This window comes from Acanthochromis polyacanthus, chromosome 1 (genome assembly GCF_021347895.1).
Source record: "Acanthochromis polyacanthus isolate Apoly-LR-REF ecotype Palm Island chromosome 1, KAUST_Apoly_ChrSc, whole genome shotgun sequence".
Lineage (NCBI taxonomy): Eukaryota > Metazoa > Chordata > Actinopteri > Pomacentridae > Acanthochromis > Acanthochromis polyacanthus.
The window spans coordinates 4,354,434-4,642,791 of NC_067113.1; the positions used below are offsets into that span (position 1 = coordinate 4,354,434).

Sequence of the window (288,358 nt, forward strand, 5' to 3'; positions counted from 1 at the left end):
CAAGTCCACCTAACATCACTTAGTCTGGGCAACTCCCGAGGCTGATCCTGAAACATTAAACGCTGCATGTCCTGCCACTTCTGGTGTACATATGATTCAGATAGAAATGTATAGGTTCTGCATCAAAGAAAAAAGCATGATGTCTCTGGCACTGCTTTCACATTGTCCACAATTACCAAATTGAGACAATGTGCATTACAGTGCACATAAAAAGCTTGCTGAGCCTCAGGCTGTATCCCTGCAGATACATCGTTGTGTCTACCACTCATCATGGAGGCCCCATCACAGCCTTGCCCAATCAGCTGTTCTTTGTATTCCAATCCATATTTTTGGAGACTATTCACATTTTTTTCTGTTAGCCCAGCGGCATTAAGCTTATCAGCATGTTCAAAATGCAGGAAATATTCATGTACTGTTCCTTTGTAGTAGTGAGCACTAATGAAATTTGCTCCTGTTTTTTAAAGTCTTTTTTCTCATCAACAAGGATGCTGAATGCCCCACTTTGTTTTACCTCCTCAACAATGTCTTTCCTAACCATTTCAACCAGCACCTCTGATATCTCATTTTGAATGCTGTGACTTGTGTATTTAGCATTGCCATGCCCCATTTTTTTGTTTTACTATAAAGGGTCATGTTTGGCAATCAGTTCTAAAATGGCCAAAAAGTTCCCTTTGTTGCCCGAGCCTTCTGACTCTCGGTGGCCACGCAGTGCAATGTTTTGGGTGGCTGTGCAGACTAGGACATCAGCAATCCATCCATCCATTCTCTATACACCGCTTTATCCTCACTAGGGTCGCGGGGGGTGGCTGGAGCCTATCCCAGCTGACTCGGGCGAAGGCAGTAGACACCCTGGACAGGTCGCCAGTCTGTCACACAATCACACTCACATTCACACCTACGGGCAATTTAGAGTAACCAATTAACCTCAGCATATTTTTGGACTGTGGGAGGAAGCCGGAGTGCACGGAGAAAACTCACACATGCACAGGGAGAACATGCAAACTCCATGCGGAAAGATCCCAGGCCCAAGCCGGGATTTGAACCGGGGATCTTCTTGCTGCACGGCGAAAGAGCTAACCAATAGGCCACTGTGCAGCCCACATCAGCAATTGTCTTTAGATATTTTCTATTTTCTTTCACCTTTTATTGACGACCGAATATTCAGATATTCGGGTCCAACCCTAGTTGTATTGTTATTGTCTATCTACCGAGCCTGTGCTATTTGGAGCGAAGTGAAATACAGCATACAGAATGTCTTGTCACTGAAAGTAATTTGTACTGTTCAAACATAAAAACGTTACCTTACTAAGGTATTTGTTTAAAAGCTTTATACTGTGGAAAACAGATGTGGAAATGTGTGTTTCTTGTGCTTTAACTTGTTATTTTGTAAAGATGTTATTTATTTTTGCTATTTTATTATTTGGAAATACCAGAATTTGCACATTATTTTACATATTTGTCTGTCTGATCACATCATTTCTAAAAAAAATAAATCAGACAATACAATCAAACAGTTACTCAGTACTTGGTTAGTCTTTTCACCAAATACTTTTTTACTCTTACTTGAGTAATTTTTGGATGACTACTTTTTACTTCTACTTGAGTGATGTTATTTTGAAGTAATATTACTTTTATTTGAGTACAATTTTTGGCTACTCTACCCACCTCTGGTCATTACTAACAATGTGAATAATAATATTATTGTATTTATGATTATCTTTAGCCAGCAGTTTTAAATTTGATTCTATGTTGCCTGCTCTGGCCCCTGAGTGGCATTTGACTATGGTCCCTAGTGCCGCTTTTATTTTTAATGGTAACCTGTTGTTGATGTGGTCTTTCGTAGGTTTTATTGCATGTATTGTTTTATCTGTCCGACCCTGCATGCCTCACAGACAGGCAGTAATCAGCAGGATTAGCGCCAGGTGTGCAGACAGCGCCTTTTAAAACTTTTTAAGCAGCAGCAGAGAAGCAGTATGCAGAAGAGATGCTAACAGCTGTCAAGCCGAGAGGAGGGGACCATCGTCACTGCCACAGCCGCAGGAGACCTGTGTGGAGGATAGCAGGACGCTATCTCCAGGAGCCAAGAAAACGCAGACCGGGCACAGCAAGCGAGAGGAGCGGAGCCAAGGAGGTGAACGCCGGGCATCAGAACACCATCACTGCCTGGAGTAGAGGGGAAGTGATGTGGGACAGTAGAGGGGTGTGTTCACGATTCCCTCTTTGAGCTAAGTACCCACTACATTCATTTTAACAACCTATTTTATCAATGGATTTTATTGTTCAACTTTTTAGCGAACTCTTATCAGTTTTACCCTGACCTATTGAGACACTTTAGTGCTACGGAGGCCGCAGTTGTCAGCCTGTCTGGTGTATTAATACTTCAAGTGTAGCTAGAGTGCTGTGGAGTGTGTGAAGGGGAACCTGCTTTTTGGCCTATGAGACTTTCTTTTTGTAGTGGCACATGGGATTAGGGTGTTTTTGAATGTGTTGATAGGCTACTTTTAGAAGTACTACCATCCAGCTACTAGGCTGACTTATGAGGCAGTGTCCCGTATAGAAGCTCTCATGAACATTGGAGTGACTGCCCCCTTGTTGTCAACCTTTTTTAAAAGATTCCTGTCAGCAGCTGTGGAGGCCACATGGAAGACAGGACAGAGACGGGAGCATAGACTGTATGGACGGGAGGCGGACAGAACCGCTGCGAGAGACTTGGGGCTGGGGTTTTTTAATTTTCTTTTTGTTAAAATAAACTGTTAAACTTTATGTTGAGTTTGTGATTGAAAAGAACCTGCATAGCTTTAAAACTGAGTCCGAGGCTCTTTTTAACCTAGGTGATATGATCAGCGTTCATATGTTTCTATCCCATGTTAGGTCGAATTCTAACCTCACCAAAGCCACAGTTGTCTCCTATACATGCCACGAACTCTAGTTCAAGCACCAGAATCAAATTTCCTCAAGCTTCCGGGTTCATGTCTTCTCTCTCTGCCCACCAGGGTGACGTCATAGCTGATTCACCAGTAACTTCTACAGCGCCCTCTGGCAGTGTGGCTCTTTTCCTCCAGCTGTAGCCATGTAGCAACCCTTTAGCCACATACTGACAGGAATAAATCGAGTTAAATTCTGTTGATTTCATCTGAATTAGGCTGTAGAGGAAAAGTCTTGTTGGTTATGTTGAAATGTCTGTTATTCTTTTAATCATGGTTCAAGGCTATCATAGGATATTAGACTGACTGTGTTTAAGGCAGCTACAAGGCTTATACATAAAACTAAAAATAGTTTGGGTACAGTAAAGTTGATCATTGGCTAATGAGCTCTCGCCTTTGACATTGTGGGAGGGCTACCAGTGGCAAAAGTTAGTCTGGAGCCCTGCTCTGTGTCTTTTTTTTTTTTTTTTTTTATCGACGGAACTGCTGATCACGCCTTGTGCTAATTAGAACAGCAGGGACAGGTGGCACAGAGGTGCAATTGCTAGCACTGTCACCTCAGAGCTTGAAGGTCTGCGGGCCTTTGTGTGGATTTTAAGGCCTAGCTTTGTGTACTTTACATGTTCTCCCTGTGTGTATGAGCTTCGGCTTCCTCCCACAGTCTAAAGATGTGCCAAGGTTAACTGGTGTTTCTAACATTTCTGTAGGTGTGAATACTGGTAAATGGACTGATTACCTGTTCAGGTGTACCTTGCCTTTACCAAAGTCAGATTAGATAGGGTCCAACCTCTCCACAACCCTGCAGAGGGGTCACGGAGAGGCTGTGCATGTATGTGTGCCTGGAGTTCTGCATTTGAAACTGCAAAACAGATAGACATTCACCAACATGCAATAGAAATTGTTATGGTTTGTGCAGAGACCCAAGTGCGGACAGAGAGACATGGCAACAGTACAAAGGTTTACACAATTTTTTTACAGAATACACAAAATATAAATGCAGTAAAAGAGCGAGCTGAATACGAAGCCCCAGTTGGGCACTAAACCAGAATACAGAACACTATACACTGCAGAGTGAATATATAAGTAAATCAAAATGTCTAACCTTGTCAGGGCCTCCTCCTCCCTCTGTCCTTCCTGACATCCAATTCCCTTTTCCCTATCCCTCTCCCTCTCTCTCCCTCTTCTCTCTCTCTCCGCCGCTGCCTCACGGCTGCCTTCATTTCATGATTAGAGCTTCCCTGCATAGTCCGGGCAGCTGCGGCTCATCTAGTGATTACACCTTCCTCCATAAAAGACCGGTTCCTGCACCCACAGATCGTAAACTCTGCCTATACAGTCAGTTTCCATCTCGCCGCTAAATCCTGTTTGATAACCCGTGCTTGCTATTAACGTCTACCTGTCCTCTCCTCCACCTAGAACGACCCAGCTGCCCGGATCTCCCCCCATCCTGCCTTCCCCCTCGTGGTCCTCTCCGGATTCCCCTTCCTGATTCCCCTCCTGGACCCCCAGGCCGCCTGCCGCCTTGCCACCCTGGACTCTCTGCGCCTGGTTTCCCTCCTCTGACGTCCCAGCCTTCAGCCTGCTGCAGCGAGCATCCTCCTACTCCCGACCGCCGCACTCTGTCCCGCCCGAACCACCCACTTACCGCTGATCCCCGGCTCCGCCGCTCTGTCCCTGGACCACTCCTCACCAGACCCTCCCGGATCCTCCTCTGGCTCCTCACCCCTCCACGATCCCCCCACCTTCCCACAATAAACCTGCCCTAAATCCTGTCTCTGCCTTGGTGGTGTGTTTTCCGCTTGGGTTCGCCTGTAAGAATCGTGACAAACCTAGATACTAACCAAGTAACACCAGCCTAGGGAAGCGCAAGGGCTATAGGCTAAACTAATACCAGAAAATACAAACAAGCAGAATAACTCCAGCTGAACATAAGCCGGTAGTCAAGCAAACTGAGATTAACCAGAGCACATAAACAGAATGAGCAAGAACTCCTGAACTAAACTCAGACTCACTTAACAAAACAATTGTTACTCTACTTTAGTTAAACAAAGGAGACTACTAAAAATATGAATTCGGCTGGAATAAATTTACTAAAGACTGTATGGAAGGGCAAAGAAGGAGAGACAGCGTAGGAAGCTTCCGGCCTCCCATTGCATTCCAGCCAAATGAGACTCCAACCACAGCGCTACACAAACGTAGGAAAAAGCTAACCTGTTTAGCCTCCTTTCACCATAATCCTCCTTCCTTTAATCTGGTTTGGCATATTCACCACCCACACACACACACACACACACACACACACACACACACACACACACACACACACACACACACACACATATATATATTTAACTGTATGGAGCTCACATGTATTGTCTTCGTAGAATAGTTAATAAATGTTTTTCATTTAGACCAGTTCACGGTCTCGTAGATTTCTTTGTGTGAGAACTGGGGCCAATTTAATCAGAATTCTAGACTTTCAGATATCAGACTGATCAACTTTATTTTAATCAAAGTCTCCTTGAGATTTTGTTTAAATTAATGATTTCCTCAGACAAAGTGGATGGTGCCCCTTTTTAATGAGTGCAAAAATTTGATAATTCCGCTACATTTTGTTCCGTGTGTCTTAGTCCCTGTTTGTTGTAGAGTGTTTCACTTTTGACCTTTTTCAGTTATTGCTGTGCTTTATTTTTTCAGTCTTGCAACTTTACCATGGTGTGCCCTTTCAGCCATCTGCTCCTTCAAAAAATACATTTTAATCTCAAGGGTCATTCTAGCGTAGATAAAAGGTAAATAAATGAGGCAGTAGCCCAGGGCCATCTTACTACTACAGCAATGTTATCACACTGTTTACACAAAATATTTTTAAAATATGTATTAATACATTTACAACTATTCAAAAATGAGGTAACAACAGTGAATCCCCACCTTAGTAGAATGCATAAGCCACATAGCTGTTCTTTTCAAGGTTTTGTCAGTGTATTTGTATGTATATTCTGTGTGTGCACAATGGAACACAATTATCTTCGAAGAGATGTTGGTCACTGAAGCCTGTCCATGTGACCCTGAGGAACAAACACAGAGAAAACACAGCTGTGGATGTCCAGCCCTCTGACCAGCCCAATCCCCACTATGAAGTCCTGAGCATCCATCTGCCTGAGGGGTCCAAACCATACGCTACATCCCTACCTCATGCCGTTCACTTTATTTACTCTTAGACCACATGTTCGCCACCAACACAGCGGCTCTGGCAGAAGCAGTTAGTGTGTCTGGACATCTACTCTCCATATCTGCAGATGGTAGAGGTTTATTTGTATTTAGAGAGCCCGTGTTTTCCTTAGTTGCATCAGTAAGCTGTTCATCCCGCAGTAGGGTCAGATGCCTTTGTGTCAGACCTTTTCTAGCAGTTGGACAGCTGAAACCTCTGCAGCTGAGTAGCTCATGTTGTGGACTCAGAGTCATACAGTACACCTCTCCTCTCCTTTAGATGTGTGCACTCTAATTTTTTGTAATTCAAGTAAACTATTGCATTCATAACAGTTTTTAGTCTTATCTAGTGCCAGCTGGAATAGACTCTGGATGGATGGAAGTATTATATTCCATTAATTAAGACCCTATCAAGAAGGCATAGAATACATACAAACTGTATATCATTGTTTTTAAGTGATACATTAATGCAAATACAAATTTTTCGTGCTGCAATTGGTTGAGGTGTCTTTTAACTATTTTGTAGGACAGCAACCGCTTTTCTCATTACAGACTAGTCTGATAACATTTGCCTTGACTTGAGAAACCAAGATTTTATATGTATTTTGCATGAATAATTACCTACCAATTGGGTAGTTGCTAAAACATTTTTTGTCAGTTGAGTTGTGTAGAAACTGGGCAGTTGAACTTGTTACAGGTTTTTGTGTTTGGCATGCAAAAAAACACATCCTAATCTGCAAAACAACTGAAGGTGTCAAGTAAAAGAGAGGGGTGTAAAAACTTGAATATTTCCCTCTAATATAGTGAAGTCGAAGTAAAAAGACGCGTGGACAAAAATATACAATTACATATTTGCAAATAAATACAACACTACTAAGCAGCTTCGAGTTCAAACTTCCCATATTACTTTTCCAGCAAATCAATAACAATCATAACAGTACATTTCGAACAAGTGTGTCTGCTGAACTACACTGCTAAAGAAATCACTGTCAAAAGCTTCTTCATCTGTCAGGAAAATCTACCAATTCCTCCATATTAAATCTAGTACAGAAACTGAGAGTAACTAGGCAGTAGCAATATGGGTTCATGACCTTTTGATATATATTAATAACGACATAACTGATCATTATTGTTTTCAATACATTCATCTGAAATAGATCGATATATGCCTACATGGTCATACTCCTTTGAATTCATTGATAACAAAACAGCAGTCATGACAATACTATGTCTTTTCCAACAGACAGATAAACTTGCATAGTATTAAAAACTTAGGTTTATGTATGCATTTTGACCTTTTATTCACATGCAAATGCAGTTTTGGGTCACTGGAAACTTCCAGCGTCAGGATTTTCAGAAACTCAGTTTGCAGTATTCATGGTTTGATGGAGAAAACTCCCTGCTGGGTCATTGACTCAGAGTCTGTGACATGCTGTCACCGACTCTGTTCCCCCCTTGGATTTTGTGCCCCACTCCAACCCCTTGTCTGCCTCGCCTCAGCCCCTTGGACTCTCCTGCTTTCCCCACCTTGGCTTTTCCCCCGACTTGGACTCTGTTTTGCTTCAACCTATTTGTGGATATTTCCTAGCCTCCTATGTGCCAGTTTTGTTCCCCCCACTAACTTCTGGATTCCCCAAGCCCGCCTGCTTTGCCCCCGCAGTTCTGTTTCCCCTGGTTTTGTACGTACATTGTTTTATCTGGTTTAGTGTATCTCTGTTCTGTTTCTGTCGTTGAAGCTGTGGGGTTTTTTGTTGCTCTCATTTATACTTCGTTCTAGTCTTAAATTAGGTTTAGTTTGTCTCCTGGTTTGTTTTCCCCTTTCTGTATTGGTTCAGTTAGTTTGGTTAAAATAAAGACCTGTTTCTGTTGCCATCTGTCTGTCATATCAGTGCCTGCACCTGGGTTCTCCACCCACCCCCGTAACAAGTCCTGTAAGTTGCGAGGTGGGGCCTCCACATCCCATAGATGCTCCATTGGGTCGAGATCTGTGAAATTTGGAGACAAAGTTCACACCTCAAACTGCTCATGCTCCTCAAATCATTCCTGAATCCATTTTTGCTTGGTCCAGTTCTGATGTTCATGTGCCCATTGCTGGCTCTTTCGATGGTGCACAGGGGTCAGCATGGGCACTCGGACTAGTCTGCAGCTCCATACACAACAAACTGCAATACACTGTGTATTCTGACAGCCTTCTTTCAGAACCAGCATTAACTTCAGCCATTTCAGCAACAGCAGCTCATCTGTTGAATTGGACCACATGGGCCAGCCTTCACTCCTCACGTGCATCAACAAGCCTTGGCCGGCCACTTTTGACAGATACTGGCCACTGCAGACCGGGAACACCTCATAAGAGCTGCAATTGTATAGATGCTCTGACCCAGTCGTCCAGCCATCATAATTTGGCCATTGTCAAACTGGCTCAAATCCTTATGCTTGCCCATTTTTCTTACTTCTAAGACATCAACTGTGGGGAAAAAATGCTCACTTGATGTCTAATTTTTCCAACCCACTAACAGGTGCCATGATGAAGAGATAATCAGTGTTTATACACTCCACCTGTCAGTGGTCATTATGCCTAATAGGTATATATTACATCAATGGACACATGAAAACATTACGGGAGTGTACAGGTTTAAACACAGACAGAAAGACAGACAGCTTTATTGATCCCCTAAGGGAAATTGTAGTGTTGCAACAATTCCGATATCACAGGACACATACAAACAGCACTATTTTAAAAATGTAAAAAATATTAAGATGGAATAAAAGAATAACGTAAGCACAGTGCAAACTAAAGCTGATTAGTGTGTCAGCACGTAGTGTCTCAGCTGTGCTTGAGCCAGGCGCCCTGGGTATAGATAGCCATAAGAGTGAAGAAATGTGACCGTCTGCTCTGCATTGCCCTTGCTATACATGACATGCTCATATATACATTGTTTGCATCTTACTTACCAGCTATGTATGCAGTATGTTTAATTCCAGAGCCTTTTTCCATAACAGTACATTTATGAATCAGTTTCAGTGTTGGCTTGTTCTGTATATCCCCAGTCACTCTATATTCATTGTGCATCACTTTGTATGTATCATCTGCGTTTGTCATAGCATGCTAGTATGCTGATGTGTGCTATGTGGTTTCTTGTTTCCCACCCTCAAGTGTTTTATTTACCTTTAATTGCTAACTATGTCAGCCACCAAAAACATTCTGCTGAGACTCTAAAAAGTGCTTCAGAAACATTTTATTCGGTATATTTCAGAATAAAATGGGCAATACATCATGTACTACATCAATATTTTCCTGTGAATATTTTTCTCTGTGTAAAAACAACAAACTAAACAGGTGGTTGAATACTGAATCCTCCTAACCATTTTCTTTACCATTTCTGAAACATGTCATCTGTTGCACTCCAGGACACATCCACCCCCCCACCTCCTGTCTCACACACAGGATCTGTTCCACAGAGAATACTGAGGATGAAAGGAAGCTGAATAAACATACATGCTCTGGCTCCTGTTAGTTTGCTCCATCAGATTTCACACCAGGATAAGGAGCAGGTGGATAAACTTAAACTAGTTCTGGCGGAATAGTCAAAAAATACATTCTTTTCCTTGACCTTTATGGAAAACATAATGTGAAAGAGGGATGTAAAGGGGAGTTCATGAGGACAAAATAAAAGACAACTTCGGTGCTGAAAACTAAACCTCTGACAGAGATTCAAAGGTCAGACCAGGCAGCAGAGTTGCAGTTTTCTACACTACTCTGCTGCTACTCTGACTGTCACCTTCTCATTATCCCATAGAGACTGCGCACCAACTGCCTAGAAGTCTAAAATTAACAGAAGAGGAGCTGTTCATAATAATCAAATACAAATTAATACAACTTCATCAAAACCAAAAACAGGCAAATTAAATGTGGATTATTAAATATTAGATCTCTGTTGTCTAAATGTCTTTTAGTTAATGATCTGATAACTGCAGTGTTTCCTCTAGTATTGTTTTCAGCAGCGCCAGCAGGCTCTGCGGGAGCCGTGGCCACATAAACAAATGACCTTTGACTGCAGATTTTACTTATATAACCTATTTATTGAATGGCCAGTTAAAAATAGCTTTTTAAAGACTGAATGTTAAAAAAAAGTAATTATTTGAACAAGCTCATCTGAAAATGCAATCAGCAGTTACAATCATGGTGTGTAGATATTAGCTTAATGCTATCAATTAGTTTACTCACGTTAGCGACAATGAATTGGCACCGGGCCCAATTAACTTAAGCTACCGATAGCCATCAATATTTTGTGAATGTCTATTTAATTTGTAAAATCTATTACAAGCTGTCTTAAGCTAGTAACTTTTGTCCGGTAAGTCGCTCTCCTATTTTCCAAGATGACACTCCTCTGACTCTGACCTGGTGCCTTGACACGATGTCACTTTCAAGGCCACGCTCTATTGAGTATTAACCCCCACGTATCAAAGGCCGTTTCTCTATGTGTTCTTGTCCGTACTTGCGGTCTCGTGTTGTCATGAAACGTCATCAGTCGGAGACCGAATACTGTTCCAATTCAAAGAACGCATTTGATCGAGAACGGAAGAAATACCCGGAAATGTTCTCGCTCCGCCCACATTTATCCAGACTGCATTGGACCAGACTTGTGCGGACTTGGGGCAGTCAAATAACCCATAATGCATTTCGCACCGACCAGCGGTCAAAGACTGAGGAAGAAGCTTTCAGAGGTAACAGAAGATTTTTTGGGATACTACTGTTATTATGATACAAAATGTAGTTTTCAGATTATTTCAGGTGTGAAAGTAGTTGTGTTAACATCAAATATAGGGTCAGTTTATCCAGATAAAGCCTTTTAAAAATTTACTCCAATGGTTTCGGAGATGTGAGGCTCCAGTATAAAGGACTATGAGCAGCCAGTCAGCGCTCACTGTAGCCACTGAGAGCAAGACTTTTAGAAATCCGCTGCTGGCTCTGACGGTTCTATAGCTGTTAAACGAGGATAAGTAGTTTTATGTTTTTCTAACGGTCACACTTTGGCCTCATACTGTATTTTTTTTACTGTTCAGCGAAAAATGGGCTTGAAAAAAGTTAGTTAATATTCATAACATAATATTTTTAATGTTTTACTCGATCCCTGACTGTGCTTCTGAATTATTGTCGTCTTCATTACCTGTGGTACGACTTCCCAGAGGAAAACTTTTTTGCTCAAGATAGTCTTTTTTTTTAAACTCTCAAGACAGCAACGAGATCTCCATTGAAGATGTTTTTGAGATCACCTCAATCTGATTTATTGCTCCTAAAACCCCCTTAGGAGCAAAACTGAGATTATGTGAGACTGAGTTTTTGAGACTTGTAGGAGAAATGTAAGTCATAGATGAGATCTTATCATTGTGTCTTTATGATCTCATTCATGTCTTGCTTATTGCTCCTAAAAGGTCAGGAGGAGCACTGTGGAATTGTAAGAGAGATCTCAATTGCCTTTTATCTTAAGATCATCTCAATCTGAATTATTGCTCCCAAAACCCTCTTAGGAGAAAAACTGAAATAATGTGAGAATGACTTTGGGAAGAAGTTAAAATGGAAGGGGGAAAAAAAGAACCAACTTAGAGCAAAACACAGTCCCATTTATTTAAAACAGTACAATGATCAATGATGGCAATCAAAAAAGTACATTTTTCTTTTCATTGAAAGAAAAACTCTCGATTTTTAAGAAAACAGTTTTGAGAATCACAATGATAGGAAACACAAAAGTAGATTTTTTAAAAAGAAAAAACTCAATTTAAAAAAAAAATAAAAATTGAGGACCACCATGATGTCAATCACGAAAGTACATTTTTTTTAAAAGACGAAAGTCTCAATTTTTGAGAAAAACAATTTTGAGAATCACCAAGATGGGATCACACAAGTAACTTTTTTTTAAAGAAAACATTAAATTTTTGTGAATGTGACTTGTTAACCAGTAGGTCCACCTTGTTCATTATTCACTAGCAGTGTTGTAGTGCTAGTGAACAATGAACAAGGTAGACATACTGGTTAACAAGGGGGCGGTTGAAAAGTACCTGATCACTTGACCGACCTGTGACGGCATTTATTAATGAGTGTCTTTTTCAGTTTGGCCTCCTCGACTGGTTTCCAGTTCTCCATTATTGCACACCGCCTCACATAGGCTGCAAACAAAATAAACAAAAGTGGCTTAAATTAGTTTTGACCACACCAGCCCAGGACCTCCACATCCAGCATGTTCACCTCCAAGATCGTCTGAGACCAGCCACTCGGACAGCTGCTGAAACAATCGGTTTGCATAACAAAAGAATTTCTGCACAAACTGTCAGAAACCGTCTCAGGGAAGCTCATCTGCATGTTCCTCGTCCTTATCGGGGTCTCCACCTGACTCCAGTTCGTCGTCGTAACCGACTTGAGTGGGCAAATGCTCACAGTCGATGGCGTCTGGCACGTTGGAGAGGTGTTCTCTTCACGGATGAATCCCGGTTTACGCTGTTCAGGGCAAATGGCAGACACCGTGTGTGGGTGAGCGGTTTTCTGATGTCAGTGTTGTGGATGGAGTGGCCCATGGTGGCGGTGGGGTTATGGTATGGGCAGGCGTCTGTTATAGACGAAGAACACAGGTGCATTTTATTGATGGCATTTTGAATGCACACAGATATCATGACGAGATCCTGAGGCCCATTGTTGTGCCATACATCCAAGAACATCACCTCATGTTGCAGCAGGATAATGCACAGCCCCATGTTGCAAGGATCTGTACACAATTCTTGGAAGTTGGAAGTTATCTCCTGTAACTCTGGAGAACCCTTCATGGACAAAATATCCACAGGATCAAGTGTCAAAGGTGAAGGACTCGACTCTGACCAAACTCTGCTACCAGCCAACCCATTACCCAATATAAAATGAACTCCCTCTATGGGCAATGCTGGTCGAACTCCAACAGATACCTCACCCTGTAACAGTTCGCAATCAAGGACCACCTTATGTAACGGAACGGGCAACACCATCAAACCCATCCCACGACTGAGGATACTGTCCCCCGTATCAGTCTGATAAGAAAATGACAGTACAGTAATAAATTATCTGATCATTTTTTCGGAAAAGCCCTCCTCCCCTCCTTTTGTCATGGCCATCGAGCTGGGTTATGACAAAATGGGGGCTCGTCCAGTCGTTTTGTTCCCATTTTGGCTGCACAAGTAAGTAAGTTGGCTTGTTTGAAGTGTTGCATACTTGCAACAGTTGGATAATTTGTTGCGCAATTAGTTTCTTTTTCGGTCGGGACTTGATTTGATGATTAGTGCTTCAGTTAATGGTAAAATATGTGTGAGGGATGTCCTCTTTTAGCAAATCTGTGATTTTTTTTTGTCTGTGTGTTGTTGCATTCAGATTGGAAGTTTGTTAATTGGTGCTTTGTGCCGGCGGGAGCTTACATGTGTAAAATTGTTTTGCGCACCTGTTACCTTTTGTTTTCGTGTTTACGTTGGCTTTAAACATTTTGTCTTTTTTATGTGCGTTTGCGGGGACATAGGAGAAGAGCACAGCTTATTTTGGCTGGTGATCGGAGTAAGTTGGTTGGTATATTGTCAATGTAGACTCTAAAACATATCTATGTTTACTTGTTTACTTACCCTGTGGACTCAGCGTTGATTCTAGGCTGCAGCTTTTGTTTACGCGTGTAGCAGGAGAGTCAGGTAAGAAGGTATCCTTGTGTGCTTTGTCGATATGGTGGTGTGGAATTTTCCCCTGTAGGTTGTAGCAGCGTTCCCCTTTGGGTTCATTGCGTGGGGCTTGGTAGTGCTGTGACGTGTGTGGTTGAAGCTTTGCTTGGGAGCATGTCTGTGGTTCCGGGAGGTTGCTGGCGTGCTCGTCACCCAACCAGACCAGCAGTCAACAGTGCATAAGAACCCGCCACTAGTCAGAACATGAAGACCAGGGAGGAGTTTAGATAGCGGGGTTTGGTCCATTAGATAGCGGGAGAACTCCATACTGGCTCGGGCTGATCCTCCGGGTGCACATGGTGGCCTTGTGGTGCCTGACAGGTCCTGTTCCAGTGCAAAGTTGTGCTATGCTGTAGTTGTGTTTGAATAAATCGTCAAAATGTCAGAAGTTGAGTTATTCATTGCTTCTATCCAAGGAGAACTTAGAAAAGTGTGCAAAAGAACAGTTGGTGAGGCTTGCTGAGCATTATGGTATTAGTTTGGGAGATAAACGGTTAAAGGAAAATGTTAAGGTCATGTTGAAAACAAAATTAATGGAAATGGGAGTTATGGCCAAAGATCAGGAAGAATGTCCTGCCGTTTCGTCGTTTTCTGTGCAAACACAGGACTTCACATTTGAACAACAGAAAGAACTTCTCTTGTTACAGTTGTAGTGGTACTACGTTATGATCTATAGCTCTCGTTATTAATAATTGGGGCACCACCCTAGATTCCTAGGGAAAAAAATTAATTTTAATAAAAAAATTAATATTCATAAAAATTTTGATCAATCTCATATCAAAAAGTCTTGAATCCTCGGTTAAATTGACCACATTCTACACAAAGAAACACTTAAGACTGTAGTTTGATCTAAAATGAGGTATTTATTAACTATTCTATGAAAATAATGACAAGTGAACTATGTACAATGTAGATATGGTGTGTGTGTGTGTGTGCGTGCATGTGTGGAATGTGGGAGTGTGTGAGAGATGTGGAAGTAGGTGTGAGAGAGAAGGAAATGTGGTGAGGATTAGCCAGAGCTAACCTGACGAGGTAACCGGTAATTTGGATTAAGAATTCTAATGATTTGTAAAAGAATAAATTGATTAAATGAATTAATTGACCAAGCGGTTAGTACATCACCCATAGAATGGAATCAGAGCAAACTCAGCTGGAGTTATTGAAGTGAACCGTCATGGGGTGGGACGTGCGGGGCCTTCAGATTATGCACACGGTCTGGACTTGCAGGTTCGGAGCGGTGCGTCGTCGTTATGGCCGCCTGGATGTCCTGCCGCGGGTTGATCGATTCTGTGCAAATGGACCTGGTCCAACAGGTCTCCGGAGTTCTCAGCTGAGTGCTTAAAAATGACGGTTCTCAGGTTTTAGCCAAGAAAAACGGGTGTTGATGAAAAACGGTCAAAATTAAGAAAAATAAATGCTGGTTCTGAATCTGTTCTTCAGATTAAACGAATAAAATTCGGCTTAACGTGAGCAAAATGTCTCCTTAAGTTACAAAAATATTAAGAGAAAAATAGTTAACAAACTTAGATGGTGAGGGAATTTCAAAGACAGGAAAAACGCGCTTTAGATAGAGAAAATGAGAGACTTTGGTTGGCCTCTCAGGGCCAGATGAGGAAGAGAGGGGTAAGAGGTAAGAGACAAGAGAGAGATGATGTGGGCTACGGCTGACTTTATCTGTGGGTCCAGCTAAGGGAAGGACCTGGGCGGAGAGAGAGAACTTTTAGGCGCGAGTCTGGTGGAATTTGGAATCTCTTTGTTCTCACAGAGTAGAGAAGAAAGAGGAGTCCAGAATGGATTAAAATATGATATTAAACGCGCAAAACACGATCTGTCTATCCCACCATATTCAGTTGTGTGAAAGTGAAATGTGTAGATTAATACATATGTTCATATGATGTGAATCATTTCATTCATAACTATATGTTTATGTTTATGACATTAAAAATATGTATCAGTGAAAATATAACAACAAGTCAGAGATTTGGTAACAGGTAAATACAATGGTCATCATTCAACCTAAATAGAGAGATAAAGAAGGAATCAGATTAAACATCACAAATTAATAAATCAGCTTCTGTGAAAGATAGAATCGTGATTTTCGGATATGTTAATGATGAATGATTTCCATTGACGTTGGTAATTCTGTAAACACAAAATACATTCCAGAAATATTAATTTGGCAAGGTTTTGTAAGTTCAGTTCCAGTCTCTTTGTTTCAGTCAAAGAGAGTGAGAGGGTGACTCCAGCCTTCAGCCATAAAGTTTTACGACTTGTTATCTGATCTGTGGAAGGCAGAGACGTCTCCGGCTGAGGGTCTCCTGAAGCTGAAAAGGGATTTTAGCATGAAAATTCATTAAACAAACATCCATAACATATAATTGAAAGTCATTGTCTTTTAAAAAGAAGAAGTTATTCCAGGGGTTTAAATGTTCACAGGAGCTCCATCCTTCTGTGAATGAAAACCTACAGAAATACAAATGTCTCAATCCTCCTATAGAGATGGGTGTTGGTCAGTGCTGGAGAGAGGGAGAGCTTATCTGAGTTTTGATCAGCTCAGGAATTCCAGGGCCTTTGCAGTCTTGCTACACAGTTGCAGCACAATCAGTTAAAACATGAGTTACAAATTAAAAAACAGGTTGAAATCGAGCGCATCTGGCAAGAGAAAGAAACCGAGAGAGCTAGGTTAGAGTTTTTAGGTCGTCTGTCTTGGAGTAAAATAGGTGAGCAATATGGTGATGGAAAGGGTGAGCAGGATCCCGGATGAGCCCCCATTTTGTCATAACCCGGCTCGATGGTCATGACAAAAGGACAGGAGGAGTGCTTTTACAAAAAATGATCAGATAATTTATTACAAATGAAAATAAGAAAAACACAGAATAACTACAGGTATGGAGTGTGTCTTGTCTGTGATGTCAGTAGTGTATATGTGGGTGTGTGAAAAGAACGTGGTGCGAGGTGTTGAAGGATGCACTAACAAAGGAAACTAAACAAATGGTGCATGTGGCTTAGGCGATTGGAGCAGGAAGCAGAGAGCAGAGAGCCAAGACAGGTCACTGGAAGCCAGCATATATAGTGGAGGTGGAGCAGCAGGCCCAGGTGCTCCGCATCTCAGTGATTTTACCTGGCCAATCCCAGCACCTTGGAGAGAACAGGTGTCATTAGTTCCTCAATTAGACATATACACGGGGGCCGTCACATACGAAACAACTTCACTGTTGTGTTTTCAAATGGGGACGAAACAAAGTATGGCCAAAAATAATTATTTTTGACCAATGAGGAACTTGGTCACAACTTTAAACTAGCCTTTGTCACTGAATTCAAAAGTGCTGGTTTCCATTTGCTGCAGGACCCTGTGACAAGTGGTACATACTTTCATATTGCAGCTCTTCTGGAAGCATATTCTGGGCAAAGTTGTTTTCCTAGATTTGTCATCTATACCAGCATTGTCTTAGCAGCACATTTTCCCAATACTCTGGAGAAAGATTAAGAATCTGATTACAATTGTAAACATTGAGCAAATTATTTGAAATATAGTCCATTCTCACTGAATGTGCACAGAAGATTCAAGTTTCTTAACCCCACTTGTGCAACTTGAATACTGCACCATTGGGTTCCAAACTACTTATGATGTCACAAATCATGAGGAAATAGTTGATAATCTAGTTATGCTGGCTGTTATTATTTTATTAATAAATTGGAAAACATGGAATTTAAAAGTGAATTATTTCCTGTCTTGTTTTCTTCTCAGTTACAGGGTTCAGTAATGTAATATCGAATTTGAAATGTAGTGGTATAAAACTAGTCCTGTAAAATGAAAATACTCTGGCGCAAGTAACTCAAAATTTGATTTCTGAGATTTTATGGAGCTTCTAAACCATGTTCTGGAGACTGAGATTAGACTTATTTAATATCATTTAGAGATCTCTCCTTTCGTTCACAGTAAGACACAGATGAGCTCTTTCTCCTAAGATCACTGTGAGAATACTTAGACAAATTTGAGAAGAATAATGAGATCTTGTAGCCATAGCTGAATTTTATTTGAGCTCTTTCTATGTTCTCATGGTCTCACATTCAAGAGGCTGAAATTAAACTTATTTGAGATCATATAGAGATCTCTTGTTTTGATCCAACATGAGGTTATATGTGATTGTTTCTCCCAAGTCAAATTTGAGAAGCAAGAGAAAAAGCCTTTGGTTTCACCTTAGTATCAATAAAATCTAATTTTTGTCTAGGAGTAATGAAAGAGACACCAATGAGATCTCTTCCTGGATTTTGCTTTTCTCTAGGTAGTTTCTCCATCAATTATAGCTATAAGATTATTATTAATGTTTCTCAACCAATGTATAAAATGTAGGATAAATGTTGGCTGAAATGAGGCTAAGGTTTTTATGCAGAATTATTACATAGTCTGCCTGAATTATTCAGCTTGAATGGTTATGTATCCAATTTAGGTAGCTGGAATCTATACAAGTTAGCGACAAAAATGTGAACAACAAAACAACTGAGGCACTAAACTTATATCTATGTACATTTATTAAACTAAGCAAACACAACAACAATAACACGCATTCAGACAAACAGCAAAACAAAACAAATAAGATGGTGAAATGTGAATGATGGGAAAAGGAAGGAAGAGAACACAATATTTTACTGCAACATTGGGATTAATATTAAACTTGAAATATGGTGTTCTGAGGGAAATGGGATAAAGAGACCACACCTGAAAGCAGCCGTCAATGTGATAGTAGGCTAATTGGTTAGCCCTTGAATTTTATCTTTGATTTGGCAAAGTTTCACCAACTTCCAGCGACTGAAAGGTACTTGCATACCGTGAAGATGATGCTGATGATGCTGCCTTGGCGGATAGTCTGGTCGGTCTTTGTTGATGTGGGACAGAACAACGGTGGAAAGAGTGGAGCTCGGAACAATGGATTGTTCTCAGACAGGAGGACCCAATGGCCAAGGAGAGCTCTTGGATTGGAGGACTCTGACTGCAAAAAAGGGCTCTTGGATTGGAAGACTGTGATGGTAAAGGAGGACTCAAAGCGGTGCTTTCAGGCATGATCTTTCAAATGGAGTTTTGTATCTCATTAAGGGAGGGGGTCATCTGGACCAACCTCTGTTGAGGAGGGCTAAAGTCCAGATGTCCCTCACATAATTAAATTTGAAGATAATTTTGCGGTATTTATAACTCCAAAAATATTGTAATTTGGTGAACATGATTTACCGAGGTGTATTACTGACAGACAGTGGATCAGAATGATACCAAATATGCAGCCCGGTCTCACGGGGATTCGTGAAACTGTCACGTCAGTTTTTGTTTCGGTTTCGTGCGCACCAACACGATGTCGATGTGATTACCACAGCGGGTTTCGCTCGTGGTGAGCGGCACAAAAAACATGACGACATCGTGTTGGTGCGCACGAAACCGAAACAAAAACTGACGTGACAGTTTCACGAATCCCCGTGAGACCGTGTTGGATAATGTGAATGACAGACATGTTACGAATTATCATATTGATAACAATCAGGAGGAATAAAAGCTTAAAGGTAAGACAAGATGCGGATTGACCATGAAGTTATTAAAAAGTTCATTTTTTCTGTAAAATGGATGTATGTCAAAAGGAGTTTAGTCCAGAACTGTGGGATGATTTTCTTTGTTGGTTCTGACACGAGTCCAGAGTTCCTTTGTCAGTGAGTGGAATATCTTTGAAGTTGTCATGCATGTTCCTGACCCCCTCTTCAATGGTTTAGGAATCAGTCCGAATGTTTATTGGCAGCTATTTGGTCCCTTGTAGGCCTGACAGTGACTGAGGGTTTAAAGCAGTCTCTTGGCTGAAACAGGCCCAATTTACACCCTGGAAGTCTGTGTAGGGGAATTCTTTAAAATCTGATGTGGTGCTCTCCTGCGGATTCGTTACTTTGCACCCTTGTACCAGATCTAGAAAGTGTCTCGCTTGCAGTGTCTTGGTGTCTCGGCTCCACCTATGAAAGTGAGCCCCGTCTCCAACCTGTGGCTGTGAAGGTGTTAAAACCAGAGCAGGAAAAGGACAGACAAATTCTGCTTTTGTCCTGTTCCATTGTGTAATAATGTAATAATGGCTGGTGGATCCTACACAGTCCCAGGTTTCAGCACCGTAGCCAGGCTGACAAACAATCACAGCTCTGCAGAGCCCTCTGTTCCCTTAACTCTCAGTAGTGAAGATTTCATGCAGCAGCTCTGGAAGTGTCCATAGGACCAGATTTATATTGGGATTGTTTCTCTGATGTAAATTTCTCAGAGTTCACGCTGGTAGCAAATTCTCTAAACCAGCAACATGTTTGTAAGACACCTTTCAAACCAGATTGTTCAAGGACGTTTTTCCTTTAATAAACACTCTAGTATTAGACCTGATGAACCTCTCTTTATGAACAGTCTTTGAACAGCTTTTAAAGTTGCTGTAATCAAATCACTATTCAAAATGTCAGTTCTGGACACAGGAGTTTCAGCCATTTAGCTAATTATTCAACGTCCCTTTTACGTTTAAAATTCTGTAAAAAGTTGTTGCAAGCCAGTTATGTGATACTCTGCATAGAAACTGTTTGTTGGAAGAGTTTCAGGATTTAGAATGCATCCTAGTACAGAGAAAGTGTGGGTGAAGGTCACCGATAATCTTCTAATAGCATAAGACAGTGATCACAGCATCTTGTTACAGAGACTGGAACATGTCATTGGGATTAAAGGAACCAAACTAATCTGGCTTAAATCCTATATATCAGACAGATTCTAGCTTTTACATGTTAATAATAATTCTTCCACTCACACTTCCACTTAACTGATTGGTTTGGCTTTATAGACAAATATAACTAGGTGTTATCTGTATAACAATGGACATTGATTAGTGTGGGAACCAATGCAGTGTTTCCTAATATCACTGCCAAAGAGGAGCATGTACAAAATAAATAGTAGTGGGCCTAAGAACCCTGTGGAACTCTATAACTAACTCTGGTGTGAATGAAAGAATCAACATTAACATGAACAAACTGGAATCTATCTTATAAATATGATTTAAGCCAGTTTAGTGTGGTTTTGGTGTGACAGTATTACAGCAAGCAAATTACCAAAATCTCTATCCCGGCTGTTTCCTCTGTCAAGTGGGGCCTAGTTATTTGAGATCCCAGTTATTTGAACTTGCCTGGGGACCAGACAGCCTTTATATTGTGTATTACAAATACACATAAAGTCAGTCTGGAACTGCTCCATTGAACCAAATCTAGCCCAGAGGCGGGACTACCGATCACAGCTTGAATTGGAGAGAGCCAATCAGCGTAACACATGTGTGACACAATCACTAAGCGACCTAACAATTGCCTTTCCGCCATGATGTTTTGTAGTTTAAACAGCTTCCTTCGCCGTACAGGGGTCCTGAGGAAAATCTAAGCTCTCCCTTTCAACAGTGGAGGGCAGCATTACGCATTCTATCGTACAGCCTGCCGGAATTAAAAATACATCCTTTTTATAAAGAAAAGCTTTAAGAGCTGCTTCTTGTTGAGGTTTTAAGGACAAATTCAGCCCGTGCAAAACAGAGGAAAGCGCACGAGAGAAACCTCGCTCTGTTGCGGTCGCATCGTTAACTCCCGCTTCTGGTGCTCTGATTGGTTCGGTCTGATCTGCTCGGAGCTTGAAAACCTGTCAAAATGTGTCAATGGAGGAGGGCTAGACCGTATTCCCGTATATCCCTTATAACGGGAATACAGTCTAGCTAAGCTAGGCTACATTTGAACATGTTGTCTATAAACTGGCTGGCCTTACCCCTCTGGTTCTCTGATTACTACTGCTATTTATCACCCACTCTAACCAAACCCGAACTTTCTCGCAGACCTCTCCGACCTCTTCACCCAGCTCTGTACCATCTCTCCATCTGTTCTCCTCTTTGGTGACTTTAACATCCACATTGACAATCTCAGCTGAATAAATGCCAACAAATTTCTGGATCTTCTCCACTTCTCCCCCTGACTGTTCCACTTGACTTGTTGGTTCGCTGGATTTCTTCCCCACCCGGATGAGGACTGGCTGCAACCCTGGCTCTTCCCTCTGGCCGCTGCCGCCGATTGCCGTCAGCACCAGCATGTGCCTCCCCGACTGCCAGTCCCTGGGAGCCACCCTTCCCTCCTCCCTTTTTTAGTGAGTTTGCCTGTAGTTTGATTCCCCTGCCCCAGTTCTGTTAAGTCCTGGTTTGTGAATAAATCTGTTTAAATTCCACCCTGCCTCTGCCAGCCGTTTGTGTGCTCTCACTGTGGGTTAAGACCCCCCTAAACCGTGACATTTCATCTGAAAAACAAAGCTTGTCTCCAGCCATCTCTCTCCCTCCCTGCAGCTGAAGCCCTCATCCATGCCTTCATCACCTCCAGACTCGACTACTGCAATAGTCTTCTCTCTGGTCTACCCTCCAAATTCCTCAATAAAATTGAGCTCATCCAGAATTCTGCTGCCTGTCTCCTCTCCCAAACCCACTCACATGAACACATCACCGCTGTCCTCCAGAATCTCCACTGGCTCCCTGTCAAACATTGCATAGAATTAAAAATCCTTCTCCTCACCCACAAAGCCCTCCATCTCCAGACCTGCTCCAGCCACACACCTCCTCCCGCAACCTCCAATCCTCCAATGCTCACCTCCTCATCCCACCACTTACAACCAAGCACTGAATCTGTGGTGACAGACCTTTCTCTGCTTCCACACTCTGGAACTCTCTCCCACTACACATTTGAGATGGCTCAGACCTCCACACATTAAAATCCCTCATCCCTCAACTCACAATTTCAAGATCGCTTTTAATGTTTAACTGTTGTCCTTTATACCTGCTCTATTTTATTTGAGTGTTAGCTTTTATTAAAAAAATGTTTTTATTGAATTTGTAACATTTGTGGTTCTAGAGATAGATGTTTTCCATATTTTGTGGGTTTTCCACACACCATATCATTCTGCCATTGTGTTCTACTCTACTTGTTTTTACATCAGATATGTATGTGCAAATGTGTGGCATGATAACAAGGGAAACAAGAGCTGTGTGAAATGATGTGTTTCAGCTCTATTAGGCTGAAGGAGACCACCAGCTTAGAATCAGATAGAATTTCAGATAGTCTGTGCAAAGGGGTCATTTTAAAGTAATTTGTCTAAATGAATGCTTGTCTGCAAAACAGATAATATAGAACTCTGAACGTGTTTATTTAGTTTTACTTATTACTAAAAAAAATTCTTGACTTTGGATGGGCAAACAGGCAAGACTTAAAGCTGCTAAAACTTGTGTTGGTTGATGCATTTTGGCAATGAAATTTGTCAAAGACACTACGCTACTTGGTCAAGGAAGAGGCCATTGCAAGGTAGGCGTGGTGGTGAAGGGGAGCCTTGACGAAGGGATATGAGCCATTTAATGACCTAAATTTAAAATTTAAATTTAAATTCGGGGGTCTCACTATCTGCCCTTCATTGACTCAGACTGACTTCATTCATGATAGCTAGCATACTGCTCAATGTCATACTGCTAGCTCTTGACTAAACCAACACTCCAGTCACCAAGTGGCCGAAGATCTTTAGCAGCTAATGCTAGCTTTCGAACTGGTCCATCTGCTTTCCACGCCTTCACTCCTTACCTTCCCTTTCACAGGCCTTGCTCTGGGTCATCCTGTATGAATGGCGTGTGAATGTTGGTGGTGGTCGGAGGGGCCGTAGGCGCGGATTGGCCGCCACGCTTCCATCAGTCTGCCTCAGGGCAGCTGTGGCTACAAATGTAGCTTACCACCACCAGAGTGAGAATGTGTAAGTGAATGAATTATGGATCCATTGCACGTGCTTTGAGTGCCCAGAAAAGCGCTATTTGAAGTTTATATAAATCTAATCCATTATTATTATTATTATTATTATTATCCTGTGGTACCTGTCATGCTGGTCTCCAAATCCGTGGCTACTGACCAGCACTTCCAGGCTTATGTTCACACCAAATGGATAACACTTACTTCACCAGATCATGCTCTGAAAGTTGAGGTAGTAGTTGTTTTGGTTTCTAAATTGATTTTTTTAAAAACTTAATTTGTTTATTTGTTCCATGCTTTCATTTCAGAGCACAGTGAGCTATTAAAATGCATAATTTCTAATAAAAACTGTGGGGGGGGGGGGGCTCAAAAACATTTGACTGAGAGTGTAAATCAAACTGTATTTGAACAGTTCACAAAAGGGGACACAAAATATCACAGTGAGAGAAGACAGCGTGCCCAACAGAAAAATGGAGAGAGACTCATAAGAGGAGTAAAGCCAGCCATTAAAAGAAAGTTACGTGAATGGTTAGTAACCCCTCCAATAACCCCTGAACCTCCAGTCACACCAGAGATATTAGAAAATGCTCTGAAGCAGATGGTAACTTTTCAGCTATGTGACAGAGTGAATGTGTTGATAAGCTGGGGAAGCCAGCCATCCAAAGTAAATCCAAACGTTGAAAAGCAATGTTCTGAACCAAACTGCAAGTTTCAGCCAAGTTTCAGTTATTTTTTATTATTATTAATATTATTATTTATTTTATAAATAGTGCTGACAGAAAGTATTAAAAGTTACTGAGAAAATACTTTGGTGTCTTGAGCATTTATTTGTCACTTTTGCATAATGATCTAATCAGCAATAATGTAGCTATTCAACCCTGTTAATTTATGCAAACATGTTACCCTAATTTCAACATTGTTACCATATAATTTCATTGGAAAATAATCATATATTACTTTCTTAGCTGAAAAGGGTTTGACCTATTGTCCTTTAAAGAGTTTAATAAAATTACGCATGATATGTTTGAGTAAATATTGAAAATATATATATATATATATATATATATATTGAAATTAGTAAATTGAAACATGCCACTAATAAAAAGCTGGGAAATATAGATTCCGAAAGTTGCTTAAATTAATTTAAATCAAGTCATATGTGAAACCAAATGGTTATTCAGAGAGAATGTTACTTTCTTTACTTAACAGAAAAGGAGTTATATTTCAGAAATGAATGAATTACTTTTTTCAGGTTCCTTATTGTTGGTAACAGGGTTGCATCAAGTATAGCACACAAATAAAACATGTAATTAAATTTTATCATTGATGTGTAAGCTGAGCCAATCAAGCCTTTGAGTGTTTATTACCTATTATTGATGAATATGTAGCAGAAAATTGTAAAAAAGACGGTGTATGTTTCAAAAAAATTTGAAGTCCTAATGTCCTCTGGAATGACCCAGAAATCTAGGCATCATCTTTGACACCCTCACCTTTAACCAGCATATAAAGCACATCACTAAAACAAGCTTCCTCCACCTCAAAAACATTGGCTGCCTCCTGCTCATCCATCCCTTCCCTTTTCAGTGGCAGAAACTGTCACCCCCACATTCATCACTACAGTCTTCTCTACGTGACATCATCCAAATAATAAAAAAACTTCAGTACATCCAGAATTCTACTGCTCGCCTTCTTACCCACTCCCACTCATGATCATATTACCCCCACCCCCGACATGGTCCATGCATCCATGCTGCATAAAACAGTGAGTACAGCAAAAAGGGGAGGCGAGAGAAGTGAGAAGAGAATAAACTGAATCTAACCAAAAACACAGAACTGCTGTCAACATGTTCCATGACTACATTGAACAAAGCTGAGTTACTTTGATATGTTCATTAGTGCTGAAAAAAAAATCTTTATTCTACTTTACATAAACATACTTTACTAACCAATTTTACAGTCATTGTGACTGATCTGATTAAATAAGTTAACTGAATTCAGCATGGTCTTTATATGCAGAATCTGTGTGTGTGTCTGTGTGCATGCATGTGTATCAAACACCATCTTAGCTCTGATGGATCTTCAGTCTTGAATAAAGGGTGAGGAGAAGCTGGTTGCCATTTCTGTTGCTCCAGATAGGGAAAGTTAAAATTTGAGAACAACAACGTGCAGTGATTGTATGATAGAGTTTAAAATGGAGTGAAACAGAAAATGTAGGAGACTATAATTCATTGCTAGCTGTGCCAAACAACTGAGCTTTAAGGGGTTTTAAACAGCACCAGGTAGAGCAGAACGAAGGGAGTCAACACAAAGTTCGAGCAGGTCAGCAGCATTACAATATTTCACAGTTTCATCAAACGACATAGCTGTGAATCATGATGAAATCGTTTTGCTAAGGAACTGAGTAGACCTCCATGAAATACCATAGAGTCTGCATGCTTCTGGACCTCCACACTGAATATCAGTTTCCCCCCTTTACCATTTGCCTCCTTGCTCTGTAAACATGATTAGCATCAAAATCAACAGTGAGCGTCAGGGTCAGAGTGTTAATGCGGAAAATGGTTTCCATGCTTTTCAGATGGTTGCACTTCTCTCACACAGGATCATAGGGTCTGCCAGAGCCAAGGGGATGCTCAAGTGGACCATGGCTCCATGCGCTCCATGAACGTCAATCATTCCACACAGTACAGAAACATGTAGGCTGTTAAGTTGTTTACATACCCCAAAATGACTGAAGTGTGTAATAATTACAAGTCAGTGAGGAGAGAGAGGGAGAGATTTGGGTGAATGCTGCAGCCCCTGACACAGCTCTGGCAGTACTACACACTAGTATGATGGATTAGTGCAGCTGGTGAATTACAGCTGCCTAATTGTGCTTTTCAAAGTGCATTAGAATGTACCACTGTTGCTCTATTCTCAGCTAAACACCATGCTGATGTCTGATGAAAAAAGCCAAGATGTGAACATATAAAATCATTATAGATTCCACCTTTATCAGAATGTAGGTGTTTAAAGATTATCGCTATAATAGCATTCAATTCAATTTTATTTATGTTGCGTCAATTACAGTTCAAATTGTCTCAAGACGCTTTACAGAACCTTTATGCCTGAACCCCCACAGCAAGCCCTAAGATGACAGTGGCAAGAAAAAACTCCCTTTTAACGAGAAGAAACCTTGACCAGAACTCGGCTCTTTATATGGGGGGACCCATCTGCCTGCTGGCCGATGGATTGAGAGGCACAGAACAGGTAGAAGGGAAGGGATAGAGGGAGGGGGAAGGGGAGGAATGGAGAAGAGGGGATGGGGAACAAGGAAAATATAACACAACTGGATACATGCACGATAAGGTAGACGTAGTAACAATATGAGAACTGATGATAACTTAGACCTGATGGTTGAAGTTACACAAGTGAACAAACAATAAGATGCAGATTTTTTTAAACAAAGGTTAGTCACTTTATTTGGAAAAAGATGGGAAAAAAAAGTCAAACAATACAACTAACACCCAAACTGCCAATTTTGCATTCTTCACGCTTTGAAGATCCACCTGACCAACTGAGGAACTTGCTTCACACAATCTTTTTCATGGAAAGTGTCATCCAAACATATCAAAACCATGTTCTTAATGATCCAACTTACAGGTCTGGCCAAATTCCAGATTTCATACTATTAATTGTACCTATGCACATTATTTGAAATAGTCAAATTAATCCACTCTTTGCCCAGAAACCACAACAAGCTGTGTTTATTTTATAAATTTCAAATTAATAACATTGGTTTGTTACGTTCTTTTACAACTTTTACAACTACTCCAACAGATATTTTTCACTTGTGATTAGGCATAACCACAAAAACCTTCTAGGTGTAAAAACACCTTACATTTTGGATAGAAGTAAAGTTGGAATCAAACTGAGAATCTTTATTGTCATAGTTGTGATTTTAAAAAAAAGCTGTGGTAAAGGGCTTGGACTGTAGTGGCCTTGGTTAAAGCAAATGGTAGCTTGCTTTTGCACTTTCACCTCACTTCATCTTCTGTCCTTGTCACGGTGGTCGGCAGAGGATTTTTACAATGAAACTTTACAATAAGTTGTAGTAAGCTGCACATACAACCAATGGAAAAAAAAATTCTATAGAGTAGGACAGAATTGTGTGGCTGCAGACAATTTAAAATGTCTATCTAGGCTACTGTATTTAAATGAAAAACTTATATATACACTGCACACACACACACACACACACACACACACACACACACACACACACACACACACACACACACACACACACACAGTCATGGAAAAAATTATTACACTACCTTTTTCTTCAGTTTCTTGTTCATTTTAATGCCCGATACAACTAAAGGTACATTTGTTTGGACAAATATAATGATCGCAACAAAAATAGCTCATAAGAGTTTCATTTACAAGCTGATATCTAGCCATTTTCCAGGGGTTTTCTTGACAATAACCAAAATCACTTAAGTTCTTACATCAATAGCTATGGCATTGTACTGCTAAAAATAGTGCTTTTAGGCATTCCATGTTTTATTTTCTGGTCTGTTTTAGTTATATGATCCACACATTAGTTTGTACTTCATTGCAAAACCATTGTTTCTGATGACTGCTGCCATGCGTCTAGGCATGCTCTCTGCCAGCTACTGACATTGTTCTGCTGTCACAGCAGCCCATCCTGTTGCACAAATTCAAACAAATTTGCTTTGCTTTTGGGTTTGTGGTTCTCCATTTTGCATTTGATGACTTTCCACATGCTTTCAATTGGATTTAGATCTGGTGATTGAGCAGGCTAAGGCATGGTTCAAATGTTCTGGTTCTCCATCCAGGCTTTCATTTGGTGCCCTGGGGACGGTAGAGGGTCATCTCGTCGCACCCGACACAGGCTGGATCAGGGCTCTGCTCAGCTGTTCCAGGAACAACCTTCGCTTGTTGAGTTTTCTGCTCATCCACTCGGGGTGAAGTTCACACCAAATGACAAACGCGTTGTAAGCCGAGACATCCACCATGTTGTGGAATAATGCCATGGGCCAGCGACACGTTTTTCTTCTACAGCTGTAGGTGGCCGTGACCTTGTCGAGGTTGTCCACCCCTCCCTTGGTACGATTGTACTTGAGAATGACAGCGGGTTTCCCTCTTCTTCCTCCTCCTGCTCCTGTGATCCCGGGTGGATCGGTGGCGGCAGCGGTGGTGGCGGCGGGGGCAGGAGGGACAACGATGACGCTCTGATCCGTGGTGAGAATAAGGACGTTTTTGTTTTTCTTGGCCATGTACGATATCAGTCTGAGTCGAGGGTCTCCTCCTCCTCTTCCTCCTCCTCCCGGCTCCATGGCAGTCGCGACGATTGAGGAGGACATCTCCCTGCCTTTGCAATCGCACATTTCTGGAGGTATTTTGGGTGTGTTGCGCCGAAGGATGCCAAGGATGGCGAGTCCTTGTTCTCTGAATAGGCGGCCCGCGAGCCGGTGCGAGGTGAAAAAGTTGTCGCACGTCACAGTCCGACCCGGACCCAGCCCCCGCGTCAGGTCCATGACGACGCGACAAGCCAGGTTCTTCTCAGGCGGACCCCGTTTGTCGGGCTTTCCCAGGTACGCTTGCATCTGGCGTCGCAGGTGACCCATATCTTGAGCCCATACCTGGCTGGTTTGTTTGGCATGTACTGCCTGAATGGACATCGGCCTGCAGCAGTGTCATCAGAGAGCGAGAGGAGAGGAGAGGAGCATAGAGCAGAGCAGAGCCGAGCCAAGCCGAGCTGAGAGGAGAGCAGAGGAGAGGAGAGTACAGGAGAGGAGAGAAAAGAGAAGAAAGGAAAAGAAAAATACACAGTGATTATAGTCATGCTTATTATTGTTATTATTATTGTCATTATTATTATTAATGTCATTATGAGCTACCAAAGACGCAGCTGTTACACACACACACACACACACACACACACACAAATAAAAAAAACAAAACAAAAACAAACAACAAAGATTACCTCTGAACGGGACCAGCCTCTCGTCTACGGTCACGTCGGGGCCCGGGACGTACATGTCCGGCAACCTGGTTCGCCACAGGTCCCACACTTGTCTCGCTGCGGCCAACTTGTCTGAAGAGAGGCATCGCCTGGACTCTCTGGTCCTTCTGTCATCGAACCGCAGCGCGCTGGAGTACGCCCTGAACGTTTTTAGTGGCATGCCGGAGTGCAACAGCGGTCGTCCGGTGTGCAGATCCCAGAGGCTCTCGCAGGCCTCATCTCTGGACCTGTACACACCAGACAGAATGAGCGAGCCCAGGAAAGCTCGAAGCCACGTCCCGTCCATTGTTCTCCAGCCGTCCGGAGCTCGGCCTCTATCCTCCACCTCGAGATTGGTCATCTCTATGACCTTGTCCTGGATCTCTGGGTGGATAAACGCCAGGAACGTGGAGACTTTGTCTTTGGCCGCGTCTCTGGCGAAGGCCGTGGGTCCCGGAGCCGGGTGCAGGTGAAGAAGGCCGACCTTGTCCTCGAGTCGGGTGCCCGGCTCCCCCGTCTCCATCATTGGGCGCAGTGCTCCTCGGGGTCGGTTCGCCTCCGATGTACTCGTCTCGCGGATTGAGCTGCTGAAGCGTTGTCCATCGCACCTCGGATGTTCCTTCGTCCGACTTCGGCGGTGGGGCCGGAGGAGGCCGTTTCGGTCCTAGGACTCTGAGGTGGTTCCCGTTCCCGTTCTGGTTCTCGTTCTTGTTCTCGTTCTTGTTGGTGGTGGTATTGGTGGTGGCGGTGGTGTCGTTGCTGTTGTGCAGCGGCAGCGGTCACTTTTTCCTGTTCACAAGGGGTTTTCGAGGTTTTATTTGTCATCGTTCTTCTTCTTCTTGTTCTTCTTCTTGTCATCGTTGTCATTGTTCTCGTCGTTGTTCTCGTCATTCTTGTCTCAGTTGCCGCTGTTGGCATTGTTGTCTTTGTCTTGTCGCTGTTGTGTAAATGCAGCGGCGGCCTCAGGGCCTCCCTGGGTCCCGAGAGCGGGGTGTGAGCATGAGGAGCACATTGTCCTCATCCTCCCGCTCATCCTTGATCCCCGTCTCCTTGTCGTCGTCGCACCCTCTATCGGTGACCTGCTATCCGTGGCTGAGGAGAGCCCCATGGTCATGAATAAGGGACAAACGAAACAAAATAGGGTTGATGTCTTTCACGTGTAGGCGGTGGTGGCGGTGGCTGTGCTGGTGGTGATGCTGGTGGCGGTAGTTGTAGTAGTGGTAGTGGTGATGATGATGATGTGGTGGGGGGGCACCGTCATGTTTATATTGTTTTCGTTTTGCCCGACCGACCGGCTCTTTCTTCTTACTCCGTCCAACCAAGTCGGGGCCGTCCGACTTTTTAATTGTTTGGTCCGACAGACGGGCTTTCTTCTTACTCCACCGTCCAACCAGGTCTTGTTTTTGTTTTGTGGTGTGGTCCTGGGGTTTTTTTTCGGTCGGAGCCGTCCGACCAGCTCATGCTCTTTATATACACCCCCTGTCAAAAGTTTTAGGACATTGTCTCATTCAAATAAAGTAGAACCTGTCCTACAACTTTTGACAGGGGGTGTATTTCATCATATGGATGTGATCAGGGCAGGACTCTGATCATACATGTAAAGTTTCAGGCAGATTGGAGCATGTTCAGGGGATTTACACAGCATTTGAAATTTCATGGCGAAGGATCAAAATTCCAGAGGCTGCCACGGACACGCCCTTTGTCTTTGGAAAAAGATTTTAATAACTTTTGCTCATTAAGGCCTCCTGTATGTACTGGTCGAATCTGTGGTGAATTGGAGTTTCCCCCTAGGAGGAGTTCGCTCTAGAAAAAAATGAAAAATGGGCAAAATCTGACATTCAACGCAAAATAGCTCACTTCCTGTTGGGTTTGGAATGTGACTGTCACTGACTTTTTTGTTCAGCCTGATGTGCTGCATGTGTGTACCAAATTTGGTAGATACACCCCCTGTCAAAAGTTGTAGGACAGGTTCTACTTTATTTGAAAGAGAAAGTGTCCTAAAACCTTTGACAGGGGTGTGTGTGTGTGTGTGTGTGTATATATATATATATATATATATATATATATATATATATATATACATATATAAAATTTATTTATTTATTTTTTTGCTTGTTTTATGGTTTGGTCCTGTTTTGTCGGTTGGAGCCGTCCGACGGGCTGTTGATCTTCTATTTTTGTTTTGAGGTCGGGGGCGTCCGATGAGCTGTTGCTCTCTCTTTTTGTTTTTACCCACGCACACATGCACAGAAAGAAAAAAAAGACACAAAAACACAATAACCACAGGCTTACTCTGGTGTGGTGGTCACATACGGTTGTTGTTTTATTTTTGTTATAGTTGCTCTCATGGCTGAACACATGTCAAACGCAACTTGTCACCATAAAGAGTGACTCCACCTGAACACAATACCCACCGAGGCGGGGACCGTGCACAAGGGTTAACACAATTGTATTTGTCCTGTTCCACCCACACTGAAACAACCCCAGATCGTCACTGATCCACCTCCACATTTTACTGTAGGGGCAGACAGTCTTGTTTGTAGGCTTCTCCAGGCTTCCTCCTTACCAGTAAGTTGGCTGGAGTGGGTATCAACTGAAAATTGGCTTCATCACCAAAGAAAACCTTAGCCCAATCATCAACAGTCCAATTCTTGTGATCCTCAGCAAAGAGCAACCAGGCTTTCCTCTGCCTTTCATTGATGAAGGGCTTCTTCTGTGCCCTGTATGACTTCAGACCAGCTTCAACAAGTTGCTTTCTAACTGTCCTTGCCAAACAAATCACATTTCTCCACAGTGTCCACTCATTTTTAAGGTCCCTGGAGCTCTGACGACAATTCCTGAAACAGGAACAGATGAGTGCACTGTCATCTCGTGGGGCAGAAAACCGTTTCCTGCCGCGACCAGCTCACAATTTTGTAGCTCTTCAGTTTTTTTCGCTACTTGTCTCTCACTCATGCCAATTTTCAGTAGTGCTGAGATGGCTGCCTTTGTGGCTTCACATAATTCTTTTGTTTTAGGCTTTATGTGAGCGCTGACAACTTGTAAGTTGTGCTACGACTTGAATGTCAGCAGGAAACCACTCCAGGACTTTGCATGTGCAGTGTTGCTTATGGCCTCTTATATACCCTGGGAATATAATTAAGCTTGAGCATGTCAAATAGGGGGCTGCACAGTGGACTAGTGGTTAGCACTTTCGCCTTGCAGCAAGAAGATCCCCGGTTCAAATCCCGGCCTGGGATCTTTCTGCATGGAGTTTGCATGTTCTCCCTGTGCATGCGTGGGTTTTCTCCGGGTACTCTGGCTTCTTCCCACAGTCCAAAAAATATGCTGAGGTTAACTGATTATTCTAAATTGTCTGTAGGTGTGAATGCGAGTGTGATTGTTCGTCTGTGTATGTAGCCCTGTGACAGACTGGCGACCTGTCCAGGGTGTCCCCTGCCTTCGCCCGAGTCAGCTGGGATAGGCTCCAGCACCCCCCGCGACCCTAGTGAGGATAAAGTGGTGTATAGAGAATGGATGGATGGATGGATGTCAAATAGGACATAAAGTATTGTGTAATCAGATGCACTTTTTGTCCTGTCCATTGTATTGTTCAGGTAATATACCTTTTGTGGTACTAGGCATTAAAGTGAACAAGAAATTTAAGAAAACAAGGATGGTCTAATAATTTTTTCCATGACTGTATATATACACCTACACACACTCACACTAAGTTTATACAGCACTTTTTAAAAAAATAAATGGACAAACAAATGAACCTATAAAAACTTTTACCTGGACCTTTACCAGGTTGAACCAGAGTGAAAACATTTCAGGTTTGGGGAAAATCAAATCAGGAACAATAAAACAACACAAAAATAAAATCAAGCCACCAACGATCTGGGAGGGAGAACATACAAACTCCATGCAGAAAGATTCCAGGCCAGGATTTGAACTGGGGATCTTCTTGCTGCAAGGCGAAAGTGCTAACCACTACAGCACTGTGCAGCCCCTTAGGTTGACTTCATTTAATTAATGTATTACATTTTAGGCTTATCTCTTTTTGTTTCTTTTTTCTTTTTTGGCTGCCTGGCATGACAGTCTGACCCACTACCACCACTCTATACCCTGCTGTTTTGGTTCTGTGGGTTTTGTTTTTTTTGTCCTGCTTTGGTTTTCTTTTGTTTTCTGTTTGTTTTGTTTTCGTTTTGCTGTCGGCTCGAAGCAGACTACGTCTTGGTCCAGCATGGCTGAGTAGCACCTGGGCCTGCTCTGCATAGAGGCTGATCCTTAACCTGTACGATGGCCTATGCCTAGTGACGTGGGCCTGAAGTTTAAGGCCTTATGGGTTGTTGAATTTGTTTCTTGACATTGTTATTTAGAAATTATTTAAATTAAATTATTTTTGGTATTTTGGTTTCATTCATTGTATTAGTTGGTTTCGTTATCTTTTTTGCCATTTTATTTAGTTTCATATATTGATTTGATTGGTTGATTGACTGTTGTTCTTTTTTATTTTATTTTCTTATATAGATGTTTAAGGCCACACCAGTTTCGCTTAGTTTCGGCATGTTTTTATTAATCTGTGTTCTATCTTTGTGTCAGGTGCTGTGGCCTGACTGCGGTGGTGGTGGTGAGTTCTTCACGGTAACATTAACCAGTGCTGGGACTAAAGTTGTGAGCAGTATACAAATGCAGAACAATGTAGTAAAATGATGGGTGTAGCAGAAATAGCCTCATACATGGAATCATAATTGTGTAGGAAAAATGTATAAATTGTGTAGCTAAATGTAGTCCCATACGGAACCAGCAAATAACAATAAGATGTGCCGCATGTAAAATGTGTAGCCTCATATGGCCATTCCACATATGTAGAAACTACACTTTGTGATTAAAATTGCATTCGTTAATCAAGGGCACCACTCAGATATTCAATTTAGGTCATCTGCAAGACCTTAATCAAGAATATTTTAGGTTGAATAATCATAAATTTATCAAATCTACTTGGATTGATCAGTCTTACAGTCAAAACTTGAAAACTCTGATTTCACTGGAATTCACTTTCCCAAACAAAGAAATACATGGTAAGACCAACAATAATTATACACAAACATTTATAAACTAAGAATAAACAACAATGACGCAGCAACAACAGGCAGAGAATGAATGATTGAAAAAATGCAGAAAACATACTAATTAACTGTGACTGTCACTGGAAGTAGTTGGTAATGTGGCGATCAATTTAGACCTGACTTTAGAATTGAAGCCAATTGTAGCTAAAATTGCTGAAGAAGTTAATGCTGGTTCTGATAGAAAGGTGTCAGAATAACGCAGTGCATCACAGTTTGTTGCATATGGGGCTGTAGAGCTGCAGATCAGTCAGGATGCCCATGCTGACCCCTGTGCACCACCGAGAGCAGCAACAATGGACACGTGAGCATCAGAACTGGACCGCGGAGCAATGGAAGAAGGTGGCCTGGTCTGATGAATGTTTTCTTTTACATCACATGGATGGCCGGGTGCGTTGCGTCCTTGCAGAATACATGGCACCAGGATGTACTATGGGAAGAAGTGAAGCTGACGAAGGCAGTGTGATGCTTTGGACAGTGTTCTGCTGGGAAACCTTGGATCCTGCCATCCATGTGGATGTTACTTTGACATGTACCACCTACATTAGCATTTCTGCAGACCATGTACACACTTTCAGGGAAACGGTATTCCTTTGGCTGTGGCCTCTTTCAACAGGATAATGCACTGTGGCACAAAGCAAAAATGGTTCAGGAATGGTTTGAGGAGCACAACAATGAGTTTGAGGTGTTGGCCTCCAAATTCCCCAGATCTCAATCCAATCAAGCATCTGTGGGAAGTCCTGGACAAACAAGTCCAATTCATAGAGGCCCCACCTTGCAACTTACAGAACTTAAAAAAAAGCCCAATCAGACATTCACAAAAAGGTATTTAATTAGGACATCTCCAATGTTCATTCCTGGGCAAATGAGATTAAATCCTTTAAACAAATAATCATTTATTTTTTATAATAGGCTACTCTGTGATATCCAGGAGATAAGGAATTATATGTTACTTAGGTTTAGAGAAAATGATCTGTTGATATTTGGTAGAACTACAAACTTACTGTCTTAGACAGAACAGCTACAGTGTGGAACCTTATGTGAAATATATTTTAAGCAAAAGAAAGAGATCCCTGTGTGCACAGTTACGCTCAGGAACATTACCTTTAGCCTCAGAGACCAATGCTACTCCAGAGAAGGACAGACTTTGTTGGCTGTGTATTTAGGTGAAATTAAGAATGAGGTTCACTTTATGTTTGACTGTCCTGTATACGAAGACGTAAGCGAGGTATTTTCAGTCAGATGTCCTCTGTTTATGCTGATTTCTTTTGGTTGGATGACTATGAAAAATTTGAGTTATGTTTTAGAATAGGAACCTTTTTCATGGTTGGATTTCTTTGCCACGCCTGAGACAGAAGGCAGCATATTTTGTTTGAGAACTGAGCCGCAGGATAATGTGTGTTTGGGATATATTGCTGCAATGCTAGTATATTGGTGTCTCGTAAACTCATCAGGCTTGGGCACACTTGTGTGCATGACATGAAAATAATCAATCAACTAAAAATCAAGTTTATCCACATTTGTTCATAATAGAAAAAAAACCTATTCAGCCTCTGCATAAACAAAAGTAATGCCCTCTAGTAAATATGATGACTGTCCATCACATAAGCAATGTATGAAATATGCAACTAAAGATGAACTCTGCTCCAGCTGCTGACTGTAAATCAGCACAAATCCTTAAGAGGAAAAATGGGAAAGTCACGTTTCTATCTAGGTTTCCAAAGTAATCCTACCAGGTTAAAAAAAGAAGGAAGTAGCACTCCCACCCCCACCCCATTCCACAATTTTATATGAAAATGAACCACTAGAGGGCTACAGTAGAATACGAAATCACTGAGTCTGTCAACCCTATATACAGATGTTGTTGTTTGAGAGATCACCTTCATCTCCCAGTGAAACATATCTCTTTCAGGATGACAGTGGGAGCATAAGAGGACACTAAATGGTTTAATGAATATGAAAATGTGAATCATATGCCATGGCCTTCACACTTACCAGATCTCAAACCATCTGAGCGCTGTGGGAGATTTTGGAGTTCGGCTGACATGTTAAACAGCACCCTCTGCTGCCATCACTAAACTGTGGAATATCTTTTGGAAGAACAGGGACATCTGGAAGGTTCCTTTTTTACATTAAGAACTACTTTATTCTTCATGACACAGATTCAGCAAGGTGCTACAAATGAGATTTGTGGAGATTTTGGTCCATATTTGCACAGTACTCTTGTGTAGTTTCTGCAGACTTGTGGGGAGCACCGTCTTGATGTTAATTTCCAATCTACCACAGCCTCAAAGCCGCTTTGTTGCATTGATAACTGACTGTGGAGGCTAGTTGAACAGAGAACAAATTCTCACCCTACCATCTGAATGTTGCACCATAAATGGAGCCTCATCAGCTCTGGCAGTTTCTGAAATAGGGTAATGAAATCTTAAATCATCATATTTTCAGAACAGTTTCTGCTCAACCATCTCTGATTTGCCTGACATTTTCAGAGTATAAAATAATTTTACCGTAATTTCTCATGCCATTGGTTTTCAAATCAGCAATATTGGACAACATATTAAATAGTCTCTGATTATGGGTGAGTCTAATATATATATATATATATATATATATTTTTTTTTTTTTTAAGGCATAATGAATACTCCCATCTGTGAGCGCACACAGAAAAATTGATCATGCAGAAGTTACAATGTGATCTAAGTGATATTTTCTGAACCATGTGTAGTTGCATGACACAATTAGACAAAATAAAACATAAATACTTTCTGACAAGGAATAATTGATCACAAAAATTCCAAAGATTAATAGAATCATTTGAAACTTCATTCTACTTGGATTAGGCTAACTAGCAATATTGTGTTATAACCTGTCTCATTTTCCCAGTCAAATGAGCTCAAATGAAAATAACTTCTTTAAAATTGTGGTGATCACATGTATTGTAATTAAAAGTATTCCATGTTTTGTTATGCATTATTCTGACAGGCAACAACATGTGGTTCACACAGTGTTTCAACACTGTTCTCCAAATTCAGCTATGAAAAAACATGATTTAAAGTTCGATACAACTAAAAAAACACCTGCAATATTATAGTTGTTATATTCTATCATGAATGCATATGGAACCAGCAGTGCCAGATGCCAACAGCCTCCCTCAGCAGGATATTGTTCCCCACCACAACGCAAACGCTGCTGAGGCATGGCTCCAGGGACATACAAAGCATCCAAGACCTCCAAACTCCCCAGATCCCAGTCCAGTCAAGCAATCACTGGATGAACAAGCGTGATCAACAGTTGCCCCAGTCTGCAACCCACCGGACTCTAAGGAGTCACTGTTGAGTATTCTATACTTCCAGAAGTCCTGTGTCCATGGCCCGACATGTCAGAATTGTTTTGGTGGTACGAAGGACAGCTGTACAACATTAAGCAGGTAGTTTAAATCTTGTGGTTGATCAAGGTACAGTTAAATCTTGTCAATAAAAAAAGAAACAAGGCTTTAGATGCTACAAATGAAACTTTTATTCAGACCATAATTCTGCAGAAAATGTCAGAAAATCATTGTCAACAATCAATCAATTAAAATGTGTACAGGAAAGTTCCATTCTCAAAAGAGGTTGAAAGAAGCTAGCATTTTAAGTCATTACTTGAAACTACAAACAACTCTGGACAGATTTTCTCAGGGCACACAAATGCACTACAAAAGACAGAAAGAAGAAGATAGTGAACAGGATGTGATCCAGACAAGTGATTCTGCAGTGAATCAGGGTTCTGTGTCTGGGAGAGATTATGTCACCTCCACCACCTGCCTCAGGTCCTCTATTAGCGTAGCCAATTCCTTCTCCAGACTCATGATGAGACCTGAGGACATACAAGATGTACCGTTAAACAAAACGAGCAGCACATGTGGGAAATATCCAAGCACATTCAGCACCGAACTGTACTGTGTGTGACACCACCAACACAACATGACAGCTCCACACAAAGCATACAACAGACCGAACATCTAACACGGCTTATGTGCAGAAATTTGTGCCACTAGAAACTGAATTTGAAAAATTTTGTAAGTGAATATTAATTCCTGAATAACTGATATAAATTTTTAACTTAAATCTTAGAAGTTTAATTTGTTAGACTGAAACAAAATTGATTGGAAGTTGTATTACAATAAATTTTAAATAGATTTTTATTATCCTTTCATTGAATTCAGTTGCTCTCAAATTGTATTTGATCCTCACTTTAAATTCAGCTACCTACATTCAGTATCCATGACTCAAATTTGATCCTTGAAATTCCAATTTAGATATTGTTAAGCTGACTGTGTCACATAATCTGGGCGCTCACAAAGAGCTATCATGCAGTCCACTGAAGTCATTTTCAGGCAATCAGCACCGTTCATGAGGTTTATTGCAGCATATTAATATGAGGGGCAGGTTTCTTCCTCCTCCTGTACAAATGAAGCTGCTGCTGCTGGTACCACTTTATCAGGGTCCATCCCCAGACTGAAGGATCATTTGTGTATATTTACAGTAAGTTAGGTCTATGTTTTGTAAGATACTCGGTTGTTAGCTAGATAGCCAAGACAACAAGCAAGCAAATGTGAACTATGTGGATAAAAAACAGGAAATCAGTATCTGGCGGCTTTCTTTTTTAATCTATAAAGATAATAAGATAAACATTGTTCTGCTGTGCTTAAACAGGAATTGTAAAGCCAGTACTGCAGTACAGACATTAGATCTGCATCACTGACTGAGCCATCATCGTTCTAATGAGAAACAGTTAAAGGAAGTCATCTGATCTGCCCTGTCAGATTTAACATTACTGTAGTTAGATAACTGGGCCTTACACAGGATTACACAGAAAGAAAAAAAGTGTTGACTTTTAAAGGGCTGAATCACTGAGTATCAGGCAGATAGCAGTATATTCTACCTCTATCCAGATATTTCCAAGCAGTAACACTAAAGTTAAAGTCTGAATCAATCATTGTTTGCTGTGTTAAAAAAAATTAATTAAAACCTGTATGCCAACATTTCTGGTAGAACTCTGATGGAAATTGCTCAGAGGACTCAAAATATTAACATATTTTGCATTAGAATTACCACACTATCAGCTCAGTCAGTTCACCTGTGCAGTGCAGCAATGTGTCAAGTACACATCCTTCACACATGTTCATTACAGTTTTCTTGCCGTTATTACTTCTTTAGTTTTTTCCTAAACTGATGATGCACACCTCAAATGAAACATAAAAACAGCAAAATTCTGCATAAATTCTAAGTGGAACCAAATTATGTTTTAAATGTGCTTTTAATGAATGACTTAAAACCTTTATCCGGTAATTTTCTGTTGAACTTTGTTTGTTTCTTAAATTGTAAATTCCCAAGTTGCAAAGCAATGTAAAGTATGTAAATGAATCGAATTTCACAATATTAAAATTTTGAAGTTATGAATAGCCTGTAAAGGAAAATATTAAGAATGACTATTAATAATGCTGCACTACTTTATGAATTTAAAAGTATTGCATAAATTTCAAGTTTATTGGAATACAACTTCTTTCCAATGAATTAAAATAAAATGTTGAGATTCAAATTCAAACTTCTATTGTAGTTATTTAATTTGAACAATTTCAGAACTGAAGAAATTAAATTCAACTTCTAATGTGTCTAATCTAATTTCTGCCCATAACTAAAATTTGCAGATTCCTTCTCACTTCTTCCAAGGTGAGCCTTTCTGAAGGAGGAACTGCCTCACAGTCCGCCACGTTTAATTCCTTCCGAGAACCACCTCTGCTAACGCTAACATTCCCATTAGCCTTGATCTTACACACGTGGACAAAATTGTTGGTACCCCTCAGTTAAAGAAGGAAAAACCCACAATTCTCACTGAAATCACTTGAAACTCACAAAAGTAACAATAAATAAAAATGTATTGAAAATTGAATAATCAAAAACAGCCATTACTTTTGAATTGTTGATTAACATAATTATTTAAAAAAAACAAACTAATGAAACAGGCCTGGACAAAAATGATGGTACCTCTATAAAAGATTGAAAACTATTTGACCAGAGTGACATGATTAACTCAGGTGTGTCATTTAATTGACATCACAGGTGTTTCCAAACTCATAATCAGTCAGTCTGCCTATTTGAAGGGAGACAAGTAGTCACCCTGCTGTTTGGTGAAAAGGTGTGTACCACACTGAACATGGACAACAGAAAGCGAAGGAGAGAATTGTCCCAGGACATCCGAAAAAAATGATAGACAAACATCTTAAAGGTAAAGGCTATAAGACCATCTCTAAACAGCTTGAAGTTCCTGTGACAACAGTGGCTCATATTATTCAGAAGTTCAAGACCCACGGGACAGTAGCCAACCTCCCTGGACGTGGCCGCAAGAGGAAAATTGATGACAAATTGAAGAGACGGATCGTTGGAATTGTATCCAAAGAGCCCAGAGCAACCTCCAAAGAAATTAAAGGTGAACTCCAAGGCCAAGGTACATCAGTGTCAGATCGCACCATTCGTCGTTGTTTGAGCCAAAGTGGACTTCATGGGAGACGACCAAGGAGGACACCACTGCTGAATAAAACTCATAAAAAAGCCAGACTGGAATTTGCAAAAGTGCATGTTGACAAGCCACAAAGCTTCTGGGAGAATGTCCTTTGGACAGATGAGACCAAACTGGAGCTTTTTGGTAAGGCACATCAACTCTATGTTCATAGACTCAAAAACCAAGCATACGAAGAAAAGAACACTGTCCCTACGGTGAAACATGGAGGAGGCTCAGTAATGTTTTGGGGCTGCTTTGCTGCATCTGCACAGGGTGTCTTGAAAGTGTGCAAGGTACGATGAAATCTGAAGACTATCAAGGCATTCTGGAGAGAAATGTGCTGCCTCGTGTCAGAAAGCTTGGTCTCAGTCGCAGGTCATGGGTCTTCCAACAGGACAACGATCCAAAACACACAGCCAAAAACACCCAAGAATGGCTGAGAGAAAAGCGTTGGACTATTCTAAAGTGGTCTTCTATGAGCCCAGATCTGAATCCCATTGAACATATGTGGAAGGAGCTGAAACATGCCATTTGGAGAAGACACCCATCAAACCTGAGACAACTGGAGCTGTTTGCTCATGAGGAGTGGGCCAAAATACCTGTTGACAGCTGCAGAACGCTCATTGACAAATACAGAAATCGTTTAATTGCAGTGATTGCCTCAAAAGGTTGTGCAACAAAATATTAAGTTATGGGTACCATCATTTTTGTCCAGCCCTATTTCATTAGTTTGTTTTTTAAAATAATTATGTTAATCAACAATTCAAAAGTGATGGCTGATTTTGATTATTTAATTTTCAATAAATTTTTATTTGTTACTTTTGTGAGTTTCAAGTGATTTCAGTGAGAATTGTGGGTTTTTCCTTCTTTAACTGAGGGGTACCAACAATTTTGTCCACGTGTGTATGTCTACAGGTCAGAGCTTGATGAAATCTGTGACGCTGAAGGACAATCAGAGATGGACATTTTAAGGCCTATTTCAAACCAATAAACAAGAAATCATTTATGTCACCTGACATGTGGTCAACTGTGCTACGTGGCTTTGTCAGTCACTGAATAGAGCAGTCAAACTTCACTTCAGGAAAACACAAATAAAGCCAGGGATACAGTCATAGCACTATTAACCAACTTTACATCATTTAGAGTTGAAGATGCTCAGGACATGCAAGACTTTACTCTTTCCTAATAAGGGGCACAAGAGGGGATTATTAGATGAAGGTCATTAGTTGTCCAATGAAGTAAAGAATTTGCAAAAATGGCTGAACGGAGTAAAAAATGAGTGGGTTGCTTCGAACAGGGATGGTTTTTAGAAAGCCAAACCAAGTGATTTTTCGGCCAAAAAGCGAGAAAACTGCAAGTTCAAAAGAAAGTCATAATGTCCAAGGGACCCCTCCAAAATTAAATCCAGAACAGACTTGCTGTGCTCCACACACGGTAATTTCCGAAATAGGAATTTGCAAAGATGTTCACATCTGTACTCAGTACCACAGAATGGATAGATGATAGATGGATAGATATGCAGTTAGTTCAGACTAATCTTAGGATTTTTATTTCTTTTTAAAACCTAACAATGCCAGATGCCTACTTGCGTTTAAAATCTTTAAACTCTGCACAAGCCGTCAGATTGTTACTAAATCTTGCATCGACATCAGAAGTTATAGAGCCGTAACTGTTCACGCCCCTAAGCTAATGAATGTGCTCTCAGAGAAACAGGATCTGAATCCAGACTAAAATCTGCTCATCGGAGACCAGGGACCCTTAAAAACACTGAAGGACATTTTACCTGTGTTGGCATTGCTGCTGGCAATAAAGCTGATGACCAGTGGTAGCCGATTGAACTGCACAATCTGTTAAACACAAAAACGCAACAGACATGTCATGATAAATATGAGTAGACTTGGGCAAGACTCCGTAAATAAGAAGCAAGGCCTCTGAAGCCTAAAACACGTCCTGCCTTAAAAGATGAGTATGTACAATTTAGGGGGCTCATTTAGCAGAATAGGAATATAATATCCATGACGACGTTTTATTGTGTACTGTGAATCCTTAAGTTTCCCTTAACAGGCCTCACAACTGCAACTAAAATTTTCGAGTGTGTATGAGTTGAAATTTCACGTGGTCACATTGTGAGAGTGAATGATGATCATTAGTTGATCTGGTTCTTCCACATGGACTCAGTCTCTCCCTACCTGATGTGTAAAAGTCAGTTACACTGCCACATCGCCACTGACCCAATGATGACACAATCTACAGCCTACTCTAACCCAGTGAGAACAGAGGAGGAGGCCGAGGAGAGGGAGAGGTCTGACACACCTGCTGATAAAAGCATTCAGGTACAGTCAGAGGGATCTCCACTGAGTCCGTTAAGAACAAAGGAAGACTCCACATTCAGTGCTGCTGGCACACATTTTAACAGTGATCACAGTTTTGTCTATATAAACATGATTGGTACTGAGCAAAAACAAACAAAAAAAATCTTATTACTACCTGTGGACACCATGGTCCAATTATCACACTTGAACTTGTTTGACACTTATCCAGGTTGTTTTCTCCTGACCAATCCTTGCTTGTGTTGTATCTACTCTCAGAAGTACGTCACTTTGGATAAAACCATTTGCTAAAGGAAATTGTAGAATTGTACTGACATTTAAAATGTGATCTGCTCCTAGAAAAGTCCGTTCATTTACATCTCTGGTCATAGAGAACAATGAATATCGATAAAAATCACTGTTTCAACTTGGATCATCTTTGTAGGACATTCATCACTGTTTTCTAACAAATTTCTGGTCGCACGCCCGTCAGAGCTGCTATGTTGTAGCAGTCCGGTAGTGTCCACTCTAGCCAGCATGTGAGGTGTTTACGGACCATCAGTAAAATGTAGGATTTACCAATAAGCAAATGTAGAGCTTGTGTCCAGTTTATGACCGATACCAGAAGAGGACGTGACAAAATAAATATATTTTCAGATTAAAACCATTTTTCATCTGAAAAACAAATATTTTATAAATCCAATCTTTTACATACACATTTTTCTGTTACATTTACTGACTTCTTAATAAATACACAGATAACAGAAATCTAGCATGCTTGCAACAACAGGCATTCAGGAAGTTGCAAGAAGCCCTCTGTAACTGGAAATTAATCCTGAACCAACAAACCTAAATACATGCTATTATCCGGAACCATAGGTATTGTGGATTTCACCACTCTTAACAGGCATAGTATTGAGAAAGTCTTTGCTCTAAACATCTTGGTGTCTAGTCAAATCAAAAACGAACATTAAAATTTCACATTGACCGTTATCAGCATGGTACATTTGGACAGAAATTTTTCATTGCTCAGTAGGGAGCAGATAATTGAGATCATTGTCTTATTAGTCTTAGACCTCAATGATCTCTCAGTATTTCAATAAAGGTTGAATTAATTGATTAATACCATACTAATTACATATGGAATGATTAGTGTAAAGCTGGCGTCTGACCTGGTAGGTGTTGTAGTAGCAGATGATGCTTTTGTTTTTGGAGAGGCCCAGCTTGCTGCCCTGATCTGTGGCCAGAGCAAAGGTGGACAGGAAGCCAGGTCTTAGTGCATGGACTGGAGCATTGTCATTGGCAACTGCAGGGATACAAGAAGAATGTTAGGATGTAGCCATACAGCAGCTCACCATAAAATTAGGTTTTAACTAGACAGAAAGATGATGTAGATATCTTGAGCTAGAATTGTGATGAGTACATCTTGAATTAGAGTTCTGACAATGAATGATGTTGCAGATATCTGTAGCTACATCAGAAACTACATGAAGTGGTACACTAAGGCGGTATGCTTTTCAAACATACTATGCCACTGCAACCTTAACCACACATGGCAGCAGTTTAATCATCATATCAGAGTAGCCTGAGGCCTAAGCTCTAGTACATTTTGACCACATATCTCTAGTGAGTGAAGGTCTCAGTCTCCACAGACTCCTTGCTAATGAGCTCCTCCCATTTTCTGGTATTTTCTAGCAATCTTTTTCAGCACAACAGCCACGGTTACTTCTGTTCAAATCCTTCAAGCCTTCAATATGCAATGGAAAGCTTCCCATGAGCAGCATCACACAGCAACTCAGACAAGTCATAACGCTGTTTAAAATATCTGCAGGTATTATTCTGCTCAGTTCAACTTAATGACAGGTACCTCTAACCATGGTTTGACTGGTCAGAACAACATGATGGATATCTTGAATCACAAAATCTGACGAGTCACAGAGTAACTACAACTAGTCAAAATGACCAAGTTAAGGTTGTGCTTAAATTCAGCTAATAAATGTTAAAACGGCTTGTCATATGTCAGTTGTAGATACAGCAGGTATCTGTTTAGCATATTTACATCGTAAGCATGTGCCACATTTACTGTACAGCTCACTCAAGCACTTCAGGTCTTTATCTATGACATTTACTACCAAATTTATAATAATAAATTACCGTATGAGCTCATACAACCACTGAATATCACATGGAAAATGTAATTATCACTGCTCCATATAGAAGATGAAGACTGAGGAGATTAGAAACGGTTTCTTACCCTTTATAACAGGAACGCCATCCCGGTCTGTCACTACGATAGCATGAAGACCTTCAACACTTTAGGAGGACATAGAAGAGAATTTATAAATGAAAGGCATAACAGTTCCACTGACAACAATCAAAGTGAACACGGCTAACATTAGGCTACTTAAATAATACTTACCTTTGCAACTGCTTGTAAAGGTATTTCTTCAAATCCTGGAAAGATATCAGATTAAACAAATATCCAAGTTAGATAGTAACCTTACTGAAGACCATCAATCAACAAACTAATCACAATGTTCCATGAGGGAAAAAGGCCCTTCAATGCTAATTGTAAATAATAAATCACATAATTGTCACACTTTGTCTGTAAAATATGTAGGACTCATTCTTTTTAGACTAAGAAGACTGTGAAGGAAATATATTTACATTAAGAAAGTGTACTTTAGGTTGTCTAGGTAAGATACGTTAGGGCTGGTTCAAAACATCCTTATTATACATCAATCAACCACAACTTTATGACCACTGATAGGTGAAGAGAATAACATCGATCATCTTATTACAGTTTACTGATTTGACCATCTTACACAGACGACTGCTAACTTGTAAAGCTACAAAGTATTGTCCTGCATACACCAAAAGCAGACTCGAACTCACTAAATAGTTACGCAGCACTGCCTTTCACTCACATCTTATTCAGTGGAGAGAGTGGGCCGGTGTTCCAATTTAACTGGTGATTATGTTTTCTGGTTAAGATTGCTTATTATTCAGCCCCATGCAGTTAAATTCAGATGTTTATACTCTTATATGTGTCATATCCATGAAAGCCTGGGCAGCCAAAATGGGCAGTAAAAGCACTAGAACACTAAAAATACACAAGTTTAGTTCTCATGTAATTTCAGACAACGTACTGTTAGCAACATTTTTTCCAAGTAAATAGTTTTGTCATTATAGTGTATGTAGCAAGAATATATCAGTTTGTTTCATTTTCACTTGTATAGTACTGCCAGGTCTCCATCCCGTTTCTGTTTTCAACTGTCCTCAAGCTGACTCCATTACCATCACAGCCTCTCTGGCAATACGTCTTTAAATGTATCCTCTGGATTTCTAAATCAGCTGTGGTGTCTGTGAAGACACAATCATTCCATTATTGGAATTATTATTATTATTATTATTATGTTTGATTTGATAAATTTCAGTTTGGCAATTCAGTTTTGAGTAAGTTATTAGAAGTTTTAGAACAGCACGTTTTACAGAGTTTTGAAGCTAGTGCAGGAGGTGGAGTATTTTGTTTCGATGCATTTTAGCAAATCAAACTAATGTTATGCTGCGTGTTCTGACGGTGGGAGGCTGCTGTGGGTCTGAGTATGCTTCGGCGAACAAACCCAAGCTTGAAGTTCTGCTCTGGATCTGTTACACTGAATGAAACACAACACAACAGAGGACGGGCCTCCATGTTGTGGGTTTTGCTTGATGAAACAACAATTAGTTTTCTGGCTCGTTATTAAACAGTTAGCCTGTGTAAAGTTGTGGCTATCATCAGGTGACATGGATGTGTTTCCTGAATAATTATAATAATCAGCTGACAGAATAAAAAAGACCTACACGGATGTAGTAAGATGTTTGTCGAGTCAATTGGTGGCACAATGAGTAAAACGTTGGTTTCATATTTATATCAGTGGATTAAATTGTTTTGAATCCCCTCAACTTACTTGAAAAATAAGTGTGTTTTACTTTGGCCAGCACGTTTCGTTTTACTGTCTGTAGATGATATTGACATGGATATAGACTTCAGTAACTAGTGATGTTGGCGGTTTTCGGCGAGGTCTTCTTTATATAGTATCTTTATCTTCACACACACAGACAGGTCTGGCTGTGACGAATCTGCGAACGGAACATCTGGAGCATAAATAGAGCAAAATGTAACCAAACCTGGCCAGTTTAACAGGAACCGGTGTTCAAGATTAACTGGTGATCCAATCAACTGGTGATTTTCAGTTAGCCAGACAGATGTTTCACCAGCAATACACAGAATGATGTCTCTCTGTAAAACTTTGCGTGGAATGATTATTTTTTTTGGAATGCATACATCCATTTAGCTACATGTTTGCAGTTGGCTTGAATGTTTAAGGAAAAGATCATTTTTAAGCTTCGATTTCTATTTTCTTCACCTATGGGTGACTATGTTGATGCCTGTTCAAAACACACAGATGTCAATAAACTGTTCCGAAATGCTCTTGTTGTCGGCTTTAACATTGGCTCCAAAAATCGTTCTTTTCTGACTCACGGCTGTTCAGTCTACCAATAAATACGTGGTTTTATGAGGACTTCCACCTACGGAGTGGAAATATCACTTCGCGGCGGCAGAGTGTGACGATCTACACCAGATTAACTGGTGACAGTCTGAGGCTTCAGTCCGACAGTCAGGCAGAAACAACACGAGAAATACTGTTACTGTTTTCAAAGATTACTGCAATTAAGCTGGTGGATCTGCGTTGTTTTACTTTTATACACCTTTTAAGTAAAACAACGAAATTATATAAACCACCTGACCCACATTTTAACCAACGATTTCTCATTCCTGCCTTCAGAAGCTGCTGTTTCAAACAAGCAACACTATCTCGCAATTCAAGACATGCAAACAATAAAATGAGAAATAATAAAAACAGACCAAATAAGATTATCTCACTGCATTGTTTGACAGTAAGTTTCAACTGCAGAATCTCTCCCAATCCTAAAAAAAGACTAAAAACCACTTCTTCACCGAATACCTTTGTACTTCACTTGCTGAAAAAAAAGAAGTAACAATCCTATTACCTTCTGCAGACACCAAGGTCCTATTTAAACATTTTAACTTTTTTAATGGCATTTATCCAGGCTGTTTTCTCCTGACTAGATCCTTGCTTGTGTTGTATATATTCTCAGATGTCACTTTGGATAAAAGCATCTGCTAAATGAAACTGTACAACTGTAGAAATATACAAAGCAGAAGTCCAGACATTAAAAAATACAAACAAAATTAACAATTGTATCCCACATAAAAGCAAAACGTATCTCTCACAGGTACATATTCTTATGTAGCTACATGTATGGAACCCTACAGAGGTAAATACTTATCACAACAAAATTTGACACAATCAAAAAAATTCAAATGATTTAATTAGACAGGTGCTCAAGTAGCACTTGCACACAGTTAACCAATTTGCTCAAACTGGGCACACAGGTGGGCACAGGCACACCTGTGTGGCCAAATTTGGCTACACAGGTGGGCACGCAGGTGGAGAGATTTGGGGAGTACATCTCTCTCTCTGTATAAGGTTGGTTAACCCATTACAACCTTGTGGGTTTAGTGAGGAGAAAGTTTAGACAAGGCAGGAATTTCATCAAGCGAGTTATAGTAGTTGTAGAGTGGCTGATAGTGTGATTGCAGTTTGATTGTGACAGAGTGAGTGGCTGTTTGAAAGTGAGAGTGTCTGAGGTAAGGTGTGTTGAGTCTGGTGTTATTGTCTTTTTGTGATTGTAACTGTTTTGTATGTCTGTTCTGTAATTTGTCTGTCTGTGTATCTGTTAAGCGTTTGTGGCATCTATAGGTAAGTGTGAAGGTAGTTTTATAGTTAAGTCTGAAGGTAGATAAGTTAGTAGATAGGTAAGCGTAGGATTTAGGTTAGTTTACGTTAGTTAGGTGTTAGTGTAGCCAGTGGTAAGAAAGGGCAACACAGGAAAATCTCTCTTAAAAAATGGACCCCAAAATGGCACAAGAGGTCCTTGACCTGAAAATTAACAACCGTTACCCTGAATTCATCACTGCAAAACAAATATGTGATCAGAAGAAGAGCTGAAACCTTCACGGTAAAGGGTAAGGTGTATAATAGGGATTTGTAGTTTGTCAACACACTTTCTAAACTATGTAATTTCATGTTAAATGTGCTTCACATTCACACACTAGATGGTGAACTGTACTACATACGTAGGCGGAAAAAAACTCAGCCTGATCACCTGGCAAAAGTTGTTTGCTCTGCCAAAGAGGTAGATGACATCGTTTATGAATTTCATGAAAGCCATTTTGGGGGTCACTGTGGCTGGGAGAAAGCACACAGCGCTATAATCAGCCGCTGTTACTGGCCTGGCATGGAGAGTGACATTAAGAAGTGGGTACGTTGATATCTTCATAATGACTTTTAAAATGCACATGTAAGTTCATTGTTAGTGTATATTTGTATCTAGATAGAATGCCAGTCTAAGGTTTAAATACTAACTAATGCTCTGCAGGTGTAAGCACTTATTTTACTTCTCTGTCTTGGTGATTCTCAAAATTGTACTTTTAATTTTCAACATTTCTCATAATTTTGTGCTCTTTGAGTGACATTTTGGTCGTTATACATCATTTGTGTAATACTTTGGCCATTTTATGTCTTTATGAGTTAATTTTTTTTATCTTATTTTGCTTATTTTATGTCCTTTAGTGGTAGTTTAGCGTCTCATTTTGGCATTTTGGTTAAACTACCACTAAAGAATATAAAACAACCAGAATGAGACACTAAACTACCACTAAAGGATATAAAACAGCCAACATCTGATGCTGAACTACCACTAAAGGATATTTTACCACACGGTTTGAACTTATTAAAAGACGTGCGCACCGCGTCCTGGTCTCCTGTCTGCTGCTTTAACGGGTTTTGACAGTAAACAGTGATCACAGCTGCACTAGTTCCAACCGCGGTTACGTAGTTTTCTTTCTTGTTGCCTGACAGCGCATGACTCTTACGATGAGAACGCGGCTTATTTTCAGATATTTTGTCAGGACCAAAATGAATAAAACAGCAGAAATCTCATTTTTAGAAGCGAAGTTGTTCCATTGTTTATTTCCTGGTTAGTCGGTAAGGGGTCCTGAAAAGCCACGCCTACGAAACATCTGTCTCAGAAACGCTAGAATCACCAGTTAATCTTGAACACCGGCGCTACTTTTGTGAACTGTAATACATGCAGCATCTAGTTGCCGTCCCAGCACATATGTGCAAAGAGCTTGAATAAGACTCCCGTCTTGTATTCATATTACCTGAACCATGTCATGAGACTTGCTAACGTGGATATCAATGTTTACGTTTCACGTCGAGGTCTTCATTATCTAGTCATTTTTTACATTTACATAGCTAGGCCCGACCGTGATGATTCTGCGAACGAAATAAATGTAGCAGAGGGAGAGCAATGTGTAAGCAAACATCACTAGTTAACGTGGTCACCGGTTAAAGTGGAACATGGGCAACTAGAGAAAGATAGGAAGTGTCAAAACAGTAAACTAGAAGGACAGTCCAGCTTTACTCACATCAGCCATGGTGGCAAAGGGTTTAGCGTAGGATCCAGAACGACTATGGGATTTAAAAAAGAAAATAGAGGCTGTTAGTTCAACGTTGCTATGAAGCAAAAGTGTTTCAATCAAATAAACCTGCTAACACATTAGCTAGTTTGCAAGAGGCTGTAGAGATACGTTGCTAGTAAAATTTAGCTATCAAATGCTGGGGTTGTCATCTGCCTGCTGAATTACAAACTAGAAGGTACATCAACCAAATAAAACAAAAATACACAACTAAACCATATGTGGTTTCACATACCGTATTTAAATGACTTCCAAGCTAGTTACATAGTGCACAAGAGACACCAATCACATGACGGGCTTCGTTTATTTCCGGCTCTTGAAAAAGTGCTGAGGAAAGTCAACACTGCGCAACACTGGTCAGCGCATGTGCAGACACAGTCTACGCAGACTGTTCATGCTGCAGCACTAGCCGGATGACAACAAAGTTGTCTGTCGTTTCCTTCAGCTGCGAAACATCCATTATCTGCACACCGCTTTATCCTCATTAGGTCGCGGGTGGGGGCTGGTGCCTATCCCAGCTGACTTAGGGGTGAAGGCAGTGGGCTAGCGATGGTGAAATCGAAGCTTCCTAAAGCAGTGAACCGCTTTAACACAACTGCTTCAAGAATGGCCACTCTATTTAAAGCATGTGAAGAGTGACATCTGCTGGCTCTGTCAGAACTGCGGCTAAGTAGAAAAAACTGAAAAAGGCCTCATATTTGTTGTTTGCAGATGTGATTACTTAATATGTTCAGGAGTAGCTTACATTTATACAGTTTTACAATTACAACTGGCCCTTTGAGGGCAACCATGTGGCCAGAGAAGAAAATGAGTTGTTTGGAGTAATCAAAGCAGACTATAATCAGGTAAGCATGTGTTGAGCCTGAGACCAAATGCCAAGCATCAAACAAATCGGAGAACAAGGAAGGAAAGCGTATAAATGCTCATATTTATTGTCCACAGTGCATATCATAAAATCACAATCCTTTTCATCTGAATGGGGTCTAATCATATGAGCCTAATGACCCAAGGGTGAAAATCCCTGCACTTTAAAAACACCACTGCCTATGAAATAGCACTGCAATCAATTCACTCATGCCTACAACCATCACATGTAAGTTGGGTCTCAGTGCTACCGGGAAATTAGGCTAATAATTACTAAGCACAGATCACAACAGGGAAGTGAGTAAAACAAACAAAAGAAATAACAAAAATAGGAAAAATTAGTCTGCTCTCACACAACGCACTCCCAGGTTTTTTCATCTATGGGCCCTGCAAGGCTGAGCAGACTAACTAAAGCAATCAAATCCAACAAACAAAAACCAAAAAGGACAACAGGAGACAGTGCAAACACGCTGAGCAGTCACTGTAAAGCACAAACAATAAAAACACAATTTATTGATACCCTATGTGGAATAATAAAACACATTTTTATTAAATATCCTTTAAAACCACATACCTGCTACACCAACACGCAGCAGGAAATCCCTCATGCTACAACATATTTCATCTTTACCAAGTGGTCTTACCTGTTTTTTTTTCAGTGTTCCAAGTGGCTGACATTTATGTAGATTATTTTGTTAATACACATGGGAAAAGAGTGAAGAAAAAAGATCTGTGTCTGTGGGAAGATGTGGCCCACTGATATGGACTGGAAACTTGTATGAAATTTGTAGCCCCAGTTTAGGACTCGAAACTGCAAAAATTTAGATAGATTGTTACAATTATTATCATTTTTAAAACATAAAACCTTAGATAAACCATCATGCCACTTTAGAAGGAAAAACAGTGCAAAAAAATGCAAGATTTATCTTTATTGTCATTGCACATACAAAATGGCTTGCCTTTGTCTTGCATACACACGTGGACAAAATTGTTGGTACCCCTCAGTTAAAGAAGGAAAAACCCACAATTCTCACTGAAATCACTTGAAACTCACAAAAGTAACAATAAATAAAAATTTATTGAAAATTAAATAATCAAAATCAGCCATCACTTTTGAATTGTTGATTAACATAATTATTTAAACAAACAAACTAATGAAATAGGGCTGGACAAAAATGATGGTACCCATAACTTAATATTTTGTTGCACAACCTTTTGAGGCAATCACTGCAATTAAACGATTTCTGTATTTGTCAATGAGCGTTCTGCAGCTGTCAACAGGTATTTTGGCCCACTCCTCATGAGCAAACAGCTCCAGTTGTCTCAGGTTTGATGGGTGTCTTCTCCAAATGGCATGTTTCAGCTCCTTCCACATATGTTCAATGGGATTCAGATCTGGGCTCATAGAAGGCCACTTTAGAATAGTCCAACGCTTTTCTCTCAGCCATTCTTGGGTGTTTTTGGCTGTGTGTTTTGGATCGTTGTCCTGTTGGAAGACCCATGACCTGCGACTGAGACCAAGCTTTCTGACACTAGGCAGCACATTTCTCTCCAGAATGCCTTGATAGTCTTCAGATTTCATCGTACCTTGCACACTTTCAAGACACCCTGTGCCAGATGCAGCAAAGCAGCCCCAAAACATTACTGAGCCTCCTCCATGTTTCACCGTAGGGACAGTGTTCTTTTCTTCGTATGCTTGGTTTTTGAGTCTATGAACATAGAGTTGATGTGCCTTACCAAAAAGCTCCAGTTTGGTCTCATCTGTCCAAAGGACATTCTCCCAGAAGCTTTGTGGCTTGTCAACATGCATTTTTTGCAAGTTCCAGTCTGGCTTTTTTATGAGTTTTTTTCAGCAGTGGTGTCCTCCTTGGTCGTCTCCCATGAAGTCCACTTTGGCTCAAACAACGACGAATGGTGCGATCTGACACTGATGTACCTTGGCCTTGGAGTTCACCTTTAATTTCTTTGGAGGTTGCTCTGGGCTCTTTGGATACAATTCCAACGATCCGTCTCTTCAATTTGTCATCAATTTTCCTCTTGCGGCCACGTCCAGGGAGGTTGGCTACTGTCCCGTGGGTCTTGAACTTCTGAATAATATGAGCCGCTGTTGTCACATGAACTTCAAGCTGTTTAGAGATGGTCTTATAGCCTTTACCTTTAAGATGTTTGTCTATAATTTTTTTTCGGATGTCCTGGGACAATTCTCTCCTTCGCTTTCTGTTGTCCATGTTCAGTGTGGTACACACCTTTTCACCAAACAGCAGGGTGACTACTTGTCTCCCTTTAAATAGGCAGACTGACTGATTATGAGTTTGGAAACACCTGTGATGTCAATTAAATGACACACCTGAGTTAATCATGTCACTCTGGTCAAATAGTTTTCAATCTTTTATAGAGGTACCATCATTTTTGTCCAGGCCTGTTTCATTAGTTTGTTTTTTTAAATAATTATGTTAATCAACAATTCAATAGTAATGGCTGTTTTTGATTATTTAATTTTCAATAAATTTTTATTTATTGTTACTTTTGTGAGTTTCAAGTGATTTCAGTGAGAATTGTGGGTTTTTCCTTCTGTAACTGAGGGGTACCAACAATTTTGTCCACGTGTGTATCTGGCCTTGTTAGAAAGCTGGGGTCGGAGCGCAGCCACACTCCAGCCCCCCTTGAGCAGACAGGGTTACTGCCCCTGCTCAAGGGCAAATTTACGAGTTGTACTTTTAAGTGTGAAGTTGTGCACTCAGTTGTACAAAAGTTAATTTAGTTTATTTACAAATATTCAATACGAGAATTTTAATCCACTGCACAAACCTTATTTATATTTGTAAATCTTCCAAGACGTGTAAACATAGCATCACAAAAAGAAAGCTCTACATTGGATATTTCCGTTCAATCTATTTACATTTTGCTCTTCATTGCTAAACTTTTCCTTCCTTCCATCCATCCATCCATTCTCTATACACCGCTTTATCCTCACTAGGGTTGCGGGGGGTGCTGGAGCCCGTCCCAGCTGACTTGGGCGAAGGCAGGGGACACCCTGGACAGGTCACCACAGAAAGACAAACAAGCACACTCACTCATACCTATGGACAACTTAGAATTATCAGTTAATGTCAGCATGTTTTTGGACTGTGGGAGGAAGCTGGAGTACCCAGAGAAAACCCACGCATGAACAGGGAGAACATGCAAACTCCATGTAGGCCCAGGCTGGGACATGAACTGGAGATCTTCGAGCTGTGAGGTGACAGTGACAACCACCGAGGCATTGTAGAACTTATACTGAAATCAGACAAAGTTATAAACATGAAGTCGAGTGGTCAACTATAGTCAACCCCTGCTGGACCTTGGTGCTGTTACAGGTGTCACCACTAAGAGTCATATATGGGTTTTGATGCTGGATGTGTTGCATATTTTCTACATGTACCAACATTAATCATCCATGTGTACGCATCAGTGGCACAACACAAGTCTGGTGTACTCAGTCTGTTATCAGTGCACCATTCTCCATTCATCCATTCTCTACACCGCCTTATCCTCACTAGGGTTGCGGGGGGTGCTGGAGCCTATCCCAGCTGACTCGGGCGAAGGCAGGGGACACCCTGGACAGGTTGCCAGTCTGTCGCAGGGCTACTTATACAGACAAACAATCACACTCACATTCACACCTACGGACAATTTAGAGTTGTCAATTAACCTCAGCATATTTTTGGACTGTGGGAGGAAGCCGGAGGGCCTGGAGAAAACCCACGTATGCACAGGGAGAACATGCAAACTCCATGCAGAAAGATCCCAGGCCCAGACCGGGATTTGAACCAGGGATCTTCTTGCTGCAAGGCCAAAGTGCTAACCACTGTACCACTGTGCAGCCCTGCACCATTCTGATAAAGCTATTTTGTAATTACTAATTACCTACTTTACTTTAATCTAAAGTCAATTCTGTGACTTTCTGAACAAATTAGCAGTCAATTCAATATCATAATTAAAACAATGAACTGACGCTACTGAAAGGTATTTTAATATACGAGTAATTGAAAAACAATCTTCTAGCGTCCTTCGTGTCATTAAGTCCAATTCCCCAAAAAATACAAAAAATCACGTCAGTGAGCTGCAACATGTTACTCTTGTAGTGGGTGACACACACATTGCAGTTTATTTTGACTCAGTTTAACAAACGTCTTTCTTCTTCAAGGAAATACAAGAGCACAAACTCTAGATTTGCCACAGAAAAAAGTTCTCATCTGATGCATTATTTTCTCGAGTCAGTAATTCTTACTAAATCTACAGTTGGGTATAATGAAAATAATATAGCTCTTTTAAACAATTATACTACATCTCTTAGTTTAAAAAAATCCACTTTAGCAGAAACCAGTGAGCTTGGAGAAGCTTCAGAGAAGTCTGAAGGTATTGAGAGACAGATTGACTCATTGTTGGTTTTGATCTTAATAATAAAGCAATGCAAGCATGACTTAATAATAAACATTACATTGATACATTTACATTCTGAATGGATATGTCATATGCTCCAGTGCTATTCAAGCTAACACTTTAATATCCTCTTCTGTTGTAAACAGTGCTGTTCATGATGGGTCTTCCAGTATCACGACATCTTCAGTGAAGATAGGGCTTCTTAACGTCTCCTGTGTCTCCAGTGATCGTCATCGACCTTTTCTTATCTGTGACTGTAAACAAGAAAAAAAGTCTCACTGCTGACTGATAAAGCTCAGAATACAACTTAGTTAAATCAGTTGATCCTTAAAATACTATGAATTTGTTAGTTTTAACCCAAGTTAATCCAAAATTGATGTTCTACTCTGCAGAACATCTGAGTTCAAATTTTCATCTTAACTGACTTGAGCTGAATACATTTTTGAAAAACCACAACAATCATATATATATATATATATATATATATATATATAATTATTTTTTTAAAGTATGCACATGGGAAAAAACTTCTGAAAAATCCATTCTTCCGACCTAATGTTACAGCATGAACTGACATCTACTTTTGAATGTACATACCAAGTATGGATCTGTAACTATATGGAACTTTTTTTTTTCAGTTTTTTGGATATTGGGCATTTTTTTTTTTACCTTTTTGGTACAAGACAGCAGACTACATTCTTTTGTAAATAGCATATAACAGCATTTGTAATATATAAGGAGTGGTACTGTCATGTCACCGCAACAACTTTTTGACGTTTGAATCTTCTAGGTGGAGTGCCTTGCTGGGACAAGCTCCAATCATGTATTGTGTCATGAAAGTAAATGAAATGGTGAAGGTGATCAATAATAACATTAATACAAATGTATTGAGTAGACCATTAACCCAGTTGCAGCAATGACTCCTGTCAAAAGTGACGAGCAGCAAGAATAGCATTCTTCGTTCATTCATATTTGCACTATGTATGACATATTTGCACTGGTATGCTACAAGCTGTGTTTTTGTCTTATTTCTCTCTTTTTTATTTTTATTCTTGTATTACTTGCTAGATTTGTATATATATTTATCCCTCTCTTTATTACGTCATTGTTGCACAGCCTGCTCTATGTGCCTTTTTAATTGCCCTCTGCGGACAAATAAAGTTTTCTGAATCTGAATTCGCTGGTTAATGATTACTGGAGGGGGAGATCGTGGACATTTCTTGTCACAAATACAGTGAATGTATAGACAACAAAGACTCCACTTATTCCAGGGTTAAGTCTAACCAGTATCTATTGAGCACTTCTCTGGTTGACTGTCTGAACCACAAACAAAGAATTAAATGGCATTAAAAAGTCACAAAAATTACACCAATTACCAGAGCCACAAACTGAAAACAGTAAGACTCATCAAGTCATCTGTGACATGCCGTTTCACTGAAAAATATTATCACAATTGAAGGTTAATATCAAGATGTTCATCAAAATCACTGTATTTTGTTAAAATCACAATAATTTGTCAAAAAATACAGCATTTGCACTAAGCAGACTGTAGAAAACCAACTTAAGATTCTCTCTTAAGTGTAACAGAGAATCCATTAGTGACTCAGCTGTACCAGTCACATGACAAAAATTCTGGGATTTTTTTAGTTGAACTTGGCTGAAGTTCAGGCTGTGCACAGAGGAGATATAGCTGTCAAGAATGGGAACAAATAAGGAGCAAAATATCGGTAGTTTGTATAGTGATCATAATTACCAAGTATTTGTAACACCTGCGGGCAATTGGGCACATGTACATAACGATTCCATTTTTTTTTTTTAAATGTTCTTATTTTTTTGTAGAAATAAATACATTTAATGATTCATAATTTGTGGTATTACAACTTTGCTTGGTTTCACAAAATCTTTTTTTTTTATCAGGTTTGTACTGTTTCCATAGAGGTACAGAGCCTTATATTGCAGTGAAAAACAGGCCAGTGTTGCAAAAAACGTGCAGAAACTTCTTGGAGTTGAGAGGGTTAAGCTGCTGTTGATTGAAGGCCGCTCAGGTGAACTTTCTCTAAACTCAGCTAAATTTAAAGCAATTATTGTAAGTAAGACAGCAGGGTTTTCCAACACTTTAACAGGGCAGAAACCGTTTCTTTAGGTTTACAAGTTCCAATATTCGCTTGTCTTTTGCTACATATTGTAATAAAAGTACGGAGGAGGGTCAGCAATTGAAGAAATATAGAATGTTTCAGAAATAGGAAAGTAGGATAATATTGCACAAGCTATAATGACTTTTTTCACTTGCTGGAACAGCTTAAAGCAAAACCCCTCCATTAGACACAGTGCAGTGCATTGTAAGACATACTGTACTGAGTTACAAAATGTGTCTCTCCACCTTCCTGCCTTGAGACTGCTTGCTCATAGAGAATCCAAAAGGAACTTTGGATTGATGGGTTCTCTGTTTAAAATTTGTGAGGTTACTTACTCTGGAAGTCATATGAAATGATATATTCCCAGATAGCAAACTATGGGTGAATCAATGTTGAATCTATGTTGAGACCTAACGTAGAAATTATACAGAAAGCGCAAGGTTGATAAAATGTTGAGTCAACGTTTGCTTTTCAACCATAAATCACACTTTACCCAGATAGCAAAAGATGTTAAATCAATGTTGAATTAGTGTTAAGAAGGTTGAATTGTGGTTACGGTTGAAGATTGATGGTTGGATCAACGTTGATTCAACAACATTTTGTCAACATTGAAGTTTGTGTTTAAAAGATACCATTGAATCTACATTGTATTTTGGTTTAATTAAAATGTTTGACAGGTCAATGTTTAATTAATGTTGAATCTATGTTTGCAAACATGTAATCTATGTAAGCAAACGTTGACTCAACATTTTATCAACCTTGCGCTTTCTGTATAATTTCTACATTAGGTCTCAACATAGATTCAACATTGATTCACCCATAGTTTGCTATCTGGGTTATGTGAATTGGTGCTATATAAATATAACTGAATTGAATTTTACTGTTCAATTGAACTTAATCCGGTGATTTTATCTATTTTCCAGAAAGCCTTTCCTTCATTTTACTTCATTTCCTTGAAAGTTATGACACTGCCATATGTCCAGTAAAAAACAACACAAAATCAGTAGTTCTTTAAGTGTTTTATGGACATCAAACTATTTCAACTACCAGTATAAAATATCCCACTTCCTGTCAGCACTGTGTAAAACACACAATCTGAAAAAACTCACCAGTTTCCACCTCAGAATCTTGATCCACTCATCTGCCTCCACACCCGTCTTTGCACAAAGATAAAATGTTCGCTTAGGAAACACTAAGCTGTGGACAAGCACAGATTTAAAGAATTACTCAAGTGAAAAAAAAGGGGAAGATGTGTATTACAGTAGTTCATGGTGTTACGATACTTAAAAGCAGTATGTGTGTAATCCAAAGTACGGCCACAAAGGGCCAAACGTAGAATTTATAGTTTCCCGTAGGAAGCTCATCCTTGTTTTTTCCTCTACCTGTCAGCTCAACATAACCAGTAAATATTACAACCCAAACACAAATAATCAACTCATTTGGAACTAGATGTTGTACAGTGGTGGTCTTGATCTTGCTGCCAAACTGACCTTACTTAGAGGGTGGCCAAATAATTTCATCTTTTGCTTCTGCATATGTGATTTTATGTTTAGGGTTACCACTTGGTTTATCTGAGCTGTTTTCCCAACTTGAAAGAGTAAGTCCAGCGTTTCTTAAACCTGTTTAAAAGTAACATGAACACTAAAACTGATTTTGAATAGTGTAAGCATTCTTTATGTTCATACTGTCCATTAAGAGATCATTCAGTTTATCTGCTGTCCTATGACAAAAACACTGTAAACCTCTAACTTCACTTTTCACAGGCAATAAAAGGAATAACTATGTCTGAGATTGGAGGAACCATGTTTGACTGATGAAAAAATATGCTCCTGGTGAATTCAGAAGACAAGAAAAAGAATAAAAATCAGCATTTCCTGTTCTGACTAACAGATTCAGACATTGTGTAACTCCTTTTTCAAGCTGCTGCTGCTTTTCAGCTCATGTGCATTTCTCATTCTCTTCCCTCAGCTTTCTTCCGCATTTTAACTATTCAAACTTCCTCTTTTTCAAACAACACGCACATGTCAGATTTTCTGCCAGGGGGAAGTACGCCTCAGAAATAACACCTATGACACGTCCGATTGCAGTTGTCTGATCTGGGGTCATCATAGCATTGGTGTCATCAATACATATTGTACATTTTTTTCTTCTCTCAGGTCATGATATAATTTTCCTGTTATCTCTTTAATATATCATATGCATGTCTCATTCATTTTTTTCCAAGGTTTCTCATATGCTGTTGAGATCACTATGTGTGGCAAAAAAAAATAAAAAAAAAAATAATTAAAAATGGTCAAGGTCCAGTTGCTACAGCTAAGACTATGGGCTAATCTCTGTATTTTTCCTCTGTGTTGCGTTTTACACCACTGATTACACCAGATTTTGTTACAGAGATCAGAACATATTTGGACGAATTGAAATCTTTGTACCTGGTCCCAAATACTTTAGAAACCCACCATTTAACCAATATTGATAATCTACATTGCTTTAACCTCCAGTGCTGTTGTGAGGAACCTTGGACTTATTTTTTAATTAGTATGTATCCTTTAACTCCATCATAAAACAAGGGTCCTTTTTTCATCTGCACCATTCTATAAAGAAAAAGAAGGTCAAGGTCAAAGGTTCTTTATTGTCATATCATTCCACGTTTGCACATGCAACAATACCAAATTGGATCCTGTTCCCAGTTTCAGCCATAAAGACAATATAAAAACTTCCATAAAAGACAATATAAGTATAAAAAGACACTACTAATATATACAACCTACAACACAAATAGATGTGCAATGAGACCATCAGTTAGTGCAATACAGACAGGAGCTTTGGCTCCGAAGTAGTGGTTGACCGTAGATAAATAAATAAAGAGCCTAGTGCAGTAGTGCAGAGTGTGTATGAATGTGTGTGCCTGTTTGCATGTGTGCATGTATGTGTGCATGTGTGTGTGTGTGTATGCATGTGTGTATGCCTGTGTGTGTATGTGGGGATGTGTGCATGCATGTGTGTTTGCGGGGAGAGGTGGTGATGATTGAAAACAGAGTCTACAGAGACCTGCTACAGTTCAACAGCCTGACAGCTTCATGTAAGGAGCTGTTTCTTAGTCTTGTGGTTCTAGTCCGGATGCTGCGCAACCTTCTCCCTGAAGGGAGAAGGTTCAAGTGTTTGTGTGCAGGATGGTTGAAGTCCTTCAGGATGGAGGTGGCCCTCCTCCTGCATCTGTTGGTGTAAATGTCAGTGGTGGTGGGTAGGCTGCCTCCTACAGTCCTCTGAGCCGCTTTCACCACACTCTGCAGACCCTTCCTTTCTGCGGCCGTGCAGCTGCCATGCCACACAGTGATGCCAGTGCTGAGGATGCTCTCCAGCGCCCCTCGGTAGAAGCTCTTCAGGACCGGGCCTCCCAGACCAGCACGGCGCAGCTTCCTGAGGAAGTAGAGGTGCTGATGGGCCTTCTTAATCAGCTGGGAGTTGTTGTGGCTCCAAGTGAGGTCCTCAGACAGGTGTACTCCCAGGTACCTGTTGGTGGAGACCACCTCCACGTCAGCGCCGTCGATGTGCAGGGGACGGGGGGGACGTCTGGCTCTGCGGAAGTCCACCACCATCTCCTTGGTCTTCTTGACGTTGATGCAGAGGTTGCTGTCTCTGCACCAGCCAACTAGCAATTCTACCTCCTCTCTGTAGTGGGACTCATCATTGTTAGTGATGCATCCCACCACTGCTCTGTAGTCTGCGAACTTCACTATATAGTTGCTCGGATGTTTTGCAGAGCAGTCATACGTGAGCAGGGTGAACAGGAAGGGGCTCAACACACAGCCCCGGGGGTGAGCCAGTGTTGATGATGATTGGGGAGGATGTGGTGTTGTGAATCCGGACAGTTTGGCGCCTGCCTGTCAGGAAGTCCAGGACCCAGTTCCCCAGTATAGGACTGAGCCCCAGGGTGGATAGTTTTCCCACCAGCATCTGTGGAATGATGGTGTTGAAGGTGGAGGAGAAGTCTAGGAAGAGCACACAGACGCATGCATTCCTGCTCTCCAGATGGGTGAGGGCTGTGTGCACCACTGAAGAGATGGCATCGTCAGTGGGGCGGGTTTTTCTTGTAGGCGTACTGGTGGGGGTCCAAAGTGGCGTCGATGGAACTTTTGACGTGGGCCATCACTAGGCTCTCAAAGCACTTCATGACTATCAGTGTGAGGGCTACAGGCCGATAGTCATTCAGGCCCGTCACTTTGGAAGACTTGGGGACCGGTATGATAGTGGCAGCCTTCAGGCAAGCAGGAATGGATGCTACCTGAAGTGAGGTGTTGAAGATGTCTGCTAGTACCTCATAGAGTTGATGTGCACAGTCCCTTAATATTCGTCCCAAGATGTTGTCAGGGCCTGCAGCTTTGTGGGGATTGATTCTCTGGAGTGTCCTTGTCATATCTCCTTGGGTCACACTAAGGGTTGTGTCATCTGGAGAGGAGGTGAGTCTGGAGCAAGGGGGTGTGTTGGGATCATCAAAGTGGGTGTAGAATTTATTGAGTCTGTCTGGGAAGGATGGATCCTTGGGGCATTGTGCATCTCTGACGTCATAGTCAGTAATGCACCTTTCCACATTCTCCTGGGATCACTGGATGAGAAGTGACCCTGGATTCTCTGCCCATATGTGGCCTTGGCCCTTTTGATGCCAGCTACTAGGGCTCTCCTTGCTGCTCTCAGTCCTGTTTCCTCACCTACCCTGAATGCAGCATCCCTGGCCTTCATAAGGGCTCTCACCTCTGCATTCAGCCATGGCATGTCGTTGAGGTAGGTGGATATGGTTCTGGTGGTCTTGACGTCATCAGCACACTTGGAGATGAAGCCTAGGACCGAGCTGGTGTAGTCCTCCAGGTCCATCTCACCTCCATATGTTGCTGCCTCCTTGAAGACCTGCCAGTCTGTCCACTCGAAGCAGTCCTGGAGAACAGACGCAGCGTCGCTGGGCCACACAGTGACTGTCCTCTTTGTTGGCCTGGACCGCCTCCGCAGGGGGCAGTATGCTGGTACCAGCAGGACGGAGATGTGATCGGAGAAGCCAAGGTGGGGGCGGGCTCAGTATGCTCCGTGAATGTTGGAGTATACACAGTCCAGAGTGTTATTTTGCCTTGTTGGAAAATCCATGTGCTGGTGGAACATGGGCAGGATGTCTGTCAGTCTTACGTGGTTGAAGTCCCCTGCAACCATGTAGAAAGCCTCCGGGTGCTTGGTCTGCAGTGAGCTGATGATGTCGTGTAGTCTTGTTATTAGCATTAGCATCCGGCGGGATGTAAACACTAGTGACAAACAGGCCGTAAACTCTTGTGGCAGGTAGAATGGCCAACATTTCACCGTCATAAACTCTAATGCCTCGGAGCAATAGCTCTTGACCAGTCCACAGTTTATACACCAACCTTTGTTGATATGCACACACAGTCCTCCACCCCGGGTCTTCCTTGAGCGCTGGTCATGGTCCGCACAAAACAGCTGTAGCCCGTCGAGTTGGAAGGCTGTCTCAGAGTGAAACTGAAAAAGTAGTTGATCCATTTGCTATTTCTAGGCTGGACTATTGCATTTCATTACTATCAGAATGTCAGTGATGATATTTCTGCCATATTAGCTTCGCTTCACCGGGTCCCTGTAAAATTCAGAATAGAATAGAAAATTCTGTTTCTCACATTGAAACTCCAAAATGACTGAGTCTGTCTTCTATTGTACCATATTATCCAAACAAAGCACTTCTCTCTCAGACTGCAGGCTTACTTGTGGTTCCTAGTTTTCCCAAAAACTTTGACAGGTGTGCTCCAAGGCCAGCTTTGGAGTGGCAGCGTCATACTCAAGTACACCTTTGGTTGTTGTGAGCTGGTAGGGCGTGGCTTAGTTTGTGTTTCCACTCATATTCCTTCCTTCAGTGCTCTTCTGGGTTCAAGAACCTCTCTTTCCCTTGCACTGGGGCTCACTGCATATTTCTTGAAGTAGCGCTTTAGGACATCTTTGTACCAGAGTAAAGTTCCCTGCAGAAGACATCCTTTGGTGAGGGGTTTTCAGGCATTCTCCAAATGTGGCCAGCCCATAATAGTTGAGAAGCCATAATGATGACTTCTGGGCTGTGAGTGCTAGCTCATTTTAATACCTTTATGTCAGACACCCTGTTCTGCCATATGTTGCTTAAGAATTGCCGCAGATGGCAATTCTGTGTCCTGGTGAGCATCTTGATGCCCTTTCGATGGAGCATCATAGATTTGGTGGTGTAGAGCAGGTACGGTCACACAGCCGCATTATACACTTTGATGTTTGTCTGCAATTTGGCATTATGGCTTGACCAGAGAGGGCTCCAAAGGATTTGGTGACTGACTTGAGCCTTCAGTAAACTTCCAGGGTTGTGCTGTTTGCATCGATTACTGTGCTGCCCAGGTAAGTGAAACGTTCTGTGGTTATGAGTGCTTTGCCACTGACCAGTATTTTTAACCTTCCATCCTTCCACCCACTTCTAAGATTGGTGGAAGGATGGTAAAAAAGTTCAGTCTTGGAAACATAGAACCCAACAAAGTGGCAGCTGTGGTAAAGTGATTGAAAATCAATGGCAATGGTATTTCATCTAGGTCAACAGCAACTGGGGCTAACTCATTAGCATAGAGAAGCTCTCACACAACCACATCCTTTGTTTTGGTGCAAGCCTTGAGTCTGGAAAGACTGAATAGCTTCCATCTCTTCTGGTCTATGGTGTCAAGGATTGCTGAGAGATAGAATGTAAAGAGTATCAGTGACGAGACACAGCCTTGTTCCCATGCTTGATTATAAAAGCATCACTGAGGTCTTCTCCAATGGACATTTTTCTCGTCATGTCATCATGGAAGAGTTTGATGATGTTAATAAGTATCTCGGGGCATCTGTACACTTATAGCATTTTTCACAGAGTTCTTCTCTCCATCTCCATAGTATGAAAGGCTTTGGAGAAATGGACGGAGACCACATAAAGTGACTGCTCCTTCTCCACAGCTTTCTCCTGGAGCAGACTCACTCTGAAGATCAAATAGATTCAAAGTCTGCCTGCTTTAAATTTTATTTGAAGCAGTATTTCTTACAAAGGGGTCTTCATTTTGTTTAGGATAATCTTTGCCAGGACTTTTCTGGCAGTGGATAGCAGAGAGATGCTACGGTAAATTGAACACAATCGCTTTTTGTATCAATTACATACCAACATTTGTGCAACTGGTCCACATAGTTCCTCTCTGACAGGTTTTATTGTTTGCCATTAGTAGGCATTCAGGTCAACTGATCTTTATTGGTTTAGTAGGTTACTGAAGTGCTCTTTCTGTTGTGCTGTTATGTCCTTCAGGTCGCTGCAAAGCTTGCTGCTGTGCGGCTATGCAGGTTGTTTTGGTCTGCCATATCTTGTAGCTTTTCAGCAATCCTAAACCACCAGCTGTCCATCATCTTTTTGATCTTTCTCTGAATGCTGGACTTGATTTCTTAAAAGCTGTACAAGGCTCCTTTGTGAATTCTCTTATAGCTGGTCATTGTAGAGCTTGCATTTTCAACACTTTCATTTTCAGGTGCAGCCTAAGCTGCACCTGGAGCAAGTGATCATTGATTGCGCATTCAGCTCAACACGTTGCTTTTGTTGAGAACACTTCAGGCAGGTTGTCCTTGCAGCACACAGCATAGATCTGCAGACAGCAGCGCTAAAATCTCAGGTGCATCTGGGTGTAGTTCTTTTTGAGTTTGTAAAAGACGCTGTGTGTAACATTCAATTTCTGTTCAGCAAAGAAATTCAGGAGGCAGTCACCTTGGTGTTCTTCTTGCCTTTGCCAGATTTTCCAATAATGCCCTTATCTGTTTTATAATCTCAACAAATCCTTGTGGTAAAGTCTCTAGAATGAGGAGGTGGTCTGCCCTTGGTACAGTGTACACCACTTTGGCAAAATCTTGGTAAAATGTTTCCTTTTCTTCTTCATGGTCCATCATTGTAGGTGCATACACACTAGGGATAAGTATCATAGAGATTTTAACTGTACTACTGCTTTTACTAATACTGCTTACCGACCCAGTACTTTAAAAGTATTCTTGTGGGTACTTTTTCATTGTGTTTGTTTGTTTAGCTATCTAAAGAGAAAAAACAAACAAATTAAGAACAAAATAAAGATTGCTTAATTTTCTCATACATACTGTATGTAAATTAAAATTTATATAGACACTACAGTTGTGTTACTGGGAATGATCAGAGCTCTGTGGACAAAATACAAAATTATGCAGGCTCTTTCACTAAACTGTCCAGAAGTAAATCAGAATTAAAAGCCTAATCGGGAACAAAAGCAAATGTCGATACATTGCGCTGATAAAACTATGCAGGACTTTGACAACATTTGTACTGTGACTTTAGACGTTTGGCGAATGAAAACAGCTCAAGAACGCCTTTCACTAACAATACGTCAGAGAAACAGTGAATATAAAGTAAGACAGAGTTTGTCTGCAGACCTGAAATCACTTCATCCTGCTGCTTTTTGCTCTGAAAGTGAAAATAAAATTATGAGCAAGTTCTTCGAGGGAAGAACTACGAGCTCAGCAATCAAACTGAGCATTTCTCTGTCTGTATGTGATGAACTTTTGCTGAATGTTTTCACAGACTGATCATGGTCCTTCTCTTATATGCAAATGACTTATTATTTTCATGTCAACAAACATTTTCTGCATCAGCTGTAGTGGTTGTAGTCATACTTTTGAAGGTCAACTAAATAAACCATTTGGACGAACCAGACTACAAAATAAGTAATTCTGTTCCCGTAACAGGAAATATATGAGGAATTAGGTTGTGTCAAATGTCAAAAATTCAGGGACTTTTGGCTAAACTGGAGTAAAGATCTGGCTAATGAAATTTAAGCAGCAAAACATCTATGGAACGTAGAGTCATCTTTTACCAAGTCCTCTGTAGGGAAAAAGATTGTGCAAGCTGATTCCATATTAGATTTTTTTATATAGGGAAATAAAGAAATTTTGCTTTTCTTTTGTCTTTTTAATGATTAATGACATCCTAACTCTGTCCTGTTAAACAAAAGACATTTTGGGGTCATGTTCATACTGTCTCCTTAGACGTGCAAGACTTTATATGACAGTGAAAAACAAGACATTATCAAAAACTGTCACGGTCTTGAGTGTTGGTTGCTAGTTTTGTTACTGTGATTCATTCTAGTGTGTTTTCCTTTACCGTGTTTCCTGTGTCTGTTTTTGTCTCTTGTTTATCTGTGTGAGTTTCATGTCCCTTTTCGGTTAGTTCCTGTTTTGTTTTTTTGACACTGTTTTTCATCATGGGCTGCACAGCGGTATAGTGGTTAGCACTGTCACCTTGCAGCAAGAAGATCCCCGGTTCAAATCCCAGCCTGGGCCCGGGATCTTTCTGCATGGAGTTTGCATGTTCTCCTTGTGCATGCGTGGGTTTTCTCCGGGCACTCCGGCTTCCTCCCACAGTCCAAAAATATGCTGAGGTTAATTAATTACTCTAAATTGCCCATAGGTGTGAATGTGAGTGTGATTGTTTGTCTGTATATGGGTCAATATCAGTATAAAGTACATTTGCCATCCTTATCAGAATCACTCAGTTTTCACAAAAATGTTGCAGAATAATGAAACTCTGGGGTCTTATTAGAAGTGGACAAACATTTACACATATGTCAGTACAAAAATGAGTCTCTTAAAGTGTTTTTCCTTCATTTTATACTATTTTCTTTAATTCGATGCACATGATTTTGGCATGTCCCAGACACTGCTCTGCTTACCACAGTGTGTGTAAAAAGTGTTTAAATTATGCTAAATCGATATTTTTTTTAACATGGTTTTACTGTCCACAAGACATTGTTTGATAAAATGAATATTTTTAATCATGTACATGTTTTTTTCATAATTATTTTAAACATTTTACACCTGTCCCTGAAATTGCTGTCCACCCTGTCATTATGAGGTAACTGTCCCTTTAAGAAACCCTCTGACGGTTTCAGTGGCATCACTACTAGCAATATTTCTTTCTTCACTGGAGACTGAAATGGTGGCTGGTTTCAGAGTAAGTTGTTACACTTATGTTTTGTAATTTTCATCAAATAATGCGTGTAGTTGGATGTTGTCAAGCTTAACATGTCCACTCTGTCATCATTAAATATCAGCTGAAACAAAAACCTTTCAGAAATGTAAAATATATTTGTTAAACAGAACAGAGTCAGTTGCTAACTGAATCATGTTACTAAGTAAAAGTCCACCATGTGCTCATTAAATGCTAACGTTATCCAAAAATGTCCACCCTGTCATTGTCCACCCTGTCAGCGAACCTTCCATGACAGGGTGGACATGGTTCATGACAGGAAGGTCATATGCATAGTTAAGGCCAAAAGCTGATAGTAGTACATGAGAAAAGGACATCTGGCATTTTTAAAAGCATTTCCTTTAGATTTATTGCATTTACGAGGCCATTTAGTTCACAATGTGTCCACCCTGTCATGCCACTGTCCACCCTGTTAATTTCATGTTTGATATAAATAAACAAATTATTTTCACAAGTAAGCAAAATATTTTCTGTGATTTCTTTATAAACATATGAGGGCCAAATAGCATTGTTCAAAAGTTTGAACAAGTATCTTTGTTATTATACATTATTTAGAAAATAAAGTTCAACTCTTGCAGATTTTACAGAGGAACAAAAGATTTGCCATAATTTCAGTATTATTCAAATACTTTTTCCATTAACTAAAATACATTATTGAGAAAGGGACCAAAAAGAGTTCTGAAGATGTACATTTTATAATCACTATGTAATTGCAATTTATTTATTCTACTTTGAAATTGTCCGTGACAGGGGGACATATTTTGCTGTTTGTATGTACATTTTCTGCTTGCAGTTAATCTATAAAAAGTGTGGGAGCTTGACCAATATGCATTTCTAAAAGCATAACATCTACTTAATACAATGAATATGAAATTTGGTGGAAAATTGCAAATTTTTTTTGGGAAATGGCAAAGTCCAAAAGGCACTTTATACTGATATTGACCCACATGTAGCCCTGCGACAGACTGGCGACCTGTCCACGGTGTCCCCTGCCTTTGCCCGAGTCAGCTGAGATAGGCTCCAGCACCCCCCGCGACCCTAATGAGGATAAAGCGGTGTATAGAGAATGGATGGATGGATGGATAGATGTTTTTCATCATCTGTTGCTTGTGCTTTTCTTCTGTTCTTTGTCTGTCTTTTCCCTCCCTTTAGATTGCTCTTATTAGTTTAACCTGTGTCTTGTCTCCCCAATCAGTTCTCAGTGCTTAAATGGACCTTTCTCTCCCTCTGTCTTTGTCATTTCGTACTGTTGCTATCCTATTTTGCTGCCCTCATGTTCTCCTGCCAGTTCTTTTCCTCGGGTCTATGATTTGTGATGTTTTTCAGTTTTTTTGATTTCTGTGGATTTTTTGGGAGTTAGCTTTGTTGGAAAATCTTCTTTATTTTTGGATATACAGTAAATTTTACCTGGATTACTAGATACCTTTTCTTTAATTTTTTTTTACCTGCACACCTCAGTTTTTTTTCTTTTTTTTTATTACAGTTTGTACATTTCCACAACCTGCCTGCCATGTCTGCAGCCAAGCATCATGAATGTCAGTTGAGTTCAGTCAGTTCCTGCTGGTGTCATCTCTGCTCAACGTCTGCGCTTTCAGCAGACAACGGGCACAAGAAGCATCAGTGTGCCATGCCTGTGCTGCCTCTCAATGTTTGGCCCAGTCCTGCCTTCACTGCTGAATTCTGCTTGACCATTAGAGGGGCTCAGCTTTTATCTCCACCACCGGGCTAATGCATGGTCTCACAATGGGTTCCAGTGGTTCTCACTGGCTTTCTCCCCGGTCTCACGATGAATTTTATCTCTATCATCAGTCTCCTCCACTTTCACCCGGCCAGCCACCCATCCTCCAGAGGTTTTTTTTTTTGTTTGTTTGTTGTGTTTTTGATTCAGTGTTTTTCTGTTTTTTTTTTAATTTAGTTTTATCCATTGTATTTATGCTAGTTTGTTTTGGTACTAATATTTTTTCTCTCCTCTGTCCTCCAATCCCAACTGGTTGATGAAACTGGCTGCCTTCCCTGAGAGTGGTTCTGTCTTGGTACACTCCCTGTTGAAAGGGAGTTCTGTTCAATTACTGATGCCATGTGCTACTTAATGGGGAATTGCTGAATCTTTATAATAGTGTAATGTCTTGACCTTACTATCTCAACTGCTTTGAAATGGCACATTATATAAATTGAGTTCTTTCATGCTTACTGAAAGAGAGTACGGTGAGCGTGCAGACAGTGTTTCAGCTGCAAAAGTCTGAAGATGCTCCATGGCCTCAGACAACTATTCTACATCTGTGTACATTCTCTGTCATCCAGGTCATGGTAATCGTAGGTGTCATATAAGGACTGATATGCACTGTACTTTACGACAGTAGCTGCAAAACTTACGCTGTGCCGTAAATGAGAACTGCCTTGTTACCCTGGCAACTCGCGCTGGTTACTTGTGGTGACTCCCGCCTGCTACGCTATGTGCTAAGCCAGCAGTAAAGCTATGTCCTAAAACACAAAAGCTGAGTGGACATTCAATTACTTTACATGGTGTCAGAAGCTTGTGGCGGACGTACGACTTCGGGGAGATGGCAAAGTTTAATCCTCCGGACAGTTTCCCGTTCGAGCGCCCGACAGAGTGGGGAGATTGGAAGCAGCGTTTCCAGCGGTTTCGCGTGGCGACCAAACTAAACAAGGAAGATGGCGAAGTCCAAGTCAGTTCCCTGATATACACCATGGGCCCGGAGGCTGAAAACATTTTCAAAGCATTCACTTTTGCTGAAGCAGCGGATCAAAAGAAATTTGACGTCGTGTTAGGAAAATACGACGAGTATTTCTATCCCAAAAGGAATGTGATTCACGAGCGCGCATGTTTCCACCAGAGAGTGCAGCGGCCCGGTGAGAAAGTTGAAATGTTTATTAGAGCTCTTTACGAACTATCAGAACATTGTGAGTTTGGGGGCTCAGAGAGAGGAGCACATTAGAGACCGTATAGTGGTGGGGATCAATGACAAAGAGATGTCTCGCAAACTACAGTTGGAGACGCAGCTCACGTTATCCCAGACTGTTCAGTCAGTACGCCAGTCCGAGGAGGTGACGAGGCAGGTGCACCAGCAGGAAGGGGCGTGCGCAGAGGTGCAGGAGATTTCCCACGGCAAATCTACATACAGAGGAAATCAGCAGTGGAAAAATAAAAAGAAAGCCAACTTCGAACAACCAGAACCAAAATGTGGAAGATGTGGCAAAATGAAGCACAGAGACCAAGACAAATGTCCAGCAAAAAAATCATCATGCAACAAGTGCAAGAAGGTGGGTCACTGGGAGAGAATGTGTCATAGTAAGTCAATCAGAGAAGTGACAGAAGCAGAGACTGTCTCACAGACACCATATTTCCTGGGTGCTGTCACAGATACTAAAAGAGAGAGTGATCAGTGGACTGTAGAGATTGTGATTGGAGCAACACCAGTTAAATTTAAAATTGATACAGGAGCAGATTTGAATGTTATGGAGAAAGAGACTTTTAACCTGTTAGTTCCTGAGCAAAAACTGGTGCAGTCGAACATTCCACCAATGAACAGCCCGGGTGGTCAGCTCAACTGTTTGGGGAAATTCCAAGCTGATGCAAAATACAAAGAAAAACGTTACTCGTTCCCAGTGTATGTGATCCATAGCCAGACGGCGAATAATTTGCTAGGCAAAGACACAGCGTGTGCAATGGGACTAGTCAAACGTGTTGAGGAAGTGCACAAAGCTTTTGGAGAGCACGGCACTCTCAAGACTGATCCTGTCAAAATAAGACTTAAAGAGTACACTGAGCCATATGCAGTACACACCGCCCGAAGAGTTCCTCTGCCACTCTTAGACGAAGTTAAAGAGGAGATACAGCGCATGGTAGAGAACGGAGTTATTGAAAAAGTGACTGAACCGACAGACTGGTGTGCACCTATGGTGCCAGTTCCGAGACGAAATGGCAAAGTGCGCATATGTGTCGATCTGAAAAGGTTAAACGAGGCTGTGAGGAGGGAGCGGTACGTTCTTCCAACTGCCGAAGAAATCACTGCAAAGCTGAGTGGCGCCACCATGTTTACATCACTGGACGCAGCCTCAGGTTTCTGGCAGATACCTCTTCATCCTGAAAGCAGCAAGTTAACCACGTTCATTACACCATTCGGTAGATACGCGTTCAAACGCCTACCTTTCGGCATTACGAGCGCTCCAGAAATCTTCCAGAGAAAGATGGCTGAGACCCTAAGTGATCTGGATGGCGTAGCTATCTATATGGATGACATTCTTGTGTACGGCAACACAGCAGAACAGCACGATGAACGTCTCAGCAAGGTGCTGGAGAGAATCGAGTCAACCGGCCTGAAGTTGAATAAGGACAAGTGCGTCTTCAGACAGAATCAACTTCACTTCCTGGGCCAGGTGATCGACAAGTCTGGAGTAAAACCCGACCCAGACAAAGTAAAAGCCATTAAAGAGCTACCAGAACCACAAAATGTTCAGGATCTCAAACGTGTCCTGGGCATGTTCACGTACTTGGGAAAATACATTCCACACCTATCAACTGTGGGCCAGCCTTTGTATGAACTGTTGAGATCTAAGACAACATGGACGTGGGACCATCCGCAGAAGGAGGCTTTCCAACGGATCAAAGACATTCTGTCAACGTCTCCTGTACTCAAGTTCTACGACGTGAACCGACCTACAGCTGTATCAGCAGACGCAAGCAGCTACGGCATTGGAGGCGTGCTGTTACAACAACACGATGGGGACTGGAAGCCCATTGCCTACTGTTCTCGTCGCCTGTCCGACGCCGAAACCAGATATGCCCAGATAGAAAAAGAATGTCTGGCAAGCGTTTGGGCGTGCGAAAGATTTGAAAAGTACCTAGTGGGGCTGGAGAGCTTTAAGTTGGTCACCGACCATAAACCTTTGGTGCCGCTGATGACTAAAAAGGATCTGGATAACGTTCCAATTCGCTGTCAAAGACTCCTGATGCGACTTATGAGGTTCAAACCTACAGCTGAATATGCACCAGGCAAGACTCTCACTGTAGCTGACACGCTCTCACGTAGCCCATTACAGAGCACGTTCGAGGAAAGTGACACTCATTCAGACGTACAGTGTTACATTGCAGCCGTCGTCAGCAGTGTACCAGCATCGCCACAAAAATTTGAGACAATAAGGCTCACCACTGCAGCCGACGGTAACTTGCAGACAATACTGGACTACATTCGGTCTGGGTGGCCGGAATATGTAGGAAATGTCCCTATCGCCATCAGAGACTATTATCCAGTTAAAAGTGAACTGTCAGAGTACGATGGGATCATCACAAGGGGCAGTCGCATACTAATCCCTTCCACTTTAAGAACTGACATCTTGGATCGGATCCATGATGGACATCAAGGTCTGACTAAATGCAGAGAGCGGGCCAATACATCTGTGTGGTGGCCTGGCATCTCTACAGACATCAAAAACAAAGTTGAATCCTGTCAAACTTGTCGCGAGATGAAGCACGCGCAGCGGAAGGAGCCCCTCATTTCAACCCTTCTACCTGACAGACCCTGGCAGAGACTTGCTATTGACCTGTGTGATTACAACAAGCACACTTACCTGGTCGTGTCAGATTACTTCTCCAGGTTTATCGAGATACTTCACATGCCTACAACTACTGCTTCACAGGTAGTGTTACAGCTAAAGACACTTTTCGCCCGCTATGGCTGTCCGGACGAGGTTGTTTCGGACAACGGGCCTCAGTTTGCCTGTGCGGAGTTTCAGGACTTTGCTCGCAACTTTGACTTCCAACACATCACCTCAAGCCCGCACAATCCTCAGGCCAACGGACATGCAGAAAGGGGTGTACAGATCGCAAAGAGAATTTTGGCACAGAAAGATCCATTACTCGCCCTCATGTGTTATCGTTCCACCCCGTGTGCCACCACAGGTGTGAGCCCAGCCGAGTTACTCATGGGTAGAAGGATTAAGTCAACACTTCCGACACTTGAGACAAACCTTCGACCTCAATGGCCGGATCTCCAATCAGTCAGGAGTAAAGATGCAAAGGAGAAGCAGAAACAGGCCTTCTACTTCAACCAGCGTCATGGTTCAAGACCCCTGCCGCCTCTGAAACCGGGTGATTCTGTCCTCACCAAGCTGGATCATCAGAATGTTTGGGGAACACCTGCTGTTGTCACTGGTGACAGCACTACCCCTAGATCTTATGACATCGTTACGGACCAGGGGGCGACTCTGAGACGCAACCGTCGTCACCTGCTCCGCGTGCCGGCGTCTTCTGGAACTGCACAGTGTCCTCTGTTGCAGCAGTCACAGCATGAAGCTGCTATCCAACAAGCCGAGCCTGCTGTCGCTATGAACACTCAGATGACCGTTTCCACTGCTTGCCCTTCACCGATGCAAGATGGACAGTTGTACACAAGGTCTGGCAGGTTGAGCAGACCCGTGAATAGACTTAATCTGTAAGGGTGTACGACGAACGCTGCCCTTCACAGATCAAAAAAAAAAAAAAAGGAAATGTTCAAAATATGTGAATCTAATACATGTAAGAATGTATGCATTACACTGTTCATATAGCGTTTTAGAGAAAAAAAAAGGTTAATGCCCGAGTTGCATATTTTGATAAATATGTTTATTTGTTACTAAAAAAAAAAAGAAGACTAGTTATAAAAAGGGGAGATGTCATATAAGGACTGATATGCACTGTACTTTACGACAGTAGCTGCAAAACTTACGCTGTGCCGTAAATGAGAACTGCCTTGTTACCCTGGCAACTCGCGCTGGTTACTTGTGGTGACTCCCGCCTGCTACGCTATGTGCTAAGCCAGCAGTAAAGCTATGTCCTAAAACACAAAAGCTGAGTGGACATTCAATTACTTTACAGTAGGAGCTTCAGCAGAAATCAACTGGACTTCTCTTGAAGGTTGCTGAAGACGTTTCACATCTCATCCAAGAGGTTTCTTCATGTCTGACTGATGGGGAGCTCCAGAATATATAGTCACTCCAGGTCCCACGGCTAATTTTCTATTAACAACCAGGACTCACATGTCTCAAGGTGTGAATAGTTATGAAACTAGATGGTCCACCAACGATGATGGCACTCATGGTTGTGAAGCTAAAGGTTTACACAACCATGGTTATGAATTTGCCATGTCAGGAGTGACTCCAGATGTAAATGATGTCAAAGCTTTCTGGGGAGAGACCTTATCACTGCGTTATAGGTGTTGATAAGTGGTGTTGCTCCTCTGTTTAGAGATGGCTGTTCCGATTTGACATAGATGACTTCCTTTACTTCTCTCTCAAACCATCTGTCCTCTCTACTCAAAATGTGTACACTGCTGTCTTCAAATGAATGGCCATTATCCTTCACATGCAGATAGACTGCTGAGTCTTGTCCTGAGTGCTGAGCCATGTGCTTGTGAAGCTGTTATTTTGTCTTTTTTTATTTAGTCTTCTGTTATTTAGTCTTCCCTATGTACAAGCATTCTTCGCTGTATTGGACTGTACATACAGCGTTGCTCCACTTGTGTGCGAATGTTTTATCCTTGAGGTGAACCAGTCTAGAACTGATTCCCCTTGATAAGAGGTGAAACATCTTCAAGAACATACCATTATTTTAATTTTTACATTTCAATTTTTTTATTCCTTAAACATATCATTTCCAAAAAAGATTAATCCTGCCAAGCCTGCTGGAAGTGTGCTCCAAAGAAAATCAAATTGTGTCATGAATTAAAAGGCTCATCAGGCTTGTCTGATGTCTGTCAAGTTTTAATGCCAACTATTTCTTTATTCAAATCAATCAAATGCCATAAATCCAAGGCTGCTCTTAAAACAGGCCAAGTGAGCCACAGAAAACAATTATAGGTAAATGTTGCATGATTTTAAATAAACAGCATAGCTTCCGGTAAAGAATGAAACAGACACATGGTTGAGGCACTTACCAGAAACAGTTAACTCTGTCCTGAGAATAGTCGAACTGGACTGCAGAGCAGGCTCTCAGATCAAGAGTTCGAATGGGCTCCTCACACTGCAACAGGCAAATACAGCTGATTACTTGTGCTCACTACAAAGTGAAATGCTCTTGTTGACTATGTGGTTCAAAAAAAGGCAGCAAAAATTAATATGCTTGCCCCAGCTACATACTTAAAAAGTGAAATTGTGAAAGGCAAACTTCCCAGAATGTCCCGAACCTGAAAAGACTCACCATTTTGTCTCTGAAGTATTTAAGTTCATTTCTGTTGAGTGTGAACCACCTCTGTTTCCAGCTCTGTCAAAAGGTGTAAAAGTTAATGTATTTTTAATATCACCTCAAGTTATTTGAAACACTGAACCAAACATTTCTAAATGAGTCCTGCTATGAGATTTACAACTGAAAACAGATTTCCTGATAAAAGCTGATTTGGGTTCAAACAAAGAGATGCTCTTACCTTCACAACTGCTCCCTGCTTCACTAGATAGCCTTCCTTTGTGCCCAGCTGAAAAGACAGACTTGATTTGAGTGGAAAAATAATTCGTTATCTTAATTACCGTACTTTCCAGACTATAAGAAACTACTTTTTCACACACCTTATACAACCATGCGGCTAATGTATAGATTTTTACGGGTGAGCTTTATGTCGTCAATACATTTAGCCTCGTCACTTCGCACCAATAAAATTACCCAGCAGGTCATAGTGGACCAATGAAACTGTTGGAATTAAATCAGATGCACTCACACCAAATTCTTCAAATGGGTCATTTTGCGCTTCATGCAAACACCCTCATCACGGAAAACACATGAAGAAATGCATATGATGCAGCTTTTAAGCTAAAGGCAATCAATCTTCCTGTTGAAGAAGGAAATAGAGCTGCTGCACGTAGGCTTGGCATTAATGAATTGATGGTGAGAGGTTTTTAATCAGTAAACATCACACTCTGGGCTTGCCACCTCACCGCCCCTTAAAACTGTGCCTTAGACTTCCTGCCTCCCCTTCCAGGCAGTTGTCTTTCCAACTTGTTCAATCCTGAACAGGAATCCATGGAGGATTACAACAAAAACTCACTGGCCATCGGTATTATCTGTTCCTCCTCCTCTGAGATAACTGCTAGCTTTGTTTTTGTTTTCAAAATGCATTACTGAGAATTTTTTTTGGTCATTTTTGCAGTAATTTAAATAGCAGACCCAGAGAAAAGATGCCATGGTTCATTTGATAGAAAAAAAATGTCATCCCATTGAAACGTGAAATTGCACAGCACAATGACACTTCAAACAACTTATAATAATTTCCTATGTGTGCTTTTACTTGTTTGTTAATGATTTCCAAAGCCCCAGAAATTCTGTTTAGAATGATAAAGATTCGTAGTGATAATTTGGTGCAATAAAATCTATTTTCAAATATACAAGATGACCTGTTTTCACACAGTGATTCATCAAAGCATGTAAACCATCTATTTAATATTGTGTGGGTCACCATCATGCCGCCAAAATAGTTCTGAACCATAGGGAAATGGACCTGGGAACACTGGGTGCGTCCATTGGTTGCACTGGGATACTGACAGTACATCCTTTCAGTTTTGATAAGGTGGAAAAAAGTCAATATTTGTTTTTCATATCTATCTGGTCTGGTGATAAGGATAAGGAAATGTCATTCAAAATTATGCCAAGCATCTCTGGAGTTTAGTACAGCTTTGGTCAAATTTGGCTTCTCATCTGACCAAACTTGGGAATGTTTGACAGGTGGATTGATAGGTGGACACAAAGCAGCCCAAGATCCAATCATGCAGCAAGCAAGCATGCTCACAACAATACTACTAATAAAAAAAATGGATTGAAATGTTTTACTTGTCTTTTGGTTTATTAACATCTTTCATAACGAAGAACTTTGATACCTGCTTGACCAGCATGAGAGCATGAGCCTGAAAGTGAGTGAAATGCAGGGTTGCCTGCCAACTCCCATGTCAAAAGCATGAGAGTTGGCAAGCCAGTATTGTTGGCGGAAGAAAAGCTCTTCATTTTCTTCAGATAGAGAACTGCTCTAATTCCTATGCACAACGCTTCAACATATGGAGAAATTCAGAGTTTGACAGGCCTACTAAGTCTGGTTTGGATTGCTAACCTATGATTGGACAGTTGCTGTTCAGTGATTTCAGAGTTTAACAAACAATCATTGTAACTGATATAACTAACATCTTCATTACTTGTAGAAATAATGGCCAAACTATAGAGAGAATATTCACCATGTAATCCAGAATTATCTTTTAAGTCTAGCTTGCAAAGAAAATTGATTATGAACCATGGTCTAGGTTATTTTGGTGTCATCACATCACAGATGTATTCTGATATATTTTGACACTAGCTGTTTACAGGCGTGTGCACTAAGTGTCATACCGATGGTGCGTTTGCCACCAGATCATTTTCCGTGCGGCCTGTCTGTATGGCTGTGTGAACTCGCACAGACTCATAAATGGATGGCTCTTCCACACACAAAGGGTATGGGCTCTTCAGCACAATGAGGGTTCCTGGTTCAGAGACAGAAAAGAGGTTACATGCCTGATTAGATGACATTACAGCAGAAAAGACAACATCCATCAACACACACACATACACATACATTTTGGTTGTGTTTAAAATTGGAAAACGTGCAGGGGGAGACATCACAACAATGCTGGGGTGTGGTTCAAAGTTTCAGCTGGGTAATCTGAATGTGTGCAGCATCCAAACAAAAAAGTATGGAGTTTTAAACAATCATGTATCATGTACTTAGGCACTGTTGCTGACCATCAGATTGTATGGATTTCTGCTAATTAACCCAAAAACATGCTTAGCTACCTAAGATACCTAAGACTTGTGTCTGAGATATATTTTTTGTTTGTGAAATGATATTGTGCAGTTGCAGTACAAAGTAGTTGGCAAATCCTGCCATCATCCATGGAGGACAAAAAAAAAGAAAAATAAAGTAAAAAAAAAAAAAGAAATCCCTAAGCGTTATTCTTTTTTCTTCAGAGCCCACTTCAAGCCAATTTCTGAGTGACACTGATATAGAAGTGGTTAATGGTTTCCACTTCTAATACAGTGACATGTTGCTTTCACTATAGAATTATGTTCCTGCTCTTAGATGGTGCGTTGCTTGTATTCTACCAAAACACATGCATGGCAATTCTTACATGGCAATCAGACTGCCAGATCAGTATGCAAATAATTTATAGACCCCTCTGTTGATTTACATTAGATTTGGCTGCATTGACCTGGATGTCTGAAATTATGTAACAATCTGACATTTCAAAAGCGTGTAATCACTGATCAATATACCAAGCAAGCAAATCAGCTTTCATTTCTGAACTGGAACCTTCAGCATTTAAAGCAGCCTGTAAATACTGGAAAATACATTGTGGATTTTAATTCGGTTGCCACTCAAAACTGTGTCTGTCTTGACAACTTGCAGATTTTGTCTAACAGTAAACAGAAGGAGAACAACAAAGAGGCGTTTGAGTGAGTTTGATAAAGCTGCTGAACAACTGTTCCATGCAATTCTTAGGCTGGACTATTGTAATTCCCTATTATCAGGATGTCCCAAAAACATTCTTAAAAATCTTCAGCTAATCCACAATTCTGCAGCCAGAGTTCTAACTGGTTTCAGCAAGATATATCATATTTCTCTCATGTTAGCGACTCTTCATTGTCTCCCTGCAAAATCCAGAACAGAATGTAAAATCCTTCCTCTTAAATACAAAGCTCTTTAATGACCATATGTGCCATATTGTTTTAACAGAGCGCTTTGCTTCCAGTCTGCAGTTTTTCTTGTAGTTTATGTCACTAACTTTGTGTCTTCTCTCTACTGTAGTTTATCTTCTTGTTTTTTTGCCGTGTTTTTTTTTAATATATCTCTGCAAGTATCTTTGGATCTGGAGCAACACATCTCTGATCTGCAGTTTGTGGCCTCGCCAGCTTCCACAGTGTTTATTTTCTCTATCTGTTAACCTTCATTTCCCCAAATCATATGAGCACATCTATATTAAATGAATGCTTGAATGAGTGTGTATGTACACACATCTGTGTGCATATGAAAGATAAAAAAGAGCATGTGCAGATATACACAGCTGTGCATAACGACCACTAGCCAAAAAGGTCCCCGTCAAAGATAGAGACAAACCTACACCCTTACATAAGAGGCTGTATGCTGGGCTCTGAGAACGGGTGAACTGGATGTCTCCTCCATAAACACAGATGGCGTATCAGAGGTGCTGCTGTTCTGTTAACTATTTTTGCTAGCATGTTGCTCACACTATGCCTTCTGTGTAAACATGGTGTCAAAAACACAGGATTCTGAAGCAAAAATTTGCACATCTTTTGATATCTCATACATATATCATAACAAAGAAAGAAAAAAACAAACAAACATATTACTTTATAAGCTGGTAACATGCAGTTGCCAGTAAAGTTCAAGTTCTACATACCTGTGTCACTGCCCAACAGGGGCTGGTTAGCAAAGTGGTTGACAAAATCTTGAAGGGTTGCAAACTCATTAAACCCAAATGCATAACCGTTGTCTCTGCGTGTCACCTGAAAATGCTTTACTGAATCCTTTGCCCTATGTGTCAAATGAAAAACAAACATTTAAAGTTGCACTTTTAAAGTCTGTAGAAATACAGTAAACTTTTCACATTTGTGCATGTTCTTTTTTATTCTTCAAAGTGAGCTGAATGACAGTCTTGAGATTTAGCTTAAAATGTGTTTCTTATCTTGGAAATGGTCAGTGTAAATGTCATAACAGACGGTTCTCCTGCAACAAACGGCAAAGACTGTTTCTTCAGAACTTTCCACTGTGGCTGGTGTACAACGCAAACAAATAAAAATGATCACACAATTTGGGTGTCTAATACATGAGATATGGAAAACGAGCATACCAATCCAAGTGCCAGTGATCCACTGTTTCTGGTGTTACCACTGTTAAACTAATCAAACCTATTGAGACTGACCTCACTGACAGGGCAAAGCAGTCAGGTCCCTCATTACTGTTTCTCAGGAGGTAACTACCATCTGTGCCATTGGACAAGAGAAGGGCTTCTGCAGCATGGCGGGACAGGTTGCCATGGTACCACCTTCAACAAATAATAATATAAGCTGAGAAGAATCATTTCACATGTTTAAAAACAGTTCACTTAATATACATACATACATTTATGATGAGAAACCTTCACATTCTAACATATTAGTTATACATGTTTTGCTTTTCAGGTCAGATATTGGTACAATATTGTGCATGGCATGACTATTTCCCCCAAGAGGCATTTCAGTCTCTGTGTGGCGGTGTCATAGCCTCGCCACGCTAGACCCATGTTTCTGAAGGCACAAGGGTCTAGGAACGCTCGACAGGGAGGGAGGCGGGCTAAAAGGTTGTCTATCAAATCCCTCTGCAGCAAATGTGGAGGGTATACAACCAATCAGCGCAACGAATAGGCTCCTAGAGCGCCGGAAATCAGAGGATGCGGTAGTTCGGTGAAGCCTTATTTATACAGTCAATGGGTGAAGCTCAAGTATATTACAGACATGTTAACAGAAAGATTATTCAGAGTCGGTGCTAATGGAGTTCAACGACTGTTGTCGTTTTTGTTGTCGACCCTGGCAGAGAATTAAATTAGCTGCCGTGGGTTGTCTAGCGCAGCTAGGCTAGTTGTTTCCGGTTGTTTCTGTCAGAATCGGCGCGCCTCTGTCATCACTTAGTTACGCCCGCCTTCTGACTCTACACTTCATGGTGATTTGTCCGGCCAGTTTTAGGAGCATCCAGCCTCGAGCCTTATGGAGGGTAACTAGACCCACCCTGGCAGAGAATTAAATTCATTGCCATGGGTTGTCTAGCGCGGCTAGGCTAGCGGTGTCAGACTGTAGATTGAATTGGGGGTCACGGGGTGGTTTGAGACTGGGATAAAGAACACTATAGTTCAAGAGTAACAAACACAATATTCAAAAAGTATTTATCATATTTTTAGTCAGGTACAGATTTATCTGTTCACCTTTTATAGCAGAAACAGTCTGAAGCCCGAACAAAACCAGGACTTCAAACTGGAGTGTATCAATGTGTCTACTGTTTCTGAAGGTTTAAAGTTATCACACGGTATAAGACAGTTATGTTGCCACAACTTCAACTCTAACTTCAGTCAGTGGTACAGTGTGACCACACCTTCCGTTAATTCCTATTTAGGAGTAGCTGAGAGAACCAGCAGCTTCTGTGTTCAACCTTCTAGTTTCAGAGAGTGACAAACCAGATTGTTGCAATTAAGACACCTTGTGGGAAAACAGGTGAATTTAGATTAGAGGTCACAATGGGACAAGAAATTGTTCATCACAGTTACTTTAAGATTTGGAGTGACTTGTCTTGATGTAAAGCTTTTTCTTCTTTTCTTACTGCATTTATTTAAACATTAAATAGTTACAACAAGACCATAGAATTTCATGAATCCAATTTAAAAATACAGATTGTTTAAAATAGTCAATATAGTGTTGACCTCTTGGTGTATACTGGTAACAGCATAGTGTCTCAACACAGCTAACAATGCGAGTTTATATTACTGGTTATGATGCCTTATACACCAATCAGGCATAACATTATGACCACTTGCCTAACATTGTGTTGGTCCCTTTATGCTGTTAAAACTCCTCTGACCCAGCGGGGCATGGTCACAGAACCTCTGACCTCTGAGGATGTCCTGGGGCACCGGGATGGTGGCAGTGAATTCTGTGGGTCCTGTGAGTTGCAAGGTGGGACCTACTATCCTACTAGTGTGTGCTGCTGCTGCTCAATAAGATCCCAACACTGTGTGTGATAACTTTGTTTGCCAAAAAACATTCAGTGGTTGTATGAGGCCAGATTCCTGCTCACTAATAGTTTGTTGTGTCTGTGGTCTAATACGTAGCAGCTTTTAAAAAATAAGTCCTCTGCTTCTTCATTGTTTTAGTGAAGGGAGACAAATTCACATCTTAAACATACCTGTCAAGAATGGGATTAGAAAATAACCACACAGAACACTGTTCCCATACTTCTCACATGTAAACAAAGGTATTCACAGAATATCTAAAATCAACACTATACAACTCCTTGAAGTATCAGAGCATCAATGATTGGATATCTAGTTCCAGAGCAACTACTGACCTCTCAGGACCTGAAGTAAAACTTTGCCCTCCTACCTTATCACGAGCCATTTACAACTGCCACACAGTTATACCTGCTACCCCAGGGCTTCTTCTACAATTCTACTACTGCTTTAAAATGTTGTTCTCACTTCTGTCAGTCACCAAGTCACAGAACAGCCCTGGAAGGGGCTTCAAGCAATTAGCCTATACTAACACTGTAAAATACACCTGATGGTAATTATGAATTGCTGCTAACTTGTGTAACATTGTCTTAACTGTGCCTGTCACTCCTTCTCTCCTCTTGTGTCTGTTCTGCTCTGCGTCTGTTGAACAGTTCAGTGTGAGACCAGATCAAACCTGTGGGGTGGGATGCTAACGGTACTACTACTTTTTATCGATACTGCTTATCAGTCCAGTACTTTAACGGTAATCTTAATGGCATTTTTTAATTTTTTTTTTTTTTATTAAAGAGAAACAAATCAAACACATTAAGACAGAATAAAGGTCGCTTTATTTTATTTGAATGTTTGAATTTATATAATTATTAAAACTAATTAAAAATGCAACAACTAAGATGTTAACAAAGGTAAAGGTACACTTTTGGAACTTATGTTTGACTTGAAATTTAACACTGTTTTCCAATGCTGATTTGATGTAATATGAACAGGTCACATGATCACTGCTTAGTTCAGGGTCACACATGTGGACTGTATGTCAGGTGCAGTACGGCTACAGAGGGAAATACTATCATTGCTACAGAGGGAAGGACATGGCCAATAAAATCTAACTATTCTGCATGTTCTGAGAGGCGCACATGGTGATGTGACTTGTAAGATTTGTTTGTTTCATATCTGTTGCTATCATCTGTAGAAGTGCTCTGTTTGGACAGTTTGGTACAGTGTCGTTGCAAGCTAGCATATGGGACTCGCCCAACGACAGGAAGCTAGTTTGAAAGACTTTTGGAATCTGTCTAATTAGAGACACATTTGTGAAACTTTGTATATATTTGACATGTTTGTATGTTTTTATTTTCATAGGTTTCACAGTGTTGACTGACTGGAGAGAAAAATAAACGTTAAAAGACATCTGTATGATGCGTAGCCTTCTATACATCAGACCGGAGTAGTTACGGCCGAGTTCAGTCATCCACTCGCTGCCAATCCATAGACGGTCACACAGACTGAACCCCGGATTCCCAGAGCCTGCCTGCCCCCTTTAGTTTAGTTCTCCTTGTTTCGTGAGTCCCCCATTTGGTTGGTCTAGTTTCAGTTCATTCTTATCTGATTGCCTTAGCTCCTATTACATTTGTTAGTGAGTGTTGTTCCTTACCTTTTTGTAATTTTGCTGTTTTCTGTACTAAGTTTGGTTAGTCCCAGGTTAGTTTACCCCCTCCTCTGTTATCCAACCTCAGTTTCTGTCTCCCCACTTAGTGATATTATTCTTAGTGGTGGGACATGATGGTCTCTGCATGCATGGTCCTCACTGTGAAGCATGGAGGAGGAGGTGTGATGGTGTTGGGGTGCTTTGCTGGTGACACAGTTGGAGATTTACTCAAAATTGGAGGCACACAGAACCAGCATGGATACCACAGCATCCTGCAGCGACATGTCATGCCATCTGGTTTGCTTTTAGTTGTATCATCATTTATTTTTCAACAGGACAATGACCACAAACACACCTCCAGGCTGAGTAAGGACTATTTGACCAAGAAGGAGAGTGATGGAGTGCTGCATCAGATGAGCTGACCTCCACAGTCACCTGACCTAAACCCAATCCAGATGGTTTGGAATGAGATGGACCACAGAGTGAAGGCAAAAGGGTCAAAAAGTGCTCAGCATCTCTGGGAACTCCTTCAAGACTGTTGGAAAACCATTTCCGACGACGACCTCATGAAGCTCATCGAGAGAATGCTAAGAGTGTGCAAAGCAGTGATCAAAGCAAAGGGTTTCCTTTTTGGAAGAATCTAAAAGATAAAAAATGTTTTGACTTATTTCAAGCTTTTTTGTTAATTGCATAATTCCATATGTGTTTATTCATAGTTTTGATGCCTTCAGTGAGAATCTACAATGTAAATAGTCATGAAAATAAGGAAAACTATTAAATGAGAATATGTGTCCAAACTTTTGACTGGTAGTGTATTAGTTAAATGTCAGCGCATTGTGCTTATGAAACCTTGTTCATTCTTCACCTTTGACCATAAATTTATTGCAGGATTTTCCTTGCCAGTATTGTTAGTGTCCACAAGTAGTTGTTTGCTGCTATATTAATAATGTCCAAAATCTTGTATACAGCACTTTTAATGGAAGTATTATTTGCTGACATCAGAAGGGTAGTTTGTCTTTCATCCTCTCATTGAGTTTTGAATAATGACTCTCATGAGAGTGTGGCGGGGCTCTGTGCACCTGGTGAAGAGAGCGTGCAGACGGACATCCTGCCATCTGTTTCTAAACATGTGCAGTCAATACAATTTTTTTGTGGGCTTTCATTTCAGCTTTGGCTGCAGCAACTGTATTACTTTTAGATTGTATTACATTTTTTAAGTCCCTGGTTCAGGATTCTATTTTTTTTTTTGAGAGAGAGAGAGAGAGAGAGAGAGAGAGAGAGAGAGAGAGAGAGAGAGAGAGAGAGAGAGAGAGAGAGAGATATGAGGCTCTAGACCTGTCCATGTTTGTGATTGGTGATTTTTTTGTTATTTTTAAAATTTAATTTATCTTTTTAACCAAAGGATTACAGTACAAGGCAATTTTTCAACAGCAGAGCAGTGGCAGAGGAGAGTAATATGGCAAAATATCAGGAAAAATAGGAGAGTTATGAGACCTAGCTCTCAATACTGAGGGGAACGTATCCCCCTCCCCACCACCATCAACTGAAATCTACACCTACATACCTAAGTTGGCAGAACATGAGGCACATTTCAACTAAGAAATAACATTACAAATTTCATAAACTTCACAGCTGAGCTATTTTATTGGATTGGCGCTGACAGACGTTGGACTTGCATACATAGTTCCATAAACACAGAAGCAGCTTATCGTTCCTTCTGACCAGGAACTTGGCTGTTTGACATCTAGTAACAAATCATTTCATTGAACTTTCAACAAATTGAATATCTTTTTTTCCCCCAGTGAAGCTACATGAAGTAAATTTCAAACAGCAAAACTTTATTGTAGTTCCTTCCTCAAAACCGTGTAATCCAAAGCAAAGGAAGCAACTGGAAACGTGATCAGAATTTGTCACTTAGCTTCAAGCCACTTGGAGCTTTTAGTATCAGTTTAGGAAGGACTGGTTCTCTAAACTGTGCTCTAAACAGCGTCTGTGTTTGTGAAGAAATACTTAGCATCGCAATTTTGGTACAGTATATATTGGGGACTCTACAGTTTGATATTTTTTGACAGGTAAAAGGCAAGAGAAAGCCACAACACAGTAGAAATAAACGGTCTTACCCCAAAGTCTCCAGCTCGTCGCTCACGTACTCAACAGACGCACCGCTGGAGAAACTCATCCCTCCACCTGTGTTCAGTCACCTCAGTGGTGTTGGGATCATCCAAACATCAACAGCTACAAAGAGAAGTGAAAGCTGGTGGCTTCAATCACACACGCCTAAGAGGAAATAAGTGTCGTTTTGCCAGCCCATTCTTCAGAACATGGAGGAGCTGAAGCACACTGCTGGCTCATTCAGCCTCCTCCACTCTGCTCTCTGCTGGAGGGATGCAGCGGGCAGACGATCTGAAAATGCATGAAGTGGTTTGGGATAAAGGGACAGCGAGCAGGAGGTAGAACAAAGCCAACTGAAATGATAGGTTATTTGTACCAATATACTACATCCAATGAGTCAGACTGTGAGGAAATAAGTTCTGAGACTGATCAGAGGACAGAAATTAACTCATGAAGAGAAACAGCTCCTAAAAGCCATGAAGGTGGACTGTAACCTTACTTTCATAAGGCTGTTCTGAGGTCTGCTATCACCTAATCCTTAACTTTTTGTAATTTTATTATCATTATTATTTTGCCAGCATGAAAGTGAAGTGATTTTTCAAAGCCCTAAGCTCCCTAAAAATCAAATTCAAAAGCTATAAGCTAATTAATTATTCCCTTTTTTTAAACTTTTGACAACCTACAAGTATACATGACAAGAGAAATATTACATTTAAAATGTGAAACGGTATTCCGTTGTCTGTAGGCATCTATGTGAATTTTTTCACAAGCATGTGAATTTATCACATTTAGTTACAGACCAAGAACATCCAAAATGGCTCCATGAATACACTGTAGCTGGTAGTTTGGTCTAGTTTGATCATTCATCTGAAGAGGCACAACCCCACAACCCATTTATACAATAAGCATGGGGCTTTAATGTCGGGGCTCATGCTGTACAAATAATTACATTTGTTTCATATTTAAAGCTATCTAAAAACACTAATCAATCTACTGTATGAACTTCACTATGACATAAATTCCATTTCATTAATCCACCCACTGCTTAGGTAATTTCAGCATATATTGCACAGGCTACACAAAGTCTGAACAACATTCTCTTTATTGCAATACCTGAAACAGTTCAGTCATATTCATTGAAACAACTGAATTATTATATGGTACAGAAATTGTCATCAGTCACTACAGTTTAATCTGTAAGGCTTTTAAGAAGTAAAAAGGTCAAAATGTGATGTACATTGAGACAGTTGGGACACCTGGCAGCACAACGTTTCTTCTCCCATCCTGTATCAGTGAAAACAAAATAAAATTTGATTTATAGGGCTGATCAGGACCAAACGACTATTTTTTTTTGTTTAATTTGGCTGTCCTATTCACAAACCAAGATGATACTGTTACAAACATTATTGCAAAACTTATGGCATTTAACACAAAAATCCCCGATGAACATATCACTTGCAAGGGCGTAGGTTTGGTCTCAACATTGGTAGGGACGATATAACAGCATAACCTGCATGTACACTTTTTGCTGGGGACGGGACATTAATAAGACCAAACAGATTGGGTGAACAGGGGTCAGGGCTACATTTCTCACGAATATGAACCTAATTAATTGATAAGCTAAATGATCAATGCAAAATAAATCTGTATTGACTTATACTAACTTTCATGTGTATTGGTTCAGGTGATAGTACTTAAATAGATTTTAATTAATGCACTAATAGGTATTTGGTTTCAAAAGTGTAAAGTCACAACATGCTCTAGCCTTCTTTCCTTCTAAACCAGGCCGTTTACAAGAAGAAAAGCAGCAGCATGTGTTTTGTTTTGTTTTTTTGTTTTTTACTGTCAACACTTTCCTGTGAAACACAGACTGGGACCTCTCTCTCTAAGCAGCTTCTTGCTCACGTTTTTCTGGTTCTATATTTTCCAGCAGAGTTCACTACATTTCTCACAGTTTAATTAACGTTAACAGTAGAAAACACATACAGGAGGACAATTCTCTCTAAGCAGCTTCCTACTCGAGTTTTGCAGGTTAGCAAGTTCACACAGTTTAATGTTATGCTAACTCTGATGCAGGTCGGACTTTCAGTAGCAACATTAGTGGTGTGTTCCCCACGTCCACAACATTGACGTCTTTTTACATTACTTACAGTGTCGTCTGCTGCTGCTGCTGGCCGAAAAAAAACTTCTAATATCCCTCCTCTTCGAAGGGGCGGAGAAGGCGGCATGTTTATTTCTTGTGTATTTCTGTCGGGGCTGTGTGAGTGTCCGTGTGGGTGGCGGGGTGGGGGTCAAGTCATCAGCCAATCAAACGCACGTGTGATTGGACCGACACATTCAGCAAGTGAAAAGGGGTAAATGTAAGTCTGAACCTGGTCTGAATATAATGAAAATAATTCACTTAATAATGGTAGGGTCAATTCTATCCTTACAACATAGATGAAGACAATCAAAATTACCTATATAACTGAACTCATTATAAAATGCAAATAAGGTTGCTTAAAAGTTGGTGGGGACAATTTGACCCTCTTGAAAAGTTGGTAGTGTTATGTCCCTACCGTCCCTATGCAAACCTACGCCCTTGATCACTTGGATATAATTGTCTATGACAAGCAGAATATTGGATATGAACACATTTGCTGTCTGGATAGCAGTGAAAGGAAAAGAAGTGGAAACTTAAAGTTTAAATTTCATTAACAATAATAAAAACACAAGTATGAACAGAATTATTACAAAAATAAAAAAATATTACTTTATCAAATGTTCTGCACTAACAGAGTGCTTTTCCACCTTGATGCACACACACATTGGTGGTGTATGGACTATCATGCAAGGCATTGCAGTCTGAACTCTTCAAATACCAAAATACACCAAGTGATACTGGTGGCTCCCTGTAAACCCTTTGAAACCATGCTGTTGTTTTAAAAAAAATGTATGCGTTATAATTCCAGGCATCAAACATTAGTAATATAAAAACAATGACCTTGAAATACTACAAATGGGGGTTGCTGAACAGAATTACCTTTCAATTTCGATTAAAGCTGGTCTATGTAAATTCATGTTGGTGGAGGCCTGCAAATGAACTATGACTCATACAGATGCATTGATCTACCTTGAGAAGCACCTCGGCGTCAGTTTTTGTTCTAGATCTTTCTCGTATAGATGCTTGTTGAGTCCCATGTTGAATGTTGGCCACAGCAATATAGTGTAAAAATAAACTTAAGTCAGTATGAGTCTGATTAATCCTTCATTTACCCAAGCTGCTACTACCACTACAAAGACAGCAGCTGAGCAGGTAAACAAAAACGGGCCACTCATGGTATGATCTGTCTTTGCACACCACCCACAGCTTACAGGTCTGTAAACACATTCCAAGCAGCATACAATTGTCTTTGTTCATCATCACATTGTGTAAAGATTACCAGAGTTAAATACACCACAACATGATTGAGTGAAGGTAACCTGGTATACAGTAGTTGACATTAACCAACGATCACACACACAAGTGATACTGGTACGCTATGCATCTGAGTAATAATTACATTCTGATCCTGCTCACCTTATTTCTGCTGGAAGAACAACAACTCTTTCCTGTTTGTGTCACCAAGAAATCTCTTTAGCTACTTTCACAATGCAAAATTCCAAAATAATAATAATCACGATAAGACTAGATGGCAACTCGTCTCTTTTCCTGAATCCACTACCACTATGACAACTGCGTACCACTTCCCACAAGTTATGATTGAAAACCTAATCCCACACGAGAAACAAAATCTGATTTGATCACTTTCACTTCCTATGTCCATGTAGCCTCGCTGGTGCACATTCCAGCAGAGTTCCCAATGGAAATCACAATAGACACTGTTGCTCAAACTGAAGTCTGGCAGAGGCTGGTGTTTCCTCTACCAGGACTAATGTCAAAATATTAAAAAGTGGATGATTCCATAATGTTCAAATGATACATAGAACGTCTTTAAAGGGGACCTACTATGCCTTTCCTTCATGCTGACTATGGATTTCTTTACATGGTCATCCACCCCAAGCACAACTCATGAGCACTGTGTGCTGGCTTGTAGTTCACCTCTGAGAAGAAGGTGAGCTTTTAGAGAATAGGTCCTTAAAGAGATAGGAGTCAAAGCTCCTCATTATAGAGGATGCATAATGGGCCAGTACAAGATAAAAGGATTCTTTGAACTGTGACTCATTCACAGTTACTTTTCAGGAGTCACAGTATTAAAAATAGAGCTAGAAATTACAATAACTGGTCCTATTCACTGCTTTAGATGATGTTGAGGTTTCAAAGCTATTGCTTCCAAAAATCCTCGGTGAGGTATTTCAGCAGATACACCTTAGTCTGCTTTATTCCATAAATAATAGGTGTCCAGTTAAAACATTGTATTCTTCACAGCAGTTTATTCTTACAGTTCTTTGACTGTTTACGTGTAGCAAAATCAGCAGTATTTCAGCAGAATTTATAAAGCTGGGGAGTAGTGTGACAGAAAAGGAACCCTTTTTTGTATCAAAAAAATCTTTTCTGCCAGCGACACACATTTAATCCAGCATGTCAGTAATTTTCTTAACCCTCAGGTCTTTCTCTCCCTGACCAGGTCATACACTTGTATACGTCTGGAGTGTATCTCTTTGCCTGTGTGTATATGTGTGTGCGTTTCTGTAGGGAGGTCAGGACACCACTTCGGCCACACTGGGCTCCAGGCCAGGATTGTCAGCACACACCGACAGTCTGCTGCCTCTTGAATTGCTTCGGGTCCAGGAGTGCATTCTCCTGCGGTACCTTTCTGCATATATTTTGTCCTTCTGATCTGATTTCAACGCAGCAGAGGGGTGTAAGGTGTTGTGTAGAGCTCGCAACAATATCCTGCAGAGGGGAACACATCAGTCAGTCCTAAATGAGTATGGTCTGGTAATTCTGTCTTTAATATTGTTTATGTTGTGATGAACACTATGTCAATGTGTTATGACTAGCTTCCTTTATTTGCACACTGCCAGGGATTGATAGTTGGTTCAGATATTGTGATGTTTTTACCACAATGGGACAAATAGCAGGAGGAAAAAGCTGTTAAATACAGCATGGTCACAAGACAGTTAAATACACAGAGCTGACTTTAGCCACTCATTAGTGTTAATGCAAAAAATGTTTCAAGAAAGAAAAACATTGAGTATATCCATCATGAAAATCCCTTGCATGCAAAATGAACAAGTTACACATGTTTGATGTTGCAGGACAGGATACACCAGCAGTGACCACCCAGTCTTAATTGAAACAGTCTTGACTTGATGACATTTCAACACATACTCTGATTAGAAATGCAAAGTAGTCTGCTCTGAAATGCAGACTTGTGTATGTTGACATGTGTACATATGTTTGTACATTACATGTGTGTGAATTTGGGTTATTGTATGCTAGGATGTGTGTTTGTGCGTACCTGGGTAGCAGAGCCGTCACAGTAGTGAGGGTACATATGATGTAGAAGAGAGGCTGGGACATCTGGAGTGTTTCTACTCCCAGTGGGTTGGTAGGGGGATTGCACGTCACACAGAACACACTAAAGAGCAGCACAAAGCCAAAGTAGGAACCAGCGCTGAGCACCAACACGAGTATATGAATCCATGTCTACAAAAAAGACACAGGATTATAGAAACAAAGCTGTTCTTGAATCTTTTTCTAAATCAGGTATTATTGTCGCTTTTGGACTGTTATGACATTTTTGTAGACTATACACTTTTTTTTAATAAAAATATGCATAACATTAAGGTCGCACATTTCATGACAAAAACAACAGAGACAAAACCAAATTTGAACTGAAATGACATCAAACAGGTTTCAGTGTGGAAGCAGTTCTGACCAGAGTTTTGCTCTCGATGACTTGGTGCAGCAGAATGATGAGGAGCGCTGAGGCATTGATTGGCGAACCAAAGGACAACTGTCCAATGTCTGATCCTGCAAATGCCTGAGACACACATTAGAATAATCTCAGATGGGATTATAACTGTATGATAAGTGTGAAGTATTATGTCATAATACTATGATTCCCTGCTATCAGCTTTAAGGCCTTCAAATGAAGCGTTATCAAGAAAATAATCTTTATTAGTTGAGTAGAAAGCAGCACATAATAGTAAAAGAGCAAAGAAGTTAGCTGGTCACCACACAATGGAAAAAAAAACAACTATCTGACAAACCTCAGTGATTTGCAGAGTACTTACACAGTAAGGCACGAAGAAGCAAACGAGGCTTTGGTAGAAAGCATCCAGGACTGTGATCCAGAACAGACTGGTATAATAGGCCTGGAGAGGAAACAGACTGTTACTCTTTGTGAACACAGTGTCAACAGGCATGACAATAATCAAATATCAGTACCACTGACTTCATACAAGCTTTCCTCCTTTATGAAAATGGATGAGTTCTGTGTTTCAAGGTTTCTAGTCAAAAAGAATGCTCAAACTGGTTAATATCCCACTATTTTGTACCAAACACACACTCTGGCAACCATGTACTTTACTGACAATATGATTTAAACATTTTTGCGAGAATTTCTTTTGACAGCAGTTATTTTCCTTTGTTTAATCTAGAGCATGAAGTTTCTGTCCGAAAGCATTATTTCTGCAGTTTGTAGTCAGACTTTGTAATGCTTTCCCTCAAAACTTTGCCGTCTCTCTCAAATAGCCCCTCGGTTGCAAATCTGTCTGCACTCAGATGTACCCTAAAATACTGTTCCAACGTCATCTCCAGCAACAGTCATCGCCCCAGAATTCTGTTCAACACAGTTAACTCTGTTGCTAACCCATGCACCTCTGTTGTAGCTGATGCTTCAGTCAAGACTTGCAAAAATTTCCTTCATTTTTTCTCTGATAAAGTTGCCACTATCAGGCAACTCACCACAGGATATTTGAATGTTGACTTTTGTGGCCCATTCCACAAAAATGCCATTAGCAAATAAATTTGAAGAATATGAAGGTATCATTTAAATATAGTATCTGAGGTAGTATCTGAATTCCTTGATTTGGATGATCCATGCTTCCAGTTATCTGCTGAATGCTATTAAACTGTGATCGTCTACAAGATATACTGTTAAAATTTAACCTAATTTTATAGTCGATGTGCTATAGGGGACTGATTATATGTAGCTTTGAAAATAAAAACAGACACTGTACATGTTTTAATACAGACAGTGGTATATGTACTGATTCCAAACGTTGGGAAAGAAAATGAGGTGCAAATAGACAGATCAGGTTAGACAGTAACCCCTGGTAAGGGTCAATGTGAAAAGGATCAGTGCATCTGCAAGGAGACACTGATAATTGATCGGTGATGACATTTATAGCTGAACGTCATTATTCAACCGCTGGCTGTTGAGGAGGTGTCCAGAAAACAATGAGGCTTAATAGATAATTGAATTTTTTTTGGTCTTATTAGAAGAGACTGCATACATCCCACTTTGGATGGTGTAGCTCTCCTATCCAGGAATATGGAGGAATTTATTAGAAAACCAAACCCCTGACAGTCCAGAGGTAAGACCAGAAAGCAGAGTTGCAGACTTATGCACTTCTCTATTGCTTCCCTGTGGCTGCCACCCTCCCAACATCCCATAGAGACTGTCTGCCCCCCAACCACCTAGACTCTAAATCTAAATTTAGGAGAAGAGGGGCTGTTTATTAGCCTAGCCGCGCTAGACCCATGTTCTGAAGACGCAAGGGTCTAGGACCGCTCGACAGGGAGGGAGGCGGGCTAAAAGGTTGTCTTTCAAATCACTCTGCAGCAATTGGGTAGGTATACAACCAATCAGTGCAACGAGTAGGCTGACGTAGTTCCCAGAGCGCCAGATTGTGGCTAAGTCCCATTAGCTTCCCAACCAGCGGAGCCAACTGGTATATTAAGGATTTGCCATATCCCGTCGGCATAAGTCCAAATACGTCTTTCTTCTCAATGAAACACTTCAGTGCCGTCCTTTGTTTATCTTTCAAGTTGAATTTTAGCTTCAAATCTTTAAGGGCTGTGGCCAAAGCCGAGTCAAAAGATAACTGTTTATTGTGCGCCGGTTGTTTCTGTCAGAATCGTCGCGCCTCTGTCGTCACTTAGTTACGCCCGCCTTCTGACTCTACACTTCATGGTGATTGGTCCGGCCAGTTTTAGGAGCATCCAGCCTCAAGCCTTATGGAGGGTAACTAGACCCATCCTGGCAGAGAATTAAATTCGTTGCCGTGGGTTGTCTAGCGCGGCTAGGCTAGCTGTTTATAACAACCATATCTGAATTCCTATGGCTTCATCAAAACCAAAAACAGGACCGCTAAAAGCAGATTATTAAATATTAGATCTCTGTCTTCTAAATCTCTTCAGTTAATGATCTGATGACAGATCATCATATTGAGTGGGTCTGATAGAAATCTGGCAGCAGCATGAAGAATATGTCAGTCTAAATTAATTGACTCCCTCCTGTCATATTAATTTTCACATTCCCAGAAATACAGGCAGAGGAGGAGGACTGGCAGTAATCTTCTACTCACACTTATTAATCAACCAGAGACCAAAACTTAGCTATAATTCATTTGAAAGCCTTGAATTGGAAAATACAAAAACTAGTTGTGTTAGTTGTTGTGTATCGACCACCTCTGATCTGCAGCCACAGGCCTCACTGACCTCCAAAATGCTCATTGTCTGTTCTCCATCTGTTATAATGCCATCTTCACCCCAACACCTCCTGCCATCCCCACTCTCACCCCAGCCGGTCAAGGCAGATGACCCCTTTCCCTCAGTGTTCAGACATTTTAAAATTCTAGCCCTCCGAACGGGCTTTGACAGGCAGCACACCTGGTATGACTCGTGTTTGTCACTTCTTTAGTCGTTTTATTTTAATTTTTACAACCATCTGCTTGTTTAGTTTTCTCGATAATACACCAGTTATTTAGCACTGACACAATGCAAGACTGAGAGCACTCGCTAAATGCTATGCACGCTACCTCGTGCGTGCTACTAACTACGCGCTTAACTACGTGCTTACCGGTATAATCTTACCAATTGCGCCAGCACATGACTTTTAATATTCTTTAAGTAAGGCAAAACAGTAAACAGAGGCTTATGACATATTTCACAGGGTTACAATTTCTACCTACCAACAGGCTGTGTGTTCCTGACGATGGACTGTGATGAAATGACTAACGATACACAAAACACCTAATAAAGGTATGGAATACAACTGCACATGAGCATCATAGACTGTATATAAAGTGGACGTAGCATCTGGCTCCAAAATTGAAGCCCACCCGGAAGTGTCAAAAACTTGCAATATCACGCTGTCCGCTAGGGTTGGCTCCAAAAAGCTTTTGCTCCATAGACCCCAATTCATTTTTGGAAAAAAATAAAATTTGATAGACTGATTTTCTACAGCTCAGGATTTTTTTCCCGTTAGTTTTCATGGTCAAAATGAGAGATCAGGTGGCCGATCTTAAAATAAATCAATACTGAATATTAAATAAATCGTTAAAGTTGGCGGAGCCAGGGGGCGTGGCTATACTTGATAGACAACAACAGAAGCCTCTGTGGTAAAATGTGGGCGGGATAAGAGAATCCTCAGCCAATCCTGCCCCTAGTTGCTCTCCGGTCCAGCCTGTTTGATGACGCTTTTTACGTCACTGGCTCCAAAAAATCCAAAACGGTGACCAGGAAGTAGCAAAATCCGGGCTTCTTTTTCTCGGCGTTGAAACCAACGGGTGACGTCACGGTTAGTTCACGCCTGATGAGCATATGTATAAACCCATAACGAAACAAAATAAATCCATTTTTAAATTATTATAAAATACTTCAAAAGAATTATATACCTTTACATTTCACTGTTATTATTGTTTTTAACCACATATCTAACATTTATAAATTGCAGTGCTATATTTTAACTTCAACCCAAAAGAACCGAACGCTCAGCCTGGTTCTGCCGACCGTTTATTCAGACGGAGTCCAAAGGCAACTTTGGATTGTTGGGTTCTCTGTTCCTTGTTTAAAAGGTGAAAATCGGAGAGGGTAAGGAAAGATACAGGAGGAAGCTGGAATGGAAATTCCAGCAGAACAACACGAGACAGGGCTGGAGATGTATGAGGACCATCACTGTTTTCAGGCCAGCTAGCCATAGAGGAGTTGAAGGCAGTGTGGACAAGACCAATGAGCTCAGTCTGTTTTTTAAACAGCTCTGATTCTGCATCCCCTACATCTCCATCAATGCCACTGCTATCTGATTGTAACAGCCATCACCTACTCCACTCTCCTTCCCTTCCCCTCCTCACAGCGTTTCATCATCCTGTGAGAGCTGGCTGAGGTCACATCTGCAGGACTATGCTCAGTGTTCTATGAGTCTGTGGTGGCCAGAGCCATTCTTTATGCTGCTGTGTGCTGGAGCAGTAGGCTGAGTGTAGTGGAAACCAACAGATTAAACAAACTGATCCATAAGGCCAGTGGCGTTATGGGTGTGGAGCTGGACTCTGACAGTGGTGTCTGAGAGGAGGATGCTGTGTAAGTTGCAAATCATCTTGGAGACTGTCTCCTTCCCATTCCATGACTTGTTGGTCTGCAACAAGTCATAGACTCACCCCACCAAGATGCACCACAGAATGCCACAGGAAATTATTCCTGCTTAACTCCTCTAAGAAGTTAGGCAGGAATGATTCATGAGTTACCTCCTCAAGGAGCTGAGCTACTGGGATGCCCTTGACTGGTGTACTTTAAACAGGGTTGCTTCCCAGAGATTCAAGAGCACAGATGTGAGAAATTTGGCAAATGCAAAGGATCAGCCAGAGTGGAGGACAAACAGTTTGGTGTTGAAGCAGAGTAGATTTGTATATAAGCACAGGCTAATTAAGATTTCACATCATTATTAACACACACATAAATCCAGTGTTTCTTGTCTGGAGAAGCACTTTGTTACCACTTATGATATATCCTGACTCATTTTATTAATTACATATCTGGTATACATCTGTTGATGAGAAGTCATCGACATAAAATGAATTTGATGTTACTAGTATTACTGTTTCAAAACTTGTTATGTCCCTTTCCATAAAACATCGTCTTTTTAGAAACACTGACCTTATTAAATGAACTAGCAGTGGTGATTACAATGTTTTGAAATTGCTTGTTTGCGTGTGGAGTCTCTTGTGTGTGCAGTCACCTTTGAAGTGTGTGTAGCCTGGTAGAGCTCAGGCACCTCCATCAGAGTGTCTGCAGGTGTATCTTTGTCAAGGACGCCATAGATGAGGGGAGGAATGGAAGTGAAGATCAGGTTGAAGAAGATGAGCACCCAAGAGTTGGTCATGACACTCCCAGAGAAACCACAGAAAAACTGATACCAGAACAGCAAGTTCACATACATCTGTAGACACAGACAGACAGCATATTGATTTGTTTTTATCTGAAGTGTAATTTGTAGTGCTTTTTCAACAAGGTACTGTAGAACAGCTGCACAATTGCTTGAGAATAATGGTTTTTGTGCATGATAACTGACAAAGTTTGTAGAAAACACAGATGCCAATTTGCACATGACTACACTGATAATATAATCAATTAAAAAAATCAAATACATTTGACTTTTCGTTTTGTTTATTTGTTCAGCTTCTTCCATCTGCTCAGGGCAAACACTGCAATGAGGGGAATCTTGAATAATCAAGTGACACTATATGATATAGGTTTGATAAAATCTTGGTCGCAATCTGTAGCAGACTATAAATTTGTTTTAAGCAAGTCAAAAGAATCACAAGAAGTGTAGTGGTAAAAATCGGATGAGCAAGTACATGGGCTTGCTATGTTTTTGAGAATTTGATCAAATAGTTTTAAGATGTTCTTTGGGACTAAAAATTGCTTTCAATGGACACTTTAACCCCTTAGGCCCTAGGCTAGTGTTTGGAATTTCTACATCTAATGAGAAACAACTGCAAAATTATAAGAGCAAACTGAACAACCAAATTTGATTTGATGCAGGAGAATTGAATTGTAGAACCTGGAGGCCTTTCCAGTGAACAGCTATTTTACAAAGATTTTTCCAAAGCTTATAAAGAACTCTCACCACATTTTTGTAGATGAAGTAGAGGATCATGTTGGCAAGACGAGAGTAACACCAGTGTCCATGAACCAGCAGCAGCTTACTAAGGTGTTTAAACCTGGAAATGGCGAAATCGCTGGACATGACAGCCTGAGGAATGATGCACAGTGACAAAAATATTACAACAAAGGCAAAATGCATTTACCTCCGGAAGCTCCTACTAGCAAGGGAAAATTAAAAAATACTGACAACTGTAATATCACATACACACGTGGACAAAATTGTTGGTACCCCTCAGTTAAAGAAGGAAAAACCCACAATTCTCACTGAAATCACTTGAAACTCACAAAAGTAACAATAAATAAAAATTTATTGAAAATTAAATAATCAAAAACAGCCATCACTTTTGAATTGTTGATTAACATAATTATTTAAAAAAACAAACTAATGAAACAGGCCTGGACAAAAATGATGGTACCTCTATAAAAGATTGAAAACTATTTGACCAGAGTGACATGATTAACTCAGGTGTGTCATTTAATTGACATCACAGGTGTTTCCAAACTCATAATCAGTCAGTCTGCCTATTTAAAGGGAGACAAGTAGTCACCCTGCTGTTTGGTGAAAAGGTGTGTACCACACTGAACATGGACAACAGAAAGCGAAGGAGAGAATTGTCCCAGGACATCCGAAAAAAAATGATAGACAAACATCTTAAAGGTAAAGGCTATAAGACCATCTCTAAACAGCTTGAAGTTCCTGTGACAACAGTGGCTCATATTATTCAGAAGTTCAAGACCCACGGGACAGTAGCCAACCTCCCTGGACGTGGCCGCAAGAGGAAAATTGATGACAAATTGAAGAGACGGATCGTTGGAATTGTATCCAAAGAGCCCAGAGCAACCTCCAAAGAAATTAAAGGTGAACTCCAAGGCCAAGGTACATCAGTGTCAGATCGCACCATTCGTCGTTGTTTGAGCCAAAGTGGACTTCATGGGAGACGACCAAGGAGGACACCACTGCTGAAAAAAACTCATAAAAAAGCCAGACTGGAATTTGCAAAAATGCATGTTGACAAGCCACAAAGCTTCTGGGAGAATGTCCTTTGGACAGATGAGACCAAACTGGAGCTTTTTGGTAAGGCACATCAACTCTTATGTTCATAGACTCAAAAACCAAGCATACGAAGAAAAGAACACTGTCCCTACGGTGAAACATGGAGGAGGCTCAGTAATGTTTTGGGGCTGCTTTGCTGCATCTGGCACAGGGTGTCTTGAAAGTGTGCAAGGTACGATGAAATCTGAAGACTATCAAGGCATTCTGGAGAGAAATGTGCTGCCTAGTGTCAGAAAGCTTGGTCTCAGTCGCAGGTCATGGGTCTTCCAACAGGACAACGATCCAAAACACACAGCCAAAAACACCCAAGAATGGCTGAGAGAAAAGCGTTGGACTATTCTAAAGTGGCCTTCTATGAGCCCAGATCTGAATCCCATTGAACATATGTGGAAGGAGCTGAAACATGCCATTTGGAGAAGACACCCATCAAACCTGAGACAACTGGAGCTGTTTGCTCATGAGGAGTGGGCCAAAATACCTGTTGACAGCTGCAGAACGCTCATTGACAAATACAGAAATCGTTTAATTGCAGTGATTGCCTCAAAAGGTTGTGCAACAAAATATTAAGTTATGGGTACCATCATTTTTGTCCAGCCCTATTTCATTAGTTTGTTTTTTTAAATAATTATGTTAATCAACAATTCAAAAGTGATGGCTGATTTTGATTATTTAATTTTCAACAAATTTTTATTTACTGTTACTTTTGTGAGTTTCAAGTGATTTCAGTGAGAAGTGTGGGTTTTTCCTTCTTTAACTGAGGGGTACCAACAATTTTGTCCATGTGTGTATATAGCATATATGGAAAAAATCTGAACCCTTGACCCTACTGTGAGTGGATTTGGTAGCAATGTTATGCTCTGGGGAGTGATTTGCTGGTATGGTTTGGGTCTTTGTCCTGATAGATGGGTTTATGCAACGCAGTACAAAAGTTGTTCTAAGTGATCATCTTTTATCCTTAAATGAAACAGTTCAATCCTGATGGGAATCGTGTCTTCCAGGATGACACTGAATCTGATGGGTCCGAGGATGATGTGAATTACATGAGATGTCCTTCACAGTCACCACATCTCCACCCAACTGAACCTCTATGGGAGATTTTTAACTCAACTTTGAAAGAGTGCTCTCAATCACCATAATGAAGAGCACCAAATAAGGGAATATCTTTTGGAATATTGAGTCCCATCTCTCTGGTAGAGCTCCAGACTCATACAGTCAACACCAAGGGGCACTGAAGCTGCTCTGGTGGCATGTAGTGGCCCAAACATCTTTCAAAGATAGTTTTTTTTTCTATGTTATTCTTTTCTTTAATATGTCATGGCTGGGGGCAGATATGTGACGTCTTTATTGTAATACTAATCCTGACATACTTAGAGATATAGGAAAATATAAGGTAAAAATTTAAGAACACCTCATGTGTTTCCATTTTTTTTTAAAAATTGAAATTCAAGTATTTCAAGTCCAATGAATAGCCTGAAATGGTACAAAGGTAAGTGGTGAACTGACAGAGATAAGAAAATGTTAAGGTTACCCAAAACTGAAACATTTTACAAAATTATACAAAAATCCCTTTGTCAGGGAACAAGAAATGTGTTTACAACTTAAAGCTGTTCTGCAGCAATGGAGGTTGATTAAGGCTTGAAAGTTGGTGCTACCAAATCCTACAGGTGACCCAAATTTTGTTGATTATTTACAATCTCCTCTGTCTGCATAAAAGTAGTGTTGGAACACAACGTGGCACCATACCCTTGAGAGCATTATTTGAACAGTATTGTATTGCAGAAAGTAATTTGTTGCTATAAAATGGTGAGGAAAAGGCAATTAACAATAAAAGAGAGACAGACCATCATAACGCTTAAAAATTTAGGTTTTTCCTACAGAGAAATTGTGAAGAAAGTCAAGGTGTCACTGAGTCCAGCTTTCTTCACCATCAAAAGGCAAAACTCGGAGAAACTCTGACACGAAGAGATCTGGAAGACCCAAACTCACAACAGAATCAAAATACAAGTTTCTGAGACTCAACAGCTTGGTGATAGGCTGCTCACAGGTCAACAGCTTCAAGCACAGCTTAATAGTGATCGTAGTAAGAAGTCTCAGTTATCACTGTACAGATAAGACTTCAAGTTGAAGGTTTGACAGGTGGAGTTGCAGCAAGAAAGCCATTGCTCAGATGTCAGAATAAGAAAAAAAGGCTTGTCTGGGCCATGAAACTCCATAAATGGACTACTGAAGACTGGAAGAAGGTATTATGGACTGATGAATCAAAATTTGACATTTTTGGTTCATCATTTGTATAACATTGAGTAGGCAAAAGGATGGTTCCTCATTGTGAGACATCAACTGTCAAACATGGAGGAAGAAGTGTGATGGTCTGGGGTTGTTTTACTGGATCTAGGGTTGGTGACTTGTACAGAGTGAGAGGAACCCTGAACCAAAATGGCTACCACAGCATTCTGCAGTGACATGCAGAACCCTCTGGTATGTTCTAGTTGGTCAGAGGTTCATCCTACAGCAAGATAATGACCCAAAACATAAGTCCAAGCTATGCAAATAACAAGATGGTAGGCTTGAAAACATGGAGTGGCAGCACAGCCTCCAGAGTGAAAGCCCATCAAGCTGGTTTGGGATGACCTGGACAGAAGAGTGAAGCAAAGCAACCTACAAGTGCCACACATTTATGGGAACTTCTGCAACAGAGTTGGGAAGAACGTTCTGAAGAGTATTTGATTTCCATAGCGGAAAGAATGCCATGAATGTGTTCAGCTGTTATATCTGATTGAGGTGGATACTTTGATGAGTCAAATGTTTAGAATACATCTTGGTTTCTAAATAGATTTTCTTTTAAATCTTCATTTGTTTATTTGTTCTATGCTTTCATTTCAGAATACAATTACATTAGACATTAACATGCATAATTTCCAATAAAAACTGGAAAAATTGGGGTGTTCGAAAGCCTTTGACATTTAAGCGCTTGCTCTGTGACTGTTTCCGCAGTAACAGCTGAATTACACATTTACTAACAAAGGATACCATCACATTATTTGCATAAACATGTGTCATTTTATTACTGTTTTGTTAGTGTCAATACCTGCATTCCCTCCTGACCAGATATCCCAATGCCCACATCTGCCACCTGAATCATGCTTACATCATTGGCTCCATCACCTAAATAGACAAAAATGTTTAAGTGTCCTCTATCTTAACAGGTTTGTACAAAGTATTTCAGGCAGTTGTTTGAATCTTAACATCTACCATACTCTTTTCTGAGAATGCAAATGTGACCTAAACAAAAAGATTAACTTTTCTACTGAATATTTAGCGCTTCATTTAAAACATAACAGCTTCAGTAGACGACAACTAGACATTTCTACTGGTTCTTGGAGATGTTTCACCTCTCATTCAAGAGGTTTCTTCAATTAAACATTTATCAGAAAAATATTAAACTCATAAACCTGAACAAGAAACTTTCAAGCAGTTTTCCTCGAGGCTGCATCCTTACCCACAGCGAGGGTCATGACACGAAGCTCGTCCCGAATCAGCTGAACAACTTCGCTCTTCTGCAGTGGAGTGGACCGGCAGCAAATGACTGCCTTGCATCTACAGGTCAGCTCCAGAAAACTGCTCTTCAGCTCCTCCTGCAGGGCCCAGTGAAGAGTCCGGCCATCTATGACCAGAATAAATCCAGCCACACTGCCTGAGGAGGAGTCCACTCTTGGAGTCAGGTCAGTAATTCTACCTTCACCACACTGGACTTCCAGTTTGAGCTCCTCAAGTAAAGCTGCACACGCACTCTGAAGGAAAAGAAGGTGTAAGAACTGTCACATAGTGCTTAAAACAAATGCAGTCATCACAATGTTTTTGCTGCAAGTGTACTGAGTATTTTTTTTGTTTGAAGAAAGTATCAACTGTTAGTCTTGTGGGCCATGCAACTATTTTTGAAAAGAAAATTTAAAGACTAATTGGTGAATTTAAATGAAATACAGTATCAGCATATGTGAGTCCTCATTTTTCTCTAAAACTCCTGACATTTCTTCAGCAGATCGGAATAAAATTCATACTTGATTATTTGCTAGTATTTCACATAAAAATAATGGCACAATTTCCATGAAATTACTTTTACATTTTTTTCATTTACCTAGGAGGCTAAGTCCTAATTATTCTGTGACTACCCCACAAAGAAAAAAGTCCCAAGACAAAAACATCTGTTTACAGCATGTGTAGGAAGTTTATACATACACAGGCAGTGCGACACCAAAAGAGCAGCTGGAGATAAGCATCTAAACTTTTCCCAGCTAGCCCCACAACAGTGCTACTATCCTGCATTCACTGACCTTGCTTCCACAGTTGGCTGTCAGCAACTGGTCATTTTCAAGGAGAAGTTTGCAGGCATAGGCGATGTTGATGGCAGTCTCCTGTTTGTCTCCAGTGAGAACCCAGACTTTAATCCCAGCCCTCTGAAGTGTTTCAATGGTCTCTGGGACTTCCTCCTGCAGTCTGTCAACAATCCCTGTGGTACCTGAACTCAAACATATGCAGAGAAAGCACATTAGGTACTACTGCCTCCAGTTCTGATACAGGAGTGGTGGTCTCTGTGTGTGTGTGTGTGTGTGTGTGTGTGTGTGTGTGTGTGTGTGTGTGTGTGTGTGTGTGTGTGTGTTCCACTGAGCAGCTGTCCTACCCAGCAGAGTGAGGTTGGTTTCCAATCTCTCAGCTGACGCCAGGAGCAGCTCCTCTCTGTTCTCTATGCTCCTCTCTGCCAGCAGCTGGTCCTTCAGCCATACATTATACTCTTCCTCATCTAGACACTGCTCCAGACAAAAAACACACAGGTTATCAGCACAACACACATATGCTTACATGCAGAAGTGTATTTACTACAGAGTAGACTGTAGTCCATGAAGAGTTCCAGCAAGTCTGAATGCATTTAATGGAACTGAGAATGTGACTGGACAATGCTCTTATGGCTGTATGACTCCACTTTATGAATAAGAAGTCAAAAATGGAGATGCACAGACAAGAACAAATGGAGAAAATGCTGAAAACTAACCACTAAGTTTAAAAATCAGCTATGCATTGTTACAGGCACTAATTACCTGTGAGTGTTTATCAAGACTCAATCCCTCTGAGCGTCTCTTTGTACAGTTTCCAACAGAAATAATCCATCACTTAAAACTGCAAAGCAAATGTTGTATATACTGCAAATCAACTGATCAAAATTGATTGATAGACTTTCCTTCTCAAAACAAAGTAATTTAAGACATGACTCAATACTTAAAATACACAGGAACAGGAAAGCAGAAACACAGGACAGCAGCTTTCATTTTTGATCTACAGATGCATCTCATATAATTAGAAAATGGTAGAAAAGGTTCAATATTTTTTGTCAGACATTGCTCAGACTAAAAATTGTATATATCATAGACTCATTACACAGTAATAGAAATATTTCAAGAATTCATTTGTGTCAATGTTGATGATAATGACGTACAGCTCATGAAACCCCAACAAAAACAATGCCATCTTTTTAGGATTCTCACAGAGTCCTAAGAAGAGGTCGAAATAATCAGCTAATTAACTCAAAACCTGAAAAAAGCCTTTAATGTCTCAGTCTAGTTCAGTCCACACAACCACAATTATGGGGACAATTGCTGAGTTGACAGTCGTCCAGAAGACAATCATTGACTCAAAAACACATTGCTGAAAGGGCTGACTGTCCACAGAATGCTGTATCGAAGCATAGCAATGGAAAGTGAACTGCAAGGAAAAAGTGAAGTTTGAAGAAGGCTCACAAGCAAAAGGGATGACTTGAGATGATGGTCGAGAAAAGCAAATTAAAGAATGTAGGAGAGACACAGAAGCAGTGGACTGAGGCTAGACCCAGTGCATCCAGAGCCACCACACTCAGACGTGTCTGAGAAATCGTATGCAAGTATCAAATTCCTGTTGTCCAGCCACTCCTGAGCTATGTCAGAAGCATCTTGCCAGGGTTAAGCAGAGAAAGAACTGGATTGTTGTTCAGTGGTCCAAAGTCTTTTTTTCAGATGAAAGTAAATTTTGTATTTCTTTTGGAAATGAAGGTCTCAGAGTGTAGAGGAAGGGTGGAGAGCCACAGGATTACAGTTGCTTGAAATCCAGTGTGAAGTTTCCACAGTCATCATGACTTAGTGCCATGTCATCTGCTAGTGTTGTTTCACCATGCATAATCAAATCCAAAATCAATACAGCCAAATTTTGGAGCTCTCCATGCTTCCGTATGCTGAGGAGCTTTTCAGAGATGCAGATGTTATCTTCCAGCAGGACCTGGCATCTCTCCACACTGCTAAAACCACTCGGAATGGTTCACTGACCAGGGCATTACAGTGCTAGATCGGCCAGCCAACTCATCAGATCTGAGCCCCATGGAAAATCTGTGGCGTATTGTCAAGAGGAGAATGTGACAAACCAGACCCAACAATCTATCAAGGCAACCTGGGCTTCCTTCACCCCTGAGCAGACTGCCTCCATGCAATGCTGTACTGCTGCAGTAGTTCAAGCAGGGAGCCCTGATCAAGTATTCAAAGAGCATATATGACCATACTTTTCAGAGTTTGGATATTTCTGCATTCTAAATACTTTTGAAATTTATCTTTGCTTATCTTTTGAAATATTATAATATTTTCACATAGATTTTGGGGGGATTTCATGAGTTGTAATCTGGTATCATCAAATGTACAATAATGATGTTTTTGTCTGTGTTTAGACTTCAAAGCAACATGATTAAGTTAAGAGAAATCTGATCAGCACACATTGCATGCCGGTTACTGCTGATCAGTTATGCACACGCTTGGCATGTCTTGATTGAATCTTGTCAAGTCCTCCAAGCAGTAAATGAACACTTTACCGCTCTTTATTATGATGTTTGCATCTCATAAAGAAAAAAGTGAAACCTCCTTGTACCTCCTCATGAACAATGGCAGTGCTTTAAATCTTGCCAGGTCTATGCTGCTCTCTTCTGTACGACACTGAGGTGCAACACACCTCCTTAGTGTTTACTGTGTATTTTTAATGTAGCACAGAAATCCAGTAATTTATTAAAAACAAAAAATAAAATATGTGTTTTTAATTGTTATACAATTTAAACTACATACACAAAGCAAAAAAAAAAAGCATGTTGTTTCTTTATTTGATTTATTTTCATTTGATTTGATGTAAACTAATTTATCATTTTTTTTGTCAACCCAAAAATTAGAAAACTGCTCTTTTCAAGTTTTCACCGAACATTTGTAAAGTGAAAATCCCACATCAACGGTGAGTGTGAACCAGTGGTAACATTAAACCATGAAAGTAAAAGTGGCATATGAGAATATTACTGCAAGCAGAACGAGACACTTTAAGACTAAATTTGTTGTCTGTAGCTTGACAGTAGGCGAAACTTAGCTTGCTTGTGTGATTATAGTTGATACTATAGAAACTGTCACAACTGTTCCATATTCCCTGTACACATAAAGCAGAAGATTCACTGTCAGCATCCCTCTCATCCAGAGCTACTGTATTTTACGCATGAAGAGCAAGATATGCCAGTTGAGCTGCATTATTTTGACTGGACTTGAACACTGAGAAGCTAGCACTACTGATACGCCAGTTTACTGTACAGTCAGGTTTTCCAGCTCATTGGGCTAACTGCCCACTGAGAGTTCCCTTCTCTTCCATGAATGACACAGTGCTGAGTCAGCCTGGGAACAGGTGACATGGGTGGCAGTCTCTAGGGCATAAGATGTAAGCCGGGTGCCGAACTCGTACTGCAGCTTTGAGAAAGCCAATACAAAACATCTAAACCTTTCATCGACTCATTATAGAGTCCCAAAGTTTTGGGTGAAAATCAGAAACAGGGACTCTCTGTAACCTGCTATCACAATCTGTGTTACATTAATGAAAATATATCAGTGTGTTCAAAGGCTGTGCCTCACATGGTGAAATCTTAGGGTGCACTGCTCATCTCTAATTTAAATTCTTGACAACTGGATTGATTCAAGCTGAAGGACTTAATGATTGTAATACTGTGTCATCAAAGTAAAATCATGAAAAATTATGAACACAGCTATTTATTGAAGACAGTTATTGGCTTCCAAAGAACAGACAGGAAAGGAGGTAAAGAAAGGTGACATCCAGCAAGGGGCCTGGGCAGACCTCAAACCAGTATCACTGAGCTAAGTACTCTTAGTACATAGTGTGTGCATTCTACCCAGTGAACTACCAAGGCCACCCATACAATACTATTTTGCTTTGCCTTCCAGAAGTGATACCTTTTTAGCAATGCAGAGTGTGCGGAGGCCTTCTCTGGCATAGGAATCCAGATGTTTTTGGGTTTGTTCTCTGATGTGACTGTAGATCTCCTGAGCATACTCTGCACCTGGAAAAAGGGCATACAGAAATACAGTGACACAGAAAGATATTACTATAAATACAATTGTAATTTGTGTTTAGATCAGTCTCAAGAAAACGTTCTTTAGTCGGGGCTGTATTTAGGGCCCTAATCCATAATCCTTCTCTTGGCCTTCAAGTCAATACAGTCCTTTAGAATCAGGCGATTTTGCAACTCACTTTAATCATCTGTGGCACTGTATTTAAACACCCTTTTGATTAGTTTAGTATAGACTCTGACAACAGACAACTGGAAGTAAAGTCAGTAGATTCCCATACTGTTGATGGGCATAGATCCCTAAATATGAAAGAAGTTGGCCAAGAATATCTCAGATTTTAAGAATATCCCAATGATTGCTTCATTAGGGGTCAAGGCAGACCTGAGCGTACAACAAATAGTGGTGAGTAAGTAATTACCCTTAGGAGTCTCAGCCAGGTCCATAATTACAGAGTCCGCTCCCTTGGTGTAAACCACTACCTGTCCTGTTAGTGGGTGTCGGACTACCACTGACATCCTCTTTCTGTTAGAGTCAAAAGGCAAAATGTGTAGCAACGGGACATCCAGAGAGCCGAGTCCTGGCAGATCCACCAGCACACTCTCTGCAGAGCGGCCCCTCAGGGTGCAAGAATATGCCTGAGCTGCATGGACCAAAGCTGCCTCATCAGGACTCTCCGCCTCATACAGCAGCTCACTGTGAGTGTCATCGTCAGAGTCTATTTCTCTGTTCAGGTTCTCCACATCCTGCCCAGCCATGTCAGAGTTTGTTTTTGTGTCCCAGAAATTATCCTCCATCTGTACAACATCTTCGCTCTCCCTTCTGTCAGATGAATCCAGCTCATCGTTAAGGCTAGCAATTTCATGTTCACTTTCTTGGCCTGAATCTGAACTGTCCATGGAGTTCTTAGGGGGTGTAGAGAAAGCGAGGGAGACAGTTTTCCCTCGTGTAAACAGCCTGCTGACACGGCTTTTAGGGCTGTCTTTGATCTGAGGAGAGGAGTTGGAGGTGATGGCTGAGAAAGGAGAGAAGTTCAAGCGCTGGAACATCAGCTTAATTTCCTCCAAGGACTTGAGAGTTTTTCGTATTTCAGACGCCTGTCAGAAATAGACAACACCACATTAATATCAACGAGTGGACTCAAAGTTGAATAGCTCAAAACACACCCCACAAAGTATTCAAGTCCCTTCACTTTTCGAGATCATACAGCTTGATTCAAAGTTCATAAAATGCACACGTTTCCCATCTACACATGTGAATCCATAATGACAAAGTAAAAACATTTTTTACATTTTTTTTCAAAATCAAAAGCCAAAATCTCTCCTTCACAAAAGTATTCTGACCTTTACTGTGCACTCCAAATTGTGGTCCAATACAATGTCTAGAACCTGACCTGACTCCATCTGTGGCATACACACACACATACATACTTACATGCATACATACAAATATATATTTATATGTATGCCAGACAGTCTGTATGCCAGACTGAGTAACTAGTGACTTGTTCAGGTCCTTGATGAAGAGAGTGCAGTAATTAGGCAGAACCCTCTCTGAGTATAAGGCCTTCTAGAAGTTTATCAAATAGAATTTGAAAGACTGAGTGCATAAGGACAGATATTCTCTCATTTGATGAGGCACATACTGAACTATTTAGGCAGAACTCCAAACACTTTGACTGTACAAAACCATTCACTGATCGGCAGCTAATAGCATCCCTATTGTGAAGAATGGGGTGGTTGTTTCATGCAGCGGGGGTGCTTATCAGTGGCAGAAACAGGGAGACCAGAACTGAAGGAGGAATGAACGCAGTCAAATACAGGCAGGTCTGTGAAGAAAACCTGGTCTGCAGTGCATGCGATCTGTGCGATCAGTTTGATTACCAGCATGATAGTGTAGTGATGAATAAATAGTACATCCAGTTGCTACATGTGATGCAAATGAGCAGGATATGTCTGGAGACACCCCCTCAGTGTCAATCTTTAATTCCATCACCCATTTTAATTGATAGCTTTCTTATCTTCTGCTGTCTGCCAGATCTCTTGACTCCACCACCTTTGCTAATGATAACCCTTTTAACTCTTGTTATCTACCAGACCTCTTGAGTCCACCACCCTTTGTTATTCATTACCAATTGAGTGCAAACCATACATTATTCTTTTCTGTATTTACAAACAGTTTCTAGCCCAACTTTTTGACCAACTGTATAAAATGTTGTATTCTGCCAATGTTCTGGTTGGCTTGCTTCACAGACTCACACTCTACATTATTATTAACAGTATACCAGAATATCAATAAAACACCTCACTACAGCAAATCTTGAATAAGGACTATCATTGTTACTGTCGAATTTCTTTGACAGAAGTGCTTTCGTTCCAAATCTCTGACTTCTCTGTGCATGGACAAGCCAGCCTGGTGAAGTTTGACAGAGTTCGCAGGAAGATGGGATAAAGTGCACATCTCAGTCTGCAGCCTCTTACACAAGAAACACTGTTACTGTTGCAACAGCAGCTTATACAATGCATTCAATGCATTATTTAGTGGAGTTTGATTGCAAAAATGCCAAAATAATCAATTTAAAAATGTAATTACCAATAAAAGTGTGCATAAAGTGAAGGGGCTGGGATATTTTCTGAAATGGCTGTACAGCAGTATATAATAGCTGTATATTAGCAATTTAGCATACAGTCCTTAAAGTTAGATTTCCTGCTGTCAACTAGTAATTTTAATATGGTATTCCTAGCTTTAGCTACTGTATGCTAAATGTACAGTTGCACAACATGGGAAACTTAATTAGATTGTGTTAAATCTGTTTTTGTCAATAAAATGACTAAGTGGAAATGAAAGAATATAATAATATGCTAAAAAGATTCTTGGCAGACATAGAAAAGTCAACACATCAAAAAGAGAAGATGAAGTAATGGATAATGAAGGCAATTTTTCTGTCTACATCTTGACATTGCAGTACTTCCTTCTTCCTGTAATATGTAAATTAATGTCCTGAAATATTATCACCAATGCTCATAGGTCCAAGAACAAAAAAACACCGAGTGCTGTCCTGGAGCCAGGTCGTTCCCATTCTAGCTCCAGATGAGGGCTTTTTATAAAAATCAGCTCCCTTCACCATGACTGAAACATCACGCTGTACACAGAATCTGATCTGCAAATTCAGGCAACCAGCGTTTAATTCCTAGTCTGATCTTCAACAAATTGAAGTAGTTTTCATATTAATAGATTTCTGAATATGACAATATGTCACAGAAAACAAGAACAAAGTTGGTAGTTAAGCCAACATTTTACAGTCTGGTTAAGTTATATAAGCAACTTAGGATGCCTGATTTTATAAATATACTATACACAATGGAAGGTCAGTAAATCAGTGATAAAAGCAAAACTCATCTACGTAATAAATCATTTTTAAAATTCACAATGTCAATAAATGAATAATGTACAAAGCAGAAATGAAATACCTGTCATGTCATGTGCTCACCTTATGTGGAGACTGGCTAGGCGAAGAGACTACCACACTATTACAGATCGCCAGAGCCAGGAAGAAGTCAGCGATGTAGGTAAGCTCCAGGGTGGAAGTGCTCTCAGATGAGCAGTCACTCATGTGCACCACAGGAGAGCGAAGTAAATTCAATTTCCTCACCAGCTGAGGGTCTGGTGTCACCTCCTTTGTCTTTAAAAAGAGAAAACATTTGCCACTCTCAAAAGTTTTTCTATTCGGAATACTCCAATTTAGTGTAAAGTGCATTTGGTGAAGGCAGGACAGAGGATGTTTAACACACAGTGCCATTCAAAAGACTGGGCAAAACTATTCATTTATTTATTGTCATACTGAATAATACTGAAAACTATGCTATGCTATACTATGCTATGCTATGCTAGTCTTGTCCTACTTGGTTCTGGTCAGTTCCCTGTCTCATACTCAAATCATATTCTTCTGATTAATTCTGAACTGTCTTCCAAATTACAGCAACCCTCAGTGAATTATTACTCATAGGCTTCCAGAGTTTCTGCATTTTCTGTTTCCTGAGCATTATTCTTGATTGTGCTATAGTGTTTTCCCCACAGAAATCTGTGTAACTTTGCTTCCCAGTTTAATCTCCCCATGGCCCATCAGTCCTTTCTCTGTCCACTTTCCCCCCAGTCCACTTCCTCCTCCAGAGTAAATACAGTGGCTTGCATAAGTATTCATACCCCTTGAACTTTTCCATATTTTGTCACATTATGACCACAAACATAAATGTATTTTATTGGAATTTCATATGAAAGACCAACACAAAGTAGCATACAACTGTGAAGTAGAAAGAAATTTATACATGATTTTTTATTTTTTTTATAAATAAAAAACTGAAAAGTGCGGTGTGCAAAAGTATTCAGCCCCCCTGAGTCAATACTGTGTGGAACCACCTTTTGCTGCAATTACAGCTGCAAGTCACTTGGAGAATGTCTCTACCAGCTTTGCACATCTAGAGACTGAAATTTTTGCCCATTCTTCTTTGCAAAACAGCTCAAGTTCAGTCAGATTAGATGGAGAGTGTTCGTGAACGGCAGTTTTCAGATCTTGCCACAGATTCTTGATTGGATTTAGGTCTGGACTTTAACTGGGCCATTCTATCACACAAATATGTTGCGTTTTAACCATTCCACTGTAGCCCTGGCTTTATGTTTAGGGTCATTGTCCTGCCGGAAGGTGAATCTCCACTCCAGTCTCAGGTCTTTTGCAGACTCCAACAGGTTTTCTTCCAAAATTGACCTGTATTTGGCTCCATCCATCTTCCCATCAACTCTGACCATCTTCCCTGTCCCTGCTGAAGAGAAGCACCCCCAGAGCATGATGCTGCCACCACCATGTTTGACAGTGGGGATGGTGTGTTCAGAGGATGTGCAGTGTTAGTTTTCCGCCACACATAGCGTTTTGCATTTAGGCCAAAAAGTTCCATTTTGGTCTCATCTGACCAGAGTATCTTCTTCCACATGCTTGTTGTGTCCCTCACATGGCTTCTGGCAAACTGCAAATGGGACTTCTTGTGGTTTTCTTTTAACAATTGCTTTCTTCTTGCCACTCTTCCATAAAGGCCAGATTTGTGCAGTGCACAACTTATAGTTGTCCTGTGGACAGACTCTCCCACCTCAGCTGTAGATCTCTGCAGAGTTCATCCAGAGTCACCATGGGCCTCTTGGCTGCATCTCTGATCAGTGCTGTCATTGTCCGGCCTGTAAGTTTAGGTGGACGACCGTGTCTTGGTAGGTTTTCAGTTGTGCCATACTCTTTCCATTTCTGGATGATGGACTGAACATTGCTCCGTGAGATGTTCAAAGCTAGGGAAATCTTTTTATAGCCTAACCCTGCTTTAAATTTCTCCACAGCTTTATCCCTGACCTGTCTGGTGTGTTCCTTGGACTTCATGATGCTGTTTTCTCCCCAATATTCTCTTAACAAACCACTGAGGCCGTCACAGAACAGCTATATTTGTACTGAGATTAAATTACACACAGGTGGACTCTATTTAGTCATTAGGTCAACATTCGATCATCCAGCAATCATCAGGCACCTTCTGAAGGCAACTGGATGCACTCAGAGAAAAGGAGGCTGAATACTTTTGCACACCACAATTTTCAGTTTTTCATTTGTTAAAAAATAAAATAAAATCATGTATAATTTTCTTTCTACTCCACAATTAAATGCAACTTTGTGTTGATCTTTCACATAAAATTCCAATAAAATATATTTATGTTTGCAGTCGTAACGTGACAAAATGTGGAAACGTTCAAGGGGTATGAATATTTATGCAAGCCACTGTATGTATGATCTTCTAATTATTACAGCAGTCAACAAATGGCCAAATTGCAAAATGGCTGTGTTACAAAATATATATTTATTTAAAAATTATTTCTTATTTACCTTTTTATGTGACTTATCTTTAAATACTGAAGACAAGCAAAAACATATCAATTGTCACTGATTTGAACACAGTACAAAGGACAAATTACACTGCATGAACTTGAACTGATTCTTAATTTTGTAAAGCAAACACACAGATACTGATGTATGTGTGGTGTGTGAGATTTTTACCATGCGGCTGCAGAAGGCATTGGTCCTGGACTGGACATGACTGAACACTTGTTCGTCCTCCTCCGCTGACTCATCAGTGAGTGTGTGCAGAGACACAGAACTGCGGTTGCAGCTAACGGAGCGACGGCTCAGAGACTTCCCACTGCGGCCTGACCTCAGAGTGACAGACTGACCAGCTGCTTCATTCTTCTCTGCCTCATACACCTCCAGCCTCCGACCTACCACACAGAGCAACACAGACTCATAAAAGCACATTTACAGGACCATGGGGGCTAACGCTTTCCTACCCCATTGCAGTTTAATGTTAAGTCCAGGTTTAAAACAGTGCTGTATGTGTCAGAGTCATGTGATCACATAAACCTCCATTGCTAATAAAGAGAGATTTTGTCAGCTGCAAAGAAAATTCCATCATTCCAAGAATTCCATTCGTCAATGACAACTGGACACCACAATGTTTTGCTGTGAATGATACCTCTGAACGTAGCATTTTCACATTGTTTACACATCTGCTTTCAGATAGTTGCTCAAGCTGACCAAAAAAAAATTAGAATATGAATTTGATCCTTTGATACGTATTAAAAATTTGTGAAGAACACATCACAACACGACTGATGTATATGTCTCCACATTGGAAGATGACTGTGTGCAATTTACACACATTACATACTAGTAGTAACTCATCAATTATTAATATTCTGATATGTCTTTAAACATATCAGATATGTTGTCAAACTGATTTTCTGCTCAGAAAACAGGTGAAATGTGACACAGAGATTCCAAGTTAAAACAGCACCACTATCACTACATTTTAATTTTAATAATAATAATGGATTAGATTTATATAGCGCTTTTTTTGGGCACTCAAAGCGTGTACAATGGATCCATTATTCATTCACTCACACATTCTCACTCTGGTGTGGTAAACCACAGCTGCCCTGGGACAGACTGACGGAAGTCAATCCACGCATCCATACACCAGCGTGAGAGCAGCACTGGAGGCAAGGCGGGTAAAGTGTCTTGCCCAAGGACACAACAGCACATGACTAGGTCAGAGTGGGAATCGAACCGCCGACCCTTCGATCATTGGACGACCCGCTCTACCACAGCCTCCACTTTTGAAGTTTAAGTTATGCTTACTCTGTACAATCCCAACATATTCTTGTTTTGTGTATAGATTACACAGAGTTTTTTTCATTTTGCCAAAATGATAATCCAGAAAAAGTGGCAGTGTAAAATCAACATTTACAGAAGAAAAAGCTTACTGTTTAGCAAATTAAGCACACAAACAATTTGTTTGTTTACCCTCTCACTGGTGTCCTTGGATTACTGATCTGATTACAGAACTGTTTAATATGTTGAAAATATGACACCAACAGAGGTACATCGATTTTAAAGCACATGAGCAATAATATTATTGTTTCTTACCATTTTCTTCATGAGGATATTCAACCCCATAGATACTGCAGCGGCGAAACACCATCTTATTCTCTGTTAATGTTCCTGTCTTATCAGAGAACAGGTACTGGATCCGACCCAGGTCTTCAGTGATGTTGAGAGCCCGACACTGGATCCTGGAGTCCAGTTGTTCATTGTACAGGGCTAAATCATTGTGAATGAAATAGATTTGACCCAGTTTCACAACCTCAATGGACACGTACAGAGAAACGGGGATCAGCACCTATTGGACAGAAATTAATTACTCCTTTGGTATGATGCATTACAAGTGGTATGTTGGTGGTATGATGATAGTTAAACTCTAACATAGGCAATGATGGAGAAACCTGGAGGAGGGTCATTGCAAAGAACAGCTTGCCGGATCTGAATCAGATTGTTACTGTATTTTTGTAAAAAGCATGAACTGGCCACAAAACTTTGTGATCAAATTAAACATTAGATCTGGAGCATCTTGGCCACTTAGATGGGAAGCATAGCAGAGCTGGTAGCCAGTTAAGGGTGAGTTGGATCTAATGGTAAGGAGGACTGCCAGATGGACATGGTAACTCAAGGAGTAGTGAGGATGAACTGGGAACACTGGGTCAAGGTCCCTGTCTGTGAGACCCTCAACTCCCACCTCCATAAAAATATTCGTAGAGCTGTAACTGTGGCAATCACAAAAGCAAAAGTTTGGGAGCGGGAGGAGCTCAGGAAGGCTATGGAGAAGAATTTTTGGTTGGCATCAGGGAATTTCTGGAAAACCAACTGAGGATTCAGAAAAATATCTCTCATCTCTGGATTTTCTACTTGTTGAAAGTTCTTGAACTACTTATGCTTTTGTTATAGCCATAAAGTGGAAAAACAATCTAAATCTAGGCTTTAAATCATCCAAATCACTTTTTTTTCTATATGTCCCACTTTAAAATTCTACTAATTTTATAAATTTTAAATTATACACACATATATGTCTAATCATTGTTTCAACTGTTTGACAAAAATGTGAATAATTGTGATTAATTAATTACAAAGTCTGTAATAAGATTATTTTTTAGTCGCGTTTCACTACTAATATGTGTGTGTGTGTGTATATATATATATATATATATATATATATATACACACACACACACAAATAAATAAACTTATGTATATTATATTATTATTAACTATAATATTATAGTAAATAATATGAATGTTATTGTTTAACATTACATTCATCAGATTTAGCAGATTTGTCATTACAGGTTTGACGTTAGATAGCCAGCCCACTGCTGACGTGTCATATTTGAAACCTTCTGAAATCTATGGAAACACAAATCTCTACGTGTATACAATCTATTTAAACATTTCTTCATTTTAAAAAGAGATTGTTTGAGGGATTTATAACTTGGGATTATAATAGAAGTGATTTACAGTGCAAAATGCTATTTTTGGCCTCCGACAGAAACTATGTAACACACCTGCAGCACAATGATCATAGTCCAGAACACATAAAATCCAGCCAAAGCAGGAGATGTCTCCGTATCAACCTGAAAGATGGGGTCTTTGAGGTTCTTCAGCCAGAGGCCATGACCTGAAACACAATATGTACATGGCTGAATTCCTCAATCTCAGGAGAAATTATTGTAATTTTTCCACTTTTCGGGAGGCTAGACACAGTGGTTTCCATGGAAATACTGGCTTTCTACTGCTTTTGTGTGCTGTTTTACACTGTATATACTTGAAAGAAACTGCTGCAGTTCAGTGCTGCTCTTTGAAATGACGTGGTGTGTAAGCATCGGTACAAACCTATAGCACCAGTCAGGCACATGATGATGAGGAGGGCCACACACCACAGGATGTCTGTGTTCAGACGCTTCTCCAGCAGGCTACGCTTATACCTCGGCCCACTGTTGTTCATCATAGCTTTAGTCTCATGACCTGGGACACAGAAAAAGAAAAACATACTGCAGCCATGTTCAAATATATAACCGTATTTTCTACAGAAAGTACAATAGCAAAGCTGAATGTTAAGCAGAAGGTTACACAACTCAGGAATCCTAAATTCGTTCATTCCTTCTTTCTAGTTTTAGCACTTAGCACTATAGTTTTATCTTTCAGTCATTGTAACACATTGTACACAGCTGCAACTTCCATTAATTCCTGTTTATAATAGTTACTTTTAAATTTATGTGCTTTTACAACAAACCTGTTCTCTGTGTTGCTGTCACAGAGACTCACTGCAAAAACTCGAAATCTTACCAAGTCTATTTGTCTTATTTTTCGTCAAAATGTCTCATCCCACTAGATTTAAGATAAATTCACTTAACAAGTGACATTTCAGCAAGATAGAGGGACTTGTTTTAAGACAACACATCTTAAATAGCTTGTTAAGTCAAACAATCTTGAAATTATCTTGTTTACCTTGTGTCGTCCTGTGGGTCAAAGTGACCCGTTTTAAAGTTTAAAAATGTGGGGGGAAAAAATCTGATTTTCACAGTGAAAACTTACACATTTTCAAAATTTTGGTGGAAATTTTTTAAAAACATTTTTGATGGGGAAAAAGAAATGTTAAAAACAAATATTCCTTTAACAACATTCAGAAAAAAAAATCAACCAAAATCCAGCGAATTTCGCTGGATTTTGGTTGATTTTTTTCCTGAATGTTCTTAAAGAAAATATTAGAAGTTTTACTGATAAATATGTAATCACTTTAGATATTTTTTAGGATTTTTTTAGGGAGATTTTTCTTCATTTTTTTGGGAAAATATTTACAATTTTCATGTTTTTTTATTTAATTTCTTGCCAAATTTGGGGATTTAAAAAAAAACAAAACTATTTTTAAGGGAAACTTTTAAGGAACTTTCTTCCTAAAGATTTTGCAAATTTTTTATAAATTTGGGGGATTTTTTGGCTGCATTTTTGGATTTTTTCAGACAAGGTAACAATAGTTTTGGTGCCGTAGATGAGGATAACGGGAGGGTTAAGACACCTAAGTTTGACAATCCTGGTAAAATAGAGCTTAAAATAAGTCTTCCCAGCTGATTTTAAGTGTTCTAAATATCACATCTTATTTCAAGAAATCTTACCAAGTCATTTTTCACTTGTTCTATTGGCAGATTTTTTCACTTATTTCAAGTTAAAAAATTCTTTGAAATACGTTTTTTTTTTCTTGTTTTGAGAGGGGCATTTTTTCCAGTGTGATGCTTTTGCCCATCTCATACAGCTTAAGTCTGGTCATTAGAATAACAAATATTTCTAACAAAAGGATATGGAAGAAAAGTATAGCTGTACATTTTGAAGGTCAGCATTAAGTGTGAAAGGAGGTGTTCTTGTGGTGGCATGTCACTAGTGAAACTCTCAATTAAACTGAATTGAGAGTTAAATTATTTATGGCAGTTGATTGATTTATTACCATCGTGAGTTGTAACTGAAAGGAACAGTGTTTAAACCCAAACTTTAGAAATTTCTTTCAGAGTCTTGGCCTAAAGACATCAACTTCCAGCACTTAGTTACAGTAACAGTGACAGCCACCATGAACATGACATGTCAAGTTGTGTGATGTGCTTGCCCAGATAGCTAACTATGGGTGAATCAATGTTGAATCTATGTTGAGACCTAACGTAGAAATTATACAGAAAGCGCAAGGTTGATAAAATGTTGAGTCAACGTTTGCTTTTCAACCATAAATCACACTTTACCCAGATAGCAAAAGATGTTAAATCAATGTTGAATTAGGGTTAAGAAGGTTGAATTGTGGTTACGGTTGAAGATTGATGGTTGGATCAACATTGATTCAACAACATTTTGTCAACATTGAAGTTTGTGTTTAAAAGATGACATTGAATCTACATTGTATTTTGGTTTAATTAAAATGTTTGACAGGTCAATGTTTAATTAATGTTGAATCTATGTTTGCCAACATGTAATCTATGTAAGCAAACGTTGACTCAACATTTTATCAACCTTGCGCTTTCTGTATAATTTCGACGTTAATTCTCAACATAGATTCAACATTGATTCACCCATAGTTTGCTATCTGGGTGCCTTCGTGTGCATGCCCAACTAAAACATAAGTTTGAGAATTTATGTTAAAATTGCATTCCTATGGTCAGTCTACAATGTCATCAGTCTATGACAGTTTGCAGGTGAGCATGAAGTGGCTGGGGTGAGAGTCAAAGTCAACTGAAAGGGTCTAAGTGTCTCACAATCTTGTTCTTGAGTGACAGAAAAATGGAGCATGAGCTGAACAGGTGGATTAGTGTGATGTCAGCAGTAATGCGAGTGTTGTACGAAACCATCAACGTTCCAATCCTTACCTACTGTCATGAGTTCTGGGTAGTATTGGAAAGAATGAGATCACAGATAAAAGTGCTCTAAATGCATATGTATTTTTCTTTTTGTAAGGTAGCAGGGCTCAGCCTTACAGATGGGGTGAACGCCATAGACATCTGGAGGGAGCTCAGAGCAGAGTTGCAGCTCAAACACATTGCAAGAAACCAGCTGAGGTGGTACGGGCATCTTATTAGGATGCTTCTTGGGTGGCTTCCTTTTCGGGATTTTCTGGGCAAATACAACTGTAAGGAGATTCCAGGGCAGACCCAGAATTCACTGCAGAGAATACATATCTCATCTCCAGAGGAGCTGGAAAGCAGGCTGAGTATTGGATGGATGGATGGATGGATGGATGGATGGATGGATGGATGGATGGATGGATGGATGGATGGATGGATGGATGGATGGAAAAATGGTGGTTCTTCTGCTGTTCTGATATCACAAACTTTGAACCAGTCCAAGATTTGACTGACAGCTTTCAGACACCCCCAAAACCCAAACCTCTATTTGAATTGAATCATAACAGGTCAGGTGTGGAATCCCTACACACGTGTGTTCAGGCTGAATATGCAGATGGAGTTCGTATAAAAGCAAAGCAAATACAGAATACTGCACAAATGCTTAGGGCACTAAAATTTAAGTAAAAATGCTTTCATAAATAGTGTCATGAACAAATTTCTGTATTCACAAAAACAACTTAGTATGAAGCGCATTATATACAAATATTAATATGTTATACAATAATTCGTCTGTCCACCCTATACATGTAAATCATCACCAGTTCTCCAAAGCACATGGGGCAGTGGTTTTTAAAGCTGACTCAAATTCATGAAGATAGACAGAAAAAGGGAAAGGAAAGATAAAAGAGCAAAATAACAGAAATTAAATTTTTTGTCTAGTGAATTTTGTGTCTCTTTAGTTCAGTCGTTACAATGAGTGTTTTGGAGGACAGATTTAAGAGAGTCAAATTTTATGTTAAAACATCAACAGGATTTTGAAAACAAAAACAGACCATATCTTTCAAATATGGTTGGGGAAAAAAAAGCCAATGTAACTGGCATTTGATAACATGTTAAAAACAAAACTGTCCTCTTACCAGCATAAACCACAATGCCTATCACAGTCTCAGTGTTGCGAATGGTACAGCTCCTAAGCAGGAGGTTGCTGCTCTGGAGGCCGACGCGAACTCCACTGGAATGCTCTCTGTGATACAAAACAGATAACAAGTACAGTCGGAGGACAACTGAAAGAATGTTTGTGACAGTGTCAAAGTCTGACACATACTCTACTTGGAGCAGTAGCAAATCATTTTCTCTGTTTTTTCTGAACATAGTATTCATTGTATCATTATTCATTAAATAGTCCCTGAGATATTGTTGTTCAAAGATGGCCTCAAATCTTGAAAAATAAAATACATATCTCAGTAAGTACTTGATACATTGAGCAGAAACTGTTCCAAGATCCCTGTGTTAGATCACCTAAAGAGGAAAAGAAACTCACATGTAACCTCTGAACTTGCTGAGGTCATTCTTGGGGTTTTCACACTCAATGCGACTGCAGAAGCTCTCAGGGGTGAACTCTACTCCCTGCAAAACACACACACAGAATAAAAATGTAACCAAAACTGGAGATAAATCTACATACACGAGCGCATCAAGAAAAATGTGAACATTGTGAAAAGTTGAAATTTTCTATCAGCTATTTAAGAAAGTGACATTTTTATCTATCCTATATTCATTACAAATGAAGTGAAATATTTCAGGCCATTTTTTGGTATAGTTTTTGTGATCGTGGCTCATAGCTCTTCTCAATTTAATTTCTGACAAAACTGGAGTTTTTGCATTTGACCCTAAAATTTCAGAAACACGCTATCTAACCAGATAGTTACTGCCCTGGTCTCCAATTCTACTGTAAAGAACCTTGAAGAATATGTCCTCCAACATACATATAAAGCAAATCTGTAGGACAACATTCTTTCATCTATGTAATATTGTCAAAATCAGAAACATCCTGTGTCAAAGTGATGTTGAAAACTAGTCCAGGCATTTAACCCTTTAAGCTTCAGTCATTTCCAGCCGTTTTCAGTACAAAAAATCGCTAATATTCTATTTTTAAATAAAAAAAATTACGAAAAATACGGGGAATATTGGACGTGCATCGGGAGGTGCATTTCCTTGAAAACGACCGATTCGAGGATTTTATACGACTTCAGGACATGTTTTGGACAAAATAGTTTACTGGCTTGTGTCATCTGGATGTAAAAGGTTGGATTATGGCCGTTTTTTGTGGAATCTTTTTTTTTGTGTGTAATAATAAACCTGGAAATGTGAGTCGCGCTGTGTGCGTTGAAGCCGTGTATAGAGAACGGATGGATGAATATTTGTTTTTGTCGGACAAATGTGTTTTTCTCACCCGCTGTGGTAATCGCATCTGAAAGTGGTTTATACCGGCGGATTCATGAGAATCTAAGCTTTCCATCGGTGTATAGTGTTTGTATAATCGCGTTTGCACCCGTCGGACATTCTTGAAATTCCTATGCAAATTAGTAGGTGTACCGCCGGCGGTACACTGAAGCTTAAAGGGTTAAAACTGCCAGGATGGAAACAGGACAAACAGGAAACCCCTCAATGGTCTGTGGCTCAATAAGCTACAGCAGTTATGGCAGCCATAGGGACACAGAACAACATGAAGCAGACGGTTTACAGCTAGTGTATGTTAGTGTATAAACTGCATTTTTAAAATTCCATTTAAAACGTGTAATTAACTTTGGTTAAATTGTTTGCTGATATTGTTGGTGATGGATTTACCATTTTTCATATTTTTTTGGAATTAGCAGGATAGTTTAAACCAGGGGTGCCCACATTTTTTCACCTTGGGAGCTACTTTTCAAATGAGGCTTCGGAAGCTGCCTTCACTTTTGAAGTCAGTCCCAAGAAAAATGACTTCTGTCCTGACAACTGTGATTTTAGTGCCTTCGCTTTTCTCTTTCTCAGCTCGCATTTTGGAGGGAAGCTTGTGTTGTAGCTTTTAAGAACAGTCTGAAAGTGCCACTCCACATTTCCCTTCTTCAGACTAGCAATGGTCAATTGATATATCAAGCAAATGCACTCTGAATATGACATTGTGGAAAAAAAGTCTTCCTCCCATTCCAGATGGAAGTGGTAAGTTTTCAGTTCATAACTTGATTCAGCCCCCGCACTCATTTTTTATGCTTTCTTTTGTAGAAATAGTTTGAAAGGCTAAATCGCTAGTTAGCTCACTGGAATTTGCACTACTTTGAGTGTTGACTGCATATGCGAGGTGATTCGTGTGTCAGAGAAAAAATGAGATCTCAGACTGGCTGCCCTGTACGTCAATCTAGTGGCAAATGCCGTAGGGAGGATGAATGATAACAACTAACATCAATTTTTTTTGATTGGCATACAATCTACCAATACTACCTTCGTGATAGTCAGGTCGATTGTGAACAACTGGTCGATAGCTTGTTGGAAACCCCTGGTTTAAACTATTGTAAAATTATGTAGAAAGTAGAAGAACTGCATTTTAAGAAATGTATCATTTTAAAAAGGGAATGCTGTAAAGTTTTTCAATCCTTAGAGGTGGAAAAGACTTACTCATTAGAGCTATAAATGTACAATTTGAGGGTACCTATCTAAAAAAAACAAACTTGAATTTTCCTCTGGATTAGTAAAGTATCTATCTACCTATCTATAAGACATAATCCATTTCACGTATTACCTGTAGAGGGAGGCCTGAAACCACCTCTCTCTGTTTCAGGTTGGTTTCTCCATCCAAATTGGCAGTTTCAATGTAACAAACCCCACGAGGGTCAGAGGAATACAGCAGCAGCATGTCAGCAGGGATGATTTCATTACAGGACAAACGGACAAAGTCTCCAACTCGCACATCCATCCAGCACTTGTCAATATAGGTTTTCTGTGTGCTGAGACAATGGAAGAGAGAGAAGATTAAGAGCATATCAGTCAAATGTTTGAGCACTGACAAAAACAAGAAACATCAGTGCATTTTTGGTTTTATGATCTTTCTTTTGAGCTTACAGTAAAAGGGAACACAATAACAAGGCCAAAGGATCTAGGGTGCTTTCCAACATTTCCATGTGAACAATAGGGTGCATTTTCATTATCACTATCATTATTTATTGGGGACATAGAGGTGCTTGAAAACCCAAACTTAAATGTGTCAAAAGTCGTGAAGCCTTGGATGAATGTTTTATGTATCTTGCACAAGTGCTGGCAAAATGGCTCAGTAGCAGTCCAACTAAATTTTTATGAAGTAGCCCTCACAGTACAGTTCATCTCTATGTATGAAAATCTTGAGTCACGAGAAGTCAAGCCAGCAATTTTGCTGCACTTTCGCCATTTACAGGTATTGCACTTTGACAAACTCTTCCTACAGAATTAATCAGATCAACATCATATTTGGTTAGTCTACTCTAAAAGACCTTCACAAAGTTTTTATTGGATGACATGTAAATGTCTGTATATGTAGCCCTGTGACAGACTGGTGACCTGTCCAGGGTGTCCCCTGCCTTCACTCGAGTCAGCTGGGATAGACTCCAGCACCCCCCGCGACCCTAGTGAGTATAAAGCGGTGTATAGAGAATGGATGGATGGATGGGATTTCAAAACTTGCTGTGGCAAAATAGCTTAAAGTCCTCAACAAAGCTGCCCTTGTGGCTCTGTTTTCCCCACAAATACAAAATCATATCTGACATCACGAGACATACAGAAAAAGCCTCTTGAAGCCATGGCCAAAAAACCCAATAGTGAGCCACTTTGAAAACACTGTCCATTTTTGGCAAAACTTTCCACATTTACAGACACTGCGTTGTCCACTCCTAATGATTTGCAGATCGGCGTCATATGAGGTCACTGCAACCCAAACAGTCTTAATTATGAGTTTTCATTATACAGTGTATTCTTTCCAGCATGGCAAAGACAGAATGTGCTTATAACTCAAATGTATTGTGACCCATGTGCCTCAGACTTCAGAGTCCCAGCAAAAACATATCAACAGAAAATTGCTCACATCTGGTAACAATAAATAACCTGGTAACAAGAAATAACATGCTCTGTACTGTTATAATCCCTTTCTAGCAACTTGACTGCCCACCACATCAACCTTACACATGGTCAGAATATCTATAGCACCTTGATGATGCTTTATTTGTAAAATTATGAGCTTTCATTTATCGATGTTTCCCTGGGAGTATGTCAAATATGACGTTTCGCCTAACCAATCAAAGTTGTTGTAACTTAAATATCCAATGTTCAATCTTCCCAAAACATTCTGAACACGAAAACACTGGGCACAGGAAGTCAGCCTTCTGACCCACATTAAATTTACATGGTGTGTACAACAATATATTCAATTGCATGTTTGTTTTGGGGTCCCTCACACCACACAGCGGGCATAGGAATTGATACAAAACCTGCATTAAATCATGCCCACTGCCACAATGATCAGCAGAGCATAAAAACTTGCTTGTTTACACAGTAAGCAATGATTACAAAAGGGTGTACTCGGGTCAATTGACATCCTGCCAGAAAACCGTATGTGCAGTAAGGTTCAAAGGTCTGATCAGCGCTATTTGTAGCTTCAATATTTTTTTAAACTATTATTTAGAGAAATGAATTGCATTTCTGAGGGGCTAAACACTGGAAAAAATGCCCCTCTCAAAACAAGAAAAAAAAATATTTCAAAGAATTTTTTACCTTTGAAATAAGTGAAAAAATCTGCCAATAGAACAAGAGAAAAATGACTTGGTAAGATTTCTTGAAATAAGATGTGATATTTAGAACACTTAAAATCAGCTGGGAAAACTTATTTTAAGCTTTATTTTACCAGGATTGTCAAACTTAGGTGTCTTAACCCTCCCGTTGTCCTCATCTACGGCACCAAAAATATTGTTACCTTGTCTGAAAAAATCCAAAAATGCAGCCAAAAAATCCCCCAAATTTATAAAAAATTTGCAAAATCTTTAGGAAGAAAGTTCCTTAAAAGTTTCCCTTAAAAATAGTTTTGTTTTGTTTTTTTAAATCCCCAAATTTGGCAAGAAATAAAATAAAAAAACATGAAAATTGTAAATATTTTCCCAAAAAAATGAAGAAAAATCTCCCTAAAAAAATCCTAAAAAATATCTAAAGTGATTACATATTTATCAGTAAAACTTCTACTATTTTCTTTAAGAACATTCAAGAAAAAAATCAACCAAAATCCAGCAAAATTCGCTGGATTTTGGTTGATTTTTTTTTCTGAATGTTCTTAAAGGAATATTTGTTTTTAACATTTCTTTTTCCCCATCAAAAATGTTTATAAAAAATTTCCCCAAAAACTTTGAAAATGTGTAAGTTTTCACTGTGAAAATCAGATTTTTTTTCCCCCCACATTTTTAAACTTTACAACAGGTCACTTTGACCCACAGGACGACACAAGATAATTTCAAGATTGTTTGACTTAACAAGTTATTTAAGATGTGTTGTCTTAAAACAAGTCCCTCTATCTTGCTGAAATGTCATTTGTTAAGTGAGTTTATCTTAAATCCAGTGTGATGAGACATTTTGATGAAAAATAAGACAAATAGACTAGGTAAGATTTCGAGTTTTTGCAGCGTTATTATGTCGGTGCCAGTATAGCAGCGCTCTAAACTACAGTTAAAGCTGTCAGTTACTGTCCTATGTGAATGCATTCTGGTGTCTTTTTATCCTAAAGTCTGTCTGGAACGCCTGAAGGGACAGCATTATAAATGACAGAACAACAGGCACCTGAAAACTGATTACAACCTGGTAGAATTTGGCATGCGAGGACTGCAGATACTTTAGTCCAGGGGAGTCAAACATGCGGCCCGTGGGCCAACACCGGCCCTTCAGAGGGTCGACTTTGGGACACAGACGATTTCTGTAAAACTATAAATAATTTCCACACCATGACAAGCTGTTTTGATCAAAAAGGAGAATATTATATGGCTCTTTGTTCTTGTGTCATTTTGCGTCTCATTTTTGTAATATTTCGCCTTGTTTTTGTCTTTTTTTTGACGTTGTGTATTTCCTTTTTGTCTAACTTGTGATTTTAGTCTATTTTTTGACATATTTTTTCTCGCTTTTGTCATTTTTAGTCCATTGTTTTGTCGCTTTGTAAGATTTCTTGAAATAAAAGATGATATTTAGAATAATGAGATCGTAAAATTAGCTGAGGAAACTTATTTTATACTTTATTTTACCAGGATTGTCACGTTGAGGTGTCTTAATCCTCCTCTTGTTCTCATTTACGGCACCAAAATATATTGTTTCCTTGTCTGGAAAAAAAAAAAAACTCAGCAAAAAATTCCCCAAATTTATAAAAAAAAAAACTTGCAAAAGTGTCATTTAAAAAAATCCTCTAATTTGGCAAGAAATAAAAATTCAAAAAACAAAAAAAAGTAAATATTTTCAAAAAATGAATAAAAATCTTCCAAAAAAATCCTAAAAATATCTAAAGTGATTCCACATATATCAGTAAAACTTCTAATATTTTCTTTCAGAACATTCAGAAAAAAAAATCAACCAAAATCCAGCGAATTTCGCTAAAATGCGCTGATCTGGGTGAAGGTAGCGATTTAATGGAAAATCGCAAAATTGATCCATATCCCTCTCTATCATTTATTGACATCATTGTTTGAAACTCTCTGCAGTCAGCAGCTTGGTGCAGTGGTAACATTAGTTGGGTAGTGGCACTTTGCTATGCACTAAGAACATGTGGATTTGTTAATATTTACTTTGTTGTAATTTTAATGTGAACTGAAAACCTTGTGGGTCAATGTGATGTTTCTTCTTCAGGTGCACACCCAGACAGAGACATGGATATCTAAGCTATGATTCTAGAACATCACGTCGCATTTTCACATAAAGCTATACATGAACTGATCTTGTTAGATATTAGTAGTGGGTTCTAACGGAACTTATTTAGGAAAAATGTGATGTTTAAACACAAAACATGAGTGCAAGTTTGCTCAAAAGTTACACTTGAATGTATCCTGTGTCAAAGGTGAAATGATCCTTTTTGTTTAATAGTTTGTTTCATCATAAAACGTCATCAAAGAAAGGCCTTTTACCTGACAATAAAAAAAGAATGTTATCATAACTACTGTCAACATTGTAGTCTTTATAAAAGGGCACAATGTAAGAAGTCATTGGGAAGGTTTTGTGAAGCAAATATGTGTAGCAAATTGCCAGACGATTTATAGTCACTTGTAAAAAAAAAAATAAATTCATTGTCCCATTGGCTTTTTGAAGTTCTCCGTCATTGCTTTGGAGCAGCTTTACTAGAAGTCCTGACCTGCATATTTTGGTCAGCTTTGACCATGGTTTAAAAGCAAAGAAGACAGTAAAAGGAAAATAAATGTTCTTTATAACTTTCTGTGTAATTTCATTGTAGGCTACTTTCAAGTTTAAGATAAAGTCTTGTTCTTTGTATTTTAAACTGACCATTGACTTCTGACCTTGAAAATTGTGATTAGTGTAAAAAATGTGCAATACACGACCCACTTTCTAAATGTATTCTAAAAATCTACTATCATTTGAACATCTTTAGAGGATATCTTATAAGTTGATTTTGTTGTTGTTGTTGTGGTCAAATGTTTTGTTATAATTCATTCCAGTGTAACACACAGCATATTATATAGTATATCACAGCCAACTTAAGCAAGTTAGCTGTTTGTGTCTGAGTTCAAACAGGGGATTTCTATCCCTCTAAAAACTACAGGTTAGACCAAGCCTTTTAAAGCCAAGGAGAATATACAGACATACAAAAACAGCATTTACTCTACCTGCAGTAAACCTGACACAGAAGCCTGTTGATCAGATGATCCAGCTTAAACCGACTGTAGTCCTCCCAAATATCCTTAACAGCGGTCACTGACAGCACCATTACAATAGGAATCAGAGAAATCTCTGGCTGGAAGGCCTCCACAACAGGAACAAAGTTTAGGGCAGCAAGGAAGATGAAGTAAACATTGGCAAAGCGATGAAGTTGCTCAAACAGATTCTTGGGCAAGAAGGATAAGAGAGAATATTTTGTGGTCCGGATCTTGTTGCCTTTATACAACTTCAGGAGCCCACTTAGTTCCTCATCTTCTGTGGAGTGAGGAACAACTATCCTCTTCTTCCGCAGGTGCTCCTTGCCAGAACGAAGGCGCAGCCATCGCTCAAAGCTATACATAAGTCCACTTCTCCAGTGAATTCTCCCCGCGAGTTAATATGTCCACTTAGAAGCCTTAGTTCCCAGCAACTACACTATAGTTCGAATCTCAGCAATTCCCTTACTTTCATACTGTCCTTTCTTCAAATGTATTCATCAGTCATTCCGATTTCCCGATCATGCTAAAGTAAAGCCCGGATATGCCAGGCAAGGTGGGAAGGGGAGGGAGGAGTGGACAGTTAACAACCTTGGTAATGGAAATCATTGCCACTCCTCTAAAGAGCATTTCTGCTGTAAACAAACTCAAGGTTCAAGTTTTATTGCTGTCTGGAAAGGGAGATTGTGTTACTAGATAACAGGAAAGACAGCCACACAGCAGCACCAACAAGGCTTCACATTATGCATGTGAGATGAAACAAACTAAAGCCTGTTGTACAGTTGTTGTTGGTGGGATGTCTGTCACATCCCTTCACTTTACCTGGGGTGTATTGTTCACCTTCATTTCCCAACACTATTGTAGAGAAATTTCCACCTACAAGTTGTTATCTATGACAGATAATATAATCACTTACTCAGAATTTTCCATTGATTTGGTACAAAGTATTGTTGTTGCATTTTAAGATTGAACAAATGTTGAAACTAGGCAAACAGGATGTTTAAATCAGATTTTAGTACAAATAATGATGAGAGTACAAAATCTAACGTGTCAACCAAATTTATGTATACACTAAATCAGTGGTTCTCAACCCTGTTCTTCAGGACCCCATGTTCTGCATGTTTTAGATGCTTCCCTGCTCCAACACACCTGATTCAAATGATCAGCTCGTTATCAAGCCTCTGCAGAAGCCTGATAACGAGCTGATCATTTGAGTCAGGTGTGTTGGAGCAGGGAAGCATCTAAAACATGCAGGACATGGGGTCCTGAGGAACAGGGTTGAGAACCACTGCACTAAATAATCCTGTGAAAAACTACAACCCACTGGACACCTCTGTAAGACACAACCCACCGGAACTACATATAAGACAACTATGCCCCAAAGTGCAAGCTCTCTCCTTTATCTGCACTCATGAGTTGAAACCAAGGTCATGCAGTAATAAAAAACAGGAGGTGGTTAAACTTTTGATACAATTAGATTATTCACATCCTTATTGGGTCTTAAGATGATGGGTGGTGGCTTCCCAGAAAAGAAGAGGAGTGTTTAGGAGAAGTTTGCATGAGTATATAAGATTATGTAATGCTTTGTGAAGTCAGTTAAAATCTAGAGATTTTGCTCATGTTTGTTCTTATAGCTTCTGTATTGAATAAACATTATTCTCATCAGACCCTGAAGACTGCTTGAAGACTTTTTCTTGAAATTTTTTTTGAAGACTCCAACTTTTGATCCAGAATTGATTTTTAACTTCATGTTTGACAAAGCTGTCTGATCATCACTGACCTTTAGCAGGCAGACTGAGTCACAACAGTATCGAATCAGTCTGCACTGCTGCATGTTTTTTTTTAAGTGTTTTAGAGGACTGCTGCCTGAATTACTGGCAACTTTCAAATGCCACTAATGAAGGTCCATGATTAGTGATGTCAGGTGTGCTTCAGACGTCTCCTGATTTGCAAGTAAGTGCTCTTATATGAGATTCTGTTCAGGGAGTTGAATAATTTTGAGTGTAACTGTAGGAGGTGGTCAAGGTGGATGGTGGGAGTAAATGCAAAGGACCAGTGATACAGTTTGCCTCTTGTGTCCCACATGTGGATAGAGACTTTGATTCATGTTGTGCATTTGGTTATAACTATGGTGATTTGCAAACTCATTCTGCAGCTATAGAATAAGAGGTTTCTACAATGTAATGTTGATTAATTAAACAAAAAAAGTAATAAAAAAAAAAGTATCCAACCCCTTTAAGTCAGTATTAAGCAGATGCACCTTTGATCACAGAAACAGCATTAAGCCTGTTTGGATAGGTCTTGCACATCTGGACATGGCAATTTTATCCCATTTTTCCTTGCAAAACTGCTCAAGCTCTGGCACGTTGCATGGGGATTGGAAGTCTTTTTCAAGTCGCAAGTCACAAATTCTCCATTGGATTTAGGTCTCGGCTTTAATTCAGCCACTCGAGAACCTGTATCCTGTATCAGGTCATTATTCAGGATCTTACTATGCTGCATTCATTTTACCCTCTACCTTTACAACCTATGCAGGGCCAGCTGCCAACATAGTGGCTACTGTGATGGCCAAAAAGGCTTAATCTTAGTATCATCGTTCCAACTAACCTTCTTCCAGTTGACTTTAGAGTCTCTTACATATCTTCTGGCAAGTTCTAGTCAAGGCTTTATCTGAGCCGTTTTCAATTTTGGCTTTCTCTTTGCCTCTCTCCCATAAAGCTTTGACCGGTAAAGAAATGTAGCAGTTGTTGTATTCACAGCCTCTCCCATCTCAGCAGCTGAAGCTTGTAACCAAGATACCTATAACTCATGATACTCAAAAGTCGTGGTATCTTGGTGGCCTCACTCACAAGTCTCTTTCTTGTACGGTGTGTCAAATTTTGAAGGCAACCTGCTCAATGCCAATTTACATGTTACATATTCTTTCCATTTTATTTATCGAATCCAACAGTAGTCCAAGTGATATTAGGTGTCTGAATTTTGGATTACTTGTTTTTGTATTCATCCCCTGACTTATACTTTTCAGCAAACTTTTCACTGAGTTTCTTGCTCTTTTATCTTCACAGTTTAGTTTCCCCTATAGCCTAATAAGCGACACAGAAACACTATTAGTATGTATTGCTTCAGTCATTACAATTAGCTACAAAACAAAGCCTTTCAGTGGGTTTTGGGCTATTCAACTCAAGTTTTACAGGTACTTTGACACATCATATTCCTCTCCTCAACATTTCCAAAGTGCCCTTCTATAATCATGGTTGTGTACTAAAGCAGTCAGTAACATACCAGTTATACTTTGGTATGTACTTTACTCGATATATATAATCTTCTCCCTTTGACTCAGGAGGGACAATAGTACTAGGTTATTCCATCTCAAAAAACCAGGTGACTTCTGCTCAACCATCCCTGATGAGGATTTAAAATAGTATCTCTAAATTTTTTGATTGATATATCAAGTACCCTCCGAAAATGTAATTTTTTTTAATCACCTGTCAATCCAACAGGACATTTTGTCATACATTCAAATTTGAGGCTATTACAATATCTCAGGAACTACTAAATATAAAAGCCTGGGATGTTTTCAGGTATTTGCCATCATTCTATTGATTATGAATCTGCAATATTGGACATGTATATCAAAGTCAAAGTCAAACCCCAAAAACTTTTACTTTCATTTTCATTATGACATGCAACTATGTATGGTTCAGAAAATATCACTACTTCACTTCTGCATTATTAAGATTTTTGTTAATGTATGACTAAACATGGAATGTGCCATGTTCATGCTTCAGTTTTTTTCACATTTAACTGTGAATCCACAGCACCATGAGAAAGAAAAATAAAAACTCCGGGCTTTCATCGTTCCTGAGATGCTGTCGTTCAAATTTTAATGCAAGAATAAATGTGCTGAGACTGGTTCACCTGTCAATTTCAGAAAATGTTTATCTCAGAAAGTATTTGATATATCATACTATAATTTCACAGAAAATTTTGACACGTATATCTACGTTTCACCTTCTAAAAATTGCACATTGAGATTGAACGACCCTATTGCTGGCATTAATTACCACTCCCCCTCCAGCTAACCATGTACAAATTCTGCATGTTGTTAAATGTACCTCACAAATTGAATCATGACGTCAATGTAATTTCATACCACTTTATAGCCATACTGTCTAATAGCCATAGATAATGCTAGAAAGCTGCATTTGCCCCTGAATTGGCTCTAAAGCGCAGAGAGGTTCACTCACCCACAGAACACTTGCACAACACTGTTGTTGACCTTTTTGTCGAACAAGTGCCGCCTGTAGTCTTCCAGGGCATCTTTGATGGCAATAACGGTGAGAACCACCAGCAAAGGAATCATAGTAATTTCCTTCTGAAATGCTTCAACAACTGGCACCCAGTTTAGCAATGCCAGGAAAAGGAAATAGAGGTTGGCAGCCCTGCAAAGACAAAATCAGAGCAGTAAATTAGTATGTAAAAGAAAATCATTTTAGGCAGATCTCTACAAACATTAACAGATAAAACTAAAGAGGCAAGCAGTGATAAAGTGCTGATAACTAGCTGCTTACACTGGATAATATACAATTGAGGTACAAAACTGTTCTTTGTAATGACACAACATTGAAATCACTGCACTGCCATGGCAATAACTTTGCATTGCAAAGGTCTTCTAATAACAGGTCACATTTGAAATTACTGCATTTCATTTTCTTGAGAGAGTGCATGAAATACTACCGCCTGAAAATGGCAAAATCTTTGTATAAATGAAAACAAAAGAGAAAAAATGTTGGTGTACAAATACAAACGTCTCGTTATTCTAAGTTTTGTAGGGGCACCAATGAGCCATTTTTTAAACATCCATTCCCAAGACCAATAAAACATAGAATCTATTATCTCAGATTCCTGTGCAAAGTTTTATGAGTTTCTGAGCAACCTCAAAAATGTGATGCATTTACAAGAAGAAGAAAGAGAAGAATTCCTCCAGTTAAAGAAGGGCTTTCACCACAGATGGCCCAACCTCATAGAAAAGTTCTGCTTCTTGCAAAAGTAAAAATCTAACCTGTGAAACTGCTGGAACAGGTTCATGGGGATGAAAGTCAGCAAGCTGTATTTAGTAGTGCGAATTGCATTTCCTTTGTAGTTTTTGGATAAAGCTTTGAATTCTTGTTGGTGGGGTCCATGGCAGGCGAACACCGTTCTCCGCTTCTCTCTGAATCTGTGCTGGGAGTTGTGGGTGTCCAGGGAGCTTTTGTTTGGAAGTCCATCAGGCGCAGAGTACCAGCCATGCCCAGAGTCTCCTGCCAGCAGTTGTTGACAGCGATGCTGCAACCAGTGGAACCGCTCCATCAATGCAGCTGAAGCTCTAGCTGAGTGTGCCTACCTTCCCTCCTTTTGAGGATGTCGGTTACAGCGTGCTTCACACTGAACTTTCACAATGAACTCATCCTAGAGCAGGAAAAACACAAAATTATATGAATATCAAAAGAAATGGTTACTTCCACCTATGCTTTACTTTCACTTAAACCACAAAGGTTTTGAATATGACAGTCAACAAAAAATAAAGCAGTCACAACCATAAGCCCATGCTAGCATTGCTAACTACACTGATGAGCCATAGTGAGTTTTTGTGAAGTCAAGAAATATCACAAAATCTATTGTAACGTGACCTTTCTGTCCTTCCCTCTGTGTGTCTCTGTTTCACCATGGCACACAGTCGATGAGATACACATAAAATGAAACAGACAAGTACAGTAAAACACACACAGGCATGGTGAAATGGAGAGCAAAGTCGAACATCAAAACAGCAGTAGCAACTCTCACACTCAGTTCAAATGAAACAAGTGCACATACATTAGAGTAATAACATAAACAAAATACATATTGTTGACTAAAAATTCTATGGTTTTTGAGGCACTAGCTGAATACTGCAGCGGGCAGTGTGTTGAGAGAAGTCTTGATCTGTTTAGAAACAAAAGGAGGTCCAACAGTTTCAAATGTAAGGACTCACATACTCTGACATGCACATAAGACTGACAAAACATAAAGCAGAGAAGCTAAGTTTACAACACAAACACAGTGTGGCATCACCCTCTGCTCAGGATGTCATTATTCCACTATATCTTAGCATAGCAAACAGAAGTACACCTGTGAGCAATCTTAGGCCGTGAGCATAGAGGTTATGTTTATTATGTTAATAGACATGCTGTTCTACCAAATGTTCCGGTTTCTCCATTATTGCCTCTGTGAGCATTGAAGTCCCACTGTAAAAATATGGAGCCCTCAATGGGAACCCTCCCAGGATACCAACCAAAGACTCAAAGAAGGCTGAGTACTCTGAACATGTATGTATTGATAATAACTAGAGCTTTCCCCTTGGTGACACACAATAGCAAAGAGGTCACCTTCTCGTTTGCTGCTAAGAATTACGACACAGCGTTGCTTAGCTGGGGGCTAGAAGAGTACAAACCTTCTCTAGAAGCACTGACAAATTTCTACACATGCTGAATTTTGGCTGATCCTCAGATGAGCTAAAATTGTAAAAACAGGACAAAAGTCAAAGTCAGCTTTATTATCAGTTCTTCAATATGTACATGACATACCAAGAATCGAAATTGCGTTACTCTCCCTTCCTGCAACAGTAATTATTAAATAAATACTTAGAAGGCTCTGAGATAAAAGAAATAGTATAAATTATAAATGAAATGTGCAAAATATGATATAAAAAGGCAAAAACTACACAAAATATAAGTAACACACTCTCTACAAGAGTTGGCCTGACAGAAGCCTAAAAATGCTTCATTCAAATCAGAAGCACAACTTTGCACATAGACAAAAACAGGTGCATGGCATCTCACTATTAAATCAATCATTCTCTGTATGTCTGTTGCTGGGGCACCACAGAAGTGTTGTGCTGAGCTTGAAGTCATTCGGTTAAGCAGATTGGAAAGATAAACATTACACAGCAGTTAGTGACTACAGTTGGACTGCAGTGATTTGGCAGTGTAATAACATCATTAATTATCCCAACAATCCATCGTAAAAAATTACCTGTGCTCAGTCAAAGCATGACTGGTCCTGTAGAACAAACTACAGCTAAGAACCCTCACTCCTTACAAGAACAATTTGTTAACAATAGCCTGAGAGCAACAGTGTGGTATTTTGCAAGCACTGCAAACGAGAAATGCCTGATGACAACTATAGCCTCTGTCCATACTGTGACATACTGTAGGTACCATACTGCATACTGTATACGATGCACTTCACTGACCCACCCAGCTTATTGCACTACTCCACAGTGCAATAAGCTGACTGAGGACACCTTCATCAGGGAGTGGTTCACCTGTTACCATAAAACTCTGCCTCATTACACCATGTGATGCTGGGCCATTGTACTGATTAGTCAGTCAGCTCAGGCCAAGTCTTTTTGCTCTGTTTGTATCCAGTTCTGGTTTAACCTCTGCCTCGTGCTCAGACCTGATCCACACCTGGATCTCATTCCTCATGCCAATTCCCTTCTGACCCACAAACTGCCGATCCAGATGTTGAGCTACCTGGGCACAAACACATTCTCTACTTTTAAGATTGGGTTCAAAACTTTCCTCTTTGATAAAGCTTATAGTTAGAGCTGCTCAGAATCACCTGAGACGTCACTTAGCTATGTTGCTATTGGTTTACACCACAGGGGGATTCCCATGATGCACTTAGCTCCTCTACTCTACTCTCTTTCTTCCATACAGTTATATATCTAAATCCAGCTAGAATTAAGGTTTTAGAATAGCCTTCCTAAATTCCTGACCTCGTCCCCTTTAAGAACCTGTGTGCTGAGACATAAAGCTTGTCAGAAAGTCAACAATTTAGTTGACCTTCAATCAGCAGCAATTTAGTAAACTTTAAAAAACTGGGTTGTGTGTAAAAGTATGACAATTTATCTGATCATTTAGACTGGTATGAAGTGAAGCACAGCACCTTGAGACAATTTTTGAAAAACTAAAACACAAGGTAACATGTTCTCCATCGTTATCTGTCTGGCAAGAGTTTGAATTAAAGGATATTTTCATTTTATTTAAGCTGGTATATTTCCCTTATTAGCTATTCTGGCTGTATGGGTATGGAGCTAAAACAGAGACAGTATAGGTTGTCATTAAAAAATTAATTTGTCAGAAAAAAAAATCGCCACTAAAAAATATAATTGGGCAATTTTGGGGGGATTTTAATGTGATTTTTAGTTAGAATTTTCAAATTGCTGACTGACATAAATGCAACACAGTCTTGCCTCTTTGTTTTATTTCTGAAGGTTTCTCAGATCGATGTACAACCTTTAATGTTTTAGACGCCATGATTTATTGACAGCGGTAGTATGTCAGGTTATGTCAGTGGATCAACAAAAACTTAGCAGAAACTAATCATTGAAGAATTACAGAGAAGCTTACCGAGGACACTATGTAACTATGTAATGCAGGACTGCAAGGGCGTAGGTTTGGTCTCAACATTGGTAGGGACGATATAACAGCATAACCTGCATGTACACTTTTTGCTGGGGACGAGACATTAATAAGACCAAACAGATTGGGTGAACAGGGGTCAGGGCTACATTTCTCATGAATATGAACCTAATTAATTGATAAGCTAAATGATCAATGCAAAATAAATCTGTATTGACTTATACTAACTTTCATGTGTATTGGTTCAGGTGATAGTACTTAAATACATTTCAATTAATAAATAAATGCACTAATAGGTATTTGGTTTCAAAAGTGTAAAGTCACAACATGCTGTAGCCTTCTTTCCTTCTAAACCAGGCCGTTTACAAGAAGAAAAGCAGCAGCATGTGTTTTGTTTTGTTTTTGTTTTTTTTAGACTGTCAACACTTTCCTGTGAAACACAGACTGGGACTGCTCTCTAAGCAGCTTCTTGCTCACGTTTTTCTGGTTCTATATTTTCCAGCAGAGTTCACTACATTTCTCACAGTTTAATTAACGTTAACAGTAGAAAACACATACAGGAGGACAATTCTCTCTAAGCAGCTTCCTACTCGAGTTTTGCAGGTTAGCAAGTTCACACAGTTTAATGTTATGCTAACTCTGATGCAGGTCGGACTTTCAGTAGCAGCATTAGTGGTGTGTTCCCCACGTCCACAACATTGACGTCTTTTTACATTACTTACAGTGTCGTCTGCTGCTGCTGCTGGCCGAAAAAAAAACTTCTAATATCCCTCCTCTTCGAAGGGGGCGGAGAAGGCGGCATGTTTATTTCTTGTGTATTTCTGTCGGGGCTGTGTGAGTGTGCGTGTGGGTAGCGGGGTGGGGGTCAAGTCATCAGCCAATCAAACGCACGTTTGATTGGACCGACACATTCAGCAAGTGAAAAGGGGTAAATGTAAGTCTGAACCTGGTCTGAATATAATGAAAATAATTCACTTAATATCCTTACAACATATGTGAAGACAATCAAAATTACCTATATAACTGAACTCATTATAAAATGCAAATAAGGTTGCTTAAAAGTTGGTGGGGACAATTTGACCCTCTTGAAAAGTTGGTAGTGTTATGTCCCTACCGTCCCTATGCAAACCTACGCCCTTGCAGGACTGTTATATAGGAATTCTTTGATCCTCATATTCAAAGGGCCTATAGTGGTAAACCCCCGTCTGAATGCTGTTGAGCAGGGCTGGTAGCGTACAGTGGTTTGTCTGAGAGTAGCCTGCTCCTTGATATTAGGAGGGTCTGGTCAATACATATGCAATTGCTGAACATAAAATTCATACTTATGCACATGATTATGATGGCATACACATAACAGCCCTCACTCTTCCTCTTTCAGTATTTCCACTGCAAAGCACAACAGCATGCATGACATACTGGATGCCAAAGTCTGGTGGTTTATGGCGGTGGTGTTGAATGGACCAGAGATAAACGCTTCTTATAGAGATGCCTTTGTGTATGCAAGCACTGTCATCTGGAAGAAATGCTTTACAGTAGCATAAATAACAGCCTCCAACACAAGAACACTTGTTATGCCCCATAGTTTCATGCATGTCTTGTCTGATCTCCCAATATCATTCATCCTTTTTACAGAGGATCGAACCAGTGTGTCCTTATTTACCAGCTGGGTTTCATACAGCACATAGCATGACAACATTCTGGTATGATTTTATGCCAAAGAATACGCAACTACATGCATATTTTAATGGAATCTGCTTCCATAAAAGATAACCTCCATATATTACAAAACTCAGCGTACAGACTGCAACACTGTACAGCCTGAAACCACGCCTGTTTACCCAGCTTACTTAATGAGGGAGAGGCTGTAAAGACATTGCTATGTTGATACTTGAAGCTGGGATAATTGTTGTATGCAACAGTTTTATTGCTGTGTGCAAATAAAATGAATGTATCGATACTGGACCAATTAAGAATGAAAGTGTCTTAGTTCAATACTGTCGTACAGCAACTTAGCAGGAAATAAGAGGCCTAAGTTTGCTGTCCACCCTCTGCACACAGTTATTGTAATGACTGAACAAGTGTCCACGAACTGCCTTCATTCATAAACACTTACCCGTCTGTTTACGTCCATACGGTGTCGGTTTAATATCGCAGCAACTTAGTCTTTTACTCGCTTTACTGTGGCCGCGACAGCTTAACACGGCCTCAGAGGAACACTGAGCAGGATGTGAAATGTTTCGCTTCTCAGTAACTTCAGAAGGAGAATTGGAGGAACCCGAGCTCTTCACACTTCCTGGATGCTGTCAAGCAGTCTGCCTGCTAGGAAGTGTGCCGCACCAAAACCTGCATTTTATCGTCTTGATTATTGGTAATGCTGCTGATAAACACTTTGCTGAGGAATGTCTGTCTTTATTAGGATGTGGCTGAATTATCTGACTGTTGCCACGGACATTTCTCCAAAGAACACTAAACCAACCCAACAGGAGCGTGCCTCAATGCATTCACCGCACCAAATTGTCAAAATAAAAAATGTGTCGTGCCAGCAGTAGCACACGAGAAGGTCATTGCGAGCTAGGTATAAGGCCGGAATTGTTGAGTATATCCTGCATTTCTTATCTCCTAACAATCGAACGGAGACAACGTCAGTGAAGATGGACTTTGTTTTTTCCAGGCGATGTGAACGCAGCTGATCCTATCACGTGACTGACATCAGCTGATCAGCAACAGCAGGCGGAAGCAAATGAAACCATGGTGGATCTGCTGAGCAGACTGCTGGACACAGACTGCCTGAACGTAAGTCCCAAAGACATGTGTTCTACAGCAGTGGTAGAAATTCGTGAAAGTGTAACTGAAAAATGTATCCCCTGCATCTTGTAAAACATAAAGACAATGAACGTAATGACTTACAGTTCCTTAGTAAGAGCTCGTTATTATTACTGCAAGGTATCGTCCATCGATGATCACCGCCGTTTAGAATTGTTTTCTTTCCCTCATGAGGGACACTTTGTGTATCCTAGGAATGATTGCCTTTCTGTCGCGTAGTCCGTACAACAACGAGAAGATGTGAGCGATCACCCTTATTCAGTCAGGAGAAAGACTTTTTTGAACTACCGAATAATAATAGACTTGATCTGAGAATCACCTAATGTACTTTTTCTTTAAATACATAATTTGATGTAAATGGTATCAACACTGAAAACTTACAGAAGCGACAAGAAGCTCAATTTAGGGCTCTGATGCTGTACTGCAGCTGCTAAGACATATAACAGTACACCAGAGGTACAATGGTTGTGTGCTATATGGTACTGCAAGTTTTAGGCAACTAAAATGAGGATGCATTTGGAAGGAAATGCTGTGAGTAGCTTTAATTTTATCAGTTAACTTTACACAAGTGCAGCTACAGAAAACAGCAGTGGCTCTTCCAATTCTCCAAGTATGCAGCCTTCCAAGTTACTTTGCAAGTAGGATTGTGGCCATCTCGGCTGTTGCAGTCTACATTCTACCTCACACTGAGGTCAGAGCTGCTTTGAGGCCAGTTCTGTGCAGCTCGGACTGGATGTTTGGGGTTGTTGTCCTGCAGCCCGAACAATTAGAGCCTAATCAGATGCCTCCCTGGTACTACTAAATGATAGGCAGTTAAGAATGGAAACATCTAAAGTGCCTAAAACCTTTACATAATACTGTAAATTCCTACACAATCTTGTTTCTGTCACCAAATGCCATCCTCCTCATGATGTTGTCTGGTGCTAAGCTATGTCACAGGGTAGTGGATGGAATCTGTGGACGAGAGCCTCCCCTCAGGGATGATTACAGCAACACCTGGAGCCTGCAGGAGTGGCTGGAGCTTCTCACTCCCTGAGAGCCCTGTTTCTGCCTGGCCAGTGAAGAGCAGCAAGCTCAGATGAAGAGGGTGGTCAATGAAAAAAGGCCAGGACAGCTTGCTTTAGCTAAGGTATTACATTTACTTATTATAAACAAGATTATGGGTCCAGTGTGCACCACCCCTTTGGCCACACAACTTGTTACTACATTGAGACTTTGGATGCTGCATGTTCTTAACAGTTTTATTAGTATATATATGCATTCATACAACCGTAATGGTCAGTAGCTATCAGTTCAGGTTTTCAGGTTCTCCCTGCCGGCTGTGTACAGGTGTTGGCCATGTTGTCAGATGTCGGTAGCCGCCATGCAGAGGCCGTGCTGAGTGTGCTGAGAAGCAGACAGAGGAGATCCGCCATGCTCTGGCTGGACAGAACCAACTCTATCTCCTCTGCTACTTCTCCAGGACTTTGAGTGGCAGCTTAGGTGACTTAAAGCTTTGTTCTTCAGTGGTTAATGGGCTTTTCCTCTTTTTTTTAAATATCTTTTGGATGTAAATATAATAACCAAGCATTATACATTGAGGTCAATGTAAAGAAATGAAAGCAGATGTGAATTAAATACCTATAGTACCGGTCAAATGTCTGGATACCTTCTCTTTCAGATTTTCTTCATCTTAACTTCCTTCTACAGTGTAGAGCTATGCTAAAAGATATTTAAAATGAAATAATATAATGCAGGAAGCCAAAAAGTCTAAAGTTTCATATGTCAGATTCTTCATTGAAGCTACATATTTTTGTTCAATCAGAGCGTTGCACACTAAACTTACAACCCACTTCAGAAATGTCTTTTCAACATGATGGAGTTCCTGCGTATGCTGAGCACGTGTTTGCTGTTGTAGACTTGTCATCTCCTTCACTTAACTGTCCAACTCAAGCCAAACCATTTCAGGTGCTTTCAGGTTCATGACTGCAGATGCTAGGCGATCTGATGAAGGACCACATCACTCTGCTTGTTGTTCAAACAATCATTTCAGAGCTTGAAGGTGTTCTTTGGCTCTTTGGCCTCTTGGAAACAATTGATGTTCCATGAAGCACAAAACAGATAGGATAGTGTAATGCTGAAGACAACTGCAGCAGCCATTCTGGTTTAAATACTTTCAGATATTAGCCTTCCTTGTGTCTCAGAAAATACAAGTTGGCCAAAGAAAAAAAAAAACTCAATCTGGACTCAATAAACCAAAATCTAGTTTTCCACTTCGAGTTCTTGGGTCAAAGAGGTGTTCTTATTATTGGTCTTCCTCATTAGTGGTATACTTGATGTGATTAATATAGGCCAAATTATATTCTGGTCACTTTATCTGCTCCTACACAGTCCCACTCTGTTTGCTCAGTCGTGTGGAGCTACACTACCATAACAAACCAACTATTTTAGGTGTGAAAGGATTACAAACCATTCAACACCAAGTCTACATCAATGCAGGGTTCCTGACTGCACTCCTCACAATTGTAGCAGTTTTATGTCCTGAATGAAGGAAACTCTGCACACCTGCAATATGAGTCCCCTATACCTATTTCAAAAGGACTACCGAGTAATAAATAAAATGAGATGGATTTAGTGTAAATATATTTTTAAAATAATGTTTTGACTGATGTTCATGTTAGAAGGCAGAATCTAAGAAATACAGTCTATTTTCAATCCGTGTTCTTCTGATTTGTCTTCACTATGTCTTCTTTCTTGTTCTTTATTCTTAACATTTCAAATATTATAATCATGTTAATTTATGGCCCACCATGCTTTTTACATGTTACAAGACAGCTTACAGTACAATAATATCATCTCAATTGTTCTCCTCAAATTTACTGGCCTGATTTTAGCTTGCTTTTATTTTGTTAAATAGTTTTTCAGACTTTTGTTGTTTGCCATTCTAATATATGGTGTTGATAGCAGTAATAAAAGACAAGAAAGAAGATAAGAATGAAGACAAACCTGAGCATTTTGGAAAAAGTTTATTGTACATTGTAATTGCTGAATGCAACTGAACAAGAAACATGTGTCATAGTACATCATCACCACAGTGTCCATATCCACAGATGCTGCTTGGAAGTTCTAGGCAAGTGCTCACTAATGCTCACAGATGTATTTGACCCTTAAAAGTCCCACGTTGTGCCCCCTTTTCAGCAAATGAATACAGATCACACATGTCCCACGGTGTGACTTACTAATTTTCAGCTCAAAATACTGCACTGTGTTAATAATTTTACTATCACTGCACAACCCCTGTTTTTACAGATGTTCTCAATGAGCTGCTTCATTCTAATACAAATAAGTTGTGTTACAGTCTCTGTTTCCTATTTGTTCCATTGTCTGACAACAGAAACAGAAATATGTAAATGGAAAGCCGTACTAAAAATGGGTTGTATTTGTACAATATATGCAAGCACAGGGAGCAGGAGTGACACTAACAGATAAAACACAAGAAGACCAAAGAAAACCCAGTAAATCCCATGGTTTATTGGTTTCAAATCAGTCTCAAAGTTTCCCACTGTTCACAATGTCCCTCAGCTTTATAACACAGAAATCTGACTTGTGGCATACAGTCAAATGTGATGGTAACATTGACCACATTAGCTGCACATAATCATGTGAACACACTAAATAGACACACAAACTTGATAGGAAGTTGTGGTTAAATGCACTGAGGCGAAAAGACTGGACAGAGACGATCAGCTGCAGCCAATTCCAGCCATTTTCAGTACAAAAAATCGCTAATATTCTATTTGTAAATAAAAATATTGAATTCAATTCAATTCAGTTCAGCTTTATTCCAGACACTGGGTCCAATACGCACACCATAAGAACAAGGACACAAGAAGACACAGAAAAAAATACAATCAAAACAATAACCCGTTAAATATGACGAGAAATACAGGGACGCGCATCGCGAGGTGCATTTCCTTGAAAACGACCGATTCGTGGATTATATACGACTTCAAGACATGTTTTGGACAAAATACTTTACTGGCTTGTGTCGTCTTGGATTATGGCCGTTTTTTGTGGAATATTTTCATCTGTGTGCAATAATGAACCCGGAAATGTGAGTCGCGCTGTGTACGTTAAAGCCGTGTACAGAGAAAGGATGGATGGATATTCGTTGTTTGTCGGACAAATGTGTTTATATTACCCGCTGTGGTAATCACATCTGAAAGTGGTTTATACCGGTGGATTCATGAGATCTAAGCTTTCCATCGGCGTATAGTGTCTATATAATCGCGTTTGCAGCCTTCGGACATTCTTTAAATTCCTATGCAAATTAGTAAGTGTACCGCCGATGGTACACTGAAGTTTATAGGGTTAAAAATGCTCGAGTTTGCAGTGAAAACTATATACTCCCAGTCCCGCTTGACTTCTCGCTCCGCTTTAGCCTCCAGCATAAGCCCCGCCCACAAAAACGTCACGATGTTTGTAAATAAATAAAGGGTCTATAGGAGATGTTTAAAAAAAATGTCTGCTACTTAAATTCTGAGAGCCTTGAAGTGGCTCTAATCTCAGCTGCTGTTGTTGATTTGCGAGGCTGGGAAGTCTAATGAGCTTCTCTGCAGCAGAGGAAACTCTTGGCATTCCTTTCCTGTGGGAAGTCCAATGAGAGGGAAGTTATCAGTTTTTAATTGTTTTGTGACCGTACTTGGGGAAGAAAACAATCAAAGTTCTTGAATATAAATGTACACCTAAACCTTGTAAATGCTTTAATAAATTATGTATTAAGAGTATCAATATCTAAATGCCATGAGGCACAGCACCATAAAAAACAGTGGATACCAATCTGTCATGTCAGGTTTATTTAGTGCCTAAATGTCAAGGGTTAAAAGAGTACAACCAACACAACCAGAAAAATCCATTTGGTAATTATTTTCCCTGAATGAGGTTGGTAGTCAATGAGGAAACTTGCTCCAGGTGGTAGAAATATACTGAAACTACAAGATATGTGTATTTTGGCTTTCTACACCATGAGTATGATGGCTGCCCAGGCAAGAAACATCATACTAAACTTCAGATTGTCTCAATAACCAGACGCATTTTGAATTACACCATAAATAGTTTTTTTTCTGGTTTGTCCAAATTTAACCACTTCTATTTTTTGCTGTTGTCTTCTGTTCTCATTCTTCAGTTAGCGCTGTCCAGTGACAAGATATCATCTCTTCACACACCACTGCTGAGTCTCAGTCTGGATGTGAGAGAGAACGGAGCCCTCCAGCCTGTCACCATGGAGTTGAACAGAGAGGAGCTAAGCAAGCTAATCGGCTCACTAGAGGCTGCCAATAAGGTGGACACAAACTAAATACATCAGAAATATTACCTTTGTCAAAGTATTGTTCTGTAACACCTGTCACCTACAATACCCACACTCAACCACCAATAGTGCAGTCAGAAATTATGCTGTGCTATAGTAGCTCACCTGCTGTCTCAAGAATGTCACTGCAGATGTCTGCTAAATCCATTTCATTGTAACTCCAAGCCCCACACAACTTGTAGGGGATCTTAAACTCAAGCATGCTTTTGTCAGCTGATAAAATTTAAGTTTCAAAAGCTGGGATGGCATGTTGCTGCAGGATGCCGTGGTAGCCATGCCGGTGTGCCTTCAGTTTTGAATAACTACCCAACAGTGTCACCAGAAAAGCACCCCCACACCATCACACCTCCTCCTCCATGCTTCGTGGTGGAAACCATGCATGTAGAGACCATCCGTTCACTTTTTCTGCATCACACAACGACACGGCGGGTGGAACAAAGATCTCAAATTTGGACTCATCAGAACAAAGAACAGATTTCCACTGGTCTAAAATCCATGCCTTGTCTTTCTTGACCCAAACATATCTCATCTACTTGTTGCTTTGATTTAGAAATGGTTCCTTAGCAGCTATTTGACCATGATGACCTGATTGGCGCAGTCTCACAGACAAGGCAACCCTGTGAGACTGGGATGGCTGGGATGGCCAGAACTCTGAACAAACTGGGCATCATGGCAGTCTTGCATTTACAATGACTGTTATAACTCTTACTTTTTATGATGGAGTCATTGAAACATAAATGTCTGTCGTAAAAAAATCATGCATTTTGGTTCTTTCATAGTTTTGTCATAGATCTTCTGGAAATATAACACAATTGTAAGTGTTGGTGATGTAGAAAGTTGTGTTGATAAACTTTTCTTCGTGACATGACTTCTTAACTTCTTGTGAGTGATTAGGGTTGACTACAGCTGCTGGCTCCTCTGAGCCAATTTAAATAGGGCTTATTTCATACGCTCATGAGGGTCAGGCACGAACGCAACAATTGTAATCTAAGGAGTCACTTGGAGCCATTTCAAAGCACCTACAGATCCCAAAACCATTTGTGCAAACATTGTTTTAAGTATAAAATGCATGGTACGCTGTGTCACTCCACAATCAGGAAGAAAACACAACTACCATGTGCTGCTGAGAGACATAGGTTAGGATGGTCAAGAGTCAACCAAAAATCACACAAAAAAACAGGCCTGCAATAAATTAAAAGCTACTTCAAACAAGGGTGTCTGCAGTCAAGTGATTTTTTTTTACATTACTCTGGGCTGAGAGGTTGAACAAAGAAACCTGGGTCTTGGATGCAGCTGGATTTTCTGAACAAGACCGTGACCCCCAAACCCACATCAAAAGTGATAAAGAAATGGATAAATCAGGCTAGAATTAAGATTAGATTGGCCTTCCCGAAGTTGTGACTTAAACCCCATTGAGAATCTGTGGGCTAGGCTGGAGAAACAGCTCTATGTCAGAAAGTGAGCTTTAGCCAAGTTTAGTTTAACTGCAAGAATTTTGTCAAGAGGGGTGGTCAAAGATACAACCGGCAGTCTGCAAGAAGCTTGTGGATGGCTCCCAAGAGCACTTTGCTGCTGCGAAAATGACCAGGGGACATTTAATCAAATATTAGCTTTGCTGTATGTATGTATATTTTTGATCCTGTCGTATTCCAGAAGACCAACAAAAAATCTATGAAACAGCTGTTACATGGATTTATGCAAGTAGTAAATACCTGTACTAAATCACCTAGTCATGAAATGTTAGTGATTTTTATGTTTTTATGTGTTCTAGGTGGTACTGCAGTTGAATGATGGCAAGATGGCAACCACAGAACCACAAGTTGATGTCAATGAGAATGAAAGAAATTACAGCTGCTACAGACAGACAGTTTTTCTGATGTAATATGGATTGGATGAGCTCTGTCTTTGTGACTTGGTCGTGCATTAGCAGTGAAAAAGTCTCGTTATGTTTTTGTAATGCACTGTGTTGAATAAATGTTTCATTTCCTTTTGATTCTGAATTTAATTCAAGTAGTCTCCATTCTTTTAAAAAAAAAAAAACAGTAGAAAAACAGTGCCATGTGGTGTAACATAACATAGAATGTTAGTGATAGGTAGTGTGATACTGGCTTTGTTTGATGCTTTCATGATGAGTGGTAGCATCATAAATGGCCTTAACCAACAGATGACAGTCCTCACTCTTCATCTCATGCTTGTTATCTGGACATACTCTCCACAGAGTCCTGCATGGCTCATCACAAAGTCCATGAAGGTCCCACACTTCCTTATATTTGTGTTTATCCTTTTATAATTAGGTGATTTTCTCTGGCAGAACATTTGACCTTTGTCCCATTCAGTGTGCACTAGTTTGTCTATGAGTCCCCTTCCCATCACCTTTGTAGCACTTAGAGTTCTGAGGATCATCAGTAATTGTTCATTTTTGTTATTGTTGTGTTCTTGTGCATAGAGACCAAATAGAAACAACTTAGGGTCCAATGAAATTCTTTTTGAAATAATCTCACATGTAGTTGTGTTCGCTGCTCTCAGTTTCCAGATCTTCATTCCAAGCACAGAGCTTATATGTGAGCTCTCAAATGACTAAGGTGTAAGCATTTTACAGAATTGAGATATAATGCCCATTTTTAAAAAACTGTCCTTTGTTATCAGTTTTTTTAATAAATGACTGTGAGGGTTTAGTTAGTACATTGTTTTGATTTTCTTAAGTGTAGACCTTTAGAAGCCTAGTTTTAAATGTAGCATCAGCTACATGTTATCCCACATTGGACTGTATTGTGACAAGGAATCTAGTTCTTTTAGATATTTTCTTACATTGTCTGAATGTTTACTCATAGGGAAACCAAAAGCAACTTGGATTGTTGGATTGTCTGTTCTCAGTTTAAGGTACCTTATTATGTTAAGCGTTGTGAGATGACATGAACTGATAAGAGACCTACCCGCAGCAACTCAAATGCGGTTACCAAATACTCCAGTGTAACACCCAAATGTTGGAGCCGGAAGCTGACCAAAGTGAAGCAACCAGAAGGGGTATGTCCTCAGCCTCAAAGAGAAAGAATGAGAGAGAGAGAGAGAGAAAGCTTAGAGGGCCACCATCCACTTTTTATAATAGGTGGGTGAGCCACGATTGGCAGACAACGCCAACAGTGATACAAGGGAGTGTAACATCATGGACAAGACTATCCTGCTTCACCCTGAATATATTGACAGTATAAGGAACAGTTTTGTAAAGAATGCTAAATCATCTACATTAAGCCATACATATTTACTGAGTTCAGATTTTGTGACAGAGGGAGCCTTGGGAAATATGGTATCAGTGCCAGATACCTAACAGCATCTCCAGGGGTGAAAATACAAGGCTGGTAAATGACCGAACAATTACACAATTTTTGAACAATTAATTTTAAATAATGGACATCCTGTCAAATTTAGGTCAGAGTAATGGCAGACTTTCCTAAAACTCTTCTGATGTTGAATGCACCTGCCAAATTCTATGCATCGAGGTGAAACTTACTTCTGAGGCTAATTTGTTTGAAGTTTGTAGGAGACACTATGGAGCAATTTTACCACATGCAGTCCTGAGACGCATACAGTTTATTTCATTTAGCCAACTGTGATGTGTGTGCCAATTTTGGTGAGTCTTTGAGCATTCCTAACCATGTCAAATACTACTTTTGTTTCATGATGAAGATACATTGCCACAGCAACAGTGATTTATGAAAGCTGAAAGGCTATACACTATGGCATTGTCAAGGTGCTAAGACTTAGCTGATCAATTTCAAGGAATGTATCATAAAGTTTCTAGCAATGACACATAAAAATATAATGCATATAACATCCAGCTACCAATAGGTGGCACTATGACTCTAGTTTTGAATTTTGATGTCTTCAGACCTGAACTCTTGGCGAGCATATGAAATTTCGGCCTGATCGGATTATGTGCAGCTGTGATGTTGTCAGTTGTCATGGCAAGACATCAAATTCCGCCACAGACAAAGATTCACAATTTTCACCTTAAATCATCATTAATGTCTTAGGCATATGTCACCTCATTTGAAGTTTATATGGTCAACCGCCTGTTAATAGTATGTCAAGTGTAAAACATGTCCTTTCCTGTTGCCCCCAGGTGGCACTGTGACTGTGAATGGATGTCATCAGGGCATGACTCTGAGCAAACATGTAAAGTTTGAGGCAGGTTGGTGCTCGGGCCCACCCAAGTTCACGGTGAATGAGTGTCAACACTACCTTGTCCATACAACCTGTCAGTCATTTCACGCCAGTCAATCAAGCCCCATTCCTTCCCTTAGTACTGAAGGTTTTTGTCAGTTGACACATGGGGTTGGCTTCACTTTTCAGAGTCGTTTGCTACGTCCATCTACAGTCTACGGTCTGCACCAAATGGAAATAAAAGTAGGCAAAGTTTGCTTTGAGCAATGTGTAAAATGTCCACAAATAAATGACTGTTGTTGATGAGTTTTTTCTGGCTCAGAAGAGACACCTTTGTGCTTTGACTATGAACCAGTTATACAAGAGACGTCAGCAAAATGTCCTTTGCATTTAGTTTGTAGAGATGTCAGTAATTTTATTGAAACTTTTATTGTTAATTTTATTTTCTCTGTTCTCCCACTATCTCTCTCACACACACACACACACACACACACACACAACACACACACACACACACACACACACACACACACACACACACACACACACCACACACACACACACACACACACACACACACACACACACACAAATGCAGAAACATCCATATACCATTCATACAGTGTGTATGTCGTTCTGCTTGTCTACAGGCAAAGACAAGAAGAAAGACACACAACCACATCTATGTCCCATTCCACTTGAGAACACATATACAGCATGAGAGAAAACATGTACAGCAATTTTACAAAATAAGAAGTCCAGCACGTCCTTCCCCTCCACAGCCTTTGGGTAAAACAGTTCAGGGATTCCATTAGTTCCTACCTTCACAGAAAACATGTGTCCATTTGCTCTGGATCCTTTGTTGTGAAGAAGCCAAGCTGTATTTTTTTTGGTTTGTTTTTTCACCTCCTGACCATTTTTTATTGTGCGCTGTCCACGAACAGCAACACTGACAGCATGACAAGGAGCCTTGAAAGAGATTTTTTCCGTATTGAATTCAAAAGATTGTCATCATTGTGCTGGAATGTCTTACTACAGTCATGCTGAGATAATGGTGCTATATTTCAGAGTCTCAAAAACAATCTTCAAGAGCCCACTTGTGTTTTTGGTTCCTGTAGTCCTTCATCTAAAAAAAGTACAAGATGATTTGTTTAATTCTACTTACAAGATCAAAGCTAAGTTAAACCCTGTGAATATATTGAGATTCTTGGTAAAGGCACAATATTTAGTCATGAGGAAAAGCACACTACTACTACTACTATTGTTTCCTGTTGAAGCCTATCTGCTTTTGATGCTTTTTTTGTGTGTGGTTTCTTGGTTTTGTGTGAAGCCCTGACAAAACAAGTAGCCCAGATTTTTACTTAACATAATTTGCTATTTACTGTCATGCCAACATTTTGTCCTCAGTAAATGATTTTGAAGGAAGAAAATTATTTCACTTTAACCAATTAGATTCCCGTGTGCGATTATGTATTCTAGTTCTGGCTATCATTTTATCAGCAATGATATGCAACATAGTAAGAACATTGCAAAAGGCAAATTGTAAAGGGGAGGCTAAACTTCCAAAGTTGAAATTTGGAAAATACCCATTTGAATTTGACACCAACTTTATGCTCTCACTTTCATGTTTATATATAAATCTGTTGAAACAGTGAACTAAGTAACAGTTGGTTTGTTTACAGCCTGTCTATACATCTGAATACTTGTGTTTCTTGGCCAGATTGGTCAGTTTGTTAATGTGCTCCACCATTAATTTGAATGACTTTAGAAGCTTATGAAAATAAGCCCAAAATAACTCACTCTAAACGTTATACATCTGACTACAAACAAACACACTGACACCAGAAAAAATGTTAACTCATTTGCAAATATCTCTACCAAAGGCAGCACATCCAGTTCCATGACTACTTTGCAAGAGAGCATTTGACAAACAACGGCCTCCAAAATCAGTCACTACAACCGTATGACCTGTATAAAAGCCACAGTGAAATGCTTAGAATAGAGAGAAACATCATAAGAATGTTGCTAAGACATACCTATCAAGATAAGCAAATTATGAAATCAAGAACCCTGGCCACAATGAGGAGTTAGAAATACATGGAATGTGTCTTTGTCTGCTTGTGTTGATCAGTTACAGCAGATAACCATCCATCAATCCATTATCTATACACTGCTTTATCCTCTGTAAGGTCGTAGGGGCGCTTAGGATGAAGACAGGGTCCTCCTGGACGGGTCACGAGTCCAATACAGGCTAATAGCCACACAACTAGTAAATGTGTTGTGGTTCAGCATCCCTACAATTATGCCTACATCCAGTGTTTCACATGTCGTAATCAAAACCCAGTTTTAACATTTCGTACAGAAAGTATTTATGCATTCACTGAAAGTTAAAGTGTTGACCATAGATTGGTGGATGGCATAGGGAGGGCTTAATTTTCCTCAGTTAATTATCTTTTTTTTAACCACAAGGGACCCAGATTTTTTTAAACAGAATTATTAGTCAGACATTCTGATGCCTACACAGTGGCAAAACTCAATAAATATGTTTATATGCATGTGGAAACTGAAGAGAAATTTCATTGGATGCACAAATAAAACACTATTGGAATACTGATGGTATGCTGTAACATTATATTGATTATGGACTACAGTAATTTTGGAGAATTTACTTTTATTTTGTAACTAACACCCAGTTTGTGTAATGCAAGATCTCGTCCACACAATGCAATAACTGGAAGTTCAGGGTTAATGTCCCAGGGACATTTCGTTTGATAAACTGCAACAAAAAAAAACACAAAACCAAAAGGATATTCCTACTGCTGTAAATTCCATCAACAAAGTCCATCAAGCCATTTGAAAAACAAGGTTCCTATTGGACTGTAATGGCATGGCTGTGCTTCTGACACCTTTGGTGTTTGATTAAACCAGCAGATCACTTTCTTAACTCATGAAAAAACAAATGTTTAAAATTAGGGTGGATAGATTTTTGTTCATCCACAGATGTTTTCTCACTGTACAGACATTAAAACAGCAGTTAGAACCCAGTAGTGTCATAATTTATACAATATCTAATTTTTAACTTAAACCCAAGTTAAACCATGTACCTAACAACACAAGATGATAGCTGGGTGATGCATAAGAAAATTGAATTACACTTAGACTTACGGTGTTCCTTCTGCTGGTCATACTACTTGAAGGACAAAAGCTGTCTATACAGGCCAGAAATTAGCATCTGTTTTAGGTTTACACCTATAAACATTGCCTGAAGTCTTCCTGTGTCCAGCAGTTGCTCCTCTACTTAAGGCTGGTACCTTGCTTGTACAGTCTACAGCCTTTATCAGGTAGACTGAGAAGAATAATTATTTTGTAAGAGAGACCTGAGTACTGGAGGGAGAAAGAAATGCATACACCACCTTCCACTTCTTTACACTTTTCAGGACACAAGGCCTGCCTCAGCCTCAGTAAAGAATTTAGCTTCACTTCAGTGCTAGCATGTGACAAACAATACTGGGCATGCCAATATTGGAAAACCCTGAATTCCCCTGAATTAAAGCCAGACTTGCTACAAGCCCACCCACTTTCCAATTGTAAGAGACGTTAGTATTTAATTACTACATTCATACTGAACATACTGTAATTCCTGAGAATTCAATTGTCCCAATATAGTAGGGAAAACTTGAGGAGTTCTACATATTGACTACTACTCTCAATGTTATACTAACTGTTGGCCAAACCTATACTTGCTGTCTTCACCACTAATTTGTCTTTGAAAGTATGTTTTGAATCTATCTAGGGAATTGAAACTGGAGGAAATCTAAACTGGGTTTTTACAACTGATACTCAGCACTGACTAAATAAATCTTAATTAAGCAAATATTAATGTAACGCTTGCCCTTAAATTGTGTAATACATTTTAAATGATAAACTCCTCTGCCTTTCCAACTTTAGTGTAATTTTGCTTAAAGTATTGATAAAAATGTTGAATAATAGAGTGCATTTTTTAACATCAGCTGCATGTATTATCAGGGCTTGTAATATGCAGTTTGGAAAGCATGGTGACATCATGGTCATTATTTACCTGATTTTCTGTTAAAGACAGTTACATTATGCATGCTCACAGGCACTGTGAGAATAATGTACACAAAAATTTGACTATGTTGCATTTCTGACAAATTACTGAGATCTAATTAACATCTGTTCTGCACTTACCTTTAACAGCATACAGTATGATAACAATGCAGAGAGGCTTAAAAGAGTCAAACGTTTAAATGTAAGAAAAGTTTGGTTTGCAGTGCAAATGTGGGTAACTGCATGAACACTTAATAACTAATGAAAAGTAGTGCAACATGTTTGCCATCTCATAGATACACCTGTGAGAGAAAGATTTCAACATAACAACAAACTTCACAAAAATACAATCAGAGTTGAGTTTGAATCAAAAAGCCCTACCTTATGATGATATAATTGAACCAAACTGTCCAAATGAGTGAGCTTAAATCGCAATATCAAATGAAATCTGATTTAGTTACCACTGTTTCTCCACTGGACCACTTGTACTCTTGCTTTTTGTTTGTCTGTTTTGTTCAATTGTTCAAGCAAATAAAAGTTTGCGTTATATTCACATGCAAAAAGATAGACGGCTGGAGATTGAAAAAGAAGACAGATGATATCCATCATGTTTTAGTCAACAAAGTCTTTTTCAGCAAATGTGGACTTAGAAGTACTATAACTTACTAATCTTAAATTCAGTATTAATTTTGTCCTATACTTATTTTATAAGCATGAGTACAGCAAAAGTGAGTGTTATTTTTAAATAATCATATCTCTGTTCATATATATATATATATATATATATATAATATATATGAATTGTATTACATTGTAAGACACTCAGTGCCATTCATTCCAAAACAGAATTTATGCAAATTAACATTCTTCTATTTTCATCGCTGTACACAACCATGAAATTTTCTAAGAAATCAGTGGTGCTGATGCACATGCTCTTTACTGTCACCTTAGTGGGACATAGTAAAGCCAGTAGACCAAGTTAAAGAAAGTGAATGTAATTGGGAAGACAACACGAGACCACTTGTCTATGGCGTTGACATCTGTGAGGTCAGGGATCTGACTTTGAGCTGTGAAGCCCTCCTCCTCAAGCGGCCCTTTTTATGACCAATTGGCCGGTCAATTGCCGGTCGTCCATACAGATCTCGGCTCATCATGGGCTTGCGGTACTGTATGCTGGCGCTGTCATAGAGAACATTGTAGCCCGAGGGTCATTGAGAGTGCCCATCATATCTGCTCCACTCATCTCACTGGTGAGGTTGGTCAGGAGAATGTTGCCGTGAGCATCAACCTTAGAAAGGAGGTTATCAGATTTTATTAAATTCATTTAGTAACCAAAATCCAAATAGACAAGCAAAGTCATCCGTATGTAGTGGAGGTGTAACATACTCTTTTTCATTCTTTTTATCATTCTTAACACACTACATCTGTCATTTTACTGTCAACACTGTTTTACTCTTTGGTATGTGAGTGGAACTTGCTGCCGAATAATGCAGAATGGGTAGCATTATACAGCAAATCATTAATAGCTAAATGCCATTTATGGGCATTAAAACTACACAAATGCTCTCTCCCACCTGCACTTTGTTGCTCTCCAGTCTGCCCTTTTCATTGTTGGACTTGGCAGCCTTTTCTGCCACCTTCTTCTGCAGGTGAGGACCACGACCAAAGAAGATGTAGTTGACAAAGGCATATTCCAGCAAGGCCAGAAAGACAAAGACAAAGCAACCCATGAGGTAAATGTCAATGGCCTTGACATATGGGATCTTGGGTAGCGTCTCCCTAAGGTGGGTATTGATGGTGGTCATGGTCAGCACGGTGGTTATACCTGCAGGCAAAAAGATGTGAATGGAGACCATGGTTAGAGAGAGGTCTTTCAGCAATAACACTTATTGACCCGAGAAGAAGGAAGAATTACAAAACAGCCATTGAATTACAGTCCATATACAGTATACATCATACACTTTTAAAAAAGATGAGTGAACATTTTTGAGAGCACAGCCGGCAGTATTGAACAATCAGTGCAGCATATAGCCTGACCAAGGGCGTCCAGGTTTGTTTTTAAAAGTGGGGGATGGAGACCACAGCCATTGTCAGATGGAAATGCACACCTGGGGTGGCGTGCTGGGTAATCGGAACACCGGGGATATCCCCGGTGGGCTGCTTTATTGTTGGGCCGCTCCAGTCATAAAATAATAATAATAATAATAATAATCATAATAACAATAATGCTAAACTGACGCCTATGAGCCTGACTCTCTGAACAGCTCATTGCTGGTTCATTGCCTCATTCCTTATGCCACGATTACACCCTGCATGTTAGACGCTGTTCTCTGCCTCACGCACGACGGCTGTCTGGATTCTGGTTCAATATGGATTATCTCGCCTGCTTTTCACCCCGGAATTCCTCATCTGCTCGTCATTCCTCAATCTGCTCATGGTCCGCCCGCACCTCCGTCCTCGCCCCTGCTCCCCACCTCATTTCCCGATCCCCTGGACACATGTGTGAGTCTCCTCTCCCCTGTTAGTTTAGTTTTATTTAGTTTTCACCTCGGCCATCCTGGTCCGCCCTTAGTATAGTGTAGTTTAGTTTAGTTAACCCCCCGTTCTGTTTAGTGTCTATGCCTCCCGTATGGAGAGCTTTTGTGTTTCGTTTTGTTATTAAAACCCTGTTCATTTATCTACCTGCCTGTCTGTTGCCTGCTGCTTGGGTTCACACTCCGCCCGTTTTGTGACAGTATGGGGAGACTGTGTGTGTAGAATGTGAATATATAGCAGCTGAGCGATGTTATAACATCCATATGGACCAATGTTTCCAACACCGTTGTTGAAAAAAAGGCAAAAGGAGGGCCAACCTTTTACTAGCAAGGTGTACTAAATAAAGTGCTCAAATGAGTATACAGTCTATTGTCCTCAACATTTCCTCATTACATTTTGACATAAGCCTTACCTCAACCACCTCACTTTTACTAGTGAAACCCATTTGCAAAATGCAAAAGTCTGGGATACTTCCAGCTCTCTCCGATATGGTGCAGCTGACATTATTTACAGGCAGTTAGAGCTCTTAGCTATTCACCAACCAAAACAGGTACACTCCCTCAAACACAATAATTAAACATACAGATGACACAACAGTGGTGGGTCTCATTACGAATAGTGATGAGATAGCCTGCAGGGATGAAGTGTGAGAAGATAGTGTATGGACAGCAACCTTACAATGAACATCAAAAAGACAAAATAAATTGTTATTGACATATGAAACCACAAGGATGACCTTTCTCCATTAACTATAAAGGGGAGAAAGTGAAGAATGTCTCCTCCTTTAATTCCTTGAGACCTACATTTTAGAAGACCTCAACATGATCAGTCAACACTACTGCACTGGTAAAAAATGGCAGCTCTGCCTTCATGAGGATACTTAAGCAAACCAACCTGCCTGCCAGTCTTGGATCCATCCAGTGTTTTAATAGAATGGTTGAGGATCTACATTGGAGCAAGTAGAAATTAGGAAGGTATATAGACATTTTGATCTTATTTGAGTGGCATCACTGTGATTACTTTGACCAGCATGAAGGAGATCTGGATCTAGGTTGATGTACATGTAAGATCAAATTTATGACTTTGCACTGCCAAATTAGAGCAGCCAGAGTAACTGCTTTCTCAGCAATTAGTAACACAAACTTTTGGTGAGTGGTGAACTTACAGGGTTTTGTTTTGGAACTAGGTTGTTGCTAGAGGTACGGAACCCGTTACCGTAGCCTGTGGACTACGGATCCGGCACTTGCCATTGCCAATCAGTACGCGAGTCGGTCCACGTGGACTCCTGGTAGATGCTAAGCGGTACGGACCCGTAGTATCGGTACTACAGGTACGGACCCCTAACCCGAACACTAACCCTAACCTTAACCTTTGCTTACCTTTCAACAGTTTGCAGTGGTTATCAGCTTCTTGACTCGCGAGACTCACGTACGGGTCCGTATCTGTCTGGCAAATGGAAAGTGCCGTATCCGTAGGCCACAGGCTACGGGTACGTATCTGTAGACACTACCTTGGAACTATGCTTCTTTACACTTGCGTATTGTCACTCGTAGCTCCTAACAATAAGCTCCCTCAATCCTCCATCCTTTCTCCTGAGAGGTACTTATGGAATGAAGATGCCCTTTGTAAATGGTGCACCAAGTTTTTGACATCCAGGTCACAGAGACAAGGACAGAGGAGACAAGGAGGCTGAAATTAGTGAAAAGACATGAGCCAAAGGAAACATCCATATGAATGCGACGACCAGGGATTCCCAGCAGAACATTAGCTTATAACATGATAAATCACTTATATTATTATCCACCTCACTGTTAAAGATTAAGTGCTGTTTGTGAAGATGATTTTAATATAATTAAACTGCAGTTAATTCCAGCATTTTTCAGTACAAAAATCGCTAATATTCTCTATTTTTAAATAAAAAAATGACGAAAAATACAGGAATATTGGACGCGCATCGCAAGGTGCATTTCCTTGAAACGACCGATTCGTGGATTTTATACGACTTCAGGACATGTTTTGGACAAATGGTTTACTGGCTTGTGTCATCTGGATTGTAAAAGGTTGGATTATGGCCGTTTTTTTGTGGAATCTTTTTTTCTGTGTGTAATAAGAACCCGGAAAATGTGAGTCGCGCTGTGTGCGTTGAAAGCCGTGTATAGAGAACGGATGGATGAATATTCGTTTTGTCGGACAAATGTGTTTTTCTCACCCGCTGTGGTAATCACATCTGAAAGTGGTTTATTACCCGGCGGAATTCATGAGAATCGAGCTTTCCATCGGTGTATAGTGTTTGTATAATCGCGTTTGCAGCCGTCGGACATTCTTGAAATTCCTATGCAAATTAGTAGGTGTACCGCCGGCGGTACACTGAAGTTTAAGGGGTTAAGTTGTAGACACATTTTAGCATAATGAAAAGAAAACATTAACTGATGTGAACATGTTTTTCACTTGTCATTAGGGTACTGGCTCATTCAGTTATTGAGGGTAGACTGATAAAAACAGTGTGATTTCCATTCAAAATAAAAAATCTACAAAAACAAGTACGCAAAATATACAATGGAATGCACACTTTTTTTGAAGTGAACATGAAAAGTCTTAGGATCACCAAAGCTCTTTAGAATCAATTGTCTGGGGACCATGAATGTAAGTATAAATTTAATAACAGTCCAGCTAATGGGCCAGCAAACACATAGACATTGTTATATCAAAACATAGCCCAAATGTGACTTCAATCATGTCATCAGAGGAATTGCTAATCTCTAAAGAATTGAAAAGTCACCAACCTAAGGCCACTCTAGCAAGCCGAGGCATCATAGTTTTCCAGAAGGAGACCCAGGAAAGGATGGTGATCAAGATGGAAGGCATATAGGTCTGCAGGATGAAATACCAATGTTCCTCTTCAGCTTGAAGCTCAGGGAGAGACGGGGGTACGAACCTATGAAAGACAAAGTACCAAATGCATGAATTATGCTAGACAGGACAAATAATTTAAAATAAAAAAAATAAATAAATAATATATATATATATTAATTTTGTCTATAGGCTACTTATTTTATAAGCATGAGTACAGCAAAAGTGAGTGTTATTTTTAAATAAATCATATCTCTGTCATATATATATATATATATATATATATATATATATATATATATATAATTTCAGATTAGAAGCATTAACAAAATTTAGCAAATCCAATCACATTAATAGGCCGTACATAGAAGCTGTGAATTCATTCTCCACAACAATAAACATACGAGACAATGCCTTATACAAAACTAATACAGAAGTAGCAGAATGGATGGCAGTCAAACAGTAAGTCAAATTGGAGGAAATGAGCACTATTGATGTATGGGTCATAGAAGTCTGACTCTAAACACTAGCCTAATCGCATGGACTAAGGTGTCTGATTAAAAATGAATGACATCAGTGTGATCATGAACAGAGATCAGGATGGTTTTGCTTATTTTGTTCTGTGTTGGTTGAACTGAGATTCTTCTGGCGAGAATCCAAAACAGGTGATGAGGCTGTAAGCATCACACAGCAAGCTTAGGGCAGTCTCTTACTGAAGCAAAGTTATGTTGCTGGACAGCCAAGTACTGCCTTTGACCTATCACTTGTTCTGGGAAATATGAGTCAGTAATCTTACATTCATTTGTTTCGGGGTGGCAGTTAAGTTTATGCTGTCCACCTCCGCTTAGTGGCAACATTTCCTCCCTTATTTACCTTTCCCTTCATGTGGTTGTGAGTGAGGTGTGTGTGAAGGCATGTGTGCAATTACAGCTCATTGGATAATGATTAGGGGCACCTGCAACCAATTACCTTTCACCATAAGAGCTGAGGTCAGAGCACCACTTGATGCCAGACCAACTTCGGTTAGTCAACCCAGGCCACTATACTGCTCCAGCAATGTCAATGGGCTTTTGCTAACTTGACATTGTCCTCTGCCCTCGTCTTGTGACTCCCTGCCTGCACCTCCTTCCTCCTTTTGCCTTCCCTGTCCAGACCTGGTTAACCTTGGATTCCTCCATGGATTTGCACCTGGCTTCCGCACCTGTCGAAGTGACCATTCCTGCCAGACCACACACTTCCTCTGCCCGCATTCCCTTAAGCATCATCCCAGTTCAGGCTGCCAGCTAAGTTTAGTTTTACTTTTTGGACTGGAATATATCTTGTTTGTATTTAAATCAGTGTGTTAGTAGCCATGCTTTGCCAAAGAAGTCTAGCATTGCGTGTTATGTTGTATCTGCTTTCTGTATTGTGTGTTGTTGCCACACTGTGTGCACATTTCCTGATTCCTGATCCGTCCCTGCTCCCCCAGCTTGATATTACCAAGTCCTGGTTAGCGCTGTCTTTGAAAGTCATTGCTCTTGTAACATTTAGTATTTTTGTCTTTACTCCTGCATAGGTAGTCTCTTGTCCTGCTTTGGATTTCGTAATCGTTTCCTGCTCTGTGTAATCCCCATGCTTCCTACTAGTTCTCTCCCTTGGGAGAAGATCTGCTTAGTTATGTCAGTTCCCTTTCCCATTTTCTTCAACATTACATTTTTGTGTAATCCTATTAACATTGTAAATAAATTGATTATTTTTTTTAATCTGTGGGTCTGTGGTTCCTCCACTGTCTTTGACTTCCTATGACAGTACAGTCTGGTCAAACATGAACTCAACAGAAGGCGTGGCCAGCACTGTCCCAGCACCCCTTGTTGCTTCCATCCAGCATGGTATTGCTGACCAGGAACAGGTGCTGGCCTATACACCCAGCACCTGTCATTGCTCAACCATCCATTTCAGTAACAGAAACCATGCTGACCCTTCAAGAAAAGAATCATCGCAGAGCTACAAATGTCCACATCCACTGTGGAAAGGTAGAGCATTTCATCACCACCCGTCCGACCTGACCAGCAAAAAGACCAGCCAGGGGGATATTGGTGAGCCAAACCTCCTCGACATCCCCTCAATGTTTGCAGCTAGCTGCCTCCTTCTGTTGGCAGACTGAGTCCTTACCAGTGAATGCCCTGGTACACTACAGGGCTGAGGAGAACTTCATGAACAGCAACCTAGCCAAGCAGATGTGGATCCCGACCGAATCTTTGTCTTCCTCTTTGGAGTCCCGTGCACTAAATAGACTCCATCTAGCCCAAGTTAGCAGTAAGATCGTCCCTGTCACCCTAGTCCTGGCTAGCAACCACCTTGAGATCATTTTCCATCTCATTGGCCACTCCAACTTCCTGTTAGTTCTTGGATACTGATGGCTCAAGAAACACAACCCGCATACTGACTGGTCAGTATGGGGGTTGTGAAGAAGTAGTTTCATGGTACTTCTAGTGTCACCCTAACTGCACCTGCTCTGTCCTGACTCCAGCAAATCCCACAACCCCCAGTCTGCAAGAGACAATCATTCTGGCCCATGTATCCAAACCAGAACATGCTGCCATGGAAACTTGAATCTGGGACTCTCTCATCCCCGGAATTATCTGGCCATCTTCTTCTCCTGTGGGTGCTGGTTTTTTGATCGTGAACAGAAAAGTTGGTTCTTTAATACCGTGTATTGACTTCAGAGTTTAACCTCTGGTTTACATCCCCAGTCCACTGGCCAGATGGAGTGGTCAAACAAGGAACTGGAGAACCATCTGTGTTGTGTCATGTCTGACAGCCCAACAACCTTGAGCTCTTATCTGCCACATGTGGAGTATGTGCACAATTCATTAAATAATGCTTCTTCTGGCTCATCCCAGTTTCAGTGTTCCATTGTGATACCAGCCTCCTCAGGAACTCTCTGCTCCTTTTGTTCTGTTTCGTTTTTATGGAAGTGTGAGAGAACTTGGAGACGAGCCCAAGCCCGGAAGGCTATGTATGCATGTTTGTACAATCTGTGGTAGGTTGATAAAAAATAATGTAGCCTGCCTCTAACTGTTTAACTATTGCTAGATAGTTTTAATGTCATGGTAAGCTGACTAGAGACTAGAGACTCCTAAGACTGTTTCTGAGCCAGTAGATACCTGCCCTGTTTCTTGATCTGTTCCTGAAACAGCCAGTGGCTGCTCTGTTTCTGAGTCAGCAGATACAAAGATTGTTCAAAAGTCAGCCAATGTCTGCCATGTTTTTGAGCCTGCTCCTGGGTCAACTGACACTTAAATCTGAGTTGCTGACAGTGCTCAGTAATCTGAGTCACCTGATGTCTATTTTATAATCTGTACTAATATGCAAAAATAACTACAAATTGACTGAAAATAACTGACCAAAAGAACCAGCCAATGCCTGCCCTGTTTCTGAACCAGCAGACACTAAGATTGTTCCTGAGTGTCTGTATTGGTTTTGAGTCTGCCTCAGGGTGAAAAAAACTGAGCAAAAGAATACACTGCACAGCCACAACAATATAGTCTCTAGTCGTTTATTGTGAAGACCACCCTCATGCTGCCAAAACAGCTCTGACCCATTGGAGACAGAGGCAATGCCTGTCTTCTTGTTTATGTTCCTCAAACTGTTTGTGGTGTGGTGCAGGGATGGGAACTTGGACTCGAGACTCGCACTCAACTCGGACTCGAGTCCCGATTTTATGACTTTTTGACTCAACTTGATGAAATCAAAAAAAGACTTGGACTTGCTTGAACTCTAAGCTCAGTGACTCTAGACTTTGACTCGACTCGAACCCTTTGACTCGACGAGTCATGTCGAGTCATAATGGTACAATTTTTTAATTAAAATTGTGATGTATCAATCATTTTTATCGCTTCATTGCATCGGATCACAGTGACACCCGCTGTCAGTCACGGGGAGGTTTATTGCTGTTACACACGTGCGACACACCCCCGTTCACAGTTGGAAGAACTGAATGCGGCCCCAGCATGAGTCAACCCAGAATTATTTCCTTTGATTACAAAAATTACAAAGTGATTAACAAAAAACGGATTGCTGAAAGCAGGTTTTGCGATCACGGACGGTCATGAAACTACTTCCAACTTCAACCGGCACTTGAAGAAACACAAGGATAAGTACGTACTGACTGTTGTTGTTGTTTAGCATTTTACTAGCAAGCGAGCTAATCCCGTGGAAGCTCTGCATCTAGTCCTGTCTTATAAAATCCAAAATCACTGTCTTATGTTCGCATACTGTCGACTATATAGGGTTTCTTGGTGTCACCGTGCACTACATGGAGCTAGACCAAGATAACATACAGCTGAAGTCCAATCTCTTGGCCTGTGATCGCTTCAAAGGTTCACACACAGGAGAAATGATCTGTGAACAGTTTGAAGCCATATGTCATGAGTATGACATTAAAAGTAAGCTGGACTATGTTATTACTGACAATGCAGCCAACATGCACCAGGCATTCACAGTGTGCTTCCCCAGGGAAGAAGGTGAAGTACATGATGACGATCACCTTGATGACCCAGAGCTATGGCATGACCTAAGTCCAGACAATCAGGAGGTCGTAGATGCTGCTATGGCATGAAAACAGCTCTTCCAGTGTTTTGCACACACTCTCCAGCTGGTGGTGGGAGACGGGTTGAAAGACACAAAGATGACCTGATCTTCTCTGTCAAAGTTGTCAAAACTCAGCTCACTCTTTCACACAAGCACAACCTTCAAAGAGGAATTTGAGGCTGGATATGGAGAAAAAACAGCATCCCTGCTGCTGTCAATACCAGATGGATCTCAACACTGAGGCAGGTGAAGGCAGCTCTCCAATGTGATCATCTAAAGCTATCCAATGTCCTGGAAAAGGTGGGACACAGGGAGCTGACATTCACAGCACAGGAATGGAGTCTGTTGAAGGAGCTGGTAGACATCCTGAAGCCATTTGCAGAAGCGACAGATTTGACACAGGGGGAGAAGTTGGTTACCATCAGTTCTGTTGTTCCTTCAGTTCTGGCCCTCAATCATCATCTTGAGAAGATGATGCCTCTAGTCCGTTTCCTGGGCAGTCTGGTCAGAAATCTCCAGGAATCCTTGAAGATAAGATTTCTTGGAATCTTTGTAAATGTGAAAATGGCCACTGCGGACTTCCGGGTGAGCGTTTCAAGACGGCGACGTAAGTCAAAACTCTCCTGGTCAACTTATTAAGAAAACTCCTCCGAAACACAAGAGCTGTGCTTATAAGACACCGAATTACTTAGAATGAGTGGAGTTAGAAACAAGAAAACGCTTTCGGGAAGAAATAAGGACAGTGAGACTAAAAAAAAAAGAGTGGCGCTCGACAACACATCTGGTGTGGGGAACATGGAGCGTGATGCAGAGGAGGGGGACATTTCTACCGCTAAAGCTATTCAGAACCTAGGCAGAGATATACAAAGCCTGAAAACGGAACTCAAGCGAGAACTAACGGACTTCAAAAATGACTTCAGAAGCGATATTAAACAAGAATTCAACAGCTTCAAGATGGAGATAAACCAAAAGCTGCAAAATGTTATCGGCGACGTTCGTAACCATGGGGTGAGGCTAACAGAAGCAGAGCAACGGGTGGAGGAAACGGAGTCTGCTAACACCGAACTACGAGACGCCCTGCTTTATTCCCTTAGACAGCAAAAACTCCTCCAGGCCAAGGTAACCGACCTCGAAGGAAGATCACGCCGTAATAATATTCACATATACGGCATTAAAGAAGGCACAGAGGGAAGCTCAATGCTAATGTTCATTGCTAACTTTCTGAAGACAGAGTTGGGGCTCGACACAAACACGGACTTACAAATTCAGCGAGCACACCGATCAATCGGCCCTAAACCTCAGGATGATGCCGTCTCCAGATCTATTCTGGTGAACTTCCAGAGATACGACATTAAAGACAAAATACTGAAAATAGCCTGGACAAAGAAAATCACCTGTGAAGGGAAGTTGGTGACGTTTGCACACGACCTTCCTACTGAAGTGAACAATAAACTCAAGGAATATAAAGATATAAAGAAAATCCTGAAGGAGAAGCAGATACGTTTCCAAACACCATACCCTGCCAGGATGAAAATCCACTGGGAAAACGGTCCCCGACTCTACAACAGCGCTACAGAAGCAGCCGGCGACATGAGGAAGAGAGGTTACACCGTGGACCTGCCGCAAACGTCCGACACCAGATGGGAGCAGAAGCTGACACAAGGCGCACACTGGAATAGGAAGGATGCAGACCGCTCCGACCGAGTCCGAGAGAGGCTCAGAGATTTCCAACGACAAGAAGTATAAGCATCATTAACGGGAATCAGCAGGTATTACCGGTCCAACTTCTCATAATAAATAAATGGTGCTTAGGCTGTTAACATACCCACAGAAGTAAACGCACGCAGACATGTAGTTTTACATGTGTGCACACAAATCATCGAGCTTGCCACTCTTTATCGTTTTTTGTTTTTGTTTTTGTTTTGTTTTCCCTTCACTTTTTCCCGAATCCACAATGGAAGGACAATAAAAATTTGACCAGGAAGAGACTAAATGACTGTCTGGCTCGAGGAAAAGAGACTTTGCATTGCAAAGAGGGAGCCCTATTTGATGTAGGACTGATTCTCCACTAGAGATTAAAAGGTATCGTGTGGATGACAGGGCAGTGTAAGACCCTGAGGTTGGAAGTCCTCTTTATATTGTTTTAATGTTCTTGTTAATACAGTTTGTTCTTGTTACAGTACATGTTTATTTTGCCTGCACATGCAGATTTACTTGTTGTGATGGGGTTCAGTAATTTTAAAGTAGCTTCTTGGAATGTGAATGGCTTAAATAACCCAGTTAAAAGAAGCAGAGTAATGTCAAAAATGAGAAGGGAAAACCACCAAATCATATTTCTCCAGGAAACACACCTATCTCAAATGAACATGAAAAATTGAAAAAATTTGGATACAAGAATACTTTTCACAGCACTTATAAAACTGGCCATAGAAGAGGAGTTGCAATATTATTACACAATTCTGTTAATTTTGAACTAGTTAAGGAGATCAGGGACAGTGAGGGCAGATATCTACTGGTGCAAGGCAAGATAGAAAACAATCTGACTACCCTTTTTTGTGTATATTTACCTCCACAAAGTGATCAAAAAGTTATGAAAAAAGTGCTTGAACTGATTTCCTCAGAATCACAAGGCATATTAATATGTGCAGGAGATTTTAATACAGTAGTAAATGGTAAATTGGACACATCTAATAGCAAGAGAAATACGTCCCCTCTGACTAAGTTGCTTAGAAAGGGTTTGGATGAGATGGGCTTGCTTGATATTTGGAGGGAATTGCATCCATCTGACAAACACTATACTTTCTATTCTGCCCCACATGCAGTATCCTCAAGAATAGACTATATATTTATGTTTCAAAATGATAGGTACAGGGCTTTAGAATGTGATATCGGAACTAGAGATATTTCAGACCATTCACCAATGTATTTAAAAGTACAATTAGATAGTAGACCAAAAAACACAATCTGGAGACTAAACACAAGCTTGCTCAACAATAAAACAATCACAAGTGAAATAAAATCTGAAATTAAGAGCTTTCTCAAATTTAATGACAATGGGGAAGTGAATCCTAGTATATTATGGGACACCTTAAAAGCTGTCATTAGGGGAAATTAATATCTCTTAGTACAGCACTCAAGAAAGCAAAGGAAAGTAAACTCAAACAGCTTGAACTCAACCTAAAAGAATTGGAACGTCAACATAGTAAGAATTCAAACTCTCAGATATTGAATAAAATGAAAGCAATTAGGAATCAGATCCTAGACATTTATAATGAAGAATCAGAGAAAAAATATAAATTCCTAAAACAATCTTATTATGAGGTAGGTTCCAAAGCGACAAAATTATTAGCCATGAAAATACGAAAAAAACAAACCTCACAGTCAGTATACAAAATATTAGACCCTGACTCCGGACAAATAGTTAATAACCTAGATGAAATTGATGATGCATTTCAGACATACTATGAGACCCTGTATAGACAACCAAAGAAAGAAAGTAAAGAGAATATAAAAGCCTTTCTCAGTTCATTGGACTTGCCCTCAATTGGAGAACATCAGAACAAGAACCTGAACACAAATCACAAAAAAGGAACTGGAGACTGCACTGAATAAATTAAAAAATAATAAGACACCAGGAAGCGATGGACTACCAGCTGAATGGTATAAGATGTTTAGAGAAGAGTTCTTACTTTTGAATTCTTTTAATTGGACTCTTAACGAAAGTCAGCCCCTCCCTCGTGGAGTGAAGCTGTCATCTCTGTCATCCCAAAAGAGGGCAAGAACAAAACTCTATGTAGCTCATACAGACCAATTTCAGTCTTAAATCAAGACTACAAACTGTATGCATCCATTATGGCCAGAAGATTAGACTCCTTTATTCCGGACCTAATTGACAGTGACCAAACTGGTTTTGTCCAGAAAACACAATAATAGCTCTTCATATAGAAAATATCAGGAAAACAAAATCAAACGCTGTGCTGATCAGCCTAGATGCTGAAAAAGCTTTTGATCGTGTGAATTGGGAATACTTGTTTTTGGTCTTGGAACGACTCGGTTTTGATGAAAAGTCTATTAATATTTTTAAAACTTATATTCAGCCCCTACGGCAAGAGTCAGGATAAATGGACGACTTACTGACCGCATAAAATTGGAAAGATCTACTCGACAGGGATGCCCTCTCTCACCAACCCTTTTCGCACTCTACATAGAACCCTTGGCACAAGTAATAAGAGAAGACTGTAATATACAGGGAGTTTGGATAAATAATAAGGAACATAAAATAGCATTATACGCTGACGATGTTTTATTATATGTCCAGAATCCAGATGCCTGTCTTCCTTCCCTTTTAGATCTCCTGCACATATTTGGTACATATTCAGGATACAAGTTAAATATAGAAAAAACGCAAGTATTATCATTTAATTACAACCCAGCACCTGAGGTAAAACAAAGACTACCAATCAAATGGTCTCAAGAAGCAATCAAATACCTTGGAGTATGGTTAACACTGTCCTAATGCTTTGTATAAAAAAATTATGAAACTGTGAATAAGAAAATTAAAGAGGATCTTTGTAATTGGTCAACATCCCTGCTGTCCGTTAGTGCAAGAATTGGCATTATTAAGATGTCAATTTTACCTAGATTACTGTATTTATTTATGTCACTTCCAGTGAAAGTTCCAACGAGTCAGTTTCAAGAATGGGACAAACAAATTTCCAGATTTATTTGGAATGGAAAGAAACCGAGGATTAAATATAGTACACTAACGATCAGTAGGGAAGGAGGTGGTATGTCTCTCCCTAACCTGAGAGATTATTACTATTCTGCCCAGTTAAGAATAATAGTTGGTTGGTGTGATAATGGATATGAGGCTAAATGGAAGGAGATGGAGAGTGAATGCAAGGGGGTCCCAATACAAGCAATGATTGGAGATTTTAAATTAATGTCAAATTACCAAGACCGTCTGAACCCCATAAGCTTATTTACCTTATATACATGGTTCGAGGTTATAAAACAATTAAACTTGTGGACCCAGTTAAAAACACTCCGATGGCTTGGATATGATACAGAATTTAAACCAAACAGTATAGATTCTAGATTTAGATATTGGACAAATCAGGGTATCACTGCTTATTGTACTATGATTGAGAAAAACACTTTACATAACTTCCAGACGCTTAAGACAAAATACAATTTACAAAATTATGATTTTTACAGATATTTACAGCTACGCCAATACTACTTAAAAGAAATTAAGAAAAATGAAGCAACTACAGAACTAAGTGCATGATACAGCTGGTGGTACAGGCATACACTGTAGGACTTAAATCCTCAGTATCAAAATTGTATCAGAACTTCACAAAATGCAGAGGAATACCACATCATACATCAAGCAGAGATGGGAGAAAGAATTAAATGATAAAATATCCAATCAACAATGGGAGAATATGTGTGAAACAATTTTTTCTACATCATGTTCTATGTATGTATTGGCGCGAGTTTGGTTGGAAGAATCTTGTTCGTTTTTTGTCACCCCTAAAATGAAAGCACACTTAACGTCAACAAGAGGTACATGTTGGAGAGATTGCGGGGAGGAAGGGGTGGGTCATCACCACATTTTCTGGAGCTGCCCTAAGGTTCAAATATTTTGGGAACATATCTGGAGAATTATGCAGCATATACTTGGACAACAGATTCCTATGACATGCATGTCACTTTATTTGGGTGATCTACCAGAAGGAATGTCAAGAAACGATAAATACCTCCTGAAAATATTAACCGTAGCAGCAAAAAAAGCGATCACTCGTAGATGGTTACAATCCATCCCACTACAGTAGATGATTGGATGGAAATCGTTAAGGAGATTCATGAGATGGAAAGACTGACCTTCCTTCTGAGACTGAGAAAGGATGTGTATACTGCAAGATGGACAAAATGGATAAAATACTTGTCAGGATAGGGAGTGTGGCTGATGCCCCCTCTTTATGGTTTAGAACTTCTTTGTATGTTTCAATTGTCATTCACGGTCCACCTTCTGCATATACTTATCAGCCATACAGAATTAGACTCATAGTTTGAAGCATTTGTATGAATATGCCTCTGAATACACACGTGGACAAAATTGTTGGTACCCCTCAGTTAAAGAAGGAAAAACCCACAATTCTCACTGAAATCACTTGAAACTCACAAAAGTAACAATAAATAAAATTGATTGAAAATTAAATAATCAAAAACAGCCATTACTTTTGAATTGTTGATTAACATAATTATTTAAAAAAACAAACTAATGAAACAGGCCTGGACAAAAATGATGGTACCTCTATAAAAGATTGAAAACTACCAACCCGGTCTCACGGGGATTCGTGAAACTGTCACGTAAATTTTTGTTTCGGTTTCGTGCGCACCAACACGATTTCGTCATGTTTTTCGTGCCGCTCACCACGAAATGTTTTTCGTGTTGCTCACAACGAAGCCCGCTGTGGTAATTACATCTGAAAGTGGTTTATACCGGCGGATTCATGGCGATCTAAGCTGTCCATCGGCGTATACTGCTTGCGTGATCGCGTTTGCGGGCATCGGACATTCTTTAAATTCCTATGCAAATTGGTAAGTGTACCACCGGGTTATGGTTAGGGTTTTATGGGTTAGGTTATGGTTAGGGTTTTGGTTAGGGACGATGTCATGCAAAAATATAGCGTTGGATTCGCCACGGTTTTACATTAAAAATATAATATACCCATTCGTTTGAAATACGTTCTGAGTGGCACGAAAAGTCGCCGTTTTAAAATACATGGTGCGCATTTCGTGGTGAGCGGCACGAAAACATGACGAATCGTGTGGTGCGCACGAAACCGAAACAAAATTACGTGACAGTTTCACGAATCCTCGTGAGATCGGGCTGAAACTACACACGTGGACAAAATTGTTGGTACCCCCTCAGTTAAAGAAGGAAAACCCACAATTCTCACTGAAATCACTTGAAACTCACAAAAGTAACAATAAATAAAAATTTATTGAAAATTAAAATAATCAAAAACAGCCATTACTTTTGAATTGTTGATTAACATAATTATTTAAAAAACAAACTATGAAACAGGCCGGACAAAAATGATGGTACCTCTATAAAAGATTGAAAACTATTTGACCAGAGTGACATGATTAACTCAGGTGTGTCATTTAATTGACATCACAGGTGTTTCCCAACTCATAATCAGTCAGTCTGCCTATTTAAAGGGAGACAAGTAGTCACCCTGCTGTTTGGTGAAAGGTGTGTACCACACTGAACATGGACAACAGAAGCGAAGGAGAGAATTGTCCCAGGACATCCGAAAAAAATTATAGACAAACATCTTAAAGGTAAAGGCTATAAGACCATCTCTAAACAGCTTGAAGTTCCTGTGACAACAGTGGCTCATATTATTCAGAAGTTCAAGACCCACGGGACCAGTAGCCAACCTCCCTGGACGTGGCCGCAAGAGGAAAATTGATGACAAATTGAAGAGACGGATCGTTCGAATTGTATCCAAAGAGCCCAGAGCAACCTCCAAGAAATTAAAGGTGAACTCCAAGGCCAAGGTACATCAGTGTCAGATCGCACCATTCGTCGTTGTTTGAGCCAAAGTGGACTTCATGGGAGACGACCAAGGAGGACACCACTGCTGAAAAAAACTCATAAAAAAGCCAGACTGGGAATTTGCAAAAATGCATGTTGACAAGCCACAAAGCTTCTGGGAGAATGTCCTTTGGACAGATGAGACCAAACTGGAGCTTTTTTGGTAAGGCACATCAACTCTATGTTCATAGACTCAAAAACCAAGCATACGAAGAAAGAACACTGTCCCTACGGTGAAACATGGAGGAGGCTCAGTAATGTTTTGGGGCTGCTTTTGCTGCATCTGGCACAGGGTGTCTTGAAAGTGTGCAAGGTACGATGAAATCTGAAGACTATCAAGGCCATTCTGGAGAGAAATGTGCTGCCGAGTGTCAGAAAGCTTGGTCTCAGTCGCAGGTCATGGGTCTTCCAACAGGACAACGATCCAAAACACACAGCCAAAAACACCCAAGAATGGCTGAGAGAAAAGCGTTGGACTATTCTAAAGTGGCCTTCTATGAGCCCAGATCTGAATCCCATTGAACGTATGTGGAAGGAGCTGAAACATGCCATTTGGAGAAGACACCCATCAAACCTGAGACAACTGGAGCTGTTTGCTCATGAGGAGTGGGCCAAAATACCTGTTGACAGCTGCAGAACGCTCATTGACAAATACAGAAATCGTTTAATTGCCAGTGATTGCCTCAAAAGGTTGTGCAACAAAATATTAAGTTATGGGTACCATCATTTTTGTCCAGCCCTATTCATTAGTTTGTTTTTTTAAAATAATTATGTTAATCAACAATTCAAAAGTGATGGCTGTTTTGATTATTTAATTTTCAATAAATTTTTATTTATTGTTACTTTTGTGAGTTTCAAGTGATTTCAGTGAGAAGTGTGGGTTTTTCCTTCTTTAACTGAGGGGTACCAACAATTTTGTCCACGTGTGTATATTCTGAATTTAAACTGGGACCGAAATTTGTACCGTATTTCACGACCAAAAGGCGCACTGTACCAAAAGGCGCAGTCTCAGTTATGTGTGCCATTACTGTATTTAAAACACACATAAGGCGCACCTGATTATATGGCGAGGGTTTTATATACAATCCACGCCCACACTTCCCCCTTTAACGTTCTCATGGTGTCCTCTACTACGTCGGCCTTACAACACACACACAAGCATACAAGCGTGCGTATTTAAAAATAGAGCGAGAGTAAAACTGAGTTTGGTATTCACATTTTTTTTTTTACCGGTAATCGTCATCAATCAAACCCATGGAAGTCCTCATCCTCTGTTTCTGAATTGAACAGCTGCGCTAACCTCCATCAAACATGCCAGGTTCACTTTCTTCACTGTCAGAGTCACTTTTCGTGCCGTGCGGCGCCTCGGAAATGATGCCGGCTTTGCGAAAGCTCGAACAACAGTGCCAGCAGACACGTTAGCCCAAGCATTTACAATCCATTCGCAAACTGTGGCGTAACTCGCCCGGCGCTGCCTTCCACTCTTAGTGAAACTGTGGTCCCCATCGGTCATCCATCGCTCCCACGCCGCTCGCAGCCTTACTTTGAACGGCCGGTTCACACCGATGTCCAGCGGTTGGAGTTCCTTTGTCAGGCCTCCCGGAATGACAGCAAGCTCAGAGTTCATTTGCTTCACTTGTTTTTCACATCGGCTGTGAGATGGGCACGCATAGAGTCACAGATCAACAGCGATGGTGATGCGTGGAAAAAACCACCTGGTCTACGTCCGCCTTACAACAACAACAACACACACAGGACGCACTGCACCATAGGGCGCGCCGCACAATTTGAAGAAAATCTAAGACTTTTATGTGCGCCTTATAGTCGTGAAAATACGGTATATAGCATTGTGCTTGGCAACTTAGAGTGTTGTACTGTACTGTTTTGTGTTATGTTTAGCTGTCTGTTCTGTCTTGTTAAAAAAAAAAAAACACTAATTAAAATCTAAGTAATAAAAAAAAAAAAAGAAAATGGCCACTGCACAGTATGGAACCGCCATCCCATTTTCAGACCCAGTCTACCTCAAAGCAGCTGCCTTGGATCCGGCCTTTGCTTTGTATTGGGTTGACCACCACGTGTTGGCCAGTCCTGGCATAAGGGCAGAGGTGGCCAAAGAAGTGAAAGGTAAATTTTGAGTTTAACTGGACATACAAACAACTAATTGGCTATTTTCACTGCAATGGTTTTGATATTTTGCTCTTTTCACACTGTGAACACTTTGCATCACTGTTAATGTATTTCTTCTTAAATAATAGATCATCACAAAATACCCTTATTGTTACCAACACTAACAATAAGGGCTCTATTTTGTTTAACATGCCATTTGCCAGAACTGGTCCTGCGAGATGCAGTGCAGGCTGACCAACCTGTGTCTCATGAGGAGGAAGATGGAGACCTTGAAGAAGGAGGTCTATTTGCTGCATACTGTAAGAGACAGAGGAAGGATGCTAACACCACTCCAGCATTACGGCTAAGTCACTATCTCGACCTGTGTGAAGGACAGAGTGTGCTGTCATTCTGGGCAATGCACATGAAGGCTCTTCCTTCACTATTTCGAGTTGCCATCAGGGTCTTAGCAGTTCCTGCTACCAGTGCTCCGGTTGAGCGAGTTTTCAGCCATGGTGGTATCATAATGCTGCCTCATCGTGCACAAATGACTGACAGACGTTTGGCCAATTTGATCTTTTGCAAATGCAATGCTAGTCTGTAGGTGAATGAAACATTGATGTGTAGGCCACCCTGCAAACATTCACACAATCCAACAGCTATCATGGCTCTCTCTCACACAAATACATGCATGCACACACAGACAATATAATAGCTAGGCCGGCTGGGACATTCTCATATCAGTTCTTCTCTTTCACACACATAACTAAAAATGCAACAAGTCAACTGCATGTAACATTTTAATGTCAGTTCTCTTACACACACACAGACACAGGGGACTTATTTAAGAGCTCCGTGTACCAGATTAGAACCTAGTCACTGATTTAAAATGACATTACTTTTGGCTTCAAGTTGATCATATTCTTTTCTGCTGTGTATTGTTTAAACATGTAAGACAACCACTTTAGGAGAACTTCACTTATATATGTACTTATATACTAATATGTGGCTTTTCTTCTATCAATTAATCAGCCCTGAACACATGGAGGGGTGTGAGTAATTGAAAGAAGAAAAGTCATTTTTAAGGTTAAGTACTGATGTTTACAAGGCACACTGGACTGTATTTCAAAACTCAAATCTTGTGTTCAACAGTACAGAGGCATGCTGCTCATTCTGATTTATGTTGCAAAGTGCAAACTACCTCTTATGTTCTGAACGAATTATTAGCGCTTTTTTTGTTTATCCTTAAAGGACGTTTTTGTTATTGGCTTCCTGCTGTGCATACATTTTACTGTTAAAGTTTACTGTTAAGTGACCACTTCACCTTAAAAATGAATTTCGTTCTATCAGTTACTCTCCCTACAATCAGTTGAACACAAGAAGAATTTTTTTTTTTGTCATATTCCTTTAAGGCGATTCAGGAAATTTAAAATGAATGGAAGTGACAGGGACTGATTTTGCTCAGCGGGGGGAGCAGATCTCATTCTCTTCCATCAATTCCATTCATTCGGGATTTCTTGAATCACTGAAAACTAAAATTATCCTTGTATTCAACTCACCATGGGGAGAGTAACTGATAGAACAAGCCATTTTCAAGGTAAAGTGGTCTTTTAAAGTTTAAGTTTTACATTTGAAAACAAAACATTACATTACAGATTTTTCAGATAATCCTGTATAAATAAGCTCAAAGACTGTTATAGCCAACAGAGAGAGTTGTGTGTTGGGCTTTATTTTTGTGCAGTGTTTTTGTTAAAATTCAGTGGCACCTTTGGAAGGGGAAAAAACCTTGAAGGAAATAAACATCTGAAACGTTATCCGTATACCATTTTTATTATTTATTAAAGTTCAAGTTAACGGGTTTCTATTATTTGTTGCACAAAATGACACAACAGCACAGGGACTCTGGATCCTCAAGGTATTAATTCTTCATTTTATTTTATGTAATTCAAGGTGTGAAATTGTAGGCGGGGTGCATTCCATTTGTTTCACTTGGTTGTGTTTGATAGACAGATATTGTGAAAATAACCAATCTACAAGCTCACATCTCACAAAGAGTGTATTGATATCTCAGCCAAAAATTTCCTAATCGGCACCTCCCCCAGATATTTCTTTTTAATGACTTGTTTAGGACTCGAGGGACAAAGTTTAGGACTTGGACTCAACTCAGGACTCGACTCGGGACTTGAGTGCAAAGACTTGAGACTCGACTTTGACTTGCAAAACAAAGACTCGGTCCCACCTCTGGTGTGGTGGGTGCTTAGACTCCAGCAGTGTGCTGTTGCTCGGACCCAAGGATTAACAGCAGAACAATGCATTGTAAAGAGACGATCAGTGTTATATAATGTATATACATTTCACCTGCCAGTGGATTTAATATTGTCACTGGATGAAAAATTTATCAATAAACAAAAAAAACCTAGGCAAGGTCCATGGCTGTTGAGCTGCTAGCAGAAAATTTCAGTCAGTTTATATAAAAACTGAACTAATTACAACAACTGAACTAATTACAACAATGATGTCGAACAATGAACTCCTATTATGATCTATCTAGGGCCCTTGGAAGCCTGTCCTACAAGGCCAAACTATGCATTTTTCATTAGCAATTATGACATGTTGTTCAAATTTCTATGATAAAACATAAACAAGCTCTTCTATTTTTCTCAATGCAACAACACATAAATATTAGCAGTAGCTTTCATCTGAAAGATTGTTAGCATAAGTCTCTCCTCTGTTCTCTTCCAACATATACTGTCAGATAACCCCCTACTATGAAGTGCACTGAAAGCATCCATGGATGTCACCCAGGAATGGCGATATGGAAAATGTTTGCAAGAACATATCTGACTAATGTGTAATTATTTCTTTAACATGCAAATGATGACATCACCACACATGATTGCTAGCTAATTAGCATGCTAAAACCCATGTGATATCAAATTAGTAATACTAAGCCACAGGCCTTAGGGAATGGTGCAATGAAGTAGTGTGATGGAAACGTACCTTTAAAATAACACAATCAGAACTATAACAACTTCATTTTGATGGCATGATGTCATAAAATAGTAGAAATAGAACTACTGTGTTGTATATAATATGCTATCTTATCTGCAGAGAGCACAGGCTATCACCATGACAGCATGTACAGTATTTCGGTAATTTTTTGTCGAGTCTTCCGTTCTATTGATTTTTTCGGCATTAAAGGGCTCTTGTCAAAGGTTTGTTGACTGAATCATACGTTCCTCCTGAATACCTTTTTTGTTCATCTCGCAAAAACTCTAGTCAGAGGTGACAAGTGCAAAATTTCCTTTGGGTTGAACTAATGTCAAATCACCCTGAAATGGCCAATTTCTGCTTTCCACATCTGTGTGCACAGGCTGATAAGTGGACGGCAGACATGGCTCTGTTGATACTACAACAGTGCCGCTTGAGACTGCCACTTGGCTGGTTGCATTTCCGCTTGTGTCAAATGGAGGAAAATACACGAAGCAGTAGCAGCTGCTTCCAGATAACACTTTAGCATTATGTGAGGGAATATTCCTGAGGTGTATTCCAGTGTGTGAGCATAGCACAATTTCTGACAAATGGAGGACTTCATACATCCTTCAATTACAACTCTGTTAATGATGCCTTACAAAGGCTTAGGAGTCCAAGGTTTTCTTTGTACATTCTCTCCTAATATCAAACATTTGTTTTAACCACCACGACTTTTCCTGGCACATGTCCAGTGGGCACGCTATCATTGTGAGCAGTCTGTTAAGTTACAAATTTGCAGATCCAGAAAGCATGAATTATCCTTAAGTGTCAGTAAAATTCTTCCTAAACAGATACATCACATTAGAGTCTTCATTATGTCCACTGGCTAGTGGACATAATCCCAACCTTCCTCATTCTAATCTCTAGTGAACTAGATCAGATGAACAACAAAACAGAAGCAACTGGGGTAGTGGTAGCTTTGGGTTACTGGTTACTGACACTGGGGTGTCCCCAGCAAGAACCTTAACTCTGCCTGCTCCAGGGACGCTTTAGTATGTCTAACTCTGTGTTTTGTTCCCGTAGCTTCCTGGGATATGTGGGATCAATACCGTATATAAAATATAAAATTAATTAGTTAATTAGAAAGTAAAAACTTTATGTTTTTGCTTACTTACAAATGGAAAATATTAATGGAATTAATACTTTGCAAATGCTTTTTCCTTTAATGAGTCAAGAGGGTTGAACCGTGGGTTACCTGTGGCAAAAACAGCTTTCTTGGAGAGGGTCTGGTAGTCTATGATGGAGAATTGGGGCAGTTCAATGTTCTCCACCCCAGTGACTGAGCCTCCGTTGCTCCCACCCTGCCAGTAGAACTCAATATCATCAGTGGTGTATCCATCTGAGAGAGACAGGGGGACACAAGTTAAACCTCAAATGACACAAAGACAAGCACATCTGTCCACAACATAGTGTGGGAGAGCAGAACTGTAATGTGAAACATAGGTTGAAGATTTCAGTTTTGTGAATGAGGCAGGCTTTGCCTACCGCATCCAAATGTCACTCACAAGATTCAAGCCTGGGCAAATCATGACTTTAGTCCAAGTCAAGACATTCAAAAGAAGCAGTTTTACTGCTAAGCAAAGTCATTAACTGCATTAAACTGCAATTAAAGGTGGTTCAAACATCATCGCATGACCTGTACAGCAGAAGTAAGTACATCCTTGCAATGTCAACTAAAAGCAAAGTAATGTCAAGTAATTAACATCTCAATAACTGCATTTAAAACATCCATCCATTCTCTGTACACTCCTTTATCCTCACTAGGGTCATGGGGGGTGCTGGAGCCTATCCCAGCTGACTCGGGCGAAGGCAGGGGACACCCTGGACAGGTCGACATTTAAAACATATATTTATTTATTTATTTATTGTTGTTTAACAGTGGAGCATATCCTCTTATGAGCATTCAAAAACTAATTTATTACAAAGTCTGTATTGAAATACAGGCCCCAAATTAGATGCTTGTAAGAATGAAAGAAAAATGAATGTACCTGTGAATACTGAGACACAAGTCAGTACACCTTGAGTACATCTGTGGTTTTCCAACAAGCCTCGTTGCTTGCCCATGGTCAAAAAATGACCTGCCAACATCAGAATGTTCTCAGTTCTGGTACACACAATGTGTCTATCTGCATGTCTGCATTATCAGTCCATGCGGAGAAGAACTGCCAGAGATATTGAAAAATGTGATTGTGAGACTTCACAGAGATGGAAAAGGACACAGGGAGATCAATGACCAACTAAAAGCTATAGTTCAAGCAATAAACAGGAACTATAGAATGAGCTATAGTACCATTTATTAGCCATCTTCCTAAAATGATGCCATAGACAGAGTGTTACTTCCACAACTCAACCTTGTGCTCATCGTCACAAATGAATACAAGAGAACACATTTGGGGTATTTCGAAGAGGACAGTACAGCAACTCAACTTCTCCAGAACAGAGCAGTTGGAAAAGGTTGTTTTTGAAGAATGGCAGAATATCTATTGAGAAACTTGGTGTCTTCTATTCGAGGATTAAGGCTGTGATCAAAAACAAAGTTGGACTGAAGTATTTCAAAAAATAAGAGATTTAAATCCCACCAATGAAAGGTGCATAGACCTTGACACAAGGACCAAATGATTAGATTTTGGCAGTGGTACAGCTTATAGTCTGGATGTACGAATTTTTCAAAAAGATTTCAGCCATTAGAAATATATGGCAATGGCAACCAAGACTTCCACTGATGCCAGAAATCTTAAAACTTAATGGTACTTTGTTATCATACTGAGAGTACTGCAGATGATGTAGGTATTGGAGATAATGGACAATAACAACAACTTGTACAAATACTGTGACAAGTGCAGGTGCAGCAGCAGTTATACACTACGGAGTGTCTCAGAGCATTTCAAGCTAAAGGAGGAAACAGAGCAAAAATTATCTGCATAACAAACATAGGCATCCAGATCTGCACAAAGAATTAAAGGTAAATGATCATCAGTTTAACATTAAATCATCCCATCAAAATGTGAAAATTCTGAAATGTTACTGTCATTGCTATATTATCTCGGCTAATGTTAGATTGTTTAGGCAATTGTCATGATTGTTCATAATGTGAGCAGAGTGCTGTTCATATCTTCACAACATAACTTTACATGTTAGTAAATTGAGTGTATATCAGTTTGGGGGAGAAAAGCTAATATTTACATTAGGCTTGGGCAGTATTACAGTAATACCGTATACTGCCGGTGTTTAAAAATAGCAGCGGTATCAGTTCCAATACCGTCATGAAAAAAATGCAATGCTCTTATACAGGAGATAAGTGTTATGAGAGTGTGTGGCTCCGTTATGAGAGAGGGAGAGAGAGCAGCGTGTGTGTGTGAGAGGGGGAGAGCGAGATGTCCGAGCGACCCTGAATGCAGCGTGAGCGAGGAAGACGGCAGTCGATTCGGGGAGGAAGAGAGAAGAGGTGTGTAGCTACTGGGTTAGCGTGACTGTATGGTTAAGCCGCAGTTAATTTACAATAAAGGCTGCAGTATTCTTCAATAAGGCCAGGCTCCTGTGTCTTTGCCTTCTACGACTGCTGAGGAAGTGAAGGGGGTTAACCCCGAAGTAACAACAATAACTTCGGCCCTGGAGAACTGTCCTCCCTGGGCTTCCTGATCACGGTCGGGAGCTGACCAGGAAAGGTTAACATAAGGATTAAATATTAAATAAAAGTCATTTAATGCCTATAATTTATTCTCTGTCCAGTAGCACTTATGTGTGGTTGAATTTTCAGTTTTACTTAAACAGTTATGTTTTAGCCTACTTTTGGAGACTTTCCATAAAGTTTATGAATGGGACGTCATCACGTGACAGCATGAAGGAGACAGAGAGGGGGGAGATGGCAGATTCCGCACGGAGTAACTTGGTGTCAAAAAAGAACACAACTTCTGCAGTTTGGGAGTATTTCGGGTTCCAGGCAAACGAGAAAGGAGAGCCGGTAAATACTGATGATCAAAAGGTGATTGCGAGAGATGGAAACACCTCTAACCTAAGGACGCATCTCTGAATCAACCACCCACTCACTGCTGCGAGTATTCAATTTCCGAACGTGAAGGCACAAGCCAGTAACGGTAATAGTCACGGTAATACCGTATACCCCGGTAAAATGTGAAAGAAATTTGACATTATCAAAATTTGGATACCGCCCAAGCCTAATTGAAATACATTCCTTGGATTATTTTTTGCTGTAGTACTTAAATACAATAGGGATGCAATAGCTGAAAGGAAAGAATGGGATACATAAACACAGGAAACTAAGGTTATGGTACAATAGCGACGACTAAAGGAATACTGGAGAATTACACCATTGACGATATAAACACGAAGGGAGAACTACGAAAGCCCAGAACAGACAATTAACTAGGAGGTAGTACAGACTGAATCTTATGAATCTAAATGGACGCAGGAACAGGGAACAAACCAGAAGCAAATATCGCAAGGCTAGGAAAGTTGTCAAGGACAGGAAGTTCCCAGGGTAAAACATTCATGCCCATGGCATGACACAGGAAACTGAAGTACAGGGGCAGAACGCACTCATAAGCCACAGCCCTTCTTTTACAGCAGTGCAGATTGGAAAAAGGTGAGCCACTCCTCACCACAGGTGGGGCAGAGATGGGGGTGAACAGCATGACAAAACTTTTCTTAACCTTTGCAGTTATAAGTCAGTGTCCTGGACTTGTAATCAAACAGAAGCCCTTAGAGTCCATCAAAAAGTCATCCCCCGTCAAGTTCTTCCTGTGTTAACATGAGCAGATTCACTGGAAACCTCATGGCAAACATCTGCGCTCTCTCTAAATAGATGCCTAGAACTACTGATCAGGTGAACAAGTCTTCTTAACCCAATTGGAAGCAACAGCCCCAACAAGCTAAGCTTTCCCTGAGGCCCCTCTTTCTCTGTCAGATAAAAAAAATTCTTCACAGGAAACTTTACTATCTTCATACACCAAACCCTTCTTATTATTTCTGGTCATCTGGTTTTGGGTCACTCATAGTGGAGACAGCATAATTTCAACATCCACTCGTTCTTTGTTAAGATAATCATCTGAAGTTCCTTCTTCTGTCGTTCTTCATGCCTGCAGTCTGTCGGTCTTGCAGTCGGGGTCACTGCCATCTCTCAAATCACTGAAATCCTTGATTTCTCTGTCATTATACCTAAATATCATGGCCTACAGGAGGTTTTTAGTAATTAATGGGTTCACAAGACCCTGATGATGAGATCATTAATCTGCTTACTGGAGTCCTCCTGCCCTTCAGTCTTGGGCCTTCTTATCTTTCAGAACTGTTTTTACCCACAAACCTTCTCGGACCCTGCGCTCCTCTGGCAAGCGTCTCCTCCAAATTCCTGATGTCAATTTAAAGACTCAGGGGGAGATATCTTTTAAGTTCTATGGCCCTAAACTCTGGAACGACTTGCCGCAGGAGCTCAGGGATGCAGAGAATGTTCATATTTTTAAGAGCAGGCTCAAGACCCACCTTTTTAATCAAGCTTTTAATATTTATTTTCAGTTTAGCTTTGACTTGGTAATCGATTATTGGTAATCGATTATTTGTCATTTATTGGTGTACGTATTTATTTTATTTATTATTATTTATTTATTTTATTATCTTATAATGGGTTCTATGTTTCTATGTTTTATCTGCTCTTATCATTTTTATCTTATTCCAATGTTTCCTCTGAGGGAGCTCTCTGCATCGGGAGCGTGGCTCGCCTGTGGCTGTCAGGGTGCTGTGCTGTGGGTTCCTGGCGGAGGTTTGGGGGTCACTCCCACTCCTCCTCTCGGTGTCCTGTGTTGGAGCCCTGGTTGCCATGGGCGACCTGCTGCTCTCGGTGCAGACGGCTCCTTGGGTGCGTTTCCTCTTCTGGTTCATCTCTGCCCAGCCTTATATTATATTTTAATATTCATTGCATTAGTGTATGGTTGAGGGCGAGAAGGGGGGTGGGTCTGGTTATAGTGTGACTGTGTTTTTGTGTTATATCTTTGGGTTTGGGGAAGACGGGTTAGCGGGTGGAGTGGGTGGAGTGGGATTGTTTTTAATCTGTGAAGCACTTTGTGCTGCAACTCCGTATGAAAAGTGCTATATAAATAAAGTTTGATTGATTGATTGATTCAGTTGACTATGTACCCTCTTCCTTTCTGGGGGAGAGAAGCTATGAAAAAGTATATCAGTGACTTCCATGTGCCACATTCATCTTACGCTCATTTTCCCCTCTTGGTCAAGGTTTCTTGTTTCCGCAAAAGAAGTAAAGTGCTCCCTACATTGATTTATTAATTAGTATGGCTTCAGTAACTTCACTATGAAAAATAAGTACCCCTTCACTGAGCAACAATTTTTTTTAAGCTGGACTTAGGAATGCATACAGACTGCTCAGGCATGGGAGGGCACTGAACAGAAGACAGCCTTTAATAGTCTCCTCAGTCACTTTGAGAGACAAATGGTCTCACCAATGCCCTGACAAGGCTGGGGTCAACGATGCCCTTCGTGACTTCCTCAAACACTTTATCTTTATTTCCGAGATTATACAAGACAGCAGTAGAAAAGCAATTCAGTATTGAAATAAATTAAGGAAACTAATTCAAGGCTAGAACAAAGCAGTGTAAAGTAATGCTGGCTATGATACTGAGGCTGATACTGACGTAGCATCACACATGATGCTTAAAAGTTGCATATGAAAATAATATTGCGCCTGAAGGATGAGATGAAAATGAAACACTAGATATTCAAAATGTAGTACATGAAAACGAAATGTTACAAATGATAATGAAATACTACACGTGAAACTGAAATATTGGACCTGAGAAATAAAATGAAAAATGTAATGTGCATTTCATTGACAATGTTGTCATGAATGTGAAATATTACACATGTAAGAAAAGTATTGCAAAAGAAAATGAAATGTTGCACATCATACTGAAAATGGTTTTGCCAAACTATTGAGAAAACAAATGCCAAGTAATGCAAGTGCATTGATTTTATTGTTTAGATCAGACATGTCAAACTCATTTTAGTTCAGGGGCCACATTCAGGCAAATTTGATGTCAAGTGGGCTGGACCAGTAAAATCACATCATAATTACTTATAAATAACCACAAATCCAATTTTTTCCTTTGTTTTAATTTTTAAAAAAGTACATTATGAAAATGTTCACATTTAAGGATGATCTTTTTACAAAACATTATAAACGACCTGAAATTTCTTGAGAAAAACATTATGACTCAGTTTATCATTTAAACATTACAACATCCAGATCACAGTGTTTTTACATAGAAACAAAACATTTAGTAACGGGTATCTGGAACTGAACAATATATTTTGTGAAGACAGCCTTTGAAAAGATAAAGGCACTCGTGCAGTTGTCAAAGCCAACTTCCCTAAAGCAGCTGCAGTGGTTTCTTAGCATTTCTGTCTTGGTTTGCTGTCGCATTTGGGACTACTACTCTTTTTTTCATCATTTGTCTGGTCTCCTTTAGCCCTTGTCAAACTCAAGAGGTGCCTCAAATGGTTATCCAAATAGACCCCTCACACCAGTATATTGTTAAGGTAAATGCTTTTGACATTGAGGTGGGACAATTTTTTTTCGAATGCTCTGTCCAAGACTCCATTCTTGTGCATTCTTGTTTCATTATTTGTTCCCCCTGAGCTCTACTACAATGTTTTGAATTGTAGTTGTTGGTTATGAAATTATCTTTGGAATGGAGGCACTGGGATAAGATGGCTGAGCAACAATTCATTATTTGGACTGATTTTAAGAAGCTAGCGAGTATCCAAACAACTACATGACTAAACTCACGTCTGGCCAACGTCACCCTCACTTAACATCTAGGTTCCAAGAAAGTTAAGCCACATTCCATCTCTGACCAGTGTGTCTCTAAGGCATCCGCCTCTATTCCCGACCCAGGTAATGGTCCATTTGGCCCTGTACTCTGTGTATTCCCAGGTTCTCCAGCTGGGGCAGACTTCTGGGTTCTCTGCCTCCCAGGAATAGCCTAGCCGCGCTAGACCCATGTTCTGAATTCTGAAGGCACAAGGGTCTAGGGCCGCTCGATAGGGAGGGAGGCGGGCTAAAAGGTTGTCTTTCAAATCACTCTGCAGCAATTGGGTAGGTATACAACCAGTCAGTGCAACGAATAGGCTGACGGAGTTCCTAGAGCGCCGGCGGATTGTGGCTAAGTCCCATTAGCTTCCCAACCAGCGGAGCCAACTGGTATATTAAGGATTTGCCGTATCCCGTCGGCATAAGTCCAAATACGTCTTTCTTCTCAATGAAACACTTCAGTGCCGTCCGTTGTTTATCTTTCAAGTTGAATTTTAGCTTCAAATCTTTAAGGGCTGTGGCCAAAGCCGAGTCGAAAGATAACTGTTTATTGTGCGCTGGTTGTTTCTGTCAGAATCGTCGCGCCTCTGTCGTCACTTCGTTACTCTCGCCTTCTGACTCTACACTTCATGGTGATTCGTCCGGCCAGTTTTAGGAGAATCCAGCCTCGAGCCTTACGGAGGGTAACTCGACCCACCCTGGCAGAGAATTAAATTCGTTGCCGTGGGTTGTCTAGCACGGCTAGGCTATCCCAGGAAGTGAACTGCATAGATCCTGTGGCAAAGTTTCTGGTGGCCCACAGTGGAGGCTGGCACTCCTGCCTTTTTCTCCTCTTGTACAATGTGTGCTCATTGAAGAACTTCTCATTCACTATATGATTTTTTTTATGAATGTGTTTATTGTTGTACTTTAACTTTTTTACTTAAACTTTTAAATTAAAACTTTCATCTACAAGTGACAGACGCCAGGTTCCCAACAAGTTAATAGGTCTTTAACTGTGACCCGTCTTGATATATGAAGCTGGTTTTCAAAGATCTAAAAACAACTCATCCAAAGCCATCATGACGATGATATTCAGGTCATCATATTTAAGCATCAGAGAGATGAACAATAATTCATAGCACAGAGGTAAATAAAAAATATGCTGTTGATTAGACAATGTTTTGAAATCTGGCAATTTTAAATTCTGCCTATAAATGATTCTTAGCATGATTTTAGCGTTTTTGTGCATGTGAACATATCATTTATGCATCTGGTTCCAGATGAAAATGGTTCTCCTTTTTCCAGAGGGAGATGAACGGCTACTGTATATTATGTGTGGCATTTTAACTGGGTAGGTCAGTATTTGACCAAATAGTCTTCTAAAGCTAATGGATTCTGACTTGAGTTACTGTATAGACAAGAACAGTATAAAAAGAGATTTTTTGAAAAGTGAATATTTGCCAACTGATAAGACTGTGTATTCATAGTAATAATATTAATGTACTTTGGACAAATAAGTGAAAAGAATTGTATCACTGTACAAATATTTGGCAGCAAATGGTTGGAGGTGGCAGAGTTAAATATAAGCACACTTTCCACACATAGAATATGGAGAAAAAATACAAGAGAAACGTTTCCATCCAGCCATATAGCCTCTCTGATACTGATCTGTTCAGTATGTCACAGTTTCTCCACAACCTACATAAATACACTCGTTCTCGCCATGCTGTAGCCTATATTTGAAGTGGTGTATTTTAAAAAGTCAAGAGTGAAGACCGCATTAGTAATATTGGAAAAGGAGTGTTATAGGAAGTTTCAGTGGCCTTTTGGATACTTTCTACCACAATCTTTTCTGGGATTTGGGATCTTGTCAGCTCATTGGATTTGATAGTTACAACAAATTACAGAGAAGTATTCCTGTAAGTGTTTGAACACATTTTGTTTATATATTACTCTATGGACTGCTCTTCTCAGGTTGGGAGTGAATTTTTGCCCCAAGCAAAGGAGTTTAAACAGCTATGTGTCTTGCTTACAAGTGTGTGACTAGTAGAATAAAAATGGGCTGGTGCAGTTATCGTGTGTCCAAACAACTGGTGAGGAAAGTCAGTCTATGTTTCTAACAGCATTGTGGCTATGGATACTCACGTGCACACAAACACATATGCAAAGTCAATGCTACTTACAGCTCTCAATTTCCAAAGTGCAGTTCTGCTCATCTAGTGGGTATCTGCGTAGGTCCATCATACAGGCAGCTGTAGTGGTGATCCTTAAAGAAATACAATTTTCAATCACACGTTGACATCTAAAGAAAAAATAAAGATAAGCTCTAACACACTATATCATTTCAATACTTCTTGCACTACTCAAAATCCTAATGCACATGTATATGTGGCCAATTCAATCCACAACAAAAGATGTCAAAAGAGGAATGCATTAAATTACCTAATGCTTGAGGAAAATATTTAATGAAAAAATGAACAATAATTCTTATTTTTTGCACATACTCCCTTCTGAGCCTAGAATTAAACATGCTCTGTTGAAGTCATGGCTGCAGCTTCCCTGTACTACTTCCCACATCAGCCTCTGTTGGCCGCCGGCTCTGCTCTGGCAATCTTTTGCCTCGGTCTGCTCCGGCTTGTCTCATCAGACCCCAACTCCCTTGAGCCTGTTCATCCCTATAGTTCAGTTTTCTGTTTGTATGTATTCCCATTTTGTTACCTTAGGTTAGTTGTTTAATATCAGTTTTCCATTGCCTTCCCCATCTTAGTTAGTTTAGAATTTTCCTTTTGGTTTTGTAGTTTTGCCCATTTTTTGAATGAGTTTTGGATACTTCTTGTTCAGTTCTTTATCCAGAGCTCAGTTACCCCATTCAGAACTGGATTCAGTTTTTCTGTTGTTTAATAAACCTTGATTTATTTATTTTTTTATTGGTCTTTGTCTGCTTTGGTGTCCGCACTTGGGTTCAAGCCTCTACTTCGACTCTACTATTTGGTATATCAGAAAAATACTTAGAATGTCTAGATTCATAGTATGTCAACTGCAGCATGCCAAAAATACCTAGATGTCCTATTACATCCAGTCTCTATTTGCAGTACAGAAGCCAGCATGCTCTTTTGGCCATTATGACTCACAAACCTCAGTGCAGTGGAAGGCATGATAACAGTGTCTCACCCAAGTAACAAGCTTAACACCCAAGCTTGATGGATTGGGAAGTGGGCAGTTCCAAACAAGTAAGGGTAAGATGCTCCCGCCCTCAACGAATCCTACAATCACACCAATGGCAAGTGAAATCAACCCTTATCCACCCTACCCTGGGATATGAACATCTCATTGATTTTGCATTGGAAAACAAATGGACCATACTGACCACCAGATTTAAGAAAAAATGAAAACAAACTTTGGATATTCACCTATTTGAATGCAACCAAGGCACAGCTTGATTACACTATGGTAAATCAGAAGTGCATGAACAGCTTTATGAAGTGTGAAGCACACATCTTCTTGGGAGTCAATTCTGATCACAGAGTTCTCACTAAGTTCCGTCTCAGCTTGCGTGTAAGTAAAACTGCAAAATCCCAGAAAACACGGTGTTATGATTGGCCCAAATTTTGTCCACAATCTTGCAGCTGAAAACCATGTCCCAGTCAAACCAAAAGTTAAGAGACAGCCTGAATGAAAATCAAAAAGAGACCCAACATGAACAATTAAAAAAGGCAAATCCAACAAAACAAAATCAAACCAAATTCTTGAAAGCACATAAAGATCTTAATGAAACTTACTTTGAATATGTTCAAAGTAAAATCAGTATCACATGTGATGCAGTGAACAAACAATCTGCTCTTGCTTGGCAAACTGTCAACAGGTTGCAAAATTAGGCTTCAAACTAGAAAAAAATGGGCTGAAAAGATCACTTCCTAAACCTTCACGACAAACCTCCAAGAACTTCAAAAGAACAGAAGAAGCTTCCCCTCATTCAGGCATGGAGTCAGGATGTCACAAGGCTTTTTTTCTGTCCAATGATTTTCTAAAGTCCAGCCCACCAGTGTATTTTCTAACTGAAGCAACGTTCATTCATTTTGCCCGCTCCGTGCTCACCACATCGCAGCTACACAAGACTCTAAAGATGCACAAATCTCCTCCTCCCCAACCTCCTCCTTTTTAAAGGTTCAATATCATAGCTCATAATCTCATAGAGGGCTGCAGCACACCTCTGCATCTACTCTGTTCAGTCTGTGGAATAGGACAATGAGCCAGCTTATGTTTTCTTGTCATCTTAACAAGCCGCAAACCTGAAATGCTCACTTAGAGAGATGATTTCTAATCCGTAGAGGAAGAAAGAATCAAGGGAATGGATGTTTCTCATATTTTATGGGACTTTCGGATAAAGATTGTTCATAACTGTATGTTAAAACCATGTAAATTGGATTTTGTTGACTGATGACCATTTAAGTTGGTCTCCTTGTTTCTGTGTTCACACTGTATCAATTTAAATGTGAATCTTAGGCTCTGCTGGGGGGGTTGTGATCTCAGACTGTCACAGTCACCACCAGACACCAATGTATGTCAGTCCAAAATAAATGGTTAAATCTGACAAAGTTCCTGTCTGAATTGTTTAAAATAAGCTAAACATCAAATAAGGGAACTTCACAATGGACAAATTGACACATGTAACAGCACACCTGCGTTCAATCACCATGTGCCATGAAAGCCCAGTTCATTTACCTACATATTGCCAGACCACAGACAATGAAAACTCATTTGACCGCCACTCCCTGATCTGTCTAATACCTATATGCACCATACCGCTGGATTCACCAAGACCATCCTGCAATGACAGCACACATGCCACCCAGATCCTGCCCGTACCTGCTGCTGGCCCTGCTCTGTCATTCCCTCAGCCTTCGCCAGCTCGGGCTCAATTTGCCGACTTCTCTGAGCCTGCCTGCTCCTCTAGTTAAGTTTACCCATCCTGTGAATATCCTTGTTTTGTTGGTCTCGCTTTAGTTCATTCATATGAATTTCCATTGGTTTCCCCCTTGTTGTTAGTTAAGAGTATTTCCTGATTTTTGCAGTTTTGCCAATTTCTTTATTAGGTTTTCTAGTTCTCAGTTCTGACTCTGCTCTCACCCAGTTATCCCTGCTTGTGTTTGTATTTCCCCACTTAGTTTGGAGAATATTTATCCTTTAGTGTGAATTTGGAAGGCCATCTGTTTAGTTATTTTGCTTTTACTTACTCATCTCTACTTGTATCATGTCGTTTCTGCCATTGTAATAAACTTCTAAACTTGAAAATGCCTCTGTCATATTGGTCTCTTTGTAAATGTAGACTTTAAATGAATTTATGTCCATCAATACTACAGGAAGAATAAATTCACTGTCTCATTTAAATATTAATCGAGTACAAAATTTCAAATACCTTAGCAGTAAGGTGTCATCAACAATTGCAAAAGGGTGGTCTTCCATCTCACAGCTAAACATTTCGAAATCTAATCTTTCAGATGACATGAAAAGGCAATTTTTTTCCAAGGCGTTATTGAATCCATACATCTGCATGATTTGACTGCATGGACGCTCGCAAAACATTTCAAATCTAACCTGGATAGCAGCTCCACTGGAATGCTTCATGCCATCCTCAAGGTTTCATGGAAACAGCACCCAACAAGAGAATGACTTCTCCCAGTTTTCACTGTTTTTAGTGTAGCTTCACTATGAATGGGGCTGCACAGTGGGCTAGTGGTTAGCACTTTCGCCTTGCAGCAAGAAGATCCCCGGTTCAAATCCTGGCCTGGGCTCTTTCTGCATGGAGATTGCATGTTCTCCCTGTGCATGTGTGGGTTTTCTCCGGGTACTCCGGCTTCCTCCCACAGTCCAAAAATATGCTGAGGTTAACTGACTACTCTAAACTGTCCGTAGGTATGAATGTGAGTGTGATTGTTTGTCTGTATATGTAGCCCTGAGACAGACTGGTGACCTGTCCAGGGTGTCCCCTGCCTTTGCCTGAGTCAGCTGGGATAGGCTCCAGCACACACACACCCCACCCCCACACCCCACCCCTAGTGAGGATAAAGTGGTGTATAGAGAATGGATGGATGGATGGATAACTACGAATGTAGCTACATTGCACTTAGTAATTTAGGGGCACCATTCTCAGCTTGTCTGAGAAAACTATCAATATAGACTAAATCTCAAAGAGACTTTGATTAAAATTATGTTGATCAGTCTGTTAGCTAAAACTCTAAAGTTGTGATTAAACTGATTTCAGTTCCCACACAAAGAATTAAAGACATGAAAAACAAAAGAGCTAAGCATCAAGACCAACAAAAGGGAAAACAAGAGAGTGAACAAAAACTGCTCTGCTTTTGTCCTCCAAAGTTGGTCGGGGGTGCATCAGGATGTGGAGATAAGTTTGACGCAAATCTTGATGTAATCTAATCCTTCTCTCTTTCCTCTTTGGAAGGACAAAAAGCTGCATTTCTTAAATCAAATTAAAAATATATTACACGCGCAAACACGATCTAGCCTTCTCTCAGCATGACCAATCAGCATGGAATAAAAGATCAACGATATACATATACCTAACAAATCATGTAGGCTACACAAAACATAGAGGCAAGATATAAATATGCCTAGATGCAAAGAATATATGTTATTGTGGGAGGATATGTCACAAGTTTACAACTGTACGCTGTTGAAGTGCACAGTTTTAAATATTACCAATTTCACATTTCACACATTAAATCAATGGTAATAGAGTTGTTAATACTGATTCAATTCTGATATCGCCGGACCATCCAATGTCGCTAGATGACACTATGGGTCCATACAAGAAATATGGATATTTTGGTAAAACATTAACTTTGTTTCTAAATAATAATGGATTAGATTTATATAGCGCTTTTCTGGGCACTCAAAGCGCTTCACAATGGATCCATTATTCATTCATTCACACATTCTCACTCTGGTGGTGGTAAGCTACACTTGTAGCCACAGCTGCCCTGGGGCAGACTGACGGAGGCGTGGCTGCCAATCCGCGCCTATGGCCCCTCCAACCACCACATGCATCCATACACCAGTCTGAGAGCAGCACTGGAGGCAAGGCGGGTAAAGTGTCTTGTCCAAGGACACAACAGCACATGACTATGCGAGAGCGAGAATCGAACCGGCAACCCTTCGATCATTGGACAACCCGCTCTACCACCTGAGCCACAGCCTACAGAGGTGAGTTTTGGATAGGTGATAAAGGAACTTCTTTTTGGGTCTGCAGTATGTACACGCACACGAAGCAGAGATCAGAAAAGCAGTTGTTTAGTCCATATATACTTTAATGTGAAAATGTGAGCCTCACTTCATATCCCCCATTGCTATGCAGCAACAGTTTGATTGTTTCTTATTAACTGTCCTACTTTCTGGGGAGGTCAGAGTGTCTGTGTTTTTAAGTGGTGGAATTGTGGTGAAAAACTGTCACAGGCTTCAGAGGAAACTTGACCTGATGATGATGATGATGACAAAGCTTTAATCGACTGGGCGTGCACAGACAGGTGACTGCAAAGTGTGGTATATAGTATGAGCAATACAGTTAAAACTGAAAGTGTCATATTATCATTAGGTAGTACGTCCCATTTGTATTTATACTACATGCAATAGTAAGTACTTTGTAAAGGTGATTTGGAATGAGTGTGTAGCCATGGGAAACAATGCATAGCTGAAATGACGGACTAAACTTTCAAAGCACAGAAGAAAGGCCATTCATGTGACTATTCACACAATCAGTATTCTGGCTCAAATAAGTAAAGATTCAGGGATGAATACTGCCAGCCTTTTTGTCCCCTTCCTGTAACAGAGTACCAGCACAGCCAGTGTCATGTCACATGACAGCAGTGGAAAGGACATGAATCAAGCAGCTGCCTTGCGGCCACAGAGCAAGCTTAGCACTATGGAAGTGTTAGACAGTGGTCTATCCTCACTGTTAACACTGAAGGATATTCTTTTATTTCTTTGATCACAAAAGAGTTCTTCCTGAGACATCTTTGGACTGAAAATACTTCGTGTCTATATTGGTATGAGGTTTTTTTGTTCTGATAGATGAATTTTCTATGAACGGGTCTCCATGCTCCAAAGGTGTAGAATAGGGATGTTAATAGTTCATTGTTAATCCATTAATTCCCATTACTAATTTAATCAACAAAAAGAAAATCAGGCATATGCATGTCAGAAAATGTATTTGCATTGTAAAATTGCTCTAACTTTAACCCTCAGGTGGAGCCTCTTTGTATTCAATACAATGTATTTACACTTGTGTTTGCTGGCTAAGGGTCCATAAAACAAGCAGACCTCCCCGCTGTCTAACTGCTAACTGTGACAATCATGTTAATGAACTCTGCAGCGTGAAGTCGTAAAAAAATGTCTGGCAGCTGTCTGGTTTAGCTAGCTACTTGACTTTCTCAAATGCGAACAAAGGCCGGATTCCTTTGTCAAAAGAGGCACTGATAACGTTAAGAGTGCCAGGACTTTGATGACATGGTTCCAACAATATTCCAACTAAACTAATGAAGTGTATCTGCAACACTCTGCTCTAAGTATACATTCTTTATAGAGGTGGCAGTAAATATTGGCAGTTTTCTTGGACTACTAAAATAGCTGCAACAGTATTTTGTGGGCATCTGTTCCAGTTCAGCAGGTGAGTCCAGCAGCTAGAAAAACATCAACTACAGTTAGTAAATAATTACACTATGTAGATCAGCTATGATCTGATATTAAACCAAGGAGAAGAAATTAATAATGGTACAGGTGATTTACTGTCAAAGACAACAAAGTTAGTTGCTATTTAATACTTTGAATTTTTGTTGGGTCAATCATTGAACAGCAAATTTAAATTTTTCATTGTTATGTGCAATCAAATTTCCACTTTAGTAGTGGTGTTTACCTTATTTGTTCTTAAACTTCTAATGTAAAAGAGTTGATTTTGCAACAAACATTAAGTGTCAATGGTTAACAGTTTTATCAACATATGGAAAATTATCAGCTGTATTTTATGTATTTCTGCAATTAATCAGTTATTGCTGATTGTTAATCTGGCAGACTCATCTTGCACAAATAAATCAAAAAGCCTGACAAACAAAATCATGCTGGTTTACATAGGGCTAATATTATCACAGCCTGTATGTTTGGGAGATTATGTGAAGTGTAATTTTGACTTTACATATTACAGACATGACAGATTAACATAGCACCTATAAAAAGTATTCACTACCTTAGAAGTGTTTCCTTTTATGGTTTTTCAGCACAGATTCATATCAATTTAATTTGGCTTTTTGATGTGAACTCATAAAAAAGACTCATGTCAAAGATTATTACTACAAAGTAATGTAAATTCATTGAAAATATAAAGTACCAAATAAGTGACTGCATATGCATTTGCTCCTCTTCAGTCAGTATGCAGCAGATTAGAATTAGAATAGAGTTTAGTGCCATTTACATGGGTACATTACAGAACAGGTACATTGGAGTTCTTCGTGCATTTCTTAAAGTCAGCTTTGTAAAAACAAAGAATAAAGGGATACAAGTAAGAGCAGCAGAGAAGCTATGTACAAATATACTTTATAAGAATAAAATAAGTACACACTACAAAAAGCACACTGGATAGAAATGTTAAATAAAAAACACTGTGAATTGCACCTTTTATAGCGTGCAGGTGAGATATTGCACATGTTGGTTCATAACATTACCAAGATGACCGTAGTCATTTTGCACATGAATCGGTAAAGAACAAAGACATCGATTTTGGGGAGATAGGAAGTGGCCAGAGAAGTGGTTGAATGTCAGAGTTTGAATGGGTTTTGGAGTGAGGTACCTCTTTCCCCTCAGTGTCCTGAGCCACTAGCCAGACAGTGACAGTGGCTGGAAAAAACACTGTTGTGCCAGGATCCAGGAACAGTTGCCATGCGCATGTGTTTTCAGTATCGAAATGTCGGAGGATAAGTGAAATGCCAGTGCCACCATGTCATCCACTGACCTATTTGAACTGTAGGCAAACTGAAGGAGGTCAACTTTGTCTAGAACTGCAGAGTTCATGTGTCATAAAACCAGCTTCTCCACACACTTAATGGCAGCTGGTGTTTGTTTTTTGGGGGACTGAGAGAGGTCTTACAGATGCATGGGACTGTTTTCTGTGTAAGACAGGTGTTAACGACGTCTGTGGTTTCTGGACCTGCAATGCTTCGGTGAGTGGCACATGTCAAACATCCACATGATTGTCAGGACTCAAAGTGTCCCAGCAGAATGTTGCATTGTAACAAGATGATTGATGTTACTCACTTTACCTGTCAGTGGTCTTAATGTTGTGGCTGCTTGGTGTATAGTCAGGTAGAGGATGCAGATGACACCAGTCATTAGCTGTGTAGTCATGTAAACTATCTGTGGCTTGATTAAAAATGTTCAGATCTATGGCATCCAAACAAACCTCACAGTTCTGCCAGTGCATGATCAGTTCACATCATCCAGGACCCATAAGTTTTGAACCTTTTAGTGTGGGTCAGGTGTAGTAGAATAGGTCACATCCCCCCCCCAAAATTGAATATTGCTGTAGCATTTGTAGCACAGTGACGTGGTGGGTAGCACTTTCACTTTGCAGCTAGAAGATCCAAGGTTCGTGTCCTGGTCTTCGCCTGGAGTTTGCATGTGTGGGTTTTCTCCAGGTACTCCGGCTTTCTCCCACAGTCCAAAAATATGCTCAGGTTAACTGGTGATTCTAAGTTGCCCATAGGTGTGAACACAAATGTCATTGTTTGTCTGGAAATATAGCCTTGCGACAGACTGGCAACTTGTCCAAGGTGTCCCCTGTCTTCTCCCTAAGTCAGCTGGGATAGGCTCCAGCCCCCTCGACGACCCTAGTGAAGATTGAGCGATGTATACTCCCCATCTTCAGAACATAACTGTGATGTTACCACATTGGTACCATGTCCCAGGATTGCTTGACAAAGATTGCTGTTCCTCCCCTGCAGGTTCTACCGCATTTCGTAGCACTGCGGTTGGCTAAACAGTGTAGACGGTGACGGTGTTATGGCCTCATCAGTGGTCCTCTGTCCAAGCCTCGTTTCACAGAAACATAGAACAGAACATTCCTGGATGTACCTTTGCATAGCCTGTCGACTGAAGAGATCTTTATCTTGTTTTGCAGACTCTGGCAAAGAGTATGAGTATGGAGTTTATGTCGTCCTCTGCCTCTCTGTTCTACTCCTCCCTGCCTGCCACGTTTCTGTGTCAGCCTCCCCTCCTGCAGCCTGGCCCATCGTCACTGCAGCATGGAGCTGTAGCTCCGGGAAGGAGTTGAGAAAATTTTTTGTCAAAAGTCCTCTGTGAGTCTTTCAGTCATGGTCAACACGAGCTCCAACAAACCATACATGAAAAGACAAAAATGACATGAACAAGATAAAAGCTAAAGCTTGTCTCAGAGAACAACGCTATCTTGGAAAACCTTAAGGCACCTTTAATTTGATTTTTAGCATTAAACCTGTGTAAGTAGGCCTCAGTCAGTCTTGTACATTGCTACACTGCAATTTTAGCCCATTCCTCTTTGCAAAATTGCTCAAGTTCTGTCAGGTTACATGAGGATTACGAGTGAACAGCCTTTGCCAAGTCCAGCCACAAATTATCAATCAAGTGTGTGAATACTTTTTATAGGCGCTGTACTGTATTTCTGTACTTAGTTAAGTAGTGTACACATAAGGAAGTTGCATTTGCACTATGCGTTTCATATAATTTTCCATTTCTATTCCTCTGACTGTCTGTAGGTTTTTAACTAGTTAATATTTCACACAAAGCATATCAGCAGTTAAAAAATAATGTACTATTATTTGCTAAACTGCACAACAGTCGATAAATTCAATGTTAAATTGCTGTTACCATGTTAGTGCATTAGTAATATTTCATTTACATAATATTTTAACAAGCTAAATTCTGCAGAATAAGTACTTTTACTTTTGAAACTTTTTTTAACTTTTGAAACTTGAAACACATTTTGTTCATAGCAGTTCTGTATTTAAATATAACTAAAGTTTTGAGTTCATCACTTGTTAATTGTGTATCAGTTGTTTCTTTTACACAAGGAACAAATTAAAACATTATTTTTTCATTACTGTTCTTTATTTTTCAACAATAACCACCAAAGTGTACATTAGATTCAGTCAAATTAGTAACTACCAAATTTCACAAGGTAGCAATGAGGCCCTCTGTCCTATTTTAAAAGAATGTTTGGGCTTTTCCATCTTCAAAACATCTGTTTTTCTATACCTAGTTCTTGCTTAAACATTTTTCAATTTTTTCTGGACTACATAATTATTATTATTAATATTATTACATTTTAGAAAGAGTAAAACATATCTCTACAAGGTCCCACATCCAGTAAAGGTCATGAAGACCTCTGTGATCTTATGATGCATTGTTTGGAGCAAAGGTATGAAACCATTTCTAAACACTTTAAAGGTTCACTGGTGTGTGCTACCCTGTTTATCCAAAATATTGTCTGGATTGGTCCAATAGAGGTTACTGCTGGAAAGCCTAAGTTTTATTTCATGCAGACAGATATGTACATATATTCACATGTGATATGGTTGAGCTTTCTAAGCTAAAGTGTCTAAACATCACTCTTCTTCTGAGCCGGACAAAAATGAAAATGAAATACACACATTTATAAAGCAACGACAAACACAGAACAAGAGATGCTGTCCCCACCTAGGTTAGGGACACAGGCAGACTAGAGAGACATGTGCACTGCAATCTAGCGCATCAATTTATGGTACTGTCTTGCTGACAGAAAGCTTGGAGAGGAGGGAATGCAAGCTTCACCTGTGACTACAGGGTGGTTAGAATTCCGACACAGTTTGACACAAGGAGAAAATGGGGCGCTAAGCAACTATGTGACGCATAGCTTCTTAAGAAAGTTAACTACACAACAATGTTTGATTTTGAGATAAAAGGTAACTAAAGACAATTTAAGATGAACCACTTAAGAAAGAAAAGACTTCCAATTTAGAAGACCTACATGCTGACTTGTGTCTATGATCTGTCAGCAGTATGCTGACAATGTAGAGAGAGACCTGTTTGGTACAAACAATTTGGTGGGAGTGCTTTTACTTTCGATACTCACATACATTTTGGTAATACTTGTGTGCTTTAACTCAGCAAAGATTTAATGTAACACAACAGTCATGTTATACAGATCCTCTTTGTGGCATAAGAGGTCTAAAACTGTTTTTTGGGGGGGCAGGGAGAGACCATAAGCCACGAACACATGTTCCTTACTTCTCCTTGTGTGTAGTCCTCAGTACTTTTGTGGTTTCTATGTTTCATTCTGATGTACCCATTTGTAATTTTAAATGCCACATTTTCTATTTACTGATTGCCTCACCACAGTCAGTGCTTTGTAGACTGTGTTATCTGTGTCTAAACAGGATGAATGGCAAAAGCTGCTTCAACTCTCGATCTGTGTCCAGATAGGAAGTGTACAGATTTAAGTAAGCTTCTTGTTTTTCCCACTGGCAATACTCAAAACCCAATATACAATTCTTGCATATCCACATGTAATTTGCAAGAAAACAGACTTGAAGCATGAAGATATGCTTTAAGCTATGTTTACAAGCATACTGTGCAAGTAAAATGTGTGTTATTGTATGACTTATGTAGATAGCTGCTACTGCTGCTGCTTCACATTCAGATTTTTTTTTGGTAAATCACTGATATGCAAATGTACTAAACAGTTCACTCTTCAAGAAAGGAAGTCTACACAATACGGACTGTCATGACCACCATCTCCAGCTCTGCTTAGTGGCAGCTTTCCCTTTTCCCCTCCTATCCCCTCCTTTCCTCTTTCAATCATGTGGGTGTGAGTGAGGTGTGTGTGAGGAATGTGTGCTCTGTCAGGCCATTGAATGATCACCTGAGTGGTCCACCTGCAACTCATCAATCCCTCACCATTAAAGCCGTGCTCAGACCACTGCACGATGCCAGACCGTAGAACAACCTCTGTTGGACAAGTCAGGCTCTCGTTCTCCTTTTGTTTGCTTTTGGTTTCATTGTGGTAACCACGTGTTTCCCTCTGCTTCAGTTCCGTGACCCTCCCTGCCTACTCAGTCTGCCTCCTGCCATAACCTCAGCTCCTGCCTGTTCATATTTAACCTGGTCCTGCTTGGATTTACCTCTCAGAATCTCCACCTGGGTGCACCATCAAGAAGCCCTTCCTGCCATGCACCAGCCTTCTCTGTCCACATTCCCTCACTGTGTCTCCCCATCAGGCTGTCAGCTAAGTCGAGCCCCACTCCCTCTCAGGCTCTCAGGGTAGCGGTAGTGCTTGCATGTTAGTGTTGAGCACGTTTCTCACATTGCTCTGTTTAAACTCACCGTGTCTGTGTGTTGCTCTGTTGATCATGTTGATGCGCTATGTGCGCATTTCTAGCTCTGACTCGCCCTTGACTTTCCTAGCTTGGTAGTACCAAGTCCTGGTGAACTCAGTCTTGTAAATATATTCTGCTTTCTGTCAGATAGTTGGCATTTTCGTATCTTGTCCTGTCCCGGCTTCGGTAGTATTTCCAGTACTGTATTTTCACTCCCCCACTCGATCCCTAGTAGTCTCCCTCAAGAGTAGTGATCTTCGTGTATCCCTTGCGATGTCAGTTTGCTTTACCCGTCATCCTTACCTTCGTATTGTACAAAAACTTACTGTCTAAAATTCCTGTCCTCTGTGCCTTTGTCATTCACATTTGAGTCTCTGACCTGCTCCATAACAATGGATAAAGAGCAACACTAAGTCTATTTTGAATACTGCAAGGAAAATTGTATGTGGTAAACATGGATGTAAAGCGGTCAAACTGTGAAGGGCAAATATTGAGCAAAACTATGAAAAAATAGCTTGGCAAATAATAAAGCAGTCTGATGTACTGAATGTCCTCTTGGGGCATTAACTGGCTTTTCTCTGTCCTTAACCAAGCGCACATAAAACTTACGTACTTGATCTGGCTTTTGACCTATAATGATCTCCATTTAAAAGGTCACAGAATGTGTATACAGTGGTAACAAGTACTTGCTAACAAAGGCAACAAAAGTTCAGGTTTTGAGAAGAAAAGACGTACAAACAGCTCTCACCTAAGACCATACAGTACAGTTCCATCAGGGTGCAGTCTGATCATCCGGTTCTTTACTGTCACCCCATGGACAAAAGACTTCTTGTCATTAATGAAGTAGGTGTCAGGGACCCACAGCTGGTCTGCCACCCGGTTGTCCAAGGTGAGGTTGAGAGGAATGCCTGTGTAGGACAGGCGCTTGTCTCTCCAGGACTGCTGGAAATACATGGTGATGGTGTAGTCCTGAACACAGGGTGAGAGGAAAGTTAGTACATCAACACGAATTGGCCATGAAGTCTTTAATCCCTCTTGCCCTGAACAATTCCAAGTGTGTACTTCTATTCTATTGTGTAAGTGCTAGTTTGTATTTTCGAACATCAAGTGATAACTTTTTATATTTTTTTTCTACCACAGTCATCAGATGACTCGCATTACGGTGAAAAAGTATATTCATGTCGAAACTGATTGCAAATTTCAGTCCTACTCCTGTTGCATCTTACTGTTGCTTTGGACACTGCTGACCAAACAACACTACTGGACAGACTAGAAAACTGGGTTGGAGTTTCTGACATAGTCCTGAAATAGTTTCCCTTCTACAGTATCTCCAGGACAGAAATATTGCCCCCTGTTTACAGAAAATCCAATGCTGGCCCTGGCTCTACAATACTCTACAGTGGGTCTCCTTCATGCTAGAACTGCAGTGGTGCTTTTTTTAAATTAACTGATTTGTTTAAATGGCTCTTCTCAGAACCTTTGTGGATATGACTCCTGGTTGTCTTTGTCCCACCCACTGACTTCTTAAATAATTGTCTTGTTCTAGGTTAGTTTAAACACAAGACACTTGTGCCATACCACAGTCTGGCTGAACTAACAAAAATAATGTGAAAAGAACCAAGGAACCTGTTTGTTGCTGCAGTGTTATGATAGGTTCATCCTCTTCCAAATTTCACTGGAACAACAGCTGCTCCTCTACATCTTCATCTCATCATAAAGTTAGAAAGCACTACTTTTCAGTGTTACAATGCAACAGCAAAGATTTGTGTCTTCTTTTCTGAGTTGAAAAATATCTGGCACTACATGCTCCATCATAGCACATCCACTAATTCTTTACAATGACATGTAAAATTCAAACAATACCAATTCAACAAACATGAAATTTTAAAAATACAAGCACAAACTGGAGATATAATGAAACAGAGACTTGTGTCTCATGTTGGGAAGCCACACATTATCCAGATAATAATATATGTAACAGATCACATGCATACAGCACATGCACCAGTATGTGCTACGCCCAAATGTATTCCTACAAAGGATAGCTTTGGATAAATTTGTCTAATTTATAGATGTCACATTAAATACGATCTACTGACAGAATCAGCAACTTCCTGCAATGGATGAAGAGAGCACAGCTGCCCCTCCCGTCCAGATCACCTTCTACAGAGGGACCATAGAGAGCTGCTGACCAGCTGCATTTCCATCTTGTCTGGCAGCTCCAGGGCCTCAGGAAGACGCTGCAGAGGGTGGTGAGGACGGGCAGAGAAGATTATCGGGACCTCTCTTCCATCCATCCAGGATGTTGCACACAAGCGCTGTCTCAGCAGAGCCTGCAACATCATCAAAGACTCCTCACACCCCCACCATGGACTGTTCTCCCTGCTGCCCTCTGGGAGGAGGTTCTGCAGCATCAGAACGACAGAACGAGAACAGCAGGTTCTGTAACACTTTCATCCCCCAAGCCATCAGACTCTTGAACTTAAAATAATCTTTCTGGGCACCCGTTGTCACTATGAAAACATAACTGCTGCTACTTTTTTTTTTTTTTACTTTTTTTCAATGTATGTGCAATATTGCTGCTGCATCTTCACTGTAAAATAAATATGTGCAGATGTGTATGTTTACAGATGTGTGTGTGTGTGTGTGTGTATATATATATATATTTGTATTTATAGATACAAATTTATATATATATTTATATAGATGTTTACATGTATATAATGGAATTGCTTTTTATTTAGAAAAAATTGGTTTGTTTTTGTATTTATCAGTCCAATGGCGAGCTTGTTGCACCAGAATTTCAGTCATAATGTGCACCAACTAGTGTATGTTCAGAAAGCACAGTCAAAACTATGACGCTTTTTCATGCAGTTGCAATTTTTTGACCACTTGGGGGCTCTGTGATTATTTTTGGTCATTTCCATTTCTTCTTGGGGTTTTTTAAAAAAATTTTTGTTGTTTGTGATTCACATGCAATCACTATACGACATGTATTGAGGTTACCCTTTTCTCCCTGTTGTTTAAAAGTGGACAGAGTGGTCAGTGTTTTTTGTTGTTTACATTAAGTTGTGAAATTGAATATTGCTGTGTGTTAAAGATGGCTTATTGTATTTCAAAGGCGGTGTAGGAGTTTTCCAGGCAAAGCAGATGTTCAAGCTATCCCACTGGTTAGAGCAGGCAAAATGGTTAGTTACGTTTCTGTGACGACAATATAAGAGTAATATATTTAAGAAAGGTGCAGTAATGTGAAAAGTAATGTTTTTTGTAAATTATTTTTACTGTACTACAGTTCTACGGTGTTATGAAGTGGAAGTAAACACTAGCGTAAGGAACAAGTCTCACGAGTGATAAATGGGCAGCATAAAGCCATTGCGAAGATGTCAGAATAAGAAAAAAAGGCTTGTCTGGTCATGAAGCACTGTGAATCAACTACTGAAGACTAGAAGAAGGTATTATGGACTGATGAATCAAAACTTTAAATCTTTGGCTCATCATGCAGGATGTTTGTATGTCATCGAGTAGGAGAAAGGATGGTTCCTCAGTGTGTGACATCAACTGTCAAACATGGAGGAGGAAGCGTGATGGTCTGGGGCTGTTCTGCTGGATCCAGGGTTGGTGACTTGTACAGAGTGAAAGGAAACCTGAACCAAAATGGCTACCACAGCATTAGTAGTGCCATGCAGTACCCTCTGGTATGTTCCTAGTTGGTCAGGAGTTCATCCTACAGCAAGATAATGACCCAAAACATCAGTCCAAGCTATGCCAGAGCTACCTTAGGAAAAATTAAAACATGGAGTGTCCAGCACAGCCTCCAGACTTAAACCCCATGGAGTTGGTTTGGGAAAAACTGGTCAGAGGAGTGAAAGCAAAGCAACCTACAAGAACCACACATTTATGGGAACTTCTGCAACAAAGTTGGGAAGAACTTTCTGAAGTATATTTGATTTCCATTGTGGAAAGAATGCCATGTTTCTGTACAGCTGTTATATCAGCCAAAGGTGGCTACTTTGATGAGTCAAAAGTTTAGATTCCAGTTTAGATTCTAAATTGATTTTTAAAAACTCAACTTGTTCATTTGTTCAATGCTTTCGTTTGAGAGTACAATGAGACATTAACATTCATAATTTTAAATTACGGAGTTCTAAAACTCTTGATTGGTAGTGTAAATCAAACTGTATTCAAACAATGACTTACAATTCATAATGGGGGACATTAAAGAGAGAGAGGACAGCGTGCCCAACAAAAGGAGTGGAGAGAAGCTCACAAGTGGAGTAAAGCCAGGAGAAAGTTACACGAAGGGTTAATAACCCCTCCAATCACCCCTGTGTTGTGTTCATGTGAAATAACTTTGCAGTATTACAGGCTGTTCATAAAAGAGTCCTACAGAGGGCGCTATCCCCAAGCTGTAGCAGGATAGGACCTAGAGCATGAGAGAAGAAGTGAAGACTCATGCTAATGAATAAAGCTACGTCCTGCCTGTTCCATTCTACTGTGTGGTGAATGTCTAATACCCACACACAACAAAGTGGCGACGAGGCAAGTAGTGAGGAAGAGATGGCTCTACTTTCCTTACAACCTCCTGCGGTTTCCTGGAGTGCCCGGGTGAACCAAAGATCGCTTTTGAAGCGTGGAAAAAGTTGTACGACAACTATTTCCTTGCTATCGGGGGAAATGGCTTTTCCGCCGAGAGGAAGAGAGCCTTGATTATTCACTGCTTGGGAACAGAAGGACAACGAATCTACAGCACTTTGCCACTCGATAGTGATGACTATACAGGGACTGTGAGTGCTTTGGAAAAATACTTTTATCCAAAAGTGAACGTTGTTGCCGAGAGGTACCGTTTTCGCCAGCGAGCACAAGCGGTGGGTGAGTCTACAGATCACTATGTTGCAGCATTACGTGAGCTCGTTAAACATTGTGGATTTGGCAACATGGAGAATGAGATGCTGCGCGACCAGATTGTAGAAAAGACTAACAATCCTCGAATACGTGAAAGACTGCTAATGGAGGAAAATCTGACTCTAGTAAAGACACTGGATATAGCTCAGCGCATTGAATCTGCCATAGCCAATGCAAAAGCCATTGCTGATACCGACACTTCAAAAGATGTTGCCGCGGTGCACGTGAGGAAAAAGAGCAATTTCAAAACAAAGCGGAGTACGCCAAAGATGGATGGAAAAAGCAATACATGCTACCGTTGCGGGTCAGAAAACCATCTTGCAAATGATAAATCTTGTCCTGCTAAAGACTGTAAATGTAAAATGTGTGGAAAAATAGGGCATTATTCTCGAGTTTGTAAATCCTCTGCTAAGCCTGTAAATGAAGTGTCCAATAAGAGTGATGATGTGATCGTGCCTGAAATAACTGTCTTGGCTGTGAACAGTGGTATTGACATTTCTAAGCTAATGTGTACTGCTACTATTACTGCACCTACTGCTCAGGCCTGTGATATTGAGATGCTTGTTGATACAGGGTCAGGTGTGTCTATACTGCCTAGTGATGTGTACCGTAAACACTTTAGTTTGAGTAAGCTAAATGAACCCAAAGTGCAACTGGTTACATATTCTAAGGATAAACTGAATGTGTTAGGGTGTCTTAAAGCTACAATTACTTACCATAACAAGTGTGCTACTACTGACTTTTACATAGTCAAAACGGGAACACCAATACTCGGTATGGACCTTTTTGCTGCTCTTGAGTTAGAGATAAAAGGAGGACAGTTGCTATCTGACATCTCTACAGTCAGTACAACCCTTCACCAAACCGAAGCCTCACCCAAACAAACAGTGAAAGCTCCAGTTGCGTTTGGATGCGCAAAAGACTTTGTTCACAAAGTAAAAGTGCGACCTGAAGTCAAGCCTGTGCAACAAAAGCTCCGCCGCTTACCTCTCTCAGTGCGTGATGCTGTATCAAATGAACTAAAGAACCTGGAAGAAAATGGAATTATTGAGAGGATTGACGCATCTGAGTGGGTATCCCCAATTGTGGTCACCCAGAGAAAGACCGGTGACATTCGTATGTGCGTGAACTTGAGGGAACCTAACAAAGCTGTCATTATAGATGGCCATCCTCTGCCGTTGATTGAGGACATAATGTCTGAGCTGCGTGGAGCTGTCATGTTCTCCACTCTAGACCTCAAATCTGCATATCACCAACTAAAGCTGCATGAAGATAGCAGGGGGCTAACGGCTTTTATTACACACGAAGGCCTGTACCGATATTGCAGAGTTCCATACGGACTTAGCTCCGCCCCTGCCGCCTTTCAAAAGATGATGTCAACGATCCTCAGTGGACTGGAAGGTGTTCAGTGCTACCTTGACGATGTCATTGTCTATGGAACTTCTGAAGCGGCGCACGAGGTAAATCTGAAGGCTGTGTTACGTAAAATAAACAACGCAGGCCTGAGGTTGAACATGGACAAATGCAAGTTTCGTCAAACTACTCTGAGTTTTCTTGGCTGCAAGGTCGGCTCAGACGGTCTGCTGCCAGATGACTCTCACGTAGCTGCAATCCTGAATGCTCCGCCTCCTACTGACCTTGCTGCACTGCGCTCATTCCTAGGGCTGACAACCTGGTACAATAAATTTGTGCCCAACTATGCTGATGTTGTGGAGCCCCTGAGAGTTTTATTGCGAAAGAACAGTACATTTCAATGGAACGATGAACGTCAAGTGAGTTTTGACCAAGTCAGACAGCTGATTGTCAACAGCCCTGCACTGGCGCTATTTGACCCTGCCAGGCCTACCATAGTTTCTACTGATGCTTCAGACTATGGGCTTGGGGCCGTCCTTACTCAAATGGACAACAATGGTGAAGAACGTACTGTGGCTTTTGCCTCCCGCAGTCTGTCGGACGCAGAGAGGAAGTATTCCATTGTCGAAAAGGAAGCGCTAGCATGCGTTTGGTCTGTCGAAAAATGGCGAACATGGCTCTGGGGAAGAAAATTCCTTTTGCGCACTGATCATCAAGCGCTAACAACACTCCTCACGACCAAAGGAAACAACCGTGCTGGCCTACGGATAGCCAGGTGGTCTGCGCGCCTGATGGAGTTTGACTACAATGTTGAATATAGAAAAGGTTCATTGAACAATGTTGCTGACTGTCTATCAAGACTTCCACTGCCAGAGACAGATCCTGCATATGCTGAAAATGTGGAGTCTGTTGCAACCATTCTCGCCGATCTAAGCGCTGTTTCTGAGGATGAGTTTGAGTCCGCCTGCCGTGACTGCCCGGTGCTAAAAAAGCTGTGTGCACAGATAAAAAGGGGCTGGCCGTCAAAGAAGAAAGCGGTTGATCCTGAATTACAGCCCTACTTCCTGATTAGACTTGAGCTTGTGGTCATAGAGGACTGTGTCATCAGAGGTACTCATCGTTTACTCGTACCTGAGTCTATGCAGACAAGGCTCATTGATATCGCTCATGAGACACACCAAGGCATTGTTAAGACTAAACAACACCTCAGAGAACTATATTGGTGGTACAAGATGGACTCACAAATAGAGACATTTGTTAAAAACTGTACGACTTGCCGTCTGAACGATAAAACAACAGTGACCCATGATGCCCCGCTTCATCCTGTGCCCCTGCCAGCCGCTGCCTGGGAGAAGGTTTCAGTGGACATTGTGGGCCCGTTTGAGATAGCTCCTGCTGACTGTCGGTTTGCTATAACACTTGTGGATTACCATAGCAAGTGGCCTGAAGTGGCTTTCGCTCCCCGTGCTGACACCGCTACTATGATCCAGTTCCAGTCCACTGTTTTCTCTCGAGAGGGGAATCCAAAAGAGCTGGTCAGTGATAACGGACCTCAGTTTGTCTCCACTGAGTTTGCTGAGTTTCTCAAGAGAAGGGACATTACACACCTAAAATCATCTGTATACTATCCGAGAGCTAACGGGGAAGTAGAACGCTTTAACCGTGTTATTAAAGACTGTTTACAGACTGCTACAATCCAAAAACAACCATGGAAAACATTCCTGAGAACATTCCTGATGGACTACAGAGCGACACCTCATTCCACCACTGGTGTATCCCCTTCAGAACTGCTTCATGGACGCCGAATGAGAACAAAGCTGGTGATTAAAGAGATGCCTGTACCGTCCACAGACGAGCACACTATACGTGAAAGAGTCAAACAAAAACAAATAAAATCAAAACAATACACAGATGCTCACCGACATGCTAAAACAACAGAATTCTGGCCTGGTGACCAAGTCCGGGTTAGGAAACCTTGGAAAGTAAAGAAAGGAGAACTCAAGTTTACCAAACCAATGACTGTTCTAGCCAGAAAAAGTTCTAACAGTTACCTGCTGGATGATGGAAGAGTCTGGAACGGCTCACGCTTATCCGCATTGGCAGAGTTGAACCCAGAATCAAACTTGGACAATGTAATGAACTTTACGGAGCATGCGACTGACGAACCACTTCATCCTGAGTCTGCTTCTGCACTAAGACCTATCAGGATTAGAAACCCACCTAGTTGGACCCAGGACTTTGTCATGTCTAAATGAGGGCAAAAGAGTGTCTTATTTGTTTAACAGTCTTAGTGTAGATTCTGAGTTACATACTAAGTACTGAACGCAATATGTAAATGTTTTGTTGATACGTTGATAGTTCATTGCATAAGAAGTATCCTTTGTTGAAAAGGGGAAGATGTTGTGTTCATGTGAAATAACTTTGCAGTATTACAGGCTGTTCATAAAAGAGTCCTACAGAGGGCGCTATCCCCAAGCTGTAGCAGGATAGGACCTAGAGCATGAGAGAAGAAGTGAAGACTCATGCTAATGAATAAAGCTACGTCCTGCCTGTTCCATTCTACTGTGTGGTGAATGTCTAATACCCACACACAACACCCTGAACCTACAGTCACACCAAAAATATTACAAGATTGATGTTCTGAAGCAAATGGCAACTTTTCAGCTATGTGATAGAGTGAATATGTTGATAAGCTAGGGAAGCCAGCCATCAAATGTACATCAAAATGATGAAGATGTTTTGAAACAAATGGCAAGTTTCAGCCACATTTCAGTTATTTTTTTCATTTTTTATTTGAGAAATAGTGCTGACAGAAAGTATTAAAAGCTACTTTGGTGTCTTGAGCAGTTATTTTACGCTTTTACAAGATGATCTATAATCAGCAATAATGTAGCTATTCAACCCTGTTACTTTATGAAACCCTGTAACCCTAATTTCAACCATTACTATATCATTTAATTGAAAATAATCAGAAATTACTTTCTCAGCGGAAAATGGTTTGACTTATTGTCCTTTAAAGAGTTTAAGCAATTATACACAAATGTGCTTTTCATGTACTTTGTTCAGGTTCCTTAGTGTTGGTAACAGGGTGCGCCAAGTTGAAAACGCGCTGCAGCTGGATCAGCATGCCACATGCACTGCATTTCCAGCTGCGATCTGGTGTGTTTACCTGGAGCGGGCTGCAGCTCATTTGCATAAAGTAGACTGAACTCCTACTTTATGCAAATTTGATGCGGCGTGTGGAGATTCCACGCATTGTGAAACTGTCCTCAAACATCTAAACTAGCCGTCGGTGAACTACAATGACAAATTCAGCTGCTGCACAGCTTATTTCTCGCCTCAAATGCTTTCAGAAATACTCTTCACTGAAGTGTTTTCGAAATAAAAGAGAAAGTTTTTGTGACCGAGCCGCTGTACTTATCCGACATGCCTGCCAGACTGTTAAGCTGAAAGTGCGGTCATGTGACCCTGTAGTGGCCCAGCGTTGCTTGAGCGCTGTCATGTGACAATGTTGTGGTCCGCTAGTGACTGCCCGCCATCCGTGCGATTTTCAGATGTGGTGGGAAAATCACATCTAGTGGACATGCACCTACAGTCTACCTGGTCTGTGTGCTAGTGTTATATGTGAGCAAGTTTTAATGTTAATTTTATCTGTTTATTGTTTTTAATGTGACTATGCTGCTGTGCGCTTGGCCAGGTCTCCCTTGTAAAGGAGATCTCTGATCTCAATGTTATTAACGTCGTTAAATAAAAATGCTAAATAAATAAAAAATATGGTTTTAGTTCCGACTGCTACAGTTATCGTAGCACTGAGACTGTTTTACAATGTAAAGCGCTTTACAAATAAAATCTATTATTATGATTGTTATTATTTTCTGTTTCTCTGGGAGGCCTGTGCAGGAAGCAATATAAACTAACAAAGTGTTTTACCTGCCATGGCTTCAAACTAAAGCATTGGTCTCATGAGCTACCCTAGAAGACTCCTGTCAGACACAGTTAAACTTAATGCCCTTCAATTAAATTCAATTTTATTTATATAGCGCCAGTTACAATTCAGATTGCCTCAGCATGCGTTACAGAACCCATATGTCCGAACCCCCAGAAGATAAAGCATGTGATATACACAATTGCTGAGTCAACACAACTTTTCATGTCTTCTGGTTAGTGTGCCCTTGCTTGGGTTGTATCTATTCTCAGATGTATGTCGCTTTGAACATCCTTACACTACACTGCTCATGAGCTGGTACTTAATCTAAAAATCCAAATACTTGTGATTGTCATGCAGATGCAACACCACAACAAATGAAGGATGCACATCTCAAATGCAACTGCAATGACCATGGTTGCATTACATCTCTCTTCAGGTTCTTCCAAAACATTCCAACTGAATTACAGTACAATAGAACTTCGACTTGGTCATTCCAAAATGCAGACCTTCTTCCTGCTTAACCACTTTTTGTTAGAGCAACTTTTTAGTGTTTTTCAGGGTTGTTGTCTTGTTGCAAAACCCAATTCTTATTGAGATTCAGTTCACTGACAGATGTGCTGATATTTTGCTCCCTGTTCAATCAGCTCAATCAGTTTTATTTATATAGCATCAGTTCACCATATAAGTCATCTCAGGACACTTCATTAGTAAGTTCAAAACCCTACAATATTATAGAGAAAATTCAACAAAACTCAACAAACTCAAATTATTTGGAATTCACTGATATAATTCAGAATCCGTTAATTAATGATGGTGAGCAATCCCGGCCCAAATGCAACACAACAGGCCTAAACGATGCTACCACCAACACCATGTTTCACAGATGGGATAAGGTTCTTAAAATGGAATGCAGTGTTTTCCTCTCTTGAAACAGAACATTTTTAATTTGAACCAAAATGTTCTATTTTGGTCTCATCTATCTACAATACATTTCTCCAGCAGCCCTCTGACTTTTCCACATGACCCTCAGCAAACTGAAGATGGGCAGAAATGTTCTTTTTTGGACAACTGTGTTTTTCCAAAGTCATGCACATTGTTGTCATTTAGTGTTCTCTTGATGATGGACTCTAACATGAACATCAGCCAATGTGAGAGGCCTTTAGCTGCGCAGAACTTCCCCTGGGTTCCTTTGTGACCTTGCCTACTAATACACATCTTTCTCTTGGAGTTGCCTTTGTTGGTCAACCACACCTGGGAATGGTACAGCAATCCTGAATTATATCTACATTCCATCTGTTTAATGCTGCATTGGTGAATTCCAAGCTCTTTACAGATTGTAACTTTCACCAACCTCATAACAACATTCTCTGCCATTCTCAGAAATCTTCTTGCCATGATACGCTTCCATGGATAAATGTTGTGAGGATCAGACTTTAACAGATCCCAGTGGATTGTTTGATGAGGTGCAAAACTGACACATGATTGATTGAAAACACTCAATTTTAATTTCACTTTCAAACTAACTGCTAATCCTAGAGCTTTATTTTCACCATTTGCACACTTGTGATATTTGATTATTTTCCTCAATAAATAATTTACTGAGAATAATATTTTTATCTCATTTAATTTTCTTGGGTTCTCTTTAGTTAGTTTTAGGAATTCTAATACAATTTAATGATTAATGCAGAAAATTTTAAAGGGTCTACAAACTTCCCCAGCTCTTTTAGGGAACTGCTGAGTCTTTGCTTTGGTGAAGTTGCAGTGTCCTACAAAATATTTTCCCCTTTCAAACTTTTCCTCTTTAATTCAACATTTAATCACGGTGAACTGAATTGATAGCCTAGCCGCGGCAACGAATTTAATTCTCTGCCAGGGTCGGTCTAGATACCCTCGGTAAGCCTCGAGGTTGAATGTTCCTAAAACTGGCCGACGAATCACCATGAAGTGTAGAGTCAGAAGGCGGGCGTAACTAAGTGACGACAGAGGCACGACGATTCTGACAGAAACAACCATAGAAACAAGGATAGACAAGAAGATTAGCCGAGCCGCGCTAGACAACCCACGGCAACGAATTTAATTCTCTGCCAGGGTCTTCAGACCTGGGTCTGAACTCCCGCATCCTCTGATGTCTGGCGCTCTAGGAACTACATCAGCCTATTCGTTGCGCTGATTGGCTGTATACCTACCCAACTGCTGCAGAGTGATTTGAAAGACAACCTTTTTAGCCTGCCTCCCTCCCTGTCGAGAGTTCCTAGACCCTTGCGTCTTCAGACCTGGGTCTAGCGCGGCTAGGCTACTAAATTGAGCTTTTTTGGCAACAATTTACCAAAAGACTTTCATTTGAAAGTGAAAACAGAATTCTACATATTAATGCCAATTAATTGAGAACATAAGATGTAAAATAAGTGATTGCATAAATTTTACAGTGAAGCTACAAACTCAACACAGGTGTAGCCAAATAATGCTTAGAGAAATAAATATCATCTGAGTACTGTCAATGTCTCTCAAGTGATTATAGTATAAAGACAACTGTATCTGGAACACCCAGTCACAGGTGAATCAGCACCCCCGGCAACAACGACAGCATAAAGACAAAAGAATACTCCAAACAACTCCATTAAACGTTTACTGAAAAGCATAAGTCTGGGGATGGAAACAAGAAACTTTCTAAGTCAATGAATATCTCTGAGAGTAGTTTCATCCATCACTAAGAAACTGGAAGGAATATGACACAGATGTGAATCTACCTAGAACACACTATCCACAAAAGCTGAGTGACCATTCAAGAAAGAGGACAGTCAGAGACGCCATCAAGACATCTATAATCCTTCTGAAAAGAGTTACAAGCTTCAGCAGCAGAGATGGAAAAGACTGCGCATACAACTATCGTATGTCTTGGACCAACTCTGACTGGTTCTTTGTCAGTCAGCGCTTTATAGGAGAATGGTGAAGAAAAAGTCACTATCAAAAAATTCCATCTTAAATCTCGGCTAGAGTTCAGCAAAAGGGAGACTGAAGGCAACTGAAAGACAGTTCTTTGGTCTGATGGCACCCAGACTGTGCTTTTGGCCATTAGACTAGATGCCACGTTTGGCGGACACCAAACGCTGCACATGAACAGAAACACATCATCTTCCTCATCAAGCATGGTGGTGGCAGCATCATGATATAGGGATGCTTCTCTTCTAGCAAAGCTATGACCGAAAGCATACAGCCAAAACAACACAGACATGCCTGAAAGAAAACAAGGTGAATGTTCTGGAGTGGCTGAGTCAGAGCCCAGAACTCAATCCAACTGAGAATTTGTGGCTGGCCTTGAAAAGGGCTCTACACTAATGATTCCCGTGTAACTTGACAGAAGTTGAGCAGCTTTGCAAAGAAGAATGAGGTAAAACTGTAGTGTAAAGGTAGATCGAGACCTATCCACACAGATTAAAGGTTTCAGATTCAGATTAGTTTGTTGTCATCCATAAAAATCCCATCGGAGATGCACTGCAGAATGAAATGATGATGCAGGGAACAATAGTGGTGGGTAGTGCAATGAATGTAAATAAATAAGTGAAAATGGAGATTAAATAAGAAGTTATCACACATGTTCCAAGGTAATAACACAGGCTCAGTGCTGTTATTGTGGCCAAAGGTGCATCTACTAAACATTGACTTGCAGTAGAAGAACACTTTTGCAAAAACATATTTAAAGTTGTTTAATATATTTAATTCATTGACATTACTTTGTATAAATCTCAGAGATTAAAATGTTAAGGTTCTTTTTGGGGGTGACCAGGACATCAGAGGGACAGTGTATGTTAGATGCTGTGGAGATAAACCCAAACAGACCAGACTGAAATAGTTTGGACATGAACAGAGGAGGGAAAGTGAACATGTTGGTAGAAGGATGCTGAGATTTGAACTGCCAGGCAGGAGGCCTGCATGAAGATTAAAGAGGAGGTTTATGGATGTAGTGAAACTGGACATGAAGTTAGTTGGTGTGAGAGAGAAGGATGCAGAGGATAGGGTTAGGTGGAAGGAGATGATTCGTTGTGGTTCGAACGATTCAAATGATTCATTATCATGTGCAGTAAAAACAAGTTATCAATGAAAGTATTAGCTCCGTGTATCGCTTAAATAACATCAGGGATATCCCTGTGTGTGTAACTGTCAAGTCATGTATAGCCCAATTCTTGTTTCATTACATACAACTGTCCACACAAAAGCAGTAGCCTAAGTAAATTAATATCTTTAGCCTTAATCTCTCTATTGCAGACACTTTTTCTGAACCAACCAACTTCACACAGTTGCTTCTGATTTCTTGTGTGTACTCACAGGGCACTGCGGCGCTGCATTAATTCCCTGTATTAAGTGGTCAAACCATATTCTGCAGACACCTTGCTTTTTCTGGAACTCTCTCCTATCTGACAGCCGTTATGTAATTACTGCAGAGGTCAAAACACGTCCCAGACATGCATACAGACAGGTTATTTTCCTCTGTCTTTTGCCTCTAATGTCTTTCCTACACCTAGCTGTCACTGGCTCTACCACTACGTGCTTGGGGCTGCAGATCGTGTGTGGAATCACTAAACAGCGTCTCTCTCTTTCTTTCTCTCTCTCTCTCTCTCTGTGTGTGTGTGTGTTTATTTCTATGTATGTTTCTGTGGGTCTCCTCAAACCCCAGCCTCCGCCTGTAGTGACACCGCGGATCTGTACTTGATGCATACGGACCAGCGGTGACACATTGCGGATCTTTCCGTAGTGCCGGAAAGAGAGCGGGAGGAGGAGCAGAATCTCTTTATTTTTCCCCCCCGGAGCGGCTCTGCGCAAGTAAAGAGACGAACACGGCCAACACGGCTGAAGCTTTCATTCTCTTTGATACAGAGAGGGCTAAAAAGGCAAGAAACTCGCCCCGCAGCTGTCACGTGGAGGCAGTCAGTGTAAAATGTTGCATCGCACCAAGTAACAATGTGGAAGGTAACTTACCATGTTGACTTCAGATACCATGTCAATACTGGCGATGTCTATGCTCATGCCAACATCCACTGGGGCGCCTGTGGACATTATGACAGCAGAGCCTTAGCCAGCATTACGGCAGCCTGCTGAACACCAAGGGGCAGCTGCGTGAACACACTCAACACTACAGTGGCTTTTACCTCCAAAATCAGGACGCAGGCGAATGTCATAGCCCTTCAGCAACTTGTCCACGGTGGCTTTCACATATGACATGTTGCTAGGTTCGTTGGCGCTGAGGACAGAAACACATTTCAATTTAGGAGTAAAGAAATCTTACAGGGCCCGTGTGGAATAAAGCATAGCACGTGTTAGGATCAGACTTCACCTTTGCGCCCCGCAGACTACAGTGACGAGCAGAGACATGCAGAAGAACCCCCAGCATCCGCGATCCGGAGTAATCCACATTGCTAGTCAACGACTTCGGCACAAGATCTCAGGGATGCAACTTAGGCTGCAAAATTATTCCAAGAGCAACGCATGCGCGTCGTTTCACCAACATCCAAGAGTCAATGGCGAAGTGAGACCAGACGACTCTGGATAAAAATGTATCCGAGAGGCAGAAGAAAGCAAAAAATAATTAGGCTACAAGAAAGACGCATTTACCGATGTGGATGATTCGCCTAAAGAGAGAAGCACACAGACTCTGTAGCTAGCCCCCTCCAGCAGCCCTCTGCGCCTCTTCCAGCAGACACAGCAGCGTCCGCAGCTGATCTGCGTCAAGCTCGTCTCCCCGCTGCCGCTCAACTTGAAGACGTTCAATATTGAGTACAGAGCGCGACTCCACGGTCACCTTTAGTCAGCCTGAGAGAGGAGGGAGAGAAAGGGGAGAGATGGGGGGAGAGAGAGAGAGAGAGAGAGAGAGAGAGGGAGAAACTAGGACGTGCAGTACAAGCACGTCCTCGGATCTGCGCATTTTCGGTGCTTCGCCGGGCAGCGTCACGGACTGCACACCAACTTAATTAATTGTTTAAAATCCCGGAAAACGCATTAAAAGTTCAACGCACGATCGACTGATGAGAGGGGAGATAAAATATGCTGCACGGAGAATAAAAAGGCTTCCGATGCAACCGCAGTGCGTGAAGGGAATTGAAAGCAACTATTGATTTAACCGGTCATGTTGTTGGCACAGGAGTCACTGAAAGTTGTTGCAATAAAAACAACTATTATTTACTATTTTATTAGAATTGTTATTATAATATATATTATATCATTATTATTATTAGCGGTAGTAGGTATAGTAGTATCAAACAAATAATGACTAGTAGTAGTTTGTTTGCATCACTAGTAGTATTAAGTTTGTACATCTCGGAGTCTTCAGTAATATTAAATTTGACTCACTTCTTGACAAGTGAGTATATTCAGCTGGAGATGGAAATTACTGTTAAATTCCATACATAGAGGACTCAGCCTCTTCGGACTGCCTGACATTTGCTGTTGACTTCTTGATAAAACCCTTTAGATATCTGCCTTCTGTGTATACACATGATATATTATGTGTGCACTGTGTGGCTTCCAAGTTCTCAAGCAAACATTTTAGTTTGCCCAGTGACCTTAAATCAACCAGTATACTCTTGTGAATTATACCTAACCCAGGATTTCTGTATGGACTCTCAAGCGGGATCTGCAGATTAAGCACATCTTTATGTAAAAATATGCACCACATTAAAATTTAAACAATGATTGCGCAATAGCTGGAAATTGCAAAGAGGGCATTTCAAACCATGTTAGTTCAGACAGCTGTCTTAAAATATCTGCATGGTCAATTGTACTTAGATGAGAAGTTGCAAATAAGAATCAAGTGATTTCCAGCCTGTCTTTGTTGTTTCAAATCTATGAGTTATGATATCTCACATATCTCAGCAGCAGAAGGTTAGCTGCTGGCTGTTTGAGGGCTTCTGGTGCTAAGACGATGTAGCCCTGACAACAGCAGTGTCTCAGAAGGCAACATGCATCTTTGGAAGCTGTGTGAGGGAGCTGTAGTGAATTTTCCAAAGTTACACTCACTGCATTCATACTGTGAGGTCAGTCTGTTTAGACAGTAGTGCAACTAAACTGAAGAATGAGAATCTGTATTCAATAGAATTTGATTAAATATAAAGAAATTGTTGATCTGAGTATTCAACCCTTAATAATATCTGTGATATTTGCTCAGAGTTCTGTTGGCTGGTCATACTTGTAAACATAAAGTAGTCAGGTAGCACTTGTAAGAATCATGATTAATATTTTTAACTTACAGAGCACTTTTCAAAATCCAAAGCATAAAGTGTTACAAGGCAGGAAAATGAAACAGATAAGTCATAAAACCATCAGAATTCAAGAGACATGAAAAGACAACATGTTGTTAGAAAAAGTGAAACCAATACTCATAGAAATAAACTGAGGAAGGGCTCGCAGATAAAACAATGTTTTATGAAGAGCCTTCAAAGAAGTCATTGACTCAGCCAACTGGATTTCCTCAGACAGATTGTTCCAGAGACTTTGGATCCTGACTCCAAATGCTTTGTCCTTTTGAGTTTTCAGCTTGGTCAGATTAAAGATGTTTGCCTGAGGATCTCAATGCCATGGCTTGTGCAGATACCTAAGTGAAAGCGAAGGTTTAAACAATTTACAGAATTCACAAAAATCCAACCAAGGTATTAAAAGCGAACTAAAGAGACCCCAGAGGAACACAAAACTAGAACAGAGCAGGCTGAATATACTAGTAAGCCAAACTCACAACTAAGAGCTAACCAGTGTCTAGTAACCCGAAGGAGCTAGGGATAATATCAATACAAGAGACTCAAGGGTTGTGGTACGTGTCCAGGATCTGTCGGTTTCTCACATCTTATTCATTATCTATGTGAAATGCACCACGTTGCATGCTGGTTGCGTTGTGGTGCGTTTTGAGCTGCACTGCGGTGTGTCATCCCGAAGCTCATTTGCATAAAGTAGACCTGATGGTATGTGTCCACAGGATCCATTTTTCTCACATGTAAACATGGTACATCTGGAAATTGGCCGCTTGGTCGGCGGGTCACCAGCAGGCCGCTACATGGTCACATGACAACGCTTTCAGCTTGAGTCCAGCAGATGCATCTGACCAACATGGCAGCTCAGCCTCAAATTTTCTGTTATTACAAAAACAGTTCATTGAAAAGTATTTCGGGAAGCGTTTGAGGCGAGAAATAACCTGTGCATCCTCATTTTAGTTCAACAACAGCTGGTTTAGACATTTAACGAAAATTTCGCGATGCATCAGTCAAGTCTACTTTATGCAAATGAGCTACGGGCAACTCTGGGCCAATGCGCCACAATGCAGCATGAAATGCGCTGCAACGCAACCAGCATGCAAAGCAGGGCATTTCACATAGGCAATAAATGGGATGCAAGAAATGAGGTGTCCACAGGGGCATGTTTTTCTCACATTGGAAACATGCTGCATCTGAATGTGCATGCTTTGTGGTCGGTCACTAGCGGGACACTACGTGGTCACATGACAGTACTTTCAGCTTGAGTCCAGCAGATGCGTGTGTCCAACATGGCAGCTCGGTTGCAAACTTTCTCTTTTATTTCAACACACTTCAGCGAAAAGTATTTCTGAAAGCATTTGAGGCAAGAAATAACCTTTGCAGTTGTTGAATCTGTTTTGCGAGGCTTTGGACCTTCACTTCCCGTGCCTCATATGCATAAAGTAGAAATCAAGCAAAAAATGCACAACATTGATTAAGAGATGCAAAATGACCAGAGAGTGTTACTTATCCACTGCATCTAATCCCATGTAGTGGGGGTTTCTCTCTCTCTCTTTCTCTCTCTTCATACTCTTGTTAACACATTGTGTTGTACGAAGTCTTTCTTTTATGGCATACAATGCAATTTGTGCATTGTGTCTCTTAGTATAACATGCTGACGGCTTCCCTCCCGACATGAAAACATATTCAGTAAGGTGGACCTGAAAGGTACATTATTTAATCAGTCGAAGAATAAAACAAAGTTGCATGTATATTAAAATCAATATGTGGTCTACACAAATGTGTGGATGCCTCATTTGCAATGCAACTGAATAAGGTAGGACTGGACCCGAATATCCGAATATTCGTTCGCTACGGCGGTATCCGGATATTAATTTTGGTATGGCGGAACAAATATTCGGCGTTACAGACAAATGGATCCGAATATTCGGGTCGTTTCAGCCACGCCCGTCAGACGTTACAGGGCAGAACAAATATTCAGATATTCTTCTTTAATAGGGCAAGAATATCCGGAGACCAGAAACCACTATTCGGGCCAGCCCTAGAATAAGGAAAATGATGCAGAAACACAAATCATAACATTCAATAAGAATTACTAAAATATTTAACCCATTTTAATGGAGAAACCAGAAACTGATAAAGTCATTAAAAATAATTACAGAATCTAGAATATAACACAAATGATTCAAAGAACAGCTCTCAAGGATGTCAGGGAAAATTATAAACTAAGATATAAAAATAATCAAACTTTAGAATTTTTGCAGGTTAGTCCAAGTTGTAACTTTTAGATATGCAACTCTGTTACAAAGAGATGATTATATGAGAGGTTTAAATCAACCACAGAAGAAGGACTTTCAAGAAATCTTGAAGTGATATATTAGGTCTATTATCAAATAGTCACCTAAAAGTAAATAAAAGACCATTTTGGAATCAGAAAAGTAGAAATGAGAAATCGCAATCAATGAATTCAAGAGCAGCCTCATCACCAGGGGGGCGAGTGCAAGTCTGCATCAATTCTGACTCAGTGACAATGTGCAATGGTGTGTTGTCATAGAACAAGTTATACAAATATACGTTTTGTGACCACACATAGAAATATGCAGTAAACTGCTCGATCAAAGACATTTAGTTAAACAAATATCAACAACTTCCACTGTATTTGGGACCAAATATATCTCCTCTTTAGTCTAGAAAGCTTTGGATGTTGTCATCTGGCTGTGTAAGTGTTGCTACATTTGACTGTTGCAAAAACCAGCTAATGAAAGTTAAAAATGAAAAGATGTTATGAGAAAAGGAAATGCCATCAAAGAAACCTGGAAGTAAGTTTTACTTTTCTTCAAGTGTTTTCTCCGGAGAGAGGCAAGTTCATCCCATGGCTCTTTGCCTCCTTTTTACCTTACATCTTAATAATGGGTGTTGTATTCAGCTGAAATGTAATTATATTTTTACATGTTTTGAATGATGACTACCAGGCACATAGCTAAAGTGTAGGCATAGGAAAGGCTGACCGTGGCTCAGATGGAGGAGTGTGTTATCCATCAATCACAAGGTTCACGGTTCAGTCCCTACCCCTCTGCATGTTGAAGTGTCCCTGAGCAAGACACTGAACCTGTAGTTGCTCCTGGCAGGCACCTTGTACAGCAGCTCTGTTGCTGTTGATGTGCATGTGAAGGGTGTTCTTTTTTAACAGCTATAAGAGGTGGTCCTGCAAGTGGTGGGCAATTTATTTCAAGTTAATTTGTTTTTCATCTTCACTCCTTGCCTTGGCAACAGTATAATTACCAAGCAGCAATCTCTGTGCCTGAAAAATTCGGCTTTACAGTGAAAATAAACATGTTCACAGACTGTTACAAAAAAATTGTTTTGGCCTTAGCTACACACGTGGACAAAATTGTTGGTACCCCTCAGTTAAAGAAGGAAAAACCCACAATTCTCACTGAAATCACTTGAAACTCACAAAAGTAACAATAAATAAAAATTTATTGAAAAATAAATAATCAAAATCAGCCATCACTTTTGAATTGTTGATTAACATAATTATTTTAAAAAACAAACTAATGAAATAGGGCTGGACAAAAATGATGGTACCCATAACTTAATATTTTGTTGCACAACCTTTTGAGGCAATCACTGCAATTAAACGATTTCTGTATTTGTCAATGAGCGTTCTGCAGCTGTCAACAGGTATTTTGGCCCACTCCTCATGAGCAAACAGCTCCAGTTGTCTCAGGTTTGATGGGTGTCTTCTCCAAATGGCATGTTTCAGCTCCTTCCACATATGTTCAATGGGATTCAGATCTGGGCTCATAGAAGGCCACTTTAGAATAGTCCAACGCTTTTCTCTCAGCCATTCTTGGGTGTTTTTGGCTGTGTGTTTTGGATCGTTGTCCTGTTGGAAGACCCATGACCTGCGACTGAGACCAAGCTTTCTGACACTAGGCAGCACATTTCTCTCCAGAATGCCTTGATAGTCTTCAGATTTCATCGTACCTTGCACACTTTCAAGACACCCTGTGCCAGATGCAGCAAAGCAGCCCCAAAACATTACTGAGCCTCCTCCATGTTTCACCGTAGGGACAGTGTTCTTTTCTTCGTATGCTTGGTTTTTGAGTCTATGAACATAGAGTTGATGTGCCTTACCAAAAAGCTCCAGTTTGGTCTCATCTGTCCAAAGGACATTCTCCCAGAAGCTTTGTGGCTTGTCAACATGCATTTTTGCAAATTCCAGTCTGGCTTTTTTATGAGTTTTTTCAGCAGTGGTGTCCTCCTTGGTCGTCTCCCATGAAGTCCACTTTGGCTCAAACAACGACGAATGGTGCGATCTGACACTGATGTACCTTGGCCTTGGAGTTCACCTTTAATTTCTTTGGAGGTTGCTCTGGGCTCTTTGGATACAATTCCAACGATCCGTCTCTTCAATTTGTCATCAATTTTCCTCTTGCGGCCACGTCCAGGGAGGTTGGCTACTGTCCCGTGGGTCTTGAACTTCTGAATAATATGAGCCACTGTTGTCACAGGAACTTCAAGCTGTTTAGAGATGGTCTTATAGCCTTTACCTTTAAGATGTTTGTCTATAATTTTTTTCGGATGTCCTGGGACAATTCTCTCCTTCGCTTTCTGTTGTCCATGTTCAATGTGGTGCACACCTTTTCACCAAACAGCAGGGTGACTACTTGTCTCCCTTTAAATAGGCAGACTGACTGATTATGAGTTTGGAAACACCTGTGATGTCAATTAAATGACACACCTGAGTTAATCATGTCACTCTGGTCAAATAGTTTTCAATCTTTTATAGAGGTACCATCATTTTTGTCCAGGCCCGTTTCATTAGTTTGTTTTTTTTAAATAATTATGTTAATCAACAATTCAAAAGTAATGGCTGTTTTTGATTATTTAATTTTCAATAAATTTTTATTTATTGTTACTTTTGTGAGTTTCAAGTGATTTCAGTGAGAATTGTGGGTTTTTCCTTCTTTAACTGAGGGGTACCAACAATTTTGTCCACGTGTGTAATTTTCCTGTTTATGACAATTGAACAGGGATTACATTTTTATTTAGCTCACCCATTTAAATTGAAACATGTGGCTGCTTTGAGTGACATGCAGATGCTGTCATAAAACATTTAATAGCCCATAAGAGATTCAATTCTGCTACTCTTACACTTTATCTCTTTGCCCATTTTTAGATTAGTCAGGAGTTAGGAGGAGTCAGTCACTGTCAAGTTGGTGAAGGCCAGAGCCAACACACCAAAAGCTGCTGTTCAGAAAACCTATGAGGTCACTGAAAATAACAAGGCTGTAGTTCTTACATGGAAGGGCATGCTCCATCCAAAAACATCTAGGAATTCCCATTCAGCAAAATCTCTCTCTAAATCTCTCTCCAGTTGTTTATTTATTTCAATGTCTTATTCTTGAAGCCGACTCAAACTGTTTGACAAAACATGAAATGTTAAATGAAGCCAGTCAGAAGCTCCTCTAGCACTCCTCAGCACCATCAGGAACATGGGAAAGTTATCCAGATGCAGGTTCTGTGTTCATAGTCAAAATACACTTTCGAACTTTCTGCTGTTTCATTAGCTCAATCAAACACTAACACGTTTTTTTTTTCAACTTACTTTTACTTATTTTGTTACTTTTGTTGTCAGAGCAGGAGAAATACAACAAAGGCATTGAGCAAACAGGAAATCAAATTCACCTTTACAACCAAGGCAAGAATCACTGTACTGGATGCACAATTTCCATTGGAAATTAGTAATGGGTCAAGGAATGTGATCAAATATAGCTTTTAAGGTATTTTGATCATCTGTCCATATCCACAGCCATAACGTCCATTTAAAGAATTGACTTCTACACAGGGAATAAGAGTGTTTTTTACAACATAAATGTGTGTGCTGCAATCTCCTTTGTTTAAGTGAGAAAAGTTTGTGCGATGTTAGACATGACGAACATACCTTATAAGATCTTCAGTAATGTCTTAGCATGTTCTATATGTAGTGAGATTTTTATGAGAAGGCAGGAATAATAACCCTTTTATTTTTAAAAAACTGCATTTCAATGTGGATAAAGCTTTAATATCCAAAATGTCCATGTAGTCAATCAAAGAAACTTAAAAGAGTCAGGCTTCTACTATGGAAGAGTGAATCTAAAATACATCTAAAATAAACTACAGAAAAATATAAATGGTAGAAGCATGCAGCCTGTACTGAATAAGTACTAAACATAAGGAATATGAAATACAATGTAAACTCAAATATCTGAAACAAAGCATCTTTTCAGAAAACTATAAATTGCATCGCAGATACTACATCCAGGTTTCTGTCACAAATTTTATCTTTACAAACAAGCTGCATCAGCACACATACATACACAAACAAATGTGCATGACTTTTCAGTGCAGAATTCCTCAGAAACATAAAAGTCTAAAACTACAAGTAAGACTTCGAGTACAGTTTTGTTTGCTTTCCCCATCAGTCGACCAAGTAACTGACTAACTAAATTGTATCATACAAGTGTTTGTGACAACAAAGTATTTGAAGATTTGTCATAGGATTCAGGTATTGACTTGATCGCACTTGGGGTGTTTTTCTTGCCACTTGCTATGATCACTTTACGCCTTTTAATGTCTTTGTCTACTTGAAGTACTTTCAAACTGGGAGTTTTCTGAGCCTTGTTACTGACAAGTGTTGCATTTATCTGATTCTCCTTCACTGAGGGGGTGGTGGTAGTAGCAGGGGTTTGGTAAGTCTTCTTGTGTTTTGATAATGATCTGGATGGAGTCTTTTGGGACTTCTTCTTTGAAAGGGACAGTCTTGTGGCTCCCATAACCTTCAGTTTAATTGGGGCTTCAGATATCCCTGCCATGTTTCGTGCCTGACAGCGATATTCACCAGCATCCTTGTATGATAACCCATTCAGGCTGATTACTGACCAACGAACACCCACTCGAGGAGATTCCTGCAAAACTGGAATGCAAAAAGGTGTACAATCTTAGTTCTCAGCCCCTTGCACCAGTCTTTTCCATTTTTGGTATAGCATAGTGTTCTACGCAGGTAATTTCACAGACATGATCTAACTAAACGCAAATGATACTCTTACTTGTGACCTAAGCCTAACCTTTGATTTAGATTCTTAAAGCTGGGCTTGACATTATTTTTTCTGTTGCATCTATTCTTGGATCTGTTTTCATTCTTAAACAGTCCAGCCAGTGATCGGACACTGTCAAGCCTTTTCACAAAGTACAGGTGAGATAGACTAAAGAGCAACAAAGTATGCAGTGGGTGTAGGACATGGGGGGTAACTATGTAGTTAAAATACTTTCATTTAGGAGAATGGGGTTTGAGACCCCTGTAAGTCTGAAGATGAATAGTGACTTTCAGCATGATGGTTTTTGCATATGCACGCTTGCTCTTGTTGAAGGGGTTTAGAACTGAATGGGAAGAGCTGCTGGAGAGCCTTGTCAGATTCTGTTAATTTTATTTCTTTATTTATTGTTTTATTTGCCTTTGCTATATTTCTGCCTACTGCAGTTTTAATATGGTGTGATTATAAACCTTGCTGAGTGAGGGTGCTTAGAAAGGTCCTTTGTCAAAGGTAAAAACAAAAGGGGATAAAGTTACTGAGACAATGTAAATATGAACTGTCATAGGCATTTAAAAAAGGCTTCTTGAAATAGATAACATAACATCACTTACAACTCTCCAAAATCCTGGGTAAGTCTTCTGAGTTCTCAAGGTTGTCTCCCTGACAACAATCTGCACAAAAATCCCATCACAGCATGACTCAGATAATACTCAGAATTAAATAGCATTATTTTGTCACCTGAGAGTGGGTTGCTTACCATTATAGGCTGAAGTTTTTATCCATGTCAGTGTTGGTGTTGGGTAGCCAGTGGCATCACAGCGGAGGATTACATTGCTGCCCAGTGGAGAGATGACCCTGGTGGCTGCAGGCTGGACTGAGGGCCTCATACAGCGGGACAGGTCAGCCTGGGTCAGCAGCATTCCTGACTTACCCAGGGACCTGCTGCACATCAGTTTGTCTATAAGAACTACTGGACTTCCCAGAGATGTGGACAAGGACATCAGCATTGAGATCTGGCAGTCACACAACCAGGGGTTGTCATGGAGACCTAAATGGAAGAAGAAATATAGTCAACAATATTGTTGTCAATTGCCGTTTCCTAAAACTTCTTGAAACCAGCTATCTCCTATGTTTTACTTACCTTATTATACACCTGAATTCAAGAGTTCCATTTGATAAGCATATACAGTATATCTGGCATATGGATTTCCCATCATGCCTGGACAGCTTTAGTTTTTAACAACACACACATTTCCATACCCATTCTAAGGGTCATATCCTTGATCTGGTGTGCTCCACTGGTGTCTCCTCTTTTCACTGCTCTTCAAGTGATTTTACCATTTCTGACCATATGTTTACATCATTCAATTTGAATTTGACCATTCCATAACCAAACTATCACATATGATTTCATTTTGTTACATCAAGGACATTAATCGGTCAACTCTCGCCATGGCATTGAAACACTACCTAACATCTACATCCCCTCTATTACCGATGAACTGGTTTCCCACTACAAGAACAATCTCCATACTCTTGCTCCCTGGTTTACACCCCAACTCCACCTCCTCAAAGTTAAAGGGCAACTTTAACTTTGGAGTGACTCTACAATAAAACTGATCTAACTGTTCATAAAGAAATGCATCATCACCACATTATTCTCAATCAGTGCAGCTAAATCACAATATTATGCAAGTCTCATCAGTGCTGGTGGTGGGAACACTCTGACTCTGTTTTCTTGAATTAACAACTCCCTGCGCCAACCAGACTCTTTTCCCTCACACTTCTACTGTGTTGACTACTGTAATGCATTCATGAACTTCTTCAATGCAAAAAATTGATAATATCCACCAGCAGCTGACCTCTCACACCTCCTTCAGTTCACTCCCTCCTGCTCCTCCAGCTCCCTCCTCTCAGCCACTCAAAAGTTTCCACTCTCCCTCTTCCCGACACCCCTGATCAAAGCCCATCTCCTCTCCCTGTCCTCTCTGACTGCCACCATTATCCACTTCTCCCTCACCTCTGGTTCTGTCCCATCACCTCTCAAATCTGCTGTACTAACTTCGATTCTCAAGAAACCTGGTTCAGACTTCAACAACTTCAATAACCTTCGTACCCTTTCCAACTTGCCACTCCTCTCAAAAATTCTAGAAAAATCAGTGGCATCTCAAGTCAACTCTCACCTCAGAATAACAACCTCTATGACAGTTCTGGTCTGTTTTCCATCCCCACCACAGTACAGAAACAGCCCTACTCAACATAAACAACCAGCTCCTGATAGCAGCAGACTCCAGACTATTATCCATTCTCATTGTCCTCGAACTGAGAGCAGTTTTTGACACCACAACCCATTCCATCCTCCTCCATAGACTGGCATCCATTGGTTTATCATGCAGACCCCTGGACTAGTTTTCATCATATCTCTCTGGCTGCACTCAGTTCATTCCTTTAAAAACATTCACATCCCAGCGATCTCCCCTCTCCTCCGGTGTTCCCCAAGCCTCTGTTCTCGGTCCCATCCTCTTCATCGTTCATCTTCTCCACCTTGGCTACATACTCTATAAATACAACATTTAGTTTCACTGCAATGCGGACCATCGACAACTCCTCTTTCTCCCCTTCCCTTCAGGTCAACAGTCAGGGTGTTGTCCTCGACAGCACTCTGTCATTCCAGCATCCTGGTACACTCTCTGGTCGCCTTCCACTTGGATTATTACAACTCCTTCCTCTCAAGTCCCTCCATAAACTCCAACTAGTTGCAGCCCAGATCATCACCAGACATCACCCCTGTTCTCCAACAACTTCACTTGCTCCCAATTACACACCACGTTGTCTACAAAACCATGCTGCTAACCTTCAAAGCCCTCTATATGCTCACACCTCCGTACTTTACTGAACTCCTCCACATAAACACATCCACTCTCAGATCATCCTTCTCCCTGAGCCTCACCATCCCTCCTGTCCGTATGACCACCATAGGGTTCAAATCCTTCAGCCGCTCTGCCCCTCGTTTGTGGAATTCTCGGAATTCTGAAATCCCGTCTCAAAATTCACCTGTTCAGACAAGCCTACTCACTCTGACTTCCATTCCACTGCAATTCTTCTTCTGTTTTTTAAATTTTAAATTTCCTTCTTTTACACTTTTTAGATCTTGAAGTTTTATATTGTCAGTGTGCTTTAACTTTGTTTACTTTGTACGGTGTCCTTGAATGATTTGAAAGGCACCTATAAATAAAATGTATTACTGTTATTATTATTATTAGTAGTAGTAGTAGTTTATATTATATTTGCTGATAAGACATTTTCTTGTCTTTGTTAAATCAAGCCAAGGTGATACTGGTAGCACTCGAAGATGGCATGTCTCTATTACTCCAAAACATACTGTACCCAAAATTCTTCTTTGTACTTGTCCTCCCTGCTGTCCTGGTAGAGGAAACCAAAGGTCCAGCAGCTCACCAGGTAATATAGTCAGCCTGAGGAGAGAAGTGGAAAGCAGAAGAGTTGAGCATATTTATCTAATACTACAGAGAGCTCTGTAGCCTTCTGCATGAATAAGCTACTGTACATGGAATAATTGGACCCACCTGTTGCTAGACAGGTCAAGATAGGTGATATTTGGGAGAAAGAGAGAGGCATGGGCAGGAAGGTTGGACAAACGGTTGTTGTGGAGACTCAAAGTCTGGAGAAGGGGCATGTCTCTGAGCCCCTCCCAGGGGAAAGATGTCAAGAGATTCCCATCAAGACGTAGCTCTCGTATGGCCTTCAGGTTGACAAAGCTGCTTGGGTGGACTGATGTTATTGAATTGTAGGTCAGCCATAAGAACCGCAGCTCTGAAAGATTATAGAATGCTGCCCGGGACACCTTGGTGATCAATGTCTTCTCCAGACGAAGTTTGACTGTGTCAGCTGGGACATTAATGGGAACAGCTGAGATTCCAGGGTTACTACACTGGACCAGCCTGCCATGTTAAACAGAAACGTAAGGGATTAAGTTGAGGTGAATCAATACACAAACTCTAACTGACAGTGCTCTTCATTTTAAAAAGATGACACAAATGATACAAATGCAGTATTTTTGAGTATTTGAGATGTTTGAGTATTTAGCATAAATACTCAGACATCAATTTGTTCATTGGGTGAAACAGATTTTTCTGAAAGGAATATGTCATATTTTGTTTCTCAGTTAAGTATACAATAAGTACAGTCTCTAAGAGGAGCTTCCTTTTATACACTGAGCTCTCCATCTTTCTTGTGGTTCAAGAGTAAACAGTGGTACACAATTTCACCACACGCTAAAATCTTGCAATAGACCATAAATATGGGGATAAAATGAATAATAAAATATAAAATTAAATAAAAATAATAAAAAATAGTATAGTCCTCTTCTCCTGTCAAGGCTAGATCACATACAAGACCCTGCCTAAAAATCTCAAGTTCATCTATCCATCAGTTTTGGCAGTTTGATTAGTTACAAATTTGTTGTTATTTCCACACAGAACATACATTGTCAACTAAGGTAGTTCCTACATTATTGGCTAGTACAAAAAGGCTCCCATGGTAAGACCTTTTTTATTTCATTTTATATTGTACTCTTGTGGAGTTCATTCCTATAGAAAGTTGGCTTTGCTAATAAACAAACAGGAGCTTGTGGTGGCATGGCTGAGCCTTCATTGCTTGCTCAGAATTGCTCCTACCAGTTTTTTTCTCTCAGACCCCAATGTCTGCTCTCTTCTGTCACCACATTCTCAAACATTTTCCCTTCTCTCTCTGCTGTTTTTGCCAAGCAGGACTCTATTATTTATTGTCTTTAGATATAATGTGCTTGTGGCTCACTTACTTTCCTTGCATCAGGAAGTGAAACCTTTATGCTTTGCTGTGTTATGCTATGTGATGTTGCTGTCAAGAGTGTATTAGGTTTTGCTTTTTGGATGGGACTGTATGCTCAGTACAGGTAAATATCCCCACTTGGCTGCTGGCCTTTAGTTACTTAACTATTACAGAATAAAGGTCCATGTTTCACTGCAGTCCTCTGACAGAATTACTTTAGATTGGCTAGCAGGTACACTGACAAGTGACAGGTGAAGTGAATAACTTTGATCCGCTTGTTATAATGCAGTGCTCTGCTGGGAAACCTGGAGTCCTGATGCTCATGTGGATGTTTGACCTGTACAACGCACATAAACATTGCAGGTCAAGCAAACCCCCACCCACATTGCAGCAGCAGTCCTTGATGCCAGTTGCCACCCTTAGCAGGACAATGTACCCTGACAAACTGCAAAAACTATTCAGAGCTAACGTGTTCACCCAGGTTCCGCACTCTCCAGATCCAAATCTTATTGAGCATCTATGGGATGAACCAGAACAAGCCTGATCTAGGTAGGTCCCACCCTGCAACCCACAGCACCACAGAATTCACTGCCACCATCCTGGTGCCACAGGACGTCCCCACAGTCCCCCTGTGTCCATGCCCCGCTGGGTCAGAGGAGGTTTAGCAGCATAAAGGGAACCAACACAATACCAGGCAGGTGACCATAATGTTATGCCTGATCGATGTAGTCTCACCGGATTAAGTTTTCCTGGTATATGCTTGCTTTTGACCGATCACCTCAGTTGGCATTCTATTTTGCTCCACTGACATGGAACCTGAATATGTTCCCGGTGTACCAGACAGTACCTAATAAATACTGTCCGATATTGTCAGTAAACTCACTAAATCAAAAATATGTCATGTTATACACTACCAGTCAAAAGTCTGGACACCCCTTCTCATTCACTGTTTTTTCCTTATTTAATGACTATTTACTTTGTAGATTCTAACTAAAGGCATCAAAACTATGAATGAGCACATATGGAACTATGTATTAAAGCTGCTGTCCGGAGTTTGAATCGCAGCGTCTCCCAAAACACTGTTGATCCCACCCTCCCTCTGATTTCGCCCCTTTATTTGTGCACGCGCAGTACCTGAGAGAAGTGCCCGGAGTGCTGCATCTTGCCTGTTTTGCTCTTTTCCACTCTTCTACATTTAGTACATTTAGTAAATAATAAAGGAATTACGTTAGAATGCTGTATTGAGTCTAACTTGTCCTAATGCCAAAATAACATGAATCTGCTAGGACGAACTAGTAAAGTTTCAATATGTGATTACACTCGTGTATCGCTCTCGATGACGTTGTTTATCAAACTTAGTGCATTTACGCGTGTATATGTGTTACATTGTTTATTTATTTCTATCTAGAGTTCAGAATTGCATGACTCCTCTGACGAAGAGTATGTCCCAGACGCCCCAACATCTTCCTCCAGAGGTCGGGCATCTAAACGAAGCCGTCAGGCGGGCTATGGAGGCCGTGGTCGGGGAGCGATGCGAGCACCCCGAGCCAAAAAACGTCCTGCAGTCTCTTGGCCTGACAAGCCATGGGATTGGTAACTTTTCTGGAAGTTGCTGATCCCTGATGCTCTCTCCTCCACAAGCAAAACAAATGTGCGCGCGGTTGCGTAGTGCGTAGCTCGCCCACCTCTGCATGGGCTTGCTTGCTGTGCGCGTACCGTTGATTGACAGCATGACAAAGCTGAAGCTCGAACTTGATTGGTCGGCAGCAACCGGCGCTTTTTGGAATAACATGGGGGTCTATGAGAGGAAGGCGGAGCTCAGGAATAAATTTTCATTTCATTTCATTTCATGCATTATACTAACTTTATATTATAGTATCGAACTAGACTAACACATTTAAGCTTTGTTAAAAAATGATACATAAATTGAAAACAAACGGAAACTCCGGACAGCAGCTTTAAGCAAAAAAAATGTGTAATAAGTCAAAATGTGTTTTTTGTTTTTAGATTCTTCAAAATAGCCACCCTTTAATTTGGGATGAGATGAACTGTAGAGTGAAGGTAAAAGAGCCAGCAAGTGCTCAGCATCTCTGCAAACTCCTTCAAGACCGTTGGCAAACCATTTCAGGTGACGACCTCATCAAGCTCACTGAGAGAATGCCAAGAGTGTGCAAAGCAGTCATGAAAGCAAAGGGTGGCTATCTTGAAGAATCTAAAATATGAAACATGTTTTGACTTTTTCCACACTTTTTTGTTTAATATATAATTACATATGTGTTCATTCATAGTTTTGATGCCTTCAGTGAGAATCTACAATGTAAATAGTCATGAAATAAAGAAAAAAAAATGTTAATTGAGAAGGTGTGTCCAAACTTTGACTGACAGTATATAAAAACATGAATCATTGTCAGCATTGATCATTTTTGTCATTTTGTGGGTTATTCTATCCCAAATCATCAGGGTCCGTCTGCTCGACAATTTTTGAACTGCTTAACATTTTTTTAAATCATAAACTATGAATATTTCACCCTCCTGTTGTCCTTCAGGTCAAATTGACTCGTTTTAAAGTTTTAAAAATGTGGGGAAAATATATATATATTTTCATAGTGAAAACTTCCACATTTTCAAACTTTTTTTAGGAAGTTTTTGAACATTTTTTGGTGGAAAAAACTAATTAAAAAAATGTTTAAGAACATTCAGAAAAAATATCAACCAAAATCCAGTGAATTTCACTACCAAATTTGGGGATTTTTTTATTTAAAAAAATAAAACTTTTGAGGGAAACTTTTCAGGAATTTTCTTCCTGAAGATTTTGCAATTTTTTTTTATAAATTTGGGGAAATTTTTTCTGAATTTTTGGACTTTTTTCAGACAAGGCAACAACATTTTTTGGTAAGGAGAACACGAGGGTTAAAATGACAATATTTTAGATTGTTACATATTTAGTACTTTCTGAGATCTTCATTTAAAATTGCTCATTGACATACTTTTTTGCACACTGAAATTTCAGGCTATGTTTGAATAATAATATCTAAATCAACAGCCTGAAATACTAACTGTTATTTCCCTATTACCCTATTACTAATATGTTCTAAGTAGATCAAATAGCCTCTGAATGTAGGTGACTTGAATATAGCTACACGTCCAATGACACAAAAAACATAGAAAATTTTTTTATATAAAGTACTTGGTCACGACAATTAAATAACATTATTTTCATTCACCTTTCATTACTGATTAGACAGGTATGACAAATTACACCACAAAAACAAAAATATTTGTAGCCACCCTAACCCAAGTAGAACAGAGTCCTGGATTTTTAAAATGGTTCTCAAATATAGCTATGGAAATATATATTTTTTTATTATAGGCATAAACATAAAACATTTTTGGATCCCACTTTGTTGGTTGGAGAAACAGTTTAGTGAATTTAGCAGTTCAGCAGATTCTGTAAATTTACTTTTGTTCACACTTCAGCTTGTGACATTGGTCTTGAAAGCAGTGTTTATTGTCAATAGAACACAAAGCAACATAAGCACATCAGATTATTATCAAATAAATGCCAAGACATTAAAATTTCCCCTTAGAATAATCTCACTTTCCCAACAGATCCATGTGTTTAACCACGCTTATATTGTGCTGATGTCGTCCTAATGACCAACTGCAGTGATCATTTCTAAAGAAATTACAAAAAATGGCATTAGTTGTTCTCTCCAAACCAAGGTTTACACACGTGGACAAAATTGTTGGTACCCCTCAGTTAAAGAAGGAAAAACCCACAATTCTCACTGAAATCACTTGAAACTCACAAAAGTAACAATAAATAAAATTTATTGAAAATTAAATAATCAAAAACAGCCATTACTTTTGAATTGTTGATTAACATAATTATTTAAAAAACAAACTAATGAAACAGGCCTGGACAAAAATGATGGTACCTCTATAAAAGATTGAAAACTATTTGACCAGAGTGACATGATTAACTCAGGTGTGTCATTTAATTGACATCACAGGTGTTTCCAAACTCATAATCAGTCAGTCTGCCTATTTAAAGGGAGACAAGTAGTCACCCTGCTGTTTGGTGAAAAGGTGTGTACCACACTGAACATGGACAACAGAAAGCGAAGGAGAGAATTGTCCCAGGACATCCGAAAAAAAATGATAGACAAACATCTTAAAGGTAAAGGCTATAAGACCATCTCTAAACAGCTTGAAGTTCCTGTGACAACAGTGGCTCATATTATTCAGAAGTTCAAGACCCACGGGACAGTAGCCAACCTCCCTGGACGTGGCCGCAAGAGGAAAATTGATGACAAATTGAAGAGACGGATCGTTGGAATTGTATCCAAAGAGCCCAGAGCAACCTCCAAAGAAATTAAAGGTGAACTCCAAGGCCAAGGTACATCAGTGTCAGATCGCACCATTCGTCGTTGTTTGAGCCAAAGTGGACTTCATGGGAGACGACCAAGGAGGACACCACTGCTGAAAAAAACTCATAAAAAAGCCAGACTGGAATTTGCAAAAATGCATGTTGACAAGCCACAAAGCTTCTGGGAGAATGTCCTTTGGACAGATGAGACCAAACTGGAGCTTTTTGGTGAGGCACATCAACTCTATGTTCATAGACTCAAAAACCAAGCATACGAAGAAAAGAACACTGTCCCTACGGTGAAACATGGAGGAGGCTCAGTAATGTTTTGGGGCTGCTTTGCTGCATCTGGCACAGGGTGTCTTGAAAGTGTGCAAGGTACGATGAAATCTGAAGACTATCAAGGCATTCTGGAGAGAAATGTGCTGCCTAGTGTCAGAAAGCTTGGTCTCAGTCGCAGGTCATGGGTCTTCCAACAGGACAACCATCCAAAACACACAGCCAAAAACACCCAAGAATGGCTGAGAGAAAAGCGTTGGACTATTCTAAAGTGGCCTTCTATGAGCCCAGATCTGAATCCCATTGAACATATGTGGAAGGAGCTGAAACATGCCATTTGGAGAAGACACCCATCAAATCTGAGACAACTGGAGCTGTTTGCTCATGAGGAGTGGGCCAAAATACCTGTTGACAGCTGCAGAACGCTCATTGACAAATACAGAAATCGTTTAATTGCAGTGATTGCCTCAAAAGGTTGTGCAACAAAATATTAAGTTATGGGTACCATCATTTTTGTCCAGCCCTATTTCATTAGTTTGTTTTTTTAAATAATTATGTTAATCAACAATTCAAAAGTGATGGCTGATTTTGATTATTTAATTTTCAATACATTTTTATTTATTGTTACTTTTGTGAGTTTCAAGTGATTTCAGTGAGAATTGTGGGTTTTTCCTTCTTTAACTGAGGGGTACCAACAATTTTGTCCACGTGTGTATGTGGACACAGTAGGGTCTAAGAAGGAACCATCTTAAATCCAATTTGAAATTCCAGAACTATGGTACTTGGATTAGGCTATATAGCAATATTTTTGTTTTGTGGCACAGCTTGCTCAGTCAGTTGTGGAAATTCAATGAAAATAAAAAAAGAAAATTCTTTTGAGGCCAAATATTTCATGTTAAAAGGTATTTCATATGTTTTGTTTTGCATTTGTGTGACATACACCTACATATGGCTCAGTAAATATCACTAGCTAAACCTCAGCGTCATCATTATTTTTGGTAATATATCCTTAAGGATGGGACTTTTCAGGATGACCCCATGATAGACCTACTTGTTCATTATTGCAGGACATTTCAGGATTTTATCTTTAAATGTTCCTGAGATATTGTTATTCAAACATTTAACTGAACAAAATGTGTACTGAAAACAAGTATAGAGGCCATTTAAAAAAAAAAATTCTTAGAATGCAGCATTAGAAGGTTAGAGTTATAAATATCCGTATTATTTGCTGTAAAAAAAAATTCAGGCAAATCAGAGATGATCGAGCAGAAAAGAAAAATCTGACGACTTAAGCTGGTCTGATCCATGCGCCAAATTTAATTTGAACAACATTACCACCAGTCTGTTCCTGTGAGTGTTAGCAACTCTTACCCAAACACTAAAAACTATACGCAATGGGCAGACAATATTATTGCACCTTTTGCTTGCAAAATGGGATGTCAGTAACAAAATGAAACAAACCACGTGCACACAGAAACATTCAAACATGAAAATGAAGTGAGCTTCACTCAACCTGAGCTCTGCTATTCCACTGTTCCCATACGTGCAGGCACATAAGGCTGGACAGGAGTTCACCACGAACAGAGAGGATTGCAAAATGTGAATAAGGACCAACAGGTACATTCTTCATCAGTCCAACCCTGTACTCATACAGGTCTTCAGTATATCTACATTCCTAGTTCTCTTCAGTGTGAGGCTGTGTCCACGGTGCAGAGTGAAACTGAAATCCAGATTAGCTAGGATTATACAGCCTACAAGCAGCATGTAATCCCACGCCTCACTGTCAGAAGACAAATCAACACATCAGGGATGGCCCAAGCCTTTCTTGTACCTTGAGGAAAATCTAACCCCATGATGTCACATTCCCTGCTGTAATATTTCATTCAGATCAGTAACTGAGTGATCGGTGTATAAGCTTCAAATGGTCCCACTATGTCACTCAGTGTTGTTGATTATATTTAAAATGGTGTTTACAGTTAACACTAGTGCTAACATAACAAATGTAACACTGACAATGACGTAGCCCTTGAACGACAACATTATTTTCGTCTTTACTGCATTAAGAAATAAACATATTTATCATCACAAGTAAAAATAATAATGTAGAAACATAGCCCCACATTATTGTGTAAATGTTATTTTTAATGCTTTTCACAATTGTATGCAGTTTAATAAACACATGCAAATTTCATTTTATAAAATACAGGGCAATGTTGGTTTTCTAATGGAAACATGAATCAGGAAAGGAACTGTACAAAGAGATGAATGAAATGTTTCCCTGTCATCTGTGGTGGAGTAGATGCATAAAGTGGCAAAAATATGCAGAACCTCTTAAAAATATATTTTCTCATGTTATGGAAGAACGACGAAACAACATAGGAGACCTTGCATCTATCACCATGTCCATAAAATGACATAACTGTTTTAAAAACCCAATGATTTCCTCCACCCTGACCGCTTGGTGGAAGGCATTACAAATTGCAAACTCTAAATTGGAGCCCTGTAAATTTTCTCCCATTTGGTACAACCCTGATTTTCAAGTTAACAATCAGCCGCTCCATTTAGCTGTTTGGGAGCAGAATGGAATCACACATCTCCACCACCTCTTCTCAGATAATACGTTCATGTCATATACAAACTTGCTTCAAAAATACAAAATAAAAAACGGGAATTTTTTACATAATCTACAAGTTAAAAATATTATTAAGAAAAGAATCCCAACACTTCAAAGCACGCTCTGGCCGTCGGCATTAGCTGAAGCAATCATAAAGCTTTCTCCAACAACAACTAAAACCCTCTCTAAAATATATAAGTTACTCTTAAGCACTGATACAATACATTTACCTATTTCTAAATGGGAGTCAGACCTATCTATATCCCCGGAACCAGACTTCTGGACTCAAATTTGCGATAATGCATTTAAAAATGACAAAATACACAAACTTACAACTCATCCAATACAAAATCCTCCATAGAACACATATTACTCAATACATGATGAACAAAATGGGATTCTCCGACTCCGACATCTGTCTCCAGTGCTCCCAGAACACTGCTGATACTTATTTTCATGCTCTATGGCTGTGCACCCCCGTAAAAAATTTCTGGACCAACGTCTCAGAAAAACTTTCCGCTATCTTAAACTGCAGGATTCCTCTATCTCCAAGTCTGTGTTTACTCGGCGACTTAACAACAACGGACCTACCACGCAAACAATCTCAATCCTTACTTGTAGCCCTCGCCATTGCCAAAAAAACAATCCTTGTTAACTGGAAAAATAAGCAGTCTCTGAACATTAATCTCTGGTTGAACCTCCTAATAAATCACATTTCAATGGAGAAAAATCTCTGCTTCAAATAAAAATCAGTTGTTAAATTTTGGCGTGGTGGGGGAGGGTGGGTGGCGGGGGTGGGGCAGGGGGTCGGGGGTTTGGGGTCTGGGGGGCGGGGGGGTGGTCGTGGGGGAAGTGGGGCGCCGTGGGGGTCTGCTATGGCCTGTTCTGCTGCGCGGGCCTTGGGGCTCTGGCTGTGTCGGGGGGGGGGGGGGGGGGGGCTGTGTGGAGTAGAGTGCCTATATAATGAGAGTGGCGACATGACGGGTCCAAAAAATTTTGGTCACGTGATCTATAGGAGCCATTTTGTTTCCAATTCATGAACGTCGGTTATGCCTGTTAACGTTGTTTACAACGCAGAGAGTAATTCTAGGTCTTTTTTTGGCTTCATAAATACCTGAAAAATGACGGGCTGTTGTGCCTTTGGGTGCACAAATCGATCGGAGAAGGGATTACACATGTTTAGATTTCCCAGGAGTAGTGAAAGAAGGAAACTGTGGGAAAATAAAGTCCAGAGAGTGGAATGGAAACCGACTTCATCATGATTTTTGTGCCAGGTTAGTCCCATGTATGTACTTTCATGTTATGATGTATGGGTGAATGACAGATAGAAAAGTTTGATGTGATTTTAGGCAGTTGTGGTTATTTTGACTTTGACCATTTTCATGCATGGAGATACATGAAATACGGGCCGCTGAAGTTTAACGGGGTAACCCGTTAAACTTCAGCAGCCCATCTGAGCTTCGACAACAGCCTCCCTGTTCATTCACATGATTTCCAATTCAACAAACAGCTGACAGTTTTCTGTTTCATATTTTCTGTTTTCCGTCCAACCTGCAGTCACTTATCAGCCTCATATGACCCGAACAGGCTCCGTCTTCACCTGTTTCTGAGCTGTTAGCCGCCGTTAGCATGAGGATGCTGTTAGCCATATGCTTACAGCTGCAGCAGCGTACAGGCGGACGGGGAAACGTATTTTACTAAATTTACCGAAGCTGCAAACTCGATGATAGAAACATTATACACCCATGGAAAGCTTAGATTCTCATGAATCCGCCGGTATAAACCACTTTCAGATGTGATTACCACAGCGGGTAATATAAACAGATTTGTCCAACAAACAGCAAATAACGTAAACAGCACAACTCACCTTTGAAGGCTCAAAACTAGTCACAGATGAAAATATTCAACTAAAAACGGCCATAATCCAACCTTGGACATCCAGACAAAACAAGCCAGTAAATTATTTTGTCCAAAACGTGTCTTAAAATCAATAAACAATCCATGGTTTTCGTGAATGTCCACCTCGCGCTGCGCGTCCCATATTGAGTGAATGGAAACAAAATGGCTTCAAATCCCCAGTTGTCGCCACTCTCATTATATAGGCACTCTAGTGTGGACCTCCTTGGGCTGGAGGGGACAGCTCCCTCCTTTTGGTGGAGGTTTTCATGCATGCCAGACCCACCACACCGGCACCTACCAAAACTCTATTGAGTTTGTTCCTCCGGTCGCTGAGTCAGTGGAGGTTGCTGGGTTAGTGTCTGTGGATCTCACTCTGCTCTATCTATCCTTCTTGTGGCCTCCTGACATCTTCATGATTGATCCAGTTGGGATTTTGTCGTATTAGGTGTTTGTGAAAGGTCTTAGATTTGTAAATGGTTTTAAGGTGTGAATTAAAGAGTACAAACAAATAAAATGCACCTTTTCTCTTAGAACACTGTCTATGCCTCACCTTTCTGTCTGTCCTGTGTTTGTTTTATGTTTCACTTGGGTGTGCACAGCCCTCAATGGCATAATGTAGGAAACAGCTTGAAATAAACATGATAGGTTAATTTGCCATGAGGGCCGGTGATGGTCACAGTCACAAAGAAGAAAAACAATTGCACATGAAGCTTAAGCAATGACACCATGAGTGGTTGGTGTCATTTTTGAGCAGATTTGCAGACAAAAAAAAAAAATAAGAAAAGAAACAGCATAGGAGACATGCATGTGTTACTAGACTATTTCCAGCAGAATTTTTTGTCCTTTGTCCTACAGAAGAGGACGACAAAGATTATGTTAGACGACTGAAAATTTGGAGACAGGGTGAAAGGGTTGATAGGTTCTCTGTGTTACTGGAATGTAAAGCTGAACACCTTCCAATTTAAAAATAAATGGCATTATGAGATTTGTTGTGGATATTTGTTCAGATGCTTATTAGATGTAAAAAAATACAAACGCGTTGCAAAGGAATACCGCCATGTGGGTGTGGAGGTATCAGTATGGTGAATGTGGTCCAGTCCAGAGCATAACCTGTAAGAATTACATATCATAAGCTGAAGCAGTTACAGTACAGGAATGTTAAAAAAAACAAAAACAGTGGCACATAGCACCACAGAGATAAGAGATTTTACAAAGAACAGAATGGTTGTCAAGACCCCTGCCCCAGTCTCTGCTACTGTTTCTGCCCCTATCTATCTATCTATCTATCTATCTATCTATCTATCTATCTATCTATCTATCTATCTATCTATCTATCTATCTATCTATCTATCTATCTGCCTCTGCTGGCAGTGCACTTAATTACAGTAATTACTGCAGGAATTGGAGGCAGCTGCAGGGACCGGCTCACCTGTGCCTAAAGTCTTGCTCATCCCTCCACTCTCTGCCAGATCATCGTCTCTGCTGGCTGTCTGCTCTCGCCGGACCCTGATTCCCTTGAGCTTCTCCGCCCCTATAGTTCAGTTTTCCGTTTGTGAGTTTTCCTGTTTTGTCATCTTAGGTTAGTTGTTTGATATTAGTTTTCCACAGCCTTCCCCCTCTTTGCTGGTTTAGAGTTTTCCATTTGGTTTTGCTACTTTTTAAAAATGAGGTTTGGCTACTCCCTGTTCAGTTATTTTTGCCCAGTGCTCATGATTTAGTTTTAGTTTGATTTGTCGTTTAATAAATTCTTATGACTTTAGCTGACTTCCAGTTGGTGTGAGTAGACAAAAGTTGCAGTGAAAGCATCAAGAAGAGAGGAGCAGGAGTCATTCTCTACATGAACAACAAGTGGTGCAACCTCAGATACATTACTGTGAAAAAAAACTGTGTACAGTGCACTGGAAAAAATCCTCTATCATCAACTCTGAACAGCCAGGAAAACAGCAACAGCAAGTGAACTTCAAAAATGAGCAGAGGAGTCTTCAAAATAATGCTCTTGAGTCAGGCAGAGTCTGGTGCAAAAAGGTTTCATTTGTCACCACGAGTTAATCTTGGGACTGAACTGACCACTCTTTACACTAAAACTTGCTTTTATTCACTTCGGGGATCCTCCTATCCCCAGGACTGCCCTCCTTCTTTCTTTTGAAATTATCCACTTGTGTCAGAAATAAGGATGTCTAACCCTCACCTGGGACATGTCTGGGCAAAGTCTGTTGGTATCATGACTTATGGCAGTGTGCCTGTGTACAACGGCCCTGTGCTCTCCAGTTTGGTACTTTTTGTACATTTGCTTTTTCATGTCAGTCAGCCTTAGTTACCATCGAGTTTCACGACTCGATGGTAACTAAACTCTCCTCAGGTCGACACAATATGCCAATATCATTGGTGGTGGCAGGCATCATCTTCTGTGTTGCAGTGTGCTGAGGCAGCAGGATGCTAACAGACTCTTCAGGAAAGGTGGTCCTGTCCTGGGAGTGGAGATGGAGTGTTTGGTGGAGATGTCAGAGAGAAGGATGCTGAGATAACTGCTCAATATTATGGTCAATGCTTCATGCCCTGCATGCCACAATGTCATAACATCAGAGCAACCTGAACCCTCACACATGTTGAATACAAAGGGAAATCTGTGAGAATGCTTTAGTCCCCAATATTCTACTGCCTGGACTCCTCAACCTTGGTCTCAGCAGCCCCATGTGAATGTGGATTAAAGACTTTCTATCCAACCAGACAGTCAGACTTGGCTCACACCTCTCCTCCAGTCTGTCTATCAGTGCCAGGGCACCCCAGGGCTGCATACTTAGCCCCCTCCTCTACTCCTTTTACACATCGGACTGCACTGCTGCTCACCTTTCAAACACGATAATCAAAATTTGCAGATGACACAACAGTGGTCTGATTACAAATAACAAGTCAGCTGAGAGGAATGAAATCTGGCAAGATGGTGCATGGACAATAATCTAACACTAAACATAAAAAAACAAAAGAAATGATATTAGACTTTCAGAAGAACAAGGCTGACTCCACTACACTAACTCTAAATGGAAAAGAGAGAGTTTCCTCCTTTAAGTTTCTGGGGACCCACATTTCCAAAAATCTCCTCTGGTCTGTAAACACGACTGCTCTGGTTAAATAAGCTCAACAGAGACTCTGCTTGCTCAGAGCCCTCAAGAAATTCAAGTCTTTTAGGCGTTACACATGCAAATTTTGTTGTACCGTGTGGCACAATGACAAAGCTTTTCAGATTTTGATTCTGATTCTGAAGCAGCTTGAACTCCACTCCTAAACTTCTAGCCTGGCTACCTTTCCACTTGGTCTCGTGAACACACAGTACACCCACCTTCCTCCTCTGCATGACATCAACCAACTCTGTTATTTCCGGTCATAGTTGCAATATTAAAAGTCCCTAGACTCTTCACTTTCCTCTTCTCTCTCTGCCTATGAACACATCTTCTTTATCTCCTTTTTCAACCAACAGTAGCCCAGTTTCTGGCAGGTCAGGGTTGTTCTTAACCTGGGCCTCGACCAATCCGGTATGGAAGTTGTATACAACTATAGGACTGATTCACATGTTTGATTTGGCAAAGGGCTTACGTCGGATGCCCTTCATGACACAACCCTCTGCATTTATCTGGGCTTTGCACCAGCACACAGAGGACATGGGCTTGTGCTCCCTTCAAGCTGCATTATTTTATTTCAGTAATGTATCATAATTATATCTTACTTTTCAGGCACTGTGTAGTGATGCAAATTTCAGCAGAAGAATGGAAATCCGCCTGTGCTCCAGCTCATACTCACACAATAAATGCACAGCTCAGACTAATTCATTATAATTGGCATTGACCAGTTGCAACTCCTGCAAAGCTAAATGAGTTCAATAAAAATATACCAAGTACATGCACTAAATAACACAAGTTAAAGGAACACTGCTTCACTGTTTGGCAGTGCAGAAAGATTTTTAAAAAGCATTTGGGGAGAAGGTACAGCTACAAGTGAGATTATTTCACAAAGAATTTCATTGGACCCTCCAAAGAACATGTGGAACATGACAGTCACAAAAATGAACAGACATTGATGAACCTCAGCTTCTGAAATTAAAAACAAAAACAAAAAACAAAAACCTTCTATTTTAAAACAGAAAAAAACACACAGACCAACCATTACACATTGGATAAAACAAATGTTATTCAGCTTTCCAATGGAAAAGGTGGCTTATGTACTAAGGGACAAACAAAGGTAATATGAGGAGGTTTGGGACCCTTTGTTGGTTTTGTAAGTAGCAGTCAGCTTTCACTAAGCAAAGCAGAAGTTAAAACCATCACAAAGGGACAGATTTAAAAACAAAAACACAAACAAAAAACTAAACACACACACAGCAAGAGTACTGTGCCACTCAACAGATCATCAAGAAGGCCCAACTGAGACTCTTCTTTCTCAGGAAGCTGAAGTCATTTGGATTATCCTCCAAACTTCTTAGCATCTTCTACAGATGCACAGTGGAGAGTGTCCTGACCGCTTTCATCATCGTATGATGTGGGAACTGTCGCACTAAAGACAGGAAGGCTCTCCAGCATGTCATTAAGACCGAACAGTTCATCTGTGGAGCAGCCTTCCCCCCCACTACAGGACATTTACATCACTCATCACGGACCACACTCTGTGGTCCACACTGTTCACACTTTACCCATCTGCATGAGTGTTAAAGAAGGACCAACAGACTTAAAAACAGTTTCTATCCACAGACTCACCTGCAATATCTAGAAATAGCAATATTTTGCTCATATCTCTTGCCAGTGACAGCATTGCAGAAGATGCATTTTAATTTATTCTTTTTATTTTTATTTTATTCTATTTTATTTGTGATTTCAGTTGAAACAGAATCCTATTACTCAGGGTGACCACTGTGTTTTTGCTGTGTATATGACAAACTTCTTGAATCTGGAATTAATGAGAAAGGTACGGTATCTCTACATAATTCTATAGCATTTGAATGTTGGAAGGAGAGTGGGTAGAAATTAAACAGAAAAGGCTGTTATCACTTGTCTCAGACACATGTCATGCAGTTGCCCCAGAAAAAGAAACAAGATAGAAAAGAAAATGTAGTTTTTTTCTTCTTTGCTTGCTGCAAATCTTCTGTTACGCACTCCAGACCAATAGGTGGCAGTAATGCATTTTTACTGGTTGGTTTGTTAGCTGGCAATTAACCCAAAAGAAGAGAAAGAACAACAACAAGGAGGAGGACCTTTTTCACTCTACTCGTATGCTTGAAGTGCCAGTGTGCTAGCAGCAATATGTCTGCTGTAACGCCACCTGTAAATGAGCAGTACGGTGTTCATCGGCGTGAAACTGAAGAGCTGCCATCAGAGACCCAGAGAAGCTGGCATCCTGCTCAGTCTGTTCGCGGTGCACGGCAGACACCTCCACACCAGCAGCGACACCGGGTAATAGCAGAGCAACATTACACCAACTAGCTATCTGTAGCCGGGGTTTATTTCCTGCCAACACTGTCGCCAGCAGGGCCGAACTGACCAGCCCTCGGGGATGGTGTCCTGTGTGGCACCGCTAAAGTCAGGGAGATCTTATACGAGCCAACAAGGTTAGTTGTGTCAGTTTATTGCGACCTCAGTTTATTGTGTTCATCAACGTTTCGCTCCTGCTGTATGAAAGCTACTTCGGCATTTGCGCGTCAGCATGGTTAGTAGTTAAAGAGCTGCCAGCGGGTTAAAGGTGGAGTCCGTATCTCTACTCAGGCATGAGTTACGTAATGGTGCTGACTTAATCAGTCAGTTGAAGTGATGTCATTCTGTCATTCAGATTTTCCATTTGCGCTTCAGACTCATGAGATGTTGGAAGCTTGTTTCAGACAGCTTTGTCTTTTCCACTACCAGCATGATACTGTTTCCTTTGCAAGGGGAAACAACAACAACAACAGTCTACCACTGGAAAGTTCACATTTTGCAGAGGATGTAGATTGTGCAGTAAGGCAGCCCTGCTTTTTTTGTTTGTTTTTTTTGGATGGATGGATTGTCCATTTTATTGACAATGCTCCTGTTTTGTTCATCTTTATCTGATCTGTCACTTTAATTGTCCACTAAGGTCCAGATTTTAAAGCGTTTTTAGTAATGTTTTCATCAGGTTCATCTGTGGCTGCCTCCTGGAGCTGTTAGCCATTAGCCTAGCCTCAGCCAATCTGATTTCAAGGATTCAAGGATATTTATTGTCAATGCATTTCTGCAATGAAACTTTGTTGGCACTTCCAAGGACAAAAATTAAAATCAACATAGTAGAACAAATGGCTATACAAAATGTATTAAATATACATACCAGTAAATAAAGAAAGTATTTTAAAAAGTGTGATAGTGCAATGAGGTGCAACGTCCGCTTTAAAGTGTCTGATGCGAGTGAAATGCTTGATATGAAATGGTTATTGCACATGAAGATGATTATTGTGCATCAGTGAGTCTCTGTTTGAGAGCAGGGGGTGGTGCAGGGAGGAGATGTGGTGGTGTCATGGAAGCAGCAGCTCTGGGGAAGAAGCTGTTCCTCAGCCTGGTAGTCTGTGTTTTGATGGTCTGCTACCTCCTCCCTGACGGCAGGGGGACAAACAGGGAGTGTCCTGGGTGGCTGACGTCCATGCAGATGGCCCGTGCTCTTCTCTGCATGCACTTAGTGTACACGGAGTCCAGGTCCAGGAGCTCATCTCCCATGATCCTCTGTGCCACCTTCACCACTCTGGACAGACCCTGTCTGTCTTTTGCTGTGCAGGAACTGTACCACAATGTGCAGCCCTGGCAGAGGATGTGGAGATTGACTGCACTTCTTGTTCAGTTTTTTTTGTACGTTGTGTCTGTACTAGAGAGCCTGTCTGTCACTTAGAGCAGAGTTTTAATCTGATTTTTGAAAGAGGTGTGGTGGTGTTCCACACAGCGTTAGGCACATCCAACCTTTTAGAAATAGTTGTAACCCTGCACCATCAGCAAACAACTTCCACCTTACACCTTCAAGTGAATGATTGGAGCCTTTTCTGTGTAACGGACACACTCAGAATGCTTGTGGAACATGTTTGTGTTCATTATAGCTTCAGCAATATCTGCCACCTCACCTTCCAAACACAGCTAGTTAATTCATTGGAGGTTCTCTGCTTAAATGAGCTCTTTAGTCCTGGTGTGTAATCGATAGATTTCAGTGCTTAGCTGTTCCTCGGGTTGCTGGATCAGGGATCTTGGGCGTTGAGCAGCTGGACAGCTCTGGGGACCAAAGTTGGTCTTCTCGGATACACAGCAGAATGTGTGCCTCCTTGTTCTGCCTCTGTATTAGTAAATTCTAGGAGCTAAACAGAAATTAAACTGTAAATAAATAATTAGAAAAAAGAAACTTGACTAATGAAATGCTCTGTAAGTGTGATTAAAAGTTGTATTTATTCTGTTAATATAATTCCTATGGTTAGTGAATCTTACCCTTCTCACCTTGACCTACTCACATGTGAAACTGAAATACTTGCATCTCAATTATGAACGGTAAAGTTCTTTCACAATCACATTTGGTAGAAAGCAAAACACCCACATCCTTCATTACCATTTAATGAAGGGTGTGTAGAAAGTCTAAGGATTTCCTTCAATGAAAGGTCCGAATCAATATCACTTGACAGTAGGAGTTGGCCGACATGTTTTTGTTTTTGTCAAAGGCCGATTAGTAGAATTACTATTTAGAACCAGTTTTATTTGGAAAAAAAATATCTTGTTGTCAAAATTTAGAATCACACAACTTCAAACATAAAACTGTCTTTTGTTTTTATAAAGAGAAATTTTAAACATTTATTCTTAAATATTGCTCACTTGTTACATATAACCAATCAGATAGTGGTGTGGCTGGGACTGGGCTCAGACCACAGACTGACTATAGGCAGAGAAAGGTGGCTGCATCACAGCTCCACTTTCACTGATACTGTTGGAATCCCCTACATGGGACAGGATGCTGATAGTGACCATGACATGGTGTAGGTCTGTATATGCAGTGTGGATAGTGAATATTAGTAGGCTACATCTGACCATTAAATACTTGAATATAATGTGAATATTATAGCAAAGAAAAACATTTTAATTCGACCTTGGATGAAGATTGACAGCCCTCTTGCATAGGCTCACATGCATGAATGGGAACTTGTGTAAAGCAAGGAACAAGAGAATGAGAAGTAGTAGTGGAGTTTTGAATATCCTCTCTATTTGTGTCTATATTTCAGACCAATTCCATATAATGTGTATGTAGGATAATGGTGTCAGTGTAGAGGAGGAGACCCTGTGTCTATCATGGACTTAGCGGTGTTTGCCAAGGAGCAGTTTCTGACAGCCAGACTCACTCACACGGACTAACACACTTGGGAAAGAAGCTGAGCAGAATCAGTGCTCTTTGGTCCACATAACTGCAAACTGCACAGAGTACAACACACTGAGTCTGAACAAGAGCAACTGAGGTAGTTGTGTAATTTGAATCCAGGTCCCAGTCGGCACCATGTGCATCACACAATCCCTTTATGAGTCTGTGTGAAGTAAACTGAGTGTAATGTTCCGTTCATTCTTCCTCCATCTGCATTCCTAAGAACCATCTCATGAGTGCTGTATGAGCTACAGTCCTACATTTCTGTATGTCCCGTTTTGCAAATAATCATTAGTTAAACATGACGAGGTCTTTGTTCTCTTATCTTGTGAACCTGCTAAGTGCTTTCCAAGAGGGTTCAGTTTTGTACATGTTGTTCACACCGTGAGTTTTATCATTTTTCATATTTTGTTGTTATGCAACGAGGCCCCGTTCCACTCAGTATTTTTCATTCTTTGTCTTCGTATGAATTTTTTTGCGTGTTTCTCCACATTAGGGATTCTGTCAGTATTCTTATTCTGTCACACACACACACACACACACACACACACACACACACACACACACACACACACACACACATATGTCAGGGTAGAGACTGTGATTTGGTAGAGTTGGAGTCTCTACCAGTAGAGACTGCGATCCTACCAGTAGAGATTTGTCAGGGCTAAGGTTAGACTTTTAAGGTTAGGGTCAGGGGTCAGATTTAAAGTTCCATCTCTACTGGTAGGATTAGAGTTTCTACTGGTAGAGACTCCAATCGCAATCTCCACTGGTAGAAACTCCAACTCTACCAAATCGCAGTCTCTACCCTGACAGATATATATACACATGTAAGATTATATATTTCCTTGTGTATGTAATTGTATGAGACCACCAGACACACTTTTCACCCAAATTCACATGGTTCCTGGTTACTTTTGAAATGCTTGACCTTTCAAACAATGCTAGTTACTCCTCTGTGTAACTGTCACTGATATGTCTTGAATTGACAGCAAATTTAATCATTGTTACAACTTCCATTCAGTTGCATGTTCATTTCCGCACCTATTATTCTTGTTCAAATTAATCTCATGAATTGGTCAAGCAGAGTGGTGGAAATGTTGTGATTTGAGTCATTTCTACGCCACAGACTGGACAGTCTGCGGTCACTGATGTAACTATGGATTCTACTGAATACTGATTCTATTGAAGAGTAAAGATGATGTGAGCCCATCTGTGTGACAGTTACCGTTGACTCAAACCAAGCAGCAGCTCAGAAGTAAAAAATGGATGTGAAACTGGCACAGTGCAAGAATAACTTTAAACATCTTGCAGATGAATGCATTTTTCCTGGAAGAGTGTTAAAGAATTGCAGCATATTAGAGACTGGTGAATGTTTGTACAAATGTATTTTCTGCTAAAGACAACAATTCTCACTTCTGATGCCAAAGATGTACTTATTTTTATCTATAGAACAATCTCATCTGTTTGTTTTTTTGTTTAATAATTTATGGAAAAAGCAAACTTTCCTGGTGGCGTTTTTCAAGTGTATCAGTTACTATCTATTTGAATTGGAGAACAGAAAAATATATAATATACATCAAACTTTGTTTTTGCAGGATGTCAGCCAAACCCAGGCTGGACCTCCCAGACATCCCAGATGGCTTCATGACGATGACCCCACTACTAGAGAGCCACAGCTGGATGACTGTGAGCGGATGGGAACTCTGTTTGGGATGCTCAACAAGGGTCTGCGGAAAATGGGCTTCAGCCAGATGTACTTTGGGGACAAGATAGTTGAGCCAGTAGTGATTGTTTTCTTTTGGTTGCTGCTCTGGTTCCTGGGAATCCAGGCCTTGGGACTGGTGGGAACTCTGTGCATCATTATCATCTACATCCAGAAGTAAAGCGCAGGTGATCAGAGTGGAGCCTGCTGTTTGGTCAGTGCTTTTCCATGTGGGACTGATTTTATGCTAATTACTCTTTCATTTGGAATGTGCTGCAGATCAGTGCTTTGGGGGAACAATGAGGGAGAGGGCTGTACCTGTGTAGTGGTGGTGGATGCTCCGTATGTTTCTTGTTCAGTTTAGAGAAAACTGGGCTGATTTTTTTTTTTTCTCTTCATTTTTTAAAATAATTTTTGGAAGCACAGGTTAGTCTGATGTAGAGGTTCTTCAGCCTCAGGAGCAGTGTCCTGCCTTTGCTGCTGTTGTCATGATCTGATCATGTTGACAGGCTGATTTGAAAGGGTACAGTGACAAACAGTTTGTTTCCGGCTGAGTCAGAGGCTATAGAGGGAAGGCCAGGAGACCCAGCACTCAGGAAACAGAACTGCACACACAGCTGTGTGTGGAGGGATGTACTTACAAAATTGTGAGATATTTATTAACAGTCTGTTTGACTACCATGACTCCACTAATTAATCATAAAAACAACTGACTGTAAAGCTGTCTTGCAGTATGTGTTCTTGTAAACCCTTTTTGCTGTTAAATGTTTACTTAATGATGCAAAGCAGGGATGCACAATATGTTCGGATAAATGGCCACATGTCTTAAATATTGGTTATTTCATGCCAGATTTTGTAGAATGACAAACCTAATTTTGCATGCTGGGTGCAACCAGCGTATGTTTTGTCTTCCAGCTTGTCTCTACTAGTGTGCCAGTGCTGTACTGAACGTTAACATGGCCACTGCACACAGCTACACTGGAGTGTTCAGCTGAGTTACTGGTATTTACATTTATATTCAGAGCAGCACTGATGAAACAGTAATATGCTCATTCAAGATAAACGACGCCTCGCCTGGAAAGTGGACAAAAGCAGGACATTACAGAAACACAGATGTATTCAAATGTTATTGGACACACGTGCATGTGTGTGTCTCCAGTAATTGAATTTTTGGTAGAGTAGTCTGTTACAATGCTGCTCAGGCGATCTGTGATCTGTTAATGCTTCCCTTAACCTCCACTTTACAGGAAGTCTCATGTAAATAAGCCTCACATCAGTTTGCTGCTTATAAATCAGTTGAACAGATCCGTCCCTCAAATTAGGCTACATAAATATATTATAATAATATTAAATTGTTAATACAGTAAAAAGACACAAGATAACTGTTCATTATTGATCTGTCAGATAATTGGACTCTTTAGCACATGCAGCAAAAAAAGAGTTGTCTCTCACATCCCTTGTCAGAAAATTTGGCGTTGCTTAAAGGGGAACTTTGTTTTTTTTCAACCTGGGGTCTGTTTTCATATGTAATTTCATACATGTGAGTGATGGAGAAATGAATTTTCAACATAGCTCCAGTATTTAGCCAGACAGGCAGCTTAGCAGCTCTGCTAGCAGCTCAGCTAGCGAAAAGTATGGGGCAGCTGGCTCCCCCGCGTCAAAGTCCGCCCTAACGTGCTTTTTTAGTCATAGTATCATAGTATGTTGTGGGACACTCGTTGAGACTATCCGAGCCGGTCAGTGTGGGGCAAAAAGCACGTTAGGGCGGACTTTGACGCGGGGGGGCCAGCTGCCCCATACTTTTCGCTAGCTGAGCTGCTAGCTGAGCTGCTAAGCTGCCTGCCTGGCTAAGTACTGGAGCTATGTCAAAAATTCATTTCTCCATCACTCACATGTATGAAATTACAAATGGAAACAGACCCCAGGTTGAAAAAAAACCCGAAGTTCCCCTTTAATACTTCAAGATTATGATTAGCCAAATGTTAGAAAAAACTGTAACATTCTATCTGCAGTTTATGACAACACAATTGTTTTAACAGAATAAACCAAAATCAGATGATTAAAATCTGTGTCTTTGCATTTCAACTATAAGTTGGTTATTTTTTTTAATTAAATGCCAGCATCTAAACTAATCAGCTGTTCTATCAGGTGAGAGGAGTTTCCCTTTGTGCCCTGAGGTCATGCAGTCACTAGGGAGCAACTGCTGTGTTGATCTTAAAATATTGCACATGCCATAGTGACATAAGAACATCATAGACTGGTAGCTACCCAGCATGCATTGTTCAGCTGTTGCCAGTGAACCATTCTGCATTTCTCATGTCGATTGAACCTATTATCATATTGGAATTCCTGGAATTGGAATAAAGCATTGCTTGTGAATATAAATGGTAAACAATGAATGGATGATAATAAAACATTTGCTAGCAAAATGGACCCGGACCAGTGTGGGATTTTGGGGGCAAGCGTCAACTTCAGGGAGTAAGAAATTCAAATAGTGAAATGCATTGGCTGAGAGTCTTCATGTAACATTATCCTGCTGAAAGAGGCCACAGCCATCAGGGAGTAAGGTTTCCATGAAAGCGTGTACATGATCTGCAACAATGCTGAGGCAGGTGGTACGTGTCAAAATAACATCCACATGGATAACAGGACCCAAGGTGTCCCAGCAGAACATCGCCCAAAGCATCACTCTACCTCCACCGACCTGCCTTCTTCCCATGGTGCATCCTGGTGCCACGTGTTCCCCAAGGAAGCCATGCACACACACCTTTCCATGAGTTGTTTCATAGCATGAAACCTGAATATATTTGAGACTCATTATACATTAAGTAAAATGCTTCAGTCTCCTTCTTTGTCTTAATTTTCGGGATTATGACCATTAGAAATCCAATATCTTAAATTTTTAAGGATTTACAATATAGTAATGTCCAGTTTCTGAAAAGTATGTTCATTTATACACTCAGTCCTTGGTTGAGGTTGCTTTTCCTCACATTCCTGCATCAGTGTGGCGTAGAATCAGCAGCGTTACCGGCTTTTCATCTAAGCCTGTAGCACTGCTGAGGTGTCCTGACAATTCCCCATATGGGCTTCAGGTCAGGTGAGTCTGCAGGTCAATCCAGCACAGTAATATTATGGTCAGCGAACTGTTAGTTTTGGTTCTGTGGTCAAGTCCTGCTGGAAAATGAAAATGCATCTCAATCAGGCTTGTCAACAGGTGGAAGCATGATGTGGTCTAAATCTCTCGGGAGGTGCTGCGTTGACTTGAACACCGAGGACCAACACGAGCAGATGACAAAGCACTCCAGATCACCACAGACTGGAAACTTCACACAGAACTTTGAACACCGTGGATTCTGTACCTCTCCATTCTATCTTCAGATTTTTTAATCTAAAATTTGAGACATACTCGAATATGTTAGTTATGTAGAAAAAGGATAATGATGGGGGTTGTAGTCTCACTTTCCAGTGGTGTTACACAGGATATCATAGGTCAACACAGAGAGACAGCCAACCAACCACTACCACACTTGGACTCTGGGAGGAAGCTGGAGTATCCAGTGAGAACACACACAAGTACAGGGAGAACATGCCAAACCAGAGACTTTTTTTTTTTAGCATAAACAATGTGTTTATTATTTCACACAAAAATTACATCATTTTTCAAGTAAAAGTAGTTGCACAAAAAGGTGGAGTAATTCTTAGGACTAGTGGCAGATAAGGCTGGATGGAGGGGAATGAAAAAAACATTTTTAAAAAAAGTATTAAATGTTAAAAAACACTGAGAATATCTGGTATTGGACAATCAAAAGGTGGATTTTTGTGTCCTTTTTTCTAGTTATTGTTCCACTGTTAGGTCCTTTTTACTGTTGAATATTTGCATCCCTCAGAGTGTTTTATATGTTGGTGATGGATTTTCAAATGTACACACATTAATGCAGTCATAACACTGATTTTAAGTTTTATAGAATGTAAGGTTTCCACAGGACATCATCACTGATGATGTGTAGAATATTAACTATGGCTTTACAGTAGCCATGCTACATTTGATCTTGTTTTAGGAAACAATTATTTTAAAGATAAATTGTTTATTTTCAACTCACAATTGAACAACATGAACAGCACAAACTGGGACTGACTCTTGGCTGGCTGGTTGTAGCTGAGGTTCACCGTTACTACATTGTTACACGTCAGTCAGCCACATTAAAACCACTGTCAGTTGAAGTAAAGTACATTACAGTAATTGTCTTGTTCCAGTGATATCTGTCAAAGCGTGGGATACACTAGGTGATGGGTGTGTGTGCATTGTTGACCTGGGGAGAAGAATGCAGACCATGAGGGTTGAAGAACATGACTTCATTTCTAGATTTGAACTTGGCCTAAAAACTCTCCAGATTTGAAACCCATCAAGCATCTGTGGGCTGAGCTGGAAAAACAAGTGTGACCTATGGAGGACTCAGCACACAACTTACAGGACGTGATGCTCCTTATATTCATTTTTGCCTGTTTGGTCAATGTTTGTGCTTCTGTCACTCTTGCTCTTTTCAGATACACTTTTACATTGAACTTTTTGTGCACTTACTTTTTTTAAAAGTTGAATACAATCCTTTTCATTTTTGCCCCCTATAGTTATTGTCTGTAAACGGCATTTCACCATGAATTGTGTGGTTACTACAAAATGCATAACATACTTTTGAACTTGAAAACATCCAGTCAATACTTTTTATTATAAATAAAATGAGATGCCTAACGTATTCAGCCACCTAAAGTCATTCACCACTTCAAGCGAAAACTACAATACAACTTTAGGAATATTCTCCTTTAAACATCAATTTCAACAAAGGAATTTTCTATTTGTAATCTTGTGTTAACAGCTGTGTCAGGCAGAAAATATCTGCAATCCAGTGGGCCTGCTCATGTCTTGGATCCCGACACCAAACGACACCTGTAGAGATCCTTGGAGTCAAGCCCTCGCTGTGGTTCTTACACAGTATTAGGAAAGTGATTTTAATGTTGTTGCTGAGCAGTCTGTACATGTGCATCAATTCCTGTATTTACACAATTTACAAAACTTAAAAAAATATGACCACACTTTGGGATGACGTCAGATGATGGGCAGAATGAGGCTGGGAACTGATTCTCCAAAAATAAGATTTGGAAAAAAAGCAGGACAAACTTGATTAGTTGTTTAGCTTACTTAAAGGATTAAAATAGTAAACATTGTTTGGTTTCAGCTCTGTAGCTTTTCTGTTCTGTATCACAGTAGAACAAATTGAGAGGATTGTTTTTTTTAACTGAGGCATTTAAAGACAATACTTTGGGCACTGGTAACTTGCCATTGGACAAAACCAAATACCTTCTATGCTGTGTATGTACTTGGCCATTGAAGCTGAAGCCAACTCTGTTTTGTTATAATATTTAGACACTATACAAGAAATAATTACATGAATTTACAGTCCATCTACCTCTGATGGTTTAATACTGAACTCGGCTCAGTGTCCATTGCCGCCCTCAGACAGGATGCGACTGGGCTCAGTGAACTTGGCTGTAGCGATATAAAACAAGGCAGGCCCTGGCACAAGAGCCAACAGTGGTATGTCCTGTTCCAGCTTGTCCAGTCTGGAGATGGAGATGATGCCGTATGCGTGCAGCAGCCAGTGGCTAAACAGCACAACAAGGCGCTTCTTCTTGGCAGCCAGATTCTTAAAAGACTGGTGGTGAGGGGCGAGCACACAGAGAACATAGGACAGAATTATAAATACAGGGACAATCGTTTCCAGAATGAAGTATCAAATGCTCAATGACTCTAAAAAGCTTCTGCAATATTCAGCCGTTTGTTCTTGTATCACTGCAGTAATGTTAAGGCAAATGCCACCAAGGGAGGCAAAATTTTGCAGAAGAAATCAGTGACACTGCTAGGAAAGGCCTGCATTTCTCTTAATCCTTATACCACAGGCCTTTAGCAACCTGGGAATACATTATGCTCTTTCTAAAGTGTGCAGTACCTCTTTGAAAATGATCAATGAAGCTTGAGAATGTCTTGTGATTTACTTTGTCACAATTAAATCAAGTAATGCAAAATGAAATGCAACACACATAGAAAGTCTTATTTTTTTACAGTTCTAAAACAAGGTGTGTAATTATTCAATACAGCAGATTTATTGACACATTTGATGTGTAAATAAATCTGCTATGCCAGACCCACAGTGCATTAACAACAGTTACCTGGATCTCAGAGGCAGACATGTAAACGGCCAGTGTGACCAGAGACAGGACCAGTATGATGTAGGGAAACGCATAGTCTGCAACAATTAGAATGTTATTCAGTGATGGTAACATCAGCACCTACACAAGTATGATGTTATTAGAACATAAAGAACATAAGGATTAATAGCCACGTCATTTAGTCGGAACACTGTGAAAACTATACAATCCTCCCTCACTGGGAGCAGCTGGGTCTGTGCCACTCACTGATACTCACACAGCAGCCCTCCTCCTACAGCCTGCAGCACGGTGAGGATGGGGAAGAAGTACAAAGCAGCATAGATGCTCTTAAAGCGGTCAGACTTGCCCAGACCACATGCCATCTTCTTCACCAGTAGAGGGCGCAGCAGCATCATCAGCACCAAGCAGAACGCATAGTAGATTAACACAATAGTGTAGCTAAAAAAGAAATGTGGAGAGATTCCGGTCAAAGAGTGGAAAAGCACTATGAAGAATGAGTTCAAAAATATCAGAAAACATTGAATTTCCTTTCATGGTACTTCACTTGTTTGGCTTTTTTGCATTTAATTTAACGTTCATTTATATTGTGTTATCTTTTTTTGCAGTGAAATTTTCTGAAGGAAAGTTAAACAAATACTATGTCTGGACCCAAATATCCAAATATTGGGTCGTTATGGTGGCATCCCAATATTTGGATCTCCCAGCGCCCCTGCCATTTTTCCTTTGCATTCTCTGTGTTTGTAGCTCTGCTCACATTTTTACAACATCCTTTTGTTAGTACTCACAGTGGGTAGACAGCTTCTTGTGTGCAGTGTAGTGTGTTCACATAGTCTGGACTGGGGTTGTACAGCATGGTGTACCAGTCTGACAGCATCTGGACTCGACAGGAATAGATACTGAGCATGCCAACTGGCTCTGTGACCAGCAGAGTGACCACAGCTGACAGGCTGCACTCCAACATGGCTGTCACATGCTGCAGCAGTGCACTGGAACTAAACAGACAACAGACAGAACAGCACAGGATCAAACAACAGGAGAGCAGAATTATTAACCTGATCATAGACCCCTTCTAACACTGGTGCATGTGGAGGCTGATGCTGGGTGTTGGTCGAGTGTTACCCAGTCCAGCTGCTCACTCAGGATCCTCATTTCAGCACAAAAGCTGCAGCTTCACTCTGATCGCCCTCTGGGTTTTACTTACTTTCTTTGAGGGTAAAAGAAAGTGACATGATCTCTTTATGCTATTATTTTCATTTATGTGTACATTTATTTTTGTGTCTTCATTCATCAAAATTACTACTTGTGCGTCTTGAAAAATAGACTAAGGTGGTTAAAATCAGATCAAACCTTTATGCTCCTGGTTTTTATTAAAAAACAGATCATTAAAAAAACATCAACAACTACTGACATAGGCTAACATAAATTATCGTGACAATGGCTCAGCTCTCCACATGTATAAACACAAATTATGAAATATTACAGCAAAAATAGGCACTATTAATAAACAAAGCAAATGAGAACCTTTACCAGCGTGCTGTACAACATCAGGAAGTGTGTGTGTAATCCTGCCTCACCTCTTCTTTCCAGAGTACCACTCAATAAAAAACCAGTGCAGCACTAGTGGGAGCATGGCCATGAAGCCCAGATAGAGCCAGTCATAGAGCTCAGGGGACTCGGTGCAGGCTTGACACACCTTCTGAATGTTGGCCCGTTCTCCTCGAGGACAAACCTGCCAACAAAGACAGATGGTTGTGATTAAAAAAAGTCACTACAACCACAAAATCCAGACGTAAATTTTTTTGTTGTCCGTCTTTCCCTCGTTAAGTAAAGTCTGTCATCTCTATCAGTGGGTGCTAAACTGAGCTCATCGTTCATCTGGTGATATGCTGCTCCCTCTAGTGATACAAGGAGGAATTGCAAAGACTTAAAATAAAACTAATTATTTTTAAAAATATATTATCAAAATACATCACTGAATCAAAACACCATGCCAAACCTGTACCAGTGAAGTGTCTGCGGACGTTATGACAGTGATGGTATGACTAGAGTTACATGACATTAAGCTGGAGTAGGACGCAGGCAGAGCCCACGAAGCAATGAAAGATATGTGGAGGTATTCTCAGCAAATTAACGTATGAAGCCATCACACCTCAAATGGCATCTTACAACCACAAACATCTTCCTGAAACTGAAACAACAAAATTGCAATGAATTAAAGCAGTCCAAGTCCACATCAGTTGTCTAAATAAATACATGCTCTACTCAGAAATTTGTAGAAGAATTGAGTGACACTTGTGTTTAACTATTGCCCCAAATAAGTCACAAAACAATCTTACATGTTGTTAAATTTATGCTAAATGCTAAAGATATGAAAACTAACCCAAATCTGTATCTTCTGAATAAATCGCATAAATGGCTGCAGCTGTTTACCTTGGTTATTCAGAGTACTTTCATCCATCTACTTTCACCCCAATCCAACTGATACAAAATGAAATTTGTCTACAATTTAGGTGGTAGAAGCCCAACCACCCTTCATCACACAGTCATATGGAATTATGGTTGGATATTGTTCAAAGTTTTCTGTTGCCTACATAATGCCAGGGTCTCTGCAACTCTTACCGTCATGTCATCTTACTGTATTGATATTCTTAATGCATCAGAATTTAGACAGAGATTGTGGCTCTCAGGATGGTGGCTACCAACTTTCTTTGTTAACTTAGGCTTTCTGCTTCAGGATCTGTGCACGTTCACGTAGAAAGATGGTGTTTTGACACGTCATGTGCATCTCCTGCATAAAACACACTGACAGGGGGCCACCTACTTCAACTGACACCCTGTTATACTGGCCAACAAAGAGGAATATCAACATTTATGACGGTATAAAGTGCTGCTTTTACTGATTAGTGCAGCTACATATTAGACCTGGCAAACAATAAACACGATACTGTATTGAAGTGCATTTTTGTCTGTCCCATAATGCAGGACATCACTTTAGTTTATGTTCAAATAAAAGAGAAAATTAATGTTTTTTGATTGAATATTATCTTTAATGTATAAGATAGATGTATTATATTATGTGTATTATGATAATTATGTTTCTGCTGTGTTGTTCTTACGACGCTCTACAGTAAGCTACAGTCCATCTGGACACATGGACCGGATGCAACAACATTACCAGCCCATCTCTCTTTAATGGCATAGATTGATGACTAATATACAATCCGAGGCATGCTGCAAGTCTACCCACCAACAGTAGGAGAAAAGAAAATGACAATTGGTACTTACACCACACTCCCCTTCCACCGATCCATTGACCATCATCCTGCCACAGTACAGGCCTGGACACGTAGAGCTCATGGCCACAACTGGAAGGACACACAAACACCCTTTGTAGCAGTCAGTAAATAACACCAGAAGTGCTTTGTTAGTTAAGCGTATTCCAGTTTCTAAAATACTCTTCAGGGGAAAGCTGAACACCCCAGTAGTGCTGTCTGTTTACGTGCAGTTATCTGGTCTACAGAAACTGATGTGCGCAGCTGGAATTTGGTGTGCCATATTTGCCCTCCATTTTTTCCAAGAATTCTGTGTTAAACAGCAGCTTAGGAACGGATTTAATGTTGTCTTACTTTAAAACACCGTCTCCGTAAACATGGGAGTAAGGACTGACATAAACAAATCCAATAATTATCTTCTTTATTTCGGAGGCTGCCACTGCACTGTGACGGCAAACAAGAAAACATGGCGTTAGCTCCAGAGCAGTTTCTGGCAAATAAAATAACACAAAACTACAGTGACCGCTCTGTGTTCACACTGCAATTACAGTCGTTGGTTTATTTAAATTAAGGGATGCTGCTACGTGACTGGGGTTGGTACAGCTAGTGCAATGAGATGACATGAACCGCATTAGCTCGTTCACAGCTAGCAGTAGTAAATCAAACAATGAATAGTATCTGCCTCCACCAGACAGCTGTCATTAGACGAGACGTGACCAACAAACGCAGCTGGAACTCACCCATTGTGGCCCAAAAATTACTTCCAGTGTGGTTTCTACCCTTTGACACTCAAATCAGATGATGGTCAAAAATGAGCTGGGACCTACGGCCTTCTTCTTCTGGTGAAATATGTGGCAGACTGAACGCACTGCCCTCCACTGGACATTAATACAATTACACTGACAGCTCAGTTGTTTTGGAGGCTGGTACGGTGGAGAAACCGTAACGTCTACGGGAGAAACTCGTTTCCCTTTCTTGTTGCTTCACAGTGTTCCATGTTGAGTGTTGATCTCAGTGAATAATATGTGAAATTTTGAAAGCTCTACCACAGGAGGCTTTTTCCTGTGTGATAGTGTTTTATGGTTTTCTGCCCTTTCACAGAGTCATTGACCATCTCCATGATTCAGTCTCAGCATGGTTATTGCCACATTATTCTTCCTGCTAATTTTTGTATTTGACCAAATGTGTTTCAGTGTTGGCTGTGCTGAAAAATTAAACACTCCTTCTACTTCTTCATTTTTTTTAGTATAAACTCCCAGTCCTGATTATTCTGTTATTGAATTTTACAGAACTTATTAGTCTTGCTCCTTTAATTTGCTTTCAAGGAAAACTCAGAGCTTCCTGTTATTGCTTTGATATTGACAACGGATGGGGCTCTCCTGCAAATGTCCACTTAGACCAGTCTCACTTCTCCTGATGGAAATGAAATTTTCAATGAAAATCTAGGCAAACCGACCATTAAAACACATATACACTGCAAAAACCTCAAAATCTTACCAAGTCTATTTGTCTTATTTTTAGTCAAAATGTCTCCTCCCACTTGATTTAAGATAAATTCACTTAACAAGTGACATTTCAGCAAGATGGAGGGACTTGTTATATGACAATGCATCTTAAATATCTTGTTAAGTCAAACAATCGTGAAAATATCTTGTTTTAACCCTCGTGTCGTCCTGCGGGTCAAATTGACCTGTTTTAAAATTTAAAAATGTGGCAAAAAATATAAATTTTCACAGTGAAAACTTCCACATTTTCAAAATTTTTTGGGAAATTTTTGAATATTTTTTGGTGGAAAAACAGAAATGTTAAAAAAAGTGTTGATTTTTTTTCCCAAATGAGAAAGTACTAGAACTTTAGATATTTTTAAGATTTTTTTTGGAAGACTTTTGTTCATTTTTTTTTGAAAATATTTACAATTTTTAGATTTTTTAAATTTTTAAATTTTTTATTTCTTGCTAAATTTGGGGATTTTTTTAAAAATAAAACTTTTAAGGAATTTTCTTCCTGATGATTTGGGGAATTTTTTACTGAATTTTTGGATTTTTTTTCAGACAAGGCAACAATGTATTTTGATGCCGTAAATGAGAACAAAAGGAGGGTTAAGACACCTAAGCTTGACAATCCTGGTAAAAATACAGCTTAAATAAGTTTTCCCAGCTAATTTTAAGATCTCAATATTCTAAATATCATCTCTTATTTCAAGAAATCTTACCAAGCCATTTTTCACTTGTTCTAGTGGCAGAATTATTATTATTTTTACTTATTTCAAGGTAAAAGTTCTTTGAAATAAGCTTCTTTTTCTTGTTTTGAGAGGGGCAGTCTTTCCAGTGTAACTGTTCTGCACCATCTTGCAGTGTATCTCATCTTTTAAACAGATGCACCACAAAATTAAAGAAGAGGGAAGCAGAATTTCTCTTGATGCAAGGAAAGGCTTAAGATCACAACTAATGGAAATTTGCAGTTTCTACTAGTTTAAAATTTTTTAACTTTGGTTCGAACTTTGTTAATTGGAAATGTGTTATGTATGTTCCCAACCAGGTCACAATCATCTCTTAAATGAGGACTATGACTTTGCCAGATGTTTATAATGTGTTCTTAACTCTTGTTAGTCAGATAAGAGCATATGACAATTCAAATTCTTAACAGAGCCTAATCAATCTGTTTTTACAGACAATATGACATTCTTTATTGCTTGCCCCAGCTCCTCCATTCCACCCCTACATCTGCTCCTTGAGAGATTTGGGAACTTTTCAGCTTGTAAAACATGAGTGAGCATGTACAGGATTTTTACAAACTCCTCCTTTTAAGATAGTGAAAAATGAATTCAAGTCAGACGCAGTTATCTTTAAAATGTAATTGAAAATATAAGGTTCAGTGATTGAAGAATAAAAATGATTTCTGCTTATTTCACTGTGGGTCATGTCTATGATCGAATGAGGACTTTCCTAGATTTTTGATTATATTTAAGCATAGCCCTGTATTATATCCCATTGTGAATTTCCCTGACAAGAGATCAATAAATTGTATCTTTCTACTTTTAATTATTATGACAGGTAAGCCGAGTCAAGTTATTAAACCCTTGCAGCCAACTCCAACTATCAGTAAGCTACAGGTCAGTTGGCAAAAAAGAAGAAGAAGAAGAAGAAGAAGAAGAAGAAGAAGGAGAAGAAGAAGAAGAAGAAAACAGCATTGGCTGCATCTCAGGCTGTTTGTTCATAATGCTTTCTGGTCGATATGTTCAGTATTATGTGATCTTAACTCATGCTTAGAGGCCTGTAAAACATTTCCATGTCATTTTGCTTAAACCCCATTGTGGTCACTCTCATAGTGTGCAGTGGTGTCCAGATGTTAGTCTGGTGGCACACCAAGGCTTTCCTGTGGGAATCACCATACTAATCAAATCAGAGTTTAAAAGTAAAATATCCCTTCCATAATTATCTTATGAACCTTAAAATGTAATTTTACAGGGACTTTACAGTACATGCACAATCTAACGACAGTTACCATGGCAACCTTAGGAAACGTCACGCGAAACTGTAAGCACGTTCAGACAGGAGGCGGAGCTTCAGAGAAGGAGATCGTAGTGGAAACAGACAGACACAGAGATGCGAGTACATGGGTTCGTCCAAATCTCGTTCACACCAGGGATTCGGGCAGCAGCTCTCGTCCTGTTCCAAGGCTGTGGTTCGGAGAGAAGGACGAGCAGAGAACAGAAGAGAAGGAACAAATCCGCTGGTCTCCGGTGACGTGTTTCCTCCAGCAGCAAAGCACAGCCGAAGAAAAACAAGCGACTTGACATCCAAAGGATTCCACAGGCCAACATCTGAACGGCACATGTACAATACTGATACACGGAGGTGAGAATACGGATGTGGTGCTTCTAGAATCACTCAAAGGAAAGGGCTGATTGGGCTGAACACGAATGGAAACAAATGACTGATGGGCATGTTTGTGTGGAGGACAGATTGTGGGAAAATTACCAAAGTCTAAGGTAATACGTGAAAGAGAACGGATAAATAAATGTTTCACAAACCAATAACATGCAGTTTAAAAAAAAAGTTAATATGGATAGTGCCCAAAGAACAAATGGATTGAAAGCCTTGACCTGTTTTTCAAATATTCAGTTTATTGATGTTATGATGAAGAGTTTTGTGACCATTGTTGTATTCCCCAATCAGCTGCAATTGCTAGCTAATAATGGAAAAAGATGTGTTGTTTTTTATTTTATTTATTTTTTTATTTTTTTGCAGATTGCACTGTGGGGTTTCTGACACAAAATATTGTTGATGGTCTTTGATATTTAAATAACTCTATCTACTGTACAATTCTACTAAATATCTTTTATCTATATCAAGCAATGCAGTAGCACTTAAGTATGTGGAAAATATTAGTGGTTAGTTTAAGTTTATTAAACAGAACGAATAAGCACAGCACGTATTTTGGCCAAATATACCATAAACTCTGAAAAGCATATATGCAAGTACAAATAGAGTTAGATGAACTAAAAACAACAACACATAAACTACAAATGGATGAGTTATCAGGAACTACGTTTGAATTCAGCAATGCACCATGGACTGACTCTAATCTGAATGTGTGTGTGTGACATGAGGGATGAGTTTTTTTGTCTTGTTTTTGTGCTTCATCAATGGATTCACCTGTTAGCACAGCCCTTCGGGGCAGCAGTGGCAGCAACTACACAGCCGACTCCCCAGGTCCAAGCTTCATCAACCAGTTGGGCACTGTCTCACCTGTTGTGCCAAGGTAATACACTCTTACCATGCACTTTTCCTTTTGTGTCTGCATAGCAATTAACACTGAACTGTTATATTTACATGGTAGTGGCACCATTATGTTGTACCTGATTGAACTACTTGAGACAGGAAGCTACCCATGGATTCCATTCAACTATGCAAAAGGAACTGCAATAATGGGGTGCTTGGCTCTAGTATTATCCATACACTTTTACCTTGAGCTACACTGAGCTAACCTGACATTTTTTTTAAAAAAAGAAGAGAAACCAGCTAATCTTAGCACAGATAGAATTATCAAGCAATACTGATTTCATATCTTAGGTGTCCAGCAGTCAGATGGCCTTTAAAATAGTAGACTGACACTATTTACCCAGCTGTCCAGTCAAAGGAATAGGCAGACAAGCACTACACCCACCAACCATCACATACAGCACTCACTTATTAATCGTCTGTTGTACCAATGCTGAACTACACCTAAACAACAATGAAGGGGAGGTTCATCCTGCTGGCCTCTGAGTATTCAACCAGGTGACAGAAAATTTGAAATTTAACCAAATTTACATCAAATAATTGTTTTGTATGGTTCTGTCAAAGCAGTGTTGTACCATTGAAGACCATATGTACATATAACTGACCCTTCAAAATTTCAAGACTCTAGGCACATTAGTTCTCAAGTTATGGTACTTCAAACATTGCTCTGCAGCTTGGAATGAAGAAAAGATGGAAAAATCAACATGACCCAACAAGTAATGTTACATATGACCCCAGAATTTACACATGGTCAACTCAACCAATATTCACAACTTAAGGGGGGAAAAAATGAAATTGAAGATTGTCAGGCATGGAACAATTGATGAATTTAGGTGGAATGACCCAGTGACAAGAATGGTTAAAATGGACACAGCTGTGTGGATTCTTAAAGCAGACTCAGAGTGAGTGGATTAAATTATCAGGGGGAGTCAGAGACAGGCACAGAGAGAGGAAACAGCACACCGAGATATAATAGAAATGGTTTAACACAAATAATAAAAGTATAGGAGGAGGTCATTTGAATAACCAAAGGGGAAATGAGGAACAGGAACTGACCTAATTACCAGGGAAAACTAAAACACAATCTGAATGCAACATTGACAACTAGAGAAACCTTAGGGGAAAAGCTTGAAGGAAGTACAAGACTATGGCAGCTGATGTAGCTGATGAAGCGTCATAGTTTGTCAAACTACGGAGGACAATACAGACTTTATCTTACAAATGTATGGAATAGTCGAGGTGGCGAACTAACCAGACACACAGAATCCTAGGCTCCTTAACAGGATGTGCACCAAAGATGCACTAATGCATGGGAATGCTATACAAAATGCACAAGTACAGCACAAAACTACACCGAAACTCTGGGACACTACTTTGGCAGAAAGTACAGAAGACGCCTGCTAAACAGTACAGTGCAAATCAAACACAAACTAGAAACCAGGGACACAAGTAAACAGACTGTTCAAGAAGGGTAAAGTCTACAATTTCATACATGAAACAAGCCTGCATACAACTACTTAGCTGCCAGCCTGAATAGGGAAAATGGTCTGGAGAATGCAGGCGGAGGCTGGGAGGAATTTCCATGCAGGGAGTTGCCAGATATGAATCCATGGAGGGTAGTCAATAACAAATCAGATCAAAACAGGTAGGGTGTGTGAGGCAGCTTCAATGGCAGGCAGGAGGTCCAGGCAGGGAATGACACAGAGAACAAAACAAAGGAGACACAGGTTAACAAGAGCAGAGAATAATGGCCTGAGTTGACTAACTGAAGGTTGTTCAACTTTCCGGCGTTCAGTGGTGCTCCAAACCCATCTTTTATGGCAGGTAGAGATTGATAGCAGGTGAGCCACTGCCCTCTGCAGGTGTCTTCACTGAACTGATCTAATTGGAGAGCAGCACACACGCACACATGCACACACACAAACACACACACACACACACACAAACACACACATGCACGCCCACATGAAGGGAAGGGGGAAAGGAGGGAGAGCTGCCAGCTAAGTCGAGGTGGAGGGCATGACATAAATAAGTAATTTGGTATCTTTCTTTGAAGTGAAAAGTGCTATTCAGAGTTGCTATTACAGCTCCCATATAGATAGGAAGTTATGTTAGCAGGACAAATGCGTCATTTACAGCTGACCGGTCAAACTAAACCTAGAAAATGTACATATTAACTCAAAGAGTAACTGAACACAGGCTCCAAGACTATGCTACTTACATATTAACAACTGTTAATTATACAGACAAAATGGTTTTGTGTTTTAAGTATATTTATTATAAAGGAGAATTATGTTTTCCTTGTATTATATAGTATATTATATAATTGAGATGACCATATCAATACAAAAATAGACTTGTTCTGTATGGATTTCTATAGTCAAAAGATCATATTAAAATTTCATGACTTAATATGTCCCTGATACTGTCTAAAATGGTATTAGACAAACTGGCATGGAATGGTTTGTGCTCAAAACGACTTTATTTCTACCACACAAGGATATACAGTGATGTTAAGATGGAGTGCATCACCTTGGAAGTTAAACCCAATTTGCCACAGTATTGCATTATTTCCATCATTACACATAGAGATATACTCTACTACTATTTTAATAGTCAGGGAACACTTTGTATTTGGCAGGGTCTATTAAAATTATTACAAAATCAGAGTTTGTAACCTTTGTATAAATATCTGATTTTGCTAATCTCAACAAATCTTTCTGATGTTATCACAATTGTCATTAAAATGCGTTATGTATTATTTGTTCACCTCATCTTATGTGCTTTTCCATTTAATGAAATGTTTTTTTATTTGTATGTCATCTTACATATGTCTTGTAGGGTTTTTATACAGTAGCACATTTTGGTTTCACTGATGGTTGTCCAAATTATGTTTGATATTGCACATATCTACTAATTATACTGTATGTGAATTTACTGTGATATATTTACTTATATGTTTAAAAGTTGTGTGAGTTTCATATTACACAAATGTACAAGGGATCTTGTGGTCTATTTGGTTTGACAGTCACACAACTTACAAGTTTCAGATTAAAAGATTTATAAAAAGGTAAAATTTAGCTATGCTTTTGCTGTTAGTAGCAGTGACAAAATATTGTGTCCAGACTGTGTTGTAATGCTCTTTCTTTTGTGTGTGTGTGTGTGTGTGTGTGTGTGTGTGTGTGTGTGTGTGTGTGTGTGTGTGTGTGTGTGTGTGTGTGTGTGTGTGTGTGTGTGTGTGTGTGTGCGCGCGTGTGTGTGTGTGTGTGTGTGTGTGTGTGTATCTGTCTGTCTGGTGGTGGTGGTGGTGGGGTGTCCTTAGGGTTGTTTCCATAGTGACCAGCCTAGTGACTGCCACCACAGAGGCTACAGTGCAAACCACCGGAAACCTATCAGCATTCAAAGACCAAAGAGGGAGTGAATTCAGTCAAATCCATCAGGCGTCCACCCCATCGGTGCTGAGCACCGCTGAAAGTAACTCTGTTCTGCATGGAATCACAGTGGCAACTCAGGCCCTGGTACTCCTCTCCATCTTCCTCCTGTCCAGTCTTGGTAACTCGGCAGTTGTCATTGTTATCATCAAACACAGACAGCTCAGAACGGTGACCAATGCCTTCATTATGTCGCTGTCGCTATCAGACTTCCTCACTGCTGTTTTATGTCTGCCATTCTCCTTTGCCATGCTCTTCAGTCAGGATGGCATCTGGATATTTGGGGATCGTTTCTGTGTTGCCAATGGTTTTTTCAACACATGCTTTGGTATTATTTCCATCCTGACTATGACTTTGATCTCCTTTGACCGGTACTATGCCATTGTCAGACAGCCGCAGGCTAAAATAGGGCGCCAGAAAGCAACTCAGTTGTTGATAGCTGTATGGTTAATTGCAGTCATTTTCTCACTTCCTTGGTATCTGTTAGTCCGAACACCTACGGAATTCCACAAGCGAGGTTTCTACCACTGCATGTATGTGTTCCACTCTGGTACGTCGCGCATGGGAACAGCTTATAGCATCTGTCTCATTGTTATATGTTATTTACTGCCCTTTTCCCTGATGTGTTTTTGCCATTACAACATCTGTAAGACTGTTCGGCTCTCTGAAATACGAGTCAGGCCAGTGACCACATATGCTTACTTATTGCGATTTTACAGTGAAATGCGAACAGCCACCACAGTTCTGATAATGATTGTTTTCATTATTTTTGCTGGGGGCCATATTGTTTAATGGGATTGGTTACAGCAATAGGGGACTATACATTCAACCCTGCAATGGACACTGTGGCTATCTGGTTAGCCTGGGCAAACGGAGCTATCAACCCTCTGATCTATGCTCTGAGGAACCCCAATATAGCCATGTTACTGGGGCGCAGCAGGGAAGAAGGCTATCGGACCAGAAATATTGCTGCGTACCTCTCCAGTCAAACCCAGAACCGTGAGATTCGCCTTAACCAAGCAGACAGAATCAGGGACCGCTATGTGAGTCGAGTTGGGGTGAATAATAGCAGTCGACTGTCAAGTTCAAGCCCCGGAAAAGCAGGAGGGGGAGGAGAGGTGGCAATGTGGGCTTGTAAAAATCCTGCTGTGTTCTTCTGCAGGGACGCCCAGCATGACAATGTAACACTACCCAACTCTGTCAGCGCTGCAAAGATGAGGACGGCTGACACCAGCCTGTGAGATTCTATATTCTTGACCACCTAATGATTGTTTTTGTCTCATCTGTGTTAGTGGTGTGAATCGAGATTGTGAAAATACCTAGTAGTGCTTATTTCTCCTTAGTTCATAGACTCTCAGAATGTTTATGATAGCAGATTTTATTTCAGGAATTAGGCAGGTCCTTTGAGTTGTTGATATTAATTCATGTTAAATTGCAGAACTATTTGGATATATGAGAATTCACAAGTTATCACAATAAATATTTTATTTAAACACCTTTGTACAACAGTTACAGACAGATAAATTACATTTCTTCCTGATTTTGGAAGACACCTTTCAATCCATGGGACAGTTTGAAGAATCCCTGGAACTCCATCAGCAATATAGAAGCAGTGGGCAGAACATTTATGTAGGAAATGGAGCTTTTTCTTGTGCTAGAAAGTCTTTTGTCAGATATTATTTCACACAAACACAGCATATGTGAAGAACTAATAAAAATGATGTTTCCGTAATCCTACATGTGCCATTCTTAAAGCATATATGTAAAGTCCATATCATTTTCACAATCCTCGCTAGAAAAGTGCATCTATTGGTAAAATGCTTCAAACTATCTAATGTTACATTTACCTATCCCAATATCAGTCTAGTCATTATTCTGTGTTCATGAGAATAATGACTAACTAAACTAATGACCTCTCAAGTGAGACTAATGACATCAGAAAACAAAGAAAAACTATAAGATACAACACGTGATGTAGTTTAGACCAGGAAGTGGCACAAAGAATTCATGGTGCAAAAAAAGGTGATGTTATACAACCCCTGGCAAAAATTATGGAATCACCAGTCTTGGAGGATGTCCATTCAGTTGTTTAATTTTGTAGAATAAAGCAGATCACAAACTTGCCACAAAACTGAAGTCATTTAAAATGGCAACTTTCTAGCTTTAAGAAACACCAGAAGAAATCGAGGGAAAAAAACGTGGTAGTCAATAACTATTGTTTTTTTTAGAGCAAGCAGAAAATCTACAAAGTGTGGTGTCCTTTTCTGGATTTCTTTGAGAGACCCTCGACTACTGTCACCGAGTAGCTGAGTAGCCCCCCCCCCCACCCCCACTCCGGCCTTTTTTTATTGTTTTTTTAATTGTTTTTGATTTATTTGATTAATTTTTGTTATTTCTGCTTCTTATTTTTCTGCTGTATTTTTGCATTTTGTATTATTATTATCATTATTATTTATTTTTGGTGTTGTTGTTATTGGTAGCAGACCGCCTACTACCTGTTTACGTTTATAGGGGAAAAAATGGAAAAATTTGGAAACTGTTTGTATAATTTGTACTGTTCATTATAGTGTTACTTTGATTAATAAAAGTACCTTGGAAAGAAGAGTAGAAATTATACTAGTTGATCAGGAAAGAAATCTGTGATGTAGCAAACAGCAACAGCCACATAAACTAACATCCATCCATCCATCCATCCATCATCTATACATTACATCTATCCCAGTTGGCTTACGGTGAAGGCAGGGGGCATCCCAGACAGGTCACCAGTCTATCACAGGGCTGCACACAGAGACAAATAATCACACTCACATTCACACCAATGGATAATTTAAAGTTGCCAATTAACCTCAACATGTTTTTGGACTGTAGGAGAAAGCCTGAGCACCTGAAAAAAAACAATGCATGCACAAGGAAAACATTTAAAGGGGAACTTCGTTTTTTTTTTTCAACCTGGGGTCTGTTTTCATATGTCATTTCATACATGTGAGTGATGGAGAAATGAATTTTCGACATAGCTCCAGTATTTAGCCATGCAGACAGCTTAGCAGCTCAGCTAGTGAATAGTATGGGGCAACTTGCCCCCCCGCATCAAAGTCCGCTCTAACGTGTTTTTTTTCCTCACACTAACCAGCTTGGATAGTCTCAACGAGTGTCCCACAACATACTAGAGATGAGAAGTGAACGGATTACCGAAGTTTTTACGTCAAAGTGTAGCGCACCATTCTGTTACCACAACTCAGAAATGCGCACTGACGACCCATTAGTTTTACCAGGTTTAGAAAAAACTAACTGTTCTGTAATCTGACACAATATCGCTCCACTCGTCTCTCTTCACCTGAGGCAAACAGCTGTTTCCCCTACCGGTGTTTTGGCGCGAGCTATCGCGCGATTTCGGAATGAGATTTGCTTTCTAGCATCCTGAGATTTGGATATAGACCACAACAAATAGCGATCGCCAAGTAATGTGGAGGTTTTCGTTCACTTCTCATCTCTAGTATGTTGTGGGACACTCATTGAGACTATCTGAGCCGGTCAGTGTGGGGAAAAAAAGCACGTTAGGGTGGACTTTGATGCGGGGGGGGGTTGGCAAGTTGCCCCACTTTTCGCTAGCTGAGCTGCTAGCTGAGCTGCTAAGCTGCCTGCCTGGCTAAATACTGGAGCTATGTCGAAAATTCATTTCTCCATCACTGACATGTATGAAATTACATATGGAAACAGACCCCAGGTTGAAAAAAAACAAAGTTCCCCTTTAAGCTCCATGCAAATGGATCCTGGGATGGCGAGAACACAAACCAACAAACCAGGGAACTTCAAGCTGCAAGACAAAAATGTTAACCACTGAGCTACTGTGCAGCCCCTATGTTTCTTTTCTTTCTTTTTCTTTTTCTTTTTTTAGAAAATTAAAGCAGATAACAATAGAGGAGGAGAAGAAGTGTTTTTGGAAGTGTGTTTATTTGAAGCCAAAAGACAGGACTCTCTCTTCATTACAAAATCTGGGTTCTGTGAGTGTCTTCAGCTGTTGACTATCTGGTTACAGTAGCAAAAAAATGTATAACATACTTTTTTTTTTTTTTTTTTTAGTCCAAACCGAACGCTTATAGGTGCTGCAGTGAAGAGGACTGAGGTGCCAAATTTCACTATTGTCCCGTCTCTTGTCAGTACTTGTCATGTAGTGGAGTCCTTAACTTACTAATAACATCCCAATATGTTGTTGGCAATTTCTCTGAAAAATATTAGTCTTAGTCATTTTGTTAAGGGAAAAGGGACAAATTCAGTATATTTACAATCGCCTGATTTCACTTTGCCTTTATAACCTGAACAAGGCTCTCAGTGCAGCAACTTGCAATGTAAGAGTCATCTATCAGTCAGGCACATGTATTCATAAGACCAAACGAATCATTTTTATGGAGCAGTATTAGAGAAAATTAAAATAGGAAATAAATTGCTACTTATACGGTGAAAAACAAGAGTAAAACATTTTATAACTGCCTCTGAATTTTGTCTTTTCTTTCCTAGTCACAAGTGCAACATTACACAAGCATTTTTATGCAAATTACATGCAAGGTACATAAAGTAAGTTACATATTTGGGTAAGGATATTTTGTGACAGTTTTTGTTCATTGGCCAAATGTTTTTATTTTATTTGTACACAATGACATCCTGTATACAAAAATAAAGAAATAAATGCATTAATAAATGGTTTCCATATTTGTGATGTCAATCAGAAGCAGTAGACTGGACCTAATATTAAAATAACAGCAAGCATTCCAAGCAAAGGAGCATTTTGTTGGTTTGTTTGTTTTACATGGAGCCTTGATCAGCAGGATAGCTGCTGTCCTGGGCTATGGAAGCTGTTTCATCAGTTCACATCCTGTAACTAAAGGTCATTTTTCTTTGAAGACTCTACTGTAGAGCATTATTTTAAGGCAAACACAACCAGGACAGGAGATCTGACAGAGTATAGAAGGGGCAGCATGTGGAATAATGTCACTGTAAAATTCTGCATAGCAAAGTTAAAAATGTATTGACGACTGGACATTTGACTCCTTAAGAATGGTCTGTACATTCTAGTGCAAAATCAAACACATTCTGAAGAACGCATAGTGCTGACACTAATTTAACCAGGATTCATGGGTGTCATCCCAGATAGCAAACTATGGGTGAATCAATGTTGAATCTATGTTGAGACCTAACGTCGAAATTATACAGAAAGCGCAAGGTTGATAAAATGTTGAGTCAACGTTTGCTTACATAGATTACATGTTTGCAAACATAGATTCAACATTAATTAAACATTGACCTGTCAAACATTTTAATTAAACCAAAATACAATGTAGATTCAATGGCATCTTTTAAACACAAACTTCAATGTTGACAAAATGTTGTTGAATCAACGTTGATCCAACCATCAGTCTTCAACCGTAACCACAATTCAACCTTCTTAACCCTAATTCAACATTGATTTAACATCTTTTGCTGTCTGGGTAAAGTGTGATTTATGGTTGAAAAGCAAACGTTGACTCAACATTTTATCAACCTTGCGCTTTCTGTATAATTTCGACGTTAGGTCTCAACATAGATTCAACATTGATTCACCCATAGTTTGCTATCTGGGATTGCTTTCTAAGTTTTCTGACAGTACTTCTCTTTGACTCTTTCCTTCTCATTCCTGTCACTGAATTTGAAAGAGTAAATTTGAAACTCAGTAGTAAACTTAGGGTTTATTATTATTTTCTTATATACATTCATTTATCTTTTACTTATACACTCTCCTGTAAAAGAAATAAGCTTTATGTTAACCTAATTAAATCAGTCATTTGACCTTCTGATCCTTCTAAAAATATTGAAACACAAAGGTGACAAATTTGAATTCAACAAATATTTCAATAAATTACATATTTTTCTGTGAACAAACTAAGTAAAGTATTATTTTGAAAGAATATATTTTTAAATGTACTCTGAATAAATACACACCAGCCTCTAATATCAGTTTGCTGGATTATTAAACCACTTATCCAGTCCAAATTCCTTTTCTTGCACTGTTCTTGTTCCACAGGGCTCAAGAGGCAGCCAGTTGTGACTGGCTGATGAGACTGATTAGAAAATGTTGTCCCCACCAGAAATTTACGATGTTTCTCCAGCAATAAACCCTGGATTATTCTGAACATAAAGGCTCATCTTAAGGAGAAAAGATGAGCCTTTATGTTCATGGAACAAAGAGGAGCTGAATGTTTTACAGAGGGAGCTGAGTGCAGGAGAAGGGATGAGGAAAAAAAGCTGCAGGAGGAAGATGGAGGAGCAGCTGCAGCAGAACGTCCTGCCTTTCCCTGCCTTCCTGCAAACATTCTGGCACTCACCTGTGGAAGAGGGTATTTGGGTCCTGCCTGCTTCAGTCCTGTATTCACTGCCTGCCCTTAGATCCCCCTGCCTCTTGCTCTAGAGGATTGGCCCCCACATGGCCATTTTCTGGACCGCCACTGCCGCTTTCTGCTGCTCACCTACCCCAGCGCCGATTCACAGGAGCGTATCCTGCCCAGTCCATTAGTTTTATCTAATTTATTCCTCTTATTCTGCCTTACAATCCATTGATGGATTAAGGAGACCCTAAATATCAGGAAGCCAGCGAGCAGTTCCATGACTGGGACCAGGGGGGCCTTCACCCTTTCTCACATACCTGGGACTCTATCCTCCAGAGACCATCGGGTGGCGTGCCAGATCTGTCAGACCACCTGATAAGAAGGACACGGTAGATGCTCTGAGGAAGACTGCAGATGTAGTCGAAACATAGATCGATCGATCGATAGATAGATGGATAGATACTTTATTAATCCCAAGGGAAATTTAAGTGTTCAGCTGCTTACATACAACATAAAATGACAAAAAAGGCAGGTTAGTAACATCGACAGTAAAGTTTAGTATATAAATTTTTCTAATTTAAGATCTATAGGGTGCTAAGTGAAATTAAAAATTCAATATACAGTATATGCACATTTCAAGGCACGAAAAAAAAAGGTAAGGTAAAAAAATTCCTTTCCTTACTTGATTGTCGGTTAAAAAGTAACACTATTCTAAAGTAAGATGACAAAATGACTATAATTCTACTATTTAATCAGTATTAGCTTTATAGTGCTTATGTTTAGCTTGGCCTCCATAGGTTCCATAGCATTAGCATTTCCAGGTCTTTGTCTTGTACTACCCTGTTGGGTAGGTTATTCCCCCAGCTCCCTCCAGAGGTCACTGTAGTTTCTTGTTTGCATTTTCTTCCATAGCCTAAGTCAGTCTTTTGTCTTTCAGTCTCCTTAGGTGGATCCCTTCCCCATCATCATTCCCCATATTTTATACAGACTACACATCCGTTCTGTGATTGTGCTTTGTGTATTAAACTCCTTTTTACTTAAATCTGTTCTACTTTGTGTTTCCTGTCTGTGCTTAGGTCTCATTTCCTGTTACACCACCTCTGTCCTGGAAGCCCCTTGACCCAGTGGAGGTGGTGATAGACAGGAAGATGATGGCTGAGCAATCCTCTGTGTTGGAGAGCATGTCCCACTCTCTGCAGGAGACTTTACCAACTGGGCAGCTCCTTCAGTGACAGACTGCTTTACCCGTGGCATGTGATGAAGAGATGCCTCAGGTCCTTCCTTCTTGCTGGTGTCAGACTTTAAAACCAGCTGTTTTCCCAGTAGATGCACGTACACAGGAAAAAATGCCATATTTTTTTTTACAATTTTTTTTGGTGCAGTATTTATTATATGCAAACCTGTGCCTTAAGATTCTGCACACTTAAAAAAATATTTTTTTTTGCATAAAAATCTATGCAACATTACTTTTTTTTGAGGAGGAAGATTGATTAAAAGCCCAAAGACACTCTGCTCTGCCCACAATTAGCAGCTGCTGCCGTGTTTATCGGTGGCACTGCCCAACAGCACTGGCTTCCATAAGTCGAGACAAACAAGTAGGTGCTAAAGTCATCTGAGCGACTTGTATTCCTGTCCACATCTGATCAACGTTACATATAAAGCAGTGGCCCATGTTGTTACAGCTGAAATGACTGTGTTTAACCTCTGGTGGTAAAACCCGTTCTTATGTTTTAAATTTGTTCTGTAGATCTCAGGTTACATTGCCTGACTTGGTGAGTGTTAACAGTGATGCAAAATGAGTTCTGTGAGCGTCCTAAAACATTTAACTGTTAGCTTTAAGTTTTCTGATCAATCATAATGGATCGATGATGCTACTGCAGTCTTTTCAGCACACAGAAATTAAAGTAACTATACACCACAGAACACTTACCGATGACTGTGTTCTCTTAGTTCAATCAATAAAACTGAATTCATTCACTTCTGTGAGTTCATATCACTGATCTTTGGTTCAGTATCAGACTCTGGGCTGTTTTTAGCAGCTTCTGTTCATTTCACTGAGAAAAACATCTGTAGAAATGACTCGATCTCTTTCAGAAAAAGTAACATGACTGAGGTCTACTCACCATGACACGAGCATCACACTGACCCAGAGGTGAGTGATAGTTTCTGCTGCTATTTAGTGTAAAACTGTTTCTGTACAGATAAGCTGAGGGAACAGTGTATTGTCAGACAACTTTGTAGAGCTCATCTAATAGGAGCGTTTCTTTTCCCTTTTCCCTTGAACCTAAATTATGACATCAGAATAGAATAAAGGTTATCGTAAATGTGAGGCAATATAATGTTCTTTGGTCTCATCCAGGAAAACAAACAGTGCCATAAGATTAAAAAACACTTGAAAAGACCATGCATATCATGGCAGTCTTGAATTTCTTGTAACTAATAACTCAAAATTTTCTAAGATGGAATTATTGAAACACGCGCATCTTCTGGAAATATGACAAAACCCTATATGGTCTAAAATGTAAATGTGCCTTGACCATTTTCACCTCAACTATTCACTTTTGATAGCCGTCCACAAGCTTCAGACAAGCTTCTATTAATTCAGAGTTGTAGGAGTCATTGGAAACTCGAGACTGTCGGTCATGGCTTTGCTAAGAACCCCAGTGCAGAAATGAATTACAAGGAGACCAGAGAATCAGTGAAAAAATTTTATTAACTCCTCTGTACATTGATCGAGGATAAACAGACAAACCAAACTAACCAGGGCAGTGAGCAAGAGAGGGTGAACAGGCAAGCTAACTTAGCAAAAGGCTGGATTAACAACAGGGAACTGAACACTGAAGTCCAAAATAACAAACCTCTCACAATGCTAGAGATATTTATTACACACAAGCTAAAAATTAGACATAGCTAGCTAAACATTTCACAGCAGCATAACACGATGAACTGCCAAAACATAAACATGGCTGGTGAAAGAACACACAAATTGTTGTTTTTGTGCATACATGTATTGTGTGTACATGCTTATATAGCATGTATTCTATACAACCTTAAACCATGAACTAGAATGTAGATTTAAGTGAAAATAACTCCACGTCTATAACAGTGTACTGAGGCATCCATGTGTTTCAGCAGAGTTGTAAAAGTCCCAGCGCGGTGGTGTTGTCCATAAAGTGTCATCTTACTGGTTTAGTTTTGTTACTGGTCTCTCACGGCTGCTGTCGACCAGGTTGTGTCTACGTTGTTTTCTGTGGTTCATTTTAGACAGATCCTTTTCAAACACCTCTCCAGATCGCAGAGCAGACACCAAGTCATCAAACTCACCGCCCTCCTCTTTTTCACTTGCTTTGGTTTTCCTTATCCTTGCCTCTCTGTCTCTCTTTAGCTGTAGGCAAAGAGAGAGAGATCATGACTGAAAGAATGGTTAGGTAAGTTATTTTTCATATACATTTATCTATGAATGAGATTGTTATCGGAGTTTGTTTCACTATCTGGAAACAAGAAGTGTCATTTTTCGAACTGTCTACCGAATAAACAGTTGACTACTTCATGTATTAATCGAACAACTGTGTAATGAACACCTGATAACAAGCAATTCAAATACATTATGTATCATTTCAAATGACTGTTTTTTTTGTCTTATAAAAAGAAGATTTTTACAAGGTGATTTGAACCTAAACTAATAAAAATCATTTTTAAAAAAGCGATTACATAAGAATTCTCTCTCTGCAGGTCATTAGTAGATGCAGCAGTTACAGTACTGAACGTGAGTGGATGAGTATAAATGAGCCTTGTACATCTGGACACTGCAATTTTACCAGCTGGAAATTAAATCTTTAAACTTGCAGCCCTCATGTAGACTGCATGAGGGTTGTCTTCTGTTGCAGAGAAGTATCCCCACATCATTATGCTGCCACCACCATGCTTCCCAGTGAGGGTGGTGTGTTTGCGATTATGTGCAGTGTTTGGGGTCCACCAAACAGTATCTTCTCTCATGCCAACAAATCTTTATTTCGGTCTCATCTGACCAAAGTACCTGTTCCAGCTGACTTCTGAAGAAGCCCTCAGGTTTTTGCTCTGTGACCTTATTCATGTTAACGTTTTTCTCCTGTTTTTGTTCCATGCCATTCCCCATTGGTTTTCCACCACCAAGCTCACTGCATTCCTCTCCTGCCTTGATACCGGTGTCTCATTCTCCACGTTCCCTGCACGTTGCACTCCGAAAAAATCCCTGGATTCCTCCTGCCACATCACACACCTCCTCCACCTGCCCTCTTCTGACCACTGTCCCCTAATGAACTGTCAGCCAAATTGTTAGTTTCGTTTTCGCACCTATAGTGGAAGTGTTACCTTGCGGGTTCAAGTGATCACTCGTGGTTGTGTTAATCTCAATGTGTCACTCAGAAAGAGCTAATTTCTGACTTTGACTGCCACACTGCTGCCTTTCTAGTTAATTCAACCTCCATGTGTTGCGCTATGTGCGCGTTTTTGTAATTCTGGGGTCTCCATTCTTGTAAAACTTTCCTAGAACTGTATTACTCGGTTCTGGTTAGCTCAAAGCAGTCTATGTGGAATATGTAATAGCTTTTCTAGTGTTGTGACTCTCCTGGGTTTCTGCTGTTTCCTTGTGCTTCCATATTTGTAGTTCTTCCTTTTTCCTGTTTGTATCACCTTCGCCCATCCCCTCCATTCCTGAGGTCATTTCAGATTGTAATTTTCTGCAGCACTGCTCTTCTGTCTGCTGATACTTTTTATAGATGTTGTATTTCTCTGAGCTGATGATGTCTACTAACCTGTGCCTCCATAAGTGCCCTTCTTTCCGCCTCCTCTTTGCGCCTGGCCGTGTTGTAATTATCCAGTTTTGCCTCAGAGAATGCTGTGAGGAAATTGTTGAAAATCCCAAAGAACTCATCCGGCAGCATGTTGGAGTCTTCTGCAAAGTGTCTCAATGCTTTTGCAAACTTCAGAAAGAGACAAGATGAATGATGTTCATTGGGTCTTTTCCATTGTCTTAAGGCTACAAATGTGCTTCCTGTACATTTTGGTAACTTTACAAGAATTATGTCACATTTAAGTCTGTGCACATTCTGTCATCCAGGTCATGGATGTAAGAGTTTCAGTAAAACGTAAGTCAACCTCTCTTATGTTCTTAAAGATTTTTCACCTCATTCAATGGGCTTTCGCAGGTCTAATTCATTTATGGGAAGTTTCATATGTTTATAGTCATCCATCCTGGAAGTTTTCTTGTTGTAATGCTTTTCAACTCTGAACTCTGAAGCCTAATTTGATTAGTTTTTTTTAGACAGGAATTGACAACAAAAGACTTGTCATGTCAAAGTATTGTTGATTGATTAAAAATCTAAAGTGAGATTGCAAAGCATTTATCCCTTTAAAGCGACTAATTTAATTCAACACAGTTGAAGCCAACTGGCAGATGGAGACTATCATCAAAGGGCTGTGAATGTATCTCAAGTTACTGTAGTATGAAGACACCTGTATCTGGAAGGTTCAGTCACTGGTGAATCAGTTCTCCTGGACAGAACTACACCATGAAGACTAAATAAACAATCATATATCTATTTCTGAGTCACTAAATATCCCTTGGCGTACATCCATCCATCCATTCTCTATTCACCGCTTTATCCTCACTAGGGTGCTGGAGCCTATCCCAGCTGACTTGGGCGAAGGCAGGGGACACCCTGGACAGGTCTCTTGGCATACAACTGATTCTAATATTTAATAAGGAAAGGAATAGTGAGACTAGTGAGGGAGGACAAGACATCTATGACTGAGATGGGAGAGACTGTATATATCAACTAATGCCTGTGTTACGGTAAATACAGAGACCCAAACACAGACAGAGACTCCTCAGTTCACATGGCTAATGGATCATAAGGAACCGAGGACTCTCACTTTCACACTTTTGTGGAATTGTTAATAGGCCATGAGTGATGTAAGTTGGAGTGACCACAGAGTAGTGCATCTAAAAAAAATGAAAAGATCTTGATTTTAAGATTTAATTTTTGAAAAGATATGCTATATTCATTATACATGAAGTGAAATATTTCAAGTCTTTTTAAAAATTATTTACAACTAATTTTAATAATTAACGTTAATTATGAGAATATTTACTAAGACCAATAAAGAAACAAGAAAAGCACTCAGAGAGCACAGTGCTTCCACAAAGGCTGCTCAGTTGTTGTATGATATCCAATGGATGAGTCCTGATAAGTCCTCAGCGGTGGATTTGTAGTAGGATCACAATCATGTGATCGTCAGCAGACAGCTGACATAGCATTCACTTGTTGTCATACACACGTGGACAAAATTGTTGGTACCCCTCAGTTAAAGAAGGAAAAACCCACAATTCTCACTGAAATCACTTGAAACTCACAAAAGTAACAATAAATAAAAATTTATTGAAAATTAAATAATCAAAAACAGCCATTATTTTTGAATTGTTGATTAACATAATTATTTAAAAAAACAAACTAATGAAACAGGCCTGGACAAAAATGATGGTACCTCTATAAAAGATTGAAAACTATTTGACCAGAGTGACATGATTAACTCAGGTGTGTCATTTAATTGACATCACAGGTGTTTCCAAACTCATAATCAGTCAGTCTGCCTATTTAAAGGGAGACAAGTAGTCACCCTGCTGTTTGGTGAAAAGGTGTGTACCACACTGAACATGGACAACAGAAAGCGAAGGAGAGAATTGTCCCAGGACATCCGAAAAAAAATTATAGACAAACATCTTAAAGGTAAAGGCTATAAGACCATCTCTAAACAGCTTGAAGTTCTTGTGACAACAGTGGCTCATATTATTCAGAAGTTCAAGACCCACGGGACAGTAGCCAACCTCCCTGGACGTGGCCGCAAGAGGAAAATTGATGACAAATTGAAGAGACGGATCGTTCGAATTGTATCCAAAGAGCCCAGAGCAACCTCCAAAGAAATTAAAGGTGAACTCCAAGGCCAAGGTACATCAGTGTCAGATCGCACCATTCGTCGTTGTTTGAGCCAAAGTGGACTTCATGGGAGACGACCAAGGAGGACACCACTGCTGAAAAAAACTCATAAAAAAGCCAGACTGGAATTTGCAAAAATGCATGTTGACAAGCCACAAAGCTTCTGGGAGAATGTCCTTTGGACAGATGAGACCAAACTGGAGCTTTTTGGTAAGGCACATCAACTCTATGTTCATAGACTCAAAAACCAAGCATACGAAGAAAAGAACACTGTCCCTACGGTGAAACATGGAGGAGGCTCAGTAATGTTTTGGGGCTGCTTTGCTGCATCTGGCACAGGGTGTCTTGAAAGTGTGCAAGGTACGATGAAATCTGAAGACTATCAAGGCATTCTGGAGAGAAATGTGCTGCCTAGTGTCAGAAAGCTTGGTCTCAGTCGCAGGTCATGGGTCTTCCAACAGGACAACCATCCAAAACACACAGCCAAAAACACCCAAGAATGGCTGAGAGAAAAGCGTTGGACTATTCTAAAGTGGCCTTCTATGAGCCCAGATCTGAATCCCATTGAACGTATGTGGAAGGAGCTGAAACATGCCATTTGGAGAAGACACCCATCAAACCTGAGACAACTGGAGCTGTTTGCTCATGAGGAGTGGGCCAAAATACCTGTTGACAGCTGCAGAACGCTCATTGACAAATACAGAAATCGTTTAATTGCAGTGATTGCCTCAAAAGGTTGTGCAACAAAATATTAAGTTATGGGTACCATCATTTTTGTCCAGCCCTATTTCATTAGTTTGTTTTTTTAAATAATTATGTTAATCAACAATTCAAAAGTGATGGCTGATTTTGATTATTTAATTTTCAATAAATTTTTATTTATTGTTACTTTTGTGAGTTTCAAGTGATTTCAGTGAGAATTGTGGGTTTTTCCTTCTTTAACTGAGGGGTACCAACAATTTTGTCCACGTGTGTACTTACAGTGCCACTATCTCGCAATGATACAGAAATCTTCAACAAATCCATGTATCCAGACTATAAGCTGCAACACTGCCAGAATCTAATGAGGTGGTTCTTGTATCAATTCTGACCTTCCCTGAAGATTTCATCCAAATCCGTTATTTTGTTTTTGAGCAATGTCACTCACAGACAAACAGACAAATGTATGCTGATTGTCACATACCTTCACCATGTTCGATGGTGGAGTAACAACAAAAACAACTGCATTGAGTTTCAACTTGATAAAACACAGTGGATCACATCCCAAATCATCACAGACAATGGAAATTTCACAGCGGACTTTAAACACCTTGAATTCTGTGCCTCTCCAAATGTGGCTAGAATATAGTAAAAATTCATATCCTAAATAACTGATAGGAAATATTTAACTTTTCCACAATGCTCTATTTTTTTTAGATGTACCAGTACATCTGAAACTCTACAGTCAACTAGAACTGGAGAAGCCTCTTGGATTAAGGGGAAACATCTTGAAGAACTTAAAAGAGGAGTCCAGTTGATTTCTACTGGAGCTCCTAGATGACAAATTTAAGTTGCAGCACTTGTTTGTTATACTAAGTAAAAACCGTAGTGCTGTAATGAAATGATATGGTATGGTCAACATTCTTAAGGAAAATTATCGTTGTAGCTTAATGTGGAGGCTTACTTGATTATTAACTGTCAACATACTGACACATTTCAGTGGAATAGTACAACAGTTTGAGAAATCTGCTTATTTGGTCTTTACCGAGAAATAAACTTTGGTATAACAATGAAACAAGACAACGTTTGCGTCTGTTGTCCACTCACCAGTTCTTTGGCTTCGCTGAGGGACTCCTCTATGTCAGAGAAGCTGAAGGAGGCCACAGTGATGAACTGACTTACCACAGGGACAAACTTATCAGCAGCGCTCTGAGAGGACTGAACCTGCTGGTACTGCAGCTCCTGCATGTGATCAAACATCAGAGTCATGCAGCAGCAGACTGGTGTACAGATATGAGAATATTTCCAATACCCATCATTCAGCTTTTCTTTACAGAAGATTTAAAGGGTGTTGGGAAATTAAAAATGGGTAAACAATAGTGAAAAAAGTAGAAGACGACTAAGCTCACTTACTGCCTCAACACTTTTTAGGCCAGATCTCAGGATGTTGATGTCCTTCTCCAACTCCACCATACTAAAGAGACAATGAAAACAGATTTTTTTTCTTTTTGAACACTTGTATTAGACAGAGTTGAAACAGTCCTGGTGAATAACAGCTCTGTGTAGTGGCAATGTGCAACCTGTTGCAATCTTTATTTCTTGTCAGAGTCAAGTTTTGTAACATTCCAACTCTGCTCTAGCCCAGCCGCGCTAGACCCATGCTCTGAAGACGCAAGGGTCTAGGCACGCTCGACAGGGAGGGAGGCGGGCTAAAAGGTTGTCTATCAAATCACTCTGCAGCAATTGGGTAGGTATACAACCAATCAGCGCAACGAATAGGCTCCTAGAGCGCTGGAAATCAGAGGATGCGGTAGTTCGGTGAAGCCTTATTTATACAGTCTATTCTGCCCTTTGTAATAAGTGTAAGTAAGCAGCACAGGTTGTATATGCAGCGCTTTACCCCCATCTAGTGGTTGCGGTGTGAAATCGTTTTGAGAGCAAATTCAAGATCGCTGCACGCAAATGTCGACCTGTGTCTATGTGTGAAACGGCTGATGTTAAACCTCACATATTGTGCCTAGGACAAGATTTGTCCGTGAGTATGATGTGATTTGTGAAAGATATGTGTTTTAATTTTGTTTTATGTGAAGTTCTGGCTAAAATATTCACAGTAGTGTGACGTAGCTTGTAGTTAGCCTAAGCTAGCCTCCCATGTCTTTAGCTAACACACATTTTTTGTTGTATTTTTTCTAGTTTTACGACGGTCTTAAGAGGGCAATGGTTTGAGGCCATTCTACAAATAAATCAGCAAAAGAAACCAAGTCTGATTATTTGAAGCGTCGTTAACTCGCTGTCCAGCTGGTGAAAAAGTAGATGCTTCAGAGTGAGGACAGCATACAGTCAATGGGTGAAGCTCAAGTATATTACAGACATGTTAACAGAAAGATTATTCAGAGTCAGTGCTAATGGAGCTCAACGACTGTTGTCGTTTTTGTTGTCGACCCTGGCAGAGAATTAAATTCGTTGCTGTGGGTTGTCTAGCATGGCTAGGCTAGTTGTTTCTGGTTGTTTCTGTCAGAATCGTCGCGCCTCTGTCGTCACTTAGTTACGCCCGCCTTCTGACTCTACACTTCATGGTGATTCGTCCGGCCAGTTTTAGGAGAATCCAGCCTCGAGCCTTATGGAGGGTAACTAGACCCACCCTGGCAGAGAATTAAATTCATTGCCATGGGTTGTCTAGCGCGGCTAGGCTAACTCTGCTCTACTTGTACATGAAAATCCATTCATTTTCTATACACCACTTTATCCTCACTAGGGTCGCGGGGGGTGCTGGAGCCTCTCTCAGCTGACTCGGGTGAAGGCAGGGGACACCCTGGACAGGTCGCCAGTCTGTCACAGGGCTACATATACAGACAAACAATCACACTCACATTCACACCGACGGGCAATTTAGAGTAATCAATTAACCTCAGCATATTTTTGGACTGTGGGAGGAAGCCGGAATGCCTGGAGAAAACCCACACATGCACAGGGAGAACATGCAAACTCCATGCAGAAAGATCTCAGGCCCAGGCTGGGATTTGAACCGGGGATCTTCTTGCTGCAAGGCAAAAGTGCTAACCACTACCCCACTGTGCAGCCCTATACATGAAAATGTTACGTCTATATATTCTACTTTTGTAAATATTGCTATATCAGACTATATAGTAACTGCTAGAATTTATGTCTGCTCCTTCCAGCCCGATCTCACGAGGATTCGTGAAACTGTCACGTAAGTTTTAGTTTCGGTTTCGTGCGCACCAACACGATTTCGTCATGTTTTTCGTGCCGCTCACCACGAAATGCGCACCAATGTATTTTAAACGGCGGACTTTTCGTGCCACTCAGAACGTATTTCAAAAGAATGTGTATATTATATTTTTAATGTAAAACCGTGGCGAATCCAACGCTATATTTTGCATGACATCGTTCCGAAACATAACCCTAACCATAATCCTAACCATAACCTAACCATAAGCCGGTGGTACACTTACCAATTTGCATAGGAATTTCAAGAATGTCCGGCGGCCGGCGGCCGCAAACGCGATCACACAAGCAGTATACGCTGATGGACAGCTTTGATCGTCATGAATCCGCCGGTATAAACCACTTTCAGATGTGATTACCACAGCGAAAAACATTTCGTGGTGAGCGGCACGAAAAACATGACGAAATCGTGTTGGTGCGCACGAAACCAAAACTAAAACTTACGTGACAGTTTCACGAATCCCCGTGAGACCGGGTTGCTCCTTCTTACTTGACTTTTGACGCTTCTGGCACATTCTGTAGCTCTTCACTGAAAGCTGCCACCTTCGGGTACTTCTCTTCCAGCAAAATGACGATGTAGTGGAGCAGAGTGATGTTTCTACAGACACACACCACGTACATTAAACAATAACTTGTCTGTTTGCTGTGCTTTTAATAGAAATATCTAAAAATTCAGTTAAGATGGCATTTAACAGAACTTTATTCATTTCACGGAAATTTCTTGAAGAGTAACAACTGGCTGGCCAGGACGGCACCATGAATAAGTATGTGTTTAATCTGGGAGAGAGGGGATTAATAATGGTTCTGATATGTTTAAGTGTGGCAGTAAACCACAACAAGCCAGCATGCAGAATAGCAGATCATCAAAGTAAATTCTCCATTGTATTATTGATACATGCATTAACGTCACACATGTAAATCTCTCCTGTGAAAATCCCAGAACGTTAGTGAACCGTACTTGTCAGTGCTTGATTTGGTGTCAGCGATCTTGTTGAGACTGGACACTTTGAATCCATATGCATTTGCTCGTTGCCCTTTGTTCATGTAGTTCCCAAAGGCCAGAACCACCTCAAGAAGTTGACGCAGTGTTCCACTCTGTACCACCTCCTTGGATGCAAGACACAGAGCTGAAACCAGAGGGACAAAGAGGGAATGCCATACATGTTCTCAGACATCACATAAATCACATTGTTACATCCAGTGTCTCACAATATTCTCAGCAGGGCATGAAAAAAGAATGTCCAACATTTATTTCCTGTATTTATTTACTGTGACTGAAAATTTAGGATAGAAAAATGTACCTTTGATTTTCGGTTTGACCTCAGCCACTCTTTCAGCAAACTTTTTTTTGAAGTAGAGAGACTGGAGTCTCTGTTGATAGTGATTGATTCTGGGTGAGGACAGAAAATAGATAACTGTAAATGGACTCCAACACACCTAAAGAGTCGCTAGCAACTGTAGCAGCATTACAAGATGTAAATGTTTTGTATTTCACTTGATACAAACACCTGTTTGATGGAGCTTATAAATTGACAAAGCTTTCAATATAGACTGTTAGCAAATTTGATCATGATAAATATGTTTTTGTGCGTAAAAACAATTTCCTAAAAAAATCCTAAAAAAAAACCCAATAAAACCCCCCCGAAACAACTGAAGCACTGCACCCACTCTATGGATCAAGTTATGTGGGAACAGAAGTTGTTCAATGTGTTGTTAGAAATCCAAAATGTTTGGTCTTCCTAGAAATAGGTGATCCAAAATCTTTAAAATATGGCAAAACAATGATTATTTCCAGTCTCCATTTTGTCAATAATGCTAAACTATGTTGTTCACATGAAAAGTGTAAAAAAATAATTGTCAAGAATGAAAACAGATGTCAGAGAGTGAAATTTAAAACTGGGCTAATTTACCAGCAGCTAAATATTAAAAACTAAACTTTACTTTTTCTGTCTGCTGAGACTGTCTGCTCAGACTGGGATGTTGGGGAACTTCACAAGACGGGACAGTTAAACTTTGCTGGAGACGTTTGTTGACTCAATAAATGAAGGTGAAAAGAAAATTAAAGTATGGTTTAACAGCCCATAAACAAAGCAAGGCAAGCCAGACATTTAGGAACATTTCTCAATTACTGACAAAGGTAGAAAAGAATTTGATCAGACTGCGACAAATGTGCAAAGTATTGATATACAATGAGCACAAGTCTGGCATCTCGGCGTAAGGTGACATACCTATAGGCTCCTCTGTTCTCCCTGGTCAAAGTAATTTCTCTTTCAAAGATAAAACATCTCTTTTTGCACCTGTTAAGCAAGATTCTGCTGAGAAATGTATGAAATGTCCCTTCCTGGACTCTACAACAGATGTCACCTCACCATTCATGTGATGTCGAAGGAGATTCAATAGTGTACTGTATATGTTAAAAAAACCAAATGAAGTATTTCTGATTCAGATTCAGATCAAAAGACAATCCAACCTATGTATTCAGAAGTGGTGTTGTGTGTGTGGTTTGTATTTATTTCTTTATTTGGTGTGTACCTGCTCATGTCATACAGGAAACGGTCTGCTCTGGCCATACGATCCAGTTCATGTTTATGATCTTGCAACAGTTCAATGTCACTTTTCTCAGGAACAAACTTCAGGAGCTTCACATACAGACAAATATAGACACAATCATAAGTGTATGGTATTTGTTTTGAAAGTTCTTGGTGTAAAATACCAAAATAAATACATCTTTTAGCTGGAAGCATGAAACATGGTTTGCTGAACTGATCCTGTCGCACACATATTTTTAATTTACAGTGTCGGCAATTTGTAAAAGGCAATCACCTAATTGAAAAATGAACTGGACTGCCATTCTCCAGTCATACTGCTTTTCTAACAATGCTATGTTGTACATGATAATGAACATGGAACATGTTCAGTGCGTCTTTCTACACTGTGCTGTGTTCTTGTGTATGTTCTGAAACCTGCTCCAGCATGTCTTTAGGCAAGTCTTCCTGTTCATCCATGGTCAGAATGGCATGGCGGATCTCATCATTGGTCAGCTTTAGCCTATAACAGTTATTCAAAGAAATTTTCTGGATTATTGTGATGATGTCAGTTCTTGCTTTGAGATGTAGTAGATAGAAGTTTATTAAACTATGGAGGATGGAGGGTGGTGTGTGGCATAGGAAGTGAAAATCTTCTATTTATTGTGACTCCTAGTGGTTGTATCCACAATGACAATAGTTATAAAATGTTGATGTCAGTGCTGCACAAAGGCGCAGAGGCCAAATCTGGCACTCAAACCAAAATATTTGGCTTAACATTTTAGAGTTTGGATTAAAATGTTCACATTATTCTTCATGACTTCATAATAAGTAAAACATACATTGTCACATTCTCACAAGGGGAAAAAGACTTTGAATTGTGCTTAACGCTGCAACTAGTACAGGGTGTCCCAAAAAATTTGACATTATTTCACAGACCAATAATTTTGGCAATTCTTGCTGAAATAACCTCAAATTTTCACAGAATGTATAGAAACAGATCAAGATTTTATATTTAATGTTTTATTTTTGTTCTGTTTTCAGGTTGAGCCATGTCGTTCGTTCCCTAAGAGAAGTCATTTTGCGTCTAATATGTTCTTGCTATGTTCTGGACAACATAGCAAGGCTGCTAATGGCGGACAACAGAGTTGGTGTCTAATTTCCTGACACTTTATAGTGGCTTTTCTTTATTGAACATATTCACACACTCACCGTGAGAGCAGAATATTACAGTTCTGTGCTCGGCGACCATCAATGACTGACAGCTCATTGACTTTCTTTGCAAAAGCATGGTCATCCTCAGTATCCCTCTGTTAATAGAAATGAGTTTGATCAAAATACTGTGTAGTGTAACAAAACTCTGCGATGCCATAATTAGGAACTTCATCTAAACAATGAAATTACAATACCATTATTTCAAAATGACTGAAAAAGAATTAGAAAACATCACAACAGGTAATTTTCAGATCTGGATTTTGTTTTCTGGTTAACTCTTTGTCTCTGGTATGTGTAACCATAGTCTAGTTACAGATTGCTTTTCATTGTGTGGCTAAATGAATCATACTCATTGACTGTCAGCATGACAGAGATGTAAGTGTGTCATATTACTTGCGGCTTCTGATAAGCTGAGAACATCCTCTGGAACTCTTCAAGATCCAGCACTTTAAATACATTGAGGTCATCAATCTCCATCCATATGGTTTCCTCTGTCTTGCTCTGAGACCAACAATAATACAGTTTGTTAGCATAATCATATAGGTTCAATCAATATGTTTTTCAGCAATTTCAGCTGCATCTCACAGCTGTTCATTCTTAATCTTAATGTGATGAAATCCCATGAAAACAGCAAACTTTATTTGTCTTACAATACTTTCCCATATCCCCCATGACTGGGGAACATGGAAAATATATTAGTTACACACAATCTGTGCATTGTTTCTTGTTTTCTTTGTGTATTTCTTCATTTTTAATAACATGCGTGTTAGTATGATTAAGTGTGTCTCATATTACTAGTCATAATACCAAACCACATCACCTTGAAGGTAACCAGGTCACACAAGGATGACAGTCGGATCATTTCAGAACACCTACATAATGGTACTAAATGTAGACTACACTTTAACAGAGCAGCTAAAACACCCTGCTAATGATCTCACCAACATGTTGGCTTTACTGAGGATTAAGTCTGAACTTTCTTCCAAATTATAGCAACCCTCCGTTAATTATTACTCATAGGCTTCCATAGTTTCTGCGTTTGCTGTTTACTGAGCGTTACTCTTGGTTCTACTATAATATTTTCCCCACAGGACACTCTTTACCTTTGCTTCCCAGTTTAGTCTCCCCATAACTCATCAGTCCTTTCCCAATCCACATTCCCATCCCCCCAGGTTCACTTCCTCTTTCCTCTCTGGCCCTCATTCCCCTTCTCTGCTTCTACTATTGTGGCAATAAGTATACTCTTTTATAGTGGTCTGCTGTGTTTTTTCTGCCTGCTCTTGGGTCTATGACTTTCCTTGACAGAAGGAGCTGATTGCAGATCTTAGTGACAATCAATCAATCAATCAATCAATCAATGGGCCTATCTATATGTTTCTCTACTTGCTCATCTGCCTGTGTTCTTTCGCCTGTCCACCTTACTGTCTTTGGTTTTTTTTTGTTTTTTATTTTTGGGGGGGGGTTGCATTGGATTTGTTTTCTACTTTTATGGACTTCTGCCATTCATCCTTCTACCTTCGAGCTGTATTTACTTATAGTATTGCAGTTTTTGTTACCCACCTCACCAGTAACTTTGATGGAAGCTTCTTTGTTGATTCTACATGCCTATTTGCCAACAGCGTCTGAATTTCAGTTCACTTTGCTTCATCACACGTAACAAGAAGTGACAGAAGTAGCATTAGTATCAATGGGCAACAAGTGTACCTCAGGCAGTTTACTCCAGTTGAATGACTTCAGTGGATTAGATGGCTTAGGGATGTTCTTCTTCTGGGCTGTTCCTAGCGAAGCTCCTGGAAGTGGGGCAAATGGAGCCATGCCAAACACTGGTGGGCCTCCT

At 40.2% G+C, this 288,358-nt stretch overlaps 10 protein-coding genes across 10 annotated transcripts in view; 3 read left to right on the forward strand and 7 right to left on the reverse strand.

Annotated features, from left to right (window-relative positions):
• Positions 1–38,255: 38,255 nt before the first annotated feature.
• lamtor3 (late endosomal/lysosomal adaptor, MAPK and MTOR activator 3) lies at positions 38,256–51,587 on the reverse strand. The gene is made up of 7 exons (XM_022209586.2): positions 51,460–51,587; positions 51,174–51,216; positions 46,032–46,066; positions 45,867–45,925; positions 44,785–44,918; positions 43,087–43,150; positions 38,256–38,618 (listed from the first exon to the last, which is right to left on the reverse strand). The coding sequence occupies exons 2-7, from the start codon at positions 51,180–51,182 to the stop codon at positions 38,545–38,547; spliced, it is 375 nt and encodes a 124-aa protein (XP_022065278.1). The 5' UTR covers positions 51,183–51,216; positions 51,460–51,587; the 3' UTR covers positions 38,256–38,544.
• Positions 51,588–56,182: 4,595 nt separating this feature from the next.
• On the reverse strand, positions 56,183–87,513 carry dapp1 (dual adaptor of phosphotyrosine and 3-phosphoinositides). Its single transcript, XM_022209590.2, has 9 exons — positions 87,264–87,513; positions 81,669–81,791; positions 81,147–81,280; positions 79,081–79,211; positions 77,141–77,188; positions 76,918–76,980; positions 76,655–76,740; positions 59,755–59,842; positions 56,183–56,764 (listed from the first exon to the last, which is right to left on the reverse strand). Exons 1-9 carry the CDS (start codon positions 87,320–87,322, stop codon positions 56,741–56,743), a joined length of 756 nt encoding a protein of 251 aa, XP_022065282.1. The 5' UTR covers positions 87,323–87,513; the 3' UTR covers positions 56,183–56,740.
• Positions 87,514–88,339: 826 nt separating this feature from the next.
• On the reverse strand, positions 88,340–140,623 carry atp10d (ATPase phospholipid transporting 10D). The gene is made up of 23 exons (XM_022209587.2): positions 140,038–140,623; positions 134,543–134,928; positions 133,728–133,922; positions 124,368–124,572; positions 122,130–122,215; positions 121,726–121,832; positions 118,104–118,235; positions 117,776–117,888; positions 116,307–116,559; positions 114,882–115,099; positions 112,290–112,481; positions 109,221–109,896; positions 108,686–108,792; positions 105,082–105,208; positions 104,735–104,919; positions 103,903–104,194; positions 103,492–103,568; positions 99,315–99,440; positions 98,424–98,624; positions 93,478–93,558; positions 93,120–93,224; positions 92,700–92,887; positions 88,340–92,131 (listed from the first exon to the last, which is right to left on the reverse strand). Exons 2-23 carry the CDS (start codon positions 134,827–134,829, stop codon positions 91,936–91,938), a joined length of 4,149 nt encoding a protein of 1,382 aa, XP_022065279.2. The 5' UTR covers positions 134,830–134,928; positions 140,038–140,623; the 3' UTR covers positions 88,340–91,935.
• A 34-nt stretch (positions 140,624–140,657) lies between these two features.
• On the forward strand, positions 140,658–148,099 carry commd8 (COMM domain containing 8). The gene is given in 6 exon segments (XM_051947145.1): positions 140,658–140,717; positions 141,676–141,805; positions 142,045–142,202; positions 142,204–142,239; positions 145,912–146,067; positions 147,866–148,099. Coding segments are annotated over 6 exon segments (636 nt in total). The 5' UTR covers positions 140,658–140,672; the 3' UTR covers positions 147,977–148,099.
• Positions 148,100–155,154: 7,055 nt separating this feature from the next.
• Positions 155,155–215,395, reverse strand: gabrb1 (gamma-aminobutyric acid type A receptor subunit beta1). The gene is given in 12 exon segments (XM_051947043.1): positions 155,155–155,381; positions 155,384–155,512; positions 155,515–155,611; positions 155,898–156,148; positions 159,642–159,746; positions 159,749–159,793; positions 178,227–178,370; positions 187,034–187,116; positions 199,986–200,206; positions 214,395–214,462; positions 214,565–214,656; positions 214,750–215,395. Coding segments are annotated over 12 exon segments (1,431 nt in total). The 5' UTR covers positions 214,830–215,395; the 3' UTR covers positions 155,155–155,265.
• Positions 215,396–222,294: 6,899 nt separating this feature from the next.
• lrit3b (leucine-rich repeat, immunoglobulin-like and transmembrane domains 3b) lies at positions 222,295–228,579 on the reverse strand. Its single transcript, XM_051945160.1, has 5 exons — positions 228,569–228,579; positions 227,292–227,690; positions 227,188–227,204; positions 224,489–224,779; positions 222,295–223,613 (listed from the first exon to the last, which is right to left on the reverse strand). The coding sequence occupies exons 1-5, from the start codon at positions 228,577–228,579 to the stop codon at positions 223,153–223,155; spliced, it is 1,179 nt and encodes a 392-aa protein (XP_051801120.1). The 3' UTR covers positions 222,295–223,152.
• Positions 228,580–242,915: 14,336 nt separating this feature from the next.
• Positions 242,916–248,517, forward strand: fam241a (family with sequence similarity 241 member A). Its single transcript, XM_022220271.2, has 2 exons — positions 242,916–243,157; positions 247,691–248,517. The coding sequence occupies exons 1-2, from the start codon at positions 243,008–243,010 to the stop codon at positions 247,976–247,978; spliced, it is 438 nt and encodes a 145-aa protein (XP_022075963.1). The 5' UTR covers positions 242,916–243,007; the 3' UTR covers positions 247,979–248,517.
• Positions 248,518–252,502: 3,985 nt separating this feature from the next.
• Positions 252,503–258,175, reverse strand: jkamp (jnk1/mapk8 associated membrane protein). The gene is made up of 7 exons (XM_022220269.2): positions 258,032–258,175; positions 257,305–257,384; positions 255,594–255,748; positions 254,805–255,011; positions 254,276–254,457; positions 254,020–254,096; positions 252,503–253,505 (listed from the first exon to the last, which is right to left on the reverse strand). The coding sequence occupies exons 1-7, from the start codon at positions 258,033–258,035 to the stop codon at positions 253,287–253,289; spliced, it is 924 nt and encodes a 307-aa protein (XP_022075961.1). The 5' UTR covers positions 258,036–258,175; the 3' UTR covers positions 252,503–253,286.
• A 2,653-nt stretch (positions 258,176–260,828) lies between these two features.
• LOC110970060 (G-protein coupled receptor 135) lies at positions 260,829–268,108 on the forward strand. The gene is given in 4 exon segments (XM_022220274.2): positions 260,829–261,148; positions 261,904–262,055; positions 265,398–266,272; positions 266,275–268,108. Coding segments are annotated over 3 exon segments (1,464 nt in total). The 5' UTR covers positions 260,829–261,148; positions 261,904–261,939; the 3' UTR covers positions 266,748–268,108.
• Positions 268,109–274,599: 6,491 nt separating this feature from the next.
• daam1a (dishevelled associated activator of morphogenesis 1a) overlaps positions 274,600–288,358 on the reverse strand; it is a 22,877-nt gene continuing 9,118 nt past the window's right edge. Inside the window, exons 14-25 of the mRNA XM_022220275.2 lie at positions 288,226–288,358; positions 286,915–287,022; positions 286,519–286,616; positions 285,745–285,829; positions 285,314–285,420; positions 284,083–284,171; positions 283,740–283,908; positions 283,272–283,379; positions 280,949–281,009; positions 280,643–280,777; positions 276,656–276,823; positions 274,600–275,247 (exon numbers count right to left, since the gene is read on the reverse strand). The exon at positions 288,226–288,358 is cut by the window's right edge and continues 134 nt beyond it. Coding sequence (XP_022075967.2) covers positions 275,044–275,247; positions 276,656–276,823; positions 280,643–280,777; positions 280,949–281,009; positions 283,272–283,379; positions 283,740–283,908; positions 284,083–284,171; positions 285,314–285,420; positions 285,745–285,829; positions 286,519–286,616; positions 286,915–287,022; positions 288,226–288,358 — 1,465 coding nt within the window. The 3' untranslated portion in view covers positions 274,600–275,043. The remainder of the gene's footprint in view (positions 275,248–276,655; positions 276,824–280,642; positions 280,778–280,948; positions 281,010–283,271; positions 283,380–283,739; positions 283,909–284,082; positions 284,172–285,313; positions 285,421–285,744; positions 285,830–286,518; positions 286,617–286,914; positions 287,023–288,225) is intronic.

Coding starts and splice junctions, on each gene's coding strand:
- lamtor3 (XM_022209586.2), bottom strand. Junction 43,151..44,784: donor GCTACTACAACACCTACCAG/GTCAGACGCCAG, acceptor TGTGTTTAACAG/ATTGTGCAGTTCAATCGGCT. Junction 38,619..43,086: donor CAGCAGCAATGCCAACACAG/GTAAAATGTCCT, acceptor GTATGTCCTCAG/GTCTCATCATGAGTCTGGAG.
- dapp1 (XM_022209590.2), bottom strand. CDS start 87,322: ATGAGTTTCTCCAGCGGTGCGTCTGTTGAGTACGTGAGCGACGAGCTG. Junction 81,792..87,263: donor GACGAGCTGGAGACTTTGGG/GTAAGACCGTTT, acceptor TATTTGTTGAAG/GTGGTACCATGGCAACCTGT. Junction 76,741..76,917: donor AATACTTCAGAGACAAAATG/GTGAGTCTTTTC, acceptor TGCCTGTTGCAG/TGTGAGGAGCCCATTCGAAC.
- atp10d (XM_022209587.2), bottom strand. CDS start 134,829: ATGGAGCGGTTCCACTGGTTGCAGCATCGCTGTCAACAACTGCTGGCA. Junction 133,923..134,542: donor CTGTTCCAGCAGTTTCACAG/GTTAGATTTTTA, acceptor TTGTCTTTGCAG/GGCTGCCAACCTCTATTTCC. Junction 104,920..105,081: donor AACCAACCTCACTCTGCTGG/GTAGGACAGCTG, acceptor GTTTGAGTTCAG/GTACCACAGGGATTGTTGAC.
- lrit3b (XM_051945160.1), bottom strand. Junction 223,614..224,488: donor AAAAACTTCAGCCTATAATG/GTAAGCAACCCA, acceptor TTTGCATTCCAG/TTTTGCAGGAATCTCCTCGA.
- fam241a (XM_022220271.2), top strand. CDS start 243,008: ATGTCTGCTGTAACGCCACCTGTAAATGAGCAGTACGGTGTTCATCGG. Junction 243,158..247,690: donor CACACCAGCAGCGACACCGG/GTAATAGCAGAG, acceptor TTGTTTTTGCAG/GATGTCAGCCAAACCCAGGC.
- jkamp (XM_022220269.2), bottom strand. Junction 255,749..257,304: donor CGGTGGAAGGGGAGTGTGGT/GTAAGTACCAAT, acceptor CTTTGTTGGCAG/GTTTGTCCTCGAGGAGAACG. Junction 254,097..254,275: donor TGTAGGAGGAGGGCTGCTGT/GTGAGTATCAGT, acceptor TAATTGTTGCAG/ACTATGCGTTTCCCTACATC.